The sequence below is a fragment of the Zophobas morio genome, unplaced genomic scaffold, assembly GCF_036711695.1.
Source record: "Zophobas morio isolate AGI-343-1 ecotype UQ-CSIRO unplaced genomic scaffold, CSIRO_AGI_Zmor_V1 ptg000022l, whole genome shotgun sequence".
NCBI classification, from domain to species: domain Eukaryota; kingdom Metazoa; phylum Arthropoda; class Insecta; order Coleoptera; family Tenebrionidae; genus Zophobas; species Zophobas morio.
The window spans coordinates 1,856,782-2,098,518 of record NW_026972127.1 but is presented as its reverse complement, the minus strand read 5'-3'; the positions used below and the strand labels follow the sequence as shown (position 1 = coordinate 2,098,518).

At 30.4% G+C, this 241,737-nt stretch overlaps 3 protein-coding genes across 5 annotated transcripts; 2 read left to right on the top strand and 1 right to left on the bottom strand.

The window, feature by feature from the left end:
- Nucleotides 1–24,364: 24,364 nt before the first annotated feature.
- On the bottom strand, nucleotides 24,365–196,152 carry LOC135133798 (calcitonin gene-related peptide type 1 receptor). 3 transcript variants are annotated; one of them, XM_064062319.1, is made up of 9 exons: nucleotides 195,737–196,152; nucleotides 102,384–102,451; nucleotides 93,175–93,386; nucleotides 93,031–93,122; nucleotides 91,980–92,106; nucleotides 82,182–82,402; nucleotides 67,010–67,086; nucleotides 44,061–44,275; nucleotides 24,365–26,418 (listed from the first exon to the last, which is right to left on the bottom strand). In XM_064062319.1, exons 2-9 carry the CDS (start codon nucleotides 102,433–102,435, stop codon nucleotides 26,194–26,196), a joined length of 1,221 nt encoding a protein of 406 aa, XP_063918389.1. In that variant the 5' UTR covers nucleotides 102,436–102,451; nucleotides 195,737–196,152; the 3' UTR covers nucleotides 24,365–26,193. The 3 variants fall into 3 exon arrangements, with proteins under 3 accessions (XP_063918389.1, XP_063918388.1, XP_063918390.1); XM_064062318.1 differs by lacking the exon at nucleotides 195,737–196,152 and adding an exon at nucleotides 140,891–140,991; XM_064062320.1 differs by lacking the exons at nucleotides 24,365–26,418; nucleotides 195,737–196,152 and adding exons at nucleotides 26,810–26,909; nucleotides 140,891–140,991.
- Nucleotides 131,264–132,363, top strand: LOC135133619 (leucine-rich repeat-containing protein 4C-like). Its single transcript, XM_064062075.1, has 2 exons — nucleotides 131,264–131,478; nucleotides 131,537–132,363. The coding sequence occupies exons 1-2, from the start codon at nucleotides 131,305–131,307 to the stop codon at nucleotides 132,302–132,304; spliced, it is 942 nt and encodes a 313-aa protein (XP_063918145.1). The 5' UTR covers nucleotides 131,264–131,304; the 3' UTR covers nucleotides 132,305–132,363.
- LOC135133797 (glutamate receptor ionotropic, kainate 2-like) lies at nucleotides 140,800–158,727 on the top strand. The gene is made up of 15 exons (XM_064062317.1): nucleotides 140,800–141,303; nucleotides 141,351–141,497; nucleotides 141,560–141,920; nucleotides 141,970–142,111; nucleotides 142,166–142,315; nucleotides 142,365–142,520; nucleotides 149,430–149,653; nucleotides 149,701–149,911; nucleotides 157,017–157,101; nucleotides 157,153–157,291; nucleotides 157,344–157,481; nucleotides 157,528–157,961; nucleotides 158,015–158,130; nucleotides 158,185–158,334; nucleotides 158,383–158,727. The coding sequence occupies exons 1-15, from the start codon at nucleotides 141,207–141,209 to the stop codon at nucleotides 158,623–158,625; spliced, it is 2,793 nt and encodes a 930-aa protein (XP_063918387.1). The 5' UTR covers nucleotides 140,800–141,206; the 3' UTR covers nucleotides 158,626–158,727.
- Nucleotides 196,153–241,737: the final 45,585 nt, after the last annotated feature.

The window sequence follows — 241,737 nt, the reverse complement described above, 5'->3', positions numbered from 1 at the left end:
GTAGCTACTTGATTGTAACAGATCAGTTAATATCTTACTCTTTTAATATAATTGGCCTATAATTGGACGTAAAGTCTGTTGGCCAATTTACAATAATACCATTAATAATAATAATAATAATAACAATATAAACCTGAAACGATCCAGCACATAATCTCTTCTTGCAGCATCCTAGCACAAACTGATTACAAAGCTAGACACGACAACGCAGCCAAAATCATTCACAAAGAATTAGCAACACTTATGAACTTAATCGAAGATACGACACCCTATTACACTTATATTCCGTCTCCATTCCTTGAAAATAACAAATACAAATTATACTGGGATCGCACAATACTTACAGACTTAAACATTACAGCTAACAGACCAGACATCATACTTATCAAAAAACACACGAACGAAGCCATTCTTATTAACATTGCTATTCCTAACACAAACAATATTATTCAAACATACGACACCAAGATTTCAAAATATCTACAATTATCGATAGAAATGAAATCCATGTTGAATCTTAAAAAAATTTCAATTCTACCCCTAGTTATCTCTAATGTAGGTGTAGTTCCAAATAGCTTAGTTGAGAATTTAAAGTCTTTGCATTTGAATGATTCAATAATTGTCAAAATTCAAAAAGCTGTTTTGTTAGGAACATGTCATATTGTTCGTAAGTTTCTTGAACAGTCTGATCATGTCAGTCAGATTAGATTAGCACCAGTAGGTCAGAGTAGTGTAGGTCACTTTTCATGTGATGCGCGGATAAATGGTCGGTAGTTACGCTGGACTTTTGGGGATGGGGTGAGATTAGAGAATAATAGCAGACTAATTTGTATGCTGTAATTCTAGAATCTCGAAAGTTGTTCTGTTAATCTAATCAATTCATATCATTACTTGGTCTTAGTACCCGTAATGATAGAAGTCTTGCCTGAATGCCGGTCATTTCCGGGTCAGTGGTGGGTCTTAATATTATTAAAATTTTTCAGATTCTGTCAAAGCAAAATACCAGTGGCTTCCAATATTTTTTTAATCTCATTCAAAAAAGGCCCCAAAATTTTGCTAGATTTTTAAAACAAGACACTAGTAACCTCAATATTAAAAAAAAGCAACAGGAGCTTTCAAGGTTCTTTAAATCTCTTTAAAAAAAGGCTCAAAAATTCTTTCAAATTCTTAAGAAAAAGTACTATCAATTCTCAGATTTTGCAATTTTTTTCAACGTAAAACCAAAAGGTGTCTTTCAAGACTTTTTCAGATTCTGTCAAGGCAAAATAGCACGCACCTTCAAGATTCCTTCGAATTATTTAAAAATCAAAACACCAGTGGCTTCCAATATTCTTTTAGTCTCCTTCAAAAAAGATCCAAAAATTCTGTTAAATTCTTAAAAAAGGCACTAGTGACTTCAGGATTAAAAAAAATTAAAAGCAGTAGCAATAGGGGCTTCCAAGATTCTTTAAATCTTCTTAAAAAAAATCTCCAAAATCCTTTCTAATTCTTAAGAAAAGTACTAGGAATTCTCAGAATTTTTCAAATTTTTTCAACGTAAAACCAAGAGTGTCCTTCAAGACTTTTTCAGATTCTGTCAAAGCAAAATAGCAAGGACCTTCAAGATTCTTTCAAATTATTTAAAAATCAAAACACCAGTGGCTTCCAATATTCTTTTAATCTCCCAAAAAAGGTCCCAAAATTCTGTTAAATTTTTAAAAAAGGAACTAGTGAGCTCAGGATTAAAAAAAAATAAAAACAGAAGCAATAGAGGTTTCCAAGATTCTTTAAATCTTCTTAAAAAAAATCTCCAAAATTCTTTCAAAATTTTAAGATAAAGTACTAGGAATTGTCAGATTTTTTCGAATTTTTTCAACGTAAAACCAAAAATGTCCTTCAAGACTTTTTCAGGTTTTGTCAAAGCAAAATAAGAAGGACTTTCAAGATTCTTTCAAATTATTTAAAAATCAAAACACCAGTGGCTTCCAATATTCTTTTAATCTCCTTCAAAAAAGGTCCCAAAATTCTGTTAAATTTTTAAAAAAGGCGCTAGTGACCTCAGGATTAAAAAAAAATTAAAAACAGAAGCAATAGGGGCTTCCAAGATTCTTTAAATCTTCTTAAAAAAAATCTCCAAAATTCTTTCAAATTCTTAAGAAAAGTACTAGGAATTGCCAGATTTTTTCAAATTTTTTCAACGTAAAACCAAGAGTGTCCTTCAAGACTTTCTCAGATTCTGTCAAAGCAAAATAGCAAGGACCTTCAAGATTCTTTCAAATTACTTAAAAATCAAAACACCAGTGGCTTCCAATATTCTTTTAGTCTCCTTCAAAAAATGTCTCAAAATTCTGTTAAATTTTTAAAAAAGGCACTAGTGACCTCAGTTAAAAAAAAATTGGAAACAGAAGCCACAGAGGCTTCCAAGGTTCTTTAAATCCCCTTAAAAAAATCTCCAAAATTCTTTCAAATTCTTAAGAAAAAGTACTAGGAATTGTCAGATTTTTTCAAATTTTTTCAACGTAAAACCAAGAATGTCCTTCAAGACTTTTTCAGGTTCTGTCAAAGCAAAATAAGAAGGACCTTCAAGATTCTTTAAAATTATTTAAAAATCAAAACACCAGTGGCTTCCAATGTTCTTTTAGTCTCCTTCAAAAAAGGTTCCAAAATTCTGTTAAATTTTTAAAAAAGGCATTAGTGACCTCAGGATTAAAAAATTAAAAGCAGTAGCAACAGCGGCTTCCAAGATTCGTTAAATCTCTTTAAAAAAACATTTGCAAAATTCTTTCAAATTCTTAAGAAAAAGTACTAGGAATTGTTAGATTTTTTTCAAATTTTTTCAACGTAAAACCAAGAGTGTCCTTCAAAACATTTTCAGATTCTGTCAAAGCAAAATAGCAAGGACCTTCAAAATTCTTTTAAATTATTTAAAAATCAAAACACCAGTGGCTTCCAATATTCTTTTAGTCTCCTTCAAAAAAGGTCCCAAAATTCTGTTAAATTTTTAAAAAAGGCACTAGTGACCTCAGTTAAAAAAAAATTGGAAACAGAAGCAACAGGGGCTTCCAAGGTTCTTTAAATCTCCTTAAAAAAATCTCCAAAATTCTTTCAAATTCTTAAGAAAAAGTACTAGGAATTGTCAGATTTTTTCAAATTTTTTCAACGTAAAACCAAGAATGTCCTTCAAGACTTTTTCAGGTTCTGTCAAAGCAAAATAGTACAGACCTTCAAGATTCTTTCAAATTAAGTATTTAAAAGTCAAAACACCAGTGGCTTCCAATATTCTTTTAATCTCCTTCAAAAAAGGTTATAAAAGTTTGTTAAATTTTTAAAAAAGGCACTAGTGATCTCAAAATTAAAAAAAATAACGCAAAAGGGGCTTCTAAGATTCTTTAAATCTTCTTAAAAAAAAGCTCCATAATTCTTTTAAATTTTTAAAAGAGACATTCTAGCTCCCAATATTTGTTCAAATTTTTTCAAAATGAAAATACATATTAGGGATCTTTAAAATTCTTTTAAATCTTTTCAAAATAAAGCACGAGGGATTTCCTGATCTCCTGTAAATACAAAACACAAGGCGATTTTGAATTCTTCCAAATTCTTAAGATAAAAACGTCAGAAACTCCTAGAATTTTTCAAATTGTTTTTATTTTTATTGTTTATTAAAAAAACACACAAAATTTTTTAAAACAAAGCACTAGGTGCTTGCAAAGTAAAACCTGCAGGGTCTCTCAAGACTTTTTCATATTTCTTTTTATGGAGGGTTTCAGAACTCATTTTCATAACATCCAGTAGCTCATCCTTCAAAAAAATTGTCCAGTATACTTCAATTAGTTCCCCCAATTTACATCACGATAATCCACATGCATATAACTAATTCAGCTTTCCGCAGGATCATTTATTACCGTTATGCCCCAACCACCCGTACGTACATTCATCATAAACCAACCACCATATTTCTTCATCCCCTTGTTTAGAACCAAATCCGTTTTTTACCCCATAGCGTGACTACCCGAACGAGAAATATCCGCCTGCAAACAGACTTTAACATCGACTTTATTTTTCTTCGCACAGAAAATGCAAGCGTTTCTGATATTCCAGTGAGTAATCGCCCCGAACTGATAGTATTCGTCGACCGCTTAACGTCCGATAAAAAGGAGATCGAAAGTCGACCCTCGACGAAAGAGAAATTGTGTCCGCCGAGGATAACTTAATAATGGGCTTAAAGTGGAAAATTGGACTGACATAAAAATAAATAAATATGATTGGCGAAATAAAAGGGAGCGAACAGAAAAATATTTAATTCCGGGGAGAGCGGAAAGAGTCGAAAGCGAGAGTTACTTAAGAAATTTAATTAATCAGTTAATGGAAGGGTGTTGGTTTCAATACTTGCGAAGTGTCGATGCTCTGAAATCTTTTATTAAGAGGGTGTCGATGACTTTTTACTTTTCAAGTTAAAGGAAGAGGTTTCATTGGATTGGTGATTGGTGATACATTAATAGCATTTGTTATTGGGAATTTTATTGTTGCGCCACGTAAACTAAAAAGTTAAATCGTTTTTCATGGTGATTAATTACTAGTCACTTTGGCGGTGTTGAGGTATACCTAGTTTTAAACAAAAAGGATCAGCGCTCTCAAGTTTCTTCAGAACATAACACTTTTTTCACGATTTTAAGACCTCTTTTTTAAAAAAGTTTAAATGTTAAGGATTCTGCCCCGTTTTTAATAAGGAACATAAAATTCGATTTTGGCTATGAAAATTCGAAGAATAGTTAAAATTTTAAAATGTATTAAAAAAGTTAAAATTCACTTTTGGCTCTTGAAGCTGCCTTGAATTTCGATCTGTCGTTTTTAAATTTAAGCACAAAACGCTTTTTAAGGATTCTGCCCTCTTTTTAAGGTTTATGAAAAAAATTAAGTTCTTCTGTCGAGTGAGAGTGGAAACTAATAATAGAATCAAGGATGTGAAAAAAGTAAAAATTTATATTTTAACTATTTAAGGTTACACAAATTATAGTGACGAATAGCGCTGAAGAAAGCTGAAACATAGGCCGAAACATGTACGCTATAATATAAATACAATTTTAATAAAAAGTGAAGAGCAAGCGGATAACCTCTAAATTAATTAAGACGGATTTTGGCGTTCTCGTTAGGTTAAGTCAGGTCAGGTGCATGAAATGAGAAGTAAATTTTGTAGCAAATAGTATAACAAAAAAAAAAAAATACGATTAGCGTTTTTTTTGTACTTCTTTCCACATCCTAGATTCTATTATTAGTTTCCACCCTCACTCGACAGAAGAACATAATTATTAGTAGCCCCGCCCACCCACCCTGTCTCCTTTTCAGTGATTGATTTTATGCGATCTGTATCGAATGATCTTATAATAAACAGAAATAAAATTAGTCGTTAGAACGAGAATGGAGGAGGAGGAGGGGGGGCTAGAAATTGTTAAGATAAGAGTGATTATGGCAAATGACATACCTTCCAAGAATATAGTGGGTGGGTGGGCGGGGCTAGTACTTGCTAAGATAAGACTGAATTTGGCAAATGACATACCCACTAAGAAAATCGAGGGCGGGTGGGCGGGGCTACTATTTGATAAGATAAGATTGATTTTGGCACTTTTGACATTTTCAACCAATTGTTTCAAGAATGTACTTTGTGGTTTTTATATATTTACAGAAATATTTAAAATTTGTTTATTTGGGACAATAGAGAAGTCAAGACAGGTCAAGTGCATGAAATAAGAAGTAAATTTTATAACAAGTAGTATAACAAAAAAAAATACAATTAGCATTTTTTTTTCACATCCTAGATTCTATTATTAGTTTCCACTCCCACTCGACAGAAGAACTTGATTAGTAGCCCCGCCCGCCCACCCTTTCTCCTTTTACGTCATTGATTTAATTCGATCTGTATGAAATGAATGATCTTATAATGAACAGAAATAAAATTAGTCGTTAGAATTAGAACAGGAGGGGGGCGGGGAGGGATCGGGGCTAGTAATAATAATAATAGTAATAAGCGTGATTATGGCAAATGACATACCTTCCAACAATATAGAGGGTGGGTGGGCGGGACCAGTATTTGTTAAGATATAACTGATATTTCCAAATGGAATAACTCTCTAAGAAAAAAGGGCGGGTGGTCGGTGCTAGTACTGGCCAAGATAAGCCTGATTTTGCCAAATGACAAACCCTCTAAGAAAATAAAGTGTAGAGGGTATATCATTTGGCAAAATCTGTCTTATCTTGGCAAGTGTTGGCCCCGCCCACCCACCCTTTATTTTCGTTGAGGGTATACCATTTGGCTATATCAGTTTTATCTTAGCAAGTACTAGCACGGCTCACCCGCCCTTTATTTCCTTCGAGGGTTATTCCATTTGCCAAAATCAGTCTTATCTTAGCAAGTACTAGCCCCGCCCACCCACCCACTATATTCTTGGAAGGTATGTCATTTACCAAAATCTGTCTTACCTTAGCAATTAGTAACCCCGCCCACCCCCACTCTTCTGATTCTAACGACTAATTTTATGTAATTTCTTGTAGAGAAATGAGGTTTTTGCAGCTAAGCACCGCCCTCAGCTTACGATGAATAAAAAAAAAATCATCACAGTTGAGAGTGGGTGGGTGGCCGGGCTTATATTTGAGCATTATTTTTTAACACACGAAATCTTCTTTTCCCAACAAGAAACTACATACATATTTAACTATCGTGTTGTGCAACTAAAACTTTAGGTAATTGAAAAAAAAGTCCCGATCTCAATAATGATGAATTTTTTATTCGCTGTCAGACCGGGGAGCGGAGCGTAATTGCAAAATACATATTTCCCTACAAAAATTTTGAACATGTTTAAGTTTCATGTTGTGAAAAGAGGACTACGTATATTAAGAAGAAAGGGCAAAATATAAGCCCCACCCACCCACCCTGTCTCGGTTGTAATGATTTTTTTATACGTTGTCAACCCAGCGGCGGAATTTAATTGCAAAATCTATATTTCTTTGCAAAATTTTACTCTTTCAAGAACATTTCACATGGTAATTTCTAGTAGAGAAATGAGGTTTTTTCAGCTAAGCTCCGCCCTCGGCTCACGATGAATAAAAAAAATCATCACAATTGAGAGTGGGTGGGTGGGCGGGGTTTATATTTCGTACATTATTTGTTAATACACGAAATCTTCTTTTCCCAACAAGAAACTAAATACATATTTAACTATCGTGTTGTGCAACTAAAACTATAAGTAACTAAAAAAGTCGCGATCTCAATTATGATGAATTTTTTATTCGTTGTCAGACCGAGGGGCGGAGCGTAATTGCAAAATACATATTTCCCTACAAAAATTTTGAACGTAATTAAATTTCTTGTTGTGAAAGAAGACTACGTATATTAAGAAGGAAGGGCAAAATATAAGCCCCACCCACCCACCCTGTCTCGGTTGTAATGATTTTTTATTCGTTGAGAGACCCAGTGGCGGAGTTTAAGTGCAAAATCTATATTTGTTTGCAAAATTTTTCTCTTTCAAGAACATTTCACATGGTAATTTCTAGTAGAGAAATGAGGTTTTTTCAGCTAAGCTCCGCCCTCGGCTCACGATGAATAAAAAAATCATCACAATTGAGAGCGGGTGGGTAGGCGGGGCTTATATTTCGTACATAATTTTTTAATACACGAAATCTTCTTTTTCTAACAATAAACTAAATACATATTTAACTATCGTGTTGTGCTGCTAAAACTATAAGTAACTAAAAAAAAGCCGCGATCTCAATTATGATGAATTTTTATTCGTTGTCAGACCGAGGGGCGGAGCGTAATTGCAAAATACATATTTCCCTAGAAAAATTTTTAACATGTTTTAAGTTTCTTCTTGTGAAAAGAGGACTACGTATATGAAGAAGAAAGGGCAAAATATAAGCCCCACCCACCCTCCCTATCCCGATTGTAATGATTTTTTTATTCGTTGGCAGACTCAGTGGCGGAGTTTAAGTGCAAAATCTATATTTCTTTGCAAAATTTTACTGTTTCAAGAACGTTTCACATGGTAATTTTTTGTAGAGAAATGAGGTTGTTGCAGCTAAGCTCCGCCCTCGGCTCACGATGAATAAAAAAATCATCACAATTGAGAGTGGGTGGGTGGGCAGGGCCTATATTTTGTACATTATTTTTTAACACACGAAATCTTCTTTTCCCAGCAAGAAACTAAATACATATTTAACTATCATGTTGTGCAACCAAAACTATAAGTAACTAAAAAAAAGTCTCGATCTCAATTATGATGAATTTTTTATTCGTTGTCAGACCGAGGGGCGGAGCGTAATTGCAAAATGCATATTTCCCTATAAAATTTTTGAACATGTTTAAGTTTCTTGCTGTGAAAAGAAGACTACGTATATTAAGATTAAAGGGCAAAATATAAGCCCCACCCACCCACCCTGTCTCGGTTGTAATGATTTTTTTATACGTTGTCAGACCCAGCGGCGGAATTTAATTGCAAAATCTATATTTCTTTGCAAAATTTTACTCCTTCAAGAAGATTTCACATGATAATTTCTTGTAGAGAAATGAGGTTTTTGCAGCTAAGCTCCGCCCTCGGCTTACGATGAATAAAAAAAATAATTACAATTGAGAGTGGGTGGGTGGGCGGGGCCTATATTTCGTACATTATTTTTTTAACACACGAAATCTTCTTTTCCCAACAAGAAACTAAATACATATTTAACTATCGTGTTGTGCAACTAAAATTATAAGTAATTGAAAAAAAAGTCGCGATCTCAATTATGATGAATTTTCAGTATTTTTGTATCAAGAGTGTGGATCCTTCAGAACGGTAAAATACTCAAACATTGTAATTTGCCTTAAACTTTGAAAAAATGATCTCTCATTTTCACATTTGAACCATTTTTAATTTGTTTGAAAAAAAAAAACGAAATTCCGAAAATTTTGAAGTCTTCAAGTTTTTTTTTTTATTATTTCAATTTCAAGAATCTGATAAAGTGGAATATTTCTAGGTGCACAATTTTTTTCCTATCGTTTGTAACATACAGAAATTTTGAAAAATTACGAAAGCCGGAAATTTAGTTTAATTTTTAGTTTTGACATTAAAAATTTTCAAAATTGCTTTTTTTTCTTATTTTTAAGGGTACTTCAAGTTACGCCTGGAAAATTAACTAAAATCAAAACTCTAAGATTTAAGAAAGTGAAAAAACGAAATATTTGTAGGTACACAATTTTTTTCTATTCGTGTATCAAATTTTCGAAAATTACAAAAGGTTGAAATTAAGTATAACTTTTAGGTTTGCTATTTAAAATTTTCGGAATTGCTGGTTTTTTCTTACTTTTACGTTTATTTCAAGTTATGTATTGAAAATTAAATGAAATCTAAATTCTTCGAAACTTGAAAGTTTCATTTTTAAATAAAAAAATCGAAAACCGTTATCATTGGTCAATTTTTAGTACTTTTGTATCAAAAATCTGGCTCCTTCAGAACTGTAAAATACTCAAACATTTTGCAATATTCCTTAAATTTTGAAAAAATGATTTTTCATTTTCACATTTGAACCATTTTTAATTTGAAGACAAAATCAAAATTCCGGAAATTTTTAGTCATCAGGTTTTTTTTATTATTTCAGTTTCAAGAACGTGATAAAGCGGAATATTTCTAGGTACACAATTTTTTCTTCATGTGTGTCACATACAGAGTTTAAAAAATTACGAAAGTCTCAAATTTAGATTGATTTTTAGTTTTGACATTCAAAATTGCTGTTTTTTTTTACTTCTAGTGTTACTTCAAGTTACGCATTGAAAATTGAGTTACATAGAAATTTTTCGGAAATTTCATTTTTAATTGAACAAATCAAAAACCGTTGCGATTGATAAATTTTCAGTAATTTTGTATGAAGAACGAGCATTCTTCAGAATTGTTAACTTTTCAGACATACTTAAAATTAGTTCATGCTAGCTTGAACTTCAAAAAAATTTTTTTCACATTTGAGCCATTTTTAATTTGTTTCACAAAAAATATAAATTCCGGAAATTTTAAGTCACACTGTTTCATAACATTTTTCTATAATTTCAGTTTCAAGAATATGAAAAAGAAGAATATTTTTAGATCCGCAAATTTTTTTCTTGTGTGTCACTTATAGAAATTTATAAAAATTACGAAAATCTCTAATTTAGTTTAGCGCTTAATTGTGGCATTTAAAATTTTCAAAAGTGGGTTTTTTTCTTACTTTCATAAAACTTGGTTAAATCAGATGAATCTTTTCGGTACTTGATTATAAAATTACAAACTCTTATACTTGTGGTTTATGAATCCGGCTTGATTTTGTATTATACTGTGTTTGTTACAAATAAAACGTCGCAAAATCTAAATTTTCAATCAAAAGGAATTTTGTTGGATTGCTCTGACCGATGTTTTAAATACTGTTTTTTTATAGTTTAGTGTTGCATATTGTTAAAAAATGCCCTAACGATAAAAAGGTGGTTACACTTTTGCACAAAGTTGGTTAAGAATGATCTAATTTGAATGTAAAACGTACTTTTTACGTATAAATTTGCATTCTAATTTACATTAAGAACATTTCCAGAGATTGTAAAATACAGTATCGCTAAAAACAGTTATTAAAATTTCATCGAACATTTAAATATCTAAAAAGAAGTAGAAAGGTAAGTGTACTCTGTTTTAAGACTGTTAAGTTTATATTAATTATATTTAAAATTTATTTATTTATTTCGTGAAAATGTATAGCTTTGATCAACCAATTTCAATCGTTTCGAAAATCTTCCCACAATGTAAACATTGTCGAGTAAACGAATCACCGAACTCAATAAATTAAAACTGAAATCGTATTTACCCTGTTTTCGCTAAAATGCCCCACTTTTACGCCAACGACGCGACGATCTTGCCGCCATCAAATAGAAATTAATACTGAACACAAAGGACCGCGAAACGTGACCTTCGGACAGGTAGCTCAGGTGACAGTAACGTCATCGTACGTCACGATGAGACTGCAAAATTTATTTTTCATATTTTGGCCGGGAAAATGCACATTTTCGGGGATAATTTAACAATGTTTAAACAAATTGATTTGTTTTTAATAATTTCGGGCTTGTAGTACAACGAGTTTCGGCTTAATTATCGTATATTGATGCTCATCATTTTTAAACATTATAAATGATATTAACTGTGTTTAAAATTTATTTATTTATATCGTGAAAATGTATAGCTTTGATCAACCAATTTCAATCGTTTCGAAAATCTTCTCACAATGTAAACATTGTCGAGTAAACGAATCACCGAACTCAATAAATTAAAACTGAAATCGTACTTACCCTGTTTTCGGTCCTTAAACAATAAATAAATTAACCAATAACAACCGAAACCAAAACTAAACTTCTGTTTTCTATAAAAGGTGCTCAAAATGCTTTACTTTTATTTACTTCCTGGCAGTAAAAATGACGCTGAATAAAATTTTGTAGAGTTAATGAGAATTTATGAACGAATGCTCGCAATTTCGTTACGTATGCGTTTCTCCAGCATACAATGTATATAATTTTCTAAATATTTGGAGATTCGAAAAAATGAATTTGAGTCTTTTAAGTTTTGAATTACTATTTGTACATTAAATTTCCAATTTATATTTAGATATTGTATGTAAGTAATTGTATGATGGAATAAAACCGATAGATAACTTCTTCGACATGTTTTTAAGTTTCCAGTTGTTTCAAGGCTTAAATTCGGACAATGAATATTGAAAGAACTAAAATCAAATGGAGTAGCTTTTATTAACATATTAATTAGTATAAATATGTCTTTAAAAACAGTGTAAAATCCTTAAAAAAATGTTGCGTTCTAAGCGGCCTTATTACTAGTACATTTTCATCAAATTGCCACTTTTACCCCTCCATCTCCCATCGTTAATTACTCTACTCAATGATATTAAACTCCACACAGAAAATTATCTCGCAATTATTTTTTAACGCTCTTCTACCCCTTCATGCACTCAAAAGCAAAACTCCAACTTTAATTCACTTCCCGACTTATCGTTCTCGAACTTACGCATCAACAACGACAGCGTCGGATCTCCGCAGAACAATTAATTGTAATCTTGATGGCCAATCCCGGGTTTAGAAGCTGCAGAAAAAGTAAATCCTCAAGCAACCTCCTGTTGGTTTCAGATTGCCGCGATAACCCTTCACAGGTCGAACGCGGCCATTTATCACCACTTCTAGCCCCAAATCTGCAAAATCTTTCACCCATATCATAAATAATGAATGAATCGCACATTTCTTCATCCCGGTTGTTAGCAACAAATCCGTTTTTCGTGGCGTGGAGAGGCTGCCCGGGAGAAATATTTATTGTGGATTTTCCAGGGGTGTGTCGTAGTGTCAGATCGTGGATCTGACAACGAGTCATTAGTTAAATCGTTAAATGATTGTGGTTTGGAGGTAATTGGAACTTGTTGCTGAAATGATAAGTTGTTTCTCCTATTTAAAAAGGTTTTGTTGACGTTATGATTCTGAAAATGTTGATTAGATCATTCTAGAAGAACGCGATTACTTTCCTAGCGTCTGTCTGCCTGTCTGTCTGTCTGTTTGTCTGTCCGCTGAAAAATTACCGGACCAATTCATTTACATGAAATATAATTAATAGAAAATAAAATAATTAAAATTAGTTAATTAAATTTTATAAAGTTTATTTACAATTTTTTTATAAATTAACATATTCCACCACTTGTGGTTTAGAATCCGTGTTGAGTTTTTATCTACGTATTCAGATTTTTTGAAAAAAAAAATGAAAACTATACAACATTCTACAATTGAACTTTAAAATTGTAAGTAACATAGTCCTGAACTTGTAGCTTGAAACTGTTCCTAGCTGCCCATTGGCCGAAGCCATCCCGGTTTGGAACACCGTCCACCAAGGAAAGTTCTCTTCGAGTTCGGCAGCTCTCTCCCGAAGTACTAGTCGCCGGTCTCCGGATAATTTTGTTGAATTGTATTATATTTTGTGAATTGTACTATATTGTGAAAATAAACATTTTTTCACGGAAAATTATCGTATTTCTCCTGATAACATTACAATTTTAAGAATTTCCACTTTTTCAATTTCTTCGTTTCTTCATTTTTTTGATTTCTTAGATTTTAGAATATTCGATTTCTCGTTTTTTCGACTTTTCAGATTTTTGAATTTTTATATTTTTCATTTTTCGATTGTTAAAATTTTTCGACTTTACGACAAATTTTTAATGATTTAGTTATTCGATTTCACGTATTACGAATTTTTCGATATACCGATTTTTCAATTTTTCGATTTTTTAGATTTTAGAAATTCCGATTTCTCGTTTTTTGATTTTTCAGTTTTTAGAATTTTTAAAATTTTCCATCGTTCGATTGTTCAAATTTTTCGATCTCACCATAATTTTTTAAATAATTCAGTTAGGTACTCGATTTTAAGAATTTCCTAGTTATTCGATGTTCTTATTTTTCAATTTTTCGATTTTTTAGATTTTAGTTTTTTCGGTTTCTCGTTTTTTTGACTTTTCAGTTGTTCGAATTGTTTAAGTTTTTCATTTTTCTATTTTCCATTTTTTTTTAAATAATTCAGTTCGATTTTACGAATTTTCAATTTTTCGATGTTTCCATTTTTAAAATTTTTTATTCTTTCGTTTTTGGAGATTTTAGATTTTTAGATTTCTTGTTTTTGTGACTTTTCAGTTTTTCGAATTTTTATTTTTTTTTTTTTTGTAAAATAAATGTCATTTAAATGTTAAAAATTAACATCGCTCTGAACTTGTGGCTTATGAATCTCCGACTTCAAGATTTTTGGAAAAAAAATCAAAATTTTCGACATGTCAATTTTTCAATTTGTCGATATTTCAGTTTGGGATTTTTTTAGCTTTTTGATTCTTTAGTTTATAGGTTTTTTGATATTTAATTTTTACGATGTTTCAATTTTTCAATTTCTCAATTTCTCGATTAATCCTTTTTTTGATTTTTCGACCTTTCGATTACTGGCTTTTTGGAATTTTCGATTTTTCCATTTTTCGATTTTCCCATTTCTCCATTTTCGATTTCTCAGTTTTTAAATTCTTCAATACATATTTTGATTGTTCAATTTTTAGACTATTCGACTTTTCGGTTTTAGATGTTTCGATTTTTCAATGTTTCGATTTTGCGATTGTTCATTTTTCTGATTTTTCAATTTTTCGATTCTCTAATTTTTCGATTTTTTAGATTTTAGATTTTAGATTTTTAGAATCCTCGTTTTGACTTTCAGTTTTTCGAATTTTAAAATTTTCCATTTTTCCATCGTTCAATTTTTCGATTTTTAAATTTTAGATTTCACGTTTTTTGACATCTCGGTTTTTCGAATTCTTTAAATTTTCAATTTTTCAATTGTTAAAATTTTCGATTTTATGATAAAATTTCAGTTATTCCATTTTTAGAATTTCCGGTTTCTCCGCATTTCAACTTCTCGATTTCTCAATTTTTCGACATTTCGAATTTAGGAATTTTTCAGTTTTTCGATAATTTAACTATTTTAAGTTAATTTCAGATTTTTCTATTTCGATTGCTCGATCTTTCGATTTTTCGGTCTCCAATTTTTCCAATTCTAAAATTGTTGATTACTCGATATTTTCTTATTTTCGATTTTTAAATTTTTCTGTTGGCGTTTCTTATTTTTCAATTTTTCAATTTCTCGATTCATTGATTTTTTGATTTTCGATTTCTAGATTTTTCGACTTTCTGACTTTTCAATTTTTCGATCTTCCCATTTCTCCATTTTTCGAATTTTCGACTAATTTTTTCTCGATATTTCCATTTTTCAAAGTTGGGATTTCTCGGTTTTTTGATTTTTCAATTTTTCATTTTCCGATTGTTCAAGTCTTTCGATTTTACAATAAATTTTTAATGTTTTAGTTATTCGATTTTATGAAATTCCAATTTTCGATGTTTACATTTTAGATTTTTCGATCTTTTATTTTTTTGACTTTTCAAATTCTCAAAATTGTCCATTTTTCGATTGTTCAAAATTTTCGATTTCATGATAAATTTTTTAAAATTTCAGTTATTCGATTTTTAGAATTTTCGGTTTTTCGACGTCTCGATTTTTCGACTTTTAGATGTCTGAATTTTTCAACATTTTAAATTTGGGAATTTTTCACTTTTTCGATATTTCAATTATTTTTTTTATGTTAGTTTTCTATTTTTTGAAATTTCGATTGCTAGATCTTTCGATTTTGTCACTTCCTGATTCCAATTTTTCGGTTCTCTAATTTTTCGAATTCCAAAATTTTTTATCACTCGATTTCTAAATTTTTCGTTTAACCGATTTTTTTATTTTTGATTTCTGAATTTTTCGACTTTTCGACTTTTATATTTTTCGGTTTTTCTATATCTCCATTTTTCGATTTTTCGAATTCTTTTCTCTCGATATTTAAATTTTTCAACGTTTCGACTTATCTGTTTTTTGACTTTTTAGATTTCAGATTTTTTGATTTCTCGTTTTTTTGACTTTTCATTTTTTGGAATATTTGAAATTTTCCAGTTTTCGATTTTGCGAAACATTTTTTAAATGTATTAGTTACTCGATTTTACGAATTTCCAAATTTTCAACTTTTTGATTTTTCAAATTATTCGATTCTTCAATTTTTGGATTTTGTAGATTTTAGATTTTTGGATTTCTCGTTTTTTTGACTTTTCAGTTTTTAGAGTTCTTTAAATTTTTCATTTTTCTATTGTTAAACTTTTTTGATTTGAAGATATTTTTTTTAATAATTCATTAATTTGATTTTAGGAATTTCCAATTTCCGATTTTTTGATGTTCCAAACTTATAATTTTTTGATTTTTCAATTGCTGTTTTTTTTTTGACTTATCAGTTTCCCAGATTTTTAAAATTTTCCATTTTTCGATTGTTCAAATTTTTTGATCTTAGCATAATTTTGTAAATAATTCAGTTATCCGATTTTACAAATTTCCAGTTTTTCGATTTTTCAATTTTTCGATTTTTTAAATTTAAAATTTTTCGATTTCTTGTTTTTTTCTCCATTTTTCCATTGTTCAATTTTATCGATTTTATGATAAATTTTTTCATATTTTAGTTATTCGATTTTTAGAATTTTCGATTTCTCGACATCTTGATTTCTCGTCTTTTCGATTTCTCAATTTTTCAACATTTCGAATTTAGGAAATTTTCACTTTTTCGATATTCTAGTTTCTTTTTTAAATTTAAATTTTTCTGTTTTTCGATGTTTGGATTGTTCGATTTTTCCACTTTTCGGATTTGTCCAATTTTTCGAGTTCTAAAATCTTTGATTACTCGATTTTTTCTTATTTTTCAATTTTTAAAATTTTCAGTTGTTGGCGCTTCTAAATTTTCGATTCTTCGATCTCTCAATTTCTCGATTAATCAATTCTTTCATTTTAGATTTCTGGATTTTTCGACTTTTCAACTTCTCAGTCTTTCGATTTTCTTATTTCTCCATTTTTCAATTTTTCGACTTCCTTCTCCTCAATATTTCAATTTTTCAACGTTTCGATTTCTCGGTTTTCTTAATTTTCAAGTTTTCTAATTTTTCAATTTTGCGATTCTTCAGTTTCACGATATTTTAGATTTTAGATTTTTCGTTTTCTCGTTTTTTAACTTTGCTCTTTATCGAATAATTTTTAAAATTTCCCCATATTTCGATTGTTCAAATTTTTCGATTTTAGAATAAACAAAAAAGTTATTACAAAAATATTTCAGTTATTCGATTTTTGGAATTTCCAATTTTTCGATGTTCCGATTTTCCAATTTTTCGATTTTTCTCTTGACTTTTCCGTTATTCGAATTTTTAAAATTTTCCATGTTTCGATTGTTCAAAATTTTCGATTTTACGATCATTTTTTTTTAATTCAATTATTCGATTTTACGAATTTCTACTTTTCGATGGTTCGATTTTTCAATTTTTCGATTTATTGATTACTTGTTTTTTTGACTTTTTAGTTTTTAGAATTTTTTAAGGTTTCCATTTTTCGATTGTTAAAATTTTTCGATTTTACGATATTTTGTTTTAATAATTCGATTTCTGGAATTTCCAATTTTTCGATGTTTCAATTTTTCAATTTTTTATTCTTCTTCAATCTTTCGATTTATTTAGATTTTAGATTTTTCGATTTCTCGTTTTTTTAATCTTCAGTTTTCCGAATTTTCAAAATTCTTCATTTTTGGATTATTCAAATTTTTCGATTTTATGATAATTTTTTTAATATCTCGTTATTCGCTTTTTAGAATTTTTCAAATTTTGGAAATTTTAAATTCGTCGATATTTTATTTATTACTTTTTTTTAGATTTTTTGATGTTTCGATTGCTCGGTATTTCAATTTTTCTAATTTTCGGATGTGAATTTTTCGGTTCTTCAATTCTCGAATTTTAAACTTTTTGATTTCTTGATTTTTTTTATTTTTCGATTTTTCAATTTTCCAATATTTCAGTTGTAAAATTTTGTAATTTTCCCATTTGAAAGTGTTTCGATTTTTCAATTATTGGCGTTTCTAAATTTTCCGTTTTTTGATTTCTTAATTTCTGGATTAATCGATTTTTTTTGATTTTTCGATTTCTCGATTAATCGATTTTTTGATTTTTCGATTTCTCCACTTTTGGATTTCCCTATTTTTCGTAAATTTTCTTCTTTCGGTTATCTGCCTTAAAAATATTTCATATTATCCGCATTGTAATAATAAATTTCTAAATTTAGCACTTTAAAAAATAAACCTTTAAAAAGCGAGCACAGCGAGCACGTTCAGGTTGTTTGAGTTAATCCGACTTAATATTCACAAACATTTTCAAAATTGATTTTTTTAAGGATTAAAAAAATTCTCTCATTAATAATAATTCAGCTTCCCAGAGACACCGAAGTATAATTTCAACAACACTTAAATGTACTCGCTGCACTCGTTGAATGTTCTTTTTTTAATAATTAAGTGTCATACAAACATTAGGCTACTTAGTTTGTATTATAAGAATTCTCGAGATCTCTCTGTGAAGATAAATTACTGTGAAAAATCAATAAATCAGTATATTTTATTAATTTTTGATGAAAATGACCATGGCAATCATCAGGTTACCGCCCTGAGTGTGAAGGAAGTACTGTATAAATTTTTTAGACCAATTTTTACATACTAATTTTGAATTTTTTGTACGTTACAATATTTTCAGACTGTTGAATCTGAACGCAGTGTCAACTATATTTCGAAATTTATTTGTTGCATCGAGTTCCTATGCAGAGTGTTGATAGTTTTTAGTAAGCTTAATAGAAAAGTTGCTGCTTGGCTGTAACAGGTTATGAGCCCAGGACACGTGTAGCTGAGCGGGATTACCTTGTCTCGAGGGGAAGTGTTGGATCCAGTGATTATATGTATAGTTCAATAAAAATTAAAATTAAATTCTGATGATTTATTTGTGTTAATCAAACCCTTATAGCTTGTCATCTTTTATTGTAGGTACATTTACAAGAAATAATTACAACGATAGGTAACATAAAACATCATATGATTCAGGGTGTAAGCGTATCATATGCTCCCTCATTATTATAACTACTACATCTACATTATCCGACTTAAACATTAAATACACAGATACATTAAACACTCATCATAAAAATTAAAGCCCAGTTGACATCCACATTAACTACACCTACTACACATCTATGTACAATTTTAAAACTAATACTGAACAGTGGTAGAAAACAGAGATACTCCAGGTAAAAATGCAAGTGATAAAACCTCCAACTCCAGCCCGCACTAAATCGAACAGCCTAATTAAACCGAAGTGAAAATTTCGCTTCTATTCGAGCGCGTAAAGCGGCGTTTACGCAAATTCGATTTTAAAATGTACTTTATTCCACGTTTTACTCTCCCACGGCGAGCAGTTGCTCTGCGGTCGCATAAAAATGATAATAAATTGAGCCCTTTTCCCAGAGACTGTAATAAAATCTGCAATAATGCGTGACATCGTGGAAACAGGGCCGTATAAAATATTTCCATATAAATACCGCGAGGAATACAAAGGAGTGTGATTTAAGAACAATGCAGTTTGCAAAGTGGAAGAAACGTGGGAATTGGGGAATATTCGACGATAAAATTGATTTAGGTGCGGGGTTCCGGCAGACCGAAAGAATTTATGAATATTTGCCTCGGTGGAAGGAGGTTGGCAAGAAACGTGGTTTTATTTTAGTTGTTTTCATGTTTTAATAAATGGTGTGAAAATTATTTCGTAACTGAGTTCGACGTAGATTTCAATTTCGAAGTCAAAGTTCTGTTAAGAGCGCTGAAGTTTAACCAAACTTAGTTCGGATGTTGGACTAACACAAGGTTTCCTCAAGGATCAAACTATTCAGGGGACCAGCTTGAAATAAACACGTCTGACAAATTGATTAATTAATTAATGTAATTTGAGTCAAACGAATAATTTTTTAGTTGTAATTTATAAAGGATGTTCTTAGACAAGGTAGGCCATGTAAATTTAGTAATTTGGTTGGCAACCATTTTCATGTATGCAAAGATTCCTAATGGAAAATGAAATTTATCTTATTGGGTTAAGTTGTTTTTAATGTGAGGTTAGAAAATCTGACAAAAACTGTAACACTGTTGCCAGTAATTTCACATAATTCTAATAAGTACGATTCAAAGCATACAAGAAGTTAGAAATGTTGCAACTTGATAATAATATGATTTCTAAATAACAATAAATATGGCAACTCAGCCTCAAGTTAACGTCATTCTCACGGATTGACAGAGAAATTTGTCAATGAATCAGCTTATCCAACTTGAAGAAAAAAAGTCACTAAAAACATCCTGAACACTTTATAACTAAGGCTCGGATTTTATGCAAAATATAAATATATTCCTTAGAATGCCGCATATTCAGAAAAAAATGGATAAATTTTTTAATAATCAATTACATTTGTTGTCTAGTAGAATTAAAAAAAAAGTACAATAAAATTTATATTCCAGTATCAAGAAATCTGCAACCGGTAAACAAAAAACAATTTGGTCTAACTTTTTGGAATTTTTCAATCTTTCCAACTGAAGAGTTTAGAATTTTGTAAGTAATAAGAGTTTACAAAATTTAATTTAAGCATTATTTGGAATACGTAATTTTGACTTGTTCAGAAATTATACACATTTTTGATTTTATTGATTTCACAGAATTTTGGTAACTTTTAAAGAATTTTTAAGGATCCTTGAAGGACTCGATTTTGAATGACCTAAAAAAATTAACTTGATGAATTAATTAAATTAAATTCATTTTTTGTCCCGTTTCCGTCTGTCTGTCGTCTGACTGTTTGTTGTCTGTCACCTCTCTGTCGTCGGTCTGTTTATCTGTCTGTATTTCTGTCTCTCTGTCTGTCTATCTGTGTTGATAAACTAACACAGAGTTTATCAAATTTTACCTGTATTTTTGAAATATCATATACCGGGTGTCTGGAAAATGATGGATAACTCTTCGCAACCCTTTTAACAATCAACTGCTGAGTCAGGGAAAAATAGTAAAAAAAAGTTTAATTACCATTCCAGTTACAATGTACAAAGATAGGGTTGGTTGTGTTGTTTTGTGATAATTTGATAAAATTCTATTTGACAACAAAGTTTTCAAAACCCTACGTTTTTTCATACAGAATATGGCATTTGCCAAAATCAGTCTCGACAGGTACTAGCTCCACCCACCCGCCCTCTCTTTTCTTAGAGGGTATGTCATTTGCCAAAATCACTCGTATCTTAGCAGGTACTAGGCCCCGCCCACCCACCCTCTCTTTTCTTAGAGAGTATGTCATCTGCCAAACTCACTCTTGTCGTAGCAGTACTAGATCCGCCCACGCTTAGACAACACGATACTAAAAAACACGCCTTTTATCTCTTGTAGAGAAGTACAGATTTTGCAATTATGCTCCGCCCTCTTGGCTCATTTTGCCTTTTTGTTTTAATATGTGTAGACCTCTTTTTACAACATGAAACTTAAAACATGTTTAAAATGGAAAATTTGCATACAGAAATATGGATTTTTCAATTACGCTCCGCCCCTCGGTCTGCCAACGAATGAAAAATTCATCACGATTGAGATCGAGACGGATGGGTGGGGCATACATTTAGTTTTCTTTGTATAATACGATGACGTAAGAACATATTTCACCTGGTAATTTTTCGTAAAAGAATAAGGATTTTACAATTAAGCTCAGCCCCTCTGCTTACGATAAATAAAAAAAATCATTAGAATCGAGATAGGGTGGGTGGGCGGGGCTTATATTTTGCCTCGTTTTCTTAATATACATAGTCGTCTTTTCACAATAAGAAACTTAAAACATGATTAAAATGGTACATTTTTGCAAGAAAATATGGATTTTGTAATTATGGGGCGGAGCCTAATGGCAAAATCAATATTTCTTTATACAAATTTTTCATTTTAAACATGTTTTAAGTTTCATGTTGTGAAAAGAAGTACACACATATTAAAACAAAAAGGCAAAATATAAGCCCGCCCACCCGCCCTATCTCAATTGTGATGATTTTTTTTATTCGCAGTGAATCAAGGGGATGGAGCTTAACTGCAAAATATTTATTTTTTTTTACGATAAATTAAAAACATGTTTTTGAGTATCGTACTGTTTAAAGAATGCTATGTATATTAACAAAAAAATATATATAAACCCCACCCACCCACCCTATCTCAATTGTGATGATTTTTTTTCTTAGAAACTTAAAATACATTTAAAATGGTCAATTTTTGTAAGAAAACATGGATTTTCCAATTTGGCATCGCCCCTATGTCTGCCAACGAATGAAAACTTCATTACTATTATTACATAGTATTTTTTGAATAACATGATACCCAAAACAAGTCGAACACAGTAATTTCTTGTAGAGAAATAATAATGATTTCGTAATTAAATTCCGCTCCTTTGACTCTCGACAATAAAAAAAAATCATCACAGTCGAGATAGGGCGGGTGGGCGGGACTAATATTTTGTCTTTTGTCTTAATGTACGTAGTCGTCTTTTCAGAACACGAAATTTAAACATGTTTAAAATGGTAAATTCTTGTAGACAAGTACGACTCTTGCAATTAAGCCCCGCCCTCGATCTGACAACGAATGAAAAATGCATCACATTTGAGAATTGATATGGAGGCAGATATGGGTGGGACCTAATCTTTGGCTTTATTTTTTTCTTAAAATACACAGTCTTCTTCGAACTACACGATACTCAAAAACATGTTTTTAATTTCTCGTAGAGAAATAAGAATTTTACAGTTAAGCTCCACCCCCTTGGGTCATGACGAATAAAAAAATCATCACAATTGAGATAGGGTGGGTGGGCGGGGCTACATTTTGCCTCTTTTTATCAATATGTGTAGTCATTTTTTCACAACAATGAACTTAAAACATGTTTAAAATGGTAAATATGTCTAAGGAAATATCTAAATCCTCCCTGAACGGTAACTAAGGGTAGGATTGTTTGCAAAAAAAAAATGTTTTTGGGTCATATTATTGTTTCAGCATTCATACATTTTTGACGACACAAATGGAAATATTTTTTCAGTTCTTCTGTAGTAACTATAGAAATATGCATTCCAAAGTTTGAATTTACAACAATTAGTCAATTCAAAACGAGTTTCTACACTACACAGCTTGGTTTTTACCAAATAGCTCAACACAAAAGACGTAGGCAAAATTACTATTAAATTAAAAAAAAAAAAATAAACAATACAATTTCTATTCCAGTGTCAAAAATCTGTAAACCGGGTGGTTAAGAAAAAAACAATTTGATCTAAGTTTTTGCACGAAATTTTAATCGAGTTTAATACAATTTGTGATTTTTTGATCTTTCCAACTGAAGAGTTTAGAATTTTGTAAGTAATAAGAGTTTGCAAAATTTAGTTTAAACACTATTTGGAATAAGTAAAACTTAAAACATGTTTAAAACGGAAAATTTGTATAAAGAAATATCGATTTTTCAATTACGCTCCGCCCCTCGGTCTGCCAACGAATGAAAAATTCATAACGATTGAGATCGAGACGGATGGGTGGGGCATACATTTAGTTTTCTTTGTATGACACGATTATTTAAGAACATATTTCGCCTGGTAATTTCTCGTGAAAAAATAAAGATTTTACAATTAAGCTCCGCCCCTCTGCTAACGATGAATAAAAAAAATCATCAGAATCGAGACAGGGTGGGTGGGCGGGGCTTATATTTTGCCTCTTATTCTTAATATACATAGCCGTCTTTTCACAATAAGAAACTTAAAACATGATTAAAATGGTACATTTTTGCAAGAAAATATGGATTTTGCAAATATGGGGCGGAGCCTAATGTTTCTTTATACAAAGTTTCGATTTTAAATATGTTTTAGGTTTCATGTTGCGAAAAGAAGTCTACACATATTAAAACAAACAACCAAAATATAAACCCCACCCACCCACCCTATCTTAATTGTAATGATTTTTTTTTTATTCTTAGAAACTTAAGACACATTTAAAATAGTCAGTTTTTGTAAGAAAACATGCATTAGGCGTCGTCCCTATGTCCGTCAACGAATGAAAACTTCATTACTGTTTAGATCAGAGTAGGTATGGGTGGGGCTTAATCTTTGGCTTTAATTTTTTCTTAATATATATAATATTCTTTGAATAACATGATACTCAAAAACATGATCACAATTGAGATAGGGCGGGTGGCATTTTGCCTTTTGTCTTAATGTACGGAGTCGTCTTTTCGGAACAAGAAACTTAAAACATGTATAAAATGGTAAATTCTTGTAGACAAATATGGATCTTGCAATTAAGCCCCGCCCTCGATCTAACGACTGAAAAATTCACCACAATTGAGAATTGAATTTCATTTGCCAAAATCAGCCTTATCTTACAAGGTACTAGTCCCGCCCACCCACCCTCTCTACTCTTAGAAGATATGTGATTTGTCAACATCGATCTTATTTTAGTAGGTGGCAGCCCCGCCCACCCACCCTCTCCTTTGTTAGAGGGTATGGTACTTGCCAAAATCAGTCTTATCTTACCAGAATACTAGCCCCGCCCACCCACCCTCTCTTTTCTTAGAGGGTATGTGATTTGCCAAAATCAGTTTTATCCTAGCAAGTACTCATGAATCATGACTAACTTTTACAAAAAATGATCAAATTTTGGAAACATTACGACTTTACAATTTTGAACATCTTCTCTAGTGTTTCGTTGGTTATGCTTTGATGGATTTTTATTTTGTTGGTTTTGTCTCTGTTTATAATTTATAAAGATGTCTTATGTTTTTTTTAGTTTATTCATTAGTGAAATATTTAAATTTTTAAATCTGATAGATAATAACATATTTCTATTCTTGTAGTTTATGAATCCGCTATGGTTTTAATCAGTTACAGGAAAAATAGATATTCAACTATAAGTTCTAAGGTAGATTTCCAGAAGAATTTGGTAATGTTTTCTAAAATAAAACATTTTACATTATTTGCTGCGTGATACTGCCCCATTTTCATTCATTTTTTCTATTTTTGATCCTTTTTTTTTATGAACTTTAAACAGAATAGTCAAAAGTTTTTCACAAAATCCAAATTTGCTAAAATACGTACATACACTTTTCTTCATTTTTTAAAAAAGTACACAAAATTTACTGCTTTTAGCGATGTTGTTAGACACCTAAAGTGCTAAACCGATGGTTGTGGCATTTTGGATCTTCTTTAAGATTATCAATCAGGTAATAATTAAACGCCAACCAGAATTTGTTTGTACATCGCATCAACAATCTGATGACGTCATCTCAAAATTTTGCTAAGTAAGAATCCTGTTTAAATTATGTAAAATAATATGCTCATTTCTATATTTATGGTTTACTACTTAATCCGTTTTTATTTTTACCTTGGACATCTATATTTCTACGAAAGAAAAAAGAAAATGTTGCAAACATTTTTCGAAAATACGAATCTGGTTGTTCTGAAACCTTACAGACACTTTAAAATCATGCTAATAATAAATAATGTAAAAAACTTTTTGTTGAAACTCGTTTGAGAGTGCAATTTTGCCGAAATGCATTGTTTAATTTACCCCCGTCTCCATAACCTGTTGTAACTAGGTGGGAAAAAGGATTGAACGCAATTGTATTTTATACCAAAAACTACAGTGCGGTTAAGAATTTTGTTAATGAGCTGTCAGATGATGTTACTTCTATTAAAGAATCTAAAATAGCTAGAAACAGATTGTTTTAAAAAACTATCCAATGCTCAAGGTAAAATAGGTAAAGAAGTTGAAGGTAAACGAAGAAAAATGTTGCTGCCCCGGTGGGAATCGAACCCAACGTCTCCCACTTGTCGGGCGGGCGCCTCGACCACTAGACCACGAGGCCGCTTATCTTTCTCCGTTTACCAACGTGTTATTGTGTCGTAAAGTTTTTCAGAAATTCAAGTCTGTTTTAGAAAAAAATGCAGGTTTTAATACCTTGTCGCTTGTGAGTAAAATTTATCTCAATAATAGAGAATTTAATATTTGCTCCAATGAAACATGTGTTGTGTGACAATCGCGAATAATTTTTAATGGAAAATTTTGAAAAACAATTAATTGGTTAGATAAAAATTATAGCTAAAATCAAATACTCTGTAAACAGTATTTTCTCACATACTTAATTTCGTTTGAATTTTTATGCATAAAATCCGAGCCTTTTTTATAACTATTAGAATTAATTTAATTACACTGAGCAACACCCAAAAACCTATTTTTTTGTCAGCCCCATAAAGACTAAAAATCTCGCAGCGTCACCCCACTAAAAAAAGATTTCATTTTGTCACCACCTCGAAAAAAGTCCACTGGGCAAATTTCCGGCCGGCCCGAACTCGCTTATTTAACAGTTTATTTCCATTTTTAATACCGCCTAAGTCACGTTTCACAGTGGAATGTACTCATTTAATATTCACCATATAAACCTGTGCCGGCCCTGCTCCAGCCTCGCCCGGAATCGCTGCAACCGCAACCATACCGCATAAAAAATGCGGCTGTCCGCTAAAATTTATGGGTATTAAACCGAAAATCGACTGTCGACTTTTTAGGGTCGTCTCCATACTAATGTTTGTCATTTTTAACCGTCAAGCTCCCGCGCAACTCCGAAAATAAATACGAACAGCGAACAATCCAGTTGTCGCTTTTCGCAGTGAGCAGGACTCGGCGGGGCGCCGAGAAAATCCTTACAGTTTGACCGTTGTTGTGGATTTCCTTTTTAGTGACAGCAGGCCCACATTGTTGCAGTTGCTGCTGCCGTTGACGACGTACACCCCTGCGCTGTCCACCGCCCCGGTGTAATGGTAGTTGCTCCAGCGGGTCGTCCGGTAGATTCTGCGGTGCATGAAAGCGCGGATGGCTTGGTGGACGTCTTGGTTGGCGAAGCAGAAGAGGCAAGACACGCACAAGCCCTGGAAAAGAAGTTTTATATGTAGCAGATTGTTGTCGAGGGGTTTTGTTACGTTTTTGTTACAATATTGGTGCGCTTGTCACATTTTTGGCGATTTTTTTCAGTTTTTGTTTCAAAAATAAAACATGATAATCCCCGAGTTTTTTCAAATTCTTAAAAAGCATGAACATTGTTTCACATTCTTAAAAAAAGACATAGGATTCATCAAAACTCTTTAAAAATAAGACACGTGGGGACCCGCCTGATTCTTATCAAAAGTAAAAAACTAAGATTTGCTCTTTGAGAAAAGAGAGAATACGGATTTTCGAGATTTTTTGAAACTCTTCCAAAATACAACACTAGATTCCTCGAGGAGTTATTTATTTTTGTTTTATGAATATACATTAGGGTATCTTAGAAAAACGGAACTTAAATCCCCAGGTGCATGGAAGCGCGGATGGCTTGATGGACCTCTTGGTTGGCGAAGCAGAAGAAGCAAGACACGCACAAGCCCTGGAAAAGAAGTTTTCTATGTAGCGGATTGTTGTGGAGAGGTTTTGTTACGTTTTTGTTACAATATTGGTGCGCTTGTCTCATTTTTGGGGACTTTTCTCAGAGAGAGTACGGATCTCCAAGATTTTTTGAAACTTTTCCAAAATATAGCACCAGATTCTTCGAAGAGTTAGTTGTCACATTATTTAAAGAAAATACACTAGGGTACATTAAGGTTTATAAATTTTAAAAACACGAAACTAAAATCTCCGTAAGATTGTTCGATACTGTTTCAAAAATAAATGAACCTTGAAAATACATTCATATAGGGACTCCAACAAAGACAAAACAACAGAAGCCTTCAAACATATTTCGAATTCCTCCAAAAGCAAATTTCAAGAGACCCCATAAATTCTTTCAAGAGAAACTAAGATTCTTAGTATAACAAGGACACAAGAGATTCCTAAAATTCATTTAAACTTTTTCAATAAAAAAGCGACAAGCCGTGCCCAAAATTGCAAAATTGATTCTTTATATTAAAAAAAGATATAAAGGTCTTTGAGATACTCTTAAAATCCTCCAAAAACATTGTAAATGAAGCCCCAAAAATTCTTTCACATTAAAAAAAAAGACACTACATATTCATAAAATTGTTAAAAAAAAAAATTAAGTTCCTTAAGATTTGTCCAAATTCTTCCAGAAACCAAAAAACCTGAGGCTTGCAAGATTTTTTTAAATTGGTACAAAAAAAAAAAAACACACAAGAGGCTTCTAAAATGCTTTCAAACTTTTTTAATAAATAAGTGACCAACAGTCTCCAACATGGTTTCAAACTCCAACAAGGGATTTCAAAGATTTTTTATACTAAAACAAAAGGCCTTTGAGATTCTATCAAACTCCCTCAAAAATGCTTCCACATTCTTAAAAAAAAGGATTAAAGTTCCCTAAAATTGTTTTAAACTCTTTTATAAACAAAATATATAAATATCCCTCAAGATTCTTTTACATTCTTTAAAAACATACTAGGGACCTTGAATTCTTTCAAATTGCTCCAGAAAACAAAAAATTGAAAAAAAGACAAGTTTTTAAAATTCTTTCAAACTTTTTCAATCAAAAAGTAATTAGTGATCTCATAGAATGTTTCAAACCCTCACAATAGATTTCAAAGATTCTTTTACATAAAAAAAATATACAGTGGCCTTTGAGATTCTATTAAACTTAAAAATATTGTAACATAGGCTTCAAAAATTCTTTCACATTCTTAAAAAAAGACGTTAAAGCTTCATAAAATTCTTAAAAACGACTGAAGTTTTCCAAGATTATTTCACTACAGGTTCCTAAAGTTCTTTCAAATTAAAAAAAAAAAAACAAAATTGAAGGTCCCCAAAATTTTTACAAACACTTTTATAAACAAAACACAAAGGCTCTCAAGATTCTTTCACTTTCTTTAAAAACTACTCTAAGGGGGCCCAGGATTCTTTCAAATTATTACAAAAAACTTAACAAAGAGCTCGTAAATTGCCAAAATTGTTTTAAACCCACACAAAGAATTCCAAAGAAGGTTAAAATAAGTTCAGATAATCTTTTATCCAAGAATTTATTAAAGTTTATTAGTTTTTTTGTGGAGATGGGTATGGGTGGCGCTTAATCTTTGGCTTAATTTTTTACTTAACATACATGGTATTCTTTGAACACGATACTCAAAATCATGTTTTACATCATAATGAAACAAGAAACTTATAACATGTATGTTTAAAATAGGAAATATGGATTTTGCAATTACGCTCCGCCCCTCTGTCTGACAACGAATGGAAAATTCATCACGATTGAGATCCACAGGGACGGGTGGGGCTTATATTTGTTTTTTTTTACTTACTACTTGTAGTTTTCTTTGAGCAAAATATTTCACGTGGTAATTCGTGTAGAAAATACGTATTTTGTAATTAAGCTCCGCCTCCTCTGACTAACGACGAACAAAGAAAAACCGTTACAACTGAGATAGGGTAGGTGGGTGGGGCTTATGTTATACATCTTGTTCTTCTTAATGTACAGTCTTTTCTTCACAACAAAAAACTGAAAACATGTTTAAAATGGTAATTTTTATCCGCGACACTTCTCTGCAATTTTACCCTTTTAAACATGTTTTCAGTTTCTTATCGTAATAGAAAACTATAGATATATTAAGAAAAAAAGTAAAACTACAAACCCCGCTCATCCGCCCTCATCTCAATTGTGATCACGTTTTTATTCGTTCTGAGTCGAAGGGCGGAGTTTATGGCAAAATGCTTATTTCTCTTCAAGAAACTACCATGTGAAACATGTTTTTCAGTAACATGTTCTTGAAAGGAAAATATATATGTCAAGAAAAAAAAAGTCAAAAAATAAGCCCCACCCACCCGCCCCAATCTCATTTGTGATGAATTTTTCATTCGTTGTCAGGCCGAGGGGCGGAGCTTAGTTGCAAAATCGATGTTTCTCGAAAAAAATTACCGTTTTAAACGTTTTAAATATGTTGTCGTGAAAAGATTGTTGCTTATATCCAGAAAAAAGATAAAATTTAAGCTCCGCCTACCAACCGCGATCTCAATTGAATTTCTAAAAAATTGTTATATTTCATGTTGTAAATTGTGGAAAAATGGGGGCAATTTTCCAGAAGATGAAGCCGAAAATAATTTCTGGTAATCAAAATATATAAAAAAAAACTCTTTAATTTTAGAAATTATTCGAAAACTGGTAAAAAAATTCATATTGAAGAAATTGATGTTTTTAAAAGGTTGTCTAAAAATCCACAAAAAAATCTGGGATATAGACTTCGATGAGTTGACTCCAAAAAAATACTCTTTTGCAAACAAAACATAAGAATCCCAAGATTCTTTCACATCCTTTAAAGCCCACACTAGGTGGCCTCAAAATTCTTTCCCATTCTTAAAAATGAACATTACAGCTTCATAAAATTCTTTAAAATTAGTAGAAAAAACTCTAAAGCTCCCTAAGATTCAGAAAAACGTTTTCGTTATTTAAAATAAGCTTAAGATAATCTTTTACCCATGAATTTATGAAAGTTTATTATTAATATTGTTTTTTTGGAGATGGGTGAACTTACTCTTTGGCTTTACTTTTTACTTAATATACATGATATTCTTTAAACAATACGATACTTAAAAATATGTTTTACATGATAAGGTCTTGTAGAGAATTAAGGATTTTTAAGCTCCACCCTCCTGACTCACGATGACTAAAAAAAGTCATTACAATTAAGATAGGGTGGGTGGGCGGGGCTTATATTTTGCCTTTTTTTTCGTAATATTTGTAGTCTTCTTTTCGCAAGAAGAAATTTAACACATGTTTAAAACATGAAATATGGATTTTGGAATTACGCTCCGCCCCTTAGTCTGACAACGAATGGAAAATTAATCACAATTGAGATCCAGAGATGGGTGGGGCTTATCTTCGGCTTTTTTTTACTTCCTACATATGCTTCTCTTTGAGCACCATCACTGAAGATTACGTTTCACATGGTAATTCGTGTAGAAAAGGGCCGATTTTGCAATTAAGCTCCACCTCCACTGACTCACGACGAACAAAGAAAAATCGTCACAATTGAGATAGGGTGGGTGGGTGGGGCTTATGTTTTCTACTGTTTTCTTCTTAATATACATAGTGTTTTCTTCACAACAAGAAACTGAAAACACGTTTAATATGATAAATTTTAGCCCCCTCATTTCTCTACAAATTAACCTTTCTAATCACGTTTTCAGTTTCTTGTCCTGAAAAGAAAAATACGTACATATATTAAGACAAAAAGGCAAAATACAAAGCCGGCCCACTCGCCCTCGTCTCAATTGTGCTAAGGTTTTTATTCGTTGTGAGCCGAAGGGCGGAGTTTATTGCAAAATGCTCATTTCTCTACAAGAAACTACCATGTGAAACATGTTTTTAAGTAACATGAAAGTAAAAAAATAAACCCCACCCACCCGTCCCAATCTCAGTAGTGATGAATTTTTCATTCGTTGTGAGAGCGAGGGGCGGAGCTTAATTGTGAAGTCGATGTTTCCCGAAACATTTACCATTTTAAACGTCTTAAATATGTATATTGTCTTGAAAAGATTGTTTCGTATATCCAGAAAAAAGACAAAATTTAAACTTTACCTATCCACCGCCATGTGAATTGTAATGGTGTTATTTGTTGTGAAAATTGAAATTAAAAATAAAATGTTAAATTTCATATTGTAAACTGTGGAAAAAAGGTGGCAATCTTCCAGGAAATGAAGACGAAAATAATTTTTGGAAATCAAAATGTATAAAAAAAACCCTTGGCTTTATTTTTTACTTAATATATATGGTATTCTTTAAACTACAGGATACTCAAAAACATGTTTTACATGATAATTTCTTGAGAGAGATAAAGATTTTAAAATTCACCCTTTTGGCTCACGATGAATAAGAAAAGTCGTCACAATTGCGAGAGGGTGGGTGGGCGGGGCTTATATTTTGCCTGTTTTCCTTAATATTCGTGGTCTTCATCTTTTCGCAACAAGAAACTTAAAACATGTTTTAAAACAGGAAAAATGGATTTTGCAATTACGCTCCGCCCCTCAGTGTAACAACGAATGGAAAATTCATCATGATTGAGATCTAGAGGGATGGGTGGGGCTTATCTATGGCTTTTTTTTACTCACTTCATATACTTTTCTTTGAGCGACACCGTCGCTGTAGAACATATTTCACATGATTAACTAACGACGAACAAAAAAAATCGTCACAATTGAGGTAATACTTATGTTTTGATTTTTTTCTTCTTAATATACATAGTCTTTTCTTCACAACAAGAAACTGAAAACATATTTAACATGGTAAATTTTATCCGCCACATTTCTCTACAAATTTATACCTTGAAACATATTTTTCAGATTCTTATGAAAAGAAAACTGTGTCCATATGTTAAAAAAAAAAATACAAAGATTGTTACGTATATCCAGAAAAATGGCAAAATTGGTCTAAAGTTACTTCCCTTGTAGTTAAAAAATAATAAAATTCACTAATTTAAATTTTTTTTATGACAATTGTATATAATTCACTGAAAAATAAAAAAATGGATCATAGTAAACTTTAATAGACCACTTTTTGATTTTTTTTCTTTGTTAGTTTAATTTTAATGAGGAATTAAGCACGTTAAAAAATCTTATCCACATCTATGACATAACAACAGTCGGACTCAAAAAAATCTGTGTGCAAATTTGCACGAGTAAAAAAACCGTATGTGTATATCATGTATGCCTAACGCCACTAATAACATTTGCTGGCGCAGAATTTCGTGCCGAAGTGGCCTAGGGCACACCATTTCGCAGTCGCTGCAATTACCGTTGAAGTTTTTCAGGAAAATTTTACGACTTGCAATAAACCGCGAACTGCTCCGTGTAGTTGGCATCACTGATTCGCAAATGACGTCAGCGTAAAACGAGTAATGCGCCTTGGCGCGAAAAACCATTGCAAATTGAATTGAAATGGGTATCAATGAGGCCAGCAAAGTGTACGGCGTGCCATCAAGAACACCGAAACGACGTTTAGTGAGAGCAAAGAGAAAAGGCCCTTTGGGGCGGGGGTCGCAGAGCATGAAAAACGTATGGTGGCACACATAAAACGATTGGAAGCAGCAGGAGCAGGATATTCTCCAGATAGTCCCAACCATCAAGCTTTTCTCTATTAATTTGAAGGAAATTAAACGTCGTCGTTTTCCAAAGACAAAAAATCTGCGGGTGACGATTACGAAAATGTGAAGGTTTATCAGTGGAGGTAGATTTGTTACACAAAAAAATATTTAAAATAAAAGAACCACCACCACTCCAAACACGAATCTTATTAGACGGAGTCATGTTGAATTTATGACATCGTTTCTTAAATCTATCCTTATATTAGTTTCGCTTCAACAAATTGAACTTTGGACTCTGTTTTTGTGTAATTTTTTTTACATTTCCTGTACTTGGATTTGTGCAGTGCCGAATAATAAACAATTTTATTCCGGATTTAAATATATCTTCGATGTAATGAGTTTCCGGACCGCCACACTGAAACATTTCAAGGATAACATAATTGAACTCTGTTCCGCCTACGTTCGACGTGCAAGTTTAAACCGAAAACTGAGTTAAATTAAGTTTAGAAGTAGAATTTACGCACCATATGAAATATGATTCCTCACTAACAAATCCTCATCACAATAAATTCGCCAAATTGTAAAATTTGTCAGTTCGTGAAGAACGAAACACGACAGCAGTCCTCAAACTTACACCGTGAAATTATATCTAAACTTTTCTTTAAGTGTAAATATAACAATTTCCAGCCTAAAACAGCTTAAACCCTTAATCAAGTTCAAGCTTTCTCTCAAACGTCGTCCAAAGAAATTGCTTTCTAAAGTTTTAAATCGCTTTTATCTGAACGACACCTTTTTAAAGCCGGAATAATCCGATTAGTCTCCGGTAAGCTCTTTCCTTTTTATTTATAGCCTAAAGTGTACACTAACAGTGTGCATAAAATCGCAGTTATATTTATAACGCTTCATAGCGTCGTGCCAACTTTCCCCACAACTTTCTAATTAACGACTTCTTAAACTTCAAGTTTAAATTGACTGAAACTTGACTTCTTGCTGGCGCAGCGCAACAAAGAAAACTTTAACGAGTCGAATAGAATCGAAAGTTATAGAGCGTGTCACAGCTTGAGAGATAAAATTAGATCGAGCGAAGTTCTGCAACACACAATACAAGATTACATTTTTTTATGTATAACTCCAAACACATTTCGTTGTCTGGGACATACTGTGAATTTTTATTCGGCGAATCAACAGAATTATCGATAATACAATTTTAAAATTCGAACTGGCGGAGAATATTTTGGTACAAAATTTGATTAGGGTGGTGATCAAAACACGCAAATAATATTCGTAGATCGTAACTTGATTAACTTAGTGTCGAGGTAACGCAATGACGTCTCGTTTTGTCAAGAAAAAATATTACCCCTATATTTTAGTAGGGGTCTGAGGATCTTGGTGTCTGACCACAATAACAAGGTAAATAAAAACGGAAATTGAGGTAAATGAGACATTTTTGGGCCAATTAAACCAACATTCATTTTTTTGGATAATAGTCAAATATTATTTCATAGAAGAGTTATAGGTTTCTTTAAATATATTGACATTTTTTTATAACATGATAAACAAAAAATAGAAACCTGGATAAATGTCTTCTTCTGTTGAAACAACTACAATTTTTTGGAAATAACAACGTTTTTTCTTTGTCAATAGAGAAAATGTGGCAAAAATAAACATTTACTCATTATCTTGAAAGAATTTCAAATAGAAATAATCCATATTCATTGGTATTTTACGAATTTTTATTTTTGAATAATATTGGTGGAGGCGCGGGGATACAAATTATATTAAAAATGGGCCCTTGAAAAATTCTTAAGAAATATCTGCGTCACATATAAAATTTTCAAAGTTGTCATATGTTTCTTTAATTATCTTGAAATTTGAATAAAATAACATGACAAACACAAAATAGGGATTTAATTCAATCAACCATTTTTTGATCTCTTGAAACAGCTACAATTTTTTGGTTGTAAAAGCGTTTTTTCTTTGTCAATTGAGAAAATACGGCAAAAACAAACATTTATTCATGATTTTGAAGAAATTTCAATTAGGAATAACCCACATTCGCTTGTATTTTACGAATTTTTATTTCTTCTATAAAATTGGTGGAGGTGCCGAGATAAAAATTAAATTAAAAATGGGCACTTGAAAAATTCTCACGAAATATTTACCTTAAATATAATTTTTCGAGGTGGTCATGTGTATTTTTTTTAAATATCTTGACATCTGAATAAAATAACATGACAAACAAAAAATAGGCATCTAAGTAAATCAACTATTTATCTAGTGACACAACTACAATTTTTTGGATTTTCAGAAAATGCGCTAAAAATAAGTTTTTATTCCTTATCTTGAAGAAATTTCAAATGGGAATAATTCTCATTCACGCGCATTTTAAGAATTTTTATTTTTTGTATAATATTGGTGGAGGCGCCGGGATAGAAATTAAATTAAAAATGGGTACTTGAAAAATGCTTAAGAAATAACTATGTCAAATATAATAGGTATTTGCAAAGTTGTCAATGTTTCTTTAAATATCTTGAAATCGGAATAAAATAATATGGCAAACAAAAAATAGGGATCCAAGTTAATCAACTATTTTTTGATCTCTTGAAACGACTACAATTTTTTGGTTATAAAAGCATTTTTTCTTTGTCAATTGAAAAAATACGGCAAAAATAAACATTTATTCAGGATCTTGAAAAATTTTCAAATAGGAATAAAACACATTCCCATGTATTTTACGAATTTTTATTTCTTTTATAATAATGGTGGAGGTGCCGGGATAAAAATTATTAATTAAAAATGGGCACTTGAAAAATTCGCATGAAATGTATACGTTAAATATAATTTTTCGAAGTGGTCATGTGTATTTTTTTTAAATATCTTGACATCTGAATAAAATAACATGACAAACAAAAAATAGGCATCTAAGTAAATCAACTATTTATCTAGTGACACAACTACAATTTTTTGGATATTAAGAAAATGCGCTAAAAATAAGTTTTTATTCCTTATCTTGAAGAAATTTCAAATGGGAATAATTCTCATTCACGCGCATTTTAAGAATTTTTATTTTTTGTATAATATTGGTGGAGGCGCCGGGATAGAAATTAAATTAAAAATGGGTACTTGAAAAATGTTTAAGAAATAACTATGTCAAATATAATACGTATATGGAAAGTTGTCAATGTTTCTTTAAATATCTTGAAATCGGAATAAAATAATATGGCAAACAAAAAATAGGGATCCAAGTTAATCAACTATTTTTTGATCTCTTGAAGCGACTACAATTTTTTGGTTATAAAAGCGTTTTTTCTTTGTCAATTGAAAAAATACGGCAAAAATAAACATTTATTCAGGATCTTGAAAAATTTTCAAATAGGAATAAAACATATTCCCATGTATTTTACGAATTTTTATTTCTTTTATAATAATGGTGGAGGTGCCGGGATAAAAGTTAAATTAAAAATGGGCACTTGAAAAATTCTCACGAAATATATACGTTTAATATAGTTTTTCGAAGTAGTCATGTGTATTTTTTTTAAATATCTTGACATCTGAATAAAATAACATGGCAAACAAAAAATAGGCATCTATGTAAATCAACTATTCATCTAGTGACACAACTACAATTTTTTGGATATTGAGAAAATGCGCCAAAAATAAGTTTTTATTCCTTATCTTGAGGAAATTTTAAATGGGAATAATTCTTATTCAGGGGCATTTTAACAATTTTTATTTTTGTGTAATATTGGTGGTGGCGCCGGGATAAAAATTAAATTAAACATGGGTACTTGAAAAATGCTTAAGAAATAACTATGTCAAATATAATACGTATTTGCAAAGTTGTCAATGTTTCTTTAAATATCTTGAAATCGGAATAAAATAATATGGCAAAGAAAAAATATAGATCCAAGTAAATAAATTATTTTCTGATCTCTTGAAACGACTACAATTTTTTGGTTATAAAAGCGTTTTTTCTTTCTCAATTGAAAAAATACGGCAAAAATAAACATTTATTCATGATTTTGAAAAAATATCAAATAGGAATAAAACACATTCCCATGTATTTTACGAATTTTTATTTCTTTTATAATAATGGTGGAGGTGCCGGGATAAAAATTAAATTAAAAATGGACACTTGAAAAATTCTCACGAAATATATATGTTAAATATAATTTTTCGAAGTGGTCATGTGTATTTCTTTAAATATCTTGACATTTGAAGAAAATAACATGACAAACAAAAAATAGGCATCAAAATAAATCAACTAAAGTTTTTATTCCTTGTATTGAGGGAATTTCAAATGGGAATAATTCTTATTTACGAGCATTTTAAGAATTTTTTTTGTGTATAATCTTGTTGGAGGTGGCGGAATAAAAATTAAATTAAAAATGGGCACTTGAAAAATTGTTAAGAAATAACTCCGTCAAATATAATATTTTCAAAGTTGTCATATGTTTGTTTAATTATCTTGAAATTTGAATAAAATGACAAGACAAACACAAAACAGGGATTTAATTAAATCAACTACTTTTTGATCTCTTGAAACAACTACAATTTTTGGTTGTAAAAGCGTTTTTTCTTTGTCAGTTGAGAAAATACGACGAAAATAAACATTTATTCATGATTTTGAAGAAATTTCAAATAGGAATAACTCACATTCCCATGTATTTTACTAATTTTTTTTTCTTATATAAAATAGGTGGAGGTGCCGGAATAAAAATTAATTCAAAAATGGGCACTGGAAAAATTCTTAAGAAATATCTGCGTCAAATATAATATCTTCAAACTTGTCATATGTTTCTTTAATTATCTTGAAGTTTGAATAAAATAACATGACAAACACAAAATAGGGATTTAATTAAATCAACCATTTTTTGATCTCTTGTAACAACTACAATTTTTTGGTTGTAAAAGCGTTTTTTCTTTGTCAGTTGAGAAAAGACGGCAGAAATAAACATTTATTCATGATTTTGAAGAAATTTCAAATAGGAATAACTCACATTCCCATGTATTTAACGAATTTTTTTTCTTTTATAAAATTGGTGGAAGTGCCGGGATAAATATTATTATTAAAAAAGGGGACTTGAAAAATTCTTAAGTTATATCTGCGTCAAATATAATACTATTTTCAGAGTGATTATACGTTTTTTAAATACCTTGGCATCCGAATGAAATAACATTACAAATAAAAAATAGGAATCTAAGTAAATGAACTATTTATCTAGTGACACAACTCCAATTTTTGGCCATAAAAGCGTTCTTCTTTGTCAGTTCAGAAAATACTGCAAAAATAAATATTTATTCATTATCTTGAGTAAATTTCAAAAGGATTAGTCCACCATTCACAGGAGTTTCAATTTTTTATTTTTGTAAAAAATTGGTGGAGGCGCCGGGACAAAAATTAAATTAAAAATAGGTACTTGAAAAAGAAATATCTACGTCAAATGTATCATTATTTTCGAAGTGGTCATACGTTTGTTTAAATACCTTGACATTTGAATAAAATAACATGAGAAATAAAAAATAGGAATCTAGATTCTAGATAAATCACCTATTTTTTGATCTGTCGGCAAAATTGCAATTTTTTTGATATAAAAGCGTTTTTCTTTGTCAATTGAGGAAATATGTTAGAAATAACCATTTATTCATGATCTTGAGGGGATTTCAAAATAGAAATAATCCACATTCACCGAAGTTTTGCGAATTTTTATTTTCGTATAATATTGGTGGAGGCGCCGGGATAAAAATTTAATTAAAAATGGGGATTTGAAAAATACTTAAGGTATATCTACGTCAAATATAATATTATTTTCGAAGTGGTCATACTTTTTTTTAAATACCTTGACATTTGCATAAAATAACATGACAAATAAAAAAATAAAAATAAATATTAAATCAACAATTTTTTTATCTGTCGGAAAAATTGCAATTTTTTTAATATAAAAGCGTTTTTTCTTTGTGAATTGAGGAAATACGGCAGAAATAACCATTTATTTATTATTTTGAGGGAATTTCAAAATAGGAATAATCTACATTCACCGGAATTTTACGAATTTTTATTTTCGTATAAAATTGGTGGACGCGCCGGGATAAAAATTAAATTAAAAATGGGCACTTGAAAATTTTTTAAGAAATATATAAAATAAATATAGTTTAATTTTCGAAGTGGTCATACATGTCTTTAAATATCTTGACATTTGAATAAAATAACATGATAAACAAAAAATAGGGACTTCGATAAATAAACTGTTTCTTGATCTCTTGAAACAATTATAATTTTTTGGATATGAAACTATTTTTTCTTTGTCAATTGGACAAATACTACAAAAATAAACATTTATTCATTATCTTGAGTAAATTTCAAATAGGAATAATCCACATTCACAGTTGTTTAAATTTTTTTATTTTTGTATAATATTGGTGGAGGTGCCGGTATAAAAATTTAATTAAAAATGGGCATTTGAAAAATACTTAAGATATATCTACGTCAAATATAATATTATTTTCGAAGTGGTCATACGTTTTTTTAAATACCTTGACATTTGAATAAAACAACATGACAAATAAAAAAATAAAAATAAATATTAAATCAACTATTTTTTCACCTGTCTGAAGAATTGCAATTTTTTGAATATATAAGCGTTTTATAAACAAAAAATAGGGACTTCGATAAATAAACTGTTTCTTGATCTCTTGAAACAATTATAATTTTTTGGATATGAAACTATTTTTTCTTTGTCAATTGGACAAATACTACAAAAATAAACATGTATTCATTATCTTGAGTAAATTTCAAATAAGAATAATCCACATTCACAGTTGTTTAAATTTTTTTTATTTTTGTATAATATTGGTGGAGGCGCCGGGAAAAAATTTAATTAAAAATGGGCATTTGAAAAATACTTAAGATATATCTACGTCAAATATTATATTATTTTCGAAGTGGTCATACGTTTTTTTAAATACCTTGACATTTGAATAAAATAACATGACAAATAAAAAAATAAAAATAAATATTAAATCAACTATTTTTTATCTGTCGAAAAAATTGTAATTTTTTGAATATAAAAGCGTTTTTCCTTTGTGAATTGAGGAAATACGCCAGAAATAACCATGTCTTCATGATCTTGAGGGAATTTCAAAACAGGAATAATCTACATTTACCGAAATTTTACGAATGTTTATTTTCGTATAAAATTGGTGGAGGCGCCGGGATAAAAATTAAATTAAAAATGGGCACTTGAAATTTTTTTAAGAAATATATAAAACAAATATAATTTAGTTTTCGAAGTAGTCATACATTTCTTTAAATACCTTGAGATTTGAATAAAATAACATGATAAACAAAAAATAGGGACTTCGATAAATCAACTGTTTCTTGATCTCTTGAAATATAATTTTTTGGATATAAAACAATTTTTTCTTTGTCAATTGTACAAATACAGCAAAAATAAATATTAATTCATTATCTTGAGTAAATGTCAAATAGGAATAATCCACAGTCACAGTTGTTTAATTTTTTTTTTATTTTTGTATAATATTTTTGGAGGCGCCGGGATAAAAATTTAGTTAAAAATGGGCACTTGGAAAATTCTTAAGATATATCTACGTCAAATATACTATTATTTTCGAAGTGGTCATACGTTATTTTAAATACCTTGACATTGAATAAAATAACATGACAAATAAAAAAATAAAAATAAATATTAAATAAACTATTTTTTTATCTGTCGGAAAAATTGCAATTTTTTGAATATAAAAGCGTTTTTTCTTTGTGAATTGAGGAAATACGGCAGAAATAACCATTTATTTATGATCTTGAGGGAATTTCAAAATAGGAATAATCTACATTCACCGGAATTTTACCAATTTTTATGTTCTTATAAAATTGGTGGAGGCGCCGGGATAAAAATTAAGTTAAAACTTGGCACTTGAAAATTTTTTAAGAAATACATAAAACAAATATTGTTTACTTTTCGAAGTGGTCATACATGTCTTTATATATCTTGACATTTGAACAAAATAACATAATAAACAAAAAATAGGAACTTAGATAAATCAACTGTTTCTTGATCTCTGGAAACAACTTTAATTTTTTGGACATAAAAGTATCTTTTCTTTGTCAGTTGGACAAATACTGCAAAAATAAATATTTAATCATTGTCTTGAGTAAATTTCAAATAGAAATAATCCATATTCATAGTTGTTAAAAAAATTTTTTTGTATAGTACTGGAGGCGCCGGGATAAAAAATTAATTAAAAATGGGCACTTGAAAAATACTTAAGATATATCTGCGTCAAATATAATATTATTTTCGAAATGGTCATACGTTTTTATAAATAGTACGACATTTGATTAAAATAGCAAGATAAACAAAAAAATAGGAATCCAGATAAACCAATTATTTTTGATCTGTTGGAACAATAGCAATTTTTTTAATGTAAAAGCGTTTTTTCTTTGTCAATTGAGGAAACATTGCAGAAATAACCATTTATTCATGACCTTGAGGGAATTTCAAAATAGGAATAATCTACATTCACCGGAATTTTACGAATTTTTATTTTCGTATAAAATTGGTGGAGGCGCCGGGATAAAAATGTAATTAAAAATGGGCACGTGAAAATTTTTTAAGAAATATTTAAAACAAATATAGTTTAGTTTTCGAAGTGGTCATACATTTCTTTATATATCTTGACATTTGAATAAAAGAACATGATAAACAAAAATAGGGACTTCGATAAATCAACTGTTTCTTGATCTCTTGAAACAGTTATAATTTTTTGGATATGAAACCTTTTTTTTTCTTTGTCAATTGTACAAATACAACAAAAATAAATGTTAATTCATTACCTTGAGTAAATTTCGAATAGGAGTGATCCACATTCATAGTTGTTTATTTTTTTTTATAATATTGGTGGGGGCGCCGGGATAAAAATTTAATTAAAAATGGCCATTTCAAAATTACTTAAGATATATCTACGTCAAATATAATATTGTTTGCGAAGTGGTCATACGTTTTTTTAAATACCTTGATATTTGAATAAAATAACATGACAAATAAAAAAATAAGAATAGATATTAAATCAACTATTTTTTGATCTGTCAGAAAAATTGCAATTTTTTGGATACGAAAGCGTTTTATCTTTGTCAATTAAGGAAATATGGCAGAAATAACCATTTATTCATGATCTTGAGAGCATTTCAAAACAGGAATAATCCATATTCACCGGAATTTTACGAATTTTTATTTTCGTATAAAATTGGTGGAGGCGCCGGGATAAACATTAAATTAAATGGACAGTTGCAGAAATTATTAAGAAATATCTACGTCAAATATAATATTTCTGAAGTGGTCATACGTTTCTTCAAAACATCCTGAAAAATGAATCAAATAACATGACAAACAAAAAAAAATAAAAACCCAGAAAAATCTGCTACTTTTTGATTTGTTTAAAGAACCTCAAGTTTTAGATGTAAAAGCATTTTTTCTGTGTTAATTGAGAAGATGCGACAAAAATAAATATATAATCGTAATCTTGAAAAAAAAATCCAATAGCAACAACTCACTTTCACAGATATTGCATCGATTTATATTTTCCGTATAATAATGGTGGATGCGCCGGGATTAAATTAAAATAAAAAATTCTTAAAAAAGGTTTGCGTGAAATAGTATATTTTAAAAATGGATATGTGTGTTTTTGAATACATTGATATTTGAACAAAAGACAATGTCAAACAAAGAATAGTTATTGAGATAAATCAACAATGTTTTGATATAATTGAATAACTACAATTTTTTGGATGTAAACGTGTTTTTCTTTGTCAATTGAGATAATACGGAAAAAATGAACTTTTATTTATGATCTTGAGGAAATTTCAAATAGGAATAACATACACACAGTTATTTTAATATTTTTTATTTTTGTATAATATTGGTGGTGGCGCCGGGATAAAAATAAAATAAAAAATGGGTACTTCAAAAATTCTTAAAAAATATCTTCGGCAAATATAACATTTTCGAAGTGGTAGTACGCTTCTTCAAAACAACTTGAAATATGAATAAAATAACATGACAAACAAAAAAAAAATAGAAACCTAGAAAAATCTGCTACTTTTTGATTTATTTAAAGAACCTCAAGTTTTAGATATAAAAGCATTTTTCTGTGTTAATTGAGAAGATACGACAAAAAATAAATACATATTCGTAATATTGAAAAAACATCCAACAGAAACAACCCACGTTCACAGGTATTGTACTGATTTTTATTTTCCGTATAATAATGGCGGATGTGCTGGGAAACAATTAAATTAAAAATCAAAAATTCTTAAAAAGGATTTGCGTAAAATATTATATTTTAGAAATGGATAAGTCTGTTTTTGAATATAAAAGACAATGTCAAACCAAAAATAGTTATTGAGATAAATTAACAATGTTTTGACATAATTGAATAACTACAATTTTTTGGTGCAAACGTGTATTTCTTTGTCATTTGAGATAATACAGAAAAAATAAACATTTATTTATGGTCTTGAGGTAATTTCAAACAGGAATAACACACAATCATAGTTATTTTAGTATTTTTTATTTTTTGTATAACATTGGTGGATTCGCCGGGATAAAAATAAAATTAAAAAAAAAATCAGATACTTTTTGATTTGTTTAAAGAACCTCAAGTTTTAGATGTAAAAGCATTTTTCTGTGTTTAATTCCTAAAATTAAACAATAATTTCTAAAATTTAAACTTCCGCTTTACGTCACGAATAAGGAGGTCAGGATCAACTACAAGAATGTAGAACGCTGAAACATGGAATTGCAAGCACCAGAACTGACCACCGCACAAGCACCATCGTCAGCGTTAAGAAGGCAGCGGTAATGAAACAAAAGAACATGCAAGAAACTGGGTCGCAATACAATTTCAAATCTCTCATTACCTTTAGTTTAGAACCACTCATAGGCTGTAAATAGTTAGTTTTGTATAAATAAGTTAGGTTGTTTTGAATAAAATCAGTATTAAGCTTTATTGGCTTTTTACTCACTCCCACAATTCTACCCCAGAATTGTTCATTCTGTGTTAATTAAGAAGATAAAAAGACAAAAACAATAGCAATTGTTGAAACAATAACAATTTTTCAGATAAAAAAATCGTTCTTTCTTTGTCAGTTGAGAAAATACGGCAAAAAACGGTGCAAATTCGTAATTTTGGGAAAATTTCCCAATAATAAAAATCCTCTTTCGGAACCGAATAATTAATTTTAATATTTTCATTTTCTAATTGGCACCTTCTCACCACTCCAATTCAAAAATTGACGTCACTTTTGCTGCCGCTACAAAGAAAACATTAAGACACCGAGCACAATCGAAAGTTATAAACTGTGTCACAGCTTGAAAGATAAAATTAGATCTAAGTGTTACAACATAAAATTAAATTTTGTATGGATAGCACCAGACAAATTTCATTATCACACTGCATATTTTATCGAAAACAAAAATTTAAAGTTTTTATTTAATTTAATATCCTACCTGTAATGTGACGACGACCACTGTGACGTACTGGTACAGGTGCTCGTACGGGTCGTACATATCCGGCCTGAAGGGTATTAAAATATGCTGAAGTCCAAACAGCGGAATGAGGATCAGTGCTGCACGGGCTGCTCGTCGTATTCCCATGGGGGCGGGATTCGCCGAATTCGGATGCATTATGGTCAGGATTACCCGCAGGACGTTGATCAGGAATACTGAAATGAAAAAAGCCACGTGAATTCTTTTAATATTAAAGTGCGCGACCGGTTATTGCGGTAATAAGGAAATAACAGAAACTTTCATGGGGAATTGGATTTTCTGGGGAATCGAATGAATTTTAATGGTGCGTACGATATGAGAAAACGTGACGCTGAAGTTCCTGCAGAGGTCGTCAGTGGGCGTTTTTGTGGGCGAGCTGCAAGTGCAGTGTGGGGAAAATGCTGCACGGAGGGTATTTAATGAAAAATTTCGTTTGATGGCGGCGGAGATATTGCGAAAACTGCTGCGTTAAATGTAAAAAGAGGAGGCAATAAAGACAATCATAAAGTAAAGGCTATAAAAGTGTTCATTGGTTGTCGATTTTATAACTCAAATAAGGAAAAGAATGCTTGCAGGGTCGAGGAGTGGTGTAAATAGATGTTTGTGTGACTAGAGCACAAACACATTGTGCTTCAAATGCACATATTATTTTTATTTAAGAAAATAATAGAAAACACAATCTTAATAGAGTTCTTTTGATTTGATGTCATCAGCATTTCTATGGAAATAAACTGGTTCATATTTTGATTTTTTTCTCTGATGACGTCATGAATTGAACTAATAACACAAACATGACATTTGAATCCTGAAGATTTATGACCCTGAGACAATATATTCAATGTTTTCATAAAAATGGTAAAGGCGCTGAAATAAAATTAAATTAAAATTGGAATCAAGTTCAGTGAGTAACGTTTGGTAGCAATTCATGATTCTGAAACAATTTCAAGGAAAAATAACCCACTTTAGTTGCTATTGAATCAATTTTAAATTTTCGTATAAAAATGGTGGAGGCGCCGGGATAAAATTAAATTTATATATAGGTAATTTAATAAGTTCAAAGATAACTTAATATGAAACGTAATATTTTAAGAAAAGTTAAGCGCTTTTGTTTATATATTTTAACATCTGAACAAAATAACAAAAATGAAAATCGAGATATAAAGTTGCTGATTTTGGACCCAAATTCGACTTTCGCTGTAATTTGAAAGGATACAGTAGAAATAAGCATAGATTCGTGATTTTGCGAAAATGGTCAATCGAATAACTCCTTTTATTTATATTAATAATAATTAATCAATTTTTACTTTTTTACACAAAAATAAAAAAAGTTAGACAAAAAAATTAATATTTCAAAAAATCTTAAAATACTATTGTATTTTTAAAGGTACGAACAAATTAAATAAGAAGCGATTTTTTCCCTATATTTGTATGTTAAAATATGTTTTATATTATTTAGAATCTGAAAGTTTTTTCTCTTTAAAATTAGATTCATAGAAACACTGATATTTCTAAAATCTACAATTTTCCTGAGATGTGTAGAAGGAATTTTTGTAATATTTATAATCTCTGGAATTTTTATGGTATCTAGGTTCCGTGAGACCTATGAGATTCTGGCATTTTTGGTTTCCTTAGGTTCTCGAAAATATTAAATATGTCTAGAATTTCCATGATCTTTAGAACACAAGAATATATAGAATCTTTGAATCCTTAGAATTTTTGGATTCTCTGAAATTTCAAGTATATATATAAGATCTGTCTCTCAAATATTTTTGGTATTCCTAAATCTTCAAAATTTCCAATTCATCGCCACAATAGCTACAATTTCTAATATTCGTGGCAGATATATTAAGAATTTCAGGGTTTTCTCGAACAAGTTTGAAATTTCTGGCATATAGAGATCAACATCGGTGAAAAAACCGAAATCTCTAACTAGATTCCTTGGAATAGTTATACTCTCTAGAATTTCTGTGGTCTTTGAGTCCTCTGAGAATCTAGGATCTCTATGTTCTTTAGAATCTCGAGAACTTATAGAATTTTAAAGTCTTATGACTATAAATTTATCTAGAATCTCTGTATCTCAATAGAATAGAATTTTTAAATCTCTATAATCCTTACAATCGTAAAGTTTTTAAGGATCTCTGAAAATCAGATTTCTCGAGAATTCCAGAAATATCAAAGGATTTTGGATCGTTTGGCATCGCGGAAACATATTTTAACGTATATTGCAATTGTGGCATCCCTGGAAATTTTGAAATCTCTGAAATTTCTAACTACATATATTCTGGAATATTTATGATCTAAGTATAGAATTTCTGTGATCGCTAGTATCTTTGAGGTATTTGATGATCTAGGATTTCTAGATTCTTTAGATTCTCTAGAATTTAGAGAATTTTTGGACCTAAAATCTCAAGAATTTTTATGACTATAAATATATTTAGAATAATTTTTATGATTTTTTGGACACAGGAATTTCTGACATCTCTAAATCCTTAGAATTTTTGAACACTTTGGAATATTTGAAGTCTTCATAATCTCTAAAATCTCTAATATATCTAAGATTCCTAGGAGTATTTTAATATTATGATCCTTAGAATGTCAAATTCCTCCAGAAATTCTGTATATCTATCTAGATAACAGATTTTAAAATACATTGAATCTGTGGCATTGGCGGGAGCACTGAAATCTCTGAAAGTTCTGTCTAGAATCCTTGGAAAATTTACAGTCTTTGCAATTTCTGTGGAATTTAGTATTTTTGAGACCTCTGAGCTTCCACGATCTCTAGTTTCTTTAGAATCTCGAGAATTTATAGAAGTTTAGGATCCTTACAGTCTTATGACTATAAATGTCTCTAGAATCTCTGTATCTCAATGTTTAGAACTTTTGGAATGTCTATAATCCTTACAATCTCGAAGTTTTTAAGGATTTCTGTATATCAGATATCACGAGAATTTCACAAATCTCAAAGGATTCTAAAGAAACTAGAGATCGTAGAAACTCAGAGGTCTCAAAAATACTAAATTCCACAGAAATCGCAAATGTTGTAAATATTTCAAGGATTCTAGTTAGAACTTTCACAGGTTTCAGTGCTCCCAGAAATTTCAAAGAATTTTGGAGTTTCTGGTATTCAAGGAACATATTTTAAAGTATATTGCATCTGTGATACCGCTGGGAATACTGAAATCTCTGAAATTTCTAACTAGAATCTGGAATATTTATAATCTTCAGAATTTCTGTGGTATCTACTATCTTTGAGACATCCGAGGTTCTTTGATTTCTGATCTTGATCTTTGGATTCTCTATGATCTCTAAAGTCTCCAATATACATAAGATCCCTACAAGTATCTTAAAAAATTCTGGAATCTCTGAATCTGTAAAATTTCCGTCCAGTTGCTGAAACCGCTACAGTTTCTGATATCCACTGAACTTCTGAATATCTAGAATTTTTTGAATCTCTTTAATCCTTACAATATCAAATTCAAGAATTTCTGTATATCAGGGATCTCAAGAATTCTAGAAATCTCAAAGGCCTTTGGAATTTCTGGCATCTAGGGAACAGCTTTTAAAATACATTGCATTCCTGGATCGTTGGAATAGTTATAATCTCTAGAATTTCTATGGTACCTAGTATCTTTGAGTCTTCTGAAATTCCAGGATTTCTAGGTTCTTTAGAATCTCCAGACTTTATAGAATTTTAGGATCCTTAAATTCTTAAGAATTTGTATGACTCTAAACAGGTCGTGATTTCTTGGACGTAGGAATTTCTAAAATCTCTAGAATTTTTGGATTTCTTGGAAACTTTGGAGTCTTCGTGATTTCTAAAATCTCTTATATCTTTAAAATTTCTTGGAAAACATCAAATATTTTTCGAATCTCAATAATCGTTACCATCTCAAGCTTCTTAAGTATCTCTGTATATCAGACATCTCAAGAATTCCGGAAATCTCAATGGAATTTGGACTTCCTGGCATCTAGGGAACAGATTTTAAGAAGAAGAACAGATTGGATCTGTGGCATCGCTGGGAACATTAAATTTTCTGAAATTTCTAAGTAGATCTGGAATATTTATAATTTTTAGAATTTCTGTGGTACCTAGTATCTTTGAGAGATCTTTGTTTTTACGATTCCTAAGTTCTTTAGAATTTCTAGAATTTATAAAGGACCCTCTGGAATCTTGGGAGTCTTCATAATCACTAAAATCTCTAATATGTCTAAGATTCCTTGAAAATCTAAAAACTGAAACATCGAAAATTTGAAAAATCGAGAAATCAAAAAATTTGAAAAAACTAAAATTAAAAAAATCGGATATTTAAGACAGCGAAAATTTGAAAAATCGAAAAAGTAAAATACTGAAAAATTGGAAAAGAAAGAAAAGTTGAAGAATCGAAAATTTGAAGAATTGAGAAACACAAAAATCGAAATATTAAAAAATCGAAACATTGAAAAATCGAAACACTGAAAATTAGAAAATCGAAAAATCGAATAGCTGAAAAGTCGAAAAAATATCGAAAGATTAAAATCATGAAATCGAAAAGTCGAGACGTCGACAAATTGAGAACTCGGTATAGACTAAAAACAGAAAAATGAAAAAAATAAAAAAAATAAAAAAATTTAAAAATTTAAAATTAAAAAGATCGATAAATCGAAAGAACGACAAATTGAACATTCAAAATCGAAATATCGAAATCTCAATAAATCCAGATATTGAAAAATTTAAAAACCGAAAAACTGAAACAGAAAAATAAAAAATTTAAAAAGTCGAAAAATTGACAATCGGAATAATCTAAAATGAAGAAGCGAAAATTTGAAAAATCCAGAAACTGAAAAAAAAAAACGAAATGGAGACACAAAAATCGAAAAATCTAAAGACTGAAAAATAAAGAAATCGAAAAGTCCAAAAATGGGAAAATTGAAAAATCAAAAATCTAAAAAGATAAGAATTGATAAACAGAAAAAATCTGAAATTTAAAAAAATTTAAAATTAAAATATGCAAAAATTGAAAAATCCTGAAATTAAAAGATCAACAAATCGATAAATTGAAATTTCGAAATATTGAAAAAATGAAATGACGAATTTTTGGGAAATCGAAAAATTGAAAGATCTACACATTGAAAAATTAAAATTTCGAAAAATTGAAAAGCCGAAAAGTCGAAAAACCAAAAAAATGTCGAAAAATTAAAAAATTACAACATCGGGAAATCATGACATCCGAAAGTCAAGACGTTGACAAATTGAGGAATCGAAATAGGCCAAAATCAAAAAATCTAAAAGATGGAAACTGAAAAACTGAAAAATTCAAAATCAAAAACATCGATAAAACGAAACATTGAAAAATTGAAAGCATGACAGATTGAACATTCAAAACAGAAACATCGAAATCTCAATAAATCCAGAAATTGAAAAATTGGAACATCCAAAAATAAAAAATTTTAAAAATCAAAAAATTGAAGATCTAAAAAATCTAAAATCGATAAATCACTGAAAAATCGAAAATTTAAAAATTCAAAAAATTGAAATATGAAAATATCGAAGAACTGAAAAAATCGAGAAATCGAAAAATCGAAAAGTCGAGACAGCGAAAGCTTGAAGAAGCGAAAAATTTGAACATCCAAAAAAATTGAAAAATCGAGAAATTGAAAAGTCAAAAAATCGTAGTCGAAACATCTAAAATTTAAAATATCGTAAATTTAAGATATCGAAAAGGTAGGATATGTATCGAAAAATTGGAAAAGGAGGAAAAGCTGAAGAATCGAAAAAATAAAAAATTCCGCAATTGAAACACCGAAAAATTGAAAAATCTATAGACTGAAAAATAGAGAAATCGAAAAGTAAAAAATCCAAGTCGAAAAATTTTAAAAACCAAAAATTGGGAAATCAGAAACCTGAAAAATTTTGAATTTGAAAAATTAAAAAATTGCAAAATCGAAACGTTGACAAGTGGGTAAATCAAAAAATCGATATACGAGAAACTGAGAAATCGAAAATTTCAAGAGTCGAAAAATTGAAAAATCGTAAAAAACCGGAAAATTAAAATATGCAGAAATTGAAAAATTGATAAATTGAAAATTCGGAATGTTGAAAAATGGCAAACATTGGAAAATCAGAAACATGAAAAATTGAAAAACCAAAATTTGAAGAACTGAAAAATCGAAACATTGAGAAGTGGGTAAATCAAAAAATCCATTAACCGAGAAACGGAGAAATCGAAAATTTGAAGAGTCGGAAAATCGAGAACTCGAAACATTAAAAAATGGAAATGTCGAAAATCAATAAATTGAAAAATCGAAATGTTGAAAAATCCCAAAACTGAAACGACGAAGTTTTGAGAAATCGAAAAATTGAAAAATCAAAACATTGAAAAATTAGAGTATCTTAAATATTTTTGGAAACTCTAAATCTCTAAAGTTTCCATTTAATTGCTGGAACTGCTACAATTTCTAATATCCGCGGAACTTCTGGATATATAGAATTCTTTGAATCTCTATAATCATCTGAGTCTCAAACTCGTATATCACGTATCTCAAGAATTCTAGAAATTTCAATCGTAGACCTCTGTGGTTCTACGAATTCTAGGTCCTTTAGAATCTTTAGAAGGAAGCTTTGGGGTCTTCATAATCTCTAAAATATCTAAGATTCCTACAAGTATTTTAAATATTTTTGGAATCTCTCCATCTGTAAAATTCACTCAATGACTGGAACTGCTACAATACCTAACATCTGCGTAACTTCTGAATATCTAGAATTCTTTGAGTTTCTATATCCTTACAATCTCAAACACTCTAACTAAGTAGAATCCTTGGAATAGTTATAACCTCTAGAATTTCTGTGGTATTTAGTAACTTTGAGTCCTCTGAAATGCTAGGATTTCTAGATTCTTTAGAATTTCGAGACGTGATGGAATTTTAGGATTCTTAAAGACTTAAAGATTTGTATGACTATACACATGTCTAGAATTTTTGGATCCTTTGGAATCTTTGGTGTCTTCATGATGTCTAAAATCTGTAATATCTCCAAGAATTCTTGGAGGATATCAATTTTTTTTGGAATCTCTGAATCTGTAAAATTTCCTTCTAATTACTGGTACTGCTACAATCTCTAATACCCGCGGAACCTCCCAATATCTAGAATTTTTGAATTTTTTAATCTCAAAGTTCTTAAGAATGTGTGTACATCAGATTTCTCAAGCGTTCTAAAAATGTCAAAGTGATTTGGATTTTCTGGCATCTAGGGAACAGTTTTAAAAATACATTGCAACTGTGGCATCGCTGAATCCTTGGAATATCTATAATATCTAGAATTTCTGTGGTATCTAGTATTTTTGAGTCTCTGAGATCCTTAAATATGTCTGGAATCTCCGTGATTCCTTAGAAGCAAGAATTTCTAAAATTTCTGAGATTCTAGAATTTTTAGATCCTTTGAAATCTTCGGAATCTTCATAATTTCTAAAATGTCTAATCGATCAATTGTTGGTATTGATGCAAACTGTAATACTCGTGGAACTTCTCAATACCTAGAATTTTTGGAACATCTATAATAATCCTAACAATCTCAACGTTCTTCAGGATTTCTGTGTATCAGATATCTCAAGAATTCCAGAAATCTACAATCTAGGGAACAGATTTTAAATTACGTTTAACAACACTGAATTCCTGAAATTTCTAACTAGAATCTGGATATTTATAACCTTTAGAGTTTCTGTGGTAACTAGTATCTTTGAAACATCTAAGGTTTCACGATTTCTAGGTTCTTTAAAATCTCTAAAATTCATAGAAGACTTGCTGGAACTGCTACAATCTCTAATATCCGCAGAACTTCTAAATATCTACAATTCTTGGAATTACTATAATCTTTACAAGCTTAAACTTCTCAAGAATTTCTGTATATAAAGTATCTCAAGAATTTTAGAAATATCAAAAGTGCTTCGAGTTCCTGGTATCTAGAAAGGAGCTTTTAAAATACACTCTGTGGTATTGCTTGGAACACTGAAATTTCTGAAGTATCTAACTAACTAGAATCCTTGTAATAGTAATAATCTTTAAAATTTCTATGGTATCTACTATTTTTGAGATCCTTGAGCTTCTAGAATTTCTAGGACCTCAGGATTTCTTCTAAGCAAGAATTTTAAAAATCTCTTAACTTCTAGAATTCTTGCATCCACTGGAATTTTGAAGTCTATACATCTAAGATCTCTCTAGCAGTATCTCAAATATTTTTGAGATCACTGAATGTCTAAAGGTTCTGTCCAATCACTGAAATTGCTACACTTTCTAAGATCAGCGGAATTTCTGAAAATCTAGAATTCTTGGAATTTCTATAATCTTTACAATCTCGAACTTCTCAAGGGTTTCTGTATATCAGTTATCTCAACAATTCTAGAAATCTAGCATCTAGGGAACAGATTTTAAAGTACGTTGAACAACACTGAAATTCTGAAATTTCTAACTAGAATCTGGATATTTATAACCTTTAGAATTTCTGTGGTATCTAGTATCTTTGAAACATGTAAGGTTTCACGATTTCTAGGTTTTTTAAAATCTCTAAAATTCATAGAAGACTTGCTGGAACTGCTACAATGTCTAATATCCGCAGAACTTCTAAAGATTTACAATTCTTGGAATTTCTATAATCTTTACAAGCTTAAACTTCTCAAGAATTTCTGTATGTCAGGTATCTCTAGAATTCTAGAAATATCAAAAGCGTTTCGAGTTCCTGGTATCTAAAAAAGAACTTTTATAATACACTCTGTGGTATTGCTTAGAACACTGAAATTTCTGAAATTTCTAACTAACTAGAATCCTTGTAATAGTGATAATCTTTAAAATTTCTATGGTATCTAGTATTTTTGAGACCCTTGAGCTTCTAGTATTTCTAGGACCTCAGGATTTCTTCTAAGCAAGAATTTTAAAAATCTCTTAACTTCTCGAATTCTTGCATCCACTGGAATTTTGAAGTCTATACATCTAAGATCTCTCTAGCAGCATCTCAAATATTTTTGAGATCACTGAATGTCTAAAGGTTCTGTCCAATCACTGAAATTGCTACAATTTCTAAGATCGGCGGAATTTCTAAAAATATAGAATTCTTGGAATTTCTATAATCTTTACAATCTCAAACTTCTCAAGGGTTTTTGTATATCAGTTATCTCAAGAATTCTAAAAATTTCAAAGACGTTTGGAATTTCTGAATCTTTACAATGTTTTTCGCTGGAATCTTTGAGGACTGCAGTTTCTAATTGATCTAAGATCTAGAATCTTTGATTTTCTAAAATTCTATCAAAAATATTTTATATCAGAAGAACTTAGGTATACATTTATTCAAATATTATATTGACATCAGAACAACATAACAAAACAAACGAAGATGAAAATCGACATTAGCGAACTCTTTTTGGATAGATTTAAACAGTTAAATTTTTTGATTTGGAAAGATTCATGATTCAGTGGAATAAATAAAAAAAAAATAGTATTACAAAAATCCATTCGTAAATTTTTTTCTATCTATAATCAATATGATTAATGAAATATCGAGGAGCGTGCGCTTGTTGAATCACCCCATATAGCAAAAAACACATATCCAGGAAAATATCGAAAGCAAGAACCAATAAAAGATAACATAAACGCCACTCTTTTGTACCAAGTTGATATAAATAACACATATGAAACTCGCTCAAGAGAGTCTATATTCCGACAATTCAAAGGAGTTTTTTGCTTCTCGTTTATGTAAACTGACAATATTGAAACTGAAATGTATTGAGAGCAAATATATATTCAACAAAGTGTCATTCACCCTGGCATAATTGAACTAAGTCCTGTAAGAGCTCCTAAATTGTGTGCTTCCCTCAGGAATCCTCAAACACCGCAAGAGAATCACCAGCAATAATTAGTTCCTCGAAACCTACACAATTTTTGCACAGCCGCTCTCCACGAATGCGTGTTTAAGCGAACGTCATTAAAAATTTACAACAACCTCTTCAATTATCTTAGTTAAATAAATTAGCAACGAAAATTTTGCGAATTGTTATTTTCGAAAAATGCGTCCATTTAAATGGAAATTAGTCGTTTCTTGACTACATCAAGGCAATTATTCGCCTTCAGTTTGTGCGTACTACACAATACAGCAAAAGCTTCCAACAAGTGTTTCCGCGCTTAATTAACTTTATCGTCAACGTTTTAAATATCTATCCATCCTATCTGCGTAAATTCGCTTCTTAACTCCTCGGAAATGCAAAACGGGACGAAACAACCCATTAAAGAAGCATTGTCGGAGCTTAAGTGCCTCGGCTACACTTTCACACACCAATTAAACATACCTTCAACCTGTGCACCCTCCAAATGACTCACCCGGACCCGAATCCCTCCCTCGCACCAGGAATCATTTATTCGAGTCACGACCTAGAAGCTTTGAGCTTTCAGTATTCGCATTATGGCCCCCAGCGTGATCGCATTATAGCTTATTATGCAAAAATTCCAAACAAAATACTTATTAAACAGACGAACTCCACACACGATTTATACTAGGAATTGCGTAATTCGGGTCGGCTTTGATCTCAGGGCTATAATTAACCCGAATTGTTTACGGGATATTTGGGTTGCAGCAGCAAAAACAAATCTTTTAATAAATTATCGATTCGTTCTTTTACTAGCTGGAGGATGGAGCTTTTACGACACATGAATCATTTATCAATGGAGTGCTGAAACTGACGAAAACAACGCATACTGCAAGCAATAACAAGTCGCGAAAGTCGCTTTATTCGGTTGTGAATGCCTGAAAGTCGTGACAGAATGTTTTGGAATGGTAATCGGTTGCCCGGCGCCTCCGCCATTCCGGAGGTTTTGTTAACTTAGTTTTGAGGGAGAAAAGTGAAAGGTTTTAGTAAAGCGAGGCTAGAAAGAGGATAAATAAGACGGCGTGACACTTGCACGTAATTTAATGCTGCTGGTATCTAGAAAATTTACGATGATTTGGAACCAGCGGGGAGAATTTTTTAAAGGGTAATTTACGACGCGAAATTTGGCAAGGACTGCGAGTTTGTATGGCTAAACTATTCAGTAATTAAATTTCATTATTTATTATGTATGTAGCTTTTAAAAATTCTTCAGTTATTTTTTCATATTTTCGGCAGATATATCTTTCGTTGTTTGTTCTTGAAAGCGGCTTTGTTCTCATTAATTTTTTTATGTTGAAGTAATGTACTTTCCAAGGTGCTCTTTAAATACACGTTGCAATTTAGGATGCGGTTGATAGGTTTATCATAAATCATTTTATTTTCGTACAGTTATGAGTGCGAATTTCTTTTTAACCTGCCTTTGAAGTACAGGTTCTTTGAAAGAGTGATTTGTTGTTTCAAAAACGGTGAAACAATTTCTGTAGCTTTCTGACTTTACAAAGTAGGTTTTTGTATTTTTAGACATATTTCTAACAAAATTTACGATTGTGACTTAATATTTGTAACCTGTGGATGAAATGAAGTCGTTTTTTTTTAAAATTAGGTTTGTATTTTTTGTTTATTTACTTAGGTATCTGCTGTAAAAATTATTATTTCGTGTTCGTAAGCCAAGTAAATTTCTTTCAGTATTTATTAGTTTGTTTTAACATTTTTTTAAATAAGTTTTGGGAAAAAATTTCTTTATTTCTAGAGTTTCCGATTCGATGTGATTTCAGATTTTCTATAAATCGGTATTTTTATTTTTCTCTGGAATTTCTGGATTTTTTTCGCTTTCAGCAAAAGTGGCTACAGGTCCATTTACTTTTAAACTTATTCTGTTCTAAGGTCTCCATGGATTTATTTTTCAAATTTTCTAAGTTATTTAAAGAGATGTAGCAATAGTGATTACAGATTCAGAACATTAACTAGTGTTTTTTTTCTGTTAAAATATGCCGGTTTTATTTTTTTTTCCAATTTTAAATCTTTCAATCTTTCGATTTTTCAATTTTTCGTTTTTAGTTCTTCATTTTTTTAATTTTTACATATTTTGATTTTTAGTTTAACTTTTTAAATTTTTAATAGGTTTCCCTATTTTGGATTTATGGGCGTTTTGGCTTTTCAAATATTCAATTTTTTGATTTGTAATTTTTCGATTATTATTTTCCCAATTTCTATTTTAGATATTTTACTTTGCGGTTTTTTTGTTTTGAGTTCTATATTTTTAATTTTTCGGTTTTTTGATTTGTCATTTCAATTTTTAGATTTTTTAATTGTTTGATTTTTGAGATTCCCTATTTTTAATTTTTCGATTTTTCAGTTGTACCTACGTTTTTCAAGTTTACCCATTTTCAGTTTCCGATTTCCCAACTTTTAATATTTCCAGTTTTAAATTCTTCAATGTTTAGAATTTGCAGTTTTGAATATTTTAGTCCTACAATTTTTATCTGTGTATTTATTTTAAATTTTTGGCTGTTTCATTTTTTATGTTTTCATTTTTTCGGTTTTCAATTTATTATTTCTCCAATTTTTCGTTTTTTCTAATTTTTAATTTTTTTTAATTCAATTTTCCATATTTCAAATTTTAGATGCTTTGGTTTTCGTTTTTAAAATTTTGTGGTTTCTAGATTTTCAATTTTCCGATTTTTCAGTTTTCATTTCTTCAATTTTTGGATTTGCAGTTTGTCGATTTTTCAGTTTTTAGTTATTTTATTTATTCTATTTGTCAATTTGATTTTCGAGTATCCCATTTTTCAATTTAATTTTTTTTGGATTTTCAATTGTTAGATATTCGAGTTTTCCTATTATCAATTTTATTTTTTTTCAGTTTTCGGTTTCTTAAATTTTTATAATTTTTACTTGTAAATTTTTCAGTTATTCGATTTTTCAATTGTGGATATTTTAGTTTTTCGTTTTTTCAATTTTTGAAGTTTCTATATTTGTAATTTGTCAATTTTTCAATCTTTCATTTTTTCAGTTTTTTTTTTAATTTTTTGGTTCTTCAATTTTTCGAATTTTCAGTTTAATTTCTTCGTTTTGTCAATTGTTTGATTCTCTATTTTTCGTTTTTGGGTTTTTCAGTTTTCAAATTCTTCAATTTTTCTATTTTTCAATTTGTCATTTCTTCAATGTTTAGGTTTTTTAATTGTTTGATTTTTGAGTTTCCCTATTTTTAATTTTTCGATTTTTCAATTATACGCTTTTTAAGTTCCGCCTATTTCGAGCTTCTGTTTTCAGTTTTTCAATTTCTCAATGTTTGTTTTTTTCAATTTTTGGTTTCTTCAGTTTTACAAATTCTAATTTTTTCAGTTATTTTGACATTTTTTTAATTGTAGATATTTTAGTTTTCGTTTTTTAATTTATTAATGTTTGTTTTTTTTAGTTTTCAATTCTTCAATTTTTTGATTTGCATTTTGTCGATTTTTCAGTTTGTCATTTTTTCAATTTTTTGAATTTTCAATTTATAGATTTTTTTTCGTTTTTTTTATTTATTGGATTTCTGAGTTTCCCTATTTACAATTTTTCAATTTTTCGATTCTTCGATTTTAAATGTTACGTTTGTTCAATTTTTGATTTCTTCAGTTTTTCCAATTTTCAGTTATAAATTCTTCAATTTTTTTTTCGATTTTTAATTTTTGTATATTTTAGTTTTCCGTATTTTGAAAAATTTTTTAGTTTCTATATCTTTAAGTTTCGGATTTTTCTGTTTTTGATTTTTTCAATTTTTCGATTTGCAATTTTTCAATTTTTCGATTTGTCATTCCTTCAATTGTTTGATTTCGTAATTTTTTTTAGATTTTTCAATTTTTTGTCTTTTGAATTTTTTCATTTTTGAGTAACTCTATTTGTCATTTTCGATTTTTCAGATTTTCGTCTCTTCATTTTATCAATTTTTGTAATTTTAATTGTTGTGATATTTTCAAGTGTTCGATTTTCAATTTTCTAAATATTCAATTTTTCGTTTCTTCAATTATAGATTTTTTAGGTTTTCGTTTTTTCAATTTTTGTGTTTATTGATTTTTTCGTTCTTCGTTTTTTCAATTTTTGAGTTTCTTCAGGTTTTCCAATTTTCATTTATAAATTCTTCAATTTTTCAATTTTTTGGATTTTAGATATTCTAGTTTTTCGTTTGTTTTTTCAATATTTTAGAGTCTATATTTTAACTTTTGGATTTTTCAGTTTTTCATTTCTTCAATTTTTCGATTTGCAATTTTTCGATTTTTTACTTTTTTTGTTTTTTGAATTTCTCGATTTTTGTCTATTTCTATTTATCATTTTCCATTTTCAGTTTTTCGTTTCTTCATTTTTAGATTTATCAATTTTCGATTTTTTCAGGTTTTCTAATTTTCGATTTTAAAATTTTCAATTTTTCGATTTTTCAACTACAGATGTTTTAGTTTTTCGTTTTTACAATTTTTGAGTTTCTAAACTTGTAATTTGTCGATTTTTCAATTTTTCATTCCTTCAGCTTTTTTTTAATTTTTTTATTCAATTTTTGGATTTTTAGTTTAATTTTTTCGTTTTTTCAAGTGTTTGATTTTTTAGTTCCTCTATTTTCAATTTTTTAATTTCAAATTTAAGGAACCTAAAAATCGTAAAATTATTATAGTTGATATTTTGATTTTTAATTTGTCATTTTTTCAACTTTTCGAGTTTAAAATTTTTTGATATTTAGTTTATCGTGTTTTCATTTGTTCGATTTCCGAATTTTTTATTTTAGATTTTTCAGTTTCCTCCGGTTTTAAATTTTTCGATTTTTGAGTACATATTTCTATTTTGTCATTTTCGACTTTTCAATTTTTCGTTTCTTCATTTTTTCAATTTTTTTATATTTTGAAGTGTTCGAAATTCGATTTTCTCAATTTTCAATTTTTAGATTTTTCAATGTTTAATGTCTTCAGGTTTTGTAATTTTTGATTTAAAATTTTTCAAATTGTCAGTTTTTTAATCGTGAATGTTTTAGTTTTTCGAATTTTGAGTTTCCCTCTTTTCAATTTCTGAATTTTTCTATTTTTCGATTTTAAAATTGTTTCGTTTCTTCAATTTTTGGTTTCTTCAGTTTTTCAAATTTTCAATTTTGATTTCTTCAATTTTTTGGTTTGCAATTTGTCCATTTTTCAGTTTGTCATTTCTTCAATTATTCGTATTTTTAATTTTTGAATATTTTATTTTTTCGTTTTGTCAGTTTGAATTTCGAGTTTCCAAATTTTCAAAATTTTGATTTTCCAATTAACAGATCTTTGAGTTCTCTTATTATCAATATTTCGTTTTTTTCAGTATTTGGTTTCTTAAATTTTTCTAATATTCACTTGTAAATTTTCCAATTCTTTGATTTTAGAATTTTAGATATTTTAGTCCTTGATTTTTAAAATTTTTCACTTTCTTTACGTTCAATTTTTGGATTTTTCAGTTTTCATTTCTTCAATTTTTGAATTTGCAGTTTGTTGATTTTTCAGTTTTTAGATATTTTATTTATATTATTTGTCAATTTGATTTTCGAGTATCTCAATTTTCAATTTTGTTGGATTTTATTTGTTAGATATTCGAGTTTTCCTATTATCAATTCTTTTTTTTTTTTTCAGTTTTCGGTTTCTTAAATTTTTATAATTTTTACTTGTAAATTTTTCAATTGTAGATAGTTTAGTTTTTCGTTTTTTCAGTTTTTGAAGTTTCTATATTTGTAATTTGTCAATTTTTCTAATTTTTATTTTTTCAGTTATTTTTACATTTTTTCATTGTAGATATTTTAGTTTTCGTTATTTAATTTATTAATTTTTGGATTCTTTTTAGTTTTCAATTCTTCAATTTTTTGATCTGCATTTAGTTGATTTTTCAGTTTGTCATTTTTTCAATTTTTTGAATTTTCAATTTTTAGATATTTATTTTTTTCGTTTTGTCAATTTGAGTTTCCCAATTTTCAGTTTATAGATTTTTTTTTCGTTTTTTTTTTATTTATTGTATTTCTGAGTTTCCCTATTTTCAATTTTTCAATTTTTCGATTCTTCGATTTTAAATGTTTCGTTTCTTCAATTTTTTATTTCTTCAGTATTTCCAATTTTCAGTTTTAATTTCTTCAATTTTTCTTTCGATTTTTAATTTTTGTATATTTTAGTTTTTCGTATTTCCAAAAATTTTTTAATTTCTATATTTTTAAGTTTTGGATTTTTCAGTTTTTGATTTCTTCAATTTTTCCTTTTGCAATTTTTCAATTTTTCCATTTTTTCATTCCTTCAATTGTTTGATTTCCTAATTTTTTTTTTAGATTTTCCAATTTTTTTCTCTTTTGAATTTTTTCATTTTTGAGTAACTCTATTTGTCATTTTCAATTTTTCAGTTTTTCGTCTCCTCATTTTCTCGATTTTTGTAATTTTAAATGTTTTGTTAATAATAATAGTTTATTTACGGAATATACCATTACAAATCATAACAATAGTTACACTTTACATATTTAAAGCATTCTTCAGCTCCCTCTTAAAAACATTAATTGACACACCACAAAAGTTCAGATCATTATACTCCATCGCCAGTTTAGCCATGCGGCATAACGGAGATTTTTGAGCATATAGTGTGCGATGGAAAGGGACTTGGAGCAAATGAGAACCTCTTGTGGCGCGATTAGGTACATGTAAAGAAAACAGATTAAGAATGTCGGAACAATTTACACGGTTATTTAACACATTAAAAACAAAGCACAAATCAAAGTAATGGCGACGACTTATTAATAAACTAAGCCCGAAATATTTAACTATGAGTTCGTAATTATTCCTATCAAATATAACATTTAGTTTAAAACATAAAAATTTAATGAACTTTCTTTGAATTTTTTCAAGTCTATATATATAGAGATGATAGTAAGGTGACCAAATTATACAGCAGTACTCTAACAATGAGCGAACATATGAATTATATAAAATGCAAAAGACACGAAGGCTAGTAAACTCCTGACATTGTCTTAGAACAAATCCCAAGGTTTTATTAATTTTATTGACAATTTTATCAACATGTAGAGTAAAGGCTAATTTTGGATCTAACATTACACCCAAGTCACAAAAATATGCTACTTGTTCTACAACTACATCCGAAATATTATAGTTGAATTCAGGTACTTTAACAATTTTTTTAGAGAATCTCATAGATTTACATTTGTGTACGTTAAGCTTAAGACTATTATCTGAACACCACATTTTAAACTTATCTAGGTCATTTTGAAGTAAAATACAATCAAAGGGAGAATTGATAGCTCGAAACAATTTCAAGTCATCAGCGTATAATAGAAAAAGACTGTTTTGAAATACATATTTAACATCGTTGACATATAATAAGAACAGAATAGGTCCCAAGTGGGAACCTTGCGGAACACCAGAACAAGCATCAATTGATTTTGATAATATGCCATTAAATTCAACGTGCGACTTACGATTTGTTAAGTAGCATTCTATCCAGCCAAGCAAAGGATCAAATATCCCAAAATGTTTTAATTTATTCAGTAAATGTTTAATGTTGACTGAATCGAATGCTTTGCTAATATCAGTAAAAATACAATCCACTTCCGATCCCAGTTCATTCATATTAGTAACAAATTCCGTAAAAAGAAATAAATTGGTGGTAGTTGATCTCCCACTGAAAAAACCATGTTGCTCAGTAATAATAGTTTCTTTCACACTAGCAAATAAAATATCTGCAACAATTGCATCAAAGATCTTAGGAATAAATGGTAATTTAGAGACACCGCGATAATTACTAATAATATTTCTAGAGCCACTTTTAAATATTGGCAAGACAAAAGACTTTTTCCAAAAATCTGGAAATACAGATAAAGACAATGATTTATTGAACATTATTTGAAGTGGATTAATCAGAGAAAGCAGACATTTTTTAACAAAGATCGCAGGAACACCATCTGGTCCTGGGTGACTAGAGTTATTAAAAGATTGCACTTTTTTCAAGATATCATCGTAGGTGATATGAATAAAATTTAAATCTAAAGCAGTATCACAGTAATAAGTATCACAGAAATTAACATCGGGATCAGGATGACTAAATACAGATTGAAAATATGATGCAAACAAGTCAGCAATGTCAAATGAAGAATGAGCTTCCACGTCATTATAATACATTGTTTTAGGAAAGCCACTGTTCTGTTTATTGGCTTTTACATAGTTCCAAAACATTTTTGAATTAGATATTATATTATTTTCCACCTTATCAATATATAATTGTCTACAATTGTGAATAGCCTCTTTACATTCGTATCTTAATTGAGCAAATCTCACGTAATCATAATGTGAATTAGATTTTTTATAATCCTTATGAGCTATTTTCTTCTGTATAATTAAAGATTTAGTAGAATTATCTATCCAACTGGGAAATTTATTATTATTTTGACATTTTTTTAACGGAATGAATGTTTCGATTACATAATTGATTATACTATAGAAAGCACTTACACATTGATTAATATCAAAGAAATTGTTTAAGAAATTCCAGTTTACATTTGATAGGTAATTATCAATTAGTTCATAGGGGGCATTTCCAAAATCACGATAAAAACACGGTTCGTTAGATTTCAAAATAAGAGTATTAATATCACAGATGTTTGCAATCACAGCTGGATGGTATTTATCACATTTCAAAAGAGGTAAGCATTCATTGACCAATGTGGTGTGGTTACAAAAAATTAAATCTAGAGTTACAAAGTTAACATTTTGTACGGAATTGTGTTGTGCCAAGCCGGCAAAAGCCATACCATCGCAGATGATACGTTCAGTGTCACAGCTAACATTCGATGGATACAGTCCTTCTGACATGCTTTCTGTAGATGCTGCATTCCACTTAATATCAGGCAAATTGTAATCACCTACTATGCATACAATGTGATTAGGAAAGCGTGACACAATACAATTAACCAATTCAATATGATCACTATAAAGTTGACGAGCTGATCCTGGTGGAATGTAGCAAGCACCGAGAATTATATTAGTTTTACCAACTACTAGTTTTATCCAAATTTCTTCCCTATTTGATGTGTTAACATCAAGTTCACTGGAACTGTAATGGGACTGTATGGCAATGAGCACTCCACCCCCTCGAGACTTGATGCTTGTTTGAGATGATCTGTCTTTCCTAAATACACAGTATCTTTTATCAATAAATTCATTATTAAAAATGCCATCACACAGCCACGTTTCAGAAATTACTATTATTGGGTAACACTCACTGAGGATTGAATGGCACAATTCGTTTAGCTTTGTTCTAAGTCCTCGGACATTTTGATAGTAAATCTGTAAACTATCAAGATTCTGTAAACTATCAAGATCTTTGCCCTCACCTGACATAAAGACGTGACCTAATTGTGTGCTTCTGAAGGCTTCCTTACATTTTGAGATGCCTCCCCTTCTTTTTTCTTTAAAAAATAAAATTTCTTAATTATAACACCTTCCGGCCATAACTCTTCTTTGAAAAAATCGTTGTAAATAGTTGGATCAACCGTTACCTTAAAGGAAACACTTTTGGCATTAATTCTTCTAGGTAGTTTGTCCACTAGAAATTCAAAGTTTGGAAATTTAGATCTTAAAAATTCATTAACATCATTTTCCACTGTATTTGGTTGTAAATTGCCAACATAGACAGTACTGAGACGCTTCGCAGCCTTGAGTGACATATTTTGTAAAGTAGCATTCCCTCTAACAATTTTACGTTTATTCCTCGTAGACATTTTTGTTTGAAACCCATCTGCATCAACTAGAACGCTGTTGTTGTAGGATGTTGTGTTTTTGTTATAGATGCTCCCTTGACTCTGTGTTTTTGTCGTTGGCATAATTGGTTCGAGATTAAAATTCGGTGAACCATCATCATTACTAATAATTTTCGGAACTTGTAGATAGCTACTATTTGTTTTGAATTGTATTGAATTAGAATTTGACGGGACATCCGAAATCAAGTTGGTGTTTATAGTTCTTTCAGTCGTTGTTTTTTGGGTTTTAATCGGCTGAGTTCGATGACCTCCGTTGCTAAAAGTTTTACTATCACCGTCTAAAAAAAAGTCAGATAAAGCACCAACCTCCTTATCCGATGATTTTATTAAATTCTTCTCTGGCCAGTTATTAAATAATCGTATCATATCGATATTAGTAGACTTCAGATCTGAGAGTTCTTGCTTAAGTCCTTCAACAGTGTTTTGCAACGGAGCAGTAGCTGCAACAATTGCATCACGTAGAATTCCCGAAAATTTGTTGCTACTTAGAAAGTCAATAATGGCTTGTGACGTTGGTTCATCTTCATTTAAAGTTAAGACATCAACTGTATCAACTTGATCATCAACTTGGTGGTGAATACACTGCATTTCATTTTCACTAAGAAAATGAAAACACTTAGATCTTTCATTTTTAGTAAAGGCACAACTACGGTGATACGTTACACCACATTTTACACAACGAATGCACGCATTTGTGACAACTTTCTTGCATCTTTCACACTTTAACTGTAATAAAATTGTCGGATCACTGGTAGGTACGTCCGTATCAGACGTCGCCATTTTGAATGTGTTCGATTTTCGATTTTCTCAATTTTCAGTTTTTCGTTTCTTCGGGTTTTCTAATTTTCAATTTGGAACTTTTCAATTTTTCGATTTTCAATTATAGATTTTTTAGTTTTTCGTTTTTTCAATTTTTAAGTTTCTATATTTTTAATTTGTCGATTTTCCAATTTTTTATTTCTCCATTTCTTTAGTTAAATTTTTCAAATTTTCAGTGAAAAGAACGAAGAAATTAAACATTATATTTCCTCGTTTTTTCAATTGTTTGATTTTTGCGTTTTTCTACTTTTAATTTTTGAATTTTTCGATTTTAAATATTTCGTTTTTTCAATTTTTGTTTTCTTCAGTTTTTCCAATTTTCGTTTTTAAATTCTTCAATTTTTTTATTTTAGATGTTAGTTTTTCGTTTCCTTTTTCAATTTTTAGTATCTATGTATATTTCTACTTTTGGATTTTTCAGTTTTTCATTTCTTCAATTCTTCGATTTTTCAGTTTTTTTGTTTTTAAATTTCTCGATTTTTGACTATTTCTATTTGTCATTTTCCATTTTCAGTTTTTCGTTTCTTCATTTTTCGATTCTTGTAATCCTCAATGTTCGATTTTAAATTTTTCAATTTTTCGATTTTTCAATTGTAGATGTTTTAGTCCCTAAATTTAAAATTTTTCACTTTCTTTACGTTCAGTTTTTGGATTTATTCAGTATTTCATTTCTTCAATTTTTCGATTTTTCAGTTTATTTCTTGAACTTTTCGATTTTAAAATTTTTTGAAGTTTAGTTTTTGATGTTTTCAATTGTTCAATTTCATAAGTTTTATTTTAGTTCTTTCAATTTTTTGTCTTTCGTTATTTCGGTTTTTGCCTATTTCTATTTGTCATTTTCGATTTTTCGATTTTCCGTTTCTTCATTTTTTCGATTTTTCAATTTTTCATTTCTTCAGTTAAACAAATATTCTTCAATTTTCCGAATTTTCTGTTTAATTTCTTCGTTTTTCCAATTTTTGAGTTTCCATTTTTAATTTGGCGATTTTTCAATTTTTCGAATTTTCAGTGTATAGTAGTTAATTTAATATATTCGTTTTTTCAATTGTTTGATTTTTGAGTTCCTCTATTTTTAATTTTTTAATTTCAAATTTAAAGAACTTAAAAATAGTAAAATTATTAAACTTGATTTTAATTTTTCGTTTCTTCAATTTTTGGTTTCTTCAGTTTTTCAAATTTTTAGTTTTGATTTCTTCAATTTTTTGGTTTGTTATTTCTTCAATTATTCGTGTTTTCAATTTTTGAATATTTTATTTTTTCGTTTTGTCAGTTTGATTTTCGAGTTTCCAAATTTTTCAATTTTTGATTTTTCAATTATTAGATTTTTGAGTTCTCTTATTATCAATAATTTCGTTTTTTTCAGTATTTGGTTTCTTCAATTTTTCTAATAATCACTTGTAAATTTTTCAATTTTTCGATTTTAGAATTTTAGATATTTTAGTCCCTAATTTTTAAAATTTTTCACTTTCTTTACGTTCAGTTTTTGGATTTATTCAGTATTTCATTTCTTCAATTTTTCGATTTTTCAGTTTATTTCTTGAATTTTTCGATTTTAAAATTTTTTGAAGTTTAGTTTTTAGTGTTTTTAATTGTTCAATTTCATAAGTTTTACTTTAGTTCTCTCAAATTTTTGTCTTTCGGTATTTCGGTTTTTGTCTATTTCTATTTGTCATTTTCGATTTTTCGATTTTCCGTTTCTTCATTTTTTCGATTTTTCAATTTTTCATTTCTTCAGTTAAACAAATATTCTTCAATTTTCCTAATTTTCTGCTTAATTTCTTCGTTTTATCAATTTTTGAGTTTCTATTTTTAATTTGTATATTTTCCAATTTTTCGAATTTTCAGTGTATAGTATTTAATATATTCGTTTTTTCAATTGTTTGATTTTTGAGTTCCTCTATTTTTAATTTTTTGATTTCAAATTTAAAGAACTTAAAAATAGTAAAATTATTAAACTTGATTTTAATTTTTCGTTTCTTCAATTTTCGATTTGCAATTTTTTTATTTTTTTAGATTTTTTTGTTATATTTGATTTATCTGAGATGGTATAATAAAAGTTATTTTATTCTTAATTTTGATGGTCTAAAGACTTTTTTTGAAAACTTTTGGGAACTGGTTTCTACATTTTTTGAGTTATTTGAAGACATATAACAGAAATGGCTTCATTGTGATAATTTGACGAGAATTCACCAAAAATATCTTCCCCATTTAAACAGGATCTGTTTTTTTTTATTAATTTTTATTATTGTACATATTTTCTCTGTTTCATTTAAATAAATAAAATTTACTCAATGTTACAATTAGAAATTTGATATTTTCTCATTTTCTTTTGTTTTAATTAGCAAAATAATAAACATTAAACGCTAAATATTTTGCTTTTTAAATATTTAATCATAATAATCGAAAATTGTACTCACTTAGAGAAACCAGTAGCGAAATGCACACCGGAGCTGTAAGAATCCACGAACTGTAATAACTATCAGCCATCCAACACCTGTAAAAATAAAACCGTAAATCTCCCAATCAACTCACTCACCACCCACACCACCACAACCCGATTTTTCCACACTTCCGTTCAAATAAACCCATTTAAATCCACACTGTCTCCCGCATGATTTGTTGCAATTTCCTGCTGAACAATGCGAGCTGCTGCATTTTCCAGCTCCGATAAATCAGCAGATTGCAATCAACGTTACATTAAAAATTACGACATCCATCTGCTCGCTACAAAATGGAAATAACGCCGATTTATGGGACAGGTGTGTACGCGTACGCAGGGCCGCATCGGGGGGCGCAAGCCGATAAAAGAATCTTAAATGAAATTACGCCACGCCGGAAATCCGGCCCTGCATGTACCTGGGGTTTTCATTGGCATTCCAGCTCTGAAATCTTTTTCGTTTTGTTGTTCGAATTAAAACGCGGATTATTTTTGTAAATCCTGTGGAGGCGTAATGGAGTTGGTAATAGTCGTTATGCAAATCTTTAATTGCGTCTTCTGTAGATAACGGCTTTCTTTGTCGTTTGGTTATTACGTCTGCATGTGGGATTTAGTCTAAATTTAGTTAAGAGTAATAAAGATGTGACATTAATAGGTCTTATGTAAGAGTTGTGCTTTTTGTTTTTTTTTTGGGTCGGGATGAAAGGAATCGCAAGAACTGAACTTGTTTGAGGGTTTATGATTTCATGTTGAAGTGTTCAGTTTTTAGGTTTTAATGGCTTGAAGTTCTAAAAGGTGATCTGTTAATTATAAGTAATCCAATATGTTGTATGTTACTTATTTTTCAGCCAGAGTATGAGTATTATTTTCATTGTTGGAATATTATTTTTAAAACTCAAGAACTAGGTCAAATCAGTTAAAAGGGACAGCAATTTTTCAGGTTTCAAGTTTTAATTTCCCAATTTTTCGGTTTTGGAATTTTCTGATTTTCAATTTTTCGATTTCTTTATTTTTCGTGTGTTCAGTTTTTCGATTTTTCAATTTTGAGTGTTTAGATTTTACGGTTTATTAATTTTTCATTTTTTTAAATTTTTCGATTTTAGAATTTTTCGATTTTACAGTTTATCGTTTTTGAAATTTTTAGATATTGGACTTCTGCATTTAAGTTTCTCTTTAGGTTTCTCTATGTTCTATTTTCAATTTTCTGAATTTTCGTTTTTCCAAATTTTCAATTTTTCAATTTTTGGATATTTTAGTTTTTCGTTTTTCAATTTTTCCATTCGTCAATTTCTCGGTTTTCCAATTTTTAGTTCTTCAGTTTTTAGATTTTTATTTTGTAATTTTTAGATTTTACAATATTTCGATTTCACAATTTTTCGATTTCCCAACAACTTTCGTTTTATAAATTTTTGACTTTTCACTTTTTTATTTTGCAATTTTCGAATTAGGAATTTTTTGTTTTTCAATTTCCCGATTTTTCAATTTCTAGTTTCTGTAATTGTCCGTTTCTTTAATTTTCCGATTTTTCGGTTTTTTATTTTTGAAGTTTTTCGACTTACAATTTTTTGACTTTAGATTTTTCGATTTTACAGTTTATCGCTTTTTCGATTTTTAAGTTTCTCTATGCTCTATTTCTGAATTTTTTGTTTTTCGTTTCTTCAACCTTCTAATTTTTCAATTTTTTGATATTTTAATTTTCCGTTTTTCAATTTTTCGATTCCTCAATTTCTAGGTCTTTCAATTTTTCATTCATCAGTTTTTAGATATTTCATTTTTAAAATTTTGTAATTTTTCGCTTTTTCGATTTTTATTTTGCAATTTTTCGGGTTTCAACTTATATTTTCCAATTTTTCAGATTTTGAATTTTTCGGTTGTTCAAATTTTCGCTTTTCCTGTTTTTCGATTTTTCAATTTCCAGGTTTTGTAATTTGTGATGGTTTCAATACTGCGAATTTTTAATTTTTCGATTTGCTAATTTTTAATTGGTCAATTTCTCAGTTTTTGAATTTTCCACTTTTTTTTCGAATTTAAAATTCGTCGAGTTTGCGTTTTTTATAAAGATTATATTTTTCCTTTTGATTTTTGAGCGTCATCGTTTTTAATTTTTGTGTTTTTAAATTTGTCATTTATTCAATTTCTCATTTCATTTTTTTCAATTTTTCAATTTTTCGTTTTTTCAGCATTGGTAATTTTTCATGTTTTCGATTTTTCAGTTTCACGATTCCCCAGTTTTTCTTTTCATCAATTTTTCGATTTGCAAAATTTTAAATTGTTCGATTTTTCAATTTTTGAATTTTCCACTTTATATGTTGAATTTTTTGGTTTTCAATTTTTTATTTGCAGTTTTCGATTTTGTACTTTTTAGATATTTTGGCGTTATATTTTTTCAATTTTTCGATTTTTGAGCGTCATTCTTTTTAATTTTTGGGTTTTTTAAATTTGTTTTTTCTTGAATGTTTTATTTCTTAAATCTTCATTTCTTCATTTTTTTCTATTTTTCAACTTTTCGTTTGTCCAATTTGTAATTTTTCATGGTTTTAGTTTTTCGTTATTTTAATTTTCCGATTTTTAGTTGTTTCAGATGAACGATTCCCCAGTTTTTCTTTTTGCGAAGTTTTAAATTGTTGGATTTTTCTACTTTTAAATTTTCGACTTTGTTTTTTCAATTATTCGGTTGTTTCAAATTTTCGCTTTTCCAGTTTTTCGATTTTTCAATTTCCCGGTTTTGTAATTTGTGATGGTTTCGATGCTTCGAATTTTTAGTTTTTAGTTTTTTCAGATGAATGTTCTTCAGTTTTTCGTTTCATCAATTTTTCGATTTGAAAATTTTTAATTGGAAAAATTTCTCAATTTTTGAATGTTTTACTTTTTTTTTCGATTTTAAAATCTTTCAATTTTGCGTTTTTTAGATATTTAAAGATTAAATTTTCTCAATTTTTTATTGTTGGGGCTCATCGTTTTTATTTTTTGTAGTTTTAAATTTGTCATTTCTTCATTTTTTCAACTTTTCAATTTTTCGTTTGTCCAATTTCCAGCTTTTGTAATTTTTCATCTTTTTTTTCATCAATTTTTCGATTTGCAAATTTTAAATTGTACGATTTTTCGATTTTTGAATTTTCCACATTATTTTTTGAATTTTTTGGTTTTCAATTTTCGATTTTAAAATTTTTCGATTTTGCGCTTTTTAGGTATTTTGGGATTTTATTTTTTCAATTTTTTGATTTTTGAGCGTCATTCTTGTTAATTTTAGAATTTTTAAATTTGTTATTTCTTCAATTTTTTATTTCTTAAATTTTCATTTCTTTTTTTTTTCTATTTTTTGAATTTTTTATTTATCCAATTTCCACCTTTTGTAATTTTTCATGTTTTCCGATTTTCGTTATTTTAACCTTTCGATTTTTCAGTGTCACGATTTCCCAGTTTTTCTTTTCATCAATTGTTCGATTTACGAAATTTTAAATTGTTCGATTTTCCAATTTTTGAATTTTCCACTTAATTTTTTGAATTTTTTGGTTTTCAATTTTCGATTTGCAATTTTTCGATTTTGCGCTTTTTAGGTATTTTGGGATTTTATTTTTTCAATTTTTTTATTTTTGAGCGTCATTCTTGTTAATTTTAGAATTTTTAAATTTGTTATTTCTTCAATTTTTTATTTCTTAAATTTTCATTTCTTCATTTTTTCTATTTTTTGAATTTTTTATTTATCCAATTTTCACCTTTTGTAATTTTTCATGTTTTCCGATTTTCGTTATTTTAACCTTTCGATTTTTCAGTGTCACAATTTCCCAGTTTTTCTTTTCATCAATTGTTCGATTTACGAAATTTTAAATTGTTCGATTTTCCAATTTTTGAATTTTCCACTTAATTTTTTGAATTTTTTGGTTTTCAATTTTCGATTTGCAATTTTTCGAATTGAAAATTTTTCGATTTTGCGCATTTTAGAGGTTTTGGGATTTAATTTTTCAATTTTTCGATTTTTGAGCGTCATTTTTTTATTTCTTTCAGTTTTCTAATTTGTCATTTCCTAAATTTTTCATTTCTTCAATTTTTATTTCTTCAGTTTTTTCAATTTTTCAATTTTTCGTTTGTCCAATGTCCAGCTTTTATAATTTTTCATATTTTCAGTTTTTCGTTACTTTAATTTTTCGATTTTTCAGTTTCACGATTCTCCAGCTTCTTTTTTCGTCAATTTTTCGAATTGCAAAATTTTAAATTGTTCGTTTTTCCAATTTTTGAATTTTTTGGTTTTCAATTTTCGATCTGCAATTTTCCAAATTGAAAATTTTTCGATTTTGCGCATTTTAGAGATTTTGGGATTTCATTTTTCAATTTTTCGATTTTTGAGCGTCATTCTTTTCATTTCTTTCGGTTTTTTAATTTATCATTTCTTCAATTTTTATTTCTTCAGTTTTTTCAATTTTTTAATTTTTCGTTTGTCCAATTTCCAGATTTTATAATTTTTCATATTTTCAGTTTTGCGTTATTTTAATTTTTCGATTTTTCAGTTTCACGATTCCTCAGTGTTTCTTTTCAACAATTTTTCAGTTTGAGAAATTTTAAATTGTTCGATTTTTCAATTTTTTAATTTTTCACTTTATTTTTTGATTTTCAATTTTCGATTTGGAATTTTTCGAATTGAAAATTTTTTGATTTTGCGCATTTTAGAAATTTTGGGAATTCATTTTTTCAATTCTTCGATTTTTGAGCGTCCTTCTTTTTATTTCTTTCGGTTTTTTAATTTATCATTTCTTCAATTTTTATTTCTTCAGTTTTTTCAATTTTTCAATTTTTCGTTTGTCCAATTTCCAGATTTTATAATTTTTCATATTTTCGGTTTTTCGTTATTTTAATTTTTCGATTTTTCAGTTTCACGAATTCCCAGTTTTTCTTTTCAACAATTTTTCGGTTTGAGAAATTTTAAATTGTTCGATTTTTCAATTTTTTAATTTTCCACTTTATTTTGTGAATTTTTTGGTTTTCAATTTTCGATTTGCGATTTTCGATTTTGTGCTTTTTAGATATTTTGGGATTTCATTTTTTCAATTTTTCGATTTTTGAGCGTCATTCTTTTTGATTTTTCGATTTTTTAATTTGTTGTTTCTTCAATTTTTTATTTCTTAAATTTTCATTTCTTCATTTTTTTCTATTTTCAATTTTGCATTTGTCCAAATTCCACCTTTTGTAATTTTACATGTTTTCATTTTTTCGTTATTTTAAGTTTTCGATTTTTCAGTTTCACGATTTCCCAGTTTTTCTTTTCATCAATTTTTTGATTTGCAAAATTTTAAATTGTTCGATTTTTCAATTTTTAAATTTTCCACTTTATTTTTTGAATTTTTTGGTTTTTCGGCGTCATTCTTTTTGAATTTCGATTTTTAAATTTGTCATTTCTTCAATTTTATATTCCTTAAATTTTTCATTTCTTCAATTTTTAAATTTCAGTGTTTTCAATTTTTCAATTTTTTGATTTGTAATATTTCGACTTCAAAATATCTCAATTTTACGTTTTTAAATTTTTCGTTGGTCCAATTTCTAGCTTTTGTAATTTTTCATGTTTCCATTCTTTTAATTGTTCGATTTTTCAAGTTTTCTATTTTTCAATTTTTTATTTTTTTCAGTTTTTGGATTTGCAATCTAGATTTTACTTACAATTTTTCAATTTTAAAATGTTTCTATTTTGCGATTTTTAGATATTTTAATATTTCATTTTTTAAATTGTTTGGTATTTTAATTTTTCGTTTCTTCAACTTTTCGATTTTTCAATTTTTCTTTTCTTCGATGGTTCAGAATTTGCAATTTTTCAACTTTTTAAATTCTTAAATTTTTATACTTGCAATTTTTCGATTTTACGATTTTCGATTATTAAATTTATCGGTTCTTCAATTTTTCGATTTTTCAGTTATTCGATTTGAAATTTTTGAAGTTTTATTTCCTTAATTTTCAATTATCAAATTTATTCAAACCAAGTTTTGAAAAAAAGTTTTGGAATACTATTTCTGCGCAAACACGACTTAAAAATAAAAAAAACACCAAATCGAAAATTCAGAAGCTAAAAATTGAAAATGAAAATATTAAAAATCTAAAAATTAAAGAAAAACTGAAAAATTGAAAAATTAAAACCGACAAGTCAGAAATATGAAAAATTAAAAAATAAAAATATCTAAAAATTGAAAAATCAAAAAAAAATCCAAAAACCTAGAAACTTGATAATCAAAAAATTGAGAAATTGAAAAGTCAAAAAGGCGAAAAAATACACATCAAACAATTTAAGAAACGAAATACTGAAAAATTCAAGAAAGGAAAAAAATATTGCAAGATCGAAAACAGAAAAATTTTAAATTGAAAAGTAAGAAAATTGGAAATCGCAAAACTGAAGGAACGAATTATTGAAAAATCGAAATCAAAAACGAAAAAACTAAAAAATCGAAGAATTAAATATGAAAAATTAAAAAATTAAAAACCGAGAAACTGAACAAACGAAAAATTGAAAAATTAAAATATCTAACAATTCAAAAATAATAAAAAATCCAAAAACCTAGAAACTTAATCAAAAAATTGAAAAATTGAAAAGTCAAAATGGCGAAAAAATACAAATCACACAATTTAAGAAACGAAATACTGAAAAATTGAAAAAAGGAAAAAAATAGTTGCAAAATCGAAAACAGAAAAATTTTAAATTGAAAAGTGCGAAATTGCAAATCGCAAGACCGAAGAAACGAATTATCGAAAAATCGAGAACGAAATCAAAAAAATCAAAATCGAAAAACTGAGGAACCAAAAAATTGAAAAATTGACAAAATCAAAAATGAAAAAATTAAAAACTAAAAAATCGAAAAATTAAAACCGAGAAACCAAAAATATGAAAAATTAAAAACCCAGAAACTGAACAAACGAAAAATTGAAAAATTAAAATTTGTAACAATTCAAAAATCAAAAAAAAATCCAAAAACCTAGAAACTTAATAATCAAAAAATTGAGAAATTGAAAAGTCAAAATGGCGAAAAAATACAAATCACACAATTTAAGAAATGAAATACTAAAAAATTGAAGGAAGAAAAAAAATTGTTGCAAGATCGAAAACAAAAATTTTAAATTGAAAAGTCCGAAATTGCAAATCGCAAAACTGAAGAAACGAATTATTGAAAAATCGAAAACAAAATCAAAAAAATCAAAAATCGAAAAACTGACGAACCAAAAAATTGAAGAATTGACAAAATCAAAAATGAAAAAATTAAACCCGAGAAACCAAAAATATGAAAAATTAAAATATCTAACAATTCAAAAATCAAAAAAAATCCAAAAACCTAGAAACTTAATAATCAAAAAATTGAGAAATTGAAAAGTCAAATTGGCGAAAAAATACAAATCACACAATTTAAGAAACGAAATACTGAAAAATTGGAGGAAGGAAAAAAATAGTTGCAAAATCGAAAACAGAAAAATTTTAAGTTGAAAAGTCCGAAATTGCAAATCGCAAAACTGAAGAAAAGAATCATTGAAAAATCGAAAACAAAATCAAAAAATCAAAAATCGAAAAACTGACGAACCAAAAAATTGAAAAATTGACAAAATCAAAAATGTAGAAACGAAAAACTGAAAAATCGAAAAATCAAAACCGAGAAACCAAAAATATGAAAAATTAAAAAATTGAAAACCGAGAAACTGAACAAACGAAAAATTGAAAAATTAAAATATCTAACAGTTCAAAAATAAAAAAAAAAAATCCAAAAACCTAGAAACTTAATAATCAGAAAATTGAGAAATTGAAAAATCAAAATGGCGGAAAAATAGAAATCACACAATTTAAGAAACGAAATACTGAAAAATTGGAGGAAGGAAAAAAAACAGTTGCAAGATCGAAAACAGAAATAATTTGAATTGAAAAGTCTGTAATTGCAAATCGCAAAACTGAAGAAACGAATTATTGAAAAATTGAAAACAAAATCAAAAAAAATCAAAAATCGAAAAACTGACGAACCAAAAAATTGAAAAATTAAAATATCTAATAATTCAAAAATTAAAAAAAATCCAAAAACCTAGAAACTTAATAATCAAAAAATTGAGAAATTGAAAAGTCAAAATGGCGAAAAAATACAAATAACACAATTTAAGAAAAGAAATACGGAAAAATTGGAGGAAGGAAAAAATAGTTGCAAGATCGAAAACAGAAAAATCGAAATCAAAATCGAAAAAATCAAAAATCGAAAAACTGACGAACCAAAAAATTGAAAAATTGCCAAAATCAAAAATGAAAAACCGAGAAATTGAAAACTTGAAATATAGAAAAATAATTGAAAACCGAAAATCTTTCAAAATTAAGAAAACAGGTTGCGACACACAACACAAAACAAACACAACCCCGACCTGCTAAAACATCCCCTTGATTTATTTCCATATTGTGCCTGCAAAACTAATCATTTATACAAACTGTCAGCTGATTTTCTGATCGATTTGATTTATTTTCTCTCCGGCAGTGACACGCGAAGACCCATTTTCTGCACAGAAAAGCTTTTATTTGTTCCGCGTTGTCACAACTCAATTTAATCCCTTCACAAACGTTGAGGTTGTGATCAATACCGCCGAAACTACAATAGAATCCGACGTATTACGAGTCACTAATAAATGGACGATTATTAATTTCCACACGGTGATAAATGGGCGTTAGTACAACAATTATTACTAGAGCGCGATATACTAATTAATTGCGTCGAGAATCGCTGTGATAAATCACGATTGTTGATAATTCGAAGCACCAGCGACGCTTGCGAAAAGCTCTTGACAAATCGTGGTTAATTCGAATTCGTTGTAGCTCTGAAGCTGCATTTCAAGGGGATGCATTTTATTGGCTTTCGCGGATGTCGGATGCAGCAATACATTTTACTTTCAAAGTAGGTTTAATTAAAGCGGGGAATTGATGGGGAGGGTAGTTCTTTTGGACTGGAGGTGACAGAAACAAGCAGTGGCTGGTGTTGGGGTAATTGTTAACTTGGATTTAATCTACTTGGGGAGGAATTAAGCAATTTAATCGGGATGAAATTGCAACTGCGTGATTGCAGTCATTTCGGGGGAGGATGGAGTGAATTATGACAGGGATGGAAGTCATCCAAGGGGTGAAAGAGCAGTTGTTGAATTAAAACTGACAGTGATGTATTTTTTTGTCTCTTTTGATTTATGACAACCAATCGCAAAAATCAAGAAATGAAAACTGAAATTATCTCGGTTTTTAATTTTTCGATTTTTGGTTTTTAGATTTTTCAATTTTTCAATTTTTGTATCGTGTTCGCCTAGAAATAATTATCTAAAATCTTGTTTGTAGTTTTTCAAAATTTCAGGTTATTTAAATTTGAAAATTGATAAAAATAAAAATCGGGGAATTAAAGCAATGAAAATCGGGCACTTCAAAAATTTAAAATCGTTAAACTGAAATATCAAGAAATAAAAAAAATAGGGAAACTAAAAAATTTTAATTGAATAATTCCAAAATATAAACTGAAAAATTGAAAAATTGAAAAATATGAACTGAAAAATGGAAACGTTGTAATTGCAAAATTCAAAAATTGCGAAATCCAAAAACTGTAAAATAAAAAAAAATGCAAATTGAATAACAATTGAAGAAAAAAAATTCAAAAATCGAAAAATTGCATATCTGAGATGGAATTCCGAGTAACTGAAAATTCGAGCAACTGAAATACTTAGTCAAAAATTGAAAAAACTCAAAAATTACAAAACGTAAAAATTGAAAAATCAAAAAATTGTAAAAATGAAAAATCGGAAATTTGAAAAATGTAAACTCAAAAATCAAAAAATTGTGTAATCCAAAAACCGTGAAATAAAAAAAATGCAAAGGGAATAATTAAAAAAATAAAAAATTCGAAACTCAAAAATTTAAAGTTTGAAACCCGAAAATTTGAAATCGAAAATGCGATAATATAAATCGAAAAACTGCAAACTTGCAAACATTTGTTAGTGTAATAGAAAAATTAAAAACTCGAAAAACTGCGAATCGAGAAATTGAAGAAACGAAAAATCCACAAATTGTGAAATAGAAAAATTTACCAAATAGAAACATGAAAAATTGAAAAATGTAAAAGTTGGAAAACCAAAAAATTTAAAAATAAAATTTGGAAAAATTGCAAAACGAAAAATTGAAGAATTGAAAAAATAGAAACTCTTCTTTGCAATTTTTCAAAATTTCAGGTTAATTAAATTTGACAACTGAGCAAAAATAAAAATCATTGAAATAAAACAATGAAAATAAGAAATTTCAAAAATTTAAAATCGGAAAACTGAAAAATCGTAAAAGTTGGAAAATCCAAAAAAATAAAAACTCGAAAAATTGCAGATCGAAAAACTGGAGAAACGAAAAATTGAAAAATCGGGGAACTGAAAATTTTAAAACTAAATAACTCCCGAAAATTTCTAACAGAAAAATGCAAAATATAATTCAGAAAACCGGAAAATCGGAGATCTGAAAACTCGGAAAGTTTAAAATAGAAAACGAACAATTGAAAAAACGAAAAATTGAAACTCGCGAACTGAAAAGTCGAAAAATTGAAATGTCGAAAAATACAGAAGCTGAAAAATCGTAAAATTGAAAAATTTAAAATTTGAAATCGAAAATGCGATATATAAACCGAACAACTGCAAACTTGCAAAATTTTATAAGTGAAATAGAAAAATTAAAAACTCGAAAAACTGCCAATCTATAAATTGAAGAAACGAAAAATCCAAAAATTGTGAAATAGAAAAATTGTAAAATAGCAAAATTGACGAAATTAAGACTTGGAAAATGCAAAAGTCGGAAAACCAAAAAATTGAAAAATGAAATTTCGAATAATTGCAATTCGAAAAATTGAAAGAATGAAAAAATTGTGTGAAATATAAAAACTGTAAAGTGGAAAAATTGAAAATCGAAAAACTGAAGAGATAAAACTTAAAAATTGAAAAATTCGATTTTGTGCTTTTTCAATTTGTCGATCGTGTTTGCGCAGAAATTTTGTTTAAAGTTTTTCAAAATTTCGGCTTAATTAAATTTTCAAACAAATAAAAAATAAAAATGGGAAATTTCAAAAACTTAAAATCAGAAAACCGAAAAATCGAAAAAGTTGGAAAATTAAAAAAATTAAAAGTTCGAAACAATCCAAATCTAAAAACTGAAGAAACGAAAAACTGAATACAAATTTTAAAACTAAAATCCGAAAATTTCTAACAGAAAAATGAAAAATATAATTCGAAACACTGGAAAATCGAAAAGATGAAATATCGAACAATACAAAAGCTGAAAACTCAAAAACTACGAATCGTAAAATTGAAAAAATAGGGAAACTGAAAATCAAAAAACTGTAAAATGGAAAAATTGAAACGAAAAATTACAAAACCTAGAAATTGAAAATTTTTAAATTGAAACCCAAAAAATTTTAATCGAATAATTGCATAATATGTAATGCAAAATTGAAAAATTGTAAAACTGAAAAATCGACAAATTGATAAATTTAAAATTGAATAAAAGAAAATTTGAAAAATTGCAAAATTAAAAATATAGAAATGCAAAAATTGAAAACACAAAAACTAAAATATCTAAACATTGAAAAACTGTATAAATAAAAAATTCAAAAATCGAAAAATTGTAAACTTGAAAAATTTAGTAATTTAAAACTCGAAAAATTACAAATCTAAATCTGAAACACCCAGAAATTGAAAAACTGAAAACTGAAATTAAAAAAAATGAAAAAATCTGAAAAGTACAATGCGTAAAAATTGAAAAATCAAAAAATTGTAAAAATGAACAATTGAATAATCGAAAAATTGAAAAATCGAAAGAAGAAATGAAAATTGAATAATCGAGAAACTGAACATCGAAAAATTGAAAAATCGAGAAATTAAAAAGACAAGAAATGAGAAACGTTAAATTCTGAAATAGAAAATATTGAACAAATTAAAAAATAAAAATTTGAAAACTTAAAGAAATTACAAATTTGAATTTTCGATTTGGTGCTTTTTCAATTTTTCGATCGTGTTTGAGAAGAAATAATCCAAATTTTATTTGCAGTTTTTCAAAATTTGTTGAAATAAATTTGAAAATTGAAATGTAAAAATTGCGAAAATAAAATAATGAAAATCGTGAACTTTGAAAATTTAAAATTGGAAATCTCAAAATTCGACACCTTGCTAATCGAAAAAGTGAAAACTTTGGGAAACTGAAAAACAAAAATTACGAAAAATGGAAAAATTACAAAACCTAGAAATTGAAAAATTTCAAATTGAAACCCAAAACATTTTTAAACGAACAGTGCAAAATATAAATTGAAAAATGGAAAAATTTGAAAATTGAAAAATCGAAAATTCATCAAATTTATAAAGGAAAATTTGAAGCATTAAAAATTAATATAGAAATCCAAAATTGAAGAATTGAAAAAGCGAAAAACTAAGATCATCAATCATTGCGAAAAATTGTGAATTCCAAAAATTGTAGAATAGAAAAATCGGGTAATTTAAAATTGAAATCTCCAAAATTTGAAATTCTAAGATTGAAAAGTTGGATATTGGAAAAATTCAAAAGCTGATTAGTGAAAAATTTCAAAAATATCTATTGACTATCGAAAATTTGCAAATCTGAAAATGAAATATATAAATAGAAAAACTGAAAATTTGAAGAATTGAAGAAATAAAAATTCGAAAAATTGAAAAATACAAAAGTTGGAAAATCCAAAAAATTAAAAACTCGAAGAGTTGAAGAAATGAAAAATTGATAAATTGAAAACTTAAAAATTTGAAAAATTTAAAACTGTAAACCGAAAATAAATCCAAAAACTAATAAATAAAAAAACTGAAAATTAGAATATTTCCGATTTGAAAAACTGAAGAAATGAAAAATTGAAAAATTGAAAAATTAAAATTTTTAAAGTGGAATAATTTATAATTGAATAATCTATAATTGAAAACCCGATAAATTGCAACTCGAAAAATTGAATAAACGAAAAACTGAATAATCGAAAAACTGAAATATCGAAAAATTAAATAATCGAAAAATTCAAAAGTTGAAAAATCGAAAAACTGAAAGTTTTAAAATTGGCACTTGAAAAATTGCACGTCGAAAAATGTAAAACCTAAATCGAAAAATCAAGAAATCCCAAAAACAAAAATCGAAAAATCGAAATATTGGTAAAACGAAACATTAAAAAAAATAAATCTTGAAATTAAAAAAACTTGAAAACCGGAGAAACGAAAAAACGAAAAATCCGAAAAATTGTGAAAAATCGAATAATCGAATAGCTGATCAATTTATAAAAATTTTAAAATTGGTCAATTCAAAACATGGTCAGATCCAGATTTGAGGATTTCGTAGTTCTGGGAATGTGGGAATTATGTTGTCCTGAGGATTTGAGGATTATGGTGTTTTGAGGATTTGAGGATTGTGGTGTTCTGAGGATGTGAGGATTCTGGTGTTCTGAGGATTTGAGACGACAGATGGGAACGGGACCTATTTTTTCAAACCGCAGGCATCATGAAACATCGAAAAAACATGAAAGTGACCATTTCCCGAATGGAGCCTATTACATTACTTCCTTAGTTTACGCTCGAGAAACAATAGAATTTGCAGAATCAAAGTGAACTTATTTTATTGCTTGTCCTGTTGTGGCGAGGAAAGTTCTTTCCAAATAATTTTAGACCAGTTTTCTCCAACATATTTTTTTCTGAATCTAACATCTAAAAAGTTTTTTAATTTTCCAGGTCTTTATGAATTCCAAAACTAAATTTATTTTCAGAACATTTGAAAACCGAAAATTTTTGGGAGGAAATTTTAGTTAAAACGTCCTTGGGAAATATATTTTATTATCATTCAAATTTCATTCAAATTGTAAATTTCAGAAAAGTTTCGTGCAAATAGATTTAACGTGTGTATGAAAACAATAGACAGATAACCAAACTCCAAAACAAAGACGATAAAACTGAAGACCTAACTCTAAGAAATAAAAACAAAATTTTTGCAGTTTAAAAAAGTGGGTCAAAACTCGAAGAATAATATCGCAGAACATAATAAACCCGGAAATATCTGGAAAGAAAATCGTAAAACAGACATCAATATACACATCCCCCTATTTATGGCGAAAAAACGTTACTGAATTCCACGATAATACGTCTTTATTAACAAAAGGCCAAAGAACTCCCAGTTAATACAATAAGCGGCTCGAGAAAACAAAAAACAGCGACACAAAAGCGAACGAAGAAAATTAATTTTATTCGACTTTATTTTATTTATATTTGTTCATATATATTTCGTGAAAGGCGTCTAAAGCCCGAAGCTCGAATGAAGTCACTTTGATTAATCAAGTAAAATATAAATCGTTTACGCACAACAACAAACAAAGATGATGATATTACAGAATATCGATTCCGTGTAGCGCATTATGAAGTCCTTCAGAGGCTGCTCTATATCGAGTTCTATACATATTTATTACTGCCACGAGTTCTTACTTTCTCATTTTAAAATAAAGCCTCCCGGAATATTTCACTATTCTTTCGTAAATTTCCAATTTCGCCCCATCAACTAGGCACTCGCTCCCCTTTGACCTTCTCATTTAAAACAAAACAATTATTTTCTTTTTCAAAGCGGCGGAATTATTTCTTGCCGTAGGAAATAAATTCTTGTGTCTCGGAATAATTAATGAATGTCGTCCGTTCATTCAAAAAGAGATTGATCGAGCAAGTTTTTTCAGCGAAAGTAAAAAGCGGAGACACAAATCCATGGCTATTATGGCGCACTGGGGAGATTACAACAAAAAAATTATCTCGTCCACTAATCCTTCCCGTTTTAAATTTCACCTACTCCTGTCACTGGCGAATTCCGGTTCGATCCGGGATCGCTGCATCATTTATTCGTCAATCAAAAAATGTTAATCGCCCGAAAACTTGGACGCTTTGTCATAATTAAGTCGGGCTTGGAAGTACTTTTCTGGTAATTACCAAACAAAACGCGTTCTAAATTCGGCGCTTTATTGCCGTTCTTTGTAATTGGGTTTTGCCAAGTTTCACTTCTTTTGTGGGAGATAAGAGTGAAACAATACGCGGGGTTCTAAAAAAGGCTGAAGGTCGTGCAGTCGAGGGTGAAATTTGATCGAAGCGGAAATTCGTTTAGGCAATTAGCTACTTACATGTAGTTGTCTTGGAGTATGCATATCCTCACGATGCTGTAAATTGTGACGATGATCAAAGGGGCGCCCCAGCCAAGTGCGAAGAACCATTTCATGGTGACTTCGTCTCGAACGAAGACGACGACTAGGGCGAGGTGGAGGTGCAAACCCTCGCAGAACATCCACATGTAGTTTGCTAACATTAGGTAGTGAACGACGACGTGAAGGGCTTGACACCAAAGCTGCAAAGAAGGACTTTTTGACTTAAGAATTTTTTTTTTCAAAATATTGTCTAATTTTATTTAATTAAATTCACTCCTATATTTCAGCAGAAAAAATTGATCTAAAGAAGTCAGGTCAGGTCATAAAAATTTAATCAATAAAGTTAACCGATTCATTACTTGTTTTTAAAAACTTATGTAAAAAATTCATGGCATAAAAAAAATGTTTTATGACTAGAGAGCGGATTTCTAGGTTCAATGCTTTTTGTGAAAAATGTAAGCATTTCAAAACTGTTTTATATCTGTAACTATGATACAATTTGGAGCCATTTGACACATTTTTTTATGCTTATTTGCTTTTTTTTCAATTTTATGCATATTAAAACTTATATGCTTATTTAATGCTTTTTTCGACGAATATGAGTTTTAATGCATATTTTGTTCAAATGCCGGTCTTGTCGGGATGACAAATACTTGTTAGTTAGGCGTATCGTATCGTATGCATTTTACCTGGACTTGACCATTGAAGTACACTTACTCAAGACCCTTTCTGTGAATAGGTTCCGGTCGTTTGGGTAATAAAATTTTATTATAGGATTGGAAAAATACTCCATAGATTTTATGACTTTAAATACTTACTTCTGTTGATAATGAATTAAAGCTTTTAACCAGATGTTCTTTTTCGGCATTTTGCGGCAAGACCGTTGAAGATTTTTTAGAAAAAAGGATTATTGTACCCAACTACCTACCTTAAAATTTTTCTAATGGAAACTTTTAAGTAAATGAACCGTTTATTTCACAACCATCAGTCTATCGCATCTGTCGTAGTACAGTGTTATACGTGGTTCTCCCTTGTTACATGTTGAGTTCTTTTTGGTAATATTACTAATATTTTAAAAGAATGCCGAAAGTAAAATCGACGCCGGATGAGTGGATAACGGATTTTCCAGAATTAAAATTAGAAAACAACAAAATATTCTGCAGAGCTTGTGTGAAAATCGTAAGCCCACTAATTTTTTTTTTATCTATTTTCCTTTGTTAATCCTGTATATGTACGTTGTTTTAGATTCAAAGTGATAAAAAATATAACGTGACGCAACATGTCAGAACGACTCTTCATGTAGAAAGGAAGAAAATGTTTGAAGTTTCTAAAATTAAACAGCAGACCAAACATGAATCTGTTGCATCTACTTCCACAAAAGATGAGCAGTTTCAGTTTAATTTCGATTTATGTAAAATGATGATCCAGTCCAATATACCTTTAAAAAAATTTGAGAAAGGCCCTCTTCAAGAATTCCTTGAAAAACACTGCAATTGACATACTCCGGTTGAAAGTACTCTCCGAAAAAATTATGTAGGCCCAGTGTTTCAGCAAGTTTACAACGAAATTAAACATCGCATTGGAGATAATTATTTATGGTTCGCTGTCGATGAAACAACCGATAGTTGTGGAAGATACGTGGCAAGTTTAATTGTTGGAATCTTAAATGAAAATTTCCCTAGTCGAGGGTATGTAGTAAGTTTGAAAATGTTAGATAAAACAAATGGCAATACGATTACCAGATTTGTAAATGACAGTCTTACGTCACTATTTTTGCCAAATGTCGTACCGACGAATAAAATTTTATTGATGATCTCGGATGCAGCTCGTTATATGTTGAAAGCAGGGAATAATCTAAAAATATTGTACCCCAATTTAATTCACTCTATTTGCATTGCCCACGGTTTAAACAGAGTAGCTGAAGGAATACGTTTGCAGTTTCCTACTGTTAATAAATTAGTGGCAAATGGTAAAAAGATTTTTGTTAAAGCCCCACTAAGAGTGCAACATTTTAAGTAAAAATTTCCAAACACATCATTGCCCCCAGAGCCGATTATAACGAGGTGGTGAACATGGTTACAGGCCACATTTTATTATGACAAATATATCAAAGAATTTGAAGAAGTAGTTACGGAGTTTAGCGAAGATTCTTCTCAATCGATTAAAGATTGCATAAATATTTTGGAAAACAAAGATTTGCGACAAGATCTAGCTTTTCTAAGAAGCAATTATCAATTCGTATGTGAGGTAATAGAAAAGTTAGAAAAATCCAACATATTGTTGGTAGATGCCATAAACTTAGTGAAAGAATTTAAACAACAAGCAAACGCAGTAAGGGGTGATATTGGTACTAGAGTATCTCAAAAACTTGACAAAGTGTTAAATAAAAATGCAGGTTTCGGTGTTCTTTCCGACGTTGCTCGTGTTTTACAAGGCCAGAAGGTGGAAAATTTGGAGTTAGATTCAACATTAGTTGCAAAATTCAAATTTGCGCCAACAACGAGTGTGGATGTTGAACGCACATTCTCCAATTTTAAACACATTTTGAATGATCGGCGAAAAAATTTTACAGTGGACAACTTGGAACATATTACAATCATAAATTGTTTTAAAGAAAACTGAAATACGTGTGTAAAATATAAAATCTAGGATTATTGTAATCATATTTTATCCAAAGTTCCAAGAGGTGTTCTTCGATTTGTAATATGATTATGTTTTTAATGCTTTTTTGCTTAAAATAAAACTTTTTTATTGAAAATGTTGTGCTTATTTAAGCGCTTATTCTTAATTTTTTTGTGCTTATAAATCCGCTCTCTATTTATGACCCCTAGAGTACGAAAAAAAATAGGTCTCCTTTTTCCTCTGTTTATCTGTCTGTCGGTCTGTCTGTATACCGTTCGTGACGATTTTTGTTAGACATATAATCTTTTTATATATGTATTAGGCATATTGTGCAGATGCTAACCAAAATTTGGGATTTGTATATTGTTGTAACTTTCGACCAATTTTTTTCAGAATATTTTAGCTTCACAGGGTAGTCAATAGGATTATTATAATAGAACAAACCTAAGTAGGCCCACTGATCACTCATTTACAAACATTCATCTTATTGTCTAAAAAGTGAATCCTAAAATATCTACAATGATTTGCTTAAGATGGGGAGACACCTTAGCGTCTAAGTGTACTCGCTGCGCTCGTATAATAAAGGTGTGTTTTTTTAAGCCAAGAGATTTATTCCTGCAACAGAAAATAACGAACAACTTCGCCGAGACTCTTTCCTGTACATTTCTATGAGAATAAAATTTAAAAAAGAGGTTTAAAATGCGAGCGCAGCGAGCACGTTAAGGTATAATTTAAAAAAATCTCCACTGGTATTGGCGACAAGCTAAATTATCAAGAAAAATTTTGTTGTCAGTTAAAAATGTGAAGATTGCTTGCGATCACTATAATACCCCTTGGACTAAAACTTCCTGAAAGTGCTCGCTGCGCTCGCATTTTAGACGTTGATTTTAATTATTGTAATAATTGACCGTTCATTCGTGAATGGTTCTATAACACTAAATTAATTAAAAAGAGAATATTTAGAATGCAAGTGCAGCGAGCACATTTAGGTGTTTTCGATCGGTGTTCCTGGGAAGCTAAATTATTATTTATGACATAACTTAGCGTCTAAAAAATTTGAATCTTGAAAATGTTTGCGACCAGTAAAATTGGAGAGACCCCAGTAACCTGAAAGTGCTCGCTGCGCTCGCCCTTCTAACCTAGTTTTTTAAATTATCAAATAATGTAGTGAATTATTATTAAAAAAAAACCTGGACAGTTGCGCTGAGACTCTTTCCTGCTCATTTTTATGAGAATAAAGTTAAAAAAAAGGGTTAAAATACGACATAAATTAGTTTCTAACAAAAAGTGAATCTTGAAAATATTTGAGACCAATAAAATCGGAGAGACACTTGCAACCTGAAACTGCTCGCTGCGCTCGCCCTTCTGACAGTTTATTTTTAAATTAACAAATGTAGAGAATTATTGTTAGAAAAACCCTATACACTTTTGCTGAGACTCTTTCCTGCTCATTTCTATGATAATTAAGTTAAAAAAAGAGGGTTCAAATGCGAGCGCAGAGAGCACGTTCAGGAATAATTTAAAAAATTAATTATTGGTATTTCTGAGAAGCTAAATTATCAACAAAAATTTTGCTGCGCTCGCATTTTGGAGGTTGGTTTTTCAGAGTCATTTACTTTCATAGGAATCCCGAGAATTATTATAATAAAAACTAGATAGACGTGGGCGGGGCGGAGTTTAGCTTTTTTCTACAGTCTTATGATCAAGCAGCAGCCCCGCCCACTTACTTCATTTTAGTGACTACTCTCAATATTGTTCAGTCTTATTTTTGTTAAGCACTAGCCCCGCCCACCCGCCCCCTATTTTCTCACAAGCTGTCATTTCCCAAAATCAACCTTACATTGGCAGGTAAGATGCATTTTTCATTCTGAGCGGATACAATTAATCAGTGAAATAGAGGTGGGTGGGTGGGCGGGGTTAATTATATAACCTTCCGTAGAGTAGGAGTAGGAACTAATAAAACCAAGGGTATAAAAAACTAATAATAAAAGGCGGCAATTATAACTTGTTCTTGTACTATTTATTTAAGTGAGATTAACTTATTTCTGCAGTCTAATTAACAAGCAGTAGCCACGCCCACCTACTTCAATTTTAGCAACTACTCTTAATATTGTTCAGTCTTATCCGTGTAAGTACTAGCCCCGCCCAACCGCCCTCTATTTTCTCAAAAAGTGTAATCGGCCAAAATCAGTCTTATCTTAGTAAATGCTAACCCCGCTCACCCGCCCTTTTTCTAATATTATTTCTGTTCTGTATAAAATATATTTTTCATTTTGGACATATAAAAATAATCAGTGAAATAGGGATGGGGTGGGTGGGCGGGGCTAATTATACCGGGTGTCTGGAAAATGGCGGATTAACTCTCCGCTACGCTCTTAACAATCAATTGGTGAGTCTGGGAAAAACAGTAAAAAAAATCCTTCTTGCATTTTGGTGGAGTTATAATGATTTTAAAATTGGTTCTTTTGCTACGTTTAACAACTAAACAACTCATTTATTATCAGAATAACTAGTAGTAAAACATTTAGTTAATATTTTTCTGCCCCATGGCCATGTTAAATTACCATTTCAGCTAGAATGCACAAAGATATGGCTGTGTTGTTTTTGTAATAATTTGATAAAATTCCATTTGACAACAATGTTTGCCTGATATAAAGCGAAGGTGGATTTCAGTCAGCATCGTTACTAAGAAACCAGAAAGTAAGCGGGAGGTATTCACGCATTAGGTGTGTACAATGTTGCCAATTTTACGTTTATAAAATCACGTTTTATTTCGTTATCTACATTATAAAGAATTTTTTTATTATTTTTTTGGGACTCCCGAAACCCCCGTATATAACGTACTCCGCTATTTTCCAGACAGCCGGTATAATCGTCTGTAGAGTGAGAGTGGAAACTAATAGAGCCTAGGCTACAAAAAAAAAATAAATAAAAAAAAGCGGCAATTGTAACTTGTTTTGTACTATTTATTTAAGTAAGATTAACTATTTTCTGCAGTTTAATGAGCAAGCGGTAGGCCCACCTATCTAGTTTATTCTAGTAACAACTCTTATTAAAATTATTCGGTTTTTTCTTTGTAAGAACTAGCCCCTCCCACCCGCCCTCTATTTTCTCAAAAAGTGTTCAGCTGCCAAAATCAGTCTTATCTTAGCAAATGCTAGCCGCGCCCACCCGCCCTTTTTTTAATTTTATTTCTGTTCAGTTAAAACATATTTTTCATTTGAGCACATAAAAATAATCAGTGAAATAGAGATGGGGTGGGTGGGCGGGGTTAATTATGTAATCGTCTGTAGAGTGAGAGTGGAAACTAATAGAGCCTAGGCTATAAAAAAATAAAAAAAAATAGCGGCAATTGTAACTTTTTTGTATTATTTAAGTAAGATTAACTTTTTTCTACAATCTTATAAGCAAGCAGTAGGGCCGCCCACTTACTTGAATTTTAGTAACTAATCTTAACATTGTTCAGTCTTATCCTTGTAAATACTAGCCCCGCCCACCCACCCTCTATTTTCTCAAAAAGTGTCATCTGCCAAAATAACTCTTACCTTAGCAAAAGCTAGCCGCGTCCACCCTCCCTTTTCTTAATTTTATTTCTGTTCAGAATATAACATATTTTTCATTTTGCGCATATAAAAATAATCTATGAAATAGAGGTGGGGTGGGTGAGCGGGGTTAATTATTATGTAATCGTCTGTAGAGTGAGAGTGGAGACCAATAAAGCCTAGGCTAAAAAATAAATAAAATAAAAAAAAGCGGCAATTGTAATTTTTTTTATACTATTTATTTAAGTAAGATTAACTTTTTTCTACAGTCCTATAAGCTGGCAGTAGGCCCGCCCACCTACTTTAATTTTAGTAACTAATCTTAATATTGTTCAGTCTTATCCTTGTAAGCACTAGCCCTGCCCACCAGCCCTGTATTTTCTCAAAAAGTGTCATCTGCCAAAATAACTCTTATCTGAGCAAATGCTAACTCCATCTATCCACCTTTTTTCTAATTTTATTTCTGTTCAGTATAAGATATATTTTTCATTTTGGGCATATAAAAATAATCAGTGAAATAGGAATGGGGTGGGTGGGCGGGGCTAATTATATAATCTTCTCTACAGTGAGAGTGGAAACTAATAGAGCCCAGACTATAAAAAAAAATAAATAAAAAAAGTAACAATTGTAACTTTTTTTGTACTATTTATTTAAGTAAGATTAACTTTTTTCTACAGTCCTATAAATAACCAGTAGCCCCGCCCACCTACTTCAATTTTAGTAACTACTCTTAATATTGTTCAGTCTTATCCTTCTACGTACTAGCCCTGCCCACCCACCCTCTTTTTTCTCAAAAACTGTCATCTGCCAGTTTTATCTTAGCAAATGCCAGCCCCGCCTACCCGCCCTTTTCCTAATTTTATTTCTGTTCAGTATAAAATATATTTTTCGTATTGAGCATATAAAATTAATCAGTGAAATACAGATGGGGTGGGTGGGCGGGGCTAATTATTTAATCGTCTGTAGAGTGAGAGTGTAAACTAATAGAGCCTAGACTATAAAAAAATAAAATAAAAAAAGCGGCAACTGCAACTTTTTTTGTACTATTTATTTCAGTAAGATTAACTATTTTCTGCAGTTTAATGAACAAGCGGTAAGCCCGCCCATCTAGTTCATTCTAGTAACAACTCTCAATATTGTTCAGTCTTTTCTATGTGAGAATTAGCCCCGCCCACCCGCCCTCTATTTTCTCAAAAAGTGTTCAGCTGTCAAAATCAGTCTTATCTTAGCAAATGCTAGCCCCACCTTCCCTCATTTTTCCTAATTTTATTTCTGTTCACTATAAGATATATTTTTCATTTTGGCATATAAAAATATTCAGTGAAATAGGGATAGGGTGGGTGGGCGGGGCTAATTATATAATGGTCTGTAGAGTGAGAGTGGAAACAAATAGAGCCTAGGCTATAAAAAAATAAAAAAAAAATAGCGGCAATTGTAACTTTTTTGTATTATTTAAGTAAGATTAACTTTTTTCTACAATCTTATAAGCAAGCAGTAGGGCCGCCCACTTACTTGAATTTTAGTAACTAATCTTAACATTGTTCAGTCTTATCCTTGTAAATACTAGCCCCGCCCACCCACCCTCTATTTTCTCAAAAAGTGTTCAGCTGCCAAAATCAGTTTTATCTTAGCAAATGCTAGCCCCACTTACCCGCCCTTTTCCTAATTTTATTTCTGTTCATTATAAGATATATTTTTCATTTTGGGCATATAGAAATAATCAGTGAAATAGGGATGGGGTGGGTGGGTGGGTGGGGCTAATTATATAATCGTCTGTAGAGTGAGACTGGAAACTAATAGAACCAAGGCTATAAAAAATTAAAATAAAAAAAAAAGCGGCAATTGTAACTTTTTTGTACTATTTATTTAAGTAAGATTAACTATTTTCTGCAGTTTAATGAGCAAGGGATAGGCTCGCCCATCTAGTTCCTTCTAGTAACAACTCTTAATATTGTTCAGTCTTTTCTTTGTAAGAACTAGCCCCGCCCACCCGCCCTCTATTTTCTCAAAAAGTGTTCAGCTGCCAAAATTAGTCTTATCTTAGCAAATGCTAGTCCCACCTACCCACCCTTTTCCTAATTTTATTTCTGTTCAGTATAAGATATATTTTTTTTCATTTTGGGCATATAGAAATAATCGGTGAAATAGGGATGGGGTGGGTGGGCGGGGATAATTATATATTCGTCTGTAGAGTGAGAGTGGAAACTAATAGAACCAAGGGTATAAAAAAATAAAATAAAAAAAGCGGCAATTGTAACTTTTTTGTACTATTTATTTAAGTAAGATTAACTATTTTCTGCAGTTTAATGAGCAAGCGGTAGGTCCGCCCATCTAGTTCATGCTAATAACAATTCTTAATGTTGTTCAGTCTTTTCTTTGTAAAAACTAGCCCCGCCCACCTGCCCTCTATTTTCTCAAAAAGTGTTGAGCTGCCAAAATCAGTCTTATCTTTGCAAATGCTAGCCCCACCTACTCGCCCTTTTCCTAATTTTATTTCTGTTTAGTATAAGATATATTTTTCATTTTGGGCATATAAAAATAATCAGTGAAATAGGGATGGGGTGGGTGGGCGGGGCTAATTATATAATCATCTGTTGAGTGAGAGTGGAAACTAATAGAGCCTAGGCTACAAAAAAATAAAATAAAAAAGCGGCTATTGTAAATTTTTTTGTACTATTTATTTAAATAAGATTAACCATTTTCTGCAGTTTAATGAGCAAGCGTTTGGCCCACCCATCTAGTTTATTCTAGCAACAACTCTTAATATTGTTCAGTATTTTCTTTGTAAGAACTAGCCCCGCCCACCCGCCCCCTATTTTCTCAGAGATAAGCGTCATTTGCCAAAATAACTCTTATCTTAGCAAATGCTAGTCGCGCCCATCAGCCCTGTTCTTAATTTTATTTCTGTTTAGTATAAAATATTTTGAGCATACAAAATTAATCAGTGAAATAGAGGTGGGGTGGGTGGGCGGGGTTAATTATATAATCTTATAGAGTGAGAGTGGAAACCAATAAAGCCTTAGATATAGGTAATATAAAAACAATAGAAAAACAGCACTAAAGAATATGAGCACATAAATATTACACTGCAAACAAAAAACCATGGTCGCCAATGTAAGAAATTTAAGACCACGCCTTACGTATTTTGTTACTCTTCAAATAACAAACTTCGCTCGTTCCACCCCACTTTAATTTAAATAATCCAATATTCCCTCTCGGATGTATGTGCAGACGCGCAAACAGCTTCATCTTCGCACTGAAACACATCTCGAATTGGAAACACGTAAAACAAAAACCCACTTCTGCATGAGATGCAACCGACAATGCATTTCCACTCGTGCAATTCCAGTCTTTTAGCTCGACATGCCACCAGCAAATGCACGTACCAGAGACATCCAACAAACACAGTGTTTTGCGGTGTCGTATTTTTGTCTCCTCGGACCATTTTAATAAATTACCGAGCAACAGCATAATGAGTGCGGTTTCAGGACCAACCCTCGTACCTCTCCGTCACGTCACCCTCATGATTCTCATGAATATTAAACCCCCGCTCTGAATCCGGACCAACGCGCGTCTTAAAACTAGTTTACCCAGCAAATTAATTGATACCCACCTCATTATGTATAGTAACGAGAGGGTTAGGGACGACCTCCTTGTACCAGATGATCCACATAAGATTATTGAGCGCGAAGGAGATGAACAGCTGGATATGGATACGAATCCTTGTGCATTTCAACGTCCTGGAACGGGAGAGTGAACATTATTCAGGGTCGGTGGTGCGTCGACTGAGTTTATTTGTTGGAGAGGAGGGGCTTCCGGACAATATTGCCCAAGCTGTGATGCGTTTTTCCGAGATACATAATTTTATAAAGGGCGGAATCTAGGGCAAATGCATAAAAGAGTCAATATGTTCGGGTCACGTCTTAAGTTTCAAGTCTTCCGGAAAACCTTATGGGATTGTTTATTGCCTCCAGAACCTGCTCTGACAAGATTCGTTTATTGCTATTCAAAATTTTGTTGTGTAATTGTAAATTTAGATAAATATAACTCGTTTTTATCACCTATTTTGGCTTTTTTTGCCTAAAATCCGCTCTTTACTCATCAATTCTGGATGAGGGGTTTATGGAGTCGTCGACACCACTTCGGGTGTCTTAAGTGAAGGCCGGGCTTTAATTAATTCAGAAATTTAGTATGCTTGTGGTTGCGGATTATAGTGTGACCTTGGAAGAACTGGAATGTTTATCGAGCTGTTTACTCTTGCGGAAGTTTGCAAATCCTGGAGATTAAGGACAATCCGCCAAGTGAGGGGAGTAATGAAGTTAAGACAATGACGCTTAATTAATTCGGATGGGACGGTCCGGAATATCATAATTTTGGCACTAAACGGGAGACATTTATTTATTTAAACGATACGATTTTTTTTAATGCATTCCATATTTATGGACCACTCTTGTTTATAGTCGTAATAGAATAACTTCACTAAACTCAATTGACCACATCTATGCCGCAGCTACCACACCTGGTGTTTTATTTACTATCATATTTCCACATCTAGCCCCACAACTAAGAACTTTATTTTCGTTTAACACAGGCAATAAAGTCGTTCACGACCACTCCAACAAATAAAATAGAACGACGATTCCGCTTAAGTTAGTTCTACTTACCGGAAGGTGAAAAATATGGCGAGCGAAATAACTAGTGCCGCCAGCGATATCGAATATCCAATAACAAAGAGGTGATTTATGTGAGTTCTAAACTGAAAACGAAGCCGAATAATTTCGATAATAAAAGTGAAAGTGTCGTCTTACAGCTAAGTCTTCGTGATCCACGCACGTCGTGTAATTGGTCCAGACTTTTCCGGAAACCGGATGTGTAAACCAGGAGCCATTTTCTAAGCATACTTTAAACGCCAGTCGCCTGGAGTCAAATCCCATCCTTTTTGGACATGATTGATTCGCTGTGGTTCCGGAGAGGGTCTCCGGCCAGCACAGCTCCTCGTCGAAAATTTCCGGACAATATCCTGGAATTTATAAATATTTTTACCTGTAGATTGCGATAAGAGTGGCGGCCACAAAATGTGTACGAAATGGTTGTAGAACTCAAATCGTGCCACATTAAGTTAGTCAAAACAAACCGAAGTCCGAAAATATTTTCTGGGTGCTTAGAAAGCGAGTTTATTGAGGCGGAACCGATAGCAAAGGGATGAGATATTTTATTGTAGTTATTAGATGTAACAGAAAGCAGAGGCGCGAGTGGAGTGTTAATTTTGTTAAGACCGCAGCAGAATGGCGAATTCTGACGGGAATTTCTGCGTGGAATGAAAATGTTCAATTTAGACGAAAACATGTGCTTAATATCTTAAGCGTAGCCAAAGAATGCAAGTTGAACCGAGAAAATAATCACAAATGTTCGTGAACTTTTTGTTCAGAACAAAAGTATAGTGAAATTTAACAACAATACTTACAATATCTCGGAAACCAGCTGTAGTATCTAGTTTAGATTATTTTGGCTAATAGAGGTATCATTCCTACGTAAATACGATTTTTTTCAGAATTTTTGGCTATCCAGTTTTCCCGAAGTTGTGTGAAACCGTTCATAAGTCGTAACAAAAATGGTGCTATTGCTCTAATAAATCCAACTTTTGGGCTACTTTCCATAAGTGCAATTTTTCAATAGTTGGTTTCGTTGATTTCTAGATACAAAAGTTTTTTATGAACCGTCAAAATTAAATATGACAAATTTTCAGACATTCTAAAAATTTGATTTTAAAATCCAGTTTTTCGAAAACCGATTGCCGTATTTAGTTTAGGTGATTTTGCCTGATGAACGTATCATTCCTACACAGTCACGATTTTTTTCATAATTTTTGGCCACCCGGTTTTCCCGAAGTTGTGTTAAACAGTTCACAACAAAAATTCTACGATTGCTTCGGTATCTTCGAAGTTCGTCTGCAATCTTTGTGCGAGATAATAAACAGGCTGTTTTACGATAAACTTCATCTAAATCCATCTCGTAATATTTTTTTGTAGGTTTTTGGACTACTTTATCAAAAATTTAATTTTTCAGTAGATACGAAAAATGAAATTTTGATCTCTTCTGGAACATTTTCTTAAGTTGCTAGAGAGTTGCTTTTGTTGATTTCTACATACAAAAGTTTTAACGGTTTTATTTTTGCGATTTTTTTTCAGTTTTTCCTGAATTGTCAAAATTAAATATGAAAAATTTTGAAACATTTTAAAAATTTGACTTTGAAATCCAGTGTTTCGAAAACCGGCTGCCGTATCTAATTTAGGTCATTTTCCCTGCACAGACACGAAGTGTTAAACAGTTCATAACAAAAATGCTACGATTGCTCCGGGATTTTCGATGTTCGTTTACAATCTTGGTCCGATATCTTTTTGGACTGAACTGATCTAAAAACTTGTCCCAGTATTTTTTTAGATATTTGAGCTACTTCCCCAAAAACCTATTTTTTCAAATCGTTCGAAATATGAAATTTTTAATCGTTTTCAGCACAATTTCGAAAATTACCCAAAAAGTTGGTTTTGTTGATTTCGATATCCAAAAGTTTTTTATGGATTCATCCCTTCGATTCCTCAATTTTCTGATGTTTCAATGATACGATCTCTCAATTTTTGTCCTCTTCAGGGTGTTTAACTATTTGGATTTTTCAGTTTTTCAAATTTTGACGGTTCTAAATTTTCAGTTTTCCGATTTCTGAAGTATTTTTTTTTTATTTTCCCAATTTGTCGAGTTTCAAAAGTTTCGATCATTCACTTCTTCAATTCCTCAATTTTTCGACTTTTCAGGTTTTTGATTTTTCAATTTTTCGATTTCTCAAGTTTCCAATTTTTTTATTTCTCAGTTTTTTGGATATTTATTTCAGTTTTGGGATTTATCAATATTGCGAGTTTTAGAATTTTCGATTTTTGGACTGTTGGATTTTTTTGATTTCTCGATTTTTTCATTTTTGGATTTTCAGTTTTTCGTTAAACATTAGATGTTTCAATTTTTCGACTATTTTACATTTTCCGTTATTAAAATTCAAGGTTTTTCGATTTCTCGGTACGAAATATGGTTTTTTGATAATTTCTAAAAATTTCGATATTTCAATGGCCGATTCTAGAAAAACGGTTGCAGTTATCAAACAAACGAGACCGGAAGTGAGTTCCAGAGTTTGAAATCTACAAGAAAATGTATTTAGTTAAATTTCGAAAATGTCAAAAATTGGCCGAAATTTGAAGAGATCATTGAAAAAAATTTCACTTTTAAAAAGTTGTCTAAAAATTCTGAAAATGGTCAGGACACGTCAGGTCAGGACACGTCAATTATTTAATTTCTTAATTTTGGGATATTTCGTTCAATTTTGCAATTTTTTAGTTTTTCGGTTTTTCAATTTTTCATTTATTTTTCAATTTTTCGATATTTGAGTTCCGGATTTTTCAATTTTTCGACTTTTTACTTTTTGGATTTTCAATTTTCCGTTTTCTAAACTTTAGATTTTTCACTTTTTTGACTCTTTTATACTTGGATTTCTCAATTTTTTAACTTTTCGATATTTCATCTTTTCAGTTTTGTAGGTTTTTCGATTGCTCGAGTTTTCAGTTCTTCTATACTTCAATTTTTCAATTTTCGATTTCCCAGTTTTTCGATGTTTTGATTTTCCAAGTATCCGATTGTTCAATTTTTTGATTTTTAAATTTTAGATTTTCCACTTTTTATTTTTTTAATTTTTTTCATGTTTGGATTTCTCGATTTTACAATTTTTCGATATTTGAATTTTTCAATGTTTTAAATTTTAGATTTTTCGATTGCTCGATTTTTCAGTTCTTCAATATTCCTATTTTTAAATTTTTCGACTTTTTGATTTTTAGATTTCCCGGTTTTTAAGTTTTCGATTTCTCAATTTTTTCAACATTATTAGTTTTGGGAACTTTTCAATTTCTGTTTTTTTTTAATTTTTCGAATTTTAAAATTTTTATGTGATTTTTTGAAAATTTTTAAAAATTTCGATTTTTCAACGGCCAATTCTGGGAAAACGGTTGCAGTTATCAAAGAAACGAGGCCGGAAGTGAGTTCTAGAGCTCGAAATCTACAAGAAAATGTATTTAGTTAAGTTTCGAAAATGTTAAAAATTGGCCGAAATTTGAAGAAGGGGAGAGCATTGAAAAAAATTTCACTTTTAGAAAAGTTGTCTAAAAATTCTGAAACTGCTCAAGACAGGTCAAGGCAAGTCAATTTTTTAATATCCTAATTTTTGGATATTTCGTTCAGTTTTGTAATTTTTGAGTTTTTGAATTTTTCAATTTTTCTTTTATTTTTCAATTTTTGGATATTTGAGTTTGGGATTTTTTAGTATTTCGACTTTTCGATTTTTCGAGTACTGGATTTTTCAATTTTTCGACTTTTAATTTTTTGGATTTTATGTTTTCCATTTTTTAAACTTTAGATTTTTCAATTTTTCAACTTTTCGATATTTTCAGTATTTAAAATTATAGATTTTTCGATTTCTCGAGTTTTCGGTTCTACATTTCAATTTTTCAATTTTCGCAATTTTAAAATTTTCGATTTCCCAATTTTTCGATGTTTCGATTTTTCAAGTATCCTATTGCTCAATTTTTCGATTTTTAAATTTTAGATTTTCCAATTTTGTGATAATTGAATTTTTCAATGTTTCAAATTTTAGATTTTTTGATTTCTCGATGTTTCAGTAATCTAATAATCTTTCTATTTTTCAGTTTTTGATTTTTGAATTTTGCCATCTTGTTTTTTCGGTTTTTAAAATTTTACGACTTTTTGATTTTTAGATTTCCCGATTTTTAAGTTTTTGATTTCTCAATTTTTTCAATGTTATCAGTTTTGGGAACTTTTCAATTTCTGTTTTTTTTAATTTTTCGAATTTTAAAATTTTTGTTTCTTCGATAATTCAATTTTTCAATTTTTTGCTTCCTTTTTTACTCGATAATTATAGTTTCCTTTGAACAGAATTTGGTAGGAACATGATTGTAATTTCTTGTAAAGAAATAAGTATTTTGCAGTTAAGCTTCGTCCCCTTGGTTCACAGCGAATAAAAAAAATCATTACAATTGAGACAGGGTGGGTGGGCGGGGCATATAGTTGGTTTTTGTTTTTCTTAATGTAAGTAGTTTTTTCAATACAAGAAACTTAAAACGTGTTAAAAATGGTAAATTTTGCAGGGAAATATGGATTTTGCGATTATGCTAAAAATTTTCCCGCATCTCCAAAATGAAATGTGACGAAATTTGAAATATTTTAAAAATACGACTTGAAAATCCAGTACATATTTCGAAAACCAGCTATCATATCCATTTTAGATGATTTTGTCTGATAGACATATTATTGTTGGGAAAACACCATTTTTTTCATAATTTTTATACATACAGTTTTCCCAAAGTTGTGTTAAACAGTTCATAACAAAAATCCGACGATTGCTTCAGGATTTTCGAAGTTCGTTTGCAATCTCCGTCCGATATGTTTTTAGACTAAACTCATCTAAATCCTTGTCGTAGTATTTTTTGTATATTTTTAGGTACGAAATATGAAATTTTTAATCGATTTCCGAAGATTTTCGAAAATTTTTCAAAAAGCTTGTTTTGTTGATTTCGATACCCAAAAGTTTTTTATGGCTTCATTCCTTCGAAAATTCCTTCAGTTGTTCCCGAATCTCCAAAACGAAATATGACGAAATTTGTAATATTTTATAATTTTGTCTTTAGAATCTAGTATTTTGAGAACCTGCTTCCGTATATAGTTTAGACGATTTTGCCTAATAGACAAATCATTTTCTGCGAAAACACGATTTATTTTCATAATTTTATCCATACAGTTTTCCCTAAGTTGTGTTAAACAGTTCATAACCAAAATCCTACGATTGCTCCGGAATTTTCGATGTTCATTTGCAGTCTTGGTGCGGTATTGTTTTGGATTAAACTGATCTAAATACTTGTCCCAATATTTTTCGTAGATATTTGAGCTACTTCTCCAAAAACTCATTTTTTCAATAGGTACGAAATATGAAATTTTTAATCGTTTTCCGAAGATTTTCGAAAACTTTTCAAAAAACTGGTTTTGTTGATTTCGATCCCCAAAAGTTTTTTATGGCTTCATTCTTTCGAAAATTCCTTCAGTTGTTCCCGAATCTCCAAAACGAAATATGACGAAATTTGTAATATTTTATAATTTTGTCTTTAGAATCTAGTATTTTGAGAACCTGCTTCCGTATATAGTTTAGACGATTTTGCCTAATAGACGTATCATTTTCTGCGAAAACACGGTTTCTTTTCATAATTTTATCCATACAGTTTTCCCTAAGTTGTGTTAAACAGTTCATAACCAAAGTCCTACGATTGCTCCGGAATTTTCGATGTTCATTTGCAGTCTTGGTCCGGTATTGTTTTGGATTAAACTGATCTAAATATTGTTCCAGTATTTTTCATAGATATTTGAGCTATTTCCCCAAAAACTCATTTTTTTCAATAGGTACGAAATATGAAATTTTTAATCGTTTTCCGAAGATTTCCGAAAATTTCTCAAAAATCTGGTCTTGTTGATTTCGATCCCCAAAAGTTTTTTATGGCTTCATTCCTTCGAAAATTCCTATAGTTGTTCCCGAATCTCCAAAATGAAATGTGACGAAAGTTAAAATATTTTAAAAGTTTGACTTGGGAATCCAGTATTTAAAAATCAGCTGCCGTATCTATTTTAGATGATTTTGTCTGATAGACATATTATTGTGTTAAAACACAATTTTTTTTATAATTGTTATTCATACAGTTTTCCCGAAGTTGTGTTAAACAGTTCATAACAAAAATTCTAAAGTTGATTAGCGATTTTTGATGTTTTTGGCAGTCTTTTTTTTCACATTTTCGTACTTTCGGTAAATCTTTAATCAAAAAGAAAAACACCAAGGACGTAAAGTCGACCCTTGAGCACTTGGTACGTTTGAATAGGGTACTCAAATCCATATCAAGTACAGGATAAAAGTTATCTCGCTCAACAAGAGGATAATCCGATGTTGTGACACCACAGCTAAGATTAGCAAATACTAAATCTGACAGCTGACAGCTGTTCTAACATCATTAAGTTATCTAGTTTTTGGTTTAAATAACTAATTAGTTACTGTGATACTGAGTGCTCAGATGTTCAATGACACTGTATCAGTGGCAGGTAAAATCCCGTGTCGAGGACGTATACTTCCAAAAATTTCGCCGTATTTAAAATTCATCCAGTAATATTTGTATTTGTCTGGTATTGATTAAATGGAGATATTTATAAAATGGCGCTGTTTTTTAATACCACAAAATGTATTTTCACCTTTTACAGTTTTATTATTAGCTTTTTTTACCAGCTTTTGTGAAGGTTATTGTTCTTTGTTTCCCTGGATTTGATGCCTCCAGCTTTTATAAACAGTGAAAAACACATGCTTTTGAATAATAAATTCGGTTTGTTAATGTACGTTACAACCGTCTATTTTTAAGCACCATATGATTAAACTTTCAATACCTTTCAATACCCAATTCTCAAATATCAGAAATTTTGGGAGTAGTATTTTTTGTATATTTTTAGGTACGAAATATGAAATTTTTAATCGATTTCCGAAGATTTTCGAAAATTTTTCAAAAAGCTTGTTTTGTTGATTTCGATACCCAAAAGTTTTTTATGGCTTCATTCCTTCGAAAATTCCTTCAGTTGTTCCCGAATCTCCAAAACGAAATATGACGAAATTTGTAATATTTTATAATTTTGTCTTTAGAATCTAGTATTTTGAGAACCTGCTTCCGTATATAGTTTAGACGATTTTGCCTAATAGACAAATCATTTTCTGCGAAAACACGATTTATTTTCATAATTTTATCCATACAGTTTTCCCTAAGTTGTGTTAAACAGTTCATAACCAAAATCCTACGATTGCTCCGGAATTTTCGATGTTCATTTGCAGTCTTGGTGCGGTATTGTTTTGGATTAAACTGATCTAAATACTTGTCCCAATATTTTTCGTAGATATTTGAGCTACTTCTCCAAAAACTCATTTTTTCAATAGGTACGAAATATGAAATTTTTAATCGTTTTCCGAAGATTTTCGAAAACTTTTCAAAAAACTGGTTTTGTTGATTTCGATCCCCAAAAGTTTTTTATGGCTTCATTCTTTCGAAAATTCCTTCAGTTGTTCCCGAATCTCCAAAACGAAATATGACGAAATTTGTAATATTTTATAATTTTGTCTTTAGAATCTAGTATTTTGAGAACCTGCTTCCGTATATAGTTTAGACGATTTTGCCTAATAGACGTATCATTTTCTGCGAAAACACGGTTTCTTTTCATAATTTTATCCATACAGTTTTCCCTAAGTTGTGTTAAACAGTTCATAACCAAAGTCCTACGATTGCTCCGGAATTTTCGATGTTCATTTGCAGTCTTGGTCCGGTATTGTTTTGGATTAAACTGATCTAAATATTGTTCCAGTATTTTTCATAGATATTTGAGCTATTTCCCCAAAAACTCATTTTTTTCAATAGGTACGAAATATGAAATTTTTAATCGTTTTCCGAAGATTTCCGAAAATTTCTCAAAAATCTGGTCTTGTTGATTTCGATCCCCAAAAGTTTTTTATGGCTTCATTCCTTCGAAAATTCCTATAGTTGTTCCCGAATCTCCAAAATGAAATGTGACGAAAGTTAAAATATTTTAAAAGTTTGACTTGGGAATCCAGTATTTAAAAATCAGCTGCCGTATCTATTTTAGATGATTTTGTCTGATAGACATATTATTGTGTTAAAACACAATTTTTTTTATAATTGTTATTCATACAGTTTTCCCGAAGTTGTGTTAAACAGTTCATAACAAAAATTCTAAAGTTGATTAGCGATTTTTGATGTTTTTGGCAGTCTTTTTTTTCACATTTTCGTACTTTCGGTAAATCTTTAATCAAAAAGAAAAACACCAAGGACGTAAAGTCGACCCTTGAGCACTTGGTACGTTTGAATAGGGTACTCAAATCCATATCAAGTACAGGATAAAAGTTATCTCGCTCAACAAGAGGATAATCCGATGTTGTGACACCACAGCTAAGATTAGCAAATACTAAATCTGACAGCTGACAGCTGTTCTAACATCATTAAGTTATCTAGTTTTTGGTTTAAATAACTAATTAGTTACTGTGATACTGAGTGCTCAGATGTTCAATGACACTGTATCAGTGGCAGGTAAAATCCCGTGTCGAGGACGTATACTTCCAAAAATTTCGCCGTATTTAAAATTCATCCAGTAATATTTGTATTTGTCTGGTATTGATTAAATGGAGATATTTATAAAATGGCGCTGTTTTTTAATACCACAAAATGTATTTTCACCTTTTACAGTTTTATTATTAGCTTTTTTTACCAGCTTTTGTGAAGGTTATTGTTCTTTGTTTCCCTGGATTTGATGCCTCCAGCTTTTATAAACAGTGAAAAACACATGCTTTTGAATAATAAATTCGGTTTGTTAATGTACGTTACAACCGTCTATTTTTAAGCACCATATGATTAAACTTTCAATACCTTTCAATACCCAATTCTCAAATATCAGAAATTTTGGGACGTAAATCCGACGACGTTGTTTTAATTTGGCAAAAATTAATTTAAATCTGCTCTCTCCCTGTTCCGTTGCGCGTCTCTGGCGACGCCTCTGGTTTATATTAAGTCAGTGTTAAATGAAAGCTTGACCTGAATGGATAATTAAATGTGTACACAAAACTTTCCAAAGGCTCTTTTAATTAGAGATCGCTTCACGGCGAAAATTGCTACCTTTCAGCAGGAAAAAAAAGACTCGTTCTGTCCACACAAAAGCCAGGCTTTTCCTTATTATTATTTTTGTGTCAAGAGCGAGACCCGGATTAAATTAAATGATTTTTTTTTATAATATTGATTTTTAATTTGATACTCGGCAAGAATTCGGTTTCAAATTTCCGCGCTGAAAGTGTCTTATAAACACCATTAGCTGAGTAAACATTGCTCACCAGGTTTCGTATAGTTTCCATTACTGCAATTAGCTCCATTTGTTGTGTCCATTGTTGGCCGAAAAGTCCTGCAACAGAACGAATTCTAGTAAATATACAGATTTGGCTCAAAATACGAGCATCAAAATTAATAAACCGTCCCTCAAATATTTAATAAAGACTAAATTAAATCAATAAGTCAATACCCCCTGCAAATAATAATTAATGCAAATTGGTCATGATCAAGGCCTCGTCAGATTTCGCTCCCCTGTCATCCAATCTCCTCCACCGACGTCATTTAAGCTTTTAATTTAATCCGCGCTGTTTATTTACGGCCCAGCTAAAATAAAGGTTTTTACGTGTGCAGGATTATGTTACAGGCCAAAAATAGCTTAAAATCGAGTGTAAAAAGGCAGTTCGTTGCGAAAAATTTAGGTGTTGGTGATGTTAGTCCGACGTGAATTATGGCCACTTTGCATACGTGCATTTCGCGATTTTCCCGAAACGTATCAGGATTAGGCGAAAGCTGGCATTATCCTGAAAACTAGACTTCAGACACGTATGGTATGAACTATGGATGCACCAAGCATAAACTTCGCCGAATACAAGGTTACTTAGACAGAATTCCTCGCCCCTGAAGAACACTCCAATTAATGTTTTTTCGAAATGTTATAACATTTTCTATTTTTTCATTTTTCCAACTTTGCATTTTAGATTTTTCAGTTTTTTGATTTTTGAATTTTTAGATTTTTAAAATTTTCCATTGTTTAATTTTTTGATTTTTCCATTTTTCGGATTTTTCAATTCTTCGATTTTTCAATTTTTCCATTTCTGAGTTTATCAAGATTTCGATGTTTCTCTTTTGATTGTTCAATTTTTAACTTTTCGATTTTGGCCTGTTTCGATTCATCAATTTTTCGAATTTTCGGTTTTTTGATTTTTGACTTTACGGCTTTCCCATTTTTCGATTTTCTCATTACTGGATGTTTCGATTTTTTAAAATTTCGATTTCTTGCGATTTTTGACTTTTAATTTTTAAATTTTTCGGTTGTTAATTTTTCCATTTTTCTATGATTCAATTTTTTAATTTTTTGTTTTTTTGATTTTTCGATGTTTCGATTATTACAAAATTTCGATTTCCCAATTATTTGCCATTTTAGTTTTTTTTCCAGTTTTTCGATTATTCATTTTACCAGTGTTTCAATTTTTGCGCTTTTTTAAAGTTTAAAATCGTTTTCTCGATTTCTCGGTTTTTCGTTTTTTCGACCTTTCGATCTTTCAATTTTTCGATTTTTTAATCTTAGATTTTACAATTTTTCAATTTTTCACTTTTTTGAGATTTCAGTTTTTCGATATTTAATTTTACAATTTTTTAAATTTCCGATTTTTCGATTTGTCAGTTCCTTGATATTTCTTTTTTCAATTTTTCAATTTTACGATTTTTTAATGTTTCGGTTTGTTGATATCTCGATTTTTTGATTTTTCTATCACTGAATTTTCCAAGTTTCCAGTTCCTCAATTTTGCAACAATTCAATTTTGAAATTATTAAATTTTTTGGTATTTTCGATTTTTCGGTTTTTCTTTTTCCCAGTTTTTCAATTCTTTAATTTTTCGGTTCTTCAAACTTACGAAACTTTTGAATTTTTTATTTTTTCGATGTTTCAGTTTTACGATTTTTCAATTTTTCGACCCTTCAATTATTAGACTTTAAAATTTTTGACGTTTCAAAATTTTTAATTTTTGATTTCTTAAATTCTCCACTAATCGATTTTCTATTTTTCCCACTTCTCGATTTTTCGAATTTTCAATGTTTCGGTTTTTCAGTTTCTCAATTCCTCAATTCTTCGATTTTTTAAATTTTTGATTTTTCGATGTTTCAGTTATGGGATTTTTCAATTTTCCGGTTCTTCACTTTTTCTTCCATTTTTCAATGTAAGAATTTTCGATGTTTCGATTTTTCGATTTCTTGGTCCCGATTTTTCGATGTTACGGTTTTTCAGTTTTTCGATTTCCAAATTTTTCCTCAGTTTTTGAATTTATTAACTTTTACAATTTTTTAATTTTGGATTTTCTTCTTCTCGCTATCTCGGTTTTTCGATTTATCGATATTTTAATGTTTCAATTTTTAAAATTTTTGATTTTCCGATTTCTCAATTTTTCGATTTTTCGACTTCTTGACTTTTAGATTTCTTAATTTCTCGATCTTTTGATGATTCAATTTCTCGATGTTTCAGTTTTAGAAGTTTTCAAAGTTTCGGTTTCTCGATCTGTCGAGTTTTCGTGTTCTCGGTTTTAGATTTTTGGGTTTTTCAATTTATGGAGTTTTAAAATTTTTGACTTTTTGATTTCAATTTTTTTTCCATTTCTCAGATTTCTATGTTCTGATTTTTTATTGTACGATATCTCGATTTTTCGACTTCTGGAGATTTCTCGATTTTTCCCTTTTCGATATTTAATTTTGCAACTTTTTAAATTTCAGATTTTTCGATTTTTCAGTTTGTCTATTTTTCAATTTTCCGATTTTACAAATTAAATTTTTGGTGTTTCGGTTTCTTGATATCCTGATTTTGCGATTTTAAAAATTTTTTTATCATTCAATTTTTAGATTTCTCGATTTTTCAAGTTTACGGTTTCTCAAGTTTACAACATTTCAATTTTGGGACAATTTGAATTTTTTGGTATTTTCGATTTTTCGGTTCTTTGATTTCTCGATTTCCCAATTTTTCAATTCTCCAATTTCTCGGTTTTTCAAGTTCTCGAAATTTTCGAATTTTTCATTTTTCTGATGTTTCAGTTTTACGATTTTTCAATTTTTGTTTCTTTAATTTTTGACATCTCTAAATTTTACATTTTTCATTTCTTAATTTCTCGATAAATCGATTTTTTAAGTTTTCCACTTCTCGATTTTTCAACTTTTCAGTAATTCGATTTTTCAGTTTCTCAATTGTTCAATGTTTCATTTTATGAATTTTTCGATTTTTCAGGTTTTTGAATTTTCGATTTTTTACATTTTCGGTTTTTCGACTGCGACTTTACGACTTTTTGATTTCTCAATTTTTAATTTTTCGATTTCTTGGTTTCCCAATTTTTCGATGTTCCGATTTTTCAATTTTTCGCTTTCTAAATTTTTCTTCATTTCAGTTTTAGAATTTATCACCTTTGGATTTTCGTTTTCTCGATTTCTCAGTTTTTCTATTTTTCGATTTTTTGATGTTTCCATATGTTGATTTTACCATTTTTCGACATTTTAATTTATCAATTTTTAAATTTTAGATTTTTACGTTTTTGGATGTTTCGATTTCTTGATCTTTCGAGTTTTCGACTTCTCAGTTTTAGATTTTTTGGTTTTTCATTTTTACGATATTTAACATTTTGGATTTTTCGATTTTTGTTTATTTCGATTCGTCAATTTTTTGATTTTTTGACTTCTCGACTTTTTGATTACTCGGTTTTCCGACTTTTGATTTTTCAATTTATCAATTTTAATTTTTTTGATTTTTTAATTTCTCAGTTGTTCAATTTTTCGATTTTTGAATTTTTTAATTTTTCAGATTCTTGATTTTTTGATTTTTTACATTTTCGATAATTCGACTTCGAGTCTACGGTTTTTTGGTTTCTCGATTTTTAGTGTTTCGATGGTTCAGTTTTGGGATTTTTCAGTTTTTTGGTTCTTCACTTTTTCTTACATTTTTCAATGTTTCAGTTTTCGAATTTTAAAATTTTTCATCATTTCTGTTTTGAAAATTTTCAATTTTTGCGATTTATTAAATTTTGGATTTCCGTCTTCTAGACTTTTCGGTTTTGTCCATCAATATTTCATTCTTCAATTTTTCGAAATTGTAAATTGATTTTTCAGTCTTTCTCGATGTTCCGATGTTTCAATTTTTTGATTTCCCGATTCCTCGATTTTTCGGTTTCACAGCTTTTCGAATTTAAATCTTAGTTTTTGAATTTTTTGAGTTTTTGATGTTTCGATTTCTTGATTTTACAGTTTTTGAATTTTTTGAGTTTTTGATGTTTCGATTTCTTGATTTTACAGTTTTTTGATATTTTGATTTTTCAATTTTTAATTTTAGATTTTTTAGTTTCTGGATGCTTCGATTTTTCGACTTCTGGGTTTTAGATTTTTCGGTTTTTCACTTTTACGATTTTTAACATTTTTGAATTTTCGATTTTTCAGTTTTTCGGTTCCTAAATTTTGCAATTCTTCAGTTTTATTGTTTAATTTCACGATTTTTTATTTCTTCAAACCTTCGATTTAACGACTTTTTTTGTTTTAAATTTATTAATTTTTCAATTTTAACTTTTCGATTTTTCGATTTTGGTCCACTTCGATTCCTCAGTTTTTTGATTTTTCGACTTTTCGATTACTTGGTTTTTCGACTTTTAATCTTCCAATGTTGTATGATTTTTCAATTTTTCGACTCATCAATTTTTCAATTTTTGACAGTTCTAAATTTCCAGTTTTTTGATTTTTCAATCTCACAATTGTTCAATTTTTCGATTTTCGAATTTCTCAATTTTTCAAGTTTTTGATTTTTCGGTTTTTTATATTTTCGATTTTTCGACTTCGATTCTATGACTTCTTGATTTCTCGATTTTTCAATGTTTCGATATTTCAGTTTTGGAATTTTTCAGTTTTTCGCTTCTTCACTTTTTCTTTCATTTTTCAATCTTTCAGTTTTTGAATTTTTCGATGTTTCGATTTTTCGATGTTACAGTTTTTCTGTTTTTCGATTTCCAAATTTTTCCAGTTTTTCGATTTATCAAATTTTATAATTTTTTAATTTTGGATTTTCTTTTTCTCATTATCTCGATTTTTCGATATTTTAAGTTTCCAATTTTATAAAATTTTGATTTTCCGATTTCTCGATTTCTGGTTTTTTCAATTTTTGATTGTTGATTTTTCGATTTTAGCCTATTTCGATTTCTCAATTTTTCGATTTTTCGAGTTCTTGACTTTTAGATTTCTCAATTTCTCGATGTTTTTATGTTCCAATTTCTCGATGTTTCAGAGTTTTTATATTTTTGGAGCTCTCGCTTTTAGATCTTTCGGTTTTTCAATTTTTCGAATTTTAAATTTTTTCCATTTCACAGATTTCGACGTTCTGATTTTTTGATTGTACAATTTTTCAGTTTTTCGATTTTTGGAGATTTCTCGCTTTTTCATTTTTCGTTATTGTATTTAATTTTAGAATTTTTTAAATTTCAGATTTTTCGATTTTTCAGTTTTCCGACTTTACAAATTTTTGGTGTTCCGGTTTCCTGATATCTCGAGTTTGCGATTTTTAAACTTTTTCTACCTTTACAGTTTTAGATTCTCATTTTTTCAAAATTTCGGTAACTCAATTTTTCAACATTTAAATTTTGGGAATTGTTGAATTTTTTTGTATTTTAGGTTTGTCGGCTTTTCGATTTCTCGTTTTTCCAACTTTCGATTTCCCAATTTTTCAATTCTCCAATTTCTCGGCACTTCAAATTCTCGAAATTTTCGAATTTTTCATTTTTCCGACGTTTCAGTTTTACGATTTTTCAATTTTTGTTTTTTTTTAATTTCAACTTTTCAAAATTTTCAAGTTTCAAGATTTTTTGTTTTCTTAATTTCGGGATTAATCAATTTTTTAATTTTCCCACTTCTCGGTTACCCGACTTCGACTTTACCACTTTTTGATTTCTCAATATTTAATTTTTCGATTTCTTGGTTTTCTAAGTTTTTGATTTCTCAATTTTTCTTCATTTCAGTTTTGGAATTTAACACCTTTGGTCGTTTTTTAAATTTAGATTTAGTTTTCTCGATTTTTCAGTTTTTCGGTTTTTGAATCCTCGATTTTTCAAGTATTCAAAATTTTAAATCTTAGATTTTCTGATTTCTCGACTTCTGGATTTTGACTTTTCGATTTTTCGACTTTTCGACCTCTTGACTTTTAGATTTCTTAATTTCTAAATCTTTTGATGTTTCCGTTTTTGAAGTTTTCGATGTTTCGATTTCTTGATTTTACAAATTTTCGACATTTTGTTTTTTAAATTTTAGGTTTTTTAGTTTTTGGATGTTACGATTTCTCGATCTGTCGACTGCTCGGTTTTAGTTCCTTCGGTTTTTCAATTTTACCATTTTTAACTTTTTTGATTTTTTGATTTTTCATTTTTCAGTTCCTAAATTTCGATTTTTCAATTTATCGAGATTCCGATGTTTCGATTTTTTTATTGTTCAATTTGACGATTTTTCACTTTATAAATCCTTCGAGTTAAGTTTTTTTTTTATTTTGAATTTTTCCATTTTAATCCATTTTAATTTCTCATTTTTTTCATTTTTTACTTCTCGACTTTTTGATTACTCGGTTTTTCGACTTTTGATTTTCCGATTTCTCAATTTTCCAATATTGTACGATTTTTCAATTTTTCGACTCATCAATTTTTCAATTTTTGACAGTTCTAAATCTTAGTTTTTTTGATTTTACAATGTTTCGATGTTTCAGTTTTTCGGTTCTTCACTTTTTCTTCCATTTTTCAATGATTCATTTTTTGAATATTTCGATGTTTCGATTTTTCGATTTTTTGGTTTTCCGATTTTTCAGTGCTTCCATTTTTCAATTTTTCGGTTTCGCAATTTTTCGTCATTTCTGTTTTGGAAATTTTCAATTTTTGCGATTTATTAAATTTTGGATTTTCGTCTCGATTTTTCGATTTTTGTCTATCAATATTTGTAGTTTTCAATTTTTCGAAATTTTAAATTGATTTTTCAGTCTTTCTTCTCGATATTCCGATGTGCCAACTTTTTAGTTTCCCGATTTCTCGACTTTTCGACTTTTTGAAATTCTTTAAAATCTTTAGACTTTTCGGTTTTTAGATTTCACGAATTTTCAAGTTTTCGAATTTATCAACATTTTAATTTTTGGAATTTTTCAGTTTTCGATTTTAAAAATTTTTCAATTTCTCAGTATTCTGATGCGTTTGGATGGTTCGATTTTTTGATATTTCGAATTTTCAGTTTTTCGTTTGTCCGCATTTCTGGGTAGGTCGGGTAAAAACTCAACACGGATTCATAAACTACACGTATAGGAGTATGTTATTTAATAAAATATGAAACACATTTCCTATATACAATTTTCAGGTGACGTCATCACATTGTTGGTCATCAATAAAATTTGACAACAATCGGTGACTGACAGACGGACGAAAACGGAAGACCTATTTTTTCGCACTGTAGAAGCATCAGAATTTTATTATCGAGTTTGACACGCGCTCAAAATTATTTTAAAACACACGTTAACGGAACCATCAGCACTTTAAGAGTGTTTACACACGCGAATTTGTTTAAAGTTTATATTTTTCCCGTAGATCAAAAATACGAACTTGACGGTTTGTCTTTCTACGTCTACCCGATGAACCGCAAATGTAAATATTTTCTTAATTAAAACATGTTTTCTTTACCCGTGAATCATAACTAATTCATACTCAAAATAAACTCCCAAATTTCATAAAAATGGGCAAATTTGCCTCCACCGAAATACCAACCACAGTATTCGAACTTTAAGCCCCGGACTAAGTCCTTAATGGACGAAACCCATCCTTAACACTCAAAACGCATAAAGCTATTCCGGGCCGAACGAATAAATATTTATTAAAGCGTAAACACGCATAAAAATTTGAAGCCTGTCGAGCAAACAAAAGGATTGTTGTGTTATGGACTCGAGACATTGATGAACCTTGTCTTTGAAAGCAACCCGAAGTCGAGAAAATCGGATTAAAAAGACTCGGGAACAGATGTGTCGTCACTAAACCAAATTTGTAACGCAATTAGTTCAATTCTGCCAATTTGCAACTGCAGACGATTTTCACCCGTTTTAACCTTTTAACCGATTGTTCTAAAAAAAGTTGCTGAGGAAATTTAGTAGGACAGTAATGGTTGTGCTTCGGATGCGGGGGAAGTTCCGTCTCGATAACGTCCCGTATTACTCTTCCAGTGGGCAGCGAATCGTAAGAAACCGATTAAAAATAAGTTTCGTAAAGCTGCAGCGTCGAGATAATTTTACAGCAGTCAAATATTGATATAAATACGCGTTAAAATCTCATAATAATGCGTATGATCCTATTTTTGTGCTCGGACGCAAATGGAACTCGACAATGGCGAAAACATCAGGTGTTATCGGAAAATACTAAACTGTGAAACGACTATCGGTTTTCACAATTTTTACTGTGTACATATTTTTCAATGAAAGTTCGCTTTATTTTCGTGAAACGGTTGTGTTTTATCGCTAATCTATTTAACTAAACATTGTCGTAAAATTTGTCCGATAAGTGAATCCTGCGAAGGGTGAAACCATTTATGCAGCGTCGCGACGCTGAAATCTATTTTTAGACACTTGATTCTGACTGGAAAAATGAAAGAACAGTAGACACAAAATTATTATAACACGTAGTCTGTATTTACGCAATAATCAAACCCAATCTAACAATTACCAACATAATTAAAGATAATGAACAACAAACATTGCGTCAGTTTTATTGGCTGAATTTTTGTCAAACTATTAAACATCCTCCGAGTATCCGCTGCAAGCTCATGAAACGCTGAAAGATTTACCCGAAACACTACTTTAAAAAATAATCACACCTAAACACTAGTAAAAGTTCAAAAGAAAGGAATCTCCAATGAGATAAAATCGACTCGGACGGATCATTAACTTCGACAGGATGTTTATTTTAAAGGAGTGTTAGCTTGTAACGACCACACATCAAATTAACCAAATATTAATTTCCGAAATGCGAATGGATAAAGCCGACGTCAGTGAGATAAGGCGACTAATATAAATGTACTTGAAGGATCGCGAAAACTAAAATTAAACACAATCGAGCTAAGCTAACTCGGAAAATATTCGGTGTTGGTGAGTAAGAGGCGAAGTCGAGAGAGTTATAGATTAAGTTTTAGCGGTGGATGATTTCTGGCGACTCTTTAAGAGCTGAAACGAGTTCAAGGTTTCTCCCCCACATTAATCAGTCATTGTTATCAAAGCACAGGCTTCTAGTTGATGTACGTCTGAGGCAAAACTCAATTGTAAAACTCGTGTTAAACCTCGAAGTCTGCATTACAGAGATAGGTATACTTTATATTCAATTTTCTATTCGTGCTGTTCCACAATATCGCAAATGAAATTTAGCTTTGATATGGTGCATCAAATCTTCCTTTGTAATTTTAAGGGAAAGAAATATATTTTAGGTTTCCATTTAAACAAATGCAACTTTTAGAATCGGGAACGAAAGTAAACACACGGATTTTTAATTGGTTCATATTTTATTCAGTGCAAATACCGGTATGAGACAAGGTGGCATCTTAAAACCGACGCTTTTCTCCGTATACATCAGTCATTCTGACTAAATAACGAAAAAGGACAGCATTGAAGAATAGTAAAAAATAAATGGTATAGAATTATTTAGGTGCAGAAATTTAAAAAGTCAAGACGGATTCATAAACCACATGTACCGAAGAATGTTATTTTGTAAAATTTGCAATGTATCTCCCATCAAAAATTTTGTTAGCGTTTTACCATCTAGATGATATTTCTAACATAGATAAAATATTTAACAACAATAGTGCGTCCAGTAGTTTCGGACATGAACATGAAGTAATATCATAAATAATATTTGCTACTGTACGGTTCGTTGGGTTCCATAGTTTTTTTTTAATGAAACACCATATATATTTTCACATATTTTGATTACCCTTTTCTTAGGCTTTTTCAATATATGTAGTTTATTTTCCGTGTTTATTCCGGACTTTTTGTGAACTCCCTAATTGCGAAAAAAAAATCAAAAAATTTGGAATCAAGTCACAACCTCCCTGTGGAACTTCAAAAATAAATTGTGGTTGTAAAGTCTAAGAAGATAAAATATATAAAAATATATAAAAATATATAGGGTGTTCTTGTATTTGACAATATTTGGATTCTGCAGTTTTTTCGAGTTTAAAATTTTTCGATTTCTCGATTTTTTAATTTTTAAAATATTAGATTTTTCAAATTTGACCTACTTCCATTTCTCAGTTTTTCGATTTTTCAAATTTTCTTATTTTAGATTTTTCAATTTTTCGATCTTTTGATGTTCCTCATTGTTTCAGTTTTTGAATTTTTTGATGTTCCTATTTCTGGAATTTTTTACTTTTTCGATATTTCTATGTTTCAATTTTTCGATTTTTTGATGTTTCAAATTTTCGACTTTTCAATTTTTCGATATTTTAATTTTTCAATTTTAAAATTTTTCAGTTTTTGGATGTTTCGATTTATCGATCTTTCGATTTTTCGACTTGGTCGGTTTTAGATCTTTCCGTTTTTCCATTTTTTGATTTTTAGATTTTTCAATATTTCGGACCCTAATTTTTTCGATTTTTCAGTTTTTCGTTTTTGCATTTTCTCAATTGCTTTGACATATTTTGACTTATTTCTACAGGCTGTTAATTAAGACACCCTGTATTTTATAATACTTGGATTTTCGAGTTTTCGGTTTTTCGAGTTATTTTATTCCATTTTTCAATTTTATGATTTTTAATTTTTTGGTTGTTAAAGTTTTCAATTTCTCTATTTTTCAATTTTTTGATAGAATACTTATTTTAATTTTTAAATTTTTGAAACATTCAATTTTACAATTTTGGTCTATTTCGATTTCTCAATTTTTCGATTTTTCAAATTCTCCACTTTTGGATTTATCAATTTCTCGATCTTTTAATGTATTTCGCTGTTTCAGTTTTCAAATTTTTTATCGGTTTTTCGATTGTTTGACTTTTAAATTTTTCAATGTTTGTATTTTTCGATTTTTCAATGTTTCAATTTTTCGATTTTTTGATGTTTCAGATTCTCGATTTTTCAATTTTTCGATATTTTAATTTTTCAATTTTTAAATTTTAGGTTTTTCAATTTTTTAAATTTTGGTGTTTCGATTTCTCGATTTTACAATTTTTCGATCCATATTTTAATTTTCCATTTTTTTAAATTTCTTATTTTTCGATTTCCCGCTTTTTCGACTTTGGTCTATTTCGATTTCTCAATTTTTCAATTTTTCGAATTCTCCACTTTTAGATTTCTCAATTTCTGGAGTGTTTCTCGCTATTTAAGTTTTTAAATGTTTTAATGTTCCAATTTTTCGATTTTTCGATTTTTCAATGTTTCAATTTTTCTCTTTTTAAATCTTCCGATTTATCGTTTTTTTTTAATTTTAAAGTCATCGATTTTTCAATTTTGATCTATTTTGATTTCTAAATTTTTCGACAGTTTTGAAAACGAAGGGTTGGAATATTCCAAAAATTGTTTAACCACCTTGCTTTGACATTTTTATAAGAAAAGTAGACACTATTTTGACTTATTTCTACAGACTTTTAAATAGGACACCCTGTATTTTAAATATTTAGATTCTGCAGTTTTTCGATTTTTCGAGTTTTCAGTTTTTCGATTTCTCGATTTTTCAACTTTTTGATTCTTAATTTTAGGATTTTCAATTTTTTAATTTTTAGATTTCTTGATGTTTCGATTTCTCGATTTTTCAATTTTCGATACAAATTTTTAAAACATTAAATTTTTCAACTTTGACCTATTTCGATTTCTCAATTTTTCGAATTTTCCACTTTTAGATTTTTTAATTTTTCGATTTTGATGTTTCTGGCTGTTTCAGTATTTAAATTTTTTGATGTTCCGATTTTTCGAGTTTTCAATTCTTAGATTTTAGATTTTTCAGTTTTTAAATGTTTCGATTTCTCGATCTTCGATTTTTCGTCTTCTCGGTTTTAGGTCTTTCGGTTTTTAAATGTTTCGGTTTCTAAATTTTTCGATTTTTTGACTGTTTAATTTCTCGATTTTTCACTTTTTAAATCTTTCGATATACTGATATTTTTATTTTAAAGTTTTAGATTTTTCAATTTTAACTTTCCGATTTTTTAATTTTGGTATATTTTGATTTCTAGATATTTCGATTCTTCGACAGTTTTGAGAACGAAGAAATATTTTCAGTTTTTCGATTTCTCGATTTTTCAACTTTTTCATTCTTAAGTTTTAGGTTTTTCAATTTTTTAATTTTTCGACTTCTTGATATCCCGATTTCCCGATTTTTCAATTTTCGATACATATTTTAATTTTTCAGTTTTTAAAACATTAAATGTTTCAACTTTGGCCTATTTCGATTTCTCAATTTTTCGATTTTTCGAATTTTCCACTTTTAGATTTGTCAATTTTTCGATCTTTCGATTTTTCGACTTGTTTTTTAGATCTTTCCGTTTTTCCATTTTTTGATTTTTAGATTTTTCAATTTTTCGGATTCTAATTTTTTCGATTTTTCAGTTTTTCGTTTTTTCATTTTCTCAATTTATCGAGATTTCGATGTTTCGATTGTTTGATTGTTCAATTTTTCTGTTTTTCTATTTTTAAAACTTTCGATTTATCTTTTTTTTTATTTTAAAAGTTTCTATTTTTCAATTTTGGTCTATTTTGATTTCTAAACTTTTTGATTTTTCGATAGTTGTGAAAACGAAGATTTGGAATGTTTCCAAAATTTTTTATCCATCTTGCTTTGACATATTTTGACATATTTCTACAGGCTGTTAATTAAGACACCCTGTGTTTTATAATACTTGGATTTTGCAATTTCTCGTTTTTCGAGTTTTCCGTTTTTCGAGTTATTTTATTCCATTTTTCAATTTTTCACTTGTATGATTTTTAATTTTTTGGTTTTAAAGTTTTCAATTTCTCTATTTTTCAATTTTTCGATACTTATTTTAATTTTTAAATTTTTGAAACATTCAATTTTTCAATTTTGGTCTATTTCGATTTCTCACTTTTCCGATTTTTCAAATTCTTCACTTTTGGATTTATCAATTTCTCGATCTTTTGATGTTTCTCGCTGTTTCAGTTTTCTAATTTTTTATCGGTTTTTCGATTGTTTGACTTTTAAATTTTTCAATGTTTGTATTTCTCGATTGTTTAGTTTTTCGATTTTTCAATGTCTGAATTTTTCGATTTTTTGATGTTTCAGATTCTCAATTTTTCGATATTTTAATTTTTCAATTTTTAAATTTTAGGTTTTTCAATTTTTTAAATTTTGTTGTTTCGATTTCTCGATTTTTCAATTTTTCGATCCATATTTTAATTTTCCAATTTTTAAAATTTTTTATTTTTGGATTTCCCGCTTTTTCGACTTTGGTCTATTTCGATTTCTCAAATTTTCGATTTTTCGAATTCTCCATTTTTAGATTTCTCAATTTCTCGATGTTTTAATGTTCTAATTTTTCGATTTTTCGATTTTTCAATGTTTCAATTTTTCTCTTTTTAAATCTTCCGATTTATCGTTTTTTTTTTTTTATTTTAAAGTCATCGATTTTTCAATTTTGATCTACATATTTTGATTTCTAAATTTTTCCATTTTTCGACAGTTTTGAAAACGAAGGTTTGGAATATTCCAAAAATTGTTTAACCACCTTGCTTTGACATTTTTATAAGAAAAGTAGACCCCATTTTGACTTATTTCTACAGACTTTTAAATAGGACACCCTGTATTTTAAATATTTACATTCTGCAGTTTTTCGATTTTTCGGGTTTTCAGTTTTTCGATTTCTCGATTTTTCAACTTTTTGATTCTTAATTTTAGGTTTTTCAATTTTTTAATTTTTCGATTTCTTGATGTTTCGATTCCTCGATTTTTCAATTTTCGATACAAATTTTAATTTTTCAATTTTTAAATCATTAAATTTTTCAACTTTGACCGATTTCGATTTCTCAATTTTTCGAATTTTCCACTTTTAAATTTTTCAATTTCTCGATTTTGATGTTTCTGGCTGTTGCAGTACTTAAATTTTTTGATGTTCGGATTTTTCTTTTTTTCAATTCTTAGATTTTAGATTTTTCAGTTTTTAAATGTTTCGATTTCTCGATCTTCGATTTTTCGTCTTCTCGGTTTTAGGTCTTTCAGTTTTTAAATGTTTCGGTTTCTAAATTTTTCGATTTTTAGATTTTTCAATTTTAACTTTTGGATTTTTCAATTTTGGCCTATTTTGATTTCTAGATTTTTCGATTCTTCGACAGTTTTGAGAACGAAGAAATATTTTCAGTTTTTCGATTTCTCGATTTTTCAACTTTTTGATCCTTAGATTTTAGGTTTTTCAATTTTTTAATTTTTCGACTTCATGATGTTCCGATTTCTCGATTTTTCAATTTTCGATACATATTTTAATTTTTCAATTTTTAAAACAATAAATTTTTCAACTTTGACCTATTTCGATTTCTCAAATTTTCGATTTTTCGAATTTCCCACTTGTAGATTTCTCAATTCCTCGATCTTTTGATCTTTGTCGCTGTTTCAGTTTTGAAATTTTTTGTTGTTCCGATTTTTCTATTTCTAGATTTTTTTACTTTTTTGATTTTTCAATGTTTCAATTTTCCGATTTTTTTGATGTTTCAAATTCTCAGTTTTCAATTTTTCGATATTTTAATTTTGCAGTTTTTGGATGTTTTGATTTTTCGATCTTTCGATTTTTTGACTTGTAGGTTTTAGATTTTTGGGTTTTTCAATTTTCGATCTTAAAATTTTTGATTTTTAGATTTTCCAATTTTTCGATTTCTAAATTTTTCAATTTCTTAATTTATCGAGATTTCGATGATTCGATATTTTGATTGTTCAATTTCTCGATTTTTCTATTTTTAAATCTTTCGATTTATCTTTTTTTTCTTTTAAAGTTCTCGATTTTTCTATTTTAACTTTTCGATTTTTCAATTTTGGCCTATTTTTATTTTTAAAATTTTCGATTTTTCGACAGTTTTGAAAACGAAAGTTTGGAATGTTTCCATAATTTTTTAACCGTCTTACTTTGACATATTTATAAGGAAAGTAGACAACATTTTGACTAACCTTGTATTTTATAATATTTGGATTCGGCAGTTTTTCGATTTTTCAAGTTTTCAATTTTTCGATTTCTCGATTTTTCACTTCATTCCGTTTTTTAGCTTTTTGTTTTTTACATTTTAGGTTTTTCAATTTTTTAATAGTTCTATTTTTGATGTTCCGATTTCTGGATTTTTTACTTTTTCTATTTTTCAATGTTTCTATTTTTCGTTTTTTGTTTCAAATTCTCGATTTTTCGATTTTAATTTTTGATTTTTAAATTTTGGTTTATTTTGAATTCTAAACTTTTCGATTTTTCGTGAGTTTTGAAGACGAACGTTTGGAATAATTTCAAATTTTTTTAACCTTTTTGCTTTGACATTTATAAGGAAAGCAGATAACATTTTAACTTATTTCTACAGGCTGTTAAACAGGCCACTCTGTATTTTATAATATTTAGACTCTGCAATTTTTCGATTTTTCGAGTTTTCAATTTTTGATTTCTCGATTTTTCACTTTATTCGATTTTTCAACTTTTTGATTTTTAAATTTTAGCCATTTCAATCCCCTCATTTTTTGATGAATGCTCGATTTTTCAATTTTTCGATACATATTTTAATTTTCTAATTTTAAAAATTTTAAGTTTATCGCTTTTGGTCTATTTCGATTTCTCAATTTCTCGATCTTTTGATGCTTCTCGTTGTTTCAGTTTTTAAATTTTTGTGATGTTCCGATTTTTCGATATTTTGATTGTTTTATATTTTTCAATTTTTCGGTTTCTAAATTTTTCGATTTTTATATTTCTTAATTTATCGAGATTTCATTGTTTCAATTTTTTTATTGTTCAATTTCTCGATTTCACTTTTTAAATCTTTCAATTTATCAATTTTTTTTTTAGTTTAAAGATTTCGATTTTTCAATTTTGGTATATTTTGATTTCTAGATTTTTCGATTCTTTGACAGTTTTGAGAACGAAGAAATATTTCCAAAATTTTTTAACCATCTTGCGTTGACATATTTATCAGGAAAGTAGACAACATTTTGACTTATTTGGTCAGGCTATTAAATAGGACACCCTGTATTTTGTAATATTTTTCAATTATTGTAACAATAATAATACCAAAAATAATAAAACAATATTTTCTGAAGACTCTGTGCGCAGATCTATGTTGCAACGGCAAAGCAAAACTAGAAGACTTCGAGAAATCGAACGGTTTACGAGAATTTTTTTCTCATCGAGAGAAACGTATAGGTTTAGCGAATGTCAAGAAGAGCCGGAATTATCATGTACATAATCGCTGTAATAATCAGTCGTGTAATTCGAGTTTAAGAAATAAATTGTTGAGTTTAGCCCACGCCGATTTTATTCACCGATCAACGTAACGGTGTAAACAAAAACAGGCCCAAGTGCAACCTTGTCGTGCGCCTAAAGTGACTTAAGACATTATTCGTAATCTCATTACTTAACCCAACTTGTCTTTATCAGCTATAAAAAACATTTTTTCTACGTCATTGCTGTCGTCCCAGGTGGACCACTCTAAGCCTGCCCTCGTCCCTCCCATCCATCAACTTCCCTTGTTCCCGACAGGAATCCCCATTTTAAATATTATCGCCCCAGCATTCGAACTCGTGTCTCCCGAAACGTCAGCACGAGAAACGGGTCCTTAAAACGAATTGTTGTTTCCTTGGAACCAAATAAGCGAAAGCTGGTCCTTCGCACGTGCTAAACATCCCGAAAACTGGGTCGGCGAGATTGAATTGAAATTGCGAATGATGATTCATTGCTCTTCGGTACTTTTGATTTGATTTGCTCTCTTTGTACTCCCACAGTCGTGAAGAATCCGATTCCTGCATGCTCTGAGTTGCGGCGAACCGATTTATCATTTTCTTCGAGGCTTTTCGATGGCACGTATGACGTCGGTAAATATTGATGTATTTTAGGCGAAGACTCTTGACCGAATCCCCGAATACAAACTACGGGGATTGGGCTTGATTTACGCGGATTTTTACGGAGGTCCGTCTTGAGTTACGGGCGGATAAAGTGCTATTTTTAATGCGGGATGTGGGAACATGAGTAAGGTTTTAAGTTTGTCTCGCAGGGAAAACGAGTTTACATTTTCGCCGGTATTTTAATAATGTTTCTGGGAAATCTGCGGTCCGCTAGGAGTCGCAAAATATTTTTGGAGAGCGAGTCCAATAATATTTCAGAGGAGTTTGTTATTTCGGCCGTTTTTAGCAAGATTGTTGAAAATCTTAATCAAAATTATGATTATTTGGATTGAATTTTCTTTGCCGTTGCAACATAGATCTGCGCACAGAGACTTCAGAAAATATTGATTTATTATTTTTCGCAGAATGTTAATTTTAATAGATGTAATGAAAACTCTGCAACGACGATATTCGGTTCTACGAATTTCGGGAAAATTAAACAAGAGCTACAAAAAATATATGGACTCTGGAAAAACGGAAACATATTTAATTCTTTTTCAGTCCTTGAAACTAAAACCACATTGTTAAAATACCGGTAAGAATGCACTTCAAAGAATATTTTTTAGTAAACATTTATTTAACAATGTTTTTGAATTATTGACATCAATTTATTGGAGAAGATAAATAAACCAAATGTTATTAATGTTGTTTAATGACTTAAATAGAATGCAACGCTCATAACAGCATAACAACGCCACCATTATCTAAACCCTTCCATAAACTTGATGACGTCATATAGAAATTTATTTATGCCAATCTAGCTTGAAATATTTTGTTTTTTAAAACTTTTTGTACAGGATGGTGTTATTTTTTAATTTGAAATCTTTTCGGGTACCCTTGGTAGCTTTTTTACTTCCCTAGCGTAAATAAAGGAAGTATTTTAATGGGGTGCCCGGCTAATGGCTACTTTCAAGTTCTCTCGACGTTGCATGACAGTCTAGAGTACGAAAAAATAGGTCTCCTTTTTCCATCCACAATGTGATGACGTTGAATGAAAATTTTGCATGGTAAATATTATTGAAATTTTGTAAAATAGCATACCCCTACAATTGTGCTTTATGAATCCGTCTCGATTTTTTCCCTAGATATCCAGATTTTTGAAAAAAATTACGTTCTCAATATTCTTGCAGATTAAATTCCTTTATAAAAAAAAGTAGGAAGAGATAATATCGGAAACAAAGCTTTCTTCAATTAACAGTTTTCAAGGTATAAAAAATTGTCACATTGTTAGTTTCCTCATTTTTTTCATAAGAGACATCCTGTATTTTTTCCTTTTAGAGCTTCTTTCGAAGAAAATTTTTGTTTTTTGGTATTATTATTGTTAGAATAATTGAAAACTGCTATAAAATACAGAGTGGCCGGTTTAACAGCCTGTAGAAATAAGTCAAAATGTTGTCCACTTCCCTTATAAGTATGTCAAAGCAAGAAGATTAAAAAAATTTGAAATTATTCCCCAAACGTTCGTCTTCAAAACTGACGAAAAATCGAAAAATTTAGAATTCAAAATAAATCAAAATTGAAAAATCAGAAAGTCAAAACTGAAAAAACGAAAATTAAAAAATTGAAAAACCTAAAATGTAAAAAACAAAAAGTTCAAAAACGGAATGAAGTTAAAAATCGAGAAATCGAAAAACTGCCGAATCCAAATATTATAAAATACAGGGTGTCCTATTTAACAACCTGTAAAAATAAGTCAAAATGTTGTCTACTTTCCTTATAAATATGTCAAAGTAAGACGGTTAAAAAATTTTGGAAACATTACAAACCTTCGTTTTCAAAACTGTCGAAAAATCGAAAAATATAAAAATCAAAATAGGGCAAAATTGAAAAATCAAAAAATTAAAATTGAAAAATCGAAAACTTTGAAATAAAAGAAACTGATAAATCGAAAATTTTAAAAACAGAAAAATCGAAAAATTGAACAATCAAAAAATTGAAACATCGAAATCTCCATAAATTGAGAAATTGAAAAATCGAAAACCTGAAAAAGCGAAAAATTTAGAAACCGAGAAATTGAAAAATCTAAAAAAAATAAGTCGAAAAATCCAAAAAACTAAAACCGACAAGTCAAAAAATCGAAAGATCGAGGAATCGAAACATCCAACAACTGAAAAATCTAAAATTTAAAAATTGAACAGTTACAGGGGAAAATTGAAAAATCCAGGATCCGAAACATCAAAAAATCGAAAAATTGAAACATTGAAAAACCGAAAAATTAAAAAATCGAGAAATAGAAACATTGAAAAATTGAAAAATAAAAAAATCGGAACAATCGAAAAATCGAAAAACTGCAGAATCCAAATATTATAATATACAGAATTTCCTATTTAACGGGTTGTAGAAATAAGCCAAAATGTGGTCTACTTTCCTTATAAATATATCAGAGCAACATAGTTAAAAGTTTTTGGAAACATGCCAAACTTTCGTTTTGAAAACTCTCGAAAAATCGAAAAATTTAGAAATCAAAATTGATCAAAATTGAAAAATCAAAAAATTAAAATTGAAAAATCGAAAACTTTAAAATAAAAAAAACTCATAAATCGAAAATTTTAAAAACAGAAAAATCGAAAAATTGAACAATCAAAAAATTGAAACATCGAAATCTCCATAAATTGAGAAATTGAAAAATCGAAAACCTGAAAAAGCGAAAAATTTAGAAACCGAAAAATTGAAAAATCTAAAAATCAAAAATTAAAAAAAAATAAATTGACAAACCCAAAAAACTAAAACCGACAAGTCAAAAAATCGAAAGATCGAGGATTCGAAACATCCAACAACTGAAAAATCTAAAATTTAAAAATTGGACAGTTATATCGGAAAATTGAAAAATCGAGGATCCGAAACATCAAAAAATCGAAAAATTGAAACATTGAAAAACCGAAAAATTAAAAAATCGATAAATAGAAACATTGAAAAATTGAAAAATAAAAAAATCGGAACAATCGAAAAATCGAAAAACTGCCGAATCCAAATATTATAATATACAGGGTGTTCTATTTAACGGCTTGTAGAAATAAGACTACTTTCCTTATAAATATGTCAGAGCAACATGGTTAAAAAATTTTGAAAACATGTCAAACTTTCCTTTTCAAAACTGTCGAAAAGTCGAAAAATTCAGAAATCAAAATTGATCAAAATTGAAAAATCGAAAACTTTAAAATAAAAAATCGATAAATCGAAATATTAAAAAGAGAAAAACCGAGAAATTGAACAATAAAAAAATCGAAACATCGAAGTCTCGAAAAATTGAAAAATCTAAAAATTAAGAATTTTAAAAATTGAAAAATTGAAAAACCGAAAGATCTAAAACCAACAAGTCGAAAAATTGAAAGATCCAAAAACTGAATAATCGAAAAATTAAAAATTGAAAAATTGAAATTTCGAAAAATTGAAAAATCCAGAATTTGAAACAACAAAAAAATCGAAAAACTGAAACATTGAAAAACCGAAAAAATAAAAAATTGAGAAATAGAAACATTGAAGAATTGAAAAGTCGAAAAATCGAAAAACCAAGAAATCGCAAAATCGGAACACCAAAACATTAAAAACTGAAAGAGCGAGAAACATCAAAAGATCGAGAAATTGAGAAATCTAAAAGCGGAGAATTCGAAAAATTGAAAAATCAAAATAGTCGAAAATCGAAAAATTTAAAATTTTCAAAATTGAAGAATTAAAATATGTACCGGTAAGAATGCACTTCAAAGAATATGTTTTAGTAAACATTTATTTAACAATGTTTTTGAATTATTCAATAAACCAAATGTTATTAATGCTGTTTAATCACTTAAATAGAATGCAATGCTCATAGCAGCATAACAACGACACCATTTTCTAAACCCTTCCAAAAATTTGATGACGTCATACAGAAATTTATTTATGTCAATTGTACAGAATCTTAAAAAATTAATAAATGACTCAACTTTCCAAAAATTTCGGGGACACGGTACTATTTGTCATGTTAATATATAGCCCCTTTTGTTTGATTCTGCTTTAGGGGCGAGGCAAGTTCTGTCAGTTTACACCAATTGTCTGTTCTGATACCATGGTGTTACTTTCTAATTTGAAATATGTGCGGATATCCTTGGTTGCTTTTTTCACTTCGCTAGCGTAAATGAAGGAGGTATTTTAATGGGGCGGCGAATGGCTACTTTTATATTTTGTCGACGTTTCATGACAGTCTAGACTACGAAAAAATCGGTCTCCTATTTCATGGGGTAACGAAAATTGAGTTTTGTCCTACAAATAGCCATACTTAAAAACTTCCACGCCGACATATCTATTTAAAAATCGAAATTTGGAATTTTTCATAAAATGTTTTAAAGCTAATTTTGCTTAACGAAGTATAAAAAGTTTCCTCTTTTTTTTTATAAGAAACATCCTGTATTTTTTCCTCTTAGTGCTTTTCTCGAAGAAAATTTTTTTGATACCACATTTTTTTGTTTTTTGGCATTATTGTTAGAATAATCGAAAAATGTTATAAAATACAGGGTGTCCTATTTAACAACTCGTAGAAATAAGTCAAAATGTTGTTTACTTTCCTTATCAATATGTCAAAGCAAGATGATTAACAAATTTCTTAAACATTTCAAACTTTCGGTTTCAAAACTGTCAAAAAATCGAAATCAAAATAGATCAAAATTGAAAAATCGAAAAGTTAAAATTTAAAATTCGAAAATTTTAAAATAAAATTAAAAAGACATTCAAGAGCTTTCGGAGAGACTTTTTGAGCCCGGATTATTATTACACAGTTTCAAATTAGTACGATAGCTTGACTTTGTTGAAATGTTGAAATTTTCCATTTCAATTTGATATTTGGGACATGTTTCGATTTGATATTTAGGACATATCTCCAAAACGGGTTAAGTCTCGGCCTTGAAGTTTCAACAGTTCGATTTCTCAAAGATTTCTAGCCCTGCCAGTTGATGATTGGACCGGTTACTCAATCCGTGTGGTTTCTAGAAAGGATATACCAAACGCCGTCATTTTCCCAAAAACCGACTACTCAAAAATTAAGAAAAAATTCTGGAGCTTGTCGAGAGATTTTTTGAGCTCGGATTCTTATTGCGCAGGTTCAAGGTAGTACAATTACCGAATTTCGGCAAAATCAGTGCCTACTGAAGCGAGATAGCTTGCCGTGATCGACATGTTGAAATTTTCCATTTTAATTTAATACATGGAAGATAACCCAAAAAAGGGTTAAGACCTAGCCTTGAAGTTGAAACCATTAGATTTCTCGACATTTTCTAGTCCTACCAGTTGATCGTTAGACCGATTACTCAATCCGTGTGGTTTCTAGAAAAGGATATATCAGACGGTGTCATTTTCTCAAAGAACCGACAATTCAAATTTAAAAAAACATTCAGGAGCTTTCGGAGAGACTTTTTGAGCCCGGATTATTATTACACGGTTTCAAATTAGTACAAACGCTAAATTTAAGAAAAATGGGAGACCACTGAAGTGAAATAGCTTGACTTTGTCGAAATGTTTAATTTTTCCATTTCAATTTAATATTTGGGACATATCTCCAAAACGGGTTAAGTCTTGGCCTTGAAGTTTCAACCATTCGATTTCTCGAACGTTTCTAGTCCTGCCAGTTGATCATTGGACCCGTTACTCATTCGGTGTGGTTTCTAGAAAGGATATACCAAACGCCGTCATTTTCCCAAAAACCGACTACTCAAAAATTAAGAAAAAATTCAAGAGCTTGTCGAGAGATTTTTTGAGCTCGGATTCTTATTGCGCAGGTTCAAGGTAGTACAATTACCGAATTTCGGCAAAATCAGAGCCTACTGAAGCGAGATAGCTTGCCATGATCGACATGTTGAAATTTTCCATTTTAATTTGATACATGGGAGATAACCCAGAAACGGGTTAAGACCTAGCCTTGAAGTTGAAACCATTAGATTTCTCGACATTTTCTAGTCCTACCAGTTGATCATTAGCCCGATTACTCAATCCGTGTGGTTTCTAGAAAAGGATATATCAGACGGTGCCATTTTCTCAAAGAACCGACAATTCAAAAATTAAAAAAACATTCAGGAGCTTTCGGAGAGACTTTTTGAGCCCGGATTATTATTACACAGTTTCAAATTAGTACAAACACTAAATTTAAGAAAAATGGGAGACCACTGAAGTGAAATAGCTTGACTTTGTCGAAATGTTGAATTTTTCCATTTCAATTTGACATTTGGGACATGTTTCAATTCGATATTTGGGACATATCTCCAAAAGGGTTAAGTCTTGGCCTTGAAGTTTCAACTATTCGATTTCTCGAAGTTTTCTAGTCCTATCAGTTGATTATCAGAGCGGATCCTCATTCCGTGTGAAATCGAATGTAGCATGAAATGTCAAAATGTTAAAATAAAAAAGATGTATCTGTATCTTTGGTATTTATTTTTATATAGATACAGATAATTTGTGCTTAAATTTGATTTTATCTATATAAGGAATTACAGATAATAGATAACCAAATATTTATCTAGATAATTTACTAAACTAAACTAACTAAACTTCTCCATCAAGCGAATATTTTGTTTAATGTTAATAAATAAAATGTACTTATTTATGTTATTAATACTCAGTTCAGTTTAAACTGCACGTAAAGAGTGTGTTAAAGATTTAAAGAAATAAATGTACTTCTGATTTGATGTCCCTCAAAAAAAAAACGTCCAGCTGGAAAATATTATAATGATATCCGCCGAGGCCACATCTCGAAAATCTTATCTTGCCGGGACGTTCGCTACAAAATAAATCTCTCGTTCGGGGGTGAAGACTTTGACAGTTGCACAAAAGTGGGCAACTCGGGAAAGTTTTTATGGATAGTAATAATATTTTCATTACTGTGGCCAGAATATTGATGTAATTTTCCGTCGTCGGGCCTTTATCCGCGCGAGAAAATAAATTTTTCGGAGAATGATTCGCTGAAAATTATCCTGACAGTTTAATTTGCCGCAAAACTAGTCTCAGGGTATTTCGTGTTTTCGTAGATTAATCTTGACAAAAAATCGAGACGAATTAGTGGCGGTTTTAAGAGAATCACTTTCGTGGGTTTTGTATGCGCCGTTTTCGCACAGTTGACAGTTTAAGGTTCTTTTTATCAATTACGAGAAAAATCCAGAAACAAATATATCGAGTAATTAATTCCACGTTTCGGACTTTAATTGGACGCAGGTCTTCATAACCTTAGCACCTTAAATAATTAAGCCCCATTTAATTAATTAAAAACTAATTAAATTTGCGAACGCCCCTAAACGTCTCGCCCAAACAGCCGCCGCCGCCAAAAATAATTTATTTTCGTTATTCTTGTTTAAGGCCGACAGTAAGTACACAAAAACGACACGAGCTCTAAAATAAAGTTAATTTTAGCCGTTTACCTTTTGCAGCTTTCGTCCACGAGCCGGATTACCAACTCAATTCAAGTTTTCCGGGCCATATGTTAGCCTCAGTTTAATTAATGCGAGCACCTCGCCCCCCAAATTTTTATGTTGTTTTAATTAAAATCTTTAACGAATGCAAAAAGGCGAATTTTTCTTTCTGCTCGAGGCGAAGAATTTCGCGCTTTAGCCGAAACATAAACAAACCGACAAAATTAATAGCTGGCGTCTTAGTCTGCGAAAAAAATGTAGACGTCAAACTAGCCCATGATTAAATTCCAGGTCGGCGTTGACGGAAGTTTGCTAATTAAGCGGGACGTGGGAGATGGGTTGTATTACAAAATTATTGAATAGTAGCCATAACTTTCCACCTGGCGGTTTGGGGAAAATGGATGAGATGGGTTTGGATCTAGTTCATAATTTTGGTATTAATAGAGTATATGTTGAGCTAAGTGAAATAAGTTTTTTTCATTACAGTTCATACTGGGAGCTGACAGATGTTTACAACATTTTTGAACGTCAAAATGTTTTTTTTATGACTAGTTTGATCTTAGACGTCAGACAGCACTTATTCAATATCTAAATATTATATCAAGATATTTATATCATTCCAAAATTTGTTTAAAATATCTTTCTTTAGCATATACCGTACACTCATGACAATGCTTAAATCCTTGCCACATAATTTCTTTATACATTTTTGGTTTTCTGCTTAAATAAGTACAATCTTTTTTAAATATTTTAATATGACTTTCTTAATTTACTAGTGTCAATATCAAGTTTTTGAACATTTACTGTCCAAGTGTAAGAGTATGAAAAAGTAGGTCTCCCATTTCCGTTTATCTGTTGTCTGCTGCTCATTTTAATAAACAAGCAATCTCCGAAAATTCTGGGCAGATTACTGTGAAATTTTGGATTTCCGTTAAATAAAAGAAAAATTTGTCTGATCAGTCCACCCAAAAATTTGTTGACGTCATCTCAAAAGTTTATCTAGTAAATTCGATGCAAGATGTCCATATAGTATGTGTCTATAAGTATGATTTATTAATTTATTCCTATTTGTAACTGCAAATATTGCTCAAACATTATTCTAAAATAATTGTGATAAAAATAAAGTCTGATTCATAAACCACAAGTACAGGAGTATCTTATTTTATAAAATTGCAATAGTGTTTACTACGCAAAATTTTGAGGTGACGTCATCAAATTATTATTAGTGAGGACGATTAGACAAATTTTAGTTACCGTTTTATGATATTCCTAACGTACATTTAAAACAAACAAAAAACAAAGAAAGAAAATAAGAAAGAGAGAGAGCAACGTAGAAGGAAAGAAGGATAGAAGCGAAGAAGTATAGAAGAAAATAAGGAAAGTACGAAAGAAATAAAAAAGATAAGAAGGAAAGAAAGAAATAATATAAGAAAAAAAGAAGGAAATAAGGCGGCAATTAGAGAAGGAAATAAGGAAAGAAAGAGGAGAAGAAAGATAAACAAGTCTTAGAGATCCCTACTGTTTTTTTTCTTTAAGAATGCAAATGAGTATTGGCGGTCCTTCGTTTTTTATTTTTGAAACAATCGGTTTTTTGAAAGAGTTTGAAATAATCATGTAATTTTAAAATCAAAGACACAAAGAAAAAAGAAGACAGAAAGAAAGCAGGAAAGAAGAAAAGAAAGAAGAAAATAAGAGAAAAAAGGGAAGAGAGAAAACGGAAGAGAAAAAATGAAAGGAAAAAACGAGAAAAAAATTATGAAAGAAAAAAGAAAGAGAAAAAGAAAACCACAAAGAAAACGATTGTGACTATTTCTTTGTTTCTTTTTATATGAAAGAAGTTTGTTTTATTTTGGAGAGAATCTGAAAAAATCCTGGGGATATCTGTTTATGATGAAGATCCCAAAAGCAAAGAATGAAAGGAATAAAGGGAGGTGGAAAGAAGGAAAGGAAGAAGGAATTGAAGGATAGAAGCAAAGAAGGAAAGAGTAAATAAGGAAAAAAAGGAAAAAGAAGCAAATGATGCGAGAAGGAAAGAAAGGAAGAAAAAATAAAGAAAGAATGAAAATATGGAGAAAAAGAAATAAATAGAGAAGGAAAGTAGGAAATATGGAAATAAAGAAAGATAGAAAATGGGAAAGAAAGAAATATGGGAAAAATGAACTTTGGATCCTGTGGTGTCTAGTTTTTAAGGGACAGAATTTCTTTTCCTTGTGTTTATTTAAATAATTTGAAAAGATTTTGGGAATTCCTCTTTTTTGTTTTTGAAAGAATATGAAAAAGCGGATTCTAAAAAACAAAAAACAAAGGTAAAAGAAACCAAGAAATAAGGCAATGAAGAAACAAAAGGAGATGAAAAAGGAGACAGAGGAGACGGAAAAAGAAAAAGAAGGAAAGAGAGGGAGAAGAGAAGATAGAAAGAAAGAAATAATAAATTGGAAGAGCTTTGTTAGCCCTTTGTGTTTCTAGGATCATGGTCATGGGTATGCTAAAAAACAAAGAAGGAAATAAAGAAAGAAACAATGAAATGAGGAAGGAAAGAAAGATAATGGACGACAAAGAAAAAGGAAACGAGAAAAAAACGGAAAGGGGTGAAAAAACAAAGGAAAAATAGAGAAAGAAAGCAAGAATTAACGAAAGAAAGAAAAAATGAAAGAAAAGAGAGCGATAAAATGAAAGAAAAACAGAATGAAGCAACGATTTGGGGGCCGTCTATTTTTTAAGAAAGTTAAAGAATCTTGGATTCCCTTGTGTTTTGTTGTTGAAGGAATTTTAAAAGATTTTATAGATAAAAATCGGGGAGATATCTTGTAATTGATTTCAGAAATCGATTAAGTGATGCAAAATTATTCAAGTATCTAATTTTTAAATCGATCTGAAGATTTTCATTTTTCCCATTTTCATTGCAAATTTTTCAAATTCGGGCAGAACTTCCTGAAATTTGCTTTATTTACTAGTTCGAGTCTCTGGAACAAAAATTTTGTCTCGAAAGTGGTCTTTTGATTTTTTTCAGATTTTTTTTTTATTATACCTAGTGGAAAATGACGCCTTTCAATTTATGGCTTTCTCAAACTGAAACTAAATTCCGGTTTCGGCCTGAAAATCAACTGCCGCTAATAAAAAATTCGAAGAAATCGATCGTAAATCCGAAAAAAAATTTTCGTATTCCAAAAAATGCTGCTCGGATGATAACCAGGAGAGATATTTTGTAATTGATTTCAGAAATAGATTTAGCGGGGCGTAATTATCTAAAAACCTAATTTTGAAGTCGATCTGAAGATTTTCATTTTTTGCGAAAATTTTGCTTCGTTGCAAATTTCTCGGATTTGGACTTTTGGACTTAATTTTCTTATTCAAGCAAGGAACTCCTTGAAATTTGGTCTACTAACTAATTAGAACCTCTGGAACTAACTCATTCGCAAAAAGGGCCTTTGAAGTCTCCTGATTTTTTAGTACCGAAAAATCGGAGACTCAGTATTTCAATATTTTCGAAATCACAGTGAAACTTGAAGTGGTATCTGCTTTCAGTTCCGTTGTGTTTTATTTTTCAAAACACTTGAAAAAATTCTGGGATCCCTGTTTTCGAAAGAGTTTAAAGAATCATGGGGATCCTGAAAACTAACAAACAAAGAAAGCAAGAAAGAAAGGAAAAAAAAGAGAGGAAGAAAGGAAGGAAGGAAGAAGAAAAAAGTCAACAAGAAAGTTTTTTGAAAACTCGTCTGGTTTTTGTTTTGAAACAGTTTCAAAGATTCTTAAAGACTCCTACTGTCGTTTCTTGAGAATGTGGAAGTCTTAGTGGCTCCTTGTGTCTTATTTTTGAAAGAATCTGAAAAAATTCTAGAATTTGTCTTTTTGAAAAAGTCTGAAACAATCATGGGGTTCCCAAAAACAAAGAAAGAAAAAAAGGAAGAAGAGAAGATGTGAAGAGGGAAATAGAAGAACGAAAGCAGAAAAGAAGGAAAGAGGAAAAAAGAATGATGGAAAGAAATTTGGGTACTTCTGGTGTCTACTTTTAAAAAAATGTGAAATAATCTTGAATTCCCCTTGTGTTTTGCTGTTGAAACAACTTCAAAAATTTTTAAGACTCCTCTTGTTTTGTTTTTGAAAGAGAGAAACAATCCCTTGAAGTTTTAGTTTTAAAAACATCCGAAAAAATCTGGAGATCGCTGTTTTCGTAAGAATTGTCAACAAAAAAAATGCAAGAAAATATCCAAGAAACTCAACTTGTTATACAAGAGAACCTCGATCTTTGTAACTTTACACCAATTTTTACTCCCTCTGAAGACTTTTAAGCATCAAAGTTTTTACTTTCAGAACTACACCACTAAAATACAAAACCCCTTGTTAAAAATTCGATTTATTAACCCCGAACGTGAATAATTCACCCTTATTGTCTGCCACCAACTTTCAAACTAGAACTTGATCGCAATTATTTTAAGTGACTTAACAATGGACCGACGAAAGCAAATTGATTCAAATTAAAACCCACAATCCAATAATGCGTCAGTAATTGGCACTTAATGAAGTTTACTTCGTTACAAAGAATTTACAGGCAAAGGAAAAAAGGCGCAAAATTAGAAACCGACGAGCAAATTTAATTGTTTCGGACGAACAAATGCTAGATATTTTTCAAATGATAAATTTTTATCTTGATAGATTGAATTCCGATTAATCGTGCTATCTCCCAATAGAGGCGATAAGGATCCATCATTTAGTCAAAAGTAGCAGCTAAACCGGAACCATGAAAACCTTCAACCATTGTAAAATAATTGCACTGATTTGTCTTCTGAAATCAGTAAACGTCGTGGAATCAGCGAAGTGCCAGTTTTCGTCACCACGAACCATTAAGTGCGCCGACACTCAAATCAGTGAAGCAATCCCGGAAATAAATCAGATAGCAAGTGATTATTCTCTGGTAAGTGATACAAATAGTACAAAATTTAATTCCAAGTAATGCGTTTTTATTTTATTAGTCTGAGCTGGGTCAACTAACTTTCCAAGGAACCCAGTTCGACAATGACCAGATCCAAAGAGGTTGGTTAAGCAATGTTGCCGTACCAGTAGTACAGTTGAATATAGAAAACTCCACCTTATCAACAATACAATCGCGATCGTTCAGCGGAAGCCCGTTTGGACCTTTGTTAGTTTTAATCCTCACGGACACAAACATTGACACTATTACGAGTGGTACCTTCCAGGACAGCAAACTAACAAACATTGGTATAAGCTTCAACACTTTCCACCCCATTTCTGTGGAAGAAAATGCCTTTGGCTCCCTTCAAACCCTTCGAAGTTTGGGTCTACAAAAATGTGTCACTCATGACGCTGTGTTGAACATGACTGGACCTAATGCGGAAATTCCGTCACTGATTTCACTAACGTTGTCTTCCAACGATATATCGGAGTTGTCTGGGTCTAGCTTCGCAGGAGTGAAAAATCTGAAAGTGTTGTATATTTCGGGGTCAAAAATTAAGAGTATAGAACAAGGGGCTTTTGACCCTCCGATGCTGGAGCGTTTGGATATATCGTCCAACGAGTTGACCACCCTTCCTAAGAATCTGTTTCGGTACGTGAGGGGCGGGATTACTATAGTCAACAACAAGTGGCATTGTGACTGCGATTTAGTTTGGTTGAAGGACATGTTTCACTATTATCCTTACTATTTTAGCCACAGGAGTTTCTTCTGTAGCACTCCGGATGGAGACCTGCCCTACCAAGACGTCGATTTTTGTCCAAACTAAGACGATTTTGTAGTAAATCGTTTGTACACAAAGAAAATAAATTGTTTTTGAAATTAAAATGAATTCTGGCTCGATCCCGTCTACGTAAAAGGGATAAGTTGAAACAACTTTCCTAAAGCGAACTTTGTAAAAATCGATGGTCTTTTAATAGGAATATTTTAACTATAATGTTCCATTTAAATTCAAATTAGATAAAACTTGTTGCTGACGCGACGAGTTGACACTACAAAGAGTACGTGAACCACAAGCCAAACTTTGTTTATTCGTGTGAGAAGTAATTTAGTGCTTTGTTGTGACTGCGAAGGAACAAGAACAGAACGTATTAAATAAATAAATAGTTTAGTTTGAAAGCCACAAATGAAAAATATGAATCACAATATATAATTAATCAATGAGTTTGGTAAAATTAGTTTGAACGACTAGAAGTAAGAACCAGAGAAGATAGAGAAGCGTCGTAGTTTAAATTAAATGACGATTGAGGACTCCTCGACTTATGTTGGCAACAATGTTTGTTTCTAAGTAGGAATAAAATTAACTACAATAGAAAAAATGTCATAATATTTTGTCACAAGAATTACAGTTCGTCGTCTGAGAACTTGCTTGATCTACAGACCAGAGCGCACACAGGCCAATGTCGACTCTAAGCGTTCGGAAACGATTTGATTTATAAGTCATGCTCGGTAATCTGATGCACATCCTAACCTATAATCTCTTGCTATTTCAACTTTCAAATTCTCAGTTTTTCGAAATTTTAGTTTGGGGATTTTTCAGTTTACTGCTATTTATTATTCAATTTTTGGATTTTACAATTTCTCAATATTTCAATTTCTCGGTTTTCAGTTTTTGACTTTTATAAACTCTTTATTTGTCGATTTTTCAATTAATTGATTTTTCAGGCTTTTCGGTTTTTCAATTTTTCTATTTTTTTCAGGTTTCTATTTTTCAACTTAATTTTTTTGATTTTTCTATTTCTCAATTTTTCAATTTTTGAATTTCTCAGTTTTTGGACATTTCAGTTTTGGGAGTTTAGAGTTTTTCGATTCGTCAGTTTTTCTTTCATTTTTCAGTTTTTCAATATTTCAGTTTTGGGATTTTTCAATATGTCTGTTCTTGGACTATTCCATTTTTGACTTCTGGATTTTTCGATTTGTCGACTTTTTATTTTTTCGATTTTTAAATTTTAGATTTCTCAATTTTTTGGTATTTTAATTTTTCAATATTTAAAATTTTAGATTTTTCGATTTCTCGATTTTTCGTTTCAGCTATTTCATATTTCAATTTCTCAAATGTTTCGATTTCTTAATCTTTCGATTTTTCGATTTTCCGGTTTTAGATTTTCTGTTTTTCAATTGTCGTTTTGTCAAATTTTCGATTTTTTAATTTTTCAAATTTGACTTTCATAAACTCTCAATTTTTCGATTTTTCAGTTAATCGATGTTTTGATTTTCACATATCTTGACTTTCGAGGGTTTCGATATTCCTCTTCTTCAATTCTTTAATTTTTCAATTTTTCATTTTTAGTTTTTTTTAAGGTTTTGATTTTTCGACTTCACTTTTTGGATTTTTCGATTGCTCAATTTTTCGACTTTTTAGGTTCTGAGTTTTTGGAGATTTCAGTTATCGTATTATCAGGTTTTCCATTTTTCTGTTTTTTTTTTATTTTTCAGTTTTTCGTTATCTCAGTTTTGAGATTTTTCAATATTTCGACATTTCGATTTTTGACTCCTGGATTTTTTGATGTGTTGATTGTTTTACTTTTTCGATTTTTCAATCTTCCGATTTTTAAATTAGAGATTTTTCGATTTCTCGATTTTCCAGTGCAGTTCTTCCATATTTGAATTTTTCACGTTTTCGAATTTTTCAAATGTTTCGATTTTTTTTCAATTGTGATTTTGTCAAATTTTCGATTTTTTAATTTTTCAAATTTGACTTTAATAAACTCTCACTTTTTCGATTTTTCAATTAGATAATCGATGTTTTGATTTTCCCATTTCATGACCTTCGAGTGTTTCGATTTTCGTGTTTTTCAGTTCTTTAATTTTTTGATTTTTCAGTTTTTCGATTTTTTAAGGTTTCTATTTTTCGACTTCACTTTTTTGATTTTTCGATTTTTCAGTTTTTCGACATTCTAGTTTCTCAGTTTTTGGATATTTCAGTTTTCGGATTTTTCGGGTTTTCTATGTTTCTTTTTTTTTCATTTTTCAGTTTTTCGAAATATCAGTTTTGGGATTTTTCAATATTTCGACTTTTCTATTTTTGACTCCTGGATTTTTCGATGTGTCGATTATTTTACTTTTTTGATTTTCCAATTTTTCGATTATTAAATTTTTAAAATTTTAGATTTTTCGATTTTTCAGTTCAGTTCTTCGATATTTGAATTTTTCAAGTTTTCGAATTTTTCAAATATTTCGATTTCTTAATCTGTCGATGTTTCGACTTCTCAGTTTTAGATTTTCTGTTTTTCAATTGTCGTTTTTTCAAATTTTCGATTTTTCAATTTTTCAAATTTAACTTTCGTAAACTTTCAATTTTTCGATATTTTAGTTAATCGATGTTTTGATTTTCCCATTTCTTGACTTTCCAGGGTTTCGATATTCCTGTTCTTCAATTCTTTAATTTTCGATTTTTCATTTTTAGTTTTTTTAAGATTTCGATTTTTCGACTTCAGTTTTTGAATTTTTCGATTGCTCAATTTTTCGACTTTTTAGGTTCTCAGTTTTTAGATATTTCAGTTTTCGGATTTTTCAGATTTTCCATTTTTCTGTTTTTCTTTCATTTTTCAGTTTTTCGATATCCCAGTTTTGAGATTTTTCAATATTACTATTCTTCGACTTTTCGACTTTTGACTGCTGGATTTTTCGATGTGTCGATTATTATTTTACTTTTCCGATTTTTCAATTTTGCGATTTTTAAATTTTAAAAATTTCTGATTTTTCAATTTTTCGATTTTTCAGCGCAGTTCTTCGATATTTGAATTTTTCAAGTTTTCGAATTTTTCAAATGTTTCGATTTCTTAATGTTTCGATTTTTCGACTACTCAGTTTTAGATTTTCTGTTTTTCAGTTGTCGTTTTGTCAAATTGTCGATTTTTCAAATTTTCAAATTTGACTTTCATAAACTCTCAATTTTTCGATTTTTCGATGTTTTGATTTTCCCATTTCTTGACATTCGAGTGTTTGGATATTCATGTTCTTCAATTCTTTAATTTTTTGATTTTTCATTTTTAGTTTTTTAAGATTTCAATTTTTCGACTTCACTTGTTGGATTTTTCGATTGCTCAATTTTTCGACTTTTCTGGTTCTCAGTTTTTGGTTATTTCAGTTTTCGGATTTTTCAGATTTTCCATTTTTCTGTTTTGTTTTTCATTTTTCAGTTTTTCAATATCTTAGTTTTTCAATATCTCAGTTTTGTGATTTATCAATATTTCGACTTTTCGATTTTTGACTCCTGGATTTTTCGATTTGTGTTGATTATTTTACTTTTTCGATTTTTCAATTTTTCGATTTTTAAATTTTAGATTTTTTCATTTTTAAAATTTTAGATTTTTTGAATTCTCGATTTTTCAGTTCAGTTCTTCGATATTTGAATTTTTCAAGTTTTCGAATTTTTCACATGTTTCGATTTCTTAATCTTTTGATTTTTCGACTTCCCGGTTTTAGATTTTCGGTTTTTCAATTGTCATTTTGTCAAATTTTCAATTTTTTAATTTTTCAAATTTGATTTACATGAACTTTGAATTTTTCGATTTTTCAATTCTTCGATTCTTTAATTTTTTGATTTATCAGGTTGTTGATTTTTCAATTTTTTAAGTTTTCTATTTTTCGACTTCACTTTTTTGATTTTCGATTTTTCAGTTTTTAGATATTTCAGTTTTAGGATTTTTCAACATTTCAATTCTTGGGCTTTTCTATTTTTGACTTTTGGATTTTTCGATGCGTCTACCTTTCAATTTCTCAATTTTTAAATTTTTCAGTTGTTCTCTTCAATTTTACGATTTTTAAACATTTCGATTTTTCAATTTTTGACTTTTATAAGCTATTTATTTGTCGATTTTTCTATTAATTGATTTTTCAGGTTTTTTACTTTTTCAATTTTTCTATTTTTTCGGGTATCGATTTTTCAACTTCACTTTTCTGATTTGTCGATTTCTCAGTTTTTCAATTTTTTAATTTCTCAGTTTTTGGACATTTCAGTTTTTTGATTTTTCAGTTTCCTTGTTATTTTTCGATCTTACGGTTTTTCGATTTTTTTAATGTTTCGACATTTCGACTTCACTTTTTTGATTTTCAGTTCTTCCATATTTCAATTTTCCAAATGTTTCGATTTCTTAATCTATCGATTTTTCGACTTACCGGTTTTAGATTTTCTGTTTTTCAGTTGTCATTTTCTCAAATTTTCGATTTTTTAATTTTTCAAATTTGACTTTCATAAATTATCAATTTTTCGATTTTTCAATTAATCGATGTTTTGATTTTCCCATTCCTTGACCTTCGAGTGTTTCGACATCCCTGTTCTTCAATTCTTGGATTTTTCGATTGCTCAATTTTTCAATGTCTTAGTTTTCAGTTTTCCTATTCAACTTTACGATTTTTAAATATTTCGATTTTTCAATTAATTGATTTTTCAGGTTTTCTGGTTTTTTAATTTTTCTATTTTTTCGGGTATCGATTTTTCAACTTCACTTTTCTGATTTGTCGATTTCTCAGTTTTTCAATTTTTTAATTTCTCAGTTTTTGGACATTTCAGTTTTTTGATTTTTCAGTTTCCTTGTTATTTTTCGATCTTACGGTTTTTCGATTTTTTTAATGTTTCGACATTTCGACTTCACTTTTTTGATTTTTCAATTTCTCAATTTTTCGATTCTTTAGATTCTCAGTTTTTTGATATTTCGATTTTGGGATTTTTCAGTTTTTCGATTCGTCAGTTTTTCTTTCCTTTTTCAGTTTTTCGATATTTCACTTTTGGGATTTTTCAATATTTCTGTTCTTCGACTTTTCAGTTTTTGACTTCTGGATTTTTCGATGTGTCGACTTTTTGCTTTTTCGATTTTTAAATTTTAGATTTCTCAATTTTTTGGTATTTTAATTTTTCAATATTTAAAATTTTAGATTTTTTGATTTTTCGATTTTTCATTTTAGCTCTTCCATATTTCAATTTTCCAACTGTTTCGATTTCTTAATCTTTCGTTTCTTCAAATTTTCGATTTTCCCATTTCTTGACCTTCAATTATTTCGATTTTCTTGTTCTTGAGTTCTTTAATTTTTTGATTTTTCAGGTTTGTGATTTTTTAATTTTTCGATTTTTTAAGGTTTCTATTTTTCGACCTTCCTTTTTTGATTTTTCGATTTTTCAGTTTTTAGATACATATTTCAGTTTTAGGATTTTTCAATATTTCAATTCTTCGTATTTTCTATTTTTGTCTTCTGGATTTTTCGATTTTCAATTTTTGGATTTTAGATTTTTAATTTTTCAATCTTTTGATATTTTAATTTTTCAATATTACTTAATCATTCGATTTTTCGACTTCCTGGTTTTAGATGTTCTGTTTTTCAATTTTTCGATTTGTTAATTTTTCATTCCCGATTTATCGAAATTTGATTGTTCAGGTTTTCGATTTTTATTTTGGCTTATTTCAGTTTTTCAGTTTTTCTTTTCGTTTTTTGATTTTTCCGCTTTTTCAAAAGAACGAGAAATCGAAAAGTCGGAAAATCGAAAAATAGAGGAATCGAAAGTTTTTTCAACTTTTGACTTTTTGTTTGTCGATTCCTCTATTTTTTGATTTTCCGACTTCATCACTTTTCGATTTCTCGTTCTTTTGATCTCGATTTTTCAATTTTTCGAATTTTTAATTTTTTTGATTTCTCGATTTATCGAGATTTGGATTTTTCGTTATTTTGATTGTCAATTTCTCAGTTTATAAATTGTTCAATTTTTAACTTGATTTAACGATTTCTTGATCTTTTGATTTTTCGACTTCCCGGTTTTAGATTTTTTGTTTTGCGATTTTTAAACTTTAGATTTTTTAACTTTTAAAATTTCAGATTTTTCGATTTCTCGATTTTTCAGTTCAGTTCTTCGATATTTGAATTTTTCAAGTTTTCGAATTTTTCAAATGTTTCGATTTCTTAATCTTTTGATTTTTCGACTTCCCGGTTTTAGATTTTCGGTTTTTCAAATTTGACTTTCATGACCTTTGATTTTTCGATTTTTCAATTAATCGATGTTTTCATTTCTTGACCTTCGAGTGTTTCGATTTTCCTATTCTTCAGTTCTTTAATTATTTGATTTTTCAGGTTGTTGATTTTTCAAACTTTCGATATTTTAAGTTTTCTATTTTTCAACTTCACTTTTTTGATTTTCGATTTTTCAGTTTTTAGATATTTTAGTTTTAGGATTTTTCAACATTTCAATTCTTCGGCTTTTCTATTTTTGACTTCTGGATTTTTCGATGTGTCTACCTTTTCCCTTTTTGGATTTTTCAATTTCTCAATTTTTAAATTTTTCAGTTTTTCTCTTCAATTTTACGATTTTGAAACTTTTCGATTTTTCAATTTTTGACTTTTATAAACTATTTATTTGTCGATTTTTCTATTAATTGATTTCTCAGGTTTTTGGTTTTTCAATTTTTCTATTTTTTCGGGTTTCGATTTTTCAACTTCACTTTTCTGATTTGTCGATTTCTCAATTTTTCAATTTTTTAATTTCTCAGTTTTTGGACATTTCGTTTTTTGATTTTTCAGTTTGCTTGTTATTTTTCGATCTTACCGTTTTTCGATTTTTTTAATGTTTCGATATTTCGACTTCATTTTTTGATTTTTCAATTTCTCAATTTTTCGATTCTTTAGATTCTCAGTTTTTTGATATTTCATTTTTGGAATTTTTCAGTTTTTCGATTCGTCAGTTTTTCTTTCCTTTTTCAGTTTTTCGATATTTCACTTTTGGGATTTTCCAATATTTCTGTTCTTCGACTTTTCAATTTTTGACTTCTGGATTTTTCGAAGTGTCGACTTTTTGCTTTTTGGATTTTTAAATTTTAGATTTCTCAATTTTTTGGTATTTTAATTTTTCAATATTTAAAATTTTAGATTTTTTGATTTTTCGATTTTCATTTCAGCTCTTCCATATTTCAGTTTTTCAACTGTTTCGATTTCTTAATCTTTCGGTTTTTCAAATTTTCGATTTTCCCATTTCTTGACCTTCAAGTATTTCGATTTTCCTGTTCTTCAGTTCTTTAATTTTATGATTTTTCAGGTTCGTGATTTTTCAATTTTTCGATTTCTTAATATTTCAATTTTTCGATTTGTTAATTTTTCATTCCTGATTTATCGAGATTTGATTGTTCAGGTTTTCGATTTATCAGTTTTTCAATTTATATTTTGGCCTGTTTCGGTTTTTCAGTTTTTCTTTCCGTTCCGCTTTTCCAATTTTTCAACTTTTAACTTTTTGTTTGTCGATTCCTCTATTTTTCGATTTTCCGACTTCATCACTTTTCGATTTCTCGTTCTTTTGATCTCGATTTTTCAATTTTCGAAATTTTAAGTTTTTTGATTTCTCGATTTATCGAGAATTGGATTTTTCGTTATTTTGATTGTCAATTTCTCAGTTTATAAATTGTTTAATATTTAACTTGATTTAATGATTTCTTGATCTTTTGATTTTTCGATTTCTCGGTTTTTCGATTTTCCAGTTTTTCGATGTTTCGATTTTTCAGTTATCCGATTTTTTAAATTTGGGACTTTCGATTTCTCGATTTTTCGATATTCGGTTTTATAAATTTTAGATTTTTGAATTTTACATTTTTTCGATTTTCAGTTCTTCGATATTTCGATTTTTCAATGTTTCGGTTTTACGATTTTTTAAGGTTTCGATTATTCGATTTCTCGATTTTCGAATTTTCATTATTTTAGTTTTTCATTTTTTTTCTCAGTATATCGAAAACAACCACAAAAATTGGCACTAAAAACATTTAAAAATTCACACAAAATAGAACACAGTGTTTCCAAAACATTTTCTCGAAAAAAATCCATTGGGTTATTAGTGTTATTACTATTTCAACAATATTCTTAGTTTAAGATGTTTTGCTAGTATAAAACACAAATAAAAATAAATAAAAATTCTTAGTTAAACAAAATATGTAAAATCATCTAAATATGTACCAAAAATATTCACTTAGGCGTTATAAAAAACGACCAAACAACTAATTCCCGCGGAAATTACAGTCCAAACCAACCAAATCGGTTCTGAACGTTTAGAGTCGACATTGGCCTGAGCGCGCTCTGGTCTGTAGATCAAACAAGTTCTCAGGCATCGACTATTTAAATTTGGCGCTTGTCTCCAATATCAATGTCGCATCTACATTAATCTATGTACGAACTCTCAAACATACACTTTTGTAATCATTCGACTATAAACTGAACGTGGGTTCAGCTTTAGCTTGCCAAACCAAACAGGAAATGTAATTTCGTGCGACCGTCCACTCCGCCAATTTAAATTCGTATTTTGTTCCATAGTAGAGTTTACGAAATTTAATTAAGTGGTAGATTATGAACGATATGTAAATAGAACTGGACAATCCAAAGTAATTACTTCATTCACACCCATTATCCTCGCGCACACTCTTTTTTTAACTATTGATTACACTTTGTTTATGTTGTAATTAATCATTCAAGATTAGTTACTTCGCCAAGCCACCACAAAAAGTCTTCGACGAATTCATTAAAACCAAATAACTCCGAGACATCAAAACCGACTCCGCATTTAACTGGTCCATCTCTAGCGTCACCAACTAGGTTCACCACGAAATTAACACTGGCACCGTTTCAGCATTATTTTAAACACAAAATTTTTCACACACCAGCGTGCACCAGTGTTGTGATAATGTCGGACTCGTGAAGGCCTAAACATGAAGATCGTTTATCAAAACGTGATATGGCTGCTTTCCTTCGCCGCTTACACTTACATGTCTTTAGCCGAAGACGAGAAGCCTGCCGTCGACATCGGTGAGTAAAACTTAGCTTGTTATTTATGGGTGACGTTTCCGTCGCAGTTGCATTCTTCCACGAAGAGGACAACCAGGCTAAACTGGCTTTCGAGACCGCTGTTTCCAATTTCGACATCATGGATAGCCCTGTTGAGTACGTTCCGCGGATCGAGGTCACTTCGGAGTCCGACAGTTTGGAGCATTACAACACCTGTGAGTACTTGAGTTACAAGAAAAAGAGAAACTGGGCTATTTTTAGTCTTCCTTGGTTTTAGTTTGCAATCTGGTTAAAGCGGGAAAAGTGGGCAGCATCATCTCGCCTACTTCGCCTAAAGTAGCCCCTATAATAGAGTCGCTTTGCGTGAATTTGGAAATACCTGTGTTACAAGTTCACTGGCGTGCGTCCCCTTTGATGAATAACAGCATGACTATTAATTTTTACCCAGACCAGAAGCTGCTTTCGCAAGGAATTGGGGTTGTTGTTAGAAATTTGCAGTGGAGAAGCGTCGTGATTTTCTACGAAGGCACAGAAAATTTGATCCGGATTCAAGAGATTTTAAAAATCCAAAACTATGACGCTAGTAGCAAAAGCAACTCTGTTATTCTGAAACAACTTGGACCCGGTCCTGATTACAGGCAAGCAACTGTGTGAGTTGTTTCTTCGAATTTGACGTGGAATTTTCAGGTCTGCGTTAAAGCAAATCCAAAATAAGACGGAATATAGGATTGTTTTGGATTGTAAAACTGAAAATGTTCTCAATATTTTGCACCAAGCGAAAGAACTGAATCTCCTGGACAAAAAATATAGCTACTTTATAACCACTCTGGTACGGTTTGTACTCTAGAAATTTTTGTTAATCATTAAATAAATTCTTTGTCAGGATGCCCACACTCTGAATTTCTCTGTACTAAACACAGAGGCCAACATAACAACTGTACGAATCATAAATCCGGAAAATAGCGTTTTCCAGAATATCGTAACTAGGTGGAAAATGCGTGCCAATGTGGATTTAGACGCGTATTCAGTCAAGGTGTGAAACCAAATCCAAATTAGACACCCTTTCAAAACCGTGTTTTTAGACCGAGACTGCTCTAATGTACGACGCCGTAAGTACCTTCATGAACTCCTTCCGAAACAACTACGTTACAACACCCATCGAAACCGAGGTCTTAAATTGTAACGAAAACATCAAGCAATGGAAACACGGTCTCCAGCTTGCCACCTTCATGAAAGCGGTACTAATCTCTCCGAAGGAGGCGGCCCAAATCGTCCAAGGGCAGAATTTGTAGGTAGGCTCAAACTACAACGAAATTTACGTGTTGACCAAATTCTTACTCTGAATTAGTTTTAATTTTATAAAAACCCTATCTAAAATGTTCAGAATATGATGAGTCTATACTTGTGATTTACCATTCCATTTATATTTTTTGGATTTGTTTATACATACAGGGTGACTCAAAAAAAAATAATGACTGAGTCAATTTATTTTATTGAAGAAATCAGGAATTGCAAAACTGAATACTTGAAATCTTGTCAATTAGTTGGAACCTGAGCCCAATTTTTTTTGCAATATCTGTGATCAGAGCTGTTCAGTACTTCAAGTAAAAGTACTTGAAGTAATACTTCAAGTACATTAAGTACTTCAAGTACTTTACTTGAAGTACTTTTATATTTAGGTACTTGGTACTTGGTACTTGAAGTATTTCTAAAATGTACTTGAGTTTAGTACTTGATTTTGCCAAGTACTTTACTCCAAGTACTTCACTCAGTATTTTAAATACTCTTGAATTACTTGAAGTATGAAAGTGGAAATTTCAAATACTTTAGTCTCTATTTTACGAAATTTTCACATCTCAAAATAGGGTCTGTTAAATACTTGAAGTTATTAATTCAATTATTTGATTAGATGTATTTTTATAGTAAAATCGTGTTTGTTTCCTGTGAGGTTATATTTTGATCTGTGATTGTGGATATCTTATCCACAATATGACGTACATTTCATAGGTACTTGCATAATGCCGATAGATAGGTAGGTAAGAAAATTAATGTCATAAATATGTCATTTGAGAGTGGATGACGACAGCAGAAGGGTCGGAGATCTGTGTAAAATTTTCAGCGATGTAATATTGTGAATATATGAATTTTGTCTTTTTTGTATTCTGGTCTGGAACTTAACTTTGCGGGTAGTTTTTCAGTACCTTCCCGGTACCCCAAAGGGAATCGGGTTTGTTGACGTACCTGCTAAAGTGCAAGGTCGGATTTGAAAATATTTGAGAAATGATTCAGTACTCGTTCAAAAAGATATTTATTCTTTCATTAGTTTATTAACCCCGCCGTGTATTTGTCAGTAAGAAGCCTGGTCAGGGCGGAGAACTCGGCAGGGGATTATCCCTTTTATTATAATAGCAATAGCTGATGGCAGGTACAGACTTTCATATTCGCCTCTTCCTCGTAGAATTTAAACACAATTTTATGTTAAATATTTTGCAATTTAATTTTCTTTATCATGTTAGACACTCGTTTTGTACCAAATTTTCTTTCTTTGTTTATACATGGTTCAGCCATATAAACTTAGTTTGTTATTACTACTTATATTTTCTCACATTACAGTTTCAAATAATCTGTTAAATTGTATGAATTATTTGAACACCAACAATTTAAAAAGACGTAATGCAGAAAAACAATGATTTTAAAAGTCACACTAATTAGTGTCATTTATCTTTCCTGTGCGGATTTTATTTATAACCGTACAACAACTTTACTTATTAGTCTTATTACATTGCATCGCTTATTACATATTGTTCAAAATGAAATATGTTTGGTGCAACTCGGCTCCTAGTACCAATGATTTTTGTAATCGAGTTGATACGACCATGATTGTATGGTTTTGATGAGTACCGAATTGTACTTTAATATTGCTCGAAGGACCTTTGTTTTGTTGTGTGCGAAATAATAGACAGCGTTCGGTTTCCATGTTTCAATACAGGACGGTTACAGAAGTACTGAATTTACATTTGTATTTACAATATCAGGTAAAGATACCCAAAAGGGTTAGTGGCCGCTTCCGTAAATGGAACAAAATACATATTCACATTATAAAAAAATACAAAGTTAATGAAATTCGCGATTAGTTAGTATAATTGCCTAGATAAATACACCCCTACGAAATATTTTAACAATAATAAATTTAGTACATATTTACCTGAATTTTCGCAAAACCCGTTGTTAGGCATTCCCTGAAGTCATTGTAGTTATCAGTTACTAATGTCATCTTCTTTGGGTTTTCAGGTAAAAATAAAAAAATAAGCCAATCGAAAATGTAAAGGAAAATTCTGAAAGTATTGTGGCATTAGAGGAACAAAATTTTGTATAAATGGACGGAACAGCATAACGAACCTATTATTTGTGATTTGTCAGTGTAAAGTTACATACTTAGTTAGACAAACATCGCAGTGATTAGTGTTTACTGTTTAGTCACTGTAGTATTTAGGTTAATTTAATAATTTTTAGAATAGTAAATACGTAAGTGGTAGACAGATATGGGGCATTCATTCCAAGAAAATTCTCAGCATTTTTGGTAACCGCAAAAGTAAAACACGACTAATTACTTTGATCACCTTGATATTTTTCAAGAGTTATAGTTTTCGCTGAAAATGGACTCTCGTTTTAGGCATTTTATTTTTTATTTAAAAAATGCATACGTTTTTTTTGAAAATGCAACATAGTGACTTAAACATTTTTATGTTACGAGCATGTATATGTTATCGCACTGCTCTTAAAATTTTTTTCTGAAAAATTTCAGTTTCACAAATCCGGCCCTGTGCACTTTCACAATAGGTAATGATTAAAAATAAGGGTGCTGTAAACTACCCACAAACTTAAACACGGAACCGGTTCCTAAAATTCATATATTTTTAACACAACTTTATTAAAAAATCAGAACGTTTTGGTGGTGAACCAAAATTCAAAATATTAAAAAAAGGCAACAGAAGCCTGAGAAAATACCATACAGCGCCGATGTTTTTGTTATAAATTAATAATAAGCATACATAGACAACGCCGTCATGTATTTTATTTTAAATTTTAAATTAGAAATATACGTTAATTTTGTCGAAGGCATTGTGTCCACAGAAAGATGTAAAAGTATTTCAAAAGAATATTGTTTATAAATAACATAGTATTATTAATAAGTAAGCTACCATTCTGCGTTTAAGTTGATGCTTATGCAATTTTTTATGTGGCGAAATGTATTATTGTATACTTAAATTCTGAGTATTAAAAAATTCACTTCTAAAATATATTAAGCTTTTTTAAAAAAACAGGAAAAGTTATCTAATTCTACAGTATTTCAAATAATTAGAAAGTACTTGAAGCATTTTCAGTACTTCAAGTATTTGTAAGTACTTGAAGTATACCTTCAGTACTTCAAGTACTCGTAAGTACTTGAAGTAATGTACTTGGCTTGTACTTCAAGTACATCTGAAAAGTACTTGATACTTGAAATACTCTTGCTGAAAGTAAGTGCTTGGTACTTTACTTGAACACTATTTCAAGTAGTACTTTGTACTTGGTACTTCAAGTACTTTTTTTGAGTACTTTGAACAGCTCTGTCTGTGATGTACTATTAGTTTCCGTAAGTTATAAAATTACAAAAAAAAACCTATTCTGCTCTAATAAAATCGAGAATATGCTCAAAATCACACTAATATTAGGTCTAATTGTGCCAACCATAGTTATAAAATTCATATTAAAATAAGTCACGGACATTTTTTGAAGTGTACTACATTTAATTTTTCGTTTTTTTGATTTTTCGATGTTTCGATTTTTTGATTTGCCATTCTTTCAATTTTCGATTTTTCGTCTTTCCACTTTTAGATTTCTGGATTTTTTTGTTCGTCAGTTTTTAGATTTTGCAATTTTTTGCATTTTTCGATTATATTTTACTTTCCGATTTTTTTGATTTTTGAATTCTCGATTTTACGTTTTTAATTCTGTTATTCTCGAGTTTTCGATTTTCCATTAATCATTAAATTTTTCGATTTTTCGGTTGTTTTATTTCTCGACCTTCGATTTTTCAACTTTCGATTATTCGATTTTCTATTTTCTGATTTTACGATTTTTCGATTTTCGTTTTTCCGCTTTTGTTTTATTTTTCCATTTTTCGATTATTTTACTTTCCGATAGTTTGATTTTTGAATTTTCGGTTTTTCCATTTTTCGATTTGGGATTTTTCAATTTTTCGGTTTTTTAATTTTTCGTATTTTGATTTTCGATTTTTCAGATTTGTGGATTTGTGTCCGTTTTTTCGATTTTTAGAATATTGATTAATCGAATTTTCGATTTTTGAGCATTTCGATTTTTCGATTATCATTTTTACGATTTTTCAAAATCTCGATATTCGAGTTTTCGATTTTCCATTTTTCAAATTTTCAATTTTTAATTTTGCTTTTTTCGATTGTTGTTTTTAGAATTTTCCCTTCTTCAGCTTTTAGATTTCAATTTTGTTACTTTCCGATTTTCTACTTTTCGATTTTTTTATTTTTTTTCGATCGTCGTTCTTTCGATTTTCATTTTCCCGATTTTTTGATTTTTCAAATTTTAGGCCTTGCAGTTTTTTTACTTTTCGTTTTTTCGAGTATTTGTTTCATCGAATTTTCGATTTTTCGATTTTCAATTTTTCGGTTTTTCCATTTTCCGATTTTCGATTTTTCGATTTTCCATTTTTAGATATTTTTCGATTTTTTTTATTTTTCGATTTTTCTGTTCGTCAATTTTGAGACTTTGCAATTTTTACTTTTCGACTTTTCTATTATTTTAGTTTCGGATTATTCGATTTTTGAATTTTCGTTTTTTTTTTTCATTTTTCGATTTCCGATTTTTTAATTTTTCGATTTTTCGGTTTTTTATTTTGTCGATTCTCGATATTCCGATTTTCGATTTTTCGATTTTCCAATCTTCGATTTTTCAATTTCCAGTTTTCGAATTTCCACTTTTTGATTTTACGATTTTTCGATTTTTCTGTTCGTCAATTTTGAGACTTTGCAATTTTTACTTTTCCACTTTTCTATTATTTTAGTTTCGGATTATTCGATTTTTGAATTTTCGTTTTTTTTTTCATTTTTCGATTTCCGATTTTTTAATTTTTCGATTTTTCGGTTTTTTATTTTGTCGATTCTCGATATTCCGATTTTCGATTTTTCGATTTTCCAATCTTCGATTTTTCAGTTTCCAGTTTTCGAATTTCCACTTTTTGATTTTACGATTTTTCGATTTTTCTGTTCGTCAGTTTTTAGGCTTTGCAATTTGTTTACTTTTCGATTTTTTGATTATTTTACTTTCCAATTTTTTGTTTTTAGAATTGTCGAGTTTTAGAGTTTTCAATATTATGAATTTTTGAATTTTCGGTTTTCCTATTTTTCGATTTTTGATTTTTCCATTTTTCGGTTTTTTGATTTTTCAATTCTCGGTTTTTCAATCTTGCAAATTTTCGATTTTTCACATTTGTGAATTTCCAGTTTTTCGATCGACCTACGTATTAGATTCATTGAATTTTCGATTTTCGGTTTTTCCATTTTTAAATTTTTGATTTTCCAGTTTTGTATTTTCAGATTTTCTGTTTTTCGCATATCTGATTTATCAAATTTTCGATTTTTCGGCTTTTCGATTTTTAGATATTTGATTTTCGAATTTTCGATTGTTCAGTTTTCCATTTTTCAGCTTTTAGACTTCAATTTTTTTACTTTTCGACTTTCCAAATTTTCGAGTTTCAATTTTCAGATTTTTGATTTTTCGATTTTCTTTTTAAATCTTCGAATTTTTCGGTTTTGATTTTTCGAATTTTTGATTTTTAATTTTTCCATTCTTCGGTTTTTAGACTTCAATTTTCTTTCTTTTAAATTTTTCGATATTCTACTTTCCGCTTTTCAGAATTTTCGATTTTCAGTTTTCAGACTTTCGATCAGTAGAATTTTGGATTTTTCAGTTTTATGATTTTTCGATTTTTAGAAAATTTGAATAGTCGAATTTTCGATTTTTCAATTCATCGATTTTTCTATCTTCAATTGTTCAATTTAAATTTTGCGATTTTCAATTTGTCCATTGTCGATTTTTAGAATTTTCGGTTTTTCAGTTTTTCTATTCTCAACTGTTAGACTTCAATTTTGTTACTTTCCGATTTTTTGGTTTTCGATTTTCCAATTTTCAGAATTTCCAAGTATCTTTATTCAGATTTTCGATTTTCCACTTTTTCGATTCTAGATTTTTCACATTTTTGTTTTTCCAAATTTTTGCTTTTTAGGTTTTCTGTTCGTTTCAGTTTTTAGGCTTTGCAATTTTTTTAATTTTCAATACAACAAATTTTTGACTTTTCGATTTTTTGGTTTTCCCGTTTTTCAATTTTCGATTTTTCGATTTTTGTGGTTTGTGAATTTCCACTTTTCGATCGACCTAGGTATTTGATTCATTGAATTTTCGATTTTTTGGTTAGCCATTTTTAGATTTTCGATTTTCTGTTTTTTGCATTAATGAATATCAGTTTTTCCGATTTTTGATTTTGCGCATATTTGATTAATCAAATTTTCGAAAAAGTTACCATGCTTACAAAAACTTCAAAACATCTACAATATTTCAAAGTATTCAGTTTTGCTATTCTTGATTTCTTCAATAAAATAAATTGACTCAGTCATTAACTTTTTTGAGATACCCTGTATAATCAAATCTAAAAAATATTAATGCAGTGATAAATCACAAGTATAAAAACTCATCATATTTTATACATTTAAGATAGGATTTATTCTACAAAATTTTGAGGTGACGTCATAAATTTTTTAGAGGGGATAAGCAAATATATTTTAATTAAATCATGTTTATCATGACTTTAAAACATCTGCAAGATTTCAAATTATTCGATTATTCATTATTTTATGGGAACAACTACCTGCTAAATCTTCTCCGACAAATTCGAGAGAACTGGTGTGAGCCATAAATATTTCTTACCAAATGTAAATTTCGTTGTAGTTTGAGCCTACCTACAAATTCTGCCCTTGAAGGATTTGGACCACCTTCTTCGGTGAGGGCAGGCAAAAACGATCCGCCCATAGGCTCAAAACATTTGCGTGCGATTGTACCACCACTTTTATTTTTAGTACGACTCCCGAAACATGCTCAGTATGACGGCCCCCATTGAGTTCAACTCATATGGAAAAAGGACGAACTTTACCCTTCATGTTATCGAGGGTAATCGTGAGAAAGTGACGGCTGTGTGGCATCCGAGTAACGGGGACTATCTGCATTTCTTGCAGAGCGCGGAAGACAGAAATAAGGAGATGGAAGAGAGGTGGAGCAACGGGACGGTGGTGGTTGCTTCTATGTATTTTGGTTGTTTGAGTGTTGGCTTTTTTTAAGTCGTGCTTGTAGTCTAGGTCCGCCGTACTTGATGCTGGCACCGAAACACGAAATTTTGCAAGGGAATGCTAGGTACCAAGGGTTTTCGATGGATCTTATTGCGGAGCTTGCCAGGAGACTGAAGATTAAGTTTGAGTTTGAAGTACTAGCGAGTGGGGCGCGTGGGGTGTACAACAAGGAGACAAAATCGTGGAATGGTTTGATTCTCGAAGTTCTGGAACGCGTAAGTTAATGGATGAATGGGTGTAGATGTTTTTATCAGAGAACATAGAGAAGCGTCATAGTATAAATTAAATGACGGTTGAGGACTTGTTTGATCTACAGACCAGAGCGCGCTCAGGCGAATGTCGACTCTAAGCGTTCGGAAACATATCCTTACCTGTTTCGACCATAATTTCTTGCTATTTCTACTTTCGAATTCTCAGTTTTTCGAAATTTTAGTTTGAGGACTTTTCAGTTTACTCCTATTTATTATTCAATTTTTTGATTTTACATTATCCCAATTTTTCAGATTTTCTCTTCAATTTTACGATTTTTAAATATTTCGATTTTTCAGTTTTTGACTTTTATAAACTCTTTATTTGTCGATTTTTCAATTAATTGATTTTCAGGTTTCGATTTTTCAACTTCAATTTTTTGATTTTTTGATTTCTCAATTTTTCAATTTTTTAATTTCTCAGTTTTTGGACATTTCAGTTTTGGGATTTTTCAGTTCACTTGTTATTCAGTTTTTCGATCTTACGGTTTTGCAGGTTTTTGCTTTTTCAATTTTTCGATTTTTTAAGGTTTCGATATTCCGACTTCGTTTTTGATTTTTTAATTTCTCAATTTTTGGATTCTTTAGATTCTCAGTTTTCTGATATTTCAGTTTTTCGATTCGTCAGTTTTTCTTTCCTTTTTTAGTTTTTCGGTATTTCAGTTTTGGGATTTTTCAATATTTCTGTTCTTCGACTTTTCCATTTTTGCCTTCTGGATTTTTCGATGTGTCGAATTTTTACTGTTTCGATTTTTAAATTTTAGATTTCTCAATTTTTTGGTATTTTAATTTTTTAATATTTAAAATTTTAGATTTTTCAATTTCCCGATTTTGTAAGGTTTCTATTTTTCGACTTCGCTTTTTTGATTTTCGATTTTTCAGTTTTTAGATATTTCAGTTTTAGGATTTTTCAATATTTCAATTCTTCGGCTTTTCTATTTTTGACTTCAGGATTTTTCGATATGTCTACCTTTTTACTTTTTCTATTTTTCAAGTTTTGGATTTTTTATATTTTTAAAAATCTTTCGATATTTTAATTTTTCAATTTTTCTTAATCTATCGATTTTTGGACTTCCCGGTTTTCGATTTACTGTTTTTCAATTGTTGTTTTTTAAATTTTCGATTTTTCAATTAATCGATGTTTTGATTTTCCCATTTCTTGACTTTTGAAGGTTTCGATATTCCTGTTCCTCAATTCTTTAATTTCTCGATTTTTCATTTTTTGGTTTTTTTAAGGTTTCGATTTTTCGACTTGACTTTTTGGAGTTTTCGATTGCTCGATTTTTCGACTTTTTAGGTTCTCAGTTGTTAGATATTTTCCGCTATTCCAGTTTTTCAACTTTTAACTTTTTGTTTATCGATTTTTCTATTTTTCGATTTTTCGACTTCTTCACTTTTCGATTTCTCGTTCTTTTGATCTTTCAATCACCCAATTTTTCAATTTTTCGAATTTTTAAGTTTTTTGATTTCTCGATTGATCGACATTTGGATTTTTCGATATTTTGATTGTCAATTTCTCAATTTATAAATTGTTCAATTTTTAAATTTTCGATTTTGGCCTATTTCGGGTTCTGAGTTGTTCGACTTTTCGACTACACGATTTCTTGATCTTTTGATTTTTCGATTTCTCGGCTTTTCGATTTTCCAGTTTTTCGATGCTTCGATTTTTCAGTTATCCGATTTTTTAAATTTGGGAGTTTCGATTTCTTGATTTTTCGTTATTCAATTTTCAAATTTTCGATTTTTCAATTTTTCAAATTTGACTTTCATAAACTTACAATTTTTAGATTTTTCAATTAATCGATGTTTTGATTTTCCCATTTCTTGACTTTCGAGGGTTTCGATATTCCTGCTCTTCAATTCTTTAATTTTTCGATTTTTCATTTTTAGTTTTCTTAAGGTTTCGATTTTTCGACTTCACTTTTTGGATTTTTCGATTGCTCAATTTTTCGACTTTTTAGGTTCTCAGTTTTTAGATATTTCAGTTTTCGGAATGTTCAGGTTTTCCATTTTTCTGTTTTTTTTTTCATTTTCAGTTTTTCGATAGCTCAGTTTTGGGATTTTTGAATAGTTCGACTTTTCGATTTTTGACTCCTGGATTTTTCGATGTGTTGATTATTCTACTTTTTCGATTTTTCAATTTTCGATTTTTAAATTTTAGATTTTTTAATTTTTAAAATTTTAGATTTTTCGATTTCTGGATTTTTCAGTTCAGTTCTTCGATATTTGAATTTTTCACGTTTTTGAATTTTTCAAATGTTTAGATTTCTTAATCTTTTGATTTTTCGACTTCCCGGTTTTAGATTTTCTGTTTTCCAATTGTCGTTTTTTCAAATTTTCGATTTTTCAATTTTTCAAATTTGACTTTCATAAACTCTCAATTTTTCGACTTTTCAATTATTCAATGTTTTGATTTTCCCATTTCTTGACTTTCGAGGGTTTCGATATTCCTGTTCTTCAATTCTTTAATTTTTCGATTTTTCATTTTTTAGTTTTTTTAAGGTTTCCATTTTTCGACTTCATTTTTTGGATTTTTCGGTTGCTCAATTTTTCGACTTTTTAGGTTCTCAGTTTTTAGATATTTCAGTTTTCGGATTTTTCAGTTTTTCTTTCATTTTTCAGTTTTTCAATATCTCAGTTTTGACGATATTTCAAAATATTTCGATTCTTCGACTTTTCTATTTTTGACTCCTCGATATTCGATGTGTCGATTATTTTACTTTTTCGATTTTTTAAAGTTTTTCGATTTTTAAATTTTAGATTTTTTAGGAGTAATTTTTAAAAATTTTAGATTTTTCGATTTCTCGATTTTTCAGTTCAGTTCTTCAATATTTGAATTTTTCACGTTTTTGAATTTTTCAAATGTTTCGATTTCTTAATCTTTTCATTTTTCGACTTCCCGGTTTTAGATTTTCGGTTTTTCAATTGTGATTTTGTCAAATTTTCGATTTTTTAATTTTTCAAATTTGACTTTAATAAACTCTCAATTTTTCGATTTTTCAATTATTCGATGTTTTGATTTTCCCATTTCTTGACTTTCGAGGGTTTCGTTATTCCTGTTCTTCAATTCTTTAGTTTTTCGATTTTTCATTTTTTAGTTTTTTTAAGGTTTCGATTTTTCGACTTCACTTTTTGGATTTTTCGATTGCTCAATTTTTCGACTTTTTAGGTTCTCAGTTTTCAGGTATTTCAGTTTTCGGATTTTTCAGGTTTTCCATCTTTCAGTTTTTCTTTCATTTTTCAGTTTTTCGATATCTCAGTTTTGAGATTTTTCAATTTTTCGATTTTTGACTCCTGGATTTTCCGATGTGTCGATTATTTTACTTTTTCGATTTTTCAATTTTTCGATTTTTAAATTTTAGATATTTTAATTTTTTAAATTTTAGATTTTTCGATTTCTCGATTTTTCAGTTCAGTTCTTCGATATTTGAATTTTTCACGTTTTTGAATTTTTCAAATGTTTCGATTTCTTAATCTTTTGATTTTTCGACTACCCCGTTTTAGATTTTCGGTTTTTCAATTGTGATTTTGTCAAATTTTCGATTTTTTAATTTTTCAAATTTGACTTTAATAAACTCTCAATTTTTCGATTTTTCAATTATTCGATGTTTTGATTTTCCCATTTCTTGACTTTCGAGGGTTTCGTTATTCCTGTTCTTCAATTCTTTAGTTTTTCGATTTTTCATTTTTTAGTTTTTTTAAGGTTTCGATTTTTCGACTTCACTTTTTGGATTTTTCGATTGCTCAATTTTTCGACTTTTTAGGTTCTCAGTTTTCAGGTATTTCAGTTTTCGGATTTTTCAGGTTTTCCATCTTTCAGTTTTTCTTTCATTTTTCAGTTTTTCGATATCTCAGTTTTGAGATTTTTCAATTTTTCGATTTTTGACTCCTGGATTTTCCGATGTGTCGATTATTTTACTTTTTCGATTTTTCAATTTTTCGATTTTTAAATTTTAGATATTTTAATTTTTTAAATTTTAGATTTTTCGATTTCTCGATTTTTCAGTTCAGTTCTTCGATATTTGAATTTTTCACGTTTTTGAATTTTTCAAATGTTTCGATTTCTTAATCTTTTGATTTTTCGACTACCCCGTTTTAGATTTTCGGTTTTTCAATTGTGATTTTGTCAAATTTTCGATTTTTTAATTTTTCAAATTTGACTTTAATAAACTCTCAATTTTTCGATTTTTCAATTATTCGATGTTTTGGTTTTCCCATTTCTTGACTTTCGAGGGTTTCGTTATTCCTGTTCTTCAATTCTTTAGTTTTTCGATTTTTCATTTTTTAGTTTTTTTAAGGTTTCGATTTTTCGACTTCACTTTTTGGATTTTTCGATTGCTCAATTTTTCGACTTTTTAGGTTCTCAGTTTTCAGGTATTTCAGTTTTCGGATTTTTCAGGTTTTCCATCTTTCAGTTTTTCTTTCATTTTTCAGTTTTTCGATATCTCAGTTTTGAGATTTTTCAATTTTTCGATTTTTGACTCCTGGATTTTCCGATGTGTCGATTATTTTACTTTTTCGATTTTTCAATTTTTCGATTTTTAAATTTTAGATATTTTAATTTTTTAAATTTTAGATTTTTCGATTTCTCGATTTTTCAGTTCAGTTCTTCGATATTTGAATTTTTCACGTTTTTGAATTTTTCAAATGTTTCGATTTCTTAATCTTTTGATTTTTCGACTACCCCGTTTTAGATTTTCGGTTTTTCAATTGTTATTTTGTCAAATTTTCAATTTTTTAATTTTTCAAATTTGACTTTCATGAACTTTGAATTTTTGGATTTTTCAATTAATCGATGTTTTGATTTTTCCATTTCTTGACCTTCGAGTGTTTCGATTTTCCTATTCTTTAGTTCTTTAAGTTTTTGATTTTTCAGGTTGTTGATTTTTCAATTTTTCGATTTTTTAAATTTTCTATTTTTCAACTTCACTTTTTTGATTTTCGATTTTTCAGTTTTTAGATATTTCAGTTTTAGGATTTTTCAACATTTCAATTCTCCGGCTTTTCTAATTTTGACTTCTGGATTTTTCGCTGTCTCCTTTTTCCATTTTTGGATTTTTCAATTTCTCAATTTTTAAATTTTTCAGTTTTTCTCTTAAATTTTATGATTTTTAAACATTTCGATTTTTCAATTTTTGACTTTTACATTTATTTGTCGATTTTCTATTAATTGATTTTTCAGGTTTTTTGGTTTTTCAATTTTTCAATTTTTTTGGGTTTCGATTTTTGAACTTCACTTTTTTGATTTGTGGATTTCTCAATTTTTCAAGTTTTTAATTTCTCAGTTTTTGGACATTTCAGTTTTTTGATTTTTCAGTTTCTCAATTTTTCGATTCGTTAGATTCTCAATTTTTTGATATTTCAGTTTTGGGATTTTTCAGTTTTTCGATTCGTCAGTTTTTCTTTCCTTTTTCAGTTTTTCGATATTTCACTTTTGGGATTTTTCAATATTTCTGTTCTTCGACTTTTCGATTTTTGACTTCTGGATTTTTCGATGTGCCGACTTTTTGCTTTTTCGATTTTTAAATTTTAGATTTCTCAATTTTTTGGTATTTTAATTTTTCAATATTTAAAATTTTAGATTTGTTGATTTTTAGATTTTTCATTTCAGCTCTTCCATATTTCAATTTTTCAACTGTTTCGATTTCTCAATCTTCCGTTTTTTCAAATTTTCGATTTTCCCATTTCTTGACCTTCAAGTATTTCGATTTTCCTGTTCTTTAGTTTTTTAATTTTTTGATTTTTCAGGTTTTTGATTTTTCGATTTTCAGTTTTTACATATTTCAGTTTTAATATTTTTCATATCTCAATTCTTCGTCTTTTCTATTTTTGACTTCTGGATTTTTCGATTTTCAATTTTTGGATTTTTAGATTTTAATTTTTTCAATCTTTTGATATTTTAATTTTTCAATATTTCTTAATCTTTCGATTTTTCGACTTCCTGGTTTTAGATGTTCTGCTTTTCAATTTTTCGATTTGTTAATTTTTCATTCCCGATTTATCGAGATTTGATTGTTCAGGTTTTCGATTTATCAGTTTTTCATTTTTTTATTTTGGGATATTTCGGATTTTCAGTTTTTCCAGTTTTCCATTTTTTCGTTTTTTGATTTTTCCGCTATTCCAATTTTTCAACTTTTAACTTTTTGTTTGCCAATTTCTCTATTTTTCGATTTTTCGACTTCATCACTTTTCGATTTCTCGTTCTTTTAATCTTTCAATCTCTCAATTTTGCAATTTTTCGAATTTATAAGTTTTTTGATTTCTCGATTTATCGAGATTTGCATTTTTCGATATTTTGATTGTCAATTTCTCAATTTATAAATTGTTCAATATTTAACTTTTCGATTTTGGCCTATTTCGGTTTCTCAATTGTTCGACTTTTCGACTCCACGATTTCTTGATCTTTTGATTTTTCGATTTCTCGCCTTTTCGATTTTCCAGTTTTTCGATGTTTCGATTTTTCAGTTATCCGATTTTTTAAATTTGGGAGTTTCGATTTCTTGATTTTTCGTTATTCGGTTTTTAAATGTTAGATTTTTTCGATTTTCTGATGTTTCATTTTTCGATTTTTCGAATTTTTGATTATTTTAATTTTTCATTTTTTTTCTCACTGTTAATATCATACAATGTATCGAAAACAACCACAAAAATTGTCACTAAAAACATTAAAAAATTCATATAAAATAGAACACAGTATTTCCAAAACATTTTCCCAAAAAAAATCCATTGGGTTACTACGATTTCAATAATATTCTTAGTTTAAGACGTTTTGCTAGTATAAAACACAAATAAAGAATTAATTCTTAGTTAAACAAAATATGTAAAATCATCTATTTAGATGATTTATATTTATGTACCAAAAATATTCACTTAGTCGTTATAAAAACCGACCAAACAACTATTTCCCGCAGAAATTATAGTCCAAACCAACCAAATCGCTTCTGAACGCTTAGAGTCGACATTGGCTTGAGCGCGCTCTGGTCTATAGATCAAACAAGTTCTCAGGCGACCAGTTGTAATGAAACAAGTTTTTTATTTTAAAGAAAAAATTTTTAAAGTAAAACTTTTCCAGCGCGCTGAATTAGCCATCTGCGATTTAACTATAACTCCTGAGCGTAGAGAAGTGGTCGATTTCAGCGCCCCCTTCATGCGTCTAGGTAAGCAAAGTAATCCTCAAAAAACTACAACGACTCATACAAATTTAACAGGTATTAGTATTTTATACAAGAAAGCCGAACCCAAAGAGGCAAATATGTATGCTTTCCTCGATCCATTATCTATAGATTTGTGGATCTACTCGGCCACACTTTACTTAGCGATAACAGTGGTACTGTTTTTCATCTCAAGGTACTATCGCCACCCTATCACCCAAACAAACTTTCTCCTTTCTTCTTCGCAGAGTCTCTCCAGCAGACTGGGAAAATCCTCACCCTTGCGATCAAGAACCCGAGGAACTCGAAAACATATGGAACATGAAAAATTGTCTTTGGTTAACTTTAGGTTCCATTATGAACCAAGGTTGTGACATTCTACCCAAGTAAGTACCAAAAACCCCTCTGTAGAATCTACTAATTTACCTCCAGAGGACTCGCGTCACGAATGACGGCAGCCATGTGGTGGTTCTTTACCATCATCGTCACAAACTCTTACATGGCAAACTTAGCGGCTTTTCTAACAAATGAGAGAAGTCAAGGTTCGATCAACAGCGCTGAAGACTTATCCAAACAAACTAAAGTCAAGTACGGGACCATGGAAGGAGGATCAACCCAAGGTTTCTTCAGGGAATCAAACTATTCGACTTTTGAAAGAATGTGGACCCAAATGGAGCAAGCGAGACCGTCGGTTTTTGAAAAAAGTAACGATCTTGGGGTCGCTAGGGTGCAGAATGCCAAAAATAGAGGGTACGCGTTCTTGATGGAATCTGCAACCTTGGAGTACCAAATTTATACAAAGTGCGACTTAATACAAGTGGGAGGTACGCTCGACAGTAAAAGTTACGGGATTGCCATGCCCTTGGGTACGGTACCACCTCCAAACCTACTAGTTTCGTTTTACATTAAACCATTACAGATTATCCTCACAGGAGTCGCATTAATGAAGCTCTTTTACAAATGGGGGAGTCTGGATTTATCAATAAAATTAAAGACAAGTGGTGGAAGGAAGAACGGGACGAACCCCTTTGTACGGTTTGTACTTTTAACAATTTAAGTCAAAAGAGATTCTTTTTAATTATTATGCAGGCTGGTGCAGAAGAAGGCCCTTCTAATAAACTAGCTCTCCAGAATGTCGGTGGTGTGTTTCTGGTTCTGGCAGTGGGAGTGGCGTTGGCTTATATCGTGGCAATCTGCGAATTCCTGTGGAACGTGAGAAACGTTTCCGTGGAGGAACACGTAACGAAGAAACTTTAACAAAAAACAAGGATAATTCTATTTTTGTAGATTTCGTTTATGGAAGCCCTGAAGATCGAGCTAAAGTTTGCTCTAAATTTTAAGGTGACCAAAAAAAGGGTCAAACCGCAAGTGTCGGAATCGTCGTCTGACTCCGGCGAGTCCAGGAGTATGGCACGCAGTATTATACACGGCGCTGGATCTTTTCTACATCTGGATATATTAGGACGACACGATACCCCCGGCGGTTCAAGCCGACACACTTCTAGACATAGCTCCAGACCCCTAGATTAATTTTTTTAATATTTCTGTGATAGAATAGTGTAACTTCCATTCATATTTATCTCTGTTGTGACTTCTCCCTCGATTTTTCAAATAAATTTAATTTCGCATTTATTTGTCAATACATCTCTAAACAAACTTCTCAATGCGATCCGACGCGATATTAAATTCTGTTCAGAAAATCTGGAAATTTAATTAAATATCACGAGTGGACGTAGAAATCTAAAGGTCGGTTTATAAACTTGCCGCTGACGTTGCTATTTGCCGTCGACGTTACCGTTGACGTTGGGTTTTCAACCAATCAAATTGTGGTCGTGCCAACTTGAACGAAAATCCCCTGAAGTAGGGGGACATTTTTCTAGTTGACAGCACTAATTCTTCCATGGGTGGGGCCTCTCTTTTGGTTTTCTTTTAATTAATACATTTTGTTTTTTTTAATAACAGGATTACTTAAGAACATACTTCATATGGTAAATTCTCGTAAAAATAAAAAACATCATCAGAATTGAGATAGGGCGGGTGGGTGGGGCTTATATTTTGTCTTTTTTTTTTAATATACGTAGTCATCTTTTCACAACAAGAAACTATGACTATGGTCCATTTTTGCAAGAAAATATGGATTTTGCAATTATGGGGCGGAGACTAACTGTAAAATCGATATTCCCTTATACAAATTTTCCATTTTAAACATGTTTTAAGATTCATGATATGAAAATAAATCTACACATAATAAAACAAAAAATGGAAGCCCGCCCACCCACCCTGTCTCTATTGTGATGATTTTTTTTATTCGACGTGAACCAGAAAGGCGGAACTTAACTGCAAAATACTTATTTCTTTACAAAAATTAAAAACATGATTTTGAGTATCGTGTTGTTCAAAGAATACTATGTACAGTTAAAAAAAACGAAATATAAACCCCGCCCACCCACCCCATCTCAATTGCAATGATTTTTTTTCTTAGAAACTTAAAACACGAATAAAATGGTAAATTTTTGTGAAGAATAATGGATTTTGTAATTAAACTCCACTCCCTTAGCTTACGAGGAATATAAAAAATCATCAGAATAGAGAGAGGGCGGGTGGGCGGGGCTTATATTTTGTCTTTTTTTTCTTAATACATATATATATATCTTTTTACAACAAGAAACTTAGGACATGGTTAAAATGGTACATTTTTGCAAAGAAATATGGAATTTGCAAATATGGGGTGGTGCCTAATTGCAAAATCGGTATTTCGTTACACAAATTTGCCATTTTAAACATGTTTAACATTCACGTTGTGAAAATAAATCTACACATATTAAAACAAAAACGCAAAATATAAGCCCGCCCACCCACCCTGCGTCAATTGTGATGATTTTTTTTATTCGTCGTGAACCAGGGAGGTGGAGCTTAACTGCAAAGTATGTACTTATTTCTTTACAATAATTAAAAACATGTTTTTGAGTATCTTGTTGCTCATAGAATACCATGTATGTACATTAAGAACAAAATATATATAAACCCCGCCCACCCACCCATCTCAATTGTAATGATTTTTTTTCTCAGAAACTTAAAACGCATTTAAAATGGTAAATTTTTATAAAGAAATATGGATTTTGCTATTAAGCTCCACTCCCTTAGCTTACGAGGAATAAATAAAATCATCAGAATAGAGACAGGGCGGGTGGGCGGGGCTTATATTTTACTTTTTTTTCTCAATATACATAGCCATCTTTTCACAACAAGAAACTTACAACAATGTTAAAATGGTACATTTTTGCAAGGAAATATGGATTTTGCAATTTTGGGGCGGAGCCTAATTGCAAAACCGATATTTCCTTATACAAATTTACCATTTTAGACATGTCTTAAGTTTCATGCTGTGAAAAAAAAACTACACATATTAAAACAAAAAGGCAAAATATAAGCCCGCCCACCCGCCCTGTCTCAATTGTGATGATTTTTTTATTCGCCATGAACCAGGGAGGTGGAGCTTAACTGTAAAATATGTACTTATTTCTTTACAATATTTGAAAATATGTTTGTGTGTATCCTGTTCAAAGAATACCATGTATTTACATTAAGAAAAAAAAAGCAAAATATAAACCCCACCCACCCACCCCATCTCAATTGTAATGATTTTTTTTTTTAGAAACTTAAAACACTGTTAAAATGGTAAATTTTTGTAAAGAAATATGGATTTTGCAATTAAGCTCTACTGCCATAGCTTACGAGGAATAAAAAAAAATCATCGGAATAGAGATAGGGCGGGTGGGCGAGACTTATATTTTCTCTTTTTTCTTAATATACATAGCTAGTTTTCACAACAAGAAACTTGGTTAAAATGGTACATTTTTGCAAAGAAATATGGATTTTGCAATAATGGGGGGAGACTAATTGCAAAATCACTATTTTCTTATACAAATTTACCACATGTTTCAAGTTTCATGTTGTTCAAAGAATACTATGTACATTAAAAGAGAAAAAAGGAAAACATAAACCCTGCCCACCCACCCCATCTCAGTTGTAACGATTTTTTTTTTCTCAGAAACTAAAATCACGGATAAAATGGTTAATTTGTATCAAGAAATATAGATTTTGCAATTAAGCTCCACTCCCTTAGCTTACGAAGAATAATAAAATCTTCAGAACAGAAATAGGGCGGGTGGGCGGGGCTTATATTTTATCTTTTTTTTTCTTAATATACATAGCCATCTTTTCACAACAAGAAACTTAGAACATGGTTAAAATGGTCCTTTTTTGCAAGGAAATATGGATTTTGCCATAATGGGGCGGAGCCTAATTACAAAATCACTATTTTCTTGTACAAATTTACCATTTTAAGCATATTTTAACTTTCATGTTGCGAAAAGAAATGTACACACATTAAAACAAAAAGGCAAAATGTAAGCCCGCCCACCCGTCCTGTCTCGATTGTGAAGATTTTTTTATTCGCCATGAACCAGGGAGGTGGAGCTTAACTGTAAAATATGTACTTATTTCTTTACAATAATTGAAAATATGTTTGTATGTATCCTCTTGTTCAAAGAATACCATGTATTTACATTAAGAAAAAAAAAAGCAAAATATAAACCCCGCCCACCCACCCCATCTCAATTGTAATGATTTTTTTTTTAGAAACTTAAAACACTATTAAAATGGTAAATTTTTGTAAAGAAATAAGGAATTTGCAATTAAGCTCCACTGCCTTACCTTACGAGGAATAAAAAAAAATCATCGGAATTAAGATAGGGCGGGTGGGCGAGGCTTATATTTTCTCTTTTTTCTTAATATACATAGCCATTTTTCACAACAAGAAACTTGGTTAAAATGGTACATTTTTGCAAAGAAATATGGACTTTTGCAATAATGGGGCGGAGACTAATTGCAAAATCACTATTTTCTTATACAAATTTACCACAACATGCTTCAAGTTTCATGTTGTGAAAAGAAATGTACACATATTAAAACAAAAAAGCAAAATATAAGCCCGCCCACCCGCCCTGTCTCAATTGTGAAGATTTTTTTTATTCGCCGTGAACCAGAAAGGCGGTACTTAACTGCAAAATACTTATTTCTTTACAATAATTAAAAACATGTTTTTGAGCGTCGTGTTGTTCAAAGAATACTATGTACATTAAAAGAGAAAAAAGCAAAACATAAACCCCGCCCACCCACCCCATCTCAGTTGAACGATTTTTTTTTTTCTCAGAACCTAAAATCACGGTTAAAATGGTAAATTTTTATCAAGAAATATAGATTTTGCAATTAGGCTCCACTCCCTTAGCTTACGAAGAATAAAAAAATCTTCAGAACAGAAATAGGGCGGGTGGGCGGGGCTTATATTTTATCTTTTTGTTTCTTAATATACATAGCCATCTTTTCACAACAAGAAACTTAGAACATGGTTAAAATAGTACATTTTTGCAAGGAAATATGAATTTTGCCATAATGGGGCGGAGCCTAATTGCAAAATTACTATTTTCTTATACAAATTTACCACTTTGAACATGTTTTAAGTTTCATGTTGTGAAAGGAAATGTACACATATTAAAACAAAAAGGCAAAATGTAAGCCCGCCCACCCGCCCCATCTCAATTGTGATGATTTTTTTTATTCGTCGTGAACGAAGGAGGCGGAGCTTATCTGCAAAATACTTATTACAAGAAATTAAAAAAATTTTTTTGAGTATCGTGTTGTTCAAAGAATATTATGTATATTAAAAAAAAAAGCAAAATATAAACCCCACCCACTCACCCCATCTCAATTGTTATGATTTTTTTTCTCAGAAAATTAAAACACAATTAAAATGATAAACTTTAGTAAAGAGATATGGATTCTGTAATTAAGCTCCACTTCCTTACCTTACGAGGAATAAAAAAAATCATCAGAATTGAGACAGGGCAGGTGGGCGGGGCCAATATTTTGTCTTTCTTTTTCTCAATATATATATAGCCATCTTTTCACAACAAGAAACTTACAACATGGTTAAAATGGTACTTTTTGCAAGGAACAATGGATTTTGCAATTATGGGGCGGAGCCTAATTGCAAAATCACTATTTTCTTGTACAAATTTACCATTTTAAGCATGTTTTAACTTTCATGTTGCGAAAAGAAATGTACACACATTAAAATAAAAAGGCAAAATGTAAGCCCGCCCACCCGCCCTGTCTCAATTGTGAGTATTTTTTTTATTCCTCGTGAAGCAAGGAGGCGGAGCTTATCTGCAAAATACTTATTTCAAGAAATTAAAAACATGTTTTTGAGTACCGTGTTGTTCAAAGAATACTATGTATATTAAGAAAAAAAAAAGCAAAATATAAACCCCGCCCACCCACCCCATCTCAATTGTAATCATTTTTTTCTCAGAAACTTAAAACACGATTAAAATGGTAAATTTTTCTAAAGAAATGTGGATTTTGCAATTAAGCTCTACTCCCTTAGCTTACGAGGAATAAAAAAAATCACCAGAATAGAGATAGGGCGGGTGGGCGGGGCTAATAGTTTACCTTATGTTTCTTAATATATATAGCCAAATTTTCACAGCAAGAAACTTAGAACATGGTTAAATTGGTACATTTTTGCAGGGAAATATGGATTTTGCCATAATGGGGCGGAGCCTAATTGCTAAATCACTATTTTCCTATACAAATTTAGCATTTTAAACATGTTTTAAGTTTGATGGTATGAAAAGAAATATACACATATTAAAACAAAATGGCAAAATGCAAGCCCGCCCCCCCACCCTGTCTCAATTGTGATGATTTTTTTTATTCGCCGTGAACCAAGGAGGCGGAGATTATCTGCAAAATACTTATTTCTTTACAAGAAATTAAAAACATGTTTTTGAGTATCGTATTGTTCAAAGAAGACTATGTATATTAAGAAAAGAAAGAAGCAAAATATAAACCCCACCCACTCACCCCAGTTCAATTGTTATGATTTTTTTTTCTCAGAAACTTAAAACATAATTAAAATGGTAAACTTTAGTAAAGTGATATGAATTTTGTAATTAAGCTTCACTCCCTTAGCTTACGAGTAATAAAAAAAAATCATCAGAATTGAGACAGGGCGGGTGGGCGGGGCTAATTTTTTGTATTTCTTTTTCTCAATATACGTAGCCATCTTTTCACAACAAGACACTTAGGACATGGTTAAAATGGTACATTTTTGCAAGAAAATATGGATTTTGCAATTATGGGGCGGAGCCTAATTGGAAAATAGATATTTCCTTATACAAATTTACCATTTTAGACATGTTTTGAGTTTCATATTGTGAAAAGAAATGTACACATATTAAAACAAAATCGCAAAATGTAGGCCCGCCCACCCGCCCTGTCTCAATTGTGATGATTTTTTTATTCGCCGTGAACCAAGAAAGCGGAGCTTATTTGCAAAATACGTATTTCTTTACGAGAGATTAAAAACTGTTTTTGAGTATCGTGTTGTTCAAGGAATACTATGTACGTTAAGAAAAAAAAAGCAAAATATAAACAACGCCCACCGACCCCATCTTAATTGTAATGATTTTTTTTCTCAGAAACTTAAAACACGATTAATATGGTAAATTTTTGTAAAGAAACATGGATTTTGTAATTAAGCTCCACTTCCTTAGCTTACGAGGAATAAAAAAATCATCAGAATTGAGATAGAGCGGGTGGGCGGGGCTTATGTTTAGTCTTTTTTTTTCTTAAGCATGCTTTAAGTTTGATGTTGTGAAAAAAAATCTACACATATTAAAACAAAAAGGCAAAATGTAAGACCGCCCATCCGCCCTGTCGCAATTCTGATGATTTTTTTTTTATTCGCCTTAAACCAAGGAGGCGGAGCTTATATGCAAAATATTTCTTTCTTTGCAAGAAATTAAAGTCATGTTTTTGAGCATCGTGTTCAAAGAATACTATGTATATTAAGGAAGAAAGGCAAAATATAAACCCCGCCCACCCACCCCATCTCGATTGTGATGATTTTTTTATTCTTAGAAACTTAAAACACATTTAAAATGGTAATTTTTTGTAAGCCACTAGGTCTGCCCACGAATGAAAATTTAATTACTATTTAGGCACAGGGCACGTATGAGTGGGGCTTAATCCTGGGCTTTAATTCTTTCATAATATACATAGTATCCTTTGAATAACACGATACTCAAAAACATGGTAATTTCTTGTAGAAAAAAAATAACGATTTTGTAATTAAATTCCGCTCCTTTGGCTCTCGACGATTAAAAAAAAATAATCACAATTGAGATAGGGTGGGTGGGCGGGTCTTATATCTAGCCTTTTTACTTAATATACGTAGTCGTCTTTTCAGAACAAGAAACTTAAAACATGTTTAAAATCTTAAATTTTTTTAGACAAATATGGATCTTGAAATTAAGCCCCGCCCCGCGATCTGACAACAAATGAAAAATTCATCACAATTAAGAATTGAAATTGGGGCGGGTATGGGTGGGGCCAAATCTTTGACTATATTTTTTTCTTAATATACATAGTATTCTTTGAATTAGCACGATACTCAAAACCATGTTTTTAATTTCTCCTAGAGAAACAAGGATTTTGCAGTTAAGCTCCGCCTTCTTGGCTCACGATGAATAAAAAAAATCATCACAATTGAGATAGGGTGGGTGGGCGGGGCTAAATTTTGCCTGTTTTTTTCTTAATATGTGTAGACTTATTTCGACAACAAGAAACTTAGAACATGTCTAAAATAGTAACATTGTGTAGTAATCACCCGTTTAAATAAGGCAAAAGTTGAACATCACAGCAACTTGGCACTGAAGTTTATAAACCCACTTAAGCCTGATTTCTTACGGGTAAATTGAAGAAAATCATTTTGAGTGGGCAATTTTTCGAGCGACTTTAAATCAAAATGTAGTTATAAATTTTATGAAAAGCCCGAAAAGTTTATTTTGTTTGTAAATTTTGCGTGTGGTCGTAATCCGACACGAAAAAGCGAACTTCAAAGGAACCGTAATCACGTATTGTTGAATAAAAAATAAAATCTCTGAGAAATGCTCGCTTTTGAGGAAATTTTTCATTCGCCGTAATAAATAAACAAGCACTCCTGTAAATTATTACGCAGATATGATTATGGTTGTCAAAAAAGCCCATAAACGCGTCGCATTTATCGCGATCACAGAGCCCATTATCTCTCTTTCAGCAGCAAAAGGGTAAGTTAAAGAAAGTCGCCAACTGGCGGAAGTTCGCCGTAATGTAATTCCATGAAAGGTTTTCCCACAGCAGGGCTTATCGCAGTTTAGCAGATGTAGTGTGGTAATTTAAAATTTAAATTCCGCAACAATCCGGATGATAATTTCTGCTTTAATAATAATTTATGGCCGGGCGTGGTGTAAGAAATTCCTGGAAAAATAACAAGTCTGAAAAATATACAAAATTGTTTGTTTTTGCTTTTACGACTTTATTAAAATAAATTCGTGCCGTATTCGAATCGAAATTGGGTGATGGCGAGTAATGATGGCGCAGACTGTCGACGACTATAATCTGGAATTGAATTTTTTGTGTCGCCGGAGTTTTCCAGAATTGGAGAATATGCGGTCGCGTGATGTTTTAAAGTCGGCGTAATTGCGTCATTTTCGTATTAAAATGTTGTTTCCGATCTGGGGCAATGATTGATGCAGGCTATTATGCAAATGTGTCATCGGCGAAATGACGGAAAGCGCGCTACATGGGCTACATTATGCACTATCTCTCAACCCCCTGTAAAAAGCTGCAATACGTCAGACAAGTCGTAAACAACAATTTATAACAAAACAGATTTTGAAGCTTAATTTACTAATTGTAACATTAATTATTCGGTGATTGATGGAACCTCATATTAAAACTTGACTGACAGAAATCTATTTATAACCCGAAAGCCGAATCCGACGGATCTTTCTGATAAGAACAAGCTGACTTTTCCCACGCTTTTACGACGCCGTAAATCGTGATTTGATACAATTTAATCAAAACAAACGTAACTTGGAATAATATCATCCGACTAAAATAATTTCCCGAATAGAAAGAACCGACAAGAGCAATTTTCGACAAGCTAATTGGAAGCTCGAAACTGTAATTACTGCAGCCACACCGGAAAAATAAACATTTACACATTTGATCAGTGGCGTAAATAAGGGGTTTTCATTGGAACTGAAAATGAGATCATGTAAATTAATAGCTATTTAACGGACAAGTTTGTTAATAAAGGCAATTAATAATCGAGATATTTTAACGCGCGAGGAACGAGTTTTTATATTTTTTCTTTTTCTCAATTTGAAATTTTTTAGTTTTTGGATTTTTCAATTTTTCGTTTCTTCAATTTTTGATTTGCAGGTTTTCTAGTTTGCATTTTAGATATGTAATAATAATTATAATTTTTATTAGAGTTGTTCGCTTTTTCAATTTTTCGTTTTAGGAATTTTTTAATTTTTCGATCTTTAAATGTTAGTTTTTGGACTTTACATTTTTCGATTTAATTCGCTCTTCGATGTATTAATTTTTTCTCGATTTTTAGTTTTTCAATGTTTCTATTTGCCGTTTCTTCAGTTCTACAATTTTTTTGTCAAATAAATGTTATATAAATTAAAAAAAAGTAACAGTGTACCTATGGTTTATGAATCCGTGTTGAATTTTTATCTTCAACATCGAAATTTTTGTGGAAAAATAAAACAAAATTGAATAACAGTTTTTCGATTTCTTGGTTTCTCGATTTTTAGTTCACTTAATTTTTCGATATTTCAGTTTTACAATTTTTCGATTTTTGCCTTTTTTAAATTTTCATTTTTACATTTCTCAATTTCTCTATTAATCAATTCTTTGATTTTTTTATTTTTCCTCTTTCCAATTTATCGATTTTTGAAGTTTTCGTTGTTCCAATTTTGGGATTTTTCAATATCTCCAATTTTTTTTTTACGTTTAAATATGTATTTCAGTTTTCCGGTTTTTCGATTTCGGGTTATTTCGATTTCTCCATTTCTCGGATCTTTTGATGTCTCAATTTTTTAATTTCGATTTCTCGGCTTTTCCATTTTTAAAATTCTCCATTTTTCGATTTTATGTTTTGTTATGCTTCGATCTCCCGATTTTAACCTTTTTAACGTGTATTCCAATTTTTCGATTTTGGAATTTTCGATTTCTTACATCTCGATTTTTCGTTTTTTCGATTTTTAAATGTTTTTACTTTTCGTTCTTTTTTTCTATTTCTGGATTTTTCAAGTTTTCGATTTCTCAATTTTTCAACATTTCAATTTTGAGAATGTCTATATTTTTCAGTGTTTTGATATTTTCATTTTTCAACTTTTTAAATTTTGATTTTTCGACTTACCGGAAATCGATTTTTGGGTTTTTCAAGTTTTCGGCTTTTCAGTTTTGAGACTTTTCAATTTGTCGATCTTTTAGTTTTTCATTTCTTCAGTTTTTCGGTTTTTCAAGTTTTCGAATTTTTAAATTAAAAATTTTTCAATTTTTCGATTTTATTTTTTTTACGTTCCCATTTCCGATTTTAATTTTTTTTATGCTTTTCAATCTTTAGTTTTTCTAAATTTTCATTTTTCCATTTCTCAATTTCTCGATTTTTCGACTTTTTAATTTTGTGTTTTTTTTAATGTTAAATTTTTCGTTATTGTAATTTTTCTATTTTTTAAATTTTAGATATTTAGATTTTTCGACATCTTGAATTCTCGATCTTTTTTCAGTTTGAATTCCTCGGTTTTTCGATTTTCCAAAATTTCGAATTTTCAATTTTTAGACTTTTCAGTTTTGAAAATTTTCGATTTCTCGATTTTTCAGTTTTTAATTTCGTCAATTTTTCTATTTGCAATTTTTCGTGTGGGTTTTTAATTTTCTTTATTTTTTCAATTTTCGGCTTTCAATTTCCCGTTTCTTTAATTTTTCATTTGCAGTTTTTCCAGTTTTCATTTTAATTATGTAACACTCCTAATAATTATAATTTTTAAAGTTGTTCCCTTTTTCAGTTTTTGTTTTTGGAATTTTTCAATTTTTCGGTGTTTGAATGTCACAGTTTTTGGACTTTACAATTTTCAAGATTCTATAATTTTTCGATTTTACAATTTTTGGATTTTCTTCTTTCCCATTCTGCGATTCATTAATTTTTTTTAGATTTTTAAGTTTCTCGGTTTTTAGTTTTTCATTGTTTCAATTTTTCATTCTTTCGAGTTTTTAACTTTTCGAATAAACAAAATCGAAAAATTTTAAAATAGAAAAATTGTAAAACTGAAAAAGTACAAAATGAAAGCTTCGAAAAATAAAAAAATTGGAAATCAAGAACTTAAAAAATCAAAGATTGAAAATGTAAAAAATTGAATAAACAAAAAATTATAAAATCCAAAGAAACATTGAAAGAATAAAGGTAATGGAAAAATGAAATTGTGTTTAAAAATCAAGAAAATGAAAATTACAAAATCGGGAAAATGAAAATATCGAAAATCTGAAAAATATAGAAATTGAAAAATTCCCAAAATTGCGATGTTGAAAATTTGAGATAGCCAAAAATTTAAAAATCGAGAAATCGAAAAATTTTAAAAATTGAAAAATTGAGATATCGAAAATTCCAAAAATGGAAAAATTCAAACACATTAAAAAATAAAAATCGGGAAATCGAAACATAAAGATTATAAAACCGAAAAATGGAAAATTTAAAAAATCGAAAATTTAAAATATATACCTACTAGAAAAATCGAAAATTTTGAAAATCGAAAAACCAAGAAATCGAAATCGAAAACTTGGGATTTCAAAAGATCGAGAAATCGAAATAGGCCGAAATCAGAAAATTCAAAATTGAAATATTTACTTAAAAAAAGATAAACGGAAAAATCGAAAAACTAAAAAAATCGATAAACCTAGATATGAGAGACAGAAAATTCCAAAAATCGAAAAATTGAAATACAGAATAAAAATTTAAAAAATCTAAGTTAAAAAATCTTAAAAACAAATTCAATTCGATTTTCCGTTTTATCGATTTTGCAATTTTTTGTTTTTTCAATTTTTTCCAATTTTTTAATTTTCCGATTTTTCAATTTTTCTAATTTTCTGCTTTCCGAATAAACAAAATGGAAAAGCTATAAAATAGAAAAATTGTAAAATTGAAAACTCAAAATGAAAAAACGCAAATGTATAAAATGAAAGCTTCGAGAAATCTAAAAACTTGAGAAATTGAAGAAACGGAAAATTCAAAAATCGAAAAATTAAAAATTGAGAAACTTAAAGATCAAAAATTGCGGTCGAAAACACGAAAATTATTGTAAAATCTAAATATGTATTGAAATTTGGAAAATCGAGGAATTGAAAATGTGAAAAATCGAATAAACGAAAAATTGTGATATAAAATCCAAAAAATGAAAATTAAAAAATCGGGAAAATGATATAAAAAAATTGAAGAACTTGAAACAACATCGTTATGCCGAATATTTGCGCTACACATAACCTCAGTTTAGGCCTTAATGATTCTGTTAAGAATTTACCAGGAATTTCCGCATTTTATGATTTAATAAATGCTATATACGTCTATTTCAGTGAGAGTTTACCGAGATGGCAACAACTTAACATTGAGATGAAAGAAAATGATAAGTGTGTTATAAAAAAAACTTTAAAAAAGTTATGCCCCACCAGATGGTCATCGAGATTTGATTCTCTAATTGCCATTAGATATAATCTCTCAACAGTTATGAGCTGAAATTATTTTAACATCAAAAAAGAAAAGTGAAATAGATGAAGCTGTAGCTCTTCGTAAAAAAATGGATTCATTTGAATTTGTTGCTCTATTAGTATTTCAATGCAAAATTTTAGAAAATGTTAATTTGGTCTCAAAAACTTTACAGAGTTCAAATATTACTTTAGATGAGGCTTGTAAATGGATGGAACATCTAAAAGACAAATTTCAAAGTATACGCGACAATTTTGAACAAATAATGGAGGAATCAAGGAAATGTGCTGATACCTGGAAAATTAACAATTCTTTTTCAAATAAACGTATAAAAAAAGTAAAACTGTTTCATGACGAATTATGTGAAGATGCCGTTTTCAAAGATGCCACTGAAAAATTTAAAACAACCATTTTCTATCCTGCTCTGGATATTTTAAATATTCAAATTAAAGATAGGTTTGAAAGCATGAAAAACGTCAGAAACTATTTTTCTTTTCTGGAACCACAGGAAATGTTGAATAGTACAGACGAAGAATTTGTGGAGGCAGCATCAAAGTTGGCAAATAAATACGAAGAAGATATTTCTAGTGCAATCTGTGGGCAAATCGTTAGTTTTAAAAACATTGTTGTTGGTGAAATTATTCAGCAAAAAATAACTAAAATTACAGATATTGCTAAGTTTCTGTTTATGGACAATATTTTTTTAACGACAGAAAGATCTTTTTCTAAATTAAAATTAATTAAATCATATTTGCGAAGCACGATGAGTCAAAAACGATTAACCAACTTAGCTGTGTTGAGCATTGAGTGTGATCGATCCCAAAAATTAGATCTCGACAGTGTCATACGCGAATTTATGAACTCTCGACAACGTCGAATGAAGCCAGTATAATCAATTAACAATTTTTAAAAATTATTATGTTTTGTAAATTTCATATTAATTTTATATTACTTTTTAAATTTGGTGTATGGGGACGCTTACTATAAACTGCGGGGGGGCGCAGTGGAAGCTAGCTACGCCACTGCATTTGATGCAAGCATTAAATGTGATCTGGATAACATTCGTTCCAAATAGCTCGTAGCTGTCACCCACAGTAGCCACTTTTTCCGCGAAATTGATAGTCGAAGTTAAAACTTCCCGGAGTAGTTGAATTTTCCGCATGTTAACTCTAACTCACTCATGAATGTTTTCTTTTTCGGGTGCGACTTCACAAAGTTGTAGATACTCGTCAAAACCATCAATCGACTAATACAAAGTTGCCTTCGGAGCAGCTTTCGAGCTTCAGAGCTCAATAAATTTTAGAACTTTGTGCAAACTTCATATTTTCGTTAAAAGTAGAGAGCATTTTTCACTCTTTTTGTAGTAAGAATTTCTCTGGAGGATACGTTAGATCTGCGATTCATTGCTTTATGTACTCAAGTTTGAACATTCATTTTACGCACAGGAATAAAGTCGGAATGAGCTTTTACCAACGTCAAAGTTTGATGAGTCGAATATTAATAACAAAAAGCACAGTTCTCGACCAATAACGCCCAACATCAATAAACTCCTGTTACAACGGAAGGACCTCGCCAAGGTTCGTTAAATATATTTCTTGTCCTGCCGACGCGTCGTTTATTTTCTTTCGACGTCCTGTGGATATTTTTCGCCGGGCATCGATCGGCAGCGCTTTTTCAATCATTATCACCGGTTTATTAAAGGCATAAAATCAGATCTGACAGCGTTGAAACAACAAGATCATTATCAATAAAAGCGTGACGTTTGCGTCCTTTGATAAAATTTAGTGCCAGCAATTAACCCATGCGTCAGTTTTCCGCACTAAATTATCATAAAAGTATTGCGTCAAAGGTGTTCTTCGGGAGTGCTTATTGTCACTGGGTCGCTAATCAGTAGACAGCGGATTAAAAAAGTTTTATTTTAAGCAAAAAAGCATTAAAAACATAATCATATTACAAATCAAAGAACACTTCTTAGAACTTTGGATAAAATATTATTACAATAATCCTAGACTTTATATTTAACACATGTATTTCAGTTTTCTTTAAAACAATTTATGATTGTAATATGTTCCAAGTTGTCCACTGTAAAATTTTTTCGCCGATCATTTAAAATGTGTTTAAAATTGGAGAATGTGCGTTCAACATCCACACTCGTTGTTGGCGCAAATTTGAATTTTACAACTAATGTTGAATCTAACTCCAAATTTTGCACCTTCTGGGCTTGTAAAACACGAGCAACGTCGGAAAGAACACTGAAACCTGCATTTTTGAGATACTCTAATACCAGTATCACCCCTTACTGCGTTTGCTTGTTGTTTAAATTCTTTCACTAAGTTTATGGCATCTACCAACAACATGTTGGGTTTTTCTAACTTTTCTATTACCTCACATACGAATTGATAATTGGTTCTTAGAAAAGCTAGATCTTGTCGCAAATCTTTGTTTTCCAAAATATTTATGCAATCTTTAATCGATTGAGAAGAATCTTCGCTAAACTCCGTAACTACTTACTCAAATTCTTTGATATATTTGTCATAATAAAATGTGCTTGTTTATTTTATGTTTTTATAGCTTAGGGTTTATTCCTTTCCACACTCACTTTACAGATGATTATTTAATTAGCCCCACCCACCCACCCCATCCCTATTTCACAGATTATTTTTACATGCCCAAAATGAAAAATATATCTTATACTGAACAGAAATAAAATTAGGAAAAGGGCGGGTGGGCGCGGCTAGCATTGTTAAGATAAGACTGATTTTGGCAGAAGACACTTTTTGGGAAAATAGAGGGCGGGTGGGCGGGGCTAGTTCTTACAAAGAAAAGACTGAACAATATTAAGAGTTGTTACTAGAAGGAACTAGATGGGCGGGCCTACCGCTTGTTCATTAAACTACAGAAAATAGTTAATCTTACTTAAATAAATAGTAAAAAAAAGTTACAATAGTCGCTTTCTTTTATTTTATTTTTTATAGCCTAGGCTCTATTAGTGTCCACTCTCAAGTTACAGACGATTATATAATTTGCCCCGCCCACCCACCCCATCCCTATTTTACTGATTATTTTTATATGCCCAAAATGAAAAATATATCTTATACTGAACAGAAATAAAATTAAGAAAAGGGCGGGTAAGTGGGGTTAGCATTTGCTAAGATAAAACTGATTTTGGCAGCTGAACACTTTTTGAGAAAACAGAGGGCGGGTGGGCGGGGCTAGTTCTTACAAAGAAAAGACTGAACAATATTAAGAGTTGTTACTAGAAGGAAGTAGATGGGCGGGCCTACCGCTTGTTCATTAAACTACAGAAAATAGTTAATCTTACTTAAATAAATAGTAAAAAAGTTAAAATTGCCGCTTTTTTTTATTTTATTTTTTATAGCCTAGGCTCTATTAGTGTCCACTCTCAAGTTACAGACGATTATATAATTTGCCCCGCCCACCCACCCCATCCCTATTTTACTGATTATTTTTATATGCCCAAAATGAAAAATATATCTTATACTGAACAGAAATAAAATTAAGAAAAGGGCGGGTAAGTGGGGTTAGCATTTGCTAAGATAAAACTGATTTTGGCAACAGAACACTTTTTGAGAAAACACAGGGCGGGTGGGCGGGGCTAGTTCTTACAAAGAAAAGACTGAACAATATTAAGAGTTGTTACTAGAAGGAACTAGATGGGCGGGCCTACCGCTTGCTCATTAAACTGCAGAAAATAGTTAATCTTACTTAAATAAATAGTATAAAAAAAGAGAAAGTAGAGGGAGGGTGGGCGAGGCCAGTACTTACAAGGATAAGACAGAACAATATTAAGATTAGTTACTAAAATTGAAGTAGGTGGGCGGGGTTACTGCTTGTTAATTAGACTGCAGAATAAAGTTAATCTCACTTAAATAATTAGTACAAAAAAAGTTATAATTGCCGCTTTTTTATTATTAGTTTTTTATAGCCTTAGTTTTATTAGTTCCTACTCAGACTCTTCATAAGATTATACAATTAACCCCGCCCACCCACCCCGTCTCTGTTTACTGATTAATTATATCCGCTCAGAATGAAAAATGCATCTTACCTGCCAATGTAAGGTTGATTTTGGGAAATGACAGCTTGTGAGAAAATAGGGGGCGGGTGGGCGGGGCTAGTGCTTAACAAAAATAAGACTGACAATATTGAGAATAGTCACTAAAATGAAGTAAGTGGGCGGGGCTGCTGCTTGATCATAAGACTGTAGAAAAAAGCTAAACTCCGCCCCGCCCACGTCTATCTAGTTTTTATTATAATAATTCTCGGGATTCCTATGAAAGTAAATGACTCTGAAAAAACAACCTCCAAAATGCGAGCGCAGCAAAATTTTTGTTGATAATTTAGCTTCTCAGAAATACCAATAATTAATTTTTTAAATTATTCCTGAACGTGCTCTCTGCGCTAGCATTTGAACCCTCTTTTTTAAACTTAATTATCATAGAAATGAGCAGGAAAGAGTCTCAGCGAAACTGTATAGGGTTTTTCTAATAATAATTCTCTACATTTGCTAATTTGTAAATAAACTGTCAGAAGGGCGAGCGCAGCGAGCAGTTTCAGGTTGCTGGGGTCTCTCCGATTTTATTGGTCGCAAATATTTTCAAGATACACTTTTTGTTAGAAACTAATTTATGTCGTATTTTAACGCTCTTTTTTGAACCTTGTTCTACATAAAAATAAGCAGAAAGAGTCTCAGCGCAACTGTCTAGGTTTTTTTTAAATAAAAATTCACTACATTATTTGATAATTTAAAAAACTAGTTTAGAAGAACGAGCGCAACGAGCACTTTCTCCGATTTTATTGGTCACAAACATTTTCAAGATTCAAATTTTTTAGAAGGTAAGTTATGTCATAAATAATAATTTAGCTTCCCAGGAACACCGACCGAAAACACCTAAATGTGCTCGCTACACTCGCATTCTAAATATTCTCTTTTTAATTAATTTAGTGTTATACAACCATTTACAAATGAACGGTCAATTATTATAATAATTCTCAAGATCTCTCTATGAAGATAAATTATTCTGAAAAGTCAACGTCTAAAATGCGAGCGCAGCGAGCACTTTCAGGAAGTTTTAGTCCAAGTCTAGTCTTGATAATTTAGCTTCTCGGCAATACCAGTGGAGATTTTTTTAAATTATACCTTAACGTGCTCGCTGTGCTCGCATTTTAACCCACTTTTTTTTAATTTCATTCTCATAGAAATGTACAGGAAAGAGTTGAGAAGTTGTTCGTTATTTTCTGTTGTAGGAATATTTTAAAACTAACGATTTACCCACAGATTGCACTAGAAATATCTTCTTCGTATTTGTTTGCCAACTTTGATGCTGCCTCCACAAATTCTTCGTCTGTACTATTCAACATTTCCTGTGGTTCCAGAAAAGAAAAATAGTTTCTGACGTTTTTCATGCTTTCAAACCTATCTTTAATTTGAATATTTAAAATATCAAGAGCAGGATAGAACGGTTGTTTTAAATTTTTCAGTGGGATCTTTGAAAACGGCATCTTCACATAATTCGTCATGAAACAGTTTTACTTTTTTTACACGTTTATTTGAAAAAGAATTGTTAATTTTCCAGGTATCAGCACATTTCCTTGACTCCTCCATTATTTGTTCAAAATTGTCACGTATACTTTGAAATTTGTCTTTTAGATGTTCCATCCATTTATAAGCCTCATCTAAAGTAATATTTGAACTCTGTAAAATTTTTGAGACCAAATTAACATTTTCTAAAATTTTGCATTGAAATACTAATAGAGCAACAAATTCAAATGAATCCATTTTTTCACAAAGAGCTACAGCTTCATCTATTTCACTTTTCTTTTTTGATGTTAAAATAATTTCAGCTCATAACTGTTGAGAGATTATATCTAATGGCAATTAGAGAATCAAATCTCGATGATCACCTCGTGGGGCATAACTTTTTTAAAGTTTTTTTTATAACACACTTATCATTTTCTTTCATCTCAATGTTGTTGTTGTTGTTGTTGCCATCTCGGTAAACTCTAACTGAAATAGACGTATATAGCATTTATTAAATCATAAAATGCGGAAATTCCTGGTACATTCTTAATAGAATCATTAAGGACTAAATTGAGTTTATGTGTAGCGCAATGAACATATTCGGCGTAATGATGTTGTTTCAAGTTTTTCATTTTTTTTATACCATTTTCCCGATTTTTTTTATTTTCATTTTCTGGATTTGATGTCACAATTTTTCGTTTATTCAATTTTTCACATATTCAATTCCTCGATTTTCCAATTTTCCATATTTAGATTTTACAATAATTTTCGTGTTTTTGACCGCAATTTTTCGATCTTTAAGTTTCTCAATTTTTAATTTTTCGATTTTTGAATTTTCCGTTTCTTCAATTTCTCAAGTTTTTAGATTTCTCGAAGCCTTCATTTTACACTTTTGCGTTTTTTCATTTTGAGTTTTCAATTTTACAATTGTTCTATTTTATAACTTTTCCATTTTGTTTATTCGGAAAGTAGAAAATGCGAAAAATTGGAAAATCGGAAAATTAAAAAATTGGAAAAAATTGAAGAAACAAAAAATTGCAAAATCGATAAAACGGAAAATCGAATGGAATTTGTTTTTACGATTTTTTAACTTCGATTTTTTAAACTTTTTAATCTGTATTTCAGTTTTTCGATTTTTGGAATTTTCTGTTTCTCCTATCTAGGTTTATCGATTTTTTTGAGTTTTTCGATTTTTCCGTTTATCTTTTTTTTAAGTAAATATTTCAATTTTGAATTTTCCGATTTCGGCCTATTTCGATTTCTCGATCTTTTGAAGTCTCAAGTTTTCGATTTCGATTTCTTGGTTTTTCGATTTTCAAAATTTTCGATTTTTCTAGTATATATTTTAAATTTTCGATTTTTTAAATTTTTCGTTTTTCCCTTTTACAATCTTTATGTTTCGATTTCCCGATTTTAATTTTTTAATGTGTTTCAATTTTTCCACTTTTGGAATTTTCGATTTCTCATATCTCAATTTTCCAATTTTAAAAATTTTTCGATTTCTCGATTTTTAAGTTTTCGCTATCTCAATTTTAAACATCGCAATTTTGGGAATTTTTCAATTTCTATATTTTTCAGATTTTCGATATTTTCATTTTCCCGATTTTGTAATTTTCATTTTCTTGATTTTATATAACAATTTTTCATTTTTCCATTATCTTTATTTTTTCAATGTTTCTTTGGATTTTATAATTTTTTGTTTATTCAATTTTTTCCATTTTCAATCCTTGATTTTTTAAGTTCTTGATTTCCAATTTTTTTATATTTCGAAGCTTTCATTTTGTACTTTTTCAGTTTTACAATTTTTCTATTTTATAATTTTTCGATTTTGTTTATTAAAGTTAAAAACCCGAAAAAATTAAAAGTTGAAACAATGAAAAACTAAAAACCGAGAAACTTAAAAATCTAAAAAAAAATTAATGAATCGAAGAATGGGAAAGAAGAAAAACCGTTCGAATTGAAAAATTGGAAAATCCAAAAATTGTAAAATCGAAAAATTATAGAATCTTGAAAATTCTAAAGTCAAAAAACTGTGACATTCAAACACGGAAAAATTGAAAAATTCCAAAAACGAAAAACTGAAAAAGTGAACAACTTTAAAAATTATAATTATTAGGAGTGTTACATATGTAATTAAAATGAAAACTAGAAAAACTACAAATGAAAAATTAAAAAAACGGAAAATTGACAGCAGAAAATTGAAAAAATAAAGAAAATTAAAAACCCACAGGAAAAATTGACAAAATTAAAAACTGTAAACTCGTGAAATTTGCAAACTCTAAAATCTGAAACATCTAAAAGTTGTAAAATCAAAAACTGAAAAATCGAGAAATCGAAAATTTTCAAAAATCGGAAGATTGAAAAATCGAAATTTTCGAAAATCCACAAACCGAGGAATTCAAACTGAAAAAAGATCGAGAATTCAAGATGTCGAAAAATCTAAATATCTAAAATTTAAAAAATAGAAAAATTACAATAACGAAAAATTTAACATTTAAAAAAAACACAAAATCAAAAAGTCGAAAAATCGAGAAATTGGGAAATGGAAAAATGAAAATTTAGAAAAACCAAAAATTGAAAAGCATAAAAAAATTAAAATCGGGTATTCGGAACGTAAAAAAAATAAAATCGAAAAATTGAAAAATTTTAAATTTAAAAATTCGAAAACTTGAAAAACCGAAAAACTGAAGAAATGAAAAACTAAAAAATCGACAAATTGAAAAATCTCAAAACTGAAAAGTCGAAAAATTGAAAACCCAAAAATCGATTTCCGGTAAATCGAAAAATCAAAATTTAAAAAGTTGAAAAATGAAAATATCAAAAAACTGAAAAATATAGACATTCTCAAAATTGAAATGTTGAAAAATTGAGAAATTGAAAACTTGAAAAATCCAGAATCGAAAAAAAGAACGAAAAGCAAAAACATTTTAAAATCGAAAAAACGAAAAATCGAGATGTAAGAAATCGAAAATTCCAAAATCGAAAAATTGGAATACACGTTAAAAAGGTTAAAATCGGGAGATCGAAGCATAACAAAACATAAAATCGAAAAATGGAGAATTTTAAAAATCTAAAAACTTGAAGAAATAAAAAATTGAAAAATGAAAAAGCCGAGAAATCGAAATTAAAAAATTGAGACATCAAAAGATCCGAAAAATGGAGAAATCGAAATAGCCCGAAATCGAAAAACCGGAAAATTTAAAACTGAAATACATATTTAAACTTAAAAAAAAACGATAAATCAAAATATTCAAAATTCGAAAAATCAGAAATTTTAAAAATCGAAAGATCGAGAAATCGATATATTAAAAAAGTGAAAAATTTTAAATTGAAAAATTGGAGATATTGAAAAATCCCAAAATTGGCACAACGAAAACTTGAGAAATCGAAAAACTGAAAAATCGATAAATTGGAAAGAGGAAAAATCGAAAAATCAAAGAACTGATTAATAGAGAAATTGAGAAATGTTAAAATGATTTTTTTTTAAATTGCAAAAATTGTAAAACTGAAATATCGAAAAATTAAGTAAACTAAATCGAAAAATTGTAATTCAATTTTGCTTTATTTTTCCACAAAAATTTCGATGTCGAAGATAAAAATTCAACACGGATTCATAGACCATAGGTACACTGTTACTTTTTTTTTAATTTATGTAACATTTATTTGACAAAATTGTAGAACTGAAGAGACGAAAAATCGAAAAATTGAAAACCTGGAACATTGAGAAATCGAGAAATAGATTAAATGTCCAAAAATCGAAAATCGGGAATTTGAAATACCTACCCTAAAATCGAAAAGTTTAAATTGAAAAATTGCAAATTAAAAATTACAAAAAGATTAAAAATTCAAAATTAAAAAAAAAACAAACCGAAAAATTCAAAAATCAAAAAACCAAAATATTGAGAAATCAAAAAATTCAAAAATCAAAAACCAAAATATTGAGAAATCAAAAAATTCATAATTTAAAAAATGGAAAATTTTAAAAATCGAAAAATGGAAATTTCAAAGAACTCAAAAATCAATAATTAAAAATTTGGAAAAATTGAAAAATAGACATATCGCAGAACTGAAACATTGAAAAATTGACTCATTGAAAATAAGACAATTTGCAAAACTGAAAAATCGAAAAATCTAATAATCGAAAGGCCGAAAAGTTGGAAAATCGAAAAAGGGAGAAATCAAAAAAACGAAACAAAAAAATTGAAAAATCTAATCTTTGAAAATTAGAAAAATTAAGAAATGGAAATATTGAAAAGTAAAAACATTTTAAAATCGAAAAAGCGAAAAATCTAGATGTAAGAAATCGAAAATTCCAAAATCGAAAATTGGAATACACGTTAAAAAGGTTCAAGTCGGGAGATCGAAGCATAACAAAACATAAAATCGAAAAATGGAGAATTTTAAAAATCTAAAAACTTGAAGAAATAAAAAGCTGAAAAATGGAAAAGCCGAGAAATCGACATTAAAAAATTGAGACATCAAAAGATCCGAGAAATGGAGAAACCGAAATAGTCCGAAATCGAAAAACCGGAAAATTTAAAACTGAAATACATATTTAAACTTAAAAAAACGATAAATCAAAATATTCAAAATTCGAAAAATCAGAAATTTTAAAAATCGAAAGATCGAGAAATCGATATATCAAAAAAGTGAAAAATTTTAAATTAAAAAATTGGAGATATTGAAAAATTCCAAAATTGGAACAACGAAAACTTGAGAAATCGAAAAACTGAAAAATCGATAAATTGGAAAGAGGAAAAATCGAAAAATCAAAGAATTGATTAATAGAGAAATTGAGAAATGTAAAAATGATTTTTTTTTAAATTGCAAAAATTGTAAAACTGAAACATCGAAAAATTAAGTAAACTAAAAATCGAGAAATCAAGAAATCGAAAAATTGTAATTCAATTTTGCTTTATTTTTCCACAAAAATTTCGATGTCGAAGATAAAAATTCAACACGGATTCATAGACCATAGGTACACTGTTACTTTTTTTTTATTTATATAACATTTATTTGACAAAATTGTAGAACTGAAGAAACGAAAAATAGAATCATTGAAAAACTAGAAATCGAGAAAAAATTAACTCGAAATTGTATCATAGTTACAGATATAAAAAAGTTTTGAAGTGTTTACATTTTTCACAAAAAGCATTAAACCTAGAAATCCGCTCTCTACTAATCAGCATGGAAAATTTGGACGTACGTAGACGGAATGCAAAATTCCGTTCTTGTTAAAAAAGGATATTATGGAAATGGGACTGTCTGGAGTTGACATCTCTCCGTGTACATATTTTTTTTTATAAGATTGGAGATAGGTCGGAATGAGATGGGCATTTTCTGCTGGAACAACCGCATTTCTATTCATTCTAAGAGGTAGAGGAGGATTATGGAATGGGTAGCCGGAGACTGTGTCCTTGTTTAGATATTTTTCTCTACGCAGGTTTCAATTAAATGCTGAATTTTTGATGGAGCGATCTAGGGAAGGGTCCGGATTTTTCCGGATCATCATAAATAAAAATGGATGTTTTAAATTAAGAATGAATTATCCTGAAGGATACGCCGGGAAATAGGACGAAATCAACATAATTTTATGGAGTAAACACGGCTCGGATGCCTTTATTGCGTCAGTAGTGCTAAAATAAAACGGCGGAAGTGGAAAAAACGATCGTGTAACAATGATGTGTCCGGAGCTAAGACTCGGGTAACGAATTTAGTGGCTTTGCCTAGCAACGATATTTACAATGCATTAATTGCTAAAATATAACTGTCGTTGCGTCATATCTACTAATAATAATGTTACCCAGCTTGCAGCCAAGTGCATCATTATTTTATCAGCAATGAAATATGGCATAAAATAAAATTTAGAGATGATTAATGGCTGCATCCAGCCAAATTAAATCCGACTGCCACTAATAAATTAAAAGCACATATAAATACTGTTTTATGGAATAAATAATCATAGAATGACGCACCAAACCTTGGTGACCGTATTCGGAATAAGTCCAGATGGAATCCCCGGAGCTATTTGAACAAATAAGAAACTCTCGATTCCCGAAACGACTTTCCAAATTGCCGTCTTTTATCAATATCCCCCTAATAACATCCTCGACGATTTTGTGTAAATCTCGTTGTTGCTTATTTATTTAATATAAACCCGGCTCTATTTTTATTTAAAAACCGGGATATATTTAGACGATTGTGTAAGCCTGTGGTCATAAACGTCATAATAATTCGTTTAATTGCACGGAATTATTATTGTAGGGAAGATTTATGCGCAGAAGATTTTTAATGTATCGGCTTAATCAGAGAGAAAGTTTAAAGCGTTTTCTACAACTCTCAACATAATTAAATTCTTTGCGAACTCGACACTGGAGATGGCGGACTAATAAAAAACGACAAACGAAATTGATGGTTCTTACCCTTTTATTAAATACAGTTTTTGAGGAGGGTCTTTTTAATATACTTTTATTTCAAATCGGGACAAGTTTCGGATTACAGAGATACTTAGATACTTTTCATTAGGGGGAGTAATTTCAGATGGAGAGGAATTGGAGTTTACTCGCACGACAAAGGCATTCCGGACAAAGAAATTATTATTTTGGGTAGGGAATACGCGAAATCGGAATTAATTGCGTAAATGGTTTGAACGTGAATATTGCTATGAGTGCAAAAATTTGATCCGAATTCAAGAGATTCTGAAAATATTTTGATCCCACCAATGGAAGTAACTCTATTAATCTTAACTGTACAAATAATAAGCATGACGGCCCCTATAGAATTCAACTCGTATGGAAAAAAATCAAGAAATTGGAAAATTGAAGAATCGAAATAATGAAATATAGAGCAATTGAAAAATTCCAAAACTGGAATGAAAAATTGGGAAATCTAAAAATTAAAAAATCGAAACATCGAAAAACTGGAAAATCGAAAAATCTAAAAATCAAAAAGCCGAAAAGTCGAAAAATCGAAAAACCGTGAAATCGAAAAATTGAAAAACTGGAACATTGAGAAATTGAAAAGCCCAAAAATCGAGAAACCGAGAAATCGAAACGCCAAAAAATTGAAAAACTGAAACATTGAGAAATCAAGAAATAGAAAAATCGAGAAGTCGAAAATCGGTAAATCAAAATAACCCAAAATCGAAAAGTTAAAATTGAAAAATTACAAAAAATTAAAAAAAACCTGGAAAAATCAAAAAACCGAAAAATCGATAATTTAAGATTTGGAAAAAATGAGAAAAAGACATACCGAAGAACTGAAACATTGAAAAATTATACAGTCAAAATAGGAAATTTGAAAAACTGAAGAATCGAAAAATCTAATAATCTAAAAGACGAAAAAGGGAGAAATCACAAATCGAAAATAAAATTGAAAAATCTATCTTTTAAAAATTAAAAAAACTAAAAAATCAAAAAAACGGAAAATCTAGAAATCGAAAAACTAAAACATCGAGAGATCGTAGAATCGAAAAGTCGAAATATGGAAAAATTGAAAAATCGAAGAAAAACTGAAGAATCTAAAAACTGAAAAATCCCAAAATCGAAACTTGAAAAAATTTAAAAAAACGGAAAAATTGAAGAATTGAGGAAGCAGAAAACTAAAAAATCGATAAATTGAAAAATTCCCAAACTGAAAAGACGAAAAAATGGAAAAACAAAGAACTGAAAAATCGAAAATCAAAAGTTTGAAAAAACGAAAAAATCTAAAACTGAGAAGTCGAAGAATTGAATGGGGAAATCGAAACATCAAAAAACTGAAAAACCTAACATTTAAAAATTTAAAAAAGTAAAGAAATAGAAATATTGAAGAACTGAAAAATCGAAAATTCGAGAAATCGAAAATCTAAAATTTAAAAAATTGAAAGAGTGAAAAAGAAAAATTGATAGAAAAACTCGAAATATGAAAAAATGAAAAAAGCAGTAAATCTAGTAGTCGAAAAAGTAAAAAATCGAAAAATCGAAAAATTGAAATAGCGAAAAATTGAAAAATCGAAGAAAAACTGAAGAAACTAAAAACTGAGATTCCAAAACTAAAACATCAAAAAATTGAGAAATCGAAAAATTGAAAAACTGGAACATTGAGAAATCGAGAAATAGATTAAATGTCGAGAAGTCGAAAATCGGGGAATTTAAATACCTACCCCAAAATCGAAAAATCGAAAAGTTTGAATTGAAAAATTGCAAATTAAAAATGACAAAAAATTAAAAATTCAAAATTAAAAAAAAACAAATCGAAAAATTGAAAAATCAAAAAACCGGAATATTGAGAAATCAAAAAATTCATAATTTAAAAAATGGAAAATTTTAAAAATCGAAAAATGAAAATATCAAAGAACTCAAAAATCAATAATTAAAAATTTGGAAAAATTGAAAAATAGACATCGCAGAACTGAAACATTGAAAAATCGACTCATTGAAAATAAGAAATTTGAAAAACTGAAAAATGGAAAAATCTAATAATCGAAAAGTTGGAAAATCGAAAAAGGGGGAAATCAAAAAAAGAAAACAAAAAAATTGAAAAATCTAATATTTGAAAATTAAAAAAATTAATAAATAATATTGAAGAAAAGTGAAAAAACAAGGAAATCAAAAATTCCAAATTCCAAAATTTAAAAAATCCAGAAATTGGAAAATCTAGCAATTGAAAAATTTGCAAACTGAAATGACGAAAAATTGGAAAATCGAAAAATTTAAAAACTCGAAACATCGAAAAACTGGAAAATCGAAAAATTGAAAAGCCCAAAAATCGAGGAACCGAGAAATTGAAAAATCAAAAAACCGAAAAATCGATAATTTAAAATTTGGAAAAAATGAGAAAAAGACATATCGAAGAACTGAAACATCGAAAAATTATACAGTCAAAATAGGTAATTTGAAAAACTGAAGAATCAAAAAATCTAATAATCGAAAAGCCGAAAAGGGAAAAATCAAAAATCGAAAATAAAATTGAAAAATCTATTTTTTAAAAATTAGAAAAATTAAAAAATAGAAATATTGCAGATAAATTGAAATATCAAAAAATAGAAAAAAAAATCAAAATAATAAAAAATCGAGAAATCGTAGAATCCAAAAGTTGAAAAATCGAAGAAAAACTGAAGATTCTAAAAACTGAAAAATCCCAAAACCGAAACTTCAAAAAACGATGATCTGAAAAATTGGAGAATTGAGGAAGCAGAAAACTCAAAAATCGATAAATTGAAAAATTCCAAAACTGAAAAGACGAAAAAATGGAAAATCAAAAAACTGAAAAATCGAAAATCAAAAATTTTAAAAAACGAAAAAATCTAAAACTGAGAAGTCGAAGAATTGAATCGGGAAATCGAAACATCAAAAAACTGAAAAACCTAACATTTAAAAATTTAAAAAAACAAAGAAATAGAAATATTGAACAACTGAAAAATCGAAAATTCGAGAAATCGAAAAATCTAAAATTTAAAAAATTGAAAGAAAGAAAAAGGAAACATTGATAGAAAAACTCGAAATATCAAAAAATGAAAAAGCAGAAAATCTAGAAGTCGGAAAAGTAATAAATCGAGAAATCGAAAAATCGAAAAATTGAAATATCGAAAAATTGAAAAATCTAAGAAAAACTGAAAAAACTAAAAACTTAAAGATTCCAAAACTGAAAAACTTGAAATTAAAAAAATGATAAATAGAAAAATAAAAAAATCGAGAAATCGAAAAAACTGAAAATCCGAAAAAATGGAAACAGAGAAGCCAAAAAATTGAAAAATCGGTTAACCGAAACATCAAAAAAGTGAAAAATCGACTATTTTAAACTAGAAAAATTAAGAAATAGAACTATTGAAGAACTTTAAAATCGAAAAATCGGTAAACCGAAAAATCTAACGTTTAAAAAATTGAAAAATTGAACTATTGGAAAATCGATACATCAAAAAATCGAAAAAGCAGAAAATCTAGAGATCGAAAAAAATCGAGAAATCGAAAAGTCGAAACATCGAAAAATTGAACAATCGAAGAAAATTGAAGATTTGGAACTCGGAATAGAAAATTCTGACATTAAAAAAATAGAATCATTGAAAAAAAAAACTTTTAAAATCGAAAGACTGAAGTATCGAAAAATTGAAAAATCGAGAAGTCGAAAAATCGAAATAATGAAAAGTCAACAATCGAGAAAATCAAAAAATCGAAATCAGTCGAAATGTCGAAAAATCAAAAAGTAGTTTAATTGAGAAATTTAGAAACGTCCAAAATTAAAAACATTGAAAAAAAATGAAAATTTTAAAATTGGAAAAAGTTAAAATTTTTAACTTGAAAATTAAAAAAACATAATCAATAAATCAATAAATTGGAAAATCGGGAAATTGAATAATCGAAAGGACAAAACATCGAAATCTCGATAATTCGAAAAATCCAAAAAATGAAAAAGTGAAAAATCAAATATTTGAAAAATCGAAAAACCGAAAAATTCTAAGCCAAGAAATTGAAAATTTAAAAGTTCGAGAAATCGAAGTATTTTAAATGTTAAAAATTGAAAAATTGAAACCAAAAAAAATTGAAAAATCGAAAAACTGAAAAATCGAGAAATGAAAATATCAAAAAAATTTAAAAATCGAAAAGTGGAGCAGAAAAATTGAGAAGTCGAGAAATAGAAACACTGAAAAGTCGACTAATCCAAAACAGCTAAAGGCGATAAAGACGTGGGCAAACAGTGACAAAACAGGAGGGGGACAACAAAGTGACAAAAAATAACTAAAAAAATGAAACCAAAAATAACGATCACTAGTTAAATTCATAAGTTGTAAAGTTTGGTTTTGCGACACCAACACCGACACCGACACCGAGCTCGTAGCTCGAACTCGAGCCTATTCCGGCGCACACAAGGGTAATTATTTTTGTAGATTTCGTTTATGGAAGCCCTGAAGATCCAGCTAAAGTTTACCCTAAATTTTAAGGCGACCAAAAAAAGAGTCTAACCTCAAGTGTCAGAATTGTCGTCTGACTCTGGCGAGTCCAAAAGTATGGCAGGCAGTAACTTCCATCCATATTTATCTCTATTGTGACTTCTCCCCCGATTTTTCAAATAAATTTAATTTCGCATTTATTTGACAATAAATCTCTAAACAAACTTCTCAATACGATCCGACGCGATATTAAATCCTGTTCAGAAAATTTAATTAAAAATCGCGAGTGGACGCGGAAATCTCAACCTGATTTCTTATTTGAAGAAAATGATTTCAAGTGTCTTTGTGACGGTAAACAGTGAAAGTCGAGCGAAACACAGAAGAATGAACAAAATAGACAATCACGGAACTGTTTTACCGCCGCCGATTTAGACTCATTTCTGCTATGAAAGTCGCTTAATAAACTCCCCTCGAAACAAATATTTATAAAATCCATTACATTTAACGTTGTGTATTGATCCTTCTCTTGACAATATGCCAGATCACCGTACGTAAACTGTACTTGACGAATAGTAAAACTTGTCCAAACATTCAGCGTTTTTAAAAAACACGAAATCAAATTAAAAAATGCTGATTCTCAATCACGTTCCGAATTCCTCGTCCGTGTTTTTCACAAGTGCGCGAATTCTCGCCCACACTAGTTTTATCCACCAACAATACAATTTTTCATTTAGAAGGTCCTGCAGTTTTGTAACGCCGGCTCATACAAAGCCCTCATTGTTATTGTCCGCTTCCACTAAAAACACAAAATGAAAAATTCCTCTACGATAAGAATCTCGTCGTCGACGGAAAATCCAATGTCTAAGAATTCGACAACTATTTGTAAAAGTTAAGGTTAAAATTAGCGCTCCATTGGAGCATACGACACCGTAAAATTAAACCCGCGCAAACAGTCCGATTTCCGATTTTAAAGTTCATTTAATCAAACTGTTGCTCTTGTTGCTTTTGGGTTGTCTTAAACGCCTGATTGGGTTTATTAACATTTCACGCGTCTTCATAAAGTTATCACAATCCAAAAATAGTGACTACCTGTGTAAATTTAGAATGATTTCTGTCTCTGCGGAGTAATTATTACCAGACGAAAAACTAACGATGTGATGACTCCAGTTTCAGTATTCTGGCATTCTTCACCCTCTTGAAAAACGGCAGAAACATGCGAATGTTGAAGAATGGCCTAATATACAACGTGGCATTTTTTATTTACATAATTTGGATGTTTATGGCGATGTATTCGCTGGTCTTGAATCCGAGTTTATTTGGATGCCGCTTTTTTTTTTAAATAAAAATATTTGTGATGTGGTTTTAAACGGGCACGGGGTTACAAGTTCTAATTAAATGAAGAGGAATTGTGTGTTTGCTGGCATGTAATTGCGAGAGTGTTATATTGTTCGAATAATTAGAAGACTGTTGACAGTTAATTTTAACAATGAATTCGATTAAATTTTCAGTTTGATGTTTGTAGGTGGTGTTTTGTCGGATTATTGGATTGGGTTAATGTAAAAATAACTCAGGATTTTATTTTTGTGGCCGTCATTGTACACTAATCGGGTAAATATTTATTTTTATTCCGCGAAATTTTAATGAAAATATCGTGACTCGAGAAGCTTAAAAGTCGCGTAAGCTTTAATATGAAGCTCTCAAGAGACTTAAAAATTACGCGAAAGTAGAAATAACTAGCAGAACTTAACGAATTCCCTCTCAGCAGGGTATTAAAAGTTTTAAAATAGTAACGTATTAGGATTCAAAAAAATCACGCCAGTGTAACTTCATTACTGATAACAGTGATAACTAAACAAATATTTATAATCAACTGAACTTTAATAACGGTGCACAGTTTTGCAAACGATTTTTTAAATAAGCTTTTATTTTCATAAAAGAAGTTTCGAAAAAAACATAGAAATGTGACTCCAGTTTTTTTCATTTTTTTTTACTTTGTGTTTTAAAATTGTGTTAGCCTGGCTCGCTTTACAAAAGATTCTTTCTTATAAAAATAATATTCGCAACAAATAAACGTCTGAAAAGGGTTTTTGTGTAACACAGGATAGTGTTTTCATCTTTTCTCATTGTTGTGATCTCGGAAACCGTAAAACTTTTAGAGATGTTTTTAGACCGACGTCTGCACTGGTTCGTTCTGTGTTTCAATTATAGAAATTGTATTTTAAACATGCAGAGTTGCTTTAAGTGTCTAAAATAATGTAACACAGGAACTGGCGAACTTAAATAAAGGGGTTTGTTATCGTTTTCAAGTTAGCCGATAATTATTACTAAAATAATCGTAAACAATTTTTATCTGTCGTGGACACTTGTTGCGTTTTTAGGAAAAACTGGAAGCTGGTTTATACTTTGTGCACGACATTTCCGTAGTAAAATGTCTCGTTTCCTGCGATTTTTTTGATGTCGGATAAAATTTTTACTTCCTGAGCGTTATCTTCGAAACTACTGGACCGATTGCAGTTAAATTTTATAGATATTGTGGATATCGTGTAGATTGTAAAAGGCTGACTATACTTTGTGTAATCATCCCCACCAACACATACAGTTTATGATTTCGTGTTGAGTCTATATCCGAGATATCCAGATTTAAAAAAAAAAAAAATCAAAATTGTATGACATTTTCCAATTTAACTCTAGAAGGGTAAAACTGAATGCTCAGTTTACTTCCTCCCAAAAAATTGGTGACGTCAACACAAACTGTACTGTATAAATCCTATTTAAAATAAGCAAAATATTATGACATCAGTGTATTCATGGTTTTTATAATTAAATAAATAAATAAATAAAAAAAGTCAGTGAAATGGAGAAAGGTGGTGGAAGGGGCTGAGTTTACCTTTTTGCTTCAGAGTCTTATAAAGAAAGAGTTGTCCCACCCACCCACCCTCTCTTTATTCCAATGACTACTCTTAATATTGTTCAGTGTTATCGTAGCAAATACTAGTCCCGCCCACCCACCCGTCATTTTTTTAGAGGATATGTCATATGTTAAAATCAGTCTTAGCAAGTATACAAAACTCATTTGACATACACCTTGCAAAACTTTTATGACTTAAACGGCTTAAGCCAAACCATCCTTATAAGTCAAACTGGCTATTGTAAGCTTTATGGACCCGAACCGCAAGGATTATTACTGTCCATTGTTGCCATAATGGAGCTGTGAAGTTTTACTAGGTGTATGTGAACTGAGTTAAGTTATACAATAGTCAGTCTGACTTATAAGGGTGCTTTGGCTGAAGCGGCTTAAGTCATAAAAATTTTACAAGGTGTGTGTCAAGTGAGCTTTGTATACTAGCCCCGCCCACCCACCCTCTTTTTTCTTAGAAGGTATCTCATTTGCCAAAATCAGTTTTTTCTTAGCAAGCACTAATAATAATTTAATATTTGGTCCATGACACGCTACATTTTTCAGTTTAGCCCATCGAAATTTATATCTTGGAATTTTTTGTGAATATTTTGTACTTTTGTCAAAAGTTCAAGCTCTTCAATGAAATTTTCGGCCTTCTTCTACGGACATTCGAATTTTAGCCAAAGACATTCTCTTGGTGATTTTAACCTCCAGAAAGCTTTTTCGACCTCATTTCTTCGTAAGTTTCTACCAATTTTCGTAATTACTCAAATGAAATAGGGAAATTATTGGTATAATTTAAAATTTTGCATTTGAAACTGAATATTTCGAAAATATTGGTTCGACACTAACAACACGCTGCATTTTTCAGTTAAGATCATCGAAATTTAAATCTTAGATTTTTTTGTGAATTTTTGAACGTTTTTGTGAAAAGTTAAGTTCTTCAACAAAATTTTCGGCTTTTCCCTTCGAAATTTGGCAAAAATATTTTCTTGTTGACTTTGACCTCTAGAAAAGTTTTTCGGCTTTATTTCTTCGAAAGTTCCTACCACTTCTTCGGAATTACCTAAATGAAAAATGGTAATTTTTGAGATATTTTCAAAATACGAATTTGAGACTAAATATTTTGAAAACCTTGGTCCGGAACTATCAACACGCTATATTTTTCAAGTCAGTTTTTTTGGCTAAAGCGGCTTAAGTGCCAAGTGAGTTTTGTATACTAGCCCCGCCCACCCACCCTTTATTTTCTTAGACGTCATTTGCTAAACTTAGTCTTATCTTAGCAGATACTAGCCCCGCCCACCCGCCCTGTTTTCATTCTAACGATTTTATTTCTGCTCAATATAATAACCATTCAACTAGACTATATAAAAGCAGTCACGGAAATATAGTAGGGGTGGGTGGGCGGGGTTAATTATATTACATTGACAATTCTGTAGCCTGGGAATGTGAACTAATAGAATCTAGGTTGTTAAAAAAAGAAAAAAAAACGCTAATCGGGTGACTTAGAAAATTTAATGAATGAGCTAACCTATTTTATTGATCAAATTTCTTTTAATAATATTTAATAAATGTATAAAATGAATTAATGAAATGGAGGAGGGGGTGGGTGGGTGGGGTTAATTATATTATGTCGATAAGTGTGTAGAGTGAGTGGAAACGGGGACTAATAGAACCTAGGTTGTTAAAAAAAGAAAAAAATCTGTAATCGGGTGACTCAAAAAATTTTATGAATTCACCGATCTATTTTATTGATAAAATTTCCTTTAAAAATATAAAATAATAATAATAATATTTCTTATTTATTTATATACAACAAACATATAAAATATTACACTGAAATGGAGGAGGGGTGGGTGGGCGGTTTAATTATATTACATTAATAATTCTGTAAAGTGGGAATGGGAACTAATAGACCCTAAGTTGTTAAAAAAAGAAAAAAAAACGGTAATCGGGTGATTCAAAAAATTTAATCAATGAACCAATCTATTTTCTTTTATTAATATATAATAAATATATAAAATGAATCACTGAAATGGAGAAGGTGTGGATGGGCGGGGCTAATTATATTACATTGATAATTCTGTAGCCTGGGAATGGGACTAATATAATCTGGGTTGTTAAAAAAAGAAAAAAAAACCCTAATCGGGTGACTTAGAAAATTTAATGAATGAGCCAATCTATTTTATTGTTTACATTTCTTTTAATAATATATAATAAATATATAAAATGAATCAGTGAAATGGAGGAGGGGTGGGTGGGCGGGGTTAATTATATTATGTTAATGAGTCTGTAGAGTGGAAATAAGAACTATTAGAACCTAGGTTGTTAATAATAGAAAAAAATGCTAATCGGGTGACTCAAAAAATTTAATCAATGAGCCAATCTATTTTATTGATCAAATTTCTTTTAACAATATATAATAAATATATAAAATGAATAGCTGAAATGGAGCAAGGGTGGGCGGGCGGGGTTAATTATATTATGTTAATGAGTCTGCAGAGTGGAAATAAGAACTAGTAGAACCTAGGTTGTTAATAATAGAAAAAAATTGCTAATCGGGTGACTCAAAAAATTTAATCAATGAGCCAATCTATTTTATTGATCAAATTTCTTTTAATAATATAGAATAAATATATAAAATAAATCACTGAAATGGAGAAGGGGTGGGTAGGCGGGGTTAATTATTAAATGTTAATGAGTCTGCAGAGTGGAAATAAGAACTAGTAGAACCTAGGTTGTTAATAAAAGAAAAAAATTGCTAACCGGGTGACTCAAAAAATGTAATCAATGAGCCAATCTATTTTATTGATCAAATTTCTTTTAACAATATGTAATAAATATATAAAATGGATCAGTGCAATGGAGGAGGGGTGGGTGGGCGGGGTTAATTATATTATGTTAATGAGTCTGCAGAATGGAAATAAGAACTAGTGGAACCTAGGTTGTTAATAAAAGAAAAAAATTCCTAATCGGGTGACTCAAAAAATTTAATCAATGAGCCAATCTATTTTATTGATCAAATTTCTTTTAACAATATGTAATAAATATATAAAAGGGATCACTGAAATGGAGAAGGCGTGGGTGGGGCGGGGTTAATTATATTACATTGATAATTCTGTAGCCTGGGAATGGGAACTAATATAATCTAGGTTGCTAAAAAAAGAAAAAAAAACGCTAATCGGGTGACTCAAAAAATTTAATCAATGAGCCAATCTATTTATTGATCAAATTTCTTTTAATAATATATAATAAATATATAAAATGAATCAGTGCAATGGAGGAGGGGTGAGTGGGCGGGGTTAGTTATATTATAACGATAATTCTGTAGAGTGGAAATATAAACTAATAGAACTTAGATAGTCAAAAAAAGAAAAAAAAATGCTAATCGAGTGACTTAGAAAATTTAATGAATGAGTCAATCTATTTTATTGATCAAATTTCTTTTAACAATATATAATAAATATATAAAATGGATCACTGAAATGGAGAAGGGGTGGGTGGGCGGGGTTAATTATATTATATCCATAAGTCTGTAGAAAGGAAATGGAAAGTAATAGAACTTAGGTTGTTAAAAAAAGAAAAAAAATCGCTAATCGAGTGACTCAAAAAATTTAATGAATGAGCCAATCTATTTTAATGATCAAATTTCTTTTAATAACACCTGAACGTGCTCACTGCGCTCGCATTTTAAGGTTTTTTTTTATTTAGTCTCAGATATATTAAAAAAAGAGTCTTATGGAAGTTGTTTGGGTTAAATTGTAATAATGAATATCTAGATTAAAAAACACACCTCTAGAAACTAGCGCAGCGAGCATGATTAAGTCTTCCCAAATTTAATAGTCACAACTGTTTTTAAGATTCAATTCACTGAAAATTATTTAGCTTCCCAGGGACACCGACGAATAATTTTGAAAAACACCTAAATGTGCTCACTGCGCTCGCATTCTGAATGTTCTAATTAGTTGATTGTTATAAAAACATTTACGAATGAATGGTGTAAAGCTATTTAGTTTTTATTATAATAATTCTCGAGATCTCTCTGTGAAGGTAAATTATTCTGAAAAAATAACCACTACAATGCGAGCGTAGCGAGCACGTTCACGATGTTTCCATCATCGCGAACAGTCTTTGAACTCTCATTTCTAAATAACAAAATTATTCTTGATAATTTAGCTTCTCAAGGATATAAGGAAATGATTTTTTAAATTACACCTAAACGTGCTCGCTGCGCTCGCATTTTAATCTTTTTTTTTTAATTTAGTTTCAGATATATTAAAGAAAGAGTCTTAGCGAAATTGTTTGGGTTCAATTGTGATAATAAATCTCTAGATGAAAAAAAAATACGCCTCTAGAATACGAGCGCAGTGAGCATGTTCATGTCTTCCCAAATTTAATAGTCACAACTACTTTTAAGATTCACTTTTTTGTAGACGGTAAATACATTTTTTGGTACTAATTTAATACTTCCCAGAGACACTCATAAATGCGAGCGTAGCGAGCACGTTCAGGATGCTAGGTATATTATAGTTATCACAAACAGTCTTTAAACTCACATTTTTAAATAACAACAATATTTTTGTTGATAATTTACCGTCTCAGGGAAATAAGTGGATATATTTTTAAATTACATCTGAATGTGCTCGCTGTGCTCGCATTTTAAATTTGTTTTTTTCAGATTTTTAGAAGTATGCAGGATAAAATTTTTAGGATTCGTTTTAGTGGACAATAAAAAAATCTCTTGTTAATAATTTAGCTTCTCGGGTGCAGTGACGAGTGATTTTTAATAACGCATGTACGTGCTCGCTGCACTCGAAATATTAAATCCAAGTTATGGACCATTTTACTATTTTTCATCAATAAATCGATGTATAAAAAAAATTTAAAAAGCAATTTTTAAAGAGATTGTACCTTTATTTTCTTGAATCCTAGAATGCAAAAAAATAGGTCTTCCTTTCCATCTGTCGACTGTCATTTTTGACAATTTTTATTGGACTATATGTTAGTAATATCATATATTTGCTACTTAAATTTCATAAAATAACATAACGTACTTGTGGTTTATAAATCCACTTTGAATTTTTACACTAAGTTTACAGATTTTCGCAAAAAAAATCACATTTGTATTCTACGTTCCATTACGTTGATTATTATTAAATAAATAAATAGGTATTCATAAAACGCCACCAAATTTGTACAAACATAAAAAAAATTCAAAAAAAAAAAAATTAAGTTACGATTTGAGAACTTTAATTTTACATTAATTTGTGTTTATTTAGGTCTTTTTTAGAAAATGAAAATTTATCCTGTAACCAAAACGAAATGAAATTTGCAATACCATCACTTCAAATATCTCGCTAACAAAAATTCCCACTCTTCATAATCAAACCACACTTCAAACTAAATAACCTCCGCATACCATTTCGAACTACCCACAATAAAAATCCCCGCCGAATAATCCCCACATAAACAGCATTTCCAGCCAACAAAGCTTTTATGAAACACATCGCCATCTCCAACGCAATTAAAATTTATCCCGGCCATAAATTCCCATTCCGGTCATAGACAAATAGTTTGTTTAAACCTCGAAACAAACGAACATTCCCCAGACCCACACATCTCCGAAAATCCATCACTGCGCCAAAAACACAAAAACGCCACAAAACGTGTACTTACAGCAGCCACCGGAAGACACCAAACCATCCGCTTTCACTGGTGGCGAAACCCGAGGCACGACTTTCCCTCGGACGAAAAGTCTGAGTGCATTTCTTACTACGCTATTACTAATCTACAGCATTAGAATTTGCCGCCTTTTGATTAAAAACATTAAACACAACGTGACACAATAATTTACGATGTTTGTCGGACAATATTTGCAACTGGGCTTAGCTGGGTGCGCTACACTAGAGTCACTTGGGTTATTACGAGGCGAGTTACATGGGTCGAGGCGCACTCGAATGGACGCGCTTCGGGGGCTGCGACGCCTCTGGAGATGGTGTTCGAGCCGCGTTTAGACCAAAACTGTGCTGATGGTAGCTTGGCTTTCGGAAAGCTCTGCGCGTGGGAGCGGGAGCTTTGGCATGTGGGAGCGGCGGTGGTGGAGGATCGGCCTTCTGGAAGAGCGCCATGGAGGACGATGAGTAGTCCACTTGAAAATGTTTCCTTTATTTGGATAAACTGTGAAATTCGGAACGACTGTATATCGTTTTAAGAATGTGCTTAAACTACACATTTATAAATTAAAACTAACTATGTCGGTGTGTTCTATTACTCTATTAACGCGCTATTTTGTTGAATAACTAGTTACTTTCTTGAAAAATATTATTATTTACATTTATTATAACATGTTTTTCTAGATTTTCCATTTTAAATGAATGTCTTCGATCACTTAAAATATGTTTATACACTGAAAAACTACGCACTACATCGACAGATGTTATTGGGGCATATTTAAGAGACGACACAGTTTTTTTGAGACTGTTTGAGCAATAGGACTTTGTGCTTTATTGATATTTTTTTTTAATTTTCTATTAGCTGTACGGATTCACATAGGGGTACTTTTTGTTTTTCTAACTTTATTAATGTTACACCAATTAATTCGTAGTTGTTACTTATGAAACTTAAGTTCTGATTTAATTTAGCACTATTTAAAATCTTTTTAGCTTCCTTGATTGCTTCAGATCAACTATCCAACCTTTTTAGACGCTACTAAAGGATAAATAGGTAAAATTAATTTATTTTAATAAATCCTAGCAATTGTAACAATAATAAAAAAGTGAGAGACGCTTTTGTTGCTATAGAAACGAAAGATGACCTTTTTATCAGAGGTGTACAACAAATTTGGACATAAATTTTAATAATTTTTATCTCTAAAAACATTTTAAACGTGTTTTTTTTAAGTTAGTCTCAGATATGTTAAAAAAAGAGTCTTAGTGAAGTTGGTTTGGCTTCAATTGTAACAACAAATCTCTAGATTAAAAAAAGACACCTCTAGAATACGAGCGCAGCGAGCATGTTTAAGTCTTCCCAAATTTAATAGTGCCAACTGTTTTTAAGATTCACTTTTTGCAGGCGATAAATACATTTTTTGTTAATAAATTTGTAAGTTCTCAGAGACAGTAAAGAATTATTTTTAATAACACCACACTTTTACCTGAACTTTTTTTTAATTTTAGCAACCATACTTCAAGACCAATTGCCGATTTTATTTTGTACGTACCTTTCAATAACACCCTGTATATATAATATGTTCAAATTTTTCAATTAGGACACCGTGTATTTAATTACTGCACCTTGTTTTCTCTTCTCCTTCTTTGTTGTTAAGTATTTTCTGTATTTAAACTTCATAGTTAGTGCTATTTTTTACGTTTTTAAGATGTGCACCGACATGTTGAAAGAGAGAACAAAAATAGTTTAAGATGCAGAAATCAAATACAGGGTGTTCTATTTGAAAAAATTGAAATATCAATATTTAAAAATTGTGACATTTTAGAATTTTTTAAAAAATACCTGTACATTAAAATTTGATTGAATTGATATCAGCACAAAACACGTACCTCTGTCTAAAAAATAGTGCAATACTTATTTAAAAAATAACGTTATTGCGATTTATTTTGTGAACCCTTCCACTGGTAAATATTTTTTAAGAAAATTGGAATAACGCAGCTCAACTGATTATGGTTTTATGTCTTATCGGTTTATTTCGTCAATAACGTTAAATTATTGACGAAATAATACCCTAGAAAAATCCGAAAAATCCGAAAAATACTCAAGAAATCCAGTAATCCAAAAAATCGAAAATATGCAAACAATTCAAGACAATACAATACAAAAAAAAAAAACATATAATTCTAAAAAATCCAAGAAACCCACGAAACTCAAAAAGTTCAAGAAATCCAAAAAATATATAAACTCGAAAATATCCGAAAAATTCAAAACATGATAAAATCAGAAAAACAAAAAATAAAAACTATCAAAAAAATCGAAAAAATGGACTAAATCCTGAGAAATACAGAAAAAAAACAAAAATTCTAAAATAACTAGAAAAAATCGTAGAAACCCAAGAAACATAAATCCTCTTTTTGTGGTTAGTTCGCTGTTTGTATCCAAGAAAATAACAGAGTTCTTGAGGTAGATGAGATAGTTTAGAAAATTTAAGTTGTGTGCTATGCCTCAAAAACAAAACACTCTTTATAATCTAAAATAATTTTAATGTATGCTACTCAAAGGACGGTACAATTTTAGGCTCCGACTTTTTTATTATCTAAATTCGTTTCTATTACTTCCCGAGTGTAAATTATCTATTGGACGAATCTTTGTCTGGTCATCCCCACCAACAATGTGATGACGTCATCTCAAAATTCTCCATAGTAAATGTCTTTTAAATTTATTAAATGTGTTGGTTTTTACCCCAGACATCCAGATTTCTAGGAAAAAATCAAAATTGTTCGACAATATTTTGCAATTGATCTTTGAAACTGTAAAACTCAGTGCTCTGAAATCTTACAAACATGTAATAATAAATTGTTAATTAAAATTAATCCATTTATCCCTGTCCCTCAATACATTCCTAGTTGGTATAATTACTTATTACTTGGGCCAGTTTTTAATTTATACAATTTTTTTTTAATAATACCAAAACATGCTCGATGCGCTCGCATTTTAAACGATTTTCGCGACTCTAAAATTTACTTTCTGAGCGTAAGCTGCCTGTCCGTCGTCTATTTGTCTGTGGTCTCTATAAATTGTGATTAGACAGATTATTGCCGAAACTACTGGACCGATTGTTGCCAAATTTGACATTATATGTAAGTATATTAAGGATTATCATGTAAATGGTAAAACATTAACTAAAATGATGACGTCATCTTAAATGATTGTCGTTTAAAATTATTTAAATGTATACACTAATGTAGTTCTCTATTTGTGGTCTACCAATCAATCCGCTTCGAGTTTTTTTCTCTAAATGTCCAAATTTTCGCAAAAAAAGGTCAATTTATAATACGAGTAATATTTTATTACTAAAACGGAATATAACTCTTCATTGAGTTGTGGGTTATTTATCGGCACTCCGACCCTGTGGTCGCACGTTCGATGTCAAACTTGTCCGTTCCTTTTTGTTTTTTTTTTTTGCAAATTTGTAATTTATGGGAAAAATTTAAAAATACCATATTTATTCTCTTAGAATGAACCGTGTTTTAAATTTCTTTTTCTTTTTTTTTTACTTGAGAAAATACATTTTTTTGGAGACTATAACTAAAACCAGTTCCAAGTGTACAAAAAAATTTTGATTATGCATAGTTTATTTGAACATCTTGTTTGGAAAATATTTGAAAATATTTTTTCATTTTGCCGCTTAATTGAGGAGTTTTATTAAAGATGGTTTCAGATTTGTAATTTACAGAAAATATTTAATAATCCAATATTTTCTTCCTTAGAATGAACTAAAAACTTTTTTTTTTGGAAACTTTTTGAATTTATTTTACAGTTTTTCGCATTTATTTGAAGAAATATAGCCGAAGTAACTTTTTCGAGATTCGGAATCTACAAAGAATTTTTCATGCACTAGTGTTTTTTCCATGATAATAAAAACATGTTTCAACTTTGTTTGGAAAATTTTTGAAAATATTTTCGTATTTTTCTCGCTTATGTGATGACTATGACTGATGACTTTTATTTAAAATGATTTCAAACTTGTCACTTAAGGAAAATACTTCATAATCCAGTATTTTCTCCGTAAGACATTTTAATTTTTTTTTCAAAATTTTTGGAAATTATTTCAGTGTTTAGCATTTATTGGCAAAATATGGTCAAAATAACTTCAGATTCAGAATCGAGAAGGAGTTCTTCATGTAGTGGTGTTTTTTCCATGATAGTAGCAACATCGTTCAAAAGATTTTTTTAAATTTTTTGGAATTAAATTTTTTCTTTTTTCTATTAATTTGCTAAATATAATTAAAACCGCTTCGAAACTTAATACAAATTCTATATAAGATAGTCCATATTCTTCTTGAACATCGCTGATACTTGATAAATGATCGTGCTAATCGTCAGGTTCTTTCGAATTATAAAAATAAACACTTGAACTTAAGCAAGTCATTATTACTGACAGGACATTTTTCCCGTATGTTTTCTGCGTTAAATATATTGGTTTTGCATTCTCCGTACCTGTGAATTTGGGATGGATATCGGTGGAGCTTAATTTTTGACTTGTTTTTTTCTTAATATACCAAATACTTTTTAAACAACACGATACTCAAAAACATGTTTTCTGTTTCTTGTAAAGAAGTAAGAGTTTTGCAACTGCCGCCCTCTTGACATATGACGATAAAAAAAATCATCAGAATTAAGATAGGGTGGGTGGGCGGGGCTTATATTTTGACTTTTTTTGCTTAATATACATAGCCGTCTTTTCACAACAAGAAACTTAGTACATGATTACAATGGTACATTTTTGCAAGGAAATATGGATTTTGTAATTATTGGGTGGGACATTTAAATTTTTTGAAATTTTTAAAAATTACGACATTTCAATGGGTGATTCTGGAATAATGTTTGGAAGATATATTTAGTTAAATTTCGAAAATCATCGAAATTGGGTCGAAATTTGTGAAAAACTTCATTTTTGAAAAAGTCGTCCAAAAATTCTCAGAAAATTCAGAGTTATAGATCTTGACGTGCTAATTCCAAAAATATAGCGTGTTTTTTGTCAGGGAGTAATATTTTTTGGAATATACATATTGATCATCCATTGTTGCTTAAGAAAACTTTATTTAAGTTTGTTTTTACCAGTGTATGAAATTGTTATTCATTTCCCTTTCATATTTTTGGGAAAATCGTTTATTCGAACAAATCGCTTATCTGAACACACCTTTTCCCCAGTTAATTCGGATTATCGAAGTTACACTGTACTTAATACTTGGGTGACTTAAAAAAATTTATGAAAGAGCTGATCTATTTTTTTGATAAAATGAAGAACGGCTCATCTAATTTTTCTGTTTTTTTAACTTTAGACATTTTTTTTAATAATACCTTAGCATGCTCGCTGCGCTCGCATTTTAAACGATTTTCACGACTCTAAAATTTACTCTCTGAGGGTAAACTGTCTGTGCGTCGTTTGTCTGTCTGTGGTCTCTGCCAATTTTGATTAGTCAGATTATTTCCGAAACTACTGGACCGATTGTTGTCAAATTCTACATATATGTATATTAGCAATATCATGTAGATTAACTAAAATGATGACGCCCTCTTACAGGATTCTAGTTTAAAATGATTTAAATGTATACAATAATATATTTCTTTTTTTCTCTAAACGTCGAATTTTTGGCAAAAATATAATATTTTATTACTAGCACGGGATATAAGCCTTCATAGAGTTGTAGATTATTTACCGGTCACACGTTTAATGTCAAAGTGGTCCGTTCCTTTTTTTTGCAAATTCGTAATTTGCCGAAAATATTTAAAAATCTAGAATCTCTTAGAATGAAGCACATTTTAAATTTCTTTTTTTTTTGGGTAATCTTTGGAAATTATTTCACAGTTTTTAATATTTACTTGAGGAAATATTGCCAATCAACGAAGAATTTTTCATATAGTAGTGTTCTTTTTCATGACAAGAAAACATTTTGGAAATATTTGGATACCTATTATTTTTTCATTTTTCTCTATTACTTAGCTAACTATAACCAAAACCAGTTCGAAGTATACAAAAAATTGTACACATAGTTTTTTTTTAACACTCTGGAAAATTTTTGAAAATAGTGTCCTATTTGTCCTGCTTAATTGAGGAGTTTTATTATAGATGATTTCAAATTTGTAATTTACAGAAAATATTTAATAATTCAACAATTTGTTCCTTAGAATGAACCAAAAGCTTCTTTTTTGGAAAATCTGTGGAACAGTTTTTAAAATTTTTTTGAAGAAATATAGCCAAAGTAACTTTTTCGAAATTTGAAATCTACGAAGAATTTTTCATGGACTAGTGTTTTTTCCATGATAATAAAAACATGTTTCAACTTTGTTTGGAAAATTTTTGAAAATATTTGCGTATTTTTCTTGCTTATCTGATGATGACTATTGACTGACGAGTTTTATTTAAAATGATTTCAAATTTCTAATTTAAGGAAAATACATGATAATCCAGCATTTTCTCCCTAAAAGATTTTACATTTTTTTTGGAAAATTTTTGGAAATCATTTCAGTCCTTGGCATTTATACAAAATACAAATATGCCCAAAATAACTTCAGATTCGGAATCGACGAATCTCCATGTACTAGTGTTTTTTCCATGATAGCAGGAACGTTGTTCAAAATTTTCTTTTGCAAAATTTTTTTAATTAATTTTTTTTTTTCTCTATTAATTTGCTAAATATAACTATAACCGCTTCGAACTTGATAAAAATTCTATACGAGATAGCTCATATTCTTCTTGAATACTGCTTATACTTGACAAGTGACCGTCGGGTTCTTTGGAATTATAAAAATAAACACTCGAAGTTAAGCATGTCATCATTACTGAGAGGACATTTTTCCCGTACATTATCTGCTTTAAATATATTGGTTTTGCATTCTCCGTACGAGTGAATTTGGGATGGATATAGGTCGAGCTTCATTTTTGACTTGCTTTTTTCTTAATAGATCTAGTATTCTTTGAATAAGACGATACTTAAAACATGTTTTCTATTCCTTGTAGAGAAATAAGGGTTTTGCAATTAAGCTCCGCCCTCTTGACTTACGACGAATAAAAAATTCATCAGAATTAAGACCTTGCTGATATTTTGCCTTTTTTTTATATACATAGCCATCTTTTCACAACAAGAAACTTGGCACATGGTTAAAATGGTACATTTTTGGAAGGAAATATGGATTTTGCAATTATGGTGCGGAGCCTAATGGCAAAATTGATATTTCCTTATACAAATTTACCATTTTAAGCATATTTTAAGTTGTATGTTGTGAAAAAAATCTACACATGTTAAAACAAAAAGGCAAAATGTAAGCCCGCACCCCCACCCTGTCTCAATTGTGATGATTTGTTTTTATTCGCCATTATTTCTTTACAAGGAATTAAAAACATGTTTTTGAGTATCGTGTTGTTCAAAGAATACTATGTATATTAAAAAAAAAAGGCAAAATATATGCCCCGCCCACCCACCTCTTCTCAATTTTAATGATTTTTTTTTCAGAAACTTAAAACATGTTTAAAATGGTAAATTTGTATAGGAAAATATCGATATTGCAAAGGCAAAATATAATCCCACCCACCCACCCCATCTCAATTGTGATGATTTTTTGTATTCTTAGAAACCTAAAACACGTTTAAAGTGGTAAATTTTTGTAATTAGACTCCGCCCCTAGGTCTGCCAACGAATGCAAACGTCATTACTATTAAGATCAGTGCAGGTATGGGTGGAGCTTAATCTGTGGCTTTCATTATTGTAGAGAAAAAAATAACGATTTTGCGATTAAATTCCGCTCCTTTGGCTTTCGACGATAAAAAAAAATCATCACAATTGAGACAGGGTGGGTGGGCGGGGAGATAATAGAGAGACGACAGCTAGGAAAATTCTGCGTAATTAAGCGACAATAGTTGTTATGTACTGCGTTCCAAATCGTCACTTTCGGACTTCAATCAATGTTTTCCATTAATGAAATTGTAGAGCGTAACTTCGAATAAACTGACCATAAAGTGGAAAGTTTCTTTATCTTTGATTGATCCTGAAAGTAGACTAAACGAACATTTTCTAAGGTCCCAGGCGACCTGCTTCTTTGAACACCAGTCTTTGTACTGTGCATTAATCTTCAACTCTTAGATTTTTCCGGCAAAATCGACATTCCCTTAAACGAATATTCTATTTTAAACATGTTTTAAGTTTCATGTTGTGAAAAGAAATCTATACGAGCAAAATGCCACCCGCCCAATCTTAATTGTGATGATTTTTTTTATTCGAAGTGTATACCAAGGGGGCGGAGCTTAACTGCAAAATACTTATTTCTTTACAACAAATTAAAAATGTGATTTCGATTCCTTGAAGCTTTTTAGTTTTAGAAGAAAATTTTCAGACCATATACGCAACCCATGTACTATGATGTAACGAATTTATAGGAAGGTGTCACTTTTGACTTATTTTTTTTTTAATTTAAAAGGACATAACTCCAAAAGGGTACAAAAATCCACATTGCAATTTGAAGCATTCGATTCCTTGAAGCTTTCTAATTGTAAAAGCAAATTTTCAGACCTGATAGTTAATCGGTTTAGTATGGAGGAACAAGTATATAGGAAGGTGTCACTTTTGACTTAAAACAGCCTTCTTTTTAATTTAACGGGACATAACTTCAAAACTACACAAGAACCAGTACTGGGGTTTCAAGCACTCGATTCCTTGAAGATCTTTAGTTTTAGAAGAAAATTTTGAGACCCGATACGTTTAGTATGGAATAACGAATATATAGGAAAGTGTCACTCTTGACTTAAGAACAACCTTTTCTTTCAAATTTAAAGGGTCATAACTCCAAAAGGATACAAAAGTCTGCATTGCGAAGTCTGAATGGTCGAAAATGTCAAACGTGCCAAATTCAGTCTTATCTTATCAAATACTAGGCCCGCCCACCCACCCTCTATTTTTTTAAAGGATCTGTCATTTGCCAAAAACAGTCTTATCTTAGCAAGTAATAGCCCCGCCCACCCACCTTCTTCACATTCTAACGACTGATTTTATTTCCGTTCAGTATAAGAGAAAGAATGAAATCAATAACTGAAAAGACACAGGGTGGGTGGGCGGGGCTAATTATTTTCTAGTGCCGACTAATAATAGAATCTAAGATGTGAAAAAAGTTAAAATAAAAACTCCAATCGTAACTTTTTTTGTTATATTATTTGCTATAAAATTTATTTATTTTTTTGTGCATCTGACTTAACTTGACCTAACGTGACCTAACCTGTCCAGACTTCTTTATTGTCTCAAATAAACAAATTTTAATCATTTCTGTGAATATATAAAAACCACAAAGTACATTCTTAAAATAATTCTATTTTGTGAAGCAAAAATTAATAATATTTTTTTGTCGAAACTGTAAAAACTTCTATATTTCAATTAGCAATTTTGGAAAACTGTAGGAATTTCCGAAAAAACGTAGCCGGAAATGACTTCTGGATATTGAAATCTACAAGAAAATGTCCTCAACCAATTTTCGGATATACATAAAATATCAAAAGTGCCAAATTCAGCCTTACTATATCAAATACTAAGCCCGCCCACCCACCCTCTATTTTTCTTAGAGGATCTGTCATCTGCCAAAGTTAGTCTTATCTTAGCAAATATTAGCCCCGCCCACCCGCCCTCGATTTTCTTGGAACGTTTATCATTTGCCAAAAACAGTCTTATCTTAGCAAGTAATAGCCCCGCCCACCCACCTTCTTCACATTCTAACGACTGATTTTAGTTCCGTTCAGTATAAGAGAAAGACTGAAATCAATCACTGAAAAGACACAGGGTGGGTGGGCGGGGCTAATTATTTTCTACTGTCGAGTGCGAACTAATAATAGAATCTAGGATGTGAAAAAAGAAAAAAAAACTACAATCGTAACTTTTTTTGTTATACTATTTGCTATAAAATGTATTTCTATTCGTGCATCTGGCTTGACTTGACCTAACAGGACCTAACTTGTCCTGACTTCTCTATTGCCTCAAATAAACAAATTTTAAAATATTTCTGTGAATATATACATTCTTAAAATAATTCTATTTTGTGAAGCAAAAATTAATAATATTTTTTTGTCGAAACTGTAAAAACTTCTATATTTCAATTAGCAATTTTGGAAAACTGTAGGAATTTCCGAAAAAACGTAGCCGGAAATGACTTCTGGATATTGAAATCTACAAGAAAATGTCTTCAACCAATTTTCGGATATACATTAAATATCAAAAGTGCCAAATTCAGTCTTATGTTAACAAATACTAGACCCGCCGTGTTTTTGAGTATCGTGTTTTTCAAAGAATACTATGTACATTAAGAAAAAAAAGCAAAATATAATCCCCGCCCACCCACCCCCTCTCAATTGTGACGATTTTTTTTTTATTCTTACAAACCTAAAACACGTTTAAAATGGGAAATTTTTGTAAGGAAATATGGATTCTGCAATTAGGCTCGACCCCTCGATCTGACAACGAATTAAAAATTGGCTTTATTTTTTTTCTAATTTACCTAGTATTCTATGAACAACACGATACTCAAAAACATGTTTTTAATTTCTCGTGGAGTAATAAGGATTTTAAAGTTAAGCTCCGCCTTCTTGACTCATGACGAATAAAAAAATCATCACAATTGAGATAGGGCGGGTGGGCGGGGCTACATTTTGCCTTTTTTTTCTTATTATGTGTAGACTCATTTGAACAAGAAGAAACTTAAGACATGATACATGTTTATACTAATCTACTTATATCATCCACTTTTCTTCTATAACAATTCTCTTATTAATAATTTAGCTTCCCCGGTATACTGACGAGTAATTTTTAATAACACCTAAACGTGCTCGCTGCGCTCGCTTTTAAATTTTCTTTTTTAGAATAATACGGAGCTTTTTCATTAATTTGTTTAATTTTTGATAACAATTATCACAAAAGAAATCTGACTTGTCCGAACCTGACCTGATCCGATTTGGTTTCATGGGATGGTTGCCGTCACCTTTTTAAATCCTTGTATAGAAAAACTGTGATGGGATGTAAATCTTTTCAGTGCAACGCACTGACGGTTGAATACTAGAAACGCCCCTGCTCAAGCTCATAAAATTTAAGCACATCACTTTAAAGTGCAAGCGAGGACATGTAATCAATAGTCGGAAAATTGTTACAGACGCCACGACGTAAACAAAACCATTCTATCGACCCCCTAATTTTCCTACAAACCATAATCATCTAAATAGTAGCGTTTGACCTCGTAATCACAGACTACAAAAAACATACTGATTTCCTAAAGAGGTGTATAACTCACATTTTTCACACTCCAATTTTCGCTCTACCACTCATTTTTCCTCCAATGCAAAATTTTAAATTACTATTACTACAATTCTCCGATCTCCAATTCTAATCCCCCTAGACAAATTCCCGACCCTGCAAAGTGGATTCAACAAGCTTCAATATTAACTTTTAACAATTCGTCCGACTTCAGTCTTTTTTCCAGCATGTTAGAGAGCCAAACTTCCGGAAAACATTTTTCGATCGACGACCACAACAGCCCGTTTCATCCTCTTATATCTTTTTTGTAAACACAGTACAGTGAATCAAAAAATAATGACCTCATCCTGCTGGAAACAATAAAGCTCTTTATTTGTTCTCCCGATAAAGGGCTTAACAGCCGCAAAGCTCTACGCTTAATAGATGTACAAATAATTAAGTTATTTATGCGGTGTACCGAGATAACCGCTAGTTAAAAAGCGCCAGTATGTGATGGAGAGCTTTGATGGATTCCGCTTTTATTGTCCGTGCGCTTTATCTATCTGCGGAGTAATTTTCGTAGCAGTCGATATTTTGTGTCAACATTATGATGGCGTCATCGCACTTGGTAATCTAAGACTTTAGCTAATTAACTAATATAAAGATGTTGTTGTCGGAGCTGCTTCATTAATGTCATTAAGTAGTTACCTAGATGCAGGGGCATGCTGCTAGATTAAGGTTTAATCAAGATCGTGATCGTGATAGGTGCTCGGAGCTGGGGATTTCAGCTCCACTACAATAAAAAAAAAACTAACTATTAGTTTTTATTATTTAATAATGGTGTTGGAGTAGCGTTCTGGCCAATGGGTCGTCGAAAGCTCCAAATTGTATTTTTCGGTGTCAAAGTACACGTTCCGGACAATCTATAGTTTTCATAAAAGTGATTTTGGTCGGTGCTATAGAGGGTTGTAAAGATAACCACATTTCTAAATTACTGGGACAAGGGTATTTTCTGAGTTTTCTTTGGCTTCTTGGCTGCAAATTCAACTTGTGGAGCTTTTAATGCCAATCATTTTTACTGAGATTTCCCCTTGTGTCTCATAATTACGCCAGTGGAAAATGTCCAAGAGTTAAAATGAAAAATGGCATGGTTATAAAAGCTAACGATCTGGAGGATTATTGTACAGCTTTTATTTGCCTGTAGTAAATGTTTCAAGTAATATTTCATTCTTACTTAACGTGATTGCCACTGCGATTCTTCTTTATGTCGGGAAATAAATTGCCTGATAAGTATGTTTTTGGTAAATACTGAAAATATTTTTCAAGTGTCTGAGCAACGTGTTTAGCTTAGCTGTCGTGCGGAATTTTAAATAAACCTTAAGTTGCATTCTCATTCAAGATAAAACAATATAAAAAAAGATCGAAATTGTATTAAGGGAAGAGTGTACTTTTCAGTTTCAAATTTTAAAATATCCTAGGAATTGTCATTTTTCATTGTGGCAATTCAGAAAAAAATGCTAAGAACTTTGAAAGCAGTGAAGCCGAAAAAACTTCTGGAGGTTAAAATCAACAAGAGAATGTCTTAAAATTTTATTGAAAATTTTGAACTTTTGACAAAATTGTCCAAAAATTCACAGGAAATTCTAAAATAAAGATCTCGACAAGCTAAATTGAAAAATAGAGCATGTTAAAAGTCCCCGAGCAAAATTTTCGAAATATTCGGTTTCAAATTCTGGTTTTCAAAAATACCCAGATATTACCATTTTTCATTTAGGTAATTTCGACAAAATCAAGGGAACTGTCGAAGAAATGAAGCCGAAGGATATTTCTGAAGGTTAAAATAAAAAATAAAATGTCTTTTGCTAAATTTCGAAGATCTTTAGGAAAATGACAAAGATTTCATTGAAAAATTGCAACTTTTAACAGAATTGCCTAAAAATCTAGAAAAAAATCAAAGGTACAGATTTCGAAGAGCTAAATTGAAAAATATAGCGTGTTGATAATCCCGTACCAAGATTTTCGAAATATTCGGTTTCAAATTCGAATTTCTAAATTATCTAAAAAAATCTTCATTTTTCATTTAGATAATTCCGAAAAAATGTTAGGAACTTTCGAAGAAATGAAGCCAAAAAACATTTCTGATTATCAAAATTAACTACAGAATGTCTTAGATTGAATTTCCAAATTGCTCAGGAAGCGACCAAAAATTTATTTCTTGAACTTTTGACAAAATTGACAAAAAATCTTTAAAAAATTCAAAGATCTCTACGAAAAAATATAGCGTTATGATAGTCCCGGACCTCAGTTTTTCCCGTTTTACATTTTTCGTTTTTTTATTTTCCCATTTTTAACTTTTAACTTTTTAAATTTTCAATTTCCCAATTTGTCGATTTTCCGACTTCATAACTTTCCGATTTCTCGATCTTTTGATTTTTCAATTTCTCAACGTTTCAACTTTTCGAATTTCTCGATTTATCAATTTTTCAATTTTTAACTTTTCGATTTTTCGATTTTGGCCTATTTCGGTTTTTCAATATTCCAGTTTTTCGATGTTTCTATTTTTCAGTTTTTTAGTTTTTCGGTTTTTAAATTTTAGATTTTTGAATTTTACATTTTTTCGATTTTCTGATGTTTCGAATTTTCGATTTTCAGTTCTTCGGTATTTCGATTTTTCAGTTTTTCGGTTTTATGATTTTTTTAATGTTTCGATCTCTTGATATCTTGGTTTTTCTATTTTTAAAATTTTCTGATTTTTAGAAAACTCCCACATTTTTCAAATTTTTCATTTTTTTTTTCTTAGTGTTAATATCATACAATGTATCGAAAATAACTACAAAAATTGTCACTAAAAACATTTAAAAATTCATATAAAGTGGAACACGATGTTTCCAAAACATAAAAACAACTACATTTTTCCGAAAAAAAATTAGTTGGATTATTACGAATTCAACAATATTCTTAATTTAAGACATTTTACTAGTATAAAACACAACTAAAGAATTAATTCTTAAACAAAAAAAATTGTTGCATAACAAAATCATGTGACGTGTTGATACTCCCGGACCAAAATTCTCAAAATATTCAGTTCCAAATTCGGATTTTTACAAAATGCCAAAAATGTCTATACTTCAATTAGGTGATTCCGAAAAGAAGATAGAAACTTTGGAAGAAATGAATTCGAAAAACACTTCTGGAGATTAAAACCAAAAATAAAATGTCTCTTGCCAAATTTCGAAGATACTCAAGAAAAGGGCAAAAATTTCAGTTAACAACTTGAATTTTTAACAAAATTGCCCAAATATTCACAAAAAAAATCCAATATATAGATCTCGAGGAGCTAAATTAAAAAATATAGCTCGTTGATAGTCCTGGATCAAAATTTTAGAAATACATATTCAAATAAAAATTTTTAAATTATCCCAAAAAATTTTCAATCTTCATTTAGTAATTCGAAAATAAGGAAGAAATTTCAAAGAAATGAAGCCGAAAAACACTTTTGGTGGTCAAAATCAACAAGAAAATGTCTTGGACTAAATTTTAAAGATGCTCAGGAAGAGACCAAATATTTATTTCATGGAAGAATTTGAACTCTTAACAAAATTGCCAAAAAATTTTTAAAACATTCTAAAATAGAGATCTCGACTATCTGAATTAAAAAATATACTCCTAGCATGTTGATAGTCCCGGACTAAGGTTTTCGAAATACCTGCTGGGTTTTAAATCATAATGTTTAAATTATCCCAAAAAATTTTCACTTTTCATTTAGGTAATTCCGAAAAAATGGTAAGAACTTTCGAAGAAATGAAACCGAAAAACACTTCTATAGACTAAAATCAACAAGAGAATGTTTTTTGATAAATTTCAAAGGTCCTCAGGAAAAACTCAAAAATTTCATTGAAAAATTTGAAGATTTTACAAAATTGGCCAAAAATTCACAAGAAATTCAAAGACAAAGATCACCACGAGCTGAATTGAAAAATAAAGCGGGTTGGTAGTTCTGGATCAAGATATTCGGAATATTCAGTTTCAATAAAACATCCCACAAATTACCATTTTTCATTTTGGTAATTTCGAAAAAAGTTATTGTGTCATAGAAGACCTTAAACTTTTGACAAAATTGTCAAAAAACCTTTAAAAAATGTTTTCATTTTCCATTTAGGTAATTCCGACAAAATGGTAGAAACTTTCGAAGAACTGAAGCCGAAAAGCTTTTTTGGAGGTTAATATCAATAAGAGAATATCTTTTGTTAAATTTCGAAGGTGTTCAAGTAAAGTCCGAAAATTTCGTTGAACAACTTGAATTTTTGATAAAAATGCTTAAAAATTCACAAATAATTCCAAGATATAGATTTCGAAGAACTGAATTGAAAAATATAGCGTACTGGCAGTTCCGTACCAAGATTTTCAAAATATTAATCTATTTTCAAATTCGTATTTTGAAAATATCTCAGAAATTACCATTTTTCATTTTGGTTCATAATTCTGAAAAATTGGCAGGGATCTTCGAAGAAATAAAACCGAAAATCAACAAGAGAATGTGGTTTGCTAAATTTCGAAGATGCCCAGGAAAAAACCAAAAATTCCATTGAAATACTTAAATTTTTGACAATTGTATAAAAATTCACAAACAATTTTAATATGCAGATCTTGACGAGCTGAAATGAAAAATATAACGTGTTGATATATAGACCCAGATCAAGATTTTCGAAATCTTCGATTTTAAATTCGGATTTTTAAATTATCCTAAACATTTTTATATTTAAGTTAGGTGATTCCGAGAAAATTGTAGGAACTTTGGAAGAAATGCAGCTAAAAACACTTTTGGAACCCGAAATCAACAAAAAAATGACAAAATTGTTAAGAAGATAAAATTCTAGAACTTCCATTGTACTCTTTGGTCCTCCAACTGTTAAAAAATTGTTTAATCCTATATCTTTGAGAGCTAAAATAGTGACGAGCTATACATATATTCTTCTTTACAATATTGGTACTCCATTTTTCATCTTTTTTAGACATTTTGTGTTTCTCCTTCATCCTGAGAGATTGATTTAGCTTTAAAATAGCTTTTGGTGTAATTTTTTTCTTCTTGGCAGACTTTTGTTTCAAGCTTCAAAAAATACAATTTCATTTTCGATATTTTGATTTTGCGACTTTATTTTTTGACTTTTTGATTTCTCAATTTTTCAATTTTTTAATTCCTCAATTTTTGGATATTTCAGTTTTGAAATTCTTCAGTGTTTCCATTCTTCTGTTTTTCTTTTATTTTTAAATTTTTCGAAATTTCAGTTTTGGGATTTTTCAGATCATTTATTACTCAGTTTTTCGATTTTACAATTTCTCAATGTTTCAATTTCCCCATTTTCAATTTTCCAATGTTTTGTTTTACGTTTTTTCAATTTTTCTCCTCTTCAGTTATACGATTTTGAAATATTTCTGTTTTTCGATTTTTCAATTTTGACTTTCTAAATTCTCGATTTTTAGATTTTTCAATTAATCGATGTTTTGATTTTCCTACTTCTTTACTTTCGACCGTTTGGATTTTTCAGTTTTTCAACTGTTCAATTTTTTGATTTTTCAGGTTTTTGATTTTTCAATTTTTCAATTTTTTTGTTTCGATTTTTCAACTTCACATTTTTGATTTTTCAATTTCTGTGTTTGAATTTTTTAGATTGTTCAGTCTTTGGATATTTCAGTTTTGAGATATTTCAGTTTATACATTCTTCAGTTTTTCTTTCTTCTGAATTTTTTGATTTTTAAATTTTAGATGTTTCGATTTCTCGATTTTTCAATTTTTAAAATTTTTCGAATGTTTCGATTTACTCCCGATTTTAGATTTTCTGTTTTTAAATTTTTCGTTTTTTAAATTTCTCGATTTTTCAATGTTGTGATTTCCCGATTTATCGAGACTTGGATATTTCAATATTTTGATTATTCAATTTCTCGATTTATCTGTCCTTCAACTTATAACTTTCCGATTTTTTATTGTTTCCGTTTTTTTATTTTTCCACTTTTAGATTTTTCGATTTTCCAATTATTATTTAACTTTCAACTTTTCGTTTTTTCGATTTTAGCCTATTTCGGTTTCTCAATTTTTCGAATTTTTCGAATTTTTAAATATTTTGATTTCTCAATTTATGGAGATTTGGATTTTTTTTTTTTGTTTAACTTTTCGATTTTTCATTTTTGGCCTATTTTGGTTTCTCAATTTTTCGACTTGTCGACTTTTCGATTTATTGATCTTTTGATTTTTCCATTTTTGGTTTTTTGGGTTTTAAATCTTAGATTTTAAAATTTTTTGAAGCCGAAAATCGAAAAATCGAAAAAAGCAAGTAATCAAAAAATCGAAACATCCAAAAATTGAAAATTTAAAACTTAAAGAAAACGATAATAGAGTAAACGAAGAACTGAAAAATCAAAAATTTTAAAAAATCAAAAGCTGTGTAGTTGAAAAATTCAAAGATCGGGAAATCGACACATCAAAAAACTCAAAAATCTAACATTTAAAAAGTAGAAAAATGAAGGAACAGAAATATTGAAGACCTGAAAATCGAAAAAACGGGAAATTGAAATATCAAAAATATCAAAAAATCAGAAGATCCAGAAATTGAAAAATCCCAAAATTAAAGCATCAAAAAATTGAGAAATTTAAAAACTGGAAAATTGGAAAATCAAAAACTGAAACATCGAGAAATTAAAAAACTCCAAACTGAAATCAAGAAAATTTGGGAAATTTAAAAATTGAAAAGCCGAAAAGTCGAAAAGTTGAAAAACCGCGAAATCAAGACAGCGAAAATTTGAAAAACTGGAACATCAGAAAAGCGAGAAATTAAAAATTCGAGATGTCGAAAATTCGGGAAATCGAAAAGTTGAAAATGAAGTTTTTAAAAGTATAGAAAATTAAAGAATTTTAAATAAAAAAAATCGATACATATTTAAAGTCTAAAACTGAAATGACGAAAAATTGGGAACTAGAACAACTGAAAAATCCAAAAATCTAATAATTGAAAAGCCGAAAACTTGAAAAATCGAGAAAACGAGAAATCAAAAATTGAAAAACCCAAACATCGAGTAGTAGAGAAACTGAAAAGTCGAGAAAAAGAGATTCAAAATTTAAAAAATCGGAAATTTGACAAATTGGAAAATTGAGGAGTCAAAAAACTAAAAATGGATAAATTGAAAAATTCTAAAGCTGAAATAACGAAAAATTAGGAAATTGATAATCTGAAATTTTTAGCAGACAGATAAAATTAGAATGCACCACACCTCCTCAAAATCCATATAAATCCATCAAAAACAGCAAGAACTTAAACTAACATGAGCATTCCCACCGATAATCAGTCAACAGCGAAACCTAATACTAAATTCAAAACTCCTCAGCCCCGCATCCATCACAAGTTGGTAAATTCACCGTGAAGAACACATTCAGCTCAATCAGCGACGCAAACACCAGAAACTTAATGTACTTGAAAAGACACGTCAATCCCACTTTCCAGTTTCAATTAATTTTTATGTATTTCTTCTCTAGAACTCAGGGTAATAACCCGTCTTAATGAACCACGACAAACCCAAACAGAGCAAAATATCGAAAGGACGCTATCGATCCATAACCTTGAATACTAAACACGACTTAATTCCGGATCTTTTAACAACTAATGGGTCGCTCTGGGTCGGATCTGTCAACTTCGAAGACGATTCACTTTTTTCACATTATTCGGGTTTATAAAACCGCCAACAGAAAAACAGAAACTTCTCTTGGAAATATTTAAAAAGTACTTTGTTGCAGAAAAAGTTTCCCAACTCGAAGAAACCCGAACATTTGACATTGTTTCCCCATTTAATAAACACAGTTACGTAAAACCCAGAAAACATGAAACGTCCGTCGTAATTTTTACCGCTTTTGGGGTACATTGTTGTCGCCCTAATTAAACGAAATTACCTCCCTTCAACCATTATTCGCATCCAATTTGTAATATCATCTCAACGACTATAAAATTCCGCAACGCTTCCCTTTCCGGAGATAATTCGCCCATTCCCTTCGTATTCCATTTAATTTTTACCACCCGAATATAATTAGTTCGGTACAAAGTAAATTTTTCCCTCGAGTTAAACCGGAATCGAATAATCCCCTACGCCAGTGCGTGAAATACAAGTCCTTGCGTTGTTCCTGACAGGACTAAGCGGAATATTAATCAACCTGCAAAATTAGAACGATACACTCAACCTCTCCCGGAAAAATCCGCTAAGTGCCACTGCATCGAAAATTCAGCCAAATTGCATTGAAGTGTGACGCTATCTAATGACTTTAAAAGCACATAATGCTGCAGAACCGCAGCTCTAACTTTGATACTCGAGTCACTCGAATTCAAAGTGGCGCCTAATTTGTGGGGATTTTCCGCAGGCTGGAAGTTTTGGAAATTTTTCGTTACGACTTGTTTTCGACGAAGTTGCGGAGGAAACTGCAGCGATAAAAAGGAAGCGGGCTGGGATGAGGAGTCGAGAGGCATAAAAATACTTCCGGAGTGACGTATCGATATTGCGTGTGTAAACATTTAATTAGGCAAAAGTGCGTGGGGAATCGGGATAAAGAAAACAAACGGGGAAGAAAAGCGCCGGGAAATCGGCGTGTGATTGTTTGGGATGTAAATAATGGCTGAAGTTGGCGTTTTAAAAAGCTGGGGGAAATGTCGTGATTAATGCGATTTAAATGAAATTCGGTGAAAAGCTCTTGGTCATTTTTCAGTTAGAGTGGTCAAGATATTGATGACGAAGTTTTATATAAATTTAAACGCAAAATGTGGATCAGTTCAAATTCATATGTGGTATCCTGGATGATCGCCTTCATAGGTATTTGTCAGTTCCAGTCTATAAATACTTTTACTACATCCTCAAGATTATTTATTACAGGCAATATGTTCAAAATCCCGGACGCTATGCTAGACTTGACCTTCCTCGCAGTGGGAGGATGTCTCCCAGGACATTTCTATTACCAGATATGAATGGATTGCACGTTTTTTAAGGGACACTTTTTGAAAAAATGTCACAATTTTTTTTTAAGTGAAGACGTTTTTTTTATTTTTTCGGGAAAATGGGATTTCGATTTAAAAAAATCGACGACGTCAAATGTTATGACGAGAATTTTTTATATACCTAAAGGACGATTTAAAACTTGTGTGGAAGACATAATTCTTAGAAATTTAATTTTTGATATTTAGGGACACTACTGCTGGTCTACTGCGGGATGGCTTAACCTAAGTACTTTAATAAATTAAGTTAAAGAAAAATTTTGATAGCTTTGCAGAGTATTAGTCGTCAGTGATAACGTCCAGAAAAAATATGTAGGTATTTTTTGAACAGTGGAACACACTGTATTTTGATTAGAATCGTCACTTTGCAAATAAGTTCTACAATTATGCAACTTTCAAATTTTAATTATTTTTTTTGGTTGTTTGGAAAAAATTACAAATGCTAAAACTATGATACAGAATTAACTGTAATATGCTTATTGGAGACATTAAAAACATTAAAAAAGTGAGTCACTGATGCGATACAGTTTTTTAATGATATTATGTTTTATTAGAGTTAAAATTACTCCAAAAAAAAATCGTACAGTAGAAATAGTCAGTTTCAAGTAGTCAGTTGTACACATATGAGCATTTATTGTACATGTATTTACAATGACTCTCTGTTTGTTCCTTTGATGTAAACCAAAAATATTCGAATGCAATTGTGTTGAAAATTAAACTCTTTGGTCAGTTTTTAAAATTTTATTTTGATATGGTTCGACCACACACACGTACACAAATTAAGGTTGCTGTCACATGACTTCTAAGCGCAGGATAAGGACGAAGGACGAAAAGGACGAAATGAACGAAATGGATTAAAAGGACGAAAAGGAATAAATGGACTAAAAGGACTAGAAGGACGAAAAGGACTAAAAGGACGAAAAGGACTAAAAGGACGAAAAGGACGAAGAGGACAAAAAGGTCGAAGGACGAAAAGAACGTAGAACGAAAAGGACGAAGAACGAAAAGGGCGAAAGACGAAAAGGACGAAGAACGAAAAGGACGAAGAACGAAAAGGGCGAAAAGATTGAGAGACGAAAAGGACGAAGGACAAAAAGGACGAAAAGAACGAAAGACGATAAGGGCGGAAAAGACGGAGGACGAAGAGAACGAAGGACCAAAAAGACGAATGTCGAAAAAGACGAAGGGCGAAAAGGGCGAAAAACAAAAAGGACGAAGGACGAAAAAGCGAAAAGAATGAAAGACGAAAAGGACAAAAAGGACGAAGGACGATGGATGCAAAGGATGAAAAGGACGAAAGATGAAGGAAAAAAAGGGCGAAGGAAGAAAAGAGCAAAAAGGACGAACGACGAATGAGATAAAGGACGAAAAGGATAAAGAACGCACGACGATAAGGACCAAGGACGAAAAGGACGAATTACGAAGAGGACGAAGAACGAAGGGTGAAGAACGAAAAGGACGAAAGACGAATGACGACAAGGACGAAAAGGACGAAGGATGAGGGACGCAAACGACGAAGAACAAAGGACACAAAGGGCAAAAAGGACGAAAAGGGCTAAAAGACTAAAAGGACTAAAAGGACTAAAAGGACGAAAAGGACGAAAAAGACGAAAAGGGCGGAAAGGACAGAAAGGACGAAAAGAACTTAAAGGACTAAACGAAGGAAACGTCTAAAGAGACCAAAAGGACGAAGGGCGAAAAGAGCGAAAAGGACGAAGGACGAAAAGCACGAAAGACGAAAGGCAGTAAAGACGAAAAGGACGAAGGACCAAAAGGACGAAAAGGACGAAGAACGAAAATGGCGAAAGACAAAAAGGACGAAAAGAACGAAGGACGAAAAAGACGAAATGGACGAAAGGAATAAAAGAACTAAACGGACTAAAATTACCAAAAGGACTAAAAGGACTAAAGGGATGAAAAAGATGAAAAGGACTAAAAGAACTATAATAACTAAAATGACGAAAAGATGAAAAGGACGAAAAGGTCTAAAAGGACTAAAATGACTAAAAGGACTGAAAGGATTAAAAGGATTAATAGGACTAAAAGGACTAAAACGACTCAAAGGACAAAAAGGACGAAAAACGAAAAGGACGAAGAACGAAAAGGGCGAAAAGATTGTAAGACGAAAACGACGAAAAGGACGATGGACGGAGATATCGAAAAGAACAAAGACGAAATGGGCGAAAAGAACGATGTACGAAAAGAACGAAGAACGATGGACAAAAAGGACGAAGGACGATGGACGAAAAGGACGAAAATAACAAAAGATGGAGGAAAAAAAGGGCGAAGGACGAAAAGAGCGAAAAGAACGAAGAACGAATGGGATGAAGGACGAAAAGGATAAAGGATGAAGAACGATAAGGACCAAGAACGAAAAAGACGAAGGACGAAGAACGATGGACGAAAAGGACGAAGGACGATGGACGAAAAGGACGAAAATAACAAAAGATGGAGGAAAAAAAGGGCGAAGGACGAAAAGAGCGAAAAGAACGAAGGACGAATGGGATAAAGGACGAAAAGGATAAAGGATGAAGAACGATAAGGACCAAGAACGAAAAAGACGAAGGACGAAGAACGATGGACGAAAAGGACGAAAGACGATGGACGAAAAGGACGAAAATAACGAAAGATGGAGGAAAAAAATGGCGAAGGACGAAAACAGCGAAAAGGACGAAGGACGAATGGGATGAAGGACGAAAAGGATAAAAGACGAAGGACGATAAGGACCAAGGACAAAAAGGACGAAGGACGAAGAGGACGAAAACGAGGATGAAGAACGAAAATGAGAAAAGACGAATGACGAAAAGAACGAAAAGAACGAAGGATGAGGGACGAAAAGGACGAAGAACGGAAAAGGCGGAAATGACGAAGGACCAAAGGCACTAATAAGGAAAAGGATGAAGGACGAAAAAGACGAAGGACGAAGGACCTAAAGGACGAAAAGGACGAAGAATGAAGAGGGCGAAAGACAAAAAGAACGAAAAGAACGAAGGACGAAAAGGACGAAGAACGGTAAGGGCGAAAAAATTGTAAGACGAAAAGGACGAAGAGGACGAAGAACGAAGGGCGAAGAACGAAAAAGACGAAAGACCAATGACGAAAAGGACGAAAGACAAATGACGAAAAGAACGAAAAGGAAGAAAAGGACGAAGAATGAAGGACGAAAAGGACGAAAAGGACGAAGGACACAAAGGGTGAAAAGAACGAAAAGGGCTAAAAGACTAAAAAGACTAAAATGACTAAAAGGACGAAAAGCACTGAAAGCACGAAAAGATTAAGGTTGCTGTCACATGACTTCTAAGCGCAGCGTTATAAAGGACGAAGGACGAAAAGGACGAAATGGGGGAAAAGGATTAAAAGAACGAAAAGGAATGAAAGGACTAAAGGGATGAAAAATATGAAAAGGACTAAAATATCTAAAAGGACGAAAAGATGATAATACCGTAGTCCAAGTGTGTTTGTCTCACTCTGTTAGTCACCACGACGGACTCCGTTGGTGCGAGAAGAATTGTGTCCCCGTTCTTGTTTATTTTTCAATATGACCAACTTTTGTTTACATTGTGAGGGTGCCATAACACCAACAACACCCTCCACGAAATGTAATGGACCATGTAAAAAATACTGCCACTTAAAATGCTTGAAATTAGGAGATTCTGATATGGCCAATATAAAAAATGAAAAGTCTCATTGGGTGTGCTCGAAATGTGTTACAGCTTCTAGTTCCAGTAGTGCACCTATTACTGCTGAAAAGTTGGAGGAAATTATTAGATCACAATTGATGACTATTAAGCTTGAGATTAAACAAACCATTGAAGATAATTTTAAAATAATTAAGGATAGATTATCTGCAGTTGAAGAAAATGTACGCTTGATTCAAGACGAATGGACAGAATTTAAAAAATCTAACGTAAAAATGGATAATCCTTTGGACTTCAATACTGTTGTATCAGAAATTGAAGAGCGTAAGTCGCGGAGTACTAACGTTTTGCTGTTCAATATAAGTGAATCTATTTCATCGAATTCAGAAGAAAAGTTTCAGGATGATCTTTTGCAAGTAAATTATATTCTTGCGCCTTTAGGTTCTTTTCCGCAGCCTAAGAAAATCATTCGTGTTGGTATGCCTAAGCCTAATGTAGTTCGCCCTTTAAAGATCGTCTATGAAAACGACGATATAGCTAAAGATGTCCTACGATCAAATAAGAATAATAATAATCGTAATCACCACTTCCGGCCTGATTTGACAAAAATACAGCGAGATTATAATAATTCAATACGGAAAGAATTTAAGGATAAGGTTGCACAAGGGAATACTAACGTTATGTTGAGATATAAAAACAATATGCCATATATTGTGGAAAAAAATATTTCTCGGGGTACTCATCCAAAAAAGTAATTAGTTTTTATTACCAAAACGCTGGTGGCTTAAGGTCTAAATTAAAGGATTTCGCAATTAAGGTTAGCTCTTGTGTTTATGACATTATTATTATTTCTGAAACTTGGCTTAGTGATAACATTACTAGTTCTGAAATAAATTTAAACAACTATAATATATTTAGGGCCGATCGAAATGTTAATACTAGTAATAAAATACGTGGAGGTGGAATACTGATAGCTGTCAAAAAGGAATTCGAATCTGAGGTAATTCTTCTTGGAAACTTTATCGAAAGTATTTACATCCATGTAAAATATCATGATATAAACTTAATTGTCGGTGGAGTATATATCCCTCCTGCAAGTTATTTTACTTCTTATGTTAACTTCTGTCAAGACATAGAATCAATTTTTGATCGTTTTCCTGAGTCGTCGTATGTTATTGCGGGTGATTTTAACTTACCACATATTGATTGGAATGATGATGGTGAATGTGGTCTCAACAATTCTCTTGAATATGATTTAATTAGTTCTACATGTGCTCTAATGAATTTGATGCAAATTAATAAAATTCCTAATATGAGAAATGTATTCCTAGATCTTATATTTTCAAACGTTGATAATCTTGATGTCTGCTCTGCATTAGATCCCATATTTTCTAGTAGTTGTCATCATTCTCCTTATTCTTGGTCTCTTTCCTGTTTATCTGCACCTTCTTTGAAATCTGATTTTCGTGTTTTTGATTTTATTAATGGTAATTATGAACGTTTAAACCATTTTTACTCATCTGTTTGCTGGGAATCGTGTTTGGTGGGTCAAAATCTTGACGAAAAAGTTGCTATCTTTTATGAGATTTTATTTTATGGCATAGTGAAATTTATTCCCTATAAAGTGATCAATCGTAAAACTAGTAAATACCCTTATTGGTTTAATAAAGAACTTAAAGAATTATGTCGGTTGAAAACCACTGCTCATTGCACATTTAAAAACACCGGCAAACTTGATGACTACCTTTATTTTAAATCTTTGAGAGATCGGTGTAATGAACTCATTGAGAAGGTATATGCCGAATACATCTCAAACGTCAATCGTAGTATGGTGAGTAATCCGAAATTGTTATGGAAATTTATTAATAGTAAAAAACATGGAGAATCTAACATCCCCAACGAAATGAATTTTGGACATCAATGTGTTAAAGGTGGGGAAGAGATAGTCAATGCTTTTGCTCAATATTTTGCAAGTGTTTACGTAAAAGATGATTCCAATAAATTTGTTTGTGATTTCAAATCCAGTTACGATGTAAATGATATGGGTCTAAAGATTTGTTTGTCTGATATTTTCGATGAAATTTCTAAATTGAAATCTTCGTGCAGTCCAGGTCCTGACGGTATACCAAGTATCCTTATAAAAAACTGTAAGTTTGCTCTTTGTTCACCACTGCTTTTGTTGTTTGAAACCTCTTTGAGGGATTGTATTTTCCCTAAAATGTGGAAGAACAGCTTCATTATGCCCATTTTTAAATCTGGTAAACGTAATATAGTTGAAGATTACAGAGGTGTATGTTGTCAATCAGCAATTCCAAAGTTACTTGATTCCATTGTAACTAGGCAACTTCAGTGGGCTTCGTCTTCAGTTATCTCATCTAAACAACACGGTTTCGTCTCTAACAGGTCCACATTGTCGAATCTCCTTGAATATCGATCATTTCTAAACGAAGCATTGGTTAATCATTTGCAAGTCGATTCAGTGTATACTGATTTCGCAAAAGCGTTCGACCGCGTTAATCATAAACTATTACTTTTAAAGCTGGATAAACTTGGTTTCAAAGATAACACTATTAAGTGGTTAGCATCTTTTCTGTCAGGCAGGTGCCAGCAAGTTCGCATTGATAACTTTATTTCATCGTCTTTCTGTGTTCCATCTGGTGTTCCGCAAGGTACTCATTGCGGACCCGTTCTATTTCTGTTATTCATAAATGATTTAACGCAGTGTTTACGATATTCAAATTATTTGTTGTACGCGGACGATCTAAAGATCTTTAAAGTCATTCGAGATACACAAGATTTAGAACAAGTACAATTAGATCTTGACATGCTTTTTGAGTGGTGCAGTAACAACTTACTCCCCTTAAATTTAGATAAGTGTTATATTATGTCAACTTTTAACATAAAATCTAACATCAGTTTTAAGTACCAACTGAATAAGCGTTGTATTAAACGTGTGACTCAGATTAAGGATTTAGGAGTAATTTTCGACTCGTCACTTTCCTTTAAAAGTCATTATTCCTATATATACAAAAAAGCTTTGAACATGTGGGGGTTTATTTGGCGAAATTGTCATGAGCTTTCACCTTTGGTCCTCAAAAGTTTATATTGCTCCTTAGTTCGGACACACTTAGATTATTGTTCACCTGTTTGGTCACCTTTATATAATGTTGATCGGGTGTTGCTAGAAAATGCTCAGAAAAAATTTTTGAGAGCTCTCGAATTTAAAGTTGGCTTCAAACATATTAAAGGCGACTACAATTGGATTCAACATCATTTTAATATACAACCCCTATATATTCGAAGATATATAACGGATGCTTGTGTTCTGCACGGGATATTAAATGGTCGTATTGACAATCCATCGCTGCTATCAAGACTCTCCTTCTTGTACCCTGCCGTCAACAGCCGCACAACTCGAAGCAAAGATATTTTTAGGGTAGCACCATCTACGTCAAATATAGGTCGTAATCATCCTTTACATAGAATGATGCTAGCTGCAAATGATTATTCGAACAACAGCAACATATCGATATTTGATTCTCCTTTGTCCAAATTTAAATTCAAAATTTTGTTATTTTATAACAGTAGATTTTAGTTCCTTATTTATTGTATGCATATTAGTAACCGCCAAGCCATGAATATTTTTTGTTTTTGAATTTACTTATTAGGGAACACTCTGTTAGAATATGTATTATTTAGTTAATTTAGTTTAATAATTCATAATGTAAATTGGAGATTCCGTTACAAATAAAATAAAATAAAAATAAGGACGGAAAGGACGAAAAGGACTTAAAGGACTAAACGAACGAAACATCGAAAGGGACCAAAAGAACGAAGGGCGGAAAGGGCGAAAAGGACGAAGGACGAAAAGAACGAAGGACGAAATGGACTGAAAGGATTAGAAGGACAAAAAGGAATAAAAGAACTAAATGGACAAAAAGGACCAAAAGGACTAAAAGGACTAAAGGGACGAAAAGATGAAAAGGACTAAAAGAACTAAAATAACTGAAAGGACGAAAAAACGAAAAGGACGAAAAGGTCTAAAAGGACTAAAATGACTAAAAGGACTAAAAGGATTAAAAAGACGAAAAGGACTAAAACGACTCAAACGACGAAAAGGGCGAAAAACAAAAGGACGAAGGACAAAAGGGGAGAAAAGAATGAAAGACGAAAAGGACGAAAAGGACGAAGGATGAAAAGGTCGAAAAGGACAAAGACGAAATAGGCTAAAAGGACGAAGAACGATGGACGAAAAAGACGAAAAAGGCAAAAGATCAAGGAAAAGAAGGGCGAAGGACGAAAAAAGCGAAAAGGACGAAGGATGAATGGGATGAAGGATGAAAAAGATAAAGGACGAAGGACGATATGGACCAAGGACGAAAAGGACGAAGGACGAAAAGGACGAAGAACGAAGGATGAAGAACGAAAATGACAAAAGACGAATTGACGAAAAGGACAAAAAGAACGAAGGATGAGGGACGAAAAGGACGAAGAACAAAGGACACAAAGGACGAAAAGGACTAAAAGGGCTGAAAGACTAAAAGGACGAAAAGGACGGAAAGGACGAAAAGGACGAAGGACGAAAGGCACTAATAACGAAAAGGATGAAGGACGAAAAAGACGAAGGACGAAGGACCAAAAGGACAAAAAGGACGAAGAACGAAAAGGGCGAAAGACAAAAAGGATGAAAAGAACGAAGAACGAAAAGGACGAAATGGACGAAAAGGATTAAAAGGACGCAAAGGAATACAGGATTAAAAGGACGAAAAGGAATAAAAGAACTAAATGGACAAAAAGGACCAAAAGGACTAAAAGGACTAAAGGGACGAAAAGATGAAAAAGACTAAAAGAACTAAAATCACTAAAAGGACTAAAAGAACTAAAATAACTAAAAGGACGAAAAAACGAAAAGAACGAAAAGGTCTAAAAGGACTAAAATGACTAAAAGGACTAAAAGGATTAAAAGGACGAAAAGGACTAAAACGACTCCAAGGACGAAAAGAACGAAAAAGACGAAAAGATGGAAAGGACTAAAAAAACTAAAATAACTAAAAGGACGAAAAAACGAAAAGGACAAAAAGGTCTAAAAGGATTAAAATCACTAAAACGACTAAAAGAACTAAATTACTATAAGGACGAAAAAACGAAAAGGACGAAAAGGTCTAAAAGGACTAAAATGTCTAAAAGGGCTAAAAGGATTTATAGGACGAAAAGGACTAAAACACTCAAAGGACGAATGTTTAAAAATACGAAGGACGAAAAGGGCGAAAAGAATGAAGGACGAAAAGGACGAAGGACGACAAGATCGAAAAGGACAAAGACGAAATGGCCGAAAAGGACAAAGTACGAAAAGGACGAAGGACGATCAACGAAAAGGACGAAGGACGAATGAGATGAAGGACGAAGGACGAATGGGATGAAGGACAAAAAGAATGAAGGATGAAGGACGATAAGGACCAACGACGAAAAGAACGAAGGACGAAGAGGACGAAGAACAAAGGGCGAAGAACGAAAAGGACGAAAGACGAATCACGAAAAGGGCGAAAAAGAGGAAAAAAACGAAGGATGAGGGACGAAAAGACGAAAAGGACGAAGAACATAAAGGGCGAAAAGGACGAAAATGGTTACAAGACCAAAAGAACTAAAAGGACGAAAAGGACGAAAAGGACTTAAAGGACTAAACGAACGAAACGTCGAAAAGGACCAAAAGGACGAAAAGGCGGAAAGGGCGAAAAGGACGAAGGACGAAAAGGATTAATGGAACGAAAAGGAATAAAATAACTAAACGGACTAAAAGGACGAAAAGGACAAAGGACGAAGAACAAAATTACGAAGGATGAAAAGGACGAGGAACGAAAAGGACGAAGTACGAAAAGGACGAAGTACGAAAAGGACGAAGTACGAAAAGGACGAAAAACGAAAAGAACGGAGAACGAAAATACGAAGGATGAAAAGGACGAAAGACGAAAAAGACGATAGTCGAAAATGACGCTGGACGAAAAGGACGATAACCTCGGTAATCCTTTGTCTATTGTGTTTGAACTAATTTGAAAGAATCTCCGGCGAAAGGATGGAATAGGAGGAATAGGATGAAGGACGAAAATATTGAAGGTGAAAAAGACAAAGGACGAAAAGGATGAAAAGAATGAAAGACGAAAATAACGAAATACGAAAAGGACGAAGGACGAAAAGAACGAAGGACAAAAACGACGATGGACGATCCCACCGGGACAACGCGAGTTTTTGCCTGGAACATCAGTTCACTCAAATCTTCTTTCGCTGAAAATACTAGGGACTTTTTTTTTCTAAAGCATTTGATGAAGTTCCAAACCATCGCCTTCTACATGTAGGTATGCGGGAGAACCGTCTCCAATGGATTACTGCATTCTTAAGTGATCGAACTTTTCGTGTCATAGTTTTAATGCATTGAGTAAAAACCACGAAATTATGAGTGCAGCACCAACAATTTTGCTAATACCAAAATTTTTTTTTAACCACAAAAATAATCTGCTTATAAACCACAGAAATGTAATTTCTTACCTCAAAGCTGGAACTATTGCAGCTGCTGCAATTTCGTACATTTACTTAGTCCAGTCAATTAAATTCAAGTTATCTTAGGCACAGACGCAAGAATCTAGATAAACATCTGCAGTGTGTAAGCTTAATTCAACTTGTCTTGAACTGCAAACTGCAAACCTGTGTAACGAGATTCATGAATTATTCCCTCACTGAAAATCCGTCTCCCACCACAAACATTCTGTGCAGAAATTAGCACCCTTTTTAAAACGTTGCGGTTTTTCCCCTAGTCGCAAAAGTTCTCAGCTCTAATTTTTTTTTCATTCGAGCAAAACTCCTAATGATATTCCACCAGTCTCGTAAATAAAGACATTTAAGTGTGTAAATTTTGTATTTCGGTAAAATATTTGACGTCGACTAATATTTGCTCACGGGACGCCGCGCCGCTAAAATATAATCTAAATCTGCAAAAAACAACCGATCGTCTAATAAATTTTTCTAAAAAAAATCGTAAATAATTTTTTCGTGTCAGCGCACAACACATGCCGCTCAGTTTTGTCTGTGCCACAACAAAATCTGTGAAACAAAGAGTAGCAAAAAATTTAATAAAGGAGGATATTAGTTCGTGAAAGTATTTTACTTATAAACATTTAAAGCCGCTGAAGGGTGGAAGAGTGTCGTCAGTCATTTAAAAAATCAAACTAGGGAGGAGTCAAAGTTCATCGGTGCTTTCAGGAGATCGAAAACTTTAAAAAACCCCAAACTATAACTAAATTTAAGTTCGTCATATTATTAACATGAGCTTTTCGCTCTCCTATCGCGTCAAAGCGCACAATGAACCAACAATTTTGTAACAAGTTTTGATAAAGCTTGCGACGAGACTCTAACTACAACTAAGTTTAATTACTTTATGTGAAACCATGAATATGATTATTTGCAATGTATGTCCCGAACTCTAACGATGTAACGTCAGTTCGAATTTCAAGAAAGATTTATTTGTGAACAGTGCGCACGGAATTCCAGCACCTGCACACAATTTATGAAATCACAATTAAGCGCTAACACCCGGAAAACAAGTGAGAATTTATCCGGTATTTAAATTCAGCCAACCTCGACCAGTCCATCCTGCAACCGCATCGATTTTCGAAAAACTCATACATTGCCTGGCTATTTTTAATTTTAAAATTAGCTTTGAGCTAACTACACAAAGCGCCGAAATGCTGCAATAATTACATCAGAGACCAGAAACTCGCACGATAAATTGACCTGTGCCAATACCCAGACCGGTTTTTGCAAACTACAAACGCATATTCGCTTTATTGCTCGTAAAATTCCGAAAAGCCGACTTCAGTTTCCCTTTTGCTCAGGAAACGTTGACCTGCAACCTCTTAAACAATTACCAACTAACAAATGAATAGCTGTCATATTTTAAACCAATTTGCGAATTTTCAAACGGATTGTTCGCCAGACTGAAAGTTTGATAATGACAGGCTAATTAGATTTGTTGAGGGGGAAGAATGCCAATACGTTAAACGAGAATGTGGAAAATTGTAATTCAGTTTGTTTTCTACCAGATTTGATACGTTTAAAATGAAATGGATTCGGGGAATCGGAGGGTTTCTGCAGCAAATGTAGCAAATTGGGGAGTGATTTTTTAAGTAAATAGAGGACTTTGCTGCTGGGGAAAGTGTGGAGGTTTTTGCGGTACTTGTTGAAATGGGGGCAAGAGTTTGTTAAACAATGTTTGGGTTATCAGTTCTGTGTTAAATATTGATCTTCAGAAAAAAGTCGACGTTTTTAGACGTCTGGAAGCCGTTAATTAAAATGAGAGTTAATATTTATTTCTTGTCCTTTTTTCTAATATTCTAGAGTGAAAATGGGGCGAGAACTATTTTATACTGAATCTATTTTGGAAAAGGATCTTGTATTCTTAAACAGTAGTTTCGAAACTTAAGAATTAGAAGATCAATAAAACGTGTGTTTCTTATTTTTGAGATAATCTTGAGGTCCCTTTTGTTTTTTGTTTTGGCTCTAGTCTCGAGTTTTCTTATGTTTTATTTTTCAGAGAATTTGAAGGAATCCTGGGGGGGGCATTGTCCTGTTTAAGAAGTTTGAAAGAACCTTCAAAACTTCTGAGCTTTTGTTGTTGAAAAACTTTTCAAAGGATCTTGGTCTTTCTTCTAAAAGAGTTTTCTCAATTTTTAGTATTTTAGTTTAATTTTTGGGACCCCTGGTTCAATGAGTTTGATAAAGAACTGTTGGGGCCTCTATTATTTTTTTTTATTAAAGGTGACAGAATTTTGGATAACCCTGGTATTTTGTTTTTAAAACAGTGTCAAAAAAGATTGGGGATTAATATTTAAAAAACAATATAACCGATACTCCTCCCACTCGCACAAACTCCACCCACCTTAATAAATCAATTCATTCGCCCGGAGAAGTAAAATGTAAACGTTGACGGCAAAATCGTTTATCGAAAAAAAAATTTAGTAAAAAAGAAGATTAAAAAAATGTCCTAGATTCGATTAATTGTCAATATAAAAATCAACTGCCGTCGCAGAGCCAATAGAATGAACGATCAAAACGGAATGGGGGCGGATGGGTGGGGCCACTTTTTACTTTGTTTTAAATCTTAGATTCTACCGCCTGTCAATTGAAATCCCATTTTATAGTAAATAAATAACTCAGTGAAATCGATAAAGGCGGTGGGCGGAGCTGAATTTAAGCTTTTTTCTACAGAATCTTATAAGCAAACAGTGGAAACGCCCACCCACCCCCTCTTTATTCCAATGACTACTCTTAATATTGTTCAGTCTGGTCTTAGCAAGTAGTAGTCCCGCCCACCCGCCCTCTATTTTCTTAAAGGGTATGTGATTTGCCAAAATCACTCTTATCTTAGCAAGTGGTAGCCCCACCCACCAGCCCTTTTCTCACTCTAACAACTAATTTTCTCTTATTTCATTCAGACCAGATAAAATCAATCACTGAAATGGAGGCGGAGTGGGTGGGAGGGACTAATTATATGTTCTTCTGTAGACTGGGAATGGGAACTAATAGAACCCAGGCTATAAAAAAAAACGCTAATCGTAATTTGTTTAGACTATATGCTATAAGATTTATTGCTTCTTTAAAAAAAAATGAGAGAAAGGGTGGGTGGGCGTTGCTAATTTAAATATTTTCCTCCAGTCTTTTTAAGAAAATAATATTAAATTAGCAACATTTTATTAAAAACAAAATCTAACCCTAGATTGTATTATTTGTCAATATAAAATTCAACTTCCGTCCCAGAGCCAATAAAATTGGTCATTAACCCGGAGAAGAGGGGCGGCGTTTGTAATTGTGTTTACTTTATGTGATTTTTTATTATTTAAAAGTAAACGCTGACGGCAAAGTCGTTTTGCGAAAAAAAATATTGGAATTAAAATTTAGTAAAAAATAAAATAAAATAAAAAAGTTTATTCTAGATTCTATTATTTGTCAATGTAAAATCCAACTTCCGTCGCAGAGCCAATAAAATAAGTGATCAAAACCGAATAGGGGTGGGTGGGCGGGGCCACCTTTGACTTTGTTTTAAATCTTTGATTACCGCTTGTCAAAATAAAACTAAAATCCCATTTTACAGTAAATAACATAAGTCAATTAAGTGTAAAAAGGCGGTGGGCGGGGCTGAGTTTAAGCTTTTTTCGACAGAGACTTATAAGCAAACAGTAGCCCCGCCCACCCACCCCCTCTTCATTCCAATGACTACTCTTAATATTGTTTAGTATTATCTTGGCAAGTCTCGTTTTTAAAATGTTTGAAACAATCGTAATTGACTTCGAGAAATTTTTGAATAAAATCGAAAATAACCTCATGTCCTCTAGTCTTTTGTTTTTAAAGAATTTGAAAATATCTTGAAGGACTTTAACTTTTTTTTCTAAAGTCTATAAATCTTAGAATTCCCTAGTGTTTTATTCTTAATAGTGATAATGAGTCTTAGAGGCTTGTAGTGCTTTAATTTTGAAGGGCTTTAGAAGAATCTTGGAGATCCCTGGTGTTTTTGTTTTTGAAACAACATCAATCTTGGGGGTTTTTAGTCTGTTTTTTAAAGGATTTGAATCTTAGGGTCCTCTAGAATCACTTTTTTAAAGAATGGGCGAGTCTTAATCAGCTTCTAGTATATTTTAAACAAAATTGAAAAAACTCATGACCTCTAGTGATTCGTTTCTGAATTTTTTTTTGAAGAATATTGAAAGACCTTAATTTTTTTAAAAAGTCTATAAGATTATTAGAACTCCGTAGTGTTTTATTTTTAATAATGATGCAGAATCTTGGAGGCTCCTAGTGTTTTATTTATTTATTTATTTTTGAATTTGAAAAAATCCTCGAAGCTCCTAGTGCTTTTTTTGAAGAAGTTTGAAAGAACTTTGTTGCCCCAGTGTCCATTAAAAAAAGAATCTTAAAGAATCGTCTAAGTCTATCCTGGATTTTGTTTGTGAAAATAATTTTCAAGAATTTTGGTCTTTTTCGGAAAGAGTTTTGAAAAATCCTAGGGCGCTTTTATATTTTTTAATGGATGTGAAAGAATCTCTATAAACCTTAGAATATTTTTTTAAAGAGGAAAGAATCTAGAAGATCCTTGGTATTTTGTTTATGAAACGTTTTTTAAAGAGTTTGAAAGATTCCTGAGGAACCTTTCTGTCCCTTTTTTAAAGATTGTGATTAATTACTTTCTACTAATTCTTGAATAAAAATGAAAACCGCACGCTCTCTGGTGTTTTGTTTTTGAAAGAATTTGGAAGAATCTTGGGGTATCCTGATTTTTTTTAAAGAATCTGGAAGAATCCTGAAAGCTTCTAGTGCTTTGTTTTTGAAAGGGTTGAAAGAACTTTGGAGATTCCAGTGTCTTAAAAATATATATGGAAGAATGTTCGAAGTGTCTGGGTTTTTTTTTTTTTTTCAAAATAATTTTCAAGATCTTGGTCTGTTTTTCTGAAAGAGTGTTGAACATTTTTAGGGCGCCTTTATGTTTTTTTAAAGCATTTGAAAAAATCTTGGGACTCCTAGAGTTTTAGTTTTGATTTTTTAATCTAGAGACCCCATCTGTTCTATTTTTGAAAGAGTTTATTGAAAGAATCTTGGGAACCTCTAGAATCTTTTATAATGTGAAAGAAATTTTTGAGGTTTCTGGTCTTTTGTTGTTGAAACAGTGTCAACCAATCTTTTGTCTGTTTTCTTAAAGAGTTTGAAAAAATCTTATCTTCTAGTAATTAATCTTTCAAAAAATTTAAAGAATCTCACGACCTGTGCTGTTCTGTTTTTTAAAGTATTTGCAAGAATCTTGAAGGACGCTAGTGATTTTTTTTCAATTTGAAAAAATCCTCGGAGCTCCTAATGCTTTGTTTTTGAAAGGATTTGAAAGAGCCTTAGGGTTCCAGTGTCTTTAAAAAAAATATATATGAAAGAATCTTCAAAGTTTCTGAAGTTTAGTTTTCGAAAATAATGTCCAAGAATCTTGGTCTTTTTATGTAAAAGAGTTTTGAAAAATTTTAGAGCGCCTTTATGCTTTTTTAAACTACATATGTGAAAAAAACTTGGGACTCTTGGTGTTTTAGTTTTGAATTTTTTAATCTAGAGGTCCCATTTGTTCTATTTTTGAAAGAGTTTATTGAAATAATCTTGGGAACCCCTACAATCTTTTAAGAACCTTGGGGACTCCAGTGTCTTTCAAAAAATATTAAAGGATCTTCGAAGTTTCTGGGGTTTTTGTTTTCGAACATAATTTCCAAGATTCTTCTTAAGGTTTCTAGTGTTTTAGTTTTGATTTTTTTAAATTTAGAAGTCCCCACTGTTTTATTTTTGAAAGTGTTGGAGGTCCCTAAAATCTTTTTTTTTATTTCAAAGAATCTTGGAGATCTTTGGTGTTTTGTTTTTGAAACAGCGTCAGACAATCTTGGAGAGTTTTAGTCTCGTTTGTTAACGAGTTTGAAAGAATCTTAAGAACCTCAAATGTCCCTTTTTTAAAGATTGGAAGAGAGTCTTGGCTAGTTTCTAATAATAATTTTTGAATAAAATTGAAAAAACCTGATGCTTCTGGTGATTTTTTAAATAGTTCCAAAGAATCTTGGAGGACGCTATTTTTTTAGACTCTTAGAACTGCCTAGTGTTTCATTTTTGAAAGGGTTTGAAAGAACCTTGGAGATTCCAAAAATATCGGTATATGACAGAATATTTGAAGCCTTTGGGGTTTAATGAAAGAATATTGGGAACCCCTGGAATCTTTTTTTTAATGTGATAGAAATTTTTGAGGTTTCTGGTGTTTTGTTTTTGAAACAGTGTCAACCAATCTTTTGTCTCTTTTTTTAAAGAGCTTGAAAGAATCTTATGGTCTAGTAATTAATTTTTCAAAAAAAATTAAAGAATCTTACAACCTGTGATGTTCTGTTTTTGAAAGTATTTGCAAGAATTTTGAAGAACGCTAGTGATTTTTTTTCAATTTGAGAAAATCCTCGGAGCTCCTAATGCTTTGTTTTTGAAAGGATTTGAAAGAGCCTTAGGGTTCCAGTGTCTTTAAAAAAAATATATATATGAAAGAATTTTCAATGTTTCTGAAGTTTAGTTTTCGAAAATAATGTCCAAGAATCTTGGTTTTTTTATCTAACAGAGTTTTGAAAAATTTTAGGGCGCCTTTATGCTTTTTTAAAATACATATGTGAAAAAAAACTTGGGACTCCTGGTGTTTTAGTTTAGAATTTTTTAATCTAGAGGTCCCATATGTTCTATTTTTGAAAGAGTTTAATGAAAGAATGTTGGCAACTCCTGGAATCTTCTTTTTAATGTGATAGAAATTTTTGAGGTTTCTGGTGTTTTGTTTTTGAAACAGTGTCAACCAATCTTTTGTCTCTTTTTTTTTTAAAGGGCTTGAAATAATCTTATGGTCTAGTAATTAATTTTTCAAAAAAATTTAAAGAATCTCACAACCTGTGGCGTTCTGTTTTTGAAAGTATTTGCAAGAATCTTGAAGGACGCTAGTGATTTTTTTTCAATTTGAAAAGATCCTCGGAGCTCCTAATGCTTTGTTTTTGAAAGGATTTGAAAGAGCCTTAGGGTTCCAATGTCTTTAAAAAAAATATATATGAAAGAATCTTCAAAGTTTCTGAAGTTTAGTTTTCGAAAATAATGTCTAAGAATCTTGGTCTTTTTATCTAAAAGAGTTTTGAAAAATTTTAGGGCGCCTTTATGTTTTTTTAAAGTACATATGTGAAAAAAACTTGGGACTCTTGGTGTTTTAGTTTTGAATTTTTTAATCTAGAGGTCCCATATGTTCTATTTTTGAAAGAGTTTAATGAAAGAATGTTGGCAACCCCTGCAATCTTTTTTTTATGTGATAGAAATTTTTGAGGTTTCTGGTGTTTTGTTTTTGAAACAGACTAATCTTTCGTCCCTTTTTTAAAGAGCTTGAAAGAATCTTATGGTTTAGTAATTAATTAATCTTCAAAAATATTCACAATATCTCAAGACCTGTGGTGTTTTTTTTTTTTGAAAGAAATTGAAAAAATCTTCGGGTACCCTGATGTTTTTAAAAACTCTAAAAATATTAGGACCCCCTATTGTTTTATTTTTAATAATGATAAAGAATCTTGGAGGTTTCTAGTGTTTTTTTTTTCAATTTCAGAAAATTCTCGAAGATTCTAGTGCTTTATTTTTGAAAGAGTTTGAAAGAATCTTGGGGACTCCAGTGTCTTCAAAAAAAAATTAAAGAATATTCGAAATCTCTGGGGTTGTATTTTCGAAAATAATTTCTAAGATTCTTGGTCTTTTTTTCTGAAAGACTTTTGAAAAATCTCAGGTAGCCTTTATGGTTTTTTTAGCATATGAAAGACTCTTGAGGTTTCTAGTCTTTTAGTTTTGTTTTTTTTTTTTGTTAATCTAAAAGTCCCCAGTGTTTTATTTTTGAAAGTGTTGGAGGTCTCTAGAATCTTATTTTTTATGTAAAAGTGTCAAACAACTTTGGAAACTTTTAATCTCGTTTGTTAAAAAGTTTGAAAGAACCTTGGAGCACCCGAATTATTTTTACAGAGACTGCAAGAATCATAGCACTACTTAGTGTTTTATTTTTAATAATAATAAAGAATCTTGGAGGCTTGTGTAATTTTTTTCAATTTGAGAAAATCCTCGAAGGTTCTAGTGCTGTGTTTTTGAAAGAGTTTGAAAGAACCTTGGAGACTCTAGTGTCTTTCAAAAAATATAAAGAATCTTCGAAGTTTCTGGGGTTTTTGTTTTCGAACATAATTTCCAAGATTCTTTGTCTTTTTTTCAGAAAGAATTTTGATAAATCTTAGGGCACCTTTATGTTTTAAGCATGTGAAAAATTCTTAAGGTTTCTAGTGTTTTAGTTTTGATTTTTTTTAATCTAGAAGTCCCCATTGTTTTATTTTTGAAAGTGTTGGAGGTCCCTAAAATCTTTTTCTTATTTCAAAAATCTTGGAGATCTTTGGTGTTTTGTTTTTGAAACAGCGTCAGACAATCTTGGAGAGTTTTAGTCTCGTTTGTTAACGAGTTTGAAAGAATCTTAAGAACTTCAAATGTCCCTTTGTTAAAGATTGAAAGAGAATCTTAGTTGGTTTCTAATAATAAAACAAAATTGAAAAACCTCATGCCCTCTGCTGTTTTTTGGAAGAGTTTGAAAGAACCTTGGAGTACCCTAATTATTTTTAAAGAGTCTGTAAAACTCTTAAGACTACCTAGTGTTTTATTTTTAATAATGATAACGAATCTTGGAAGCTTTTAGTGTATTTTTTTCAATTTAAGAAAATCCTCGAAGCTTTTAGTGCTCTGTTTTTGAAAGAGTTTGAAAGAACCTTGGAGACACCGATGTCTTTAAAAAAATATGAAAGAATTTTCGAATTTTTTTTAGTGTTTGAAAGAATCTTAGAAACCCCTGATGTCCCTTTTTTAAAGATTGTAGCAGTCTTGGTTAATTTCTATTAATAATTTTTGGACAAAATTGAAAAAACCTCATCCCCCCAGGTGATTTTTTAAAGAGTTTCAACGAATCTTGGAGGACCCTAATTATTTTAAGGAGTCTGTAAGAATATTAGAACTCCCTAGTGTTTTATCTTTGAAAGGGTTTGAAAGAGCCTTGGAGATTCCAAAAATATATATGAAAGAATATTTTTTATGTAAAAGTGTCAAATAATTTTGGAGACTTTTAGTCTTGTTTGTTAAAAAGTTTAAAAGAACCTTGGAGCACCCGAATTATTTTTACAGAGTCTGTAAGAATCATAGCAGTCCTTAGTGTTTTACTTTTAATAATGATAAAGAATCTTAGAGGCTTGTGTAATTTTTTTCAATTTGAGAAAATCCTCGAAGGTTCTAGTGCTGTGTTTTTGAAAGAGTTTGAAAGCACTTTGGGGACTCCAGTGTCTTTCAAAAAATATTAAAGAATCTTCGAAGTCTCAGGGGTTTTGTTTTCGAAAATAATTTCCAAGAATCTTGGTCTTTTTTCTGAAAGAATTTTGAAAAGTCTTAGGGCGCCTTTGTGTTTTTTAAGCATGTGAATGATTCTTAAAGTTTCTAGTGTTTTAGTTTTGATTTTTTTTAAATCTAGAAGTCCCCAGTGTTTAATTTTTAAAGTGTTGGAGGTCCCTAAAATCTTTTTTTTATTTCAAGGAATCTTGGAGATCTTTGGTGTTTTCTTTTTGAAAGAGTTTCAAACAATCTTGGAGAGTTTTAGTCTCGTTTGTTAACGAGTTTGAAAGAATCTTAAGAACCTCAAATGTCCCTTTTTTAAAGATTGGAAGAGAGTCTTAGCTAGTTTCTAATAATAATTTTTGATTAAAATTGGAAAAAACCTCATGCTCCTGGTGATTTTTTAAATAGTTTCAAAGAATCTTGGAGGATCCTATTTTTTTAGACTCTTAGAACTGCCTAGTATTTCATTTTTGAAAGGGTTTGAAAGATTTTTGAAGCCTTTGGGGTTTAAAGAGTCTGTAAAAATCTTAGAACTTTCTCGTGTTTTATATTTCATAATGATGAAGAATCTTGGGGGCTTCTATTTATTTCTTTTAAATTTGAGAAAATTCTCGACGCTCCAGTACTGCTTTGTTTTTGAAAGGCTTTGAAATAATCTTGGAGACCCCAGTGCCTTTAAAAAAATATGAAATATTCCTCGAAATTTCTTGCTCTTTTTTTCTGAAAGAGTTTTGAAAAATCTTAGGGCACCTTTACGTCTTTTTAAAGCATGTGAAAGAATCTTGGGACTCTTAGTGTTTTAGTATGGATTTTTTTTAATCTACAAGCCACTGTGGTTTTATTTTTGAAATGAGTTTACTGAAAGAACCTTGAGGGTTCCTAGAATTTTTTTTAATGTGAAAGAATATTAGAGCTCCTTGTTGTTTCGTTTTTAAAAAAGTGTCAAACAATCTTGGGGACTTTGGTCTCTTTTTAAAGAATCTGAACGAGTCTTGGTTGGGTTCTAGTAATTAAATTATGAAAAAAATGAAAAATTGTCTGTTTTTGAAAGAATTTGAAACAATCTTATGGCTATATTTTTTTAAGGTGAAAGAATCTTGGAGTCCCTAGTGTTTTGTTTTTGAAAGAGTGTCGAACAATTTTGGAAAGTTTTAGTCCTTTTTTTAAGTTTGAAGTAACCTCAGGGAGAGAGTTTTTGAAAATCTAGCAATGATTCTTGAAAGCTCCGAGTGTCTTTTTTTAAAGACTACAAGAATCTTCGGGTCTCCTGGTCTTCTGTTTCTGAATACGTTTGAAAAGATAGCGGCAAGTCCTAGTTTCGTTTCTACTTCAAACAACGTGAAAGAATCTTCAGGTGTTTTGTTTTTGAAAGAATTTGAAAAGATCTCCTGATAGTTTATCCACTTAATTCAAAGTTGACTAATGATTTTAACACTATATTTCGCATATCAGAATTATGGAATTTGATAACTGAGATATCAAAGATTTACTTAATTCTAACTAGGACCAAATTAAATCAATTACATATTATCTTATCAGTTATCACCAATAGTTAAGAGCATACTGACAATAAACTACAGTTTCTCGCATTTCCAACATTCGTAATAAAACCACACCATTGAGCATAACACAAAATTCGCGTTATGTTTACCCACCATTTGCCAATTCTTCTCAACTGTCTTAAATTCCGTCCAGAATTTCTCCAAATTCCCACTTTATATTCAGCTCGTAACAAAAATTCCGTGACGAACACATCCCCACGATTTTTAACAAATTCTAATAACGCGAATACTAGCGACTCGAATTTTGATATTGTCCTTCCACAACTTCAAACGCTTCATTGTTCCCCCAACAGTAATATTCGAAGTGAAAAAACTTGGGACTCCTGGTGTTTTAGTTTTGAATTTCTTAATCTAGAGGTCCCATATGTTCTATTTTTGAAAGAGTTTAATGAAAGAATGTTGGCAACCCCTGGAATCTTTTTTTAATGTGGTAGAAATTTTTGGGATTTCTGGTGTTTTGTTTTTGAAACAGTGTCAACCAATCTCTTGTGTCTTTTTTTAAAGAGCTTGAAAGAATCTTATGGTCTAGTAATTAATTCTTCAAAAAAATTTAAAGAATCTCACAAATTGTGATGTTCTGTTTTTGAAAGTATTTGCAAGAATCTTGAAGGACGCTAGTGATTTTTTTTCAATTTGAAAAAATCCTCGGAGCTCCTAATGCCTTGTTTTTGAAAGGATTTGAAAGAGCCTTAGGGTTCCAATGTCTTTAAAAAAAATATATATTAAAGAATCTTCAAAGTTTCTGAAGTTTAGTTTTCGAAAATAATGTCTAAGAATCTTGGTCTTTTTATCTAAAAGAGTTTTGAAAAATTTTAGGGCGCCTTTATGTTTTTTTAAAGTACATATGTGAAAAAAACTTGGGACTCTTGGTGTTTTAGTTTTGAATTTTTTAATCTAGAGGTCCCATATGTTCTATTTTTGAAAGAGTTTAATGAAAGAATGTTGGCAACCCCTGGAATCTTTTTTTAATGTGATAGAAATTTTTGAGGTTTCTGGTGTTTTGTTTTTGAAACAGTGTCAACCAATCTTTTGTCTCTTTTTTTTAAAGGGCTTGAAAGAATCTTATGGTCTAGTAATTAATTTTTCAAAAAAATTTAAAGAATCTCACAACCTGTGATGCTCTGTTTTTGAAAGTATTTGCAAGAATCTTGAAGGACGCTAGTGATTTTTTTTCAATTTGAGAAAATCTTCGAAGCTCCTAGTGCTTTGTTTTTGAAAGGGTTTGAAAGAACCCTGGGTTCTCTAGTGTCTTTTAAAAAATAAATATATTAAAGAGTCTTCGAAGTCTCTGCAGTTTGTTTTTGAAAATAATGTCTAAGAATCTTGGTCTTTTTATCTAAAAGAGTTTTGAAAAATTTTATGGCGCCTTTATGTTTTCTTAAAGTACATATGTGCAAAAAACTTGGGACTCCTGCTGTTTTAGTTTTGAATTTTTTAATCTAGAGGTCCCATATGTTCTATTTTTGAAAGAGTTTAATGAAAGAATCTTGGCAACCCCTGGAATCTTTTTTTAATGTGGTAGAAATTTTTGAGATTTCTGGTGTTTTGTTTTTGAAACAGTGTCAACCAATCTCTTGTGTCTTTTTTTAAAGAGCTTGAAAGAATCTTATGGTCTAGTAATTAATTTTTCAAAAAAAATTAAAGAATCTCACAACTTGTGGTGTTCTGTTTTTGAAAGTATTTGCAAGAATCTTGAAGGACGCTAGTGATTTTTTTTTCAATTTGAAAAAATCCTCGGAGCTCCTAATGCTTTGTTTTTGAAAGGATTTGAAAGAGCCTTAGGGTTCCAATGTCTTTAAAAAAAATATATGAAAGAATCTTCAAAGTTTCTGAAGTTTAGTTTTCGAAAATAATGTCTAAGAATCTTGGTCTTTTTATCTAAAAGAGTTTTGAAAAATTTTAGGGCGCCTTTATGTTTTTTTAAAGTACATATGTGAAAAAAACTTGGCACTCTTGGTGTTTTAGTTTTGAATTTTTTAATCTAGAGGTCCCATATGTTCTATTTTTGAAAGAGTTTAATGAAAAAATGTTGGCAACCCCTGGAATCTTTTTTTAATGTGATAGAAATTTTTGAGGTTTCTGGTGTTTTGTTTTTGAAACAGTGTGTACCAATCTTTCGTCCCTTTTTTAAAGAGCTTGAAAGAATCTTATGGTCTAGTAATTAATCTTCAAAAATATTGACAACATCTCAAGACCTGTGCTGTTTTTTTTTTTTTGAAAGAATTTGAAAGAATCTTGGGGTACCCTAATATTTTTAAAGACTGTAAAAATATTAGGACTCCCTATTGTTTCATTTTTAATAATGATAAATAATCTTGGAGTCTACTAGTGTATTTTTTTTTCAATTTCAAAAAATCCTGGAAGATTCTAGTGCTTTATTTTTGAAAGAATTTGAAAGAATCTTGGGGACTCCAGTGTCTTGAAAAAAAAAATTAAAGAATCTTCGAAATCTCTGGGGTTTTGTTTTCGAAAATAATTTCTAAGATTCTTGGTCTTTTTTTCTGAAAGAGTTTTGAAAAATCTCAGGGCGCCTTTATGTGTTTTTTTAGCATGTAAAAGACTCTTGAGGTTTCTAGTCTTTTAGTTTTGTTTTTTTTTTAATCTAAAAGTCAGCAGTGTTTTATTTTTTAAAGTGTTGGAGGTCTTTAGAATCTTATTTTTTATCTAAAAGTGTCAAACAATTTTGGAGACTTTCAGTCTCGTTTGTTAAAGAGTTTGAAAGAACCTTGGAGGACCATAATTATTTTTACAGAGTCTGTAAGGATCAGAGCACTCTTTAGTGTTTTATTTTTAATAATGATAAAGAATCTTGGAGGCTTGTGTATATTTTTTTCAATTTGAGAAAATCCTCGAAGATTCTAGTGCTGTGTTTTTGAAAGTGTTTGAAAGAACCTAGGGGACTCCAGTGTCTTAAAAAAAAATATGAAAGAATCTTCCAAGTCTCCGGGGTTTTGTTTTCGAAAATAATTTCCAAGAATCTTGGTCTTTTTTCTGAAAGAATTTTGAAAAACCTTAGGGCGCCTTTATTTTTTTAAGTATGTGAAAGACTCTTGAGGTTTCTAGTGTTTTAGTTTTGATTTTTTGTTAAATCTAGAAGTCCCTAGTGTTTATTTTTTAAAGTGTTGGAGGTCCCTAAAATCTTTTTTTTTTATTTCAAAGAATCTTCGAGATCCTTGGTGTTTTGTTTTTGAAACCATGTCAAAAATCTTCGAGACTCTTAGTCTCGTTTATTAAAGAGTTTGAAAGAATCTTAAGAACCTCTAATGAGCCTTTTTTAAAGATTGGAAGAGAGTCTTAATTAGTTTCTAATAATAATTTTTGAACAAAATTGAAAAAACCTCATTTCCTCTTTAGAACACCTTAATTATTTTTAAAGAGTCTGTAGTTTAGGACTCTCTACTGTTTTATTTTTAATAATGATTAAGAATCTTGGAGGCATCTAATGTATTTTTTTTTCAGTTTGAAAAATTCCTCGAAGCTTCTAGTGCTTTGTTTTTGAAATAGTTTGAAAGAACCTTAGGGCTCCAGTGTCTTAAAAAAAATACGAAAAAATCTGCGAAGTCTCTGGGGTTTTATTTTCGAAAATAAATTCTAAGAATTTTTTTCTGAAAGAGTTTTGAAAAATCTTAGGACACCTTTACGTCTTTTTAAAGCTTGTGAAAGACTTTTTTTTTAATCTATAAATCCCCAATGTTTTATTTTTAAAGTGTTGGAGGTCCCTAAACTCTTTTTTTTTATTTCAAAGAATCTTGGATATCTTTGGTGTTTTGTTTTTGAAACTATGTCAAACAATCTTGGAGAGTTTTAGTCTGGTTTGTTACGAGTTTGAAAGAATCTTAAGAACGTCTAATCTCCCTTTTTTACAGATTGTAAGAGAGTCTTAGCTAGGTTCTAATAATAATTTTTTAACAAAAGTGAAGAAACCTCATGCCCCCTGGTGATTTTATAAGAGTTTCAAAGAATCTTGGAAGACCATATTTTTTTAAGAGTCTTAGAACTCTCTAGTGTTTTATTTTAGAAAGGGTTTGAAAGGGCCTTGGAGATTCCAAAAATATATATGAAAGAATATTCGAAGCGTTTGGGGTTTAAAAGGTCTGTAAGAATCTTAGAATTCCCTAGTGTTTTATATTTAATAATGATGAAGTATCTTGGAAGCTTCCAGTTACTTCTTTTAAATTTGAGAAAATTCTCGAAGCTCCTAGTGCTTTGTTTTTGAAAGGATTTGAAATAGTTTTGGAGACTCCAGTGCCTTTAAAAAAATATGAAGGAATCTTCGAAGTCTCTTGGTCTTTTTTTCTGAAAGAAAAATGGCACTTTTAGCGTCTTTTTAAACCATGTGAATGAATCTTGGAACTATTAGTGTTTTAGTTTGTAATTTTTTTAAATCTAAAGGCCCTACAGTTTTATTTTTGAAAGATTTCATTGAAAGAAACTTGGGAGATCCTAGAATTTGTTTTAATGTGAAAGAATATTAGAGCTCCTTGTTGTTTTGTTTTTAAAAAAGTGTCAAACAATCTTGGGGACTTTGGTCTCTTTTTTAAAGAATCTGAACGA

Bases quoted from the DNA above. Each gene is read 5' to 3' on its own strand.
- LOC135133619 (XM_064062075.1), top strand. From the start codon at position 131,305: ATGAAAACCTTCAACCATTGTAAAATAATTGCACTGATTTGTCTTCTG. The intron at 131,479-131,536 runs GTAAGTGATACA...TTATTTTATTAG, and splicing joins TAGCAAGTGATTATTCTCTG to TCTGAGCTGGGTCAACTAAC.
- LOC135133798 (XM_064062318.1), bottom strand. The intron at 82,403-91,979 runs GTGGGTATCAAT...CCTTCTTTGCAG, and splicing joins TCGTTACTATACATAATGAG to CTTTGGTGTCAAGCCCTTCA. The intron at 26,419-44,060 runs GTAGGATATTAA...CTTCTTTTCCAG, and splicing joins TGGTCGTCGTCACATTACAG to GGCTTGTGCGTGTCTTGCCT.
- LOC135133797 (XM_064062317.1), top strand. From the start codon at position 141,207: ATGAAGATCGTTTATCAAAACGTGATATGGCTGCTTTCCTTCGCCGCT. The intron at 141,498-141,559 runs GTGAGTACTTGA...CCTTGGTTTTAG, and splicing joins TTTGGAGCATTACAACACCT to TTTGCAATCTGGTTAAAGCG. The intron at 142,521-149,429 runs GTACTAATCTCT...TTTTATTTTTAG, and splicing joins TTGCCACCTTCATGAAAGCG to TACGACTCCCGAAACATGCT.